This window comes from Rhinoraja longicauda, chromosome 20, assembly GCF_053455715.1.
Source record: "Rhinoraja longicauda isolate Sanriku21f chromosome 20, sRhiLon1.1, whole genome shotgun sequence".
NCBI classification, from domain to species: domain Eukaryota; kingdom Metazoa; phylum Chordata; class Chondrichthyes; order Rajiformes; family Arhynchobatidae; genus Rhinoraja; species Rhinoraja longicauda.
Genome location: NC_135972.1, coordinates 33,904,041 through 34,192,398, shown reverse-complemented (window position 1 = coordinate 34,192,398; position 288,358 = coordinate 33,904,041). Strand labels below are relative to the sequence as shown.

Here is a 288,358-nt window from a genome sequence, read left to right as displayed (position 1 = left end):
GCGGGTCGGTGGGAGCCTCGCGGGTCGGTGGGAGCCTCGCGGGTCGGTGGGAGCCTCGCGGGGCGGTGGGAGCCTCGCGGGTCGGTGGGAGCCTCGCGGGTCGGTGGGAGCCTCGCGGGTCGGTGGGAGCCTCGCGGGTCGGTGGGAGCCTCGCGGGTCGGTGGGAGCCTCGCGGGTCGGTGGGAGCCTCGCGGGGCGGTGGGAGCCTCGGCTGCGGCGGTGAGAGCCTCACGGGGTTGACGTCGGCGGTCGATGAGGGCGCGGGGGACCACCATGAGGGAGGGGGTGGGAGGTGAACAATGGACCCGGCGTGGGGAGACCATCGGGAGAAGGGGAAGGGGTGTGGTTGGAAGAACAAAGGAGGACCCAGCATGGAGTACTTTGTAACTTTGACAGTGCCGTTTATGTGGCGACTATTTGCATACCTTGGGTACGCAAGCAAAGAATTTCACTGTGCCTTGTCACGTGTGACAATAAAGTATTTCATTCTATTCCATTCAGTGATGTACTCAGGCATAACAATCTCTCTAGCCTAAAAATCTAAATCCATGTGAAATGTTAAACCTTCTGCTCTCTCAGAAATATTCCCTGAACTTCTAAAAAACATAGAAAATAGGTGCAGGAGGAGGCCATTTGGCCCTTCAAGCCAGCACCGCCATTCATTGTGATCATGGCTGATCATCCATAATTAGTAACCCATGCCTGCCTTCTCCCCATATCTCTTGATTCCACTAGCCCCCTAGAACTCTATCTAACTCTCTTTTAAATTTATCCAGTGAATTGGCCACCACTGCCTTCTGTGGCAGAGAATTCTACAAATTCACAACTCTCTGGGTGAAAAAGTTTCTTCTCGCCTCAGTTTTAAATGGCCTCCTCCTTATTCTTTGACTGTGGCCCTTGGTTCTGGACGCCCCCAACATTGGGAACATTTTTCCTGCATCTAGCTTGTCCAGTCCTTTTATAATTTTATACGTCTCTATAAGCTCCCCTCTCATCCTTCTAAACTCCAGTGAATACAAGCCCAGTCTTTCCAATCTTTCCTCATATGACAGTCCCGCCATCCCGGGGATTAACATTGTGAACCTACGCTGCACTGCCTCAATAGCAAGGATGTCCTTCCTCAAATTAGGAGACCAAAACTGCAAACAATTCTCCAGATGTGGTCTCACCAGGGCCCTATACAACTGCAGAAGGACCTCTTTATTCCTATACTCAAAACAATAACTAAAATAATAATTTTAATTTCATTTCTTGAATGTGACATTTCAACATCTATCCTAGTAAGTTATATATGGTTCAACCTATTGTTTTCGATAAAAGGCTTATACATTGAAATTAAATTAATTATTTTTACTACTTGATTTGTTGCCTTTGAGGAAACTTCAACCTAAAGGGCGGCACGGTAGCGCAGCGGTAGAGTTGCTGCTTTACAGCTAATGCAGCGCCGGAGACTCAGGTTCGATCCTGACTACGGGTGCTGCACTGTAAGGAGTTTGTACGTTCTCCCCGTGACCTGCGTGGGTTTTCTCCGAGATCTTCGGTTTCCTCCCACACTCCAAAGACGTACAGGTATGTAGGTTAATTGGCTGGGTAAATGTAAAAATTGTCCCTAGTGGGTGTAGGATAGTGTTAATGTACGGGGATCGCTGGGCGGCACGGACTTGGAGGGCCGAAAAGGCCTGTTTCCGGCTGCATATATATGATATGATGATATGATAAAGGTTCCTCATCCTGCTGGCTGACATTCTGATAGATGCCCCACAGATAATGCCTGATTTGCTATGAATTTCCACCATTTTCCATTTTTATAACAGAAAAGGAGAATTCCATGCTGCAGATCCAAGTTAACTTTTGGACAAGCTTCTTTAAGGTTATCATGGGGCATTGTCCCTCTGCTACTAACTTATAGAGCCAGGGCTCTCAAACAACTGACTGGAATGTGCAGGAAGGAACTGCAGGTGCTGGCTTTACACCAAAGATAGACACAATCTGCTGGAGGAACTCAGCGGGACAGGCATCAATCTCTGGCGAAAAGGAACGGCTGACATTTCTGGTTGAAACATCTCGACCCGAAACATCACCCATTCCTTCTCTCCATATATGCTGCCTGTCCACGCTGAGTTACTCCAGTATTTTGTGAATATATCTTCTTATTGGAATGGTGTGTTTGGAACAAACAACACTGTATTTCCTGGACTATCTCCGACATCTCCCTCCCATTTCTGGACCTCACCATCTCCATCACAGGAGACAGACTAGTGACGGACATTTACTATAAACCCACTGACTCGCACAGCTATCTGGACTACACTTCTTCCCACCCGGTCCCCTGCAAAAAGTCTATCCCCTACTCCCAATTCCTCCGTCTACGCCGCATCTGCGCCCGGGATGAGGTGTTTCACACTAGGGCTTCAGAGATGTCCTCGTTCTTCAGGAGGGGCTTCCCCTCCTCCATTATAGATGAGGCTCTCACTAGGGTCTCTTCTACATCCCGCAGCTCTGCTCTTGCTCCCCCTCCCCCCACTCGCAACAAGGACAGAATCCCCCTCGTTCTCACCTTCCACCCCACCAGCCAGCGGATCCAACAAATCATCTGCCAACATTTCCGTCACCTACAACGGGACCCCACCACTGGCCATATCTTCCCATCCCCTCCCCTCTCTGCGTTCTGCAGAGACCGTTCCCTCCGTAACTCCCTGGTCCACTCGTCCCTTCCTACCCAAACCACCCCAACCCCGGGCACTTTCCCCTGCAACCGCACGAGATGCAACACCTGTCCCTTTACCTCTCCCCTCAACTCCATCCAAGGACCCAAACAGTCTTTCCAGGTGAGACAAAGGATCACCTGCACCTCCTCCAACCTCATCTATTGCATCCACTGCTCTAGATGTCAACTTATTTACATCGACGAAACCAAGCGCAGGCTCGGCGATCGCTTCGCTGAACATCTGCGCTCGGTCCGCATTGACCAAACTGATCTCCCGGTGGCCGAGCACTTCAACTCCCCCTCCCATTCCCAGTCTGACCTTTCTGTCATGGGCCTCCTCCAGTGCCATAGTGAGGCCCACCGGAAATTGGAGGAACAGCACCTCATATTTCGCCTGGGCAGTTTGCAGCCCAGTGGTATGAAGATCGACTTCTCCAACTTTAGATAGTTCCTCTGTCCCTCTCTTCCCTTCCTCCTTCCCTGATCTCCCTCTATCTTCCTGTCTCCACCTATATCCTTCCTTTGTCCCGCCCCCCTGACATCAGTCTGAAGAAGGGTCTCGACCCGAAACGTCACCCATTCCTTCTCTCACGAGACGCTGCCTGACCTGCTGAGTTACTCCAGCATTTTGTGAATAAATACCTTCGATTTGTACCAGCATCTGCAGTTATTTTCTTATACTGTATCTCAGTAACCAAATTTAAAGAAACAAAAGGTAGATTTGTGGAATTGTTGCATCTTCGAATACTATTCAGCACATTGAATTCATACCAGCACTTTGTATGGATATTCATTGCCCCATGATTTCCCTGCGTCTCTTTCATTTGTTTTTATTCAAGGGCAATCCAATTTCCTATTGAAGGTCCAAGTTGACTCTGTTTCCTGCACCATTGTAGTCAGTAGATTCCAGATCATAAACATTCTACACCTGAAATATATACCACACATCCCATCCATACCTTTTACCTTTCATTTAAAGCTTGTATCCCTTGAACCACCTGCCAATGAGGGCAGCTTTTATTGATTAACTCTACTTACATCAGTGACCACCTTACAAATCTTACACACCTCGATTAGTTCCCCCCATCAATTCCCTTTACTCCAACCAGAAATAAAAGTAGCTGATCCAGTCCATTCTTGTGGCTGAAAACTTCATCCTGAAACCATTCTAGCAATGTTTTTCATCGTTCTCTCTGGATCTTCATACCGTTCCAAATCGGTGAGCAGGAATGGATGTGATACTGCAGCTGTGGAGAGAAGGATGCTATGAGGTTGCAGGGTGACTTGGACAGGTTGTGTGAGTGGGCGGATGCATGGCAGATGCAGTTTAATGTGGATAAGTGTGAGGTTATCCACTTTGGTGGTAAGAATAGGAAGGCAGAGTATTATCTGAATGGTGTCAAGTTAGGAAAAGGGGACGTACAATGAGATCTGGGTGTCCTAGTGCATCAGTCACTGAAAGGAAGCATGCAGGTACAGCAGGCAGTGAAGAAACCCAATGGAATGTTGGCCTTCATAACAAGAGGAGTTGAGTATAGGAGCAAAGAGGTCCTTCTGCAGTTGTACAGGGCCCTAGTGAGACCGCACCTGGAGTACTGTGTGCAGTTTTGGTCTCCAAATTTGAGGAAGGATATTCTTGCTATTGAGGGCGTGCAGCGTAGGTTTACTAGGTTAATTCCCGGAATGGCGGGACCGTCATATGTTGAAAGACTGGAGCGACTAGGCTTGTATACACTGGAATTTAGAAGGATGAGAGGAGATCTTATCGAAACGTATAAGATTATTAAGGGGTTGGACACGTTAGAGGCAGGAAACATGTTCCCAATGTATTTTGAGTCCAGAACAAGGGGCCACAGTTTAAGAATAAGGGGTAGGCCATTTAGAACTGAGATGAGGAAAAACCTTTTCAGTCAGAGAGTTGTGAATCTGTGGAATTCTCTGCCTCAGAAGGCAGTGGAGGCCAATTCTCTGAATGCATTCAAGAGAGAGCTAGATAAGCTCTTAAGGATAGCAGAGTCAGGGGTTATGGGGAGAAGGCAGGAACGGGGTACTGATTGAGAATGATCAGCCATGATCACATTGAATGGCGGTGCTGGCTCAAAGGGCCAAATGGCCTCCTCCTGCACCTATTGTCTATTGTCTATTGTCTAATATTTCTTAATTTAGTCTGAGCGAATACTAATTAACCTTGCATAGCCACGGAATAGTTGCAGTATGATGAGAGGCCATTTGACCCATCATGTCACAGTGGTGTAGCTGCTGCCTCGCATTGCCTGAGATCCCTGTTTGATCCTGATCTTGGGTGCTGTCTGTGTGGAGTTTGCACCTTCTCCCTGCGACAACGTGGGTTTCCTCCAGGTAGAAATTAGACACAAAAAGCTGGAGTAACTCAGCGGGACAGGCAGTATCTCTGGAGAGAAGGAATGGGTGACGTTTTGGGATGAGACCCTTATTCAGACTAGTTAGGGATTAGGGAAACGAGAGATATAGACGATGATGTAGAGAGATAAAGAACAATGAATGAAAGTATGTGGGTCTCGACCCGAAACATCACCTATTCCTTCTCTCCCGAGATGCTGCCTGGCCCGCTGAGTTACTCCAGCATTTTGTGTCTACCAATGAATGAAAGTCCTCTGGCTTCGTCCCAAATTAAAAAGACTTGCGGGTTGTAGGTAAATTAACCTCCCTAAAATGGCCCTAGTGCGTAGGAAGCGGACGCGAAAGTTGGATAAGATAGGACTAGTGTGAATAGGTGATGTGGACTCAATGGACCAAAGATCCTGTTTGCTGGATCTTTCCATTCAAAACAATTGAATAAAGTCCGTATAGACGAAATGGAAAAGCCATCTAATTAGCCCCACTCATTCCCTTTATCCATGCAATTCTATCCTTTTGGATAATTATCCTGCTCCCTTTTAATTTGATGTCACTCTTAAAAAATACTTGGTAGTGCAGTCCAATTTCGACCCACTCACTGCGTTCAAACCTTTTCCTTCATGAAACCTTTGGTTCTTTCACCTTCATTCTATGAGCTCCACTGCTGCATCCCTCCAGCAATGGGAACAGTTTGCATCTATTTACTCTATCTTTACTCTATTTACTCTTCTCTCTGCCCTGAAGACACTTTAGCTACTCCCTCCTGCAACCTTTGCAAAGGTGTGGCACCCAGTACTAGACACAATACTCTAGTTGTTGTGCCCAAATCATTGTTTTCTGAAGGTTCCTTTGTGGTATTCTTTTTCATTCTATTGATTAAGTCCAGCATCGCATCCACTTTTAAAAAAAACTAACTTTCTACACGTGCCCTGCCAATTTCAACATTTAATCTCTGGTCTCTCTGTTTCCTGTGCTCTTTTCAAGTTGTGCCCTTTGGTTTATATTGCCTTCCTCACATTAACTTCTAACCAAATGTACTCAAATTAAATGTAATCTGCCTCCTATCTCCACAGTCCACCAGTACAGCTAAAAGTTTCCTCCCACCATCCCCATCATTCACTGAGGCTCCAAGCTCGGTGTCATCTGAAGATTTAGAAACTTTTTTTTAAGTCAATTTTCGATCGATTCAGTTACAGCTCCTTTTATTCTATGTCCTTCAATCCTGATGACTCTTGCACCACCTTATCAATAGTTTTTGGAACTCCATATATAGCATGTAAACTGCATTTCCACCAACACCTGCCTCTGTAACTTCATGATCAAAATCAAGTTAGTTTGGCACCATTTGCCTTTAACATGTCCATGCTGGCTTTCTCTAATCAATCCACTTTTGTCCAAATCTCTGCTAATTCAGTCGCTGATTATTGTTTCAAGGGCATTCCCTGCCCCAGAGGTTAAACTGACTCCTCTGTAGTTAGTGGGTTTATCATTATGCCTTTTTTAACAAATGCATGACATTTGCAATTTTCCAGTTGTCGGCCGCCACCTGAATCAATAGATGTTTGAAAGATCATGACTAGGGCCTCTGATCTTTCAATCCTTGCTTCTTCAAGTTATAGAATCATACAGCATTGAAACAGTCCCTTCAGCCCACCATAACCATGCTGACCATCAAAGACCTATATTGGAGGGACGCAAGGAATTCCAGAGAGAGTCATAGAATGACACAGTGTGAAAACGCCCTTCGGCCCAACTCGCCCACACCGGCCAACAATGTCCCAGTTACCCTAGTCCCACTTGGCCCATAACCCTCCAAACCTGGCCTATCCATGTACCTGTCCAGCTGTTTCTTAAACAATGGGATAGTCAAGATGCTGGAATCTTGTCTAAAACACAAAGTGCTGGAGTAACACAGCGGGTCAGGCGACAACTGTAGAAGGAATGGGTAAGTGACGTTATTTAGTCAGGATCCTTCTTCAGACTGATTATAGTAGTATACTAGACCAAGTGGACCCGTTAGGCCCAAACATCTCCTGCATTGGTGCAGCACCCTCTCCTCCCCCCTCCCCCTCCCCTCTTCCCCTCCTCCCCACTCTATCCCCCTTATCCTCCCTCCACCCTCCTCCATCCCTCCCTCTCCCTCCTTAGGAGATAGATTTAAACTTTAAAATGTGAATAAGTTAAAAAATATAACACCAATTTCAATGAAACTTCTTCCATTAGCACCAAAGGGACTCTACAAATTTTACTCTACAAATGGAGAGGGAGAAGGGAAAATCGAAGGTGTCAGTATTACAGTATAGCAAAGGGGATTACAGAGGCATGAGGCAGGAGTTGGCCAAAATTGACTGGAAGGGGGCCCTCGCAGGGAAGACGGTGGAACAGCAATGGCAGGTATTCCTGGGAATAATGCAGAAGTTGCAGGATCAATTTATCCCAAAGAGGAGGAAAGATTCTAAGGGGAGTAAGAGGCACCCGTGGCTGACAAGGGAAGTCAAGGACAACATAAAAATAAAAGGGAAGAAGTATAACATAGCAAAGAAGAGTGGGAAGCCAGAGGATTGGGACTCTTTTAAAGAGCAACAGAAGATAACTAAAAAGGCAATACGGGGAGAAAAGATGAGGTACGAGGGTAAACTAGCCAATAATATAAAGGAGGATAGTAAAAGCTTTATTAGGTATGTGAAGAGGAAAAAAATAGTCAAGGCAAATGTGGGTCCCTTGAAGACAGAAGCAGGGAATTTATTATGGGGAGCAAGGAAATGACAGAAGAGTTGAACCGGTACTTTGGATCTGTCTTCACTGAGGAGGATACAAGCAATCTCCCAGATGTTCTAGTGGCCAGAGATCCTAGGGTGACAGAGGAACTGGAGGAAATCCACATTAGGCAAGAAAAAGTTTTGGGTAGATTAATGGGACTCAAGGCTGATAAATCCCCAGGGCCTGATGGTCTGCATCCCAGGGTGCTTAAGGAGGTGGCTCTAGAAATTGTGGACGCATTAGTAATTATTTTCCAATGTTCTATAGATTCTGGGTCAGTTCCTGTGGATTGGAGGGTAGCTAATGTTATCCCACTTTTCAAGAAAGGAGGGAGAGAGAAAACGGGAAATTATAGACCAGTTAGTCTGACATCAGTGGTGGGGAAGATGCTGGAGTCAATTATAAAAGACGAAATTGCGGAGCATTTGGATCGCAGTAACAGGATCGTTCCGAGTCAGCATGGATTTACGAAGGGGAAATCGTGCTTGACTAATCTACTGGAATTTTTTGAGGATGTAACTAGGAAAATTGATAGGAGAGAGCCGGTGGATGTGGTGTACCTCGACTTTCAGAAAGCCTTCGACAGGGTCCCACATAGGAGATTGGTGGGCAAAATTAGAGCACATGGTATTGGAGGTAGGGTACTGACATGGATAGAAAGTTGGTTGACAGACAGAAAGCAAAGAGTGGGGATAAATGGGTCCCTTTCAGAATGGCAGGCAGTGACTAGTGGGGTACCGCAAGGCTCGGTGTTGGGACCGCAGCTATTTACAATATACATCAATGACTTGGATGAAGGGATTAAAAGTACCATTAGCAAATTTGACGATGATACAAAGCTAGGTGGCAGTGTGAACTGTGAGGAAGATGCTATGAGGTTGCAGGGTGACTTGGACAGGTTGTGTGAGTGGGCGGATGCATGGCAGATGCAGTTTAATGTGGATAAGTGTGAGGTTATCCACTTTGGTGGTAAGAATAGGAAGGCAGATTATTATTTGAATGGTGTCAAGTTAGGAAAAGGGGACGTACAACGTGATCTGGGTGTCTTAGTGCATCAGTCACTGAAAGGAAGCATGCAGGTACAGCAGGCAGTGAAGAAAGCCAATGGAATGTTGGCCTTCATAACAAGAGGAGTTGAGTATAGGAGCAAAGAGGTCCTTCTGCAGTTGTACAGGGCCTTAGTGAGACCGCACCTGGAGTACTGTGTGCAGTTTTGGTCTCCAAATTTGAGGAAGGATATTCTTGCTATTGAGGGCGTGCAGCGTAGGTTTACTAGGTTAATTCCCGGAATGGCGGGACTGTCATATGTTGAAAGACTGGAGCAACTAGGTTTGTATACACTGGAATTTAGAAGGATGAGAAGGGATCTTATCGAAACGTATAAGATTATTAAGGGGTTGGACATGTTAGAGGCAGGAAACATGTTCCCAATGTTGGGGGAGTCCAGAACCAGGGGCCACAGTTTAAGAATAAGGGGTAGGCCATTTAGAACAGAGACGAGGAAAAACTTTTTTAGTCAGAGAGTTGTGAATCTGTGGAATTCTCTGCCTCAGAGGGCAGTGGAGGCCAATTCTCTGAATACATTCAAGAGAGAGCTAGATAGAGCTCTTAAGGGTAGCGGGGTCAGGGGGTATGGGGAGAAAGCAGGAACGGGGTACTGATTGAGAATGATCAGCCATGATCACATTGAATGGCGGTGCTGGCTCGAAGGGCCGAATGGCCTACTCCTGCATCTATTGTCTATTGTCTATTGACGGTGAGTAAGGTGGGCCTAAAACTGTCGCGCTCTCGTGTACCGTTTTGGCTGTAGTTCAGGAACAAACAAACAAACAAACAAATGAGAGTTTTAGTATATAGATAGTTATATAGATAGTTATATAGAAAGAAAGCTGGAAAAGATATTATCTTTTTAATTCCAGTTACCGGCACTTGATCGAAGATAGACACAAAAAGCTGGAGTAACTCAGCGGGTCAGACACCATCTCTGGTGAAAAGGAATAGGTGATATTTCTGGTCGAGACCCTTCTTCAGACTGGCACTTGATCTATAGCCTACTATGTCTTTGCCATTTGCTTGTTCAAATGCTTCATAAATGTAGTGAGAGTACTCGCCTCCACTGTCTTTTCCTTATGAACCCATTATGCATCCCATTTGGATTAGGTGATTTAGCTTTTGGAGTGGTTCCTCATTAGCAATTTTTCAACCCATCCTGAATCTCAATTACATCTTCCATAGTGGAAATCCATCAACATCTTTCTCCCTGGTGAAGATGGATGCAAAGTGCTCACTTAGTACTGCAGCCATGGCCTCTGCGTTTCCTTTTTGGTTTCTGATCAGTCCATCTCTCCTCTAACACACCCTTTTCTGTTCACAAGACCAGCAAATATTTTTGAATTCCCTCTTGTATTTACTGCGCCTTTTTCTCATGTTCTTGCGTCACCTCACTTCGTAGGGTTTAAAGAAAAACAAGGGAAATAGAATTTTCCTCTCAGTAAAAAATGGACAAACAAAATCATTAAAATGATGAGAAGTCCCTGAAGATACATAGAACAGAAAACTGAAAACTCACAAAGGTACGTGATATGCCTGACCCGCTGAGTTACTCCAGCTTTTTGTGTCTATCTTCGGTTTAAACCAGCATCTGCAGTCCCTTCCTACACATTTTGCCTGCCATTCAATTCAGTTGCACTGTGCTTTCCATCAGTTATGTTGATCCATGGGTCTCATTTCTTGACCAGAGTGTTTTCACAATTTTCTTTTCAGTTTTCAGATTTCCCGCATCTGCTGTGTTATGCTCTTAGTATCACATTATGCTTGTGCTGCACCTATTGCTCAGGTTTTGATACTTTCATTGAGTACAGAGTGGAGCAACTGGGCCAAGTGCCAGACATTAAAGTAATCTGTCGTTAGCCTGATTAGTCAACAATAGACCATTCTCCATTTTTAACCTATTAATGCTATAAAAAACCTTTTTTAAATTGCTTGATTGTTATAGTCATGATGAATAAGCCAATAACTGGTAAATAAATGATAGATTTGAAGTTGTAATTTAACTGTTGAAGTAATGGGAATTCTATCAAGATATGAATACTTAAGTTTGTATTAATCTTTGCACCAAATTCTGGGGCGTCACAGTGTGGGTTTTCTCCGAGATCTTCAGTTTCCTCCCACACTCCAAAGATGTACTGGTTTTGTAGGTTAATTGGCTGGTACGAGTGTAAATTGTAAATTGTCCCTAGTGTTAATGTGGGAAGGGATCACTGGTCGGTGCGGACTCGGTGGGCTGAAGCTGTATCTCTAAACTAAACTAAATTAAATATAAAACCTCAATGGACAGCTATGCTCCAACTGATAACTGACAGGAATACGCCAGTCAGAGATTTTAAGATTTCAGTGTAATACCATGTTTCTTTGTTGTCCATTGTGAAGTATATTAAGTAAACAGAAAAGACAAGTAGTTTTCTTTGGCATATCTTGAAAATGCTCCAGTGTATATAGAAGGAAATTGTAGAAACAAGATGAGTCTACAAGCAAAAGCAAACCACTTGTATTCGTAACAGTGCCCGTTATCATCATCATCATCATCATCATCATTGGCGGTCACTCGAAGCGAGTATGACTGTCCTCTCCATAGGGTCGTCCCATAGGACTTAATCCGGGGTGTCAGGGTGGATTCCCTTTATGGAGGACACCTGTGCGTGACTTTGTTTAACGTGGGGAGACTGGTGCACAGACAGCCACCACACGATCCTTGACAGATCTGGGTCAGGATCCAGTGGCATGGAGTCCAAGATGACCGGGGACCCCTTTCTGCTGCAGCCTTCATCCGCCCGCCTTCCCAGCCGTTGTGACGCTCCACTAAAGTCAGCCATCATCCTCCGCCTGTTCCACCGTTGAGGTCTTGGTTGGATTGCTCTTTGTCAGGGACCTCCCCCTTGACCTTACCACCATGGGTGACCCTACCAGGAGCATCGCTCCAGACGGCATCGCTCTCAGGATCTCAGGTCCACACAAGCTTCTCCACCACGACAAGGTGACAACCCACGGAGAAGAACAGTGCCCGTATAAGTTACTGAATAACTTATTATCGTAATGTGGAAGAGTGCTGTTCAATCTGTTACACGATCAGCATTTCTTCTCTTTATATAACAAAATGAATCTTGTTCACAAGTCCCTGTCTGGAATGATCTAAGGCTGATCTGAATGCCAGGAATTTACAACTTCCATAAGTAAAGTCAATAGCACAATCCCAAGGCTCAGATAACAGAGATAAACCGTCGAAGCTTTCATCAAGTGTATTTTAAATTTACTTCACACAACCAAATCTGAAGAAGGGCCTCGACCTGAAACATCACCTATTCTTTTTCTCCAGAGATGCTGCCTGTCCCGCTGATTTACTTCAGCCTTTTGCGTCCATCTTTGGTTTAAACCAGCATCTGCCGTTCCTCCCTGCACCAAAATTGTTCCTGCTTTGTAATTCCCAATGACCTGTGCATTGTCTTCTATTTAAACCTAAACTGGGGCATTAAATGGTAAAAATTAAACCTTAGCAACTATGAACAAATCTAAAAAACTGCACTTCATATTCTTTAGGTGGAAGCTATTCTATATTGGAAATGATCGAGAGGCTCACATTCTCTCTCAGGCGGATGTAAAATATCATCTGGGATTTGTTTGAAGAACAGGGAAGTTCTTCTCGGTGTCAAGGCCAATATCTGCCTCCCAGTCGTTATTACCCGCACGGATTGTTTCACCATTAACACATTGGTGATGTGGGAACATGTTCTCAGTTCGGACCCATCATTCCTTCCATCAATAACCACTCTCATAAGGATCTTCAACCCAAAATGTAAACTCTTTCTGTTGTCACAGATGCTGCCAGACTTGAGGAGGGGTTTCAGCATTGCTGTTTTTTAATTCTTCAAGGTTATTGTCTAGCTACCGACTGCTTTAAAACTTTCTGGAAAGGATGTGAATCACACTACATAAATGCAAATTATTCATATTTTAGCATCGCAACTCATCCTGTAATCTCCACTGGATATTTCTTATAAACTCTGCTTTTTGCAGCTTGGTATATTTTCTCTTTAAAATCTCTCACAACAAAATGTTCATGTTTGTTTTCTCTTTCCCTTTCCCTTTCCCTCTCCCTCTCCCTCTCCCTCTCCCTCTCCCTCTCCCTCTCCCTCTCCCTCTCCCTCTCCCTCTCCCTCTCCCTCTCCCTCTCCCTCTCCCTCTCCCTCTCCCTCTCCCTCTCCCTCTCCCTCTCCCTCTCCCTCTCCCTCTCCCTCTCCCTCTCCCTCTCCCTCTCCCTCTCCCTCTCCCTCTCCCTCTTCCCCTCCCCCTCCCTCTCCCTCTCCCTCTCCCTCCCTCTCCCTCTCTCCCTCTCCCTCTCCCTCTCCCTCTCTCTCTCTCTCTCCCTCTCTCTCTCTTTCTCTCTCTTCCCACCCCCCCCCCCCCCCCGGACCCACTCCTCTCTCTCTTTTACACCGTATTTCTGTCTTTCTTTCTTTTACTCTCTTTCTCTCTTTTTCTCTCTTTCTCATTCTCAGAGTACAGAGAAGATTTACGAGGATGTTGCCAGGACTAAAGGGTCTAAGCTTTAGGGAGAAGTTAAGTAGGCTGAGGCTCTATTCCTTGGAGCGCTGCAGGATGAGGGGTGATCTTATAGAGGTGTATAAAATCATGAGAGGAATAGATCGGGTAGATGCACAGCGTCTCTTGCCCAGAGTAGGTGAATCGAGGACCAGAGGACATAGGTTTAAGGTGAAGGGGAAAAGATTTAATAGGAATCTGAGGGGTAACTTTTTCACATAAAGGGCAGTGGGTGTATGGAACGAGCTGCCAGAGGAGATAGTTGAGGCTGGGACTATCCCATCGTTTCTCCTCTTCTCCCCTTCTCCCCTCATTAATCTATCAACCAGAAGATAACATCAGTTTATCCCCACAGTGGATTCTAGGCTTACTTTAACGGAGATATTTGCTTTATACGATCCATCCCACCCATGCCCTATCTGCAACATAACATTAACTTGCTTTCTCTCTTTACTAATTCTGACAAAAGATCTTTTACCTGAAACATTAGCTCTGTTCCTCTTCATAGATGCTCCTCTTCCGGCCGAGTGTTTAAAGTGTTTTCTGCTTTGATTTCATATATTTTCTGTATCTATTTTAAATACTATAAATACTATGAATTTAAGAGCATTGTGCTGCAAGTGTTTCGCAGCAAAGAAGCTCCAATCCGTGTACTGTTGTCCACGAAACAATGGTGAAAAACTCAAATCTGGTGTATGCCTGAATACAACAGTACAAAATGATGAAACTGTTGAGATTAACCATATAGAGCCTTCTTGTAGTGACATCATTGCAATTGCTGAAGGTGGGCGAGTTTCCTTGACTTGTATTTGTGTTGTAAATATATTTGTTTATCATGCCTGCAAAGGAAGTCAGAATGTTCACACTTGAAGATAATGGACAGCTTTGTCCATTATGTCTGCCCTACCTTTTCAATGATATCCAATATTCATAAAACACACAAGCCCGGGCACAAAGTGCTGGAGTAACTCAGCAGGTCAGGCAGCATCTCTGGAGAACATGGATAGGCGACGTTTCGGGTCGAGTCCCTTCTTCAGACTAAGCTGTGAAATCTGGGTCTCACTGGATAGTTTATGCCTTTGACAGTCAGGCAGTAGTCTGCACTTAAGGTCCTCGAGACTCTGTAGGAGAAGGATCTGGTTGGATGGGTCCCTGAGCAGACTGTCAAGTCATCTGGCAGACACAAGGAAACGCAGGTGCTGATTTACAAATTAAAAAGCCAAAGTGCTGGAGTAATTCAGTGGGCCAGAGAGCATTTTGGGGGACGTGGTTAGGCGATGTTTTCGGTTAAGACCCTTCCTCTGACTGAAGAAGGGTCCTGACTTTAAACATCGTCTATCCGTGTCCTCAGATGCTGCCTGACCCACTGAGTTACTCCAGCACTTTGTGGGTTTTTTTAAGACATTTGGCAGAATGCTTTATCACAGGAACTCTTTAACCAGTAGCAAGATCTTGCTTGGCGTGGAATGAGAGGAGCTCTCCTAGTCAGATCTGTAGGAAGGAACGGTAGATGCTGGTTTAAATCGAAGATAGACACAAAATGCTGGAGTAACTCAGCGGAACAGGCAGCATCTCTGGAGAGAAGGAATGGGTGACGTTTCGGGTCGAGACCCTTCTTCGGACTGATCACAAAACGCCACCCATTTCTTCTCTCCAGAGATGCTGCCTTTTGTGTCTATCTCCTCAGTCAGATCCTTCATACTGGAGTCTCAGTCCCACTGCACTCTGCCTTCAAGGTAGCTGTGGCCAAAGATGGCAATATCAACCACATCAACAGGCATCTGTGGTGTTGGACTGTACCTGGGCTACTGAAGCAAACAACCACTGCTACTGGAAGATATCAACATTGGGAAGTCATGTTGTGTGCAATAAGCTCTTAAACGTTCTGTGGATGAGTGGGAATGAAACATTAGTGACATGTTGAAAATTGTAAACATTGTAAAGAATGTAATGAAGTACACAAAAGATAGATACAAAGTGCTGTAACAACTCAGCAGGTCCAAGAGTCATAGACGATACAGTGTGGAAACAGGCCCTTCAGCCAACTCGCCCACACCGGCCAACAATGTCCCAGCTGCACTAGTCCCACTTGATGCGCTTTGTCCATATCCCTCCAAACCTGTCCTATCCATGTACCTGTCTAACTGTTTCTTAAACGATGGGATAGTCCCAGCCTCAACTACCTCCTCTGCAATTCTTAATAATTTTCCGTGTTGCACTGTTGGATGTCTGTCAGCACACAATGAGTCTCCCCTCCCCAGGTACTTTCCCCTGCAACCGCTGGAGATGCAACACCTGTCCCTATACCTCCTCCCTCGACTCCATCCAAGGACCCCGACTGTCTTTTCAGGTGAGGCAGAGGTTCACTTGCACCTCCTCCAACCTCCGCTGTTCCAGGTGTCGACTCCTAAATATCGACGAGACCAAGCGCAGGCTCGGCGATCGTTTCATTGAACACCTCCGCTCAGTCCGCCTAAACCTACCTGATCTTCCGGTTGCTAAACATTTTAACTGCCCCTCCCATTCCCATACTGACCTTTCTGTCCTGGGCCTCCTCCACTGCTAGAGTGAGGCCCAGCGCAAATTGGAGGAACAGCGCCTCGCATTTTGCTTGGGCAGCTTACACCCCAATGGTATGAACATGCACTTCTCTAACTTCAAATAGTCCTTGCTTTCCCTCTCTCTCCATCCCTCCCCCTTCCTAGTTCTCCATCCAGTCTGACTGTCGCCCTGATTACATTTTATCCTTGTATGTTTCGTTGTTACCTTCTCCCAGCTAACAATGATCTATTGTACATTTTCCTTGACCTACATCCCTTTTGATGTCTCATCTTCACGCCTTACCCTTCCGTGTGTCCCTCTCCCCTGACTCTCAGTCTGAAGAAGAGTCTCGACCCGAAACATCACCCATTCTTTCTCTCCAGTGATGTTGCCCTATCCCGCTGAGTTACTCCAACATTTTGTGTTTATTTTGAGCCTCCTGTTAAGTTGTGCAGGAGAGGTTAAGCAGTGTGGCAAGTCAGTCAGAAGGTTGGCGCCATGCTGGTGGACCCTGCTAATCAACAGCATGGATGCTGACTTTATTGTACTACTAGTGTAAGAAAATAACTGCAGATGCTGGTACAAATCGAAGGTATTTATTCACAAAATGCTGGAGTAACTCAGCAGGGCAGGCAGCATCTCAGGAGAGAAGGAATGGGTGACGTTTCGGGTCAAGACCCTTCTTCAGACTGGTGTCAGGGGGGCGGGACAAAGGAAGGATATAGGTGGAGACAGGAAGTTAGAGGGAGAACTGGGAAGGGGGAGGGGGGAAGAGAGGGACAGAGGAACTATCTAAAGTTGGAGAAGTCAATGTTCATACCACTGGGCTGCTAGCAGCCCAAGCGAAATATGAGGTGCTGTTCCTCCAATTTCCGGTGGGCCTCACTATGGCACTGGAGGAGGCCCATGACAGAATGGTCAGACTGGGAGTGGGAGGGGGAGTTGAGGTGCTCAGCCACCGGGAGATCAGGTTGGTTAAGGCGGACTGAGCGAAGGTGTTGAGCGATACGATCGCCGAGCCTGCGTTTGGTCTCGCCGATGTAGAGAAGTTGACATCTGGAACAGCAGATACAATAGATGAGGTTGGAGGAGTTGCAGGTGAACCTCTGTCTCACCTGGAAAGACTGTTTGGGTCCTTGGATGGAGTTGAGGGGGGAGGTAAAGGGACAGGTGTTGCATCTCCTGCGGACCCCCCCCTCCCCCTTCCCAGTTCTCCCTCTAACTTCCTGTCTCCACCTATATCCTTCCTTTGTCCCGCCCCCCTGACATCAGTCTGAAGAAGGATCTCGACCCGAAACGTCACCCATTCCTCCTCTCCTGAGATGCTGCCTGACCTGCTGAGTTACTCCAGCATTTTGTGAATTATTGTACTATTCATTGGTAACTGATTACCAAGGCTCAACCAACAAATCCGTTAATAGGGTTAACAGGCAGGATGATGTTGGTGTACATTACATGCAATTCCTTTTAACGTTGCCCCCCCTCACATTCAAGGCATGCCCTCTAGTATTTGATTTTTCTCTCCTGGGGAAAAGATTCTGTCCGCCTCTCCTATCTTAGATGATCGGGTGAAGGTGCAATCATTAGAGGAAAGTGTTGAACGGGGAGAAGGATCGAGTGATTAAAGTATTTCTTGGTCTGCAATACCTCCCGTGTGAGAGGAGAATATGGTCGGCACTGGTAGTGAGTATGTTAACATTGAAAATCGAAGCTCATATAATCTGTCCATGCGATTAGCGGTGTACGATTTGACTTGGGAAAGGATTGTTCTGAGTGCCAGAGGAGAGGTGAAGACCAGTTGCCAGGTTCTATGGAACGAGATGGAAAAATAAATAACTTATCCTTGCTGCCATTGACAGACATTGAAACACAAACCTACAATACTACCTGGCATTCTTCTGGAGTATAGAAAATCACCTTTAAACAAAGGAATATTATAAAAGTCAGAAAAAGACAAACAAACTTTAAGTTCTACATTTAATCAGATACAGTTGCTACAATATCATCGACAGGACAGTAAATATTAATAGAGATATAAGTATTTTCCTGAAATAAGCAAAGGGGGCTTTAAGTTTAAGGTCAAACATTCAGTGTTCTATAATATATAGTTACTCTGCAAACACCAAACTATGTTTGAAATTAACTCCACCTTGCCGCACAAGGAATGGTTGTTGTAACACATATTGTTTTAATCACCATATTTGGTCTAATTGGAATTTTAAGTAAATGTTGCCATTTGGGTCACTTTTCAAGGACCATTCATTGGCAACTGGTGAACACAATTAGGTCAATTTCCTTTGAATATTCAGAAAGTCCTCTTTAGCAGCAAAAACGATGAGGTCTGAATTGATTTGAGTGTAATTAGCTTGGACCAATTTCAAAGTTTGCATTCATTTCCACATTAGCTACTGTTGATGCAGTTACAAACTGTACATAGATTCACAGGACGTGCAAGATTGATGGCATTTGTCAGAAGCAGAGGTTCATGGACTTGTGGGGCAAGTGAACGAAACTTGGATTAGATTTTAACACTTTTATTTCAGAGAAAAAATTAACTTGGTTTTGTGTATCTGAAACAGTCATCCACTTTAGGAAACTCGGATTCGTTTAGAGTCCAGCACTCAGAAAACGAATTAACTGTTAATTACTTGCTCATCTGTTGTGGTAGAGCTCAGTGCATGTCAGAGGTTGAGGCACTCTAACAGAGAGAAGTGCACATCAAAGTTTGTAAAAGATCTTCTCAAGATCATTGACAGAAGGTTTTTATTTCATTTTGCTTTTGTTCGTTGGTTCCAAAGTAAATGCTACACCTTTGAAAAGGATTGATTTGTGCAGACTGTGTAGGAAAATAACTGCAGATGCTGGTACAAATTGAAGGTATCACAAAATGCCGGAGTAACTCAGCGGGCCAGGCAGCATCTCTGGAGAAAAGGAATGGGTGACGTTTTCGGGTTGAGACCCTTCTTCAGACTGAAGAAGGGTCTCGACCTGAAACATCACCCAATCCTTCTCTTCAGAGATGCTGCCTGACCCGCTGAGTTACTCCGGCATTTTGTGATACCTTCGATTTGTGCAGACTGGCTTGTTCTGCTCATGGATGAAAGGGGGACAACAATCAAGATGTGAGTGAGTTTCTGGATTGAGAATCAGAGCTGGACTAGTGTGCCCATATACCAAGGGTAGAGGATTCAAGAACCAAAGGACATAGGTTTAAGGTGAAATATTTAACAGGAAACCAAGGGGCAACTTTTTCCACTCAGAGGATGGCAAGTATATGGAACGAGCTGCCAGAGGAGGAAATTAAGGCAGGTACAATAACAACATTTAAAAGACACTTGGACAAGTACAGGGATAGGAAACGTTTAGAGGGATATTTAATTTAGTTTAGAGATACAGCGCAAAACAGGCCCTTCGGCCCACCGAGTCTGCACCGACTAGTGATCCCCGCACATTAACACTATCCTACACACACTAGGGACATTTTTTACATTTACCAAGCCAATTCACCTACAAACCTGTACGTCTTTGGAGTGTGGGAGGAAACCGAAGATCTCGGAGAAAACCCGTGCAGGTCTCGGGGAGAACGTACAAACTCCGTACAGACAGCACCCGTAGTCGGGATCGAACCCGGGTCCCTGGCGCTGCATTCGCTGTAAGGCAGTAACTCTACCGCTGCGCCACCGTGACCGCCCTAAATATGGACCAGATCTGGGAAAATGGAACTAGCTTAGATGGGGCATCTTGATTGGGCCAAATAACTTGTTTCTGTGCTATACGACTCTATGGATCCATATGATTGGAAGTGGGAATTTGATGAAGGGGAATAGTTAATAAACAATGACAATACGTAACTGAAGAACTTTTTTTCCAAGTACATCTCTGGCTTTTTTACAGTACGGTCCAAGAAATAATAAACGGAGATTGAATGAACAATCCCTGTGGTGTGAATTTCTTCTCTCCTAATGTTAGTTTCTTTCTGGCTTCAGTTATGAAAGACCTTTGCATTCAACAACACAATGTCATTCAGATGGATAAGGAGCAAATTGCAGGGAAGAATTCCCAAAGCCAGCAACCCTGGAGGAAACCATTCTGTCTTTTTTGACCCAACATTTTACAGAGAACGATTTAAAGGCTGTGGCATGTGTATTAGATTAAATGGGAAGCTGTCATATAAAAATTGAGGTCTATTTTATTTTAATTACTTTCAAAAACCTTGGAATCAATCATGTTGAATTTGAGGGAATTGTGCTCCATGCACAAGATTAGCTTCAGGGGACCGGGAGGGCAGGAATCTGTGGCTTGGTACATGGTTCAAGACTCAGATTACACCCCACTCAACAAGGCGTAACATGTTTCAGGCTTTTTATTTCTGTTCTTATAATGTCGGTGATTTCAAAAAGATCTCTGTCTGTGAGGACTCCAGCTGTGCACTTCACACACTGTATTATTGACAGGGACTTGGTCAACTTTAGTCGTCAAAGTGTCAAAGAGCACTGGGGGAAGGAAGACACAAAAAGCTGGGGTAACTCAGCGGGTCAGGCAGCATCTCTGGAGAGAAGGAATAGGTGACGTTTCTCCTGCGGACAGAATCGGGGGGGGGGGGGGGGGGGGTGGGGGGAGGGAAACAAGAGATAGAGGCGGTGATGTAGAGAGGTATGGAACAAATGAATAAAAGATATGCAAAAAAGCAACAATGATCAAGGAAACGGTCCTCAGTGAGTTGTGGGCTAGGGTTAAACAGACAATGAAACGCCACAGGCCGACAGCGAAACTAATACAAAGACTAGCAAAATATGCCCTTGCAAACATTCGTAGATACAAAAGTCATATTAGATAAATGCAATTTACGTAAATAGGTACAATGTCACTACTTGGTGTATTTGAGCACTACGATTGTTTGTGAGTATGTGTGTATGCGTATATATATATATATACACACACTGAACTTTTTTTAAATCATATTGTTTACAGTGTCCTATGTTTACATATTCTGTTGTGCTGCAGCAAGTCAGAATTTCATTGTTCTATCTGGGACTTGATAATAAAGCACTTGACTCTTGACTTGACTTGTCTCATGGTGTGCTCTTTGAGAACCTTGAATAAACCAGGTACAACTTTGATCACTCAGCATTCCTCTTGCATTACTTATATACTCTCTACTTATTAATGCATATATTGGCAGACCAATTTCCCTCCCTCCGGGGATGAATAAAGTTTTATCGTATCGTATAATAGAAAAGAAATACACTGGGCCTTACACATGAGAATGGTCAGGAGGTCGAGGCGGGAGAGAAATGAAACTTCCATCGAGAGAGACAGCACAGAAACGGCTTTCAGCTCACTAAGGCAATGCTGACTGTTAATGTCACGTTTACATTAATCCGACATTCATCCCAACCTTTTATTCCCACATTCTCATCAACTCCCCCCAGATCTTCCCACTCTCCTGCACACTAGGTATCATTTACAGTGGCCCATTAACATACCAACCTGCGCGTCTTTGGGATGCGGGAGGAAATTGAAGCAGCTGGTAAAAATCGACATGATTACAGGGAGAACGTGCAAACTCCATGCAGACTGCACCTGAGGTCAGAATTGAACCCAAGTGTCTGGCACTGTGAGGCAGGGCTCTCCTGCCTGCCCACACTCTGCTGCCTGAAGTTACCAAGTCACCAAATGCAACGAGCAAGTGTATGTTGGAGTTGCAAGGGTGAGTCTGAAACTTGACAACTTTACCAGTTAGAATGGAAGCCGTGGGATTCAGATTCAGAATGGAGCACAGGGGAGGGAAATAAAGAGCGATGGCTGGTGATTGTCCAGCACGAGTCTTTTAATTGATTACTAGACCAAGTGGACCCATTGGGCCCAAACCTCTCCTGCATTGGTGCAGCACCCTCTCTTCCCCCCTCCTCTCTCTCCCCTCCTCCTCCCCCCCTCCCCTCCTCCTCCCCCCCTCCCTCCACCCCCTCCCTTCCCCTCCCCCTCACTCCATCCCCCTCAACCCCCCTTATCCTCCCTCCCCCCTCCTCCCTCCCTCCCCCCTCCTCCCTCCCTCCCCCCTCCCTCCTCCTCCTCCCTCCCTCCTCCCTCCCTAGGAGATAGATTTAAACTTTAAAATGTGAAAACATTTAAAATATAACACCGATTTCAATGAAACATCTTCCATTAGCACCAAAGGGACAACGGTGAGTAAGGTGGGTCTAAAATTGTTGCGCTATCGTGTACCAGTCTGGCTGCAGTTCAGGAACAAACAAACAAACAAACGAGATTTTTAGTATATAGATGCAGGACTAGTGAAGATGGTAAGCACTGATACAATCCAGCAAAACCAAGATTTATGAGATTTTGGCATAAACTAAACACAACTCAGCGTCAGTTCATGTGTAGAAAGGATGGAGGTGTTCAGCAAAGCAAATCAATATTGTTGAAATTGAGTAGGAAAAAAACTGCAGATGCTGGTCTAAATCGAAGGTAGACACAAAATGCTGGGAGTAACTCAGCGGGTCAGGCAGCATCTCTGGAGAGAAGGAATGGGTGACCCGAAACATCACCCATCCCTTCTCTCCCGAGATGCTGCCTGACCCGCTGAGTTACTCCAGCATTTTATGTCTACTCTTGTCGACAGTGAGGACAAGATCGAAAGAATGTCTGCTTCAAGCAAAGGCGTACAAAAATATAAGGAAGCAATAGTGATGGGCACGGATATATGGCATTTTGTCAAGATAAAAAAAAAATCTTCAATGGTAGAGAGTTGGCTGAAGCACGTTAATCCATCAGTAATTATGTGGTCATGTTAATGAACCTTCCTTAACACTACTTTTGGCACCCACCTGGATCAAGTTTTTGCATTGTTTAGCAGTGATACAAATTTAAAATAAATTATTAAATTCGCCCGATTTAATGATTGAGCTTGCATGCAGGTTTGCAGCCAAAAATGGAGATGGCATGCAAAAACATGAAAGAACGTTGGCCAGTGCTAATGATGTATAAAGGCATAAGGAATAGCAGGAGCTCTGATCTGAAGCCCGTCACATGAATAAGTTCAGTGTGAAATGTGATACTGGTGGGAAAAGTTGCTATCAATCTAATGGATATCGTCAATTGTAAACAGGGCAGTTCAGAGCTGTGAGACCTTTGCCGACAAAAGGGAAAGGCACATTGCCTATACGTGTAAGGCTGGATCCTCGACAGCAGACCAGAGTCATGTCGCTGGTAACAGAAAGCCACAAGGGAGAGACTGGTACAATCATGCAACATTGTACGGTACGGCACGGTAGCGCAGCGGTAGAGTTGCTGCTTTACAGCGAATGCAGCGCCGGAGACTCAGGTTCGATCCTGACTACAGGTGCTGCACTGAAAGGAGTTTGTACGTTCTCCCCGTGACCTGCGTGGGTTTACTCCGAGATCTTCGGTTTCCTCCCACACTCCAAAGACGTACAGGTATGTAGGTTAATTGGCTGGGTAAATGTAAAAAAAAAAAATTGTCCCTAGTGGGTGTAGGATAGTGTTAATGTACGGGGATCACTGGGCGGCACGGACTTGGAGGGCCGAAAAGGCCTGTTTCCGGCTGTATGTATATGATATGATATGATAACATAAACAGCCGATATGCCACTTATGACAGTGACAGAAAATGCATTGTGGTAATCCCACACCTCAAGTACTAAAGCAGTTCACCACCACCTTCTCAAGGCCAATTACAATCATAGAGTGAGTGATACAGCGTGGAAACTGACCCTTCAGCCCAACTTGCCCACACCGGCCAACGTGCCCCATCTACACAAGTCGCACCTGCCTGTGTTTGTCCCATATCCCTCTAAACCTGGCCTATCCATGTACCTGTCTAAATGTTTCTTAAATGTTGTGATCGTACCTGCCTCAACTACCTCCGCTGGCAGCTCGTACCATACACCTTTTGCATGAATAAGTTACACATCAGGTTCCTCTTAAAACTTTCCCTCCTCACCTGAAATCTATTCACCTCATCTACTGTATCCGCTGTTCCAGGTGTCAACTTCTCTACTTCGGTGAGACCAAGCGCAGGCTCGGCGATCGTTTCGCTCAACACCTTCGCTCAGTCCGTCTTAAACAACTTGATTTCCTGGTGGCTCAGCACATCAACTCCCCCTCCCATTCTCAATCTGACCTTTCTGTCCTGGCCTCCTCCATAGCCAGAGTGAGGCCCAGCGCAAATTGGAGGAACAGCACCTCATATTTCGCTTAGGTAGTTTACACCCCAGCAGTATGAACATTGACTTCTCTAACTTCAGTTAGTCCCTGCTTTCTCTCTCTTTCCCCTCCCCCTTCCCAGTTCTCCCAACAGTCTTCCTGTCTCTGACTACATCCTATCTTTGTCCCGCCCTCTCCCCTGACATCAGTCTGAAGAAAGGTCTCGACCCGAAATATCACCCATTCCTCCTCTCCAGAGATGCTGCCTGACCCGCTGAGTTACTCCAGCATTTTGTGTCTACCTTAAATCTTTGTCCTCTGGTTCTCGATTCCCCGACTCTGGGCAGGAGACTCTGTGCGTCTACCCAATATACTCCTTTCATGATTTTGTGCACGTCTATAAGATCACCCCTCATCCTCCTGCACTCCAAGGAATAGAGTCCTAGCCTGCTCAACCTTTCTCCACAGCTCAGGCCTCACGTACTGGCAACAATTTGGAATGGCAAATAAATGCCGCAAGCCCACATCCATTAAATTAATTTTAAAAGTACCAATTTTAATATTAAAGCATAGGTTCATAACTATCTAACGTAGACACAAGGAATTGCAGATTAAAAATAGACAAAGTGCTGGAGTAAATCAGCAGGTCAGACAGCATCTCAAGAGAACATGGATAAGCAATGTTTCAGGTCAGGACCCGTCAGACTGATTGTAGTGGGGTGGGGGGGGGGGGGGAGCTGGAAGAGTAATGGGGGCAGGGCAACGCCTGGTAGGTGATAATGGATAATGCTAAGGGAGGTCTGATGGGCAGGTGGGTGTACAAAAGGCCAGAGACGGGAAGCAGACAAAAGAGTTTGAGATAAGAAATAAGGAGAGAAGTGTGAAATGGGAAATAAGAGGAATGGATATAGGTAGAAGGGAATGGGGTGGGGGGTGGGGAGAGAGTAGTTGTTGGCTAAAATAGGAGAATTCAATGTCTCTGCAAGTTGCTGTTCTTCCAGTTTGTATGTGATCTCAATCTGGCAGTAGATGAGGTTCAGAACAGAACAGATGGCGTGGGAAGATAGACACAAAATGCTGGAGTAACAGCGGGACAGGCAGCATGTCTGGAGAGAAGGAATGGGTGACGTTTCGGGTCGAGACCCTTCTGGAAAGTGGGAAAGGGTGGGAATGGGAAGACGTGGCTAGTGATGGGATCATGTTGAAGGTGCTGGAAATGTTGAAGAATTATCTGTTGGAGGCAGAGGCTAGTGGGGTGAAAGCAAAAAGACCTGGGGAACTCTAACCTTGTTCCATCATGGGGGGGGGGGGTGGAACAAGAGCAAAACAATGGGACACAGAGGAGACCACAGTGGTGGATCCATCTGGGGCAGCAAGGGGACACCGTGTTTACTAAAGAAAAAGGACATGTCCCACGAAGGTAGGTCTCATCTTGGGCGCAGATGCTGTGGAAATGGAGAAATTGAGAAATGGCATGTTTGCAACGGGGAGGGTGGGAGAAGGTGTAGTTTAGTTTAATTTATCGTCATGTGTACCGAGGTACAGTGAAAGTCATTCGTAACTTAGGTAACTGTGGGAGTCGGTGGGTTTGCAGTAGATGTCAGTCGATCGTATGTCACCTGTGATGGAGACAAGGATATCAAGAAAGGGGAGAGAGGTGATAGAGATGGCCCAAATGAATTCGAGGACAGGGTGGAAGTTGGTGTAACTCACTGTCTATCCGGTTTAGCATTGACCACATTTGGCAAGGTGCAAATTGTAACATCTCATGATTATCAACAAGGGAATCCACCAAATCATAGCAGCTGAGAATAGCAGCAGTAGGAGAGAGGAGGATGATGGCAAAGCTATCATCGCTGCTGGACAACGACTCCCACCCCATGCAGGACACTGTCACTGCACTGAGCAGCTCCTTCAGTGACAGACTCCTTCACCCCAAGTGTGTGAAGGAGAGATATAGGAGGTCCTTCCTTCCCGCTGCCGTGAGACTGCACAACCAGCACTGCTCCCAGCATACCAGTAAATCAAGATGATTACCGCTTTTTAATTTTTTAAAGAATGCTTATTTATTTTTGCTATCCACTTTGCTGCTGTAACCCTGCAAATTTCCCCGTTGTGGGACGAATAAAGGATTATTATTATTATTATTATTATTATTATTATTATTATTATTATTATTATTATTATTATTATTATTATTATTATTATTATTATTATTATTATTATTATTATTATTATTATTATTATTATTATTATTATTATTATTATTATTATTATTATTATTCCTACAAGCAAACTCTCTTCACAAAAGATTGGCAGAATGACTGAGAAGTTGATTGCCAAAAGTATGTAGTGTGAGCACTTCATAGCTATGTCCAGATCAGCTTCTACAGAAACATGCAGGTACATTCAAAGATTACTGTAGCAGCAGTCAGAGATACAAAGCCAGCATTTGCGTTACATGAAACACCAACCTCTGCATGCCAAACATGCTAAATGCTCCAGCAAAAGAGAGGTTTAACAAGCTTGATTGACTTAATGTTTGAAAGGAAACTGCATGCAGTACATTGGTCAGCACCCATTTTTGTGGTAAGCCTCAAATGAGTCACAGAAGAGGAACAATATTGTTTGACCACATTACAGGAATTGTGAGTTGAATTGGCAGGGCCCCAGGTCTATACCAGTTGGAATTATCACACTCATGTGCACAATTAAATGTGGATAGAGAAAGCCAACCCCAATTAATAAACAATTCACATTCATCCATATACCACATGGCATGTAGTTATCAACCAATGTGCTTCAGGTCACAAAAAACAAGCAGCTGGATTTCCTCCGGCATCTCATTTTCGCTCCAGATTCCAGCATCTGCAAAAATTATGTTCCCATAATTAAAGCCACAACGAACACAATGTTCAAAGGAGTTCCAACGATGTCAAAGCGTTCATCAATAGGTTTTGATTGCAGTGCACTAAATTCTAAGAAGTGCAAGTAAAGGGCCTGTCCCACTTTAGGCAATTTTAAGGCGACTGCCGGCGACTGTCAAAGTCGTAGCAGATCGCCGAACTTTTCTTTTACCCGATGACAATGACCACGACAATGCCGCGTCAGGTCGAGATTACAGCGTCTTCGGAAACATCGCAAAATTCCCATGCTGTCAATGCTTCTCCGGCGTCCTAATTTTCGCTGAAATCACTGACAAGTCAGTAAGTACTTGAGAGTTTTGAACTATAATATCTTGTATGGGTTACTTAAAAACCAAGCTTCACTGTAACAAGGCATAAACTGGATTTACTTCCACTAAGTGGTTAAGTGGATTTTTGTGAAAAGTGTGTGGGCATTCTTTGAAAATGTACGGGAGATGCGTATCTGGTTTCTGGGTTGCATATCTGGGTTGGGAGCCTAATTTAAATGTAATGGCTGATGGCCATAAACACCACAAAATTCCCACGCTTACCTGACTGTCAAACTGTCGCCTCCAATCTACCTGTCAAATGTTCTGACGGTAAATAAATTGGTTAAACACAAGCATTTTATGGTATTTTGAAATGACTTTACTTATTTTAATACAATGTGCTTCTAAATGCATCTAAGAGAACGGGCGAGATGGGGCCGGCACTGGGGAAGGTGGGCACACGGTAATGAAGGTGGGCACATGGTGATGTGGGCGGGAAGGGGCGGCGCTGGGGATGGTGGGCGTGCGGTGATGTGGGCGGGAAGGGGCGCTGAGGAAGGTGGGCATGCGGTGACGAAGGTGGGCACGTGGTGATGCGGGCAGGAAGGGGCGCTGTGGAAGGTGGGCATGCGGTGACGAAGGTGGGCACGCGGTGATGCGGGCAGGAAGGGGCGGCGCTGGGGAAGGTGGGCGTGAGGTGATGTGGTGATGTGGGCGGGAAGGAGCGCTGGGGAAGGTGGGCATGGGGTGGGGTGACGCGGGCGGGAAGGGGCGTTTGGGAAGGTGGGCACGTGGTGATGCGGGCGGGAAGGGGCCGGCGCTGGGGAAGGTGGGCACGTGGTGATGCGGGCGGGAAGATGGGGAGTCTGAGCGTTGTTGTGGACACCGGGAAGTGCCTGGGCTGCCGCCACAGAGACTGCCACCATGTACCTGAGACCCAGGTGAGTGCGTGGATAGAGGCTGGTGGGAAGTCGCCGCACTGTGAATGGGACCGCAGCCTGCGATCCAAAATCTGAGCTGCTCTCCAGGGTGGGGCCTCTGGGTTTGGGTTAAGGTTAGGTGGGATGTGAAGACCTGCTGGTAGTTATGCAGGAATAGGGAAGAGAAGGAAGAAAGTGGTGGTGAAGGAAGAGGAGGGGGAGCAGGTGAGGGAAGGGAGGGTTTTTAGAGATGAGGAAGGGAAGAGAAGGTGTGGAGGGAGGGGAGTGGGGAAGTGGGGAGGGAGGGGGTAAGGAAGGGAGCAGGTGAGAGAAGGAATGGGGTTTAGGGATGAGGAAAGGGAGGGGATTTAGGGACGAGGTAAGGATAGAGAGAGGATGAAGTAAAGGAGGGGAGTGGGGGAGTAGTTGGAAGTGTGGAAGTGGGGATGAGCGAAGGGATAGGCTGAGGAAAGGGAGAGGGCAGGTGAGGGAAAGGTCTGACCTTTCTGTCATGGGCCTCCTCCAGTGTCATAGTGAGGCCCACCGCAAATTGGAGGACAGCACCTCATATTTCGCTTGGGCAGCTTACAGCCCAGCGGTATGAACATTGACTTCTCTAACTTTCGATAGTTCCTCTGTCTCTCTCTTCCCCTCCCCCTTCCCAGTTGTCCCACTGTCTTTCTGTCTCCACCTATATCCTTTCTTTGTCCCGCCCCCTGACATCAGTCTGAAGAAGGTTCTCGACCTGAAACGTCACCCATTCCTTCTCTCCAGAGATGCTGCCTGACCTGCTGAATTACTCCAGCATTTTGTGATACCTTCAAGTCCTATATCATGTTTCATAGCATGAACTTACACGTGGAACATAATAACATTTTAAAATAATTTAAAAAAATTACATTGGTTGCACAAAGATATTACTGATCCATCGTCCAAATTGATCTGCAATTCAAATTCTGCTCAGAACCAAGAAAATCAGACTGATCTTCTATTATTCAAGAAATCTCTTATTGAATTGAATTATTCTCTGATTGAGAATGATCAGCCATGATCACATTGAATGGTAGTGCTGGCTCGAAGGGCCGTATGGCCTACTCCTGCACCTATTATCTATTGTCTATTGTCTAAATCCTAAAATAACATGGCTTGCTGATATCTCCCCCCTAAGAGTCAGAAAATAGTTTCAAGGTTCACTCAAGATGAAGTTTACAAGAATGATATCAGAAATGAGTAGGATAACCTAGGGTGAGCATTTGATGATACTAGGCCTGTACTCGCTGGAGTTTAGAAGAATGAGGGGGGACGTCATTGAAACATATGGAATCGTGAAAGGCTTGGATAGAGTGGATGTAGAGAGGATGTTTCCACTAGTGGGAGAGTCTAGGACGAGAGGTCATAGCCTCAGAATTAAAGGACGTTCTTTTAGGAAGGAGATGAGTAGAAATTTCTTCAGTCGGAGGGTGATGAATCTGAATTTTTTTTCCACAGAAAGCTGTGGAGGCCAAGTCAGTGGATATTTTTAAGGTAGAGATAGATAGATTCTTGATTAGTACAGGTGTCTCAGAGGTTATGGGGAAAAGGCAGGAGAATGGGGTTAGGAGGGGCGATAGATCAGCCATGATTCAATAGTGGAGTAGACTTGTAGACTTGATGGGCCGAATGGCCTAATTCTACTCCTATCACTTATGACCTTATGACTCTGACACCCGACTGCGCCACTGAATCCCTGGTGTAGGGTGGGAAGATCTGCCTTTCAGCTGAGACGTCAAACTGAGACCCAATCTTATGCTCCCAGTTGGGTGTAATAGATCCCATGGCAGTGTTTCATAGAGAAGGGGAATCTTGGCCAATACAACTGAAATATATCATTTGGTGCATCAACCAACATCAACTGAAATGGATTAATTGGTTATTCTGCCATAATTGATTGAAGCATCTTCTTAAACTCTGAATTGGCTTATTTTTCTCCTTACATAGCACAACAAGAGTACCTTATCAGTTGTAAAGTGCTTCAGGAAGGGCTGTGGTCATGAAATGTGAAAAATAAATAGCAGTGATTTTTTATTTTATATCAGATGTACATTATTTACAGGTACATGATAAATAAGGACAATCGCTGTGAAATTAGGGTGAAATGAAAGTTCTGCCAAAGCAAGAACAAGAATTCAGTTGGTTTCACGAAGTGCAATTTTTCTCTTTGTCATCTCTAATTAGCAACAGTGCAGTCTGTTTAAGAAAATTCATGTTCTTTCCAGCAGTTCCAATTCGTTAATCAGTTTAGGTAGTAATGGTTTAATGTTGTGTTCAAGATGTTTAATAACTGTACAGATGTCATTTTCCTGTATACTATACCTGAAGGTTTCCCAGAGGCAAAACTTGGCTCATTAGGTTGTGGCCAATCTCTGTTCTTGGAGTCACTTGATATCAGTTCTTTCTGTGCAAGGCAATGAAATTTATGTTCACAAATGACCACTTGTTCAAAGGGTCTGCTGTTGAAAAATGTAGAGCTACTGACTGACGGTTTTCCATGTCTGTCATTTTAGACATTTCCTGCCTTATCTGTGCACATCAGGAAGCCGCTGCAGGATTATTCGTTGGTAGAGTTCATCCCTGCAGTGCTTTTAGTGTGTAGAATCCCTGTTGTGGTTGCTAAATCCTGCATTACAGCTCACTGAAGGTGTGTGCGTGTGCATGTGTGTGCGTTCAAGTGTGTGTGTGCATGTGTGCATGCATGCATGTGTGTGTGTTTATGTGTATGCATGTGCATGTGTGCATATGTGTGCATGCAGAAATGTGTGTCTGTACATGTGTATATGTGTGTGTGTGCATGTGTGTGCATGCAGAAATGTGTGTCTGTGAACATGTGTACATGTGCGTGTGTGTGCATTGAGTTTAGGAGCAGGGAGGTTCTGCTGCAGTTGTACAGGGCCTTGGTGAGACCGCACCTGGGGTACTGTGTGCAGTTTTGGTCTCCTAACCTGAGGAAAGACGTTCTTGCCTTAGAGGGAGTACAGAGAAGGTTCACCAGATTGATCCCTGGGATGGCGGGACTTACATATGAGGAAAGACTAGATAGACTGGGCTTGTACTCGCTGGAATTTAGAAGACTGAGGGGGGATCTTATAGAAACATATAAAATTCTTAAGGGGTTGGAGAGGCTAGATGCGGGAAGATTGTTCCCGATGTTGGGGGAGTCCAGAACCAGGGGTCACAGCTTAAGGATAAGGGGGAAGTCTTTTAGGACCGAGATGAGAAAACATTTCTTCACACAGAGAGTGGTGAGTCTGTGGAATTCTCTGCCACAGAAGGTAGTTGAGGCCAGTTCATTGGCTATATTTAAGAGGGAGTTAGATGTAGCCCTTTTTGCTAAAGGGATCAGGGGGTATGGAGAGAAGGCAGGTACAGGCTACTGAGCTGAATGATCAGCCATGTTCATATTGAATGGCGGTGCAGGCTCGAAGGGCCGAATGGCCTACTCCTGCACCTATTTTCTATGTTTCTATGTGTACATGTGTACATGTGTGTGTGTGCATGTGCGTGCGTTAGTGTTGCCAACTGTCCCGTATTAGCCGAGACATCCCGTATTTTGGGCTAAATTGTATTAGGCCCGGAGGGCGCTGTGGGCCCGGACACTGTAGGAAAAAAACTGCAGATGCTGGTTAAAATCGAAGGTAGACACAAAATGCTGGAGTAACTCAGCGGGACGGGCAGCATCGCTGGAGAGAAGGAATGGGCGACGTTTTGAGTTGAGACCCTTCTTCAGACTGAAGTTTTTTAAAAACTAAAATACTTTATTTCTGAGTGTTGTTTTGCACAAGCCAACCTTACCCTTCCCTCCCCACCCTCCCCCCAGCCCCACGACAGTCCTGACTGCAATTAAACGGCCCCTGTAACGCACGGCTCAGTTTGGGCACGGCGATCTGTGGGCGTGGGCCGCTCCGGCCCACCGGTCGCTCCGCACTCCGTCCTGGCTCACGGACGCATCCTGTCCGGGCTTCGGCTTCTCCTGCGGCAACTCCGCCTCTTGCTCCTCGGGGCCCCCTGATGGAGCCCCAGTCCACGCTGATGGGCTGCCCGGCCAGCTCCGACCCATTCAAACCCTCCATGGCCGCCTGCGCTCCTTGTAGCCTCGGTCTCGTACTCCACCACAGCGTAGCCCTTGAGGTAGCCGGTGCGCCGGTCCAGGTGGAGGTGCAGGTTCTTGATCTCATCGTACTCGGCAAACTTGTCATGGATGGCCTCCTCATTGGCTTCCTCGTGGACTCCGGTCACAAACAGGATCCACCCCTCCACCGAGCGTTGAGGGCCTGGCTGGTCGCCATCTTGCTCCACGGAGTTGTAGTCTTCTAGCAGCCTGGATCTAGAGACTTCCTCGGAGCCCAATCCTCGCCCCTTCCTCTTCTTCACCTTCTCCTTCAGTTTGTGGATACTTTCGTCGCCCTCATCATCCATGACAAATTCTTAACAGCCCGCCTCCTGGAGGTCCAGCAGAAGATGGGTGACGTTTTCGGTCGAGACCCTTTTTCGGACTGATGGGTGACGTTTCGGGTTGAGACCCTTCTTCAGACTGAGGAAGGGTCTCGACCCGAAACATCACCCATTCCTTTTCTCCCGAGATGCTGCCTGACCCGCTGAGTTACTCCAGCATTTTGGGTCTACCTCCGGACAGGGTAGGTCCAGAGGCCCGGGCGCCGCCATTGGTGGAGCGGGAACACGTGACCGCTGGCTGGGTGAGGCCACATGGGGCGCGGGGCGGTGACATCATCTTGTCCCGTATTTGGGAGTAAGGAAGTTAGCAACCCTAGCGTGTGTCCATGTGTGCGTGTGTGCTTGTGTGTGTCTGTGTGCATGTGCATGTGTAAAGGTGAGTGCATGTGTGTGTCTGTGTGTGCATGTGTGTGTGTGTGTGTGTGTGTGCATGTGTGTGTTGGGGGAATGGGCTGGAGGGAGCTCAGAAAATTCACGTGTGAATATCAATTTGATTTCATATAACATGGTGGCTGTCACTGACACAGGTTCTGGCATGCCAGGAATTGGAAGATAAGTGCAGCATTTTCACACGGTTTGTGCCAGAAGTAACTCACCACTTCACTGCTCTCTGATTTAGCAAAAGGGAAAAGCTGAGTACAAGGAATATATGTGCTGACACTTGTTGCATCTACAGGTGCGGACACAGGCCTGAATGAAGATCACACTCCTTGTGGCCCAGGTTTTGAATGGGGGTCATTGAAAGAGCTATAAAGCTCAGGAAGGCCTGTAGATGACCTTAACAACAGTGATATCACTGGTCACCTAGGTTTCCACAGGGTTATCACTGGATAACATGGCAATATTACTGGATAACATGGCAATAGGCTTGTATACACTGGAATTTAGAAGGATGAGAGGGGATCTTATCGAAACGTATAAGATTATTAAGGGGTTGGACACGTTAGAGGCAGGAAACATGTTCCCAATGTTGGGGGAGTCCAGAACCAGGGGCCACAGTTTAAGAATAAGGGGTAGGCCATTTAGAACGGAGATGAGGAAAAACTTTTTCAGCGAGAGAGTTGTAAATCTGTGGAATTCTCTGCCTCAGAAGGCAGTGGAGGCGAATTCTCTGAATGCATTCAAGAGAGAGCTAGATAGAGCTCTTAAGGATAGCAGAGTCAGGGGGTATGGGGAGAAGGCAGGAACGGGGTACTAATTGAGAATGATCAGCCATGATCACATTGAATGGCGGTGCTGGCTCGAAGGGCCGAATGGCCTACTCCTGCACCTATTGTCTATTGTCTACATAAATGGTTGAATACATGGTGGTATATAGAAGGGACATCTGATGGTTATGAAGGATGGCCGGTGGACATTTAGTAATAAACAAGCAGCTTTTAGTATGAAAGTTGGGGATTGGCTGGCAGGATGCAGACAAAAAAAACAATTACAATAGATTTGGATCTGCTTGAAGAATTATCACCAGTGGTGTTCAGTGGGGATCAGTATTAGGGCAGTCCTTCAATGTTTTTATTACTGACATGGGATAAAACTTGAAATAGCTGAAATACCTTATGTGGAATAATAGCGGATGAGATGAAGCATAATATTTAGTTATTGCTTGAGGCTTTGGTCAGTCATCTGTTGTTCCACTTTGGTCTCTTCACTCTGTGATAATGGATCATTTCATAGTTAATTGGCAATATCATTTAATAGTCTAAATGTTTATATGTGTGTGTATGTATACACACACACATGCACACACACACGTATATATATTTATACATACATACATATTTACACAAAAACACACACACAAACACACACACATACACACACACACACACACACACACACACACACACACACACACACACACACACACACACACACACACACACACATGTATGTATGTATATATATATGTGTGTGTGTATATATATATGTGTGTGTGTGTGTGTGTGTATATATATACACACACATATATAAACATATAGACTTAAATAATTGATTAATAATTGATTAAATAATTAAATAATTACTATTATATACATATATATATAATGGTGAATAATAACATTAATTAATAATCAGTTATACTAGGTAACTGGATCATAATAATGCAAAACCAAAGTTGGTAGTGCAACCAAATCAATATGGTAGATGATTATTCCCAAGTAGGTTTGAGATTAGTGCAGTATTCAAGAGCTTGATGGTTGCTGAGAAGAAGCTCTTCTTGGACCTGGAGGTCACAGTTGTCAGAGACTTGTACATTCTCTCCGATGCTAATGGCCAGGCAGGTGTGGGTCTTTGACGATATTGGCTTTAATTGGCAGTCTCTCGTAGATCCCTTCGATGGTGGGGAGGTGAGAGGCCGTGATGGACTGGGCAACGTCTTCCACTATCTGCAGCCTCGTTTTCAGATATAGCCTGGAAATTAGTGTGCGTAATGTGATTGAAACACAATCAATCAAAGCATTTAAAAGGGAATTGGGTGTACTCAAAAGAGAGAATAACTAGCATGACCATGGAGCAAAAATGGGAGATTGGGGCAGACAGGTTTGTACTATTAGTATAGACTTGATGAAATGAATGGACTCCTTCTGTGTCATAACAATTCGATAACACAGTATCTGTTATACATTACTGAGTCTACACAATGAAGTTTAGCAGATCAATCGACCGTGCAAGTTATTACAATAGAAAACAATAACACTTTCACCTGATTGCCTAAAAAGATGATTTTCTGCATCAATTATTTTTATTCCGGGGAAGAAACGTTTCTTGGCATCCAGTCAGTGGTATGCATTCCTAGCTGAGGTCACTTCCAGCCACTAGTAACAGTGCAAAGCTGACTCTCTCTCGTCTATCCTGTCTGCGTACCTTAATCCCTGACTCAAAAAGGAACCTGTTCTTGCATCTAGTGTCAGTTTTTCCATTTTCCGCATCAGTTCTCTTTATGGCCTCTGTGAAGTCAGTTTGTCAAATTAGTGTCAACTTATGGCAAGTTTACCTCAACAAACCTGAGCCCACGAGGAACTATTTGATCCAGCCCCAAACTCATTTCCAGCAAGACTCTAGCAGACACAAAGAAAATAAACATTATCATATTGATCTGAACTGCATTTAGCACAGATCCTCAAGAGGTCCATGCATGAATGAATTCTGACCCACTTAGAAACAGCATGTTTGATTTTCAGAAGCCAGGGCAGGATGTCAAAAGATGATTTTAGCAAAGTTCATTACAGTGGCAATATATAATTTTTGAAGTACAAATGTAAAATTCTTTTAAAAAATCAGTGAAATTGTTTTCAGGAAAAATTAATTTGCAAATGCACAACTTACAGGCATTTCTGTAATGTAGACACTCATCTCTTGAAATGAGTGGGCGTCTCCATTAAAAACAAAGGGCATGAAATTTGATGAGAGTGAAACAAGCATTTGATGGGTTAAATCGTCAATAATTATATTTTGGCGTTACAAACCTGGATACAAAATTCGTACCTGTTTTGATATGTAAGAGGGTGGCTTTTAGTCCTGCAACTGAGTAGATTCTGTGGGCTGTGATTATATTCTGCCTTTCTGAGAAGGACGTGTGAAGGGACACACATTGTACTTCCGTGAGCAGGGGTATTAGTCTACAACAGTGCTGGCTGCAGAGGCCTGACTGCTAATTTAACCGGAGCCTCACGTAGGGAAACTATCGTGGTTTTAATGCCAGGAGAGTTAAATCGGAAGAGGATTTGGGGGTCAGCAGAGGGCAGCTTTATTTGTATTGAGAGGAATGGCAGTAACCACTCTGCCCCAGGCGATCTCCATCTCTGAGGTCTATCTCAGTGTGGAAGAAACTTCAACATATTGCAGATGAGTTGCTGACAAGGCAGACAAAATTGTGGGACACTAACACTATTAATTTTGGTAAATTGCAAAAGTAGGTCTATTGTTTCTGGGAAGCAACAGCTTTACCTCTGCGTACTTTTTATACTTCCTTAAAACCTTTTTAAAAAGTCGACATCTCTTGCATTGCATATCCAGTATGCGTTGCAAATCATTGTTTCATGCTTGGGGTGTGATTTAAAACACAAAATGGTGGAAATACTTAGCAAGTCAGCAGCATCTGCGGAAAGAACAACAATGAAAGTTTCCGTTCCAAGAACTTTTTTGACTTTTATTTCGGTATGTAATTGGTTTGTTTCAAGGGGTCTGCTGCAGAGAAAGTTACAACTATGGTTCTGGGACAGGTGGACATGTGCAACATGTCTGAGTTCCGTTATGTAGACACTTAGGTCTTGAAATGAGTTGGCATCTCCATTAAAGCAAAGGGAGGGTCAAGGGACACTGAAAATGTCTGAAAAGTAGACCAGAGGCAGATCAGATATTTGGTCATAAAGTCATAAGGTATAGGAGGAGAATTCGGCCATTCGGCCCATTACGTCTACTCTGCCATTCAACCATGGCTGATCTATCTCTCCCTCCTAACCACCTTTCTCCTGCTTTCTCCCCATAATCGCTGACACTTGCACATATTGTGGCAGAGACCTGGTATTGCAGAGTCTGCAAATCATACTTTAAGTAGTGTCTTACCCTTCTCCCAAACCTGAGACCATCTAAAGGGCTCCTCTTAATTGTATCGACTATTATTGCTTCCATCCCCAATTGACAGTCCTGCCGTCTGACATTGCGCTCAATCTAGCTACTACACCCCGCTATTTGTGGGAAACCTGCAGATTAACCCGTGAGATTTAAAATCTTCCTGGATGTATGCTGCCAAGTTTAAGATCCTTTGCTGCCCACCCAGGTCATCTCTGCAATATCAGGCCCTACATAAAACTGGAGTAGGAGGAATCTCTGGTGGCACAACATTGTAACTTGTGGAACAACACCGGTGGTGGAACAATAACAACTGTAAAGCTAACAGTTCCATAACCATTTTATTAGTCACTAGACCAAGTGGACCCGTTGGGCCCATTCCTCGTATGGTTTCCATTGTGACCTGGGAAACTCGCGTTTCTTCTTTAAAATAAATTGCTTCTTTTAAAAGAAAATAAATCTCAATGAAATAAATATGCGATGTAAAATAAAGAGGCCGCGATGGATCCGAGGTCTTTCCCAAAAATGGGCGGCCGGGCGGGGAGTGTCTCCCGGAGACGTGGGGGGGGGGGGGGGGGCGAGGGGGGACAGGGAAGGGGAGAGGGTCCCACTCACCTCGGCCCCGTGGTGCCAGCGTTGCAGCCAGAACGAACCGTGGACCCAAAGCCTCTCCTGTATTGGTCTAGCACCCTCACCACCCCCCACTCACCCTTTCTTTAAAATAAATTGTTCTTTATTAAAAATGAAATGAATCTCAAGGAAATAAAGATCCTATGTAAAATAAAGAGGTCGAGCGGAACGTTGTAGCCAATCAATGGACTCTACGTGGGCGTGAACGGCAGGAGCAAATCAGGACTTGCCGGCACAGAGCAATCAGAGCGGGGAACGAGAAAGAAAACTCAGTGAATCAAGATAATGACTCCACTCAGGCACGAATAGCATGCCAGGACTTTTCCATTCATTCTTGTCTTCCAACAAGAAGCTTGGAAATAGCTTTTATAACTTTTTGAATAATAATTCTAGTTATGTGCAGCATCGAGGCACATGATTTTCAAATGAGGATTAAGAAAAGGTTTGGAAAATTATATGGAACTGTGTCTCACTGAAGCTTTTGTTTTGGATCTCTAGCCCTTCCACTTAACGTATGGTCTGAAGAAGGGTCTCGACCCAAAACGTCACCTATTCCTTTTCCACAGAGATGCCGTCTGATTCGTTGAGTTACTCCAGATTTTTGTGTTTATCTTCGGTTTAAACCAGCATCTGCAGTTCCTTCCTGCACATAATGTGTGCTTGTTTTGTTTACTTTACTTTACTTTAACTTAGTTTAGTTTAGTCCAGAGATACAGCGCGGAAACAGGTCCTTCGACCCACCGAGTCCATGCCGACCATCGATCACCCATACGTTATTTCTAAGTCCGACACACCAGGGGCAATTTTCAGAAGTCAATTAACCAACAACAATTAACCTGCACGTCTTTGGAATGTGAGAAGAAACCAGAGCACCCGGAGAAAACCCATGCAGACACAGGGAGAATGTTCAAACTCCACACATACAGCACCCGTAGTCAGGATCGAACCCAGGTCTCTGGCGCTGTGAGGCAGCAGCGCTACCACTGTGCCACTGTGCGGCCCACACTTTCTCACTTCTGCTGTTCTGATGAAGTCCTTGATGTGAAACATGGACTCTGTCTCATTCTACTGTTGCTGCATGATCTGCTTTTTTTTGTTTTGGATTTGTAGCTTCTGCAGAGTTTTGCTTCAAACCTCATCAAGGCTCTGTCTAATTCCAAATGTGGCCTTGGAGCCACCATTACCAGGGCACACATTTACAGAATTACCGTTTTCACAGAAAATTGTGGAACTGAAACTCAAAATTCCAGTAAAAATCATGCCATCCTGCATAACAACCAAACTTAAGTTATTCAGTCAGTGTAAGTCAATGGCCTTTAATTATAAACAGACAGACTGAGGAATGTTATCCTCAATACATGGAACAGATCATAGCTTCTCATAAAATGAATATTGAATTTGTCTTATGAGACCAACAAAGATAATCTGTCGAAAATAGACACAAAATGCTGAAGTAACTCAGCGGGTCAGGCAGATTTTCTGGAGAAAAGGAATAGGTGACATTCTGGGTTGAGACCCTTCTTCAGACTGAGAGTCGGGGGGAGAGGGAAACTGGAGGTATGAAAAAGTTCAGAATAAATCAGAGCCAGCACCGATAACCAAGAAATGGTGGGAGCCCACAATGGTCCATTGTTGGCTGGGGAAGAGGTGATAACGAAGGGATATATGGATGCGGACAGTGGAACAGGCAGGGCGACTAGGGTAGGAGATGGGCAGAGGGAGAGGGGATGCCTTAGAATTACATGGAATTCGAGAAATCAATATTCATACCTCTGGGGTGTAAGCTGCCCAAACAAAATATTAAGTGCTACTCTTCCAATTTGCGTGTGGTCTGATTCTGACAGTGGAGAAGGCCCAGGACAGAAAGGTCAGTGTGGGAATGGGTGGGGGGGTTAAAATGTCTGGCAGCCGCGAGATCACGTAGGCCAAGGTGGACTGAGCGTTGTGTTCAGCGAAACGATTGCCAAGTCTGTGCCTGGTCTCGCCGATATTTAGGAGTTCACATCGAGAAGAACGGATACAGTAGATGAGGTTGGAAGATAATTGGTCCCTGCCTTTTGGTCTTGAAAAACTACTTCTGTCGTGAAGAATCGTTGCATCCGACGTAAGCATAAACATTTTCTAAATCCTAAGAAAAAAGTAAAAGGATCTAATTCAATCTTACAAAACCAAATTTGTGTGACCTTTGCAGTAAATGTTCTCCATATATATTTTTCCACAAATAATAGATCCTTATAAATAGATATTCCAAATTTTGTAATATCACTTTCAATAAAATATAGAACATAGAACAGTACAAATGTGGCGCAGCGGTAGAGTTGCTGCTTTACAGCAAATGCAGCGCCTGAGACTCAGGTTCGATCCTGACCACGGGCGCCGTCTGTACGGAGTTTGTACGTTCTCCCCGTGACCTGCGTGGGTTTTCTCCGAGATCTTCGGTTTCCTCCCACACTCCAAAGACGTACAGGTATGTACGTTAGAAGGGTCTCGACCCGAAACGTCACCCATTCCTTCTCTCCCGAGATGCTGCCCGACCTGCTGAGTTACTCCAGCATTTTGTGAATAAATCAGGTATGTAGGTTAATTGACTGGGTAAATGTAAAAATTGTCCCAAGTGTGTGTAGGATAGTGTTAATGTGCGGGTATCGCTGGGTGGCACGGACTCGGTGGGCCGAAGGGCCTGTTTCCGCGCTTTATCTCTAAATCTAAATCTAAATGTGTAGGAAGGAATTGCAGATGCTGGTTTAAACCGGATAGACACAAAAAGCTGGAGGAACTCAGCGGGTCTGATAGCAACTCTGGAGAAAAGGAATAGGTGACGTTTTGGGTCGAGACCATTCTTTAGACAAGATGAAGGGTCTCGACCCGAAACGTCATGTATTCCTTTTCTCCAGAGATGCTGTCTGACGTGCTGAGTTACTCCAGTTTTTTGGATCTATCTTATAGAACAGTACAGCACTGGTACTGGCCCTTTGGCCCATCATGTCCGTGCCAAACATGATGTCAAATTAAATTAACCCTCCCTCCACTGTCTATGATTAGTCCATAATCCCTCCAGTCCCTGCAAATTAATTTGCCTGTCTAAAAGGTTCTTCAATGTTGCTCTCGTATCTGCTTCCATTACCACCCCTGGCAGCATGTTCCAGACACCCACCACTCTCTGTGTAAAATAAAATCCACACATCTCCTTTAATCTTACTCCCTCTCATCTTAAATCTATGCCCCCGAGTATTTGACATTATCACCCTGGGAAAAAGATCCTGACTGTCTGCCCTTTCTATGCCTCTCATCATTTTACCAGCATTGATCAGGTCTCTTTTAATACTTTTATTCCTTTTAGGCATAGTCACTAAGAATACCTCCCAAGTGGCCCGATAGCACCTAAGCCTTCGGGGCTGATTAGCTCAGAGTCCAATTCGATAGCGACAACCATGCTGGCCTGCATTCCTTAACGGCCTTTCCTGGGCCTACTTGCAGGACTGGAATGGCTTAAGATATCTATGCCATTCTCAGGCGTTTTAATGATCCAGTCTCAGAACATTGCACCGGGATGGCCACTCTTTGCACAATCAGATTCGTCACGCTAACATTAACATGTTTCCACTCTGTAGTTTTGTTCCTATGCGGTCACTATTTAAATTGCTTCTCTTTGATATGGTTGATACAAAGGTTGTTCGGATCTATTCCAGTGAAACTTTAGAAAATGTGGTATCTAAAGTCCTCCGACAGGAAAATGCACTTTTCCTGTTTCCCAACCTACTCCTGTGACTCAACAGAGACTGATTCTTGCAAACTGTTTTTACTTTAAAAGGCACTCCTCAAATTAAAAGGCCAAAATGACAACAGGTGAATATCATGACAATTTTAACTATCTCCAGTGATCATTTCATTTTAAAATTTAAATCTTTAACGATGATGACCATTTCAAATTCTAACTGCATCAACAGGAAATCTCGTTAGATGAAAGATGAAATTTTAAAGGTTTAAACCCCAACATTATGAATAAAATTCTCTTGCATTTGTGAAAAAGATAAATATTCTGATGTACCTGCCCCATGTGACATATCAATTTGTTCCAATCTTCAGCAAAATTTCACATCATTTTTTCTCTCACACGAAAGAGATGTACAAATTCTAGAATAAATCAAACCAAGGTTAATGGATTTGTAATGAATTTAGTGAGGAAAACTTGAGGAAATGGGTGGAAAACGTGATATAATTGGAGGAAAACGTGATATTTTAGCCCACAGTATAAATGAAAACCGAAAAAAACTGAAATAAGATGAGCGACTTGATTTACCTGAGCCATTTTTAGGCTTTCTTGATCACATTTAATTTGAGAATATATTTTACTCTGTTTGAAATTTACAAATAGTTAAGGAATATTTTACTCTGTACAGTCTACCCTTGTTATTATGGACCTCTTCATAGTGGATCTCGATCCGAAATGAAGAAGGATCTCAACCCGAAACGTCACCTATTGCCTCTTTTCACGGATGCTGTCTGTCCCGCTGAGTTACTCCAGCATTTTGTGTCTATCTTCGGTTTAAACCAGCATCTGCAGTTCCTTCCTACATTTTATAATGGATTTTGGTTACAGCAGAAAAAATCTGTTGTAATCGAGCATCCATATGTATCGAGAACAAAAGACCGTGTTTGTTGTTTTAACGTGCCCGTTAATTCTTTTAAAAGTTTTTCAAATTTCAGTTTAAAAAAAATCATGCTTTAAACATTATAAACTGCCACAATAGGAAGTGAACTATATCACCAGATGATTAGTCCAGCCTCTGGATTAGTAGAACGACTGCAGATTTTTGCATGAGTTATGAGCTCAGCTGCTAGCTTCTTAGAAATACCATCTCACTCTCTGCTTCACAATTAAAATACATTTAAACAGTGATAAACTGGTGTAATAGAAAATAAAATCCTGCTATTTGAATGAGATAAGTGTGAATTACAGTCGTGTTACCTGTTACGGATGTGATCTCATTCCTGCCAGTATTAATTATTATTAGAGATTAAAAGAAAGCAAAACCTAATTTCAACTTTTAAAAACTTTTTCTTTGTCCCATTCTTGTCTTGTTGAATCGACCTTTCCTTCTCTTTATTTCACTTTCTGTATCTGATTCCATGTGTCTTTTTTTCCTGGGGAGTTTAGGTCTCGGATACCCTATTTCTCTACCTGTACAGTAATCTTCTTGCACTTAAGGCAAGTTGCCACCCAAGACAATTAAAAACTTAAGCATGCAAAGGCAAGTCTAACCAGTGACAGATGCCCTACTATGTGAAACTAAGGCCCAAAAATGATCACAGCAGGCAGAAAATGCTTTATTTCTTCCCCTGCGGGTTGCATTGATGAAGAGATTAATTTACTTGCAATGTCTGTCATTTCAATCATTGAATTCCTAAGTTTAAAAGACTGGGCATATAATTTACAAGGAAAACACTGGAACTTAATAGCACATGAAGGAACTGGATGAGGACTATGTGAAGATTTTTTTTTAGACTGACAATGTCCTTTAAATGTTGTATTTTAACAAACGAACCTTCGAAAAATGCTTAGCTCCTGCATTCTGGATTGCAAATTGTACCTTGGTACACGTGACTAAAACCTAAACCTAAACCAAAACCAGACTAGACTAAAACCAAAACCTAAACCAAACTAAACTAAACTAAACATGCCTTTATTTACCATTTTTGGAGTAACTAAAATTAAATCAAAGACTTTCCCAGATTATAGAATGTCATATTATATAGGTACAATACGGTGTTTGTGCAAACAGATTCCATTTGCAAGCTGGAAAGAAATATTCCCCATTGGATAAAGAAGCTCAATCTGTAGTGAAAGGTAACATGAAAAAGCCAAAGGCAGAATGGTGGTTGCCAATTTGTAATAGTTAGTGCCCCCTTGAGAACTCTGAGCGGAGTTCAGGTGCTTCCTAAGTATCTAGAGGGCACATTCTAAGTCCGTGTCATCCATGACCACATGGAAAAGTCTCTGATCGGGCATCTGAAGAGTGGCATTAGTAATGTCAACACAGCTAGCCTGTTGTGCAGACTTCACCAGTGCCACTCTTCAGAAGCCCGTTTGAGTTAGAAACACAATGTGGTAGAAGGTAACTAATGAAGGAGACAAGTGTTTCCTTTAGTCCCGGTGAATAAAATAAGCACCCAGGAGATCCCTTCGCAAAACACCTCTGATAAGTCTGCCTAAACCCACCTGATCTCCCGGTTGCTAAACACTTTAACTCCCCTTCCCATTCCCACACTGACATTTCTGTCCTCGGCCTCCCCAAATGTCAGAGTGAATGAAGCCCATTGCAAATTGGAGGAACAGCACCTCATATTTCGCTTGGGCAGCTTATACCCCAGCAGTATGAATATTGACTTCTCTAACTTCCATTAACCTTTGATTTCCCTCTCTTTCTCCATCCCTCCCCCTTCCTAGTTCCCTGACCAGTCTGACTGTCCCCTTCATTAAATGTTATCTCTGTATGCTTCCTTGTCACCTTCTCCTGCCTAACAATGATCTATTCTACATTGTCCTTGAGCTTTTTCCCCTTTTAAGTCTCGTTCTCACACCTTGCACTTCCTCATCTCTATGTCTCCCTCTCCCATGACTCTCAATCTGAAGAAGGGTCTCGACCCGAAATGTCACCCATTCCTGCTCTCCAGAGATGCTGCCTGTCCCGCTGAGTTACTCCAGCATTTTGTGTCTATCCTTAGCAAGACAGGATGGAAAGTCTCCTGGGAGAAATGTCACAGTTACTGCTCTTAATCTGCCAATGACCTCTTCTGGAAAGTGAACATGTGAAGGTGTTGGGTCAGGATGGGAGTGAATTCCACTGTTATAGCTCAGGGATAATTAGATCCATTTGAAATAGCAGTTGAAAAGAAAAGCATCAGAAGAGTGTTATCATACAAAATAGACCAACTATAACTGAGCCACATAAGGAGAATTTACTGCAGATGATTCAGCAGTAATCTGGAAGTGGGAAGTAGGTCTAATGTAGCATCTTAAAGACGGACCGGTATAGAGATGGAAAAATGGGAAGCAATTGCAGTGCTTAATTTCCTTGCAGCTTTAGATACAAGTGCCTATAGTGAAGCACAGAGAGGTTTACAAGGATGGCACTGGAAATGCAAAGACGTACAAATTGTGGCAAGATGAAAACTTTATTCTCTTGAAGAGAACCTGTGAAGGAAATCTCTCAACATAAGCCAAGGAAACAAGGGAAAATAGCCAAAAAGAAACTGAAACTTCCTTCCAACAAAAGGAGACTGGTAGAGATTTGCTTACTTAAGGCTTTGCATTTAAGTAAATGACTTGCTTCAATCTAGTCCAATTTGTTTTCCAACTGATGGCAATAAGATATAGTGCAATTATTTTGTTATAAATGGGTCTAATGAATCACTAACCTGAACAGAAACTCCCTGATTCCTTTCATGGTGTCCCTCGGCTAGGATTAAAACAAATATGTATAAGAAGGAACCGCAGATGCCGGTTTAAACCGAGATAGACACAAATAAATGGAGTAACTCAGCGGGTCGGACAGCATCTCTGGAGAGAAGCAATGGGTGATGTTTCGGGTCGAGACTCTTCTTCAGACTGGTTAGGGATAAGGGAAACGTGAGATATAGATGGTGATGTGGAGAGATAAAGAACAATGAATGAAAGATATGCAAAAAAACTAACGATGACAAAGGAAACGGGCCATTGTAAGCTGTTAGTAGAGTGAAATTGAGAAGCTAGTGCATCTTGGGTGGGGGAGAGATCGAGAGAGAGGGAATGCTGGGGCTACCTGAAGTGAGAGAAATCAATATTCATACCACTGGGCTGTAAGCTGCCCAAGCGAAATATGAGATGCTGTTCCTTCAATTTGCATTTAGCCTCACTCTGACAATGGAGGAGACCGAGGACAGAAAGGTCTGTGTAGGAATGGGAAGGAGAATGAAAGTGTCCAGCAACCGGGAGATCAGGTTGGTTCACGTGGGCTGAGCAAAGGTGTTCCGCAAAACGATCGCCCAGTCTGCCTTTGGTCTCGCCGATGTATAAGAGTCCACATCTTGAACAACGGATACAGTAGAAGAGGTTGGAGGAGGTGCAAGTGAACCTCTGCCTAACCTGAAAGGACTGTCGGGATCTCTGGACAGAGTCGAGGGAGGAGGTACCTGGACAGGTGTTGCATCTTCTGCGGTTGCAGGGGAAGGTACCTGGGGAGGGGGTGGTTTGGGTGGGAAGGGATGAGTTAACCAGGAAGTTGCGGAGGGAACAGTAAACAAATATGATGGATTGGAGAAGACTTTATCTGTGGTGATAGCGTGCAGTTTGTACTGTGTTTGCTATCCAATTATGTGACATTGGGTTGCAGGTCTCCCACAAAAGTGACCTTAATTGAAATCATGCTTCACATTTAAACAATCCTGGTAGAGATCCCTCACAGTCGATTAAGATTATAAATTATATTTTGGTAAATTAGGGTGTATTATTAATTGTCATCCTCAGTAGACGATAACGAACGGTTTTCCGCGCCTAATGTTGTGTTTCCATAGGTATTGTCCTATCATCTCCATTGCAGTTGCCTTTGTAGCAACGGTCAATCCTTTGCCTTTCTTTGTTTCAAACTGTTTTGGTAAAAGCCAAAAATCAAACCCGATGTAGCTCATTAGACTGTGACTCAATTCATCCCTTGGTGGTTTCTTCTCAAGCTATTTAATTTCCAAAGAGAACTAAATAACCACAAGTCCCGAGAAGATAAAGCTGAGAATGATCTCTCCCGGCACCCGAAGGGGAAGAAGTTAAAATTGGAAATATCAGTGAAATGTTGCAAACCACTTAATTCAAACGGGACCAGCTTCAATTCACAGACAAATGCTCAATAGCTCCAAAGCAGCGTCTTTAATTAGTCAACAGAGATGGGAAAATTACGCTATGATGAGCGAGGAGAGAAATGATTCATGTTATTATTTAAACAAGCCAAGTGAGGTTGTTTATTGACATGTGCACAAGTTGTGTAAGGAACAAGTGCAACGAAAATCTTGCTCACAGCAGCATCACTGACAGAGAACATACGAAACATGAATTTATACATTAATTATTCCAAACAGTGAAAAAGATAAGTCTGCAAAAAACAAAAGACGAGTACAATACACAATAAAACGGGTCCATGGTAGTGTGAGAGGTGTCTGTGGTAGGATTGGTTTGGGGATCTGCAGGTTGTGTCAAGAACCTGGTGGTTGTAGGAAAGTAGCTGTTCCTGAACCAGGTGCTGTGAGACTTAAAGCTTAACGGTAGCAGCGAGGAGAGGGCATTGCATGGATAGTGGGGATCCTCAATGATAAATGCCACCTTCTTGAGGCAGTGCCTAATTTCGATGCTTTTGATGGTGGGGGGGGGGGGGGGGCTGTGCCCGTGATGGACGGGGCCGAGTCCACCAGTCTATGCAGCATGTTGCACACCCACGAGGTGGAATTAGAAACATAGAAACATAGAAAATAGGTGCAGGAGTAGGCCATTCGGCCCTTCGAGCCTGCACCGCCATTTAATATGATCATGGCTGATCATCCAACTCAGTAACCTATACCTGCCTTCTCTCCATACCCCCTGATCCCTTTAGCCACAAGGGCCACATCTAACTCCCTCTTAAATATAGCCAATGAACTGGCCTCAACTGGCCACAGCACCACATGATGCAACTAGCCAGAATACCATCGATGGACGTGTGTTGGAACAGTCAGTGACATGCCGAAGCTCTTTAAACTTCTTCAGGCTTCTTGTGTGCCTTCCTCATAATTACATCTATGTGCCGAGTCCACGACAGTTTTTCCCCTTTGTTAACAGCCAGCAAGTTGAAGCTATTAACTCTCTTTACTGCCATCCAATCAGTGAAAACTGGCGAAGGGTCTCCCGGTCTCCCCGTTGTGAAGCCAATGATTAAAGCCTTGGTGTAGTTGGCGATGAACAAGAGGTTTGTTGTGTTGCACCACTCAGTCAGGTGTTTCATTTCTCTCACAGACATTGAAGAAGAGCATTCAAGATTCAATTTGATTGTCACATGTACCAATTAAGGTGCAGTGAAATTTGAGCTACCATACGGCCATACTAAGTAAAAAGCAACAAGACACACAGCCACATAAAATAAAATTTAACAACAACATCCACCACAGCGGACTCCACATTCCTCACTGTGATGGAAGGTAATAAAGTTCAAACATCTTCCCCTTTGTTCACCCGCGGTCGGGGCTGTTGAACCGTCCGCAGTCGCCGCTGCCGAAGATCTAGATGATCGAATCCCCACGTTGGGACAGTTGACAAACTCTCCTTAAAATGATAGATTGAACATTGTTTATAATGATGAAGAAAAAGGTAACTATTTTCACTTCTGAATTAAGTGGTAAAATAAATAGACATAAAATTGGGGTTCCAAGTATTTGCTTACGATTATTCCCACTCTGTCATTATAACCTTACTGGCAAAGTGGTGGGAATTCCTTTCCCCTGTAAAGGTGGCTTCCGTTGAGCTTTCAACAAAGTTGTGGCTATTTGAGCACCAGGACTCTGACTTCTAAATACCGAAGAAGTGAAGCGAGAAGTACTTTTACTTTTTGAAGGGAAATGAATAAATATTCGAGACTGAAAGAACCCTAAAAGATTGTGGTTAAAAGTCAGGGAAACTGATAGTTCGGTTGCTCCATCTATATACGTGGCGAGCCAGCAGAGGATTGATGGGCCAAGTAGCCTCCAGTACTCCAAAGTTATAGACGTTTATAACTGAGCCCCATTTTTACAGTACAAGTTGACATTGCTTCACAATTGAAATGCGATGACTATGGAATTAATAAAGCCAATGCATTAGTGTCACGTTAATGTTTTTGTTGAAGTCCATATGTTGTATAAAATAATTCTGAAGACAGAACACAACTGTCCACTCGTGATAGACCTCCGATTGCCCCAGTCAAACTGTACACTGCTGCTTTAACTCTTTAAAAAGTGTTGTTCTCTTTTGATGTCACCGGCTTCATCTTTAATTTTCTAATTGATGATCTCTAGGCTCTGGGTGGTGTGGTGAGATACAATGCCTTCTTTTTACTTCTGGCAGTGGAGATCAAGTTCAGCCCAAACAGATGGGACAAAAGGCTTCTCTCTGCGATGGCTGTTAAGGGTTCGAAGTAAAATTAACTTGGCAGACACAAATAGTTCCCAGTAGATATAAGTCAATCGCACAAAACTACCCATAATTTGGCACTAATTGGCACTAATTTACTAATCTCATTCAGAGAGGCCATAGGCTAGAAGTTGTGGGAAATGGAACTGTCATGCTGGTGCTATAACTTGGCATCTGGCAATATTGTAAGCAATATGCAGATGTCATCGTTTTTAATCCTGCACATGGGAGCAATAGGTCACGGAGTTACAAAAGATGAAATACGATCTTTTCTTCCCATCATTGTAATTCCTCACCTTAAAACCGCTTGTTATAAGCAGCAATAAAAGTGACATGTATATGTGTAATTCATATTTGCAAATCAAAGTAATATTTTGATGTTTTTTTAAAATTTGTTCTTGAGATATGATTCAATATCAAGGTCACATAAAATGCCCACAACTCACCGGTCTGGGAAAGCAAGGATGAACTTACTTGCTTATCAGAGTGAAATCAGAGCAGCTTTCTGCTTCCCACTGTGAGAGGCTTCTGTTGGTCAAGGATAAAGGGAAGCTATTCACTGTTATTTCTCCTGCTGTCAAATAACCTGCTGTGATTTGTGCAGAGAATTTCCTCAAGGCTACCTTGAAAAAAATCTTAGATGGAAGCTTAAATAGTTTTTCTGCTAGTCGCCTACCCAAACTGGTGCGTGGCAGGGATTTGAAGCATTCTTGTCATGCTTCAAATATGAGCAAAGGCATTGAATGGTACCTGACACTTTTGACCTAGCGTGGACATGGCATGTGTAGGAAGGAACTGCAGGTGCTGGTTTAAACCCAGGATGGACACAAAAAGCTGGAGTAACTCAGCGGGACAGGCAGCATCTCTGGCGGCATGGTGGCGCAGCGGTAGAGTTGCTGCCTTACAGCGAATGCAGTGCCGGAGACTCAGGTTCGATCCTGACTACGGGCGCCGTCTGTACGGAGTTTGTACGTTCTCCCCGTGACCTGCGTGGGTTTTCTCCGAGATCTTCGGTTTCCTCCCGCACTCCAAAGACATACAGGTATGTAGGTTAATTGGCTGGGCAAATGTAAAAAATTGTCCCTAGTGTGCGTAGGATAGTGTTAATGTGCGGGGATCGCTGGGCGGCGCGGACCCGGTGGGCCGAAGAGCCTGTTTCCGCGCTGTATCTCTAAATCTAAATCTAAATCTAAAAGGAATGGGGTGACGTTTTTGGGTGGAGACCCTTCTTCAGACCTGGCATGGATCAATTCCTGGAGAGATGAGAAGGAGAGAAAAAAGAAATTGGCCCGATGGCACCGGCATTTTGCTTTCTTCTCAATTACATAGAAATAAAGGGTTATGTCATAAAAAATTGCAGAACTAATTTAAGCTATTTTTTGTTCCTCCCCAGAAATCACTGGTTTAGGCATCGAAAAAATTAAAGAGGTTTACTATTTTACTCATTTGTTAATTCTTTTGCTGCTTAATGTCCCGTTTACAAAAGAGAGTAAAATGGTTCCTCTTTTTGGGCCACTTTAATGTTTATTCTCATTTTGCAAGCAATCTTCTTTCCAATTCCATCTTATTTCTTTACTCTATTAGTGTTGGTGTAGACTTTTCACAACCAAGTCATTTTATGAATATAAGATAAGTTTTTTTTGGAGGAGAACATTGCATTGATGCAATGTGTTTGTTCATCTGTTGGCACATTTCAATCACCGCACCCAAAATGGTTGCATTTCATCATCGCCTCCTACATTTTAAAATGGCGACTGGTTAAAAACAAGGTAGTGCTTTGGCTGCTAGAAGTACACACCTCTGAAAATAGTGGTGATGGTGTTTGCAAACCATAATCACTCATTCTACCCCAGGCTGCCCAAGTTAAAATCTCACTCAATGTCAACTTGACAGCATTTTTCAGCAGGAGGCACATAGGTTTGGTAGTGCTAAAATAAAAACAGAAAGGTTGGAAATACTCATTGGGTTAAGCAGCATTTGTGGAGAGAGAAGAAGAGTTAAGGAAGACAGAAGAGACTTTTAACGCTGGAATCTGGAGCAAGTAATAAAATGCTGGAAGAGCTCAATGGGTCATGCGGCATCTGTTGATGCTACGGGTCAAGACTCTGCATCAGGACGTTAACAAAAATGAATGTTTCTGGTCAAAGGCCCTTCCTTTCATCGGCACTAGAAAAAAATCTGAAATGAAGCAAAATTGCAGAGGAAGGGAAGGGAGAGGCAGAGAGAACAAAAGGAAGGCCTATGATAGGTGGGGTCAGGAGCAAGTGAATGACTCAAATGTGCCTATGTTTGCTGGAAGAAAGCAGTTGAGATACATCAGAAGGAATTGTAAATAGGTGGGGACAAATGAAATCCAAAATAGCAGGAGAGCACGACAAAATAAATCCCAGAAATCTGAGATGGAAGACTTATCAACATTTTTATGTTGAAGAATTAAGACCTGAAAACTGTAATAACCAGGTCCCTGCAGTCTTCAGGACTCAAGACCAACGAGGCCCACGCTTCAAGATTACCTTGGGCTTCACTGAAACTGTGTCGGAGGTGAAAGGCAATCGAAAGATCAGAATGGAAGTGTGATCGAGATTGAAGTGAAAGGCAACGAGAAGCCTAGGGCCATTTTGGGGGATGGAACAAGCTGATCTACAAAGTGGTCACACACTCCACACTCTGCTTCTTTGTTGTAGGGGAGACAACATTGTGAGCACCAACAGTAAATTGGAATATGTGCAAATAAATGTTACTGAGTGTAACCTTCCCCTCAGCTAACAATGAACCTTTCGACATTTTCCTTGATCTGTGTTTTCACACCTCACCCTTCCATATCTCTAGGTCTTCACTCTCCCCTGAGTCTCAGTCTGAAGAAGGGTCTCGACCCGAAACCTCACCCATTCCTTCTCTCCAGAAATGCTGCCTGTCCTGCTGAGTTACTCCAGCATTTTGTGTCTGTCTTCCAAATAAATTGCTGCTTCATCTGGAAGGAATATTGGGGGGCAAGGATAAGGGGAAGGAGGGAGGTAAAAGGAGGGATGTAACAGCCCCTATTTTAGCATGGGATGGTGTCACAAGAAGAGAAAGGGGATCTCCGGCATCTGCTGTATTTTGTTTGTGGATCAGCTATTGTTATGGATTATTGTCCGTTCTCAACACAAGGAAGTTTGAAGCTTATTGGACTGTACTGTGCTACTCTAGAGCAGCTAACTAACACAGTAGAGATGCTGCCTGACCCGCTGAGTTACTCCAGCATTTTGTGTCTACCTTCGATTTGAACCAGCATCTGCAGTTATTTTCCAACAGCACAGTAGAGCAATCAAGTCTGGGTTTCTGTACATGCCTCCATCCACAAGTTTGCAGATGACACCACTGTGGCGGGCTGAAACATGAACAATGACGAGATGGAGTGCAGGAAAGTAACATGGTGTCAGGACAATAACCTCTTTGTCAATGTTAGCAAGACAAAGGAGCTAGTTATTGACTTCAAGAATCATGGTGGAGTACTTGCCCCAATCAGCACCAATGGTATTAAAGTGGAAATGGTTGAGAGCTTCAAGTTCCTTGGTATCAATATTACCAATGACCTGTCGTGGACCAGCCACATTGATGAGACAGCCAGGGAGGCACACCAATGCCTCTCCTTCCTGAGAAGTCTGAGGAAATTCGGTATGTCTCCAATGACTCTTACAAACCTCTACAGAAGCACCTTGGAAAGCATAATGTTGGGTTGCCTCACAGCTTGGTTTGGGAACAACTCTGCACAAGACCACAAGAAATTAGAGAGACTTGCAGATGTAGCCCAGAGCATCATCATGCAGAACAGACTCCCCACCAATGATCCAATCTTCACTTCACACTACCTTGGACAAGCAGCCAAGATAATCAAAGACTTGTACCATCCCGGTCATTCCTTCTACTTGCTCCCATTCGGCAGAAGGTACAGAAGGTTGAAAGCATGCACCACCAGACTCAGGAACAACGTCATCCCCTCTGTTATTAGGCTTCTGAACAGTAAGCTAGAGTACAGACCGATTCACCTCTACCCCATTGTGAACATTGAAATTTGTCTATGGAACTGATGCGCTACAATGCTGAGCACTATGCACATTGCAGCTTCCCCTTTGCTCTATTGTAGACAATAGACATAGACAATAGACAATAGACAATAGTTGCAGGAGTAGGCCATTCGGCCCTTCGAGCCAGCACCGCCATTCAATGTGATCATGGCTGATCATTCTCAATCAGTACCCCGTTCCTGCCTTCTCCCCATACCCCCTGACTCCGCTATCCTTAAGAGCTCTATCTAGTTCTTTCTTGAATGCATTCAGAGAATTGGCCTCCACTGCCTTCTGAGGCAGAGAATTCCACAGATTCACAACTCTCTGACTGAAAAAGTTTTTCCTCATCTCCGTTCTAAATGGCCTACCCCTTATTCTTAAACTGTGGCCCCTGGTTCTGGACTCCCCCAACATTGGGAACATGTTTCCTACCTCTAACGTGTCCAACCCCTTAATAATCCTATATGTTTCGATAAGATCCCCTCTCATCCTTCTAAATTCCAGTGTACACAAGCCTAGTCGCTCCAGTCTTTCAACATATGACAGTCCCGCCATTCCGGGAATTAACCTAGTAAACCTACGCTGCACGCCCTGAATATCCTTCCTCAAATTTGGAGACCAAAACTGCACACAGTACTCCAGATGCGGTCTCACTAAGGCCCTTGAGTTTGATTTAATTGTATTTATGTATGGCATATCTGATCTGTTTTGATAGAATGCTGAACAATGCTTTGCATGGCACCTCAGTGCACATAACTATAATAAAGGTAAACATCAACCTAATAAAATTTATAGTTTATTTGAAAAGTTTGACGCAGTTCCCTTTAAATATCTAATTGCCCTCTTTATCCAAGATGCATTTTTCCCACACTTTCATCAACAGCAATTATCTTGCACAATATTTATTTAATGTTCCTAAACATCACAATGCAGTTCAAACATGTAACAGAGAATTTTGTGCAGTTTTGATCTCAGGTAAGTTCCCACAACGGGTCCTTTAATTCAATTGAGCTAGGATTCTATTAAATTCATCATGTAAAGATCTTTGTAAGAGAAAAACACCATTCTTATAATAATTCTAACTTTTGAATAGCATTATTTTCTATTCTGAATCTACGACAGCTTCCCAGTGATCAATTCAAGGATTCCACGGGGCACATTTAACAGGATTAACCAAAGAGTATATTTGCGAGATACAACTTGTGTTTCTCAGGATGTAAGAAACACTACACCCATTGCCAAGAGAATAATTCCTCTAGAAAAATGATAACCATTCAGAAAACCGAACCACATTAAAGAAACAATGTACCTATTTGGCACAGTCCCAAGAATGTCATTCAAACCGACCATAAATCAGAACGAGGTATTGCAAAGCATGCCTGTAGCATCTTGTAGCTCAGGATTAAAATCAGTTGTCACATTACAGTCATTTTAAAGTATGTTTAAATAAATATTGAAACTGCAGTTCAACTGTCTTCTTGTTTGCCAACATTAATAATAAACACTGAGGTCAGTGGCAACGTGTGGCTAATAACAGCCAAGGTTATGCAGACACCTTTACAATTATTCTAGTTACAAGTTTTTGATTCAAATGTTTTATTTTAATTCTTGGAAAGTTCAAATTATGTATATTTTTCAGGAAAATAGATGTTGGGCATTATAGACAATGGACAATAGACAATAGGTGCAGGAGTAGGCCATTCAGCCCTTCGAGCCAGCACCGCCATTCAATGCGATCATGGCTGATCACTCTCAATCAGTACCCCGTTCCTGCCTTCTCCCCATACCCCCTCACTCCGCTATCCTTAAGAGCTCTATCCAGCTCTCTCTTGAAAGCATCCAACGAACTGGCCTCCACTGCCTTCTGAGGCAGAGAATTCCACACCTTCACCACTCTCTGACTGAAAAAGTTCTTCCTCATCTCCGTTCTAAATGGCCTACCCCTTATTCTTAAACTGTGGCCCCTTGTTCTGGACTCCCCCAACATTGGGAACATGTTTCCTGCCTCTAATGTGTCCAATCCCCTAATTATCTTATATGTTTCAATAAGATCCCCCCTCATCCTTCTAAATTCCAGTGTATACAAGCCCAATCGCTCCAGCCTTTCAACATACGACAGTCCCGCCATTCCGGGAATTAACCTAGTGAACCTACGCTGCACGCCCTCCAACGAACTGGCCTCCACTGCCTTTTGAGGCAGAGAATTCCACACCTTCACCACTCTCTGACTGAAATTATTTCTGTTGTTTAGTTATTCTCATGACCTCTTTTGAAGGCAATGTTTTAATTGCAATTTTTGTTGGGATGCAGATGTCTCTAACAAGGTCAGCATATGTTCATTTCCCCCCATGGATGCTGCCTGACCCACTGAGTTCCTCCATCTTTTTTCCCCTCAAGATACAAGCATAGGAGTCTCTTGTGCCCTCAGCTTTTATGGTTCACTCCTAGTTGTCGCTGGTGAGTGTAAGCTCATGGTGTGGTTCAGTCCGATGGTCTTTGGTAGCCTTTGGACAACAGCCAATGCCCATTCCTTACCCCTTGAGCCTACGAGGTACTCGTAGCTGCAAGAGCTCGAAATAACTGGTGGTTCTCTTTTTTTTAATATAAAAAAAGACTTTATTCAAGTAATAAATATTTACAAAACATCTTCTTTTCAAAAACCACATCCGACATTTCCGGAGGTTACACATTCAATGCAGATATTAATTTCCAAATTTACACAGAAATTTACACAGAATCCCTTATTTGGAGGGGCGTCTCTCTCCACCACACCCTGCCCCCCCATGTCCAGCAGCGGAAGGACCCTAGACTGTGGTCTTCCCCCACAGAGCCTTGGCGTTGGCTGCACTGAGCTTCAGTGCGTCCCTCAGCACGTACTCCTGCAGTCTGCAGCGGGCCAGTCGGCAACACTCACCGACGGACAGCTCGCTCCGCTGGGAGGTCAACAAACTGGTGGTTCTCACTTTAGTGCCTGATTGACCCTTGTTCAGACATTAAATGAGGGGAGACTCCCTCCTTCGACTCTTGCAACTGCAAAGTACCTTATCAGCTCAGGAGGTAAGGACTATGTTACTCAAGTTCACATTTGAATTAATTTATGGACAACATTTGTGATTTTCTGAAGCATAAAAAGAATTTGGACTAAAAAAGAGATGGTGCATATGAAATGAAAGGAAAATATGAGAACAGGTTCCAGTGGATTGGCCGCAGAATTGTACCCACATCGAATGCCAGTGAGCAGAGCATAAACTGCTGGAAGGACTCAGTGGGTCAGCCAGCATCTGCAGGGGAAAATGGACAGACACCTCTTCCGGCTGATGGAGTAGAGAGGAGTTAACTGGAAAATAGAGGTGAGTGGCAGGGGTGGGGGAAGTGACAGGTGGATGCAGGTCAGGGGGGGTTGACGGCGCAGATAAATTGGGTGTGAGAGAGAAGGGTGAGAGAGTAATCAAGGGTGGAGTTGAGATGTGGAGAAAGGGTGCAAATGGGGGAATCTGATAAGAAAGGAATCTGAAGAGTGAAATGTAGAGCCAGGGAGAGGGAGGGAGGGAGGGAGGGAGGGAGGGAGGGAGGGAGGGAGGGAGGGAGGTGTAGCAATGGGAGGGGTAGGCAGAAATGGGATGATGAGAAGGAGGTGATGGAGAGGAAAGGTGCGTTACCCCAAAGCGGAGAATTCAATGTTCACGCTGTTGGGTTGAGGCTACCCATGTGAATATGAGGTGCTGTTCTTCTAGTTGGTGAGTGGCCTCACTCTCACATCTGTGGGGGGGGGGGAGGGGATGGATGATATTTGGCGTTGGGACCTTGGATTGGAATGTGGAGAGTAAGTTGGAAAAGGGAGTGGGGGGGGGGGCAAAGAATTCCATGTGATTAACCAATGCAAGGCGATCTCTCACCCACAGCCAGGGCCGGCATCCTTTCCCTGTATCTCCCTCGTTTCTCACTCACTCCTCTCTTTAAACATTCCTCCCAGCTCCATCTACCTTCATTTCCTTCCATTTTTCATTTTACTCCCACTTTAATTCCCACCTTCTCAGTGCACGAACACCCGACTTGGCCATGCCAAGCGTATGGGAGAGCGGGAGACTTGGCAGCTCTGTGGGGCTGCAGGCATTATATGTTGTGTGGGAAGCCAATCACGGCTGCGTTTCTGACTTGTGCACAGTTCGGATTACGAATAGTTCTTGGGAAATGGAACCCTGGCATAACCTGAGGAGGTTCTGTTCCTGAGAAGTGTAGCGGTATCATCAACCCACAAGGCTCAGTCAGAAATGGTGTAAAGACTTTGCTGAATTCAGAACTCTTACAATGGATTGGGAAGAACATCCTAACCGGCATGTTGGAGATATTTCCATATTCTCACCTCTCTTTGGGAAAAGAAATTTCATCTAAATTCTCTGTTGGGTTTTTTTGGTGACCATTATATATATATTAATGGCCCCTGGTTAGTATGTTTCTCACAAGTGAAAATAGGTTTTCCATATCAAATCCTTCCATAATTTTAACGATCTCCATTGGATTTCATCTTCAACTTCTTTCCCCTCCCCAAAAAGTAACCCAGCTTGTCCTGTCCTGCTACGTACACCATCACATTTCTGGTGTCAGTCATGTAAACTTGCTTTGCACTCTCTCCAAAGTCTCCACATTCTTTTCAATATGTGGCGACCAAACCTGAATGCAGAACTCTAAAACATCTAAACATCAGTCTCAAGAAGGGTTCCGACCCAAAAACAGCATCTATCCATGTTCTCGAGCAATGCAGCCTGAACCAATGAGTTACTCCAGCATTTTGTGTCTATCTGCTGAACTCTAAATATAGTTTTACCGTGATTTTATACAAGCATGATATAAATTTTCTTATTTTCAATTCAATTCAATTCCTCTAGAAATGGTCTTCCTAACTTCTGCCACAGCTTTCATCAATTGATGCATTTGTACTTGGCGGCCCCTTTGTTCTTCTACCTCAATTAGTCTTGGAGCTTTCAAGTAATTAGTGACCTTCCTATCAAAATGTATTCACACACATTTATCTATCTCTCTATCCCCTCCCCTCTCTATCCCCTCCCCCTTCCCAGTTCTCCCACTATCTTCCTGTCTCCTACTACATCCTATCTTTGTCCCACCCCCTCCCCTGACATCAGTCTGAAGAAGGGTCTCGACCCAAAACGTCACCCATTCCTTCTCTCCCGAGATGCTGCCTGACCCGCTGAGTTACTCCAGCATTTTGTGTCTACCTTCGAATTAAACCAGCATCTGCAGGGTTTTTTTCCTGCACAATTATATACGATCATTTATTTTGCCATTCTGTAGGTAGGTTAATGCCCTGTAGTGTGTTCTCCTTGGCATTGACTGTCCCCTCTACATCTGAGTGTCAGGTGCAGAGTTAGAAGTTGTATCTGTTGAAGGAAGAATTAATTAGACTCTGAGAGCCTTAGGAAAGATAAGTAGGAGGAAACAATTTCCCATAACAGTGAGACCAATAACAATGGAATAAATATTTAATCTGCAGGTAGTTGGGCTAAGGGACTATTGGGGGATTTTAGAGTAGTATGGAGACGATGGCATAAATGTGCGAATTTACATTTTGTGAATTCCTGATTCTCTGAACTCTTCTTGGGCGCTTTGCTTGGCTACCATGGCTTCTCCTTCACAATCCTACATCAAAAATGTCAACTTAATACACATTCCTTGCAGGCCACAGTTCTAATCTATTAGTCCTGCTTCGGTGAATTTGCATGACCAAATTGTGTTGTTTTCATATGAGGGGAAAGCCAAGGTGATGACGGAAACAAAAGCTGGGGAAATGATAAACGCAAACCTGTTGTGCAGGAAGGAACTGCAGATGCTGGTTTAAACTGAAGATAGACACAACATGCTGGAGTAACTCAGCGGGACAGGCAGCATCTCTGGAGAGAAGGAATGGGTGACGTTTCGGGTCGAGACCCTTCTTCAGACTCTTCTTCAAGGGTCTCGACCCGAAACATCACCCATTCCTTCTCTCCAGAGATGCTGCCTGTCCCGCTGAGTTACTCCAGCATTTTGTGTCTGTCTTCAACACAAACCTGTTATTTAATTTGAAAAAGTAAAATTCTGTAACCTACTCATTATTTCTAGATGCATTGAGACTCGGTTTCGTGGACCCTTATCACACTCACTCAAATAGCTATGATTTATGTGCGGGAGCTTTAACAGATAAAGCATTGAATGGGTTGATTTAAAACACTGTAGAGAAAAATCATTCCACCAAAATAAACAAAGTCTCCTTGATTTAAACAGCCATTCAGTTCGATCTCTGCAGTTTCAAATTTGTTTACACTTAGAAGGTTCACCAATATTTTGTACACCCTTTCAGCATGATTTACTCACATCCATTTCTTTCATCAATGTTCTCCTACCTGTAGGTGCCATGGATTGCCTCATCCAAGAGACCATTCATCTTGCGACTCCTGACAGCTAGCAGGCTCTTGAACCACTGAGCATTTTAACTCAATGAATCGGCTCAGATGGTTGATGGTTGATGTTTCATTCCCTATCTAAGAATATTCTTGCTAAGAATAAAACCATCACCATCATAAGGAACTTTCCTTGACTCTTTAACTTCAACTTCACTCCCTTTTTGGTTCATTACCATTTCCCCCTCCAAGACTGGACGCACTGATCCCACAGGTTAGTTTATCAGCAGATAGGACAAAAAGCTGGACTAACTCAGCGGGTCAGGCAGCATCTCGGGAGCAAAGGAATAGGTGACATTTCGGGTTGAGATCCTCTTCAGACTAAGAGTCAGGGAAAAGGGAAACAAGAGATGTAGACAATCTAGAGAGATATAGAACAAATGACTGAAAGATGTGCAAAAAAGTACCGATGATCAAGGAGAAGGTCCTTTGTTAGCTGTGGGCTAGGTGAAAACGGGGCATCCAGACAATGAAACTCACCAGGATGACAGTGAAATTAGTACAACGATGAGAGTCGGGGAGGGAAGGAGATAGACGGGATGCAAGGGTTACGTGAAGCTAGAGAAGTCAATGTTTACACTGCTGGGTTGTCAGCTGCCCAAACCAAATATGAGATGCTGTTAGTCCAATTTGCATTTGACCTCACTCTAACAATGGAGGAAACCCAGGACAGAAAGATCAGTGTGGGAATGGGAAGGAAAGTTAAAGTGTTTGGCGAGTTATCAGAGTCTCTCTAATGAATGTCAACACAATCCTTCATCATCTGCATGCAAAATAATTCACAGCAGAGATCCCCGAATAACGTAAACGAGAGAGAAAACTTTTGAGTTTTTGAATATCTTTTCCCAGGGTTACCTAGAGCATCTGCAGAATGTCCATCACTGTGATAATCTAGCTCAGCACAGATGCACAAGAGTACTTGAATCTGGTAACATATAACATATAACAACTACAGCATGGAAACAGGCCTGTCCGGCCCTACCAGTCCACGCCGACCATTCTCCCTGACCTAGTCTCATCTACCTGCACTCAGACCATAACCCTCCAATCCCCTCCTATCCATATACCTATCCAATTTACTCTTAAATAATAAAATCGAGCCAGCCTCCACCACTTCCACCGGAAGCCCATTTCATACAGCCACAACCCTCTGAGTAAAGAAGTTCCCCCTCATGTTACCCCTAAACCTTTGTCCCTCAATTCTGAAGCTATGTCCCCTTGTTGGAATCTTCCCCACTCTCAAAGGGAAAAGCCTACCCACGTCAACTCTGTCCGTCCCTCTCAAAATTTTAAAAACCTCTATCAAGTCCCCCCTCAACCTTCTACGCTCCAAAGAATAAAGACCCAACCTATTCAACCTCTCTCTGTAGCCTAAGTGCTGAAACCCAGGCAACATTCTAGTAAATCTCCTCTGTACCCTCTCCATTTTGTCGACATCCTTCCTATAATTTGGCGACCAGAACTGCACACCATACTCCAGATTCGGCCTCACCAATGCCCTGTACAATTTCAACATTACATCCCAACTTCTATACTCGATGCTCTGATTTATAAAGGCAAGCATACCAAACGCCTTCTTCACCACCCTATCCACATGAGATTCCACCTTCAGGGAACAATGCACAGTTATTCCCAGATCCCTCTGTTCCACTGCATTCCTCAATTCCCTACCATTTACCCTGTACGTCCTATTTTGATTTGTCCTACCAAAATGCAGCACCTCACACTTATCAGCATTAAACTCCATCTGCCATCTTTCAGCCCACCCTTCCAAAAGGCCCAAGTCTCTCTGTAGACCTTGTTGGTTCTACACTGAGGAGCTTGGTACGATTGCAAGGAGTACTAAGATAGTTTTATATTGATGTTTTAAATTGCCCTACCAAGTAAACCAGCATCTGCAGTTCCATCCCACACAATGCTGTGACCTCCATCACCCAGTAAGCCAGCATTTGCAGTTCCATCTGACACAAAACCAATGTGCAACCAGGACTTTCCCACTCCTGCATTCCCCTGATGTCAGGACAAGGTCACACTCCACAATGGACACAGTTCTATTACTCACTTCATTTTGGGTGAGAATTCGATTTTGTTCTCAAATTTGTTTTCCAAAATCCCGAAGCTTTCTGGACATTTCTTCATGGGATTTTTTCAGACTGCATCAGAGGACTCAGCTGTGTTTTTGATGCCCATTTTTTTCAGTTCTGATCAGTTTACAACCATTCTCCAATTACTACGGTACCTGACTGATCTACTGGTTATCTCGGTTTTACAGTTTAACTTCTAAACTTTGCAACTTTATTTTCACTCTGGAAAGGTATTTCCTGGATGTGTATTTCCTGGATCAGTTTACTGATGTACCAGACTTATGTTACCCTACTTCTATAAACCTACCCATTCACTCCTTCTGATAGACACAAAATGCTGGAGTAGAGACCACATTCACTCCTTTCTCTGGTTTACCCACTATTCCGATTTATTAATAGAATTCAGATATTATAATAGTACAATCTGGGGATGTTGATGAAGCTTTGGGGCGAATAAAATAGGGATTAATGCAGAATTAGTATTGATGGTCTTGGTGGGCTGATTGGCTGTCTCTTTGACTAAGCTCATCACCATTGAAGTGAAGGCAGCTTTTGTTTTGGGCATGCTTTCACTACCCTAAACATTGATCCCTTCCACTATTATTAGATCATGGCTGCAGTGTGTGGTCTTGGGAAAATGCCATGCAATTACCCGCTCTGGTCACCCCGACACCATCTCCTGACGCTGTGATCTCCATCACCAACATGTCAAAGAGACCAGGCACGTTTCTCTGTTTGCCACCCAATTTTCTGACTTGAAACATTTTGCTGCTCCATCATCTATATACGAAAACTCTCGTCTGTTATCTTGTTTGTGACTGAACTTCAGCCAAAACGGTACACGATAGCGTGACAATTTTAGGCCCACCTTACACACCATTGTCACTTTAGTGATAATGCAAGTAGTTTTATTGAAATCGGTGTTATATTTTTAAAGTTATTCACATTTTTAAGTTTAAAAGGAGGGGAGGAAGGGGGAAGGGGGGAGTGGGGGAGAAGGGAGAGGGGAGGGGGGTTGAGGAGAGAGGGGAGGGGGGGAGGACAGGGTGCTGCACCAATGCAGGAGAGGTTTGGGCCCAATGGGTCCACTTGGTCTAGTATAAACTAAATCTTGGAACTTCCCACATGTCAGAATGGTGGGAATACCTTCACTAGAGTGACTGCTGTGGTCTCATATGATGGCTCATGCAGGATGGGCAATATATGTTCAAAAGTGATAGGAGCAGAATGAGGCCATTCAGCCCATCAAGTTTACTCGGCCAGTCAATCATGGCTGATCTATCTTTTCCTCTTAACCCCATTTTCCTGCCTTCTCCCCATAACCTCTGACACCCGTACTAATCAAGAATCTATCTATCTCTGTCATAACAATACACATAGACGGCCTCCACACTCTTCTGTGGCAATTGATTCCACAGATTCACAACTCTCTGCCTAAAGAAATTCCTCCTAATCTTTCTAAAGGAATGTCCTTTAATTCTGAAGCTATGACCTCTGGTCCTAGACTCCCCCATTAGTGGAAACATCCTCTCCACATCCACTCTATCCAGACCTTTCGCTATTTGGTAAGTTTCAATGAGGTCCCCCCTTCACCCATCTAAACTCCAGCGAAGACAGGCCATGAAACGCTCATAATGAGTTAGCCCACTCATTCCTGGGATCGTTCTCAACTTCATCTGCTGCTGAAACCTCATCTGTATGTTTGTCACTGGGTCTTGACTATTTCTACACATTTTTAGCCAACCTTGCTGTCTTTCTACCTTCCATACATCTGATTTCATCTGAAATTCCGTTGTCCGTGCGCTAGCTGGGACTGTCCCTTTCCCACGCTATCCTTTCAGGGGATATGCTGATCTATCACATGGTCTATCACTGAGATACAGCTAAAGTTACACTGGGCAGACTCAGGGAAACTGCAGGGAAGTGAGGAGAACTGTGCGTTTCCTCCTTGCTCCTCCACACCACACAGCCCGTTTGGTATCAGTAAGATATTTTGGCTTGTGCACATTCTGAAACAATCCAAAATGAAACTGGGTAGAAGGTGGATCCTCTCTTTTCAAAGACTTTTAAGGATGCAGAAAGCAATTTAGCAAACCCATGTTGAAAAATTAATTTCTAATGACCAAATACATGATCCCAAGTGCAAAGCCTATTACAGCAATCTCCTTTGCCACTTCTAGCTCTGGGACAGGATCTGAATAGTTTGACTTTGTAAAGCTTTTGGGAGATCTAATCGCAAAGCAAATGTTTCACATTCTAATGTAAAGGAATCAGATTTTTTTGCTGTTACTTCTGATTTATTAGAAATTATCCAGCCTTTTGGATTACAGCATGTGTCGGTGTGAGTGGTCATTTGGAAAAAAGCAATACTTGTGAGCAAAACGGTTTATTTTTGTATTTCAAATGTTTTAACTTCCACTAATAATAAATAAATGACAAGCCCCTTATTTAATGGAAATAATTTAAGGTATGTTTTGATAAAGACAGTGAATAAAAATCATTCATTTTACAAGCCGTTAATCAATATGGGTTCCGTACAAATTAAAGTGCAGCTGTACAGTTTCAGTGAAATTCCTACAGCAAGCCTCCCTGCTCAGGCATGACAAAACGTACTGTTCTCCAGCGACTCACTGACAATCGGATCCAAGCATCCATTTTTGGAAGCAATGTCTCTGCAATTAAAATAAATGAACACTACTGCCATGCTGCTATTTAAATAAGAAATACAACAACAACAAAACAATTCTGAATGCTTTCATTTCATATTGACTTCATTTTTCACTCCAGTTATGATTACAAAGAGGACTGTTCTATGAATAGGCTGGATCCCTCCAGCACGATGGCATTAACCGTGACCTCTGCTCTTGCACTGAATTCCTTCTCAGCTGGAAAGCAATGCCTCAGGAAAGGGTTAGTTCACTGATGGCCAGAACCTGCTGGGACTGGGCCTGTTAACCTGCCAAGGAAGTAAGTTGCTTGAAGGGCCTTTTGCGTTCTGAATTATCTTGGAATAGCTAGCAGCTCTGGTAAGTCTTACCATCACTTGCGAAGACATGGATTTGATTAATCTTTATGTAGCCTTTGTAGAATAATGCTTGGGATAACTTAGGGAAAAAAATAAGAAAGGTCCACTGATAGTTGTTTATTAAGTGTTTTGGGAGTGAGAAGGAGAACGTTAATAAGCGAAAAGGATGATTATACTGAGATGCATAAGAAAAAGAATGTTATAATTACTTATACATTTGCTTAGATTTTTCATGGCATGTTATTGAGAGCATTAATTTATCACAAAGAAATTGCTAAACAGATTCTGGTTGCAAACAAGAAAAAGCATAACAGTGGGAAATTCCACTTCCTTTTTCATAATGCAAATTAGCAACTAGGCTCGTTTGTTTTCCTAACTGATTTTTTTTGTCTGTGAACTACAAATATTATTACAAATAGGGCATCCAGCTATCTATTTATTTATGATTGCTACTGATCTCTGCGAATAGTTTTCAAATGCCTCCTTGTTAAAAACTGCAAAAAAAAGTGAAGTATGCATGATAAATAATTCAATTTTGTTAATTAAACTTGAATACAATAGACTCTGTAAGCTGCAAAGTGTTAAAAGGTTTTCCATGCGAAACCTTTGCTCACCCCCTATCAAATGAAAGGTTTGCATTTATGTACAACAGATCTGCAGAATACTGTGTTAGAACTATACGATTTCAATTGCCATATTGGCTTTATCATCATTGTGATGCTTACAACATTGGTGTTCAGCGTCAATTTTTAAAATCCATTGCTTATGATGTGAGCATTGCTGGTGCAATGCCTGACCCTAATTGAACTCGAGAAAATGATCAGCTAAAGACACGTTGAAAAATGCTGATGAATTTTGTAATTGAGAACAGCAGGCTTTAGGTTCAGAGATGAAAAGGGAATGGTGATGTATTTCCAGCTCAGGATTGGGCATGGCTTTGGAAACGAACGCGCAGAAGTGGTGTTGCAATGTGCCTACACACTTTTTCATACCAAAGTTTATCAGTTTGGGAGGTGCTATCAGAGAAGCCTTGGCAAGTAACTTTAGTGCATATGTAGGAAGGAACTGCAGATGCTGGTTTACACCGACGATAGATACAAAATGCTAGAGTAATTCAACGGGTCAGGCAGCATCTCTGGAGAGAAGGAATGGGTGACGTTTCCGGTCAAGACCCTTCTTCAGACTTCCTTTCTTTGTCCCAGATATCCTTTCTTTGTCCCAGATATCCTTTCTTTGTCCCGCCCCCGACAACAGTCTGAAGAAGGGTCTCGATCCGAAACGTCACCCATTCCTTCTATCCAGAGATGCTGCCTGACCCGTTGAGTTACTCCAGCATTTTGGGCCTAACTGTGGTGCATTTTGCAGGAGGCACATGATGCAGCTACTGTGAGCTGATAAAGGAGGGAATTGATGTTTAGCGCAGCAAAAAGGCTCCCACTCAATTGGAATTCTTTGCTTGGACGATGATGAATTTCTTGAGGGCCTTTGGAGCTGCACTCATCGACGCAGGTGGAAAGTATTTTATTACACTTATGACTTATATCTTGCAGATGGCGGAAAGGCTTTTGGAGCCAAAAGATGAATACTGCAGGGTACCCAGCCTCTGACCTGCTCTTCTGGTCACATTATTTACGTGGCTGCTTCTGTTAAGATTCTGACCAATGCTCTCCCCCTGGACATGGTTTGTGGGGTATTCAGCAATGGTAATGTAATTGAATGTCAAATGCGGGTGGGCGGACCCTCTCTCATTGAAGACACAGTGCATCTGACGAAGGGTCTCGAACCGAAACGTCACCCATTCCTTCTCTCCAGAGATGCTGCCTGTCCCGCTGAGTTACTCCGGCATTTTGTGTCCATCTGCAAAGCAGCATGGATTTCACCTGCCAGTTATCAGCCCATGCCTGAATATTGTCCGGGTTCTCCAGGGACGGAAGTCTTCATTTTCGATGGAGTTGCAAATGGATTGGAATTATCCTATCTCCCCTACTTGTGCTAGTCATTTGTTTTTGTGAATCTTGCACCAGGACACCTAGATCCAGAACTCTGCATCTCAGAGTTTTGCCATTTGTCACCATTTAGTAATATGCGTCTTTATTATTTGCCCTGCCAAAATGACTAGTCTCAGTTTTAACCACAATCCACTCTGTCTCCAGATTCTTAAGCCCTCACTTCTCTAAATCCCTTTGTTGCCTCTCTATATCCTCTGCACAAACCTACTTCCCAGCTTCAACACAGAGTTTTGGAAGAACTCAGTGGATCAGGCAGTATCTGCGGAGGGAATGGACAGGCAACGTTTCGGGTTGGGACCCTTCCTTAGACTGAAGGGAATAGTGGAGAGAAAGCTGTAAAAGAGAGGTGGTGGGACAAAGCCTGGAAAGTGATAGGTGGATACAGGTGAGTGGTGGAAGGGGTCAAGTGGGTGGGGAATGAGGGGGAAAGAGGGAGCGTAAAAGTATTGATCCCTGTCAACAACTTCAAGTTCATGGATCTGCATATCTCTGAAGATCCCCCTTGGGTCCAGCACATGGATGCAATTGTAAAAATAGCCCATCAATGGCTCTAATTCCTTAGGAGATTGAGGAGATTAGGCATGATGGGAATACTCCACGGATGTGTGACCGGGGCAATATTGACTGTTTGCATCAGGGCTTGGTTCGGCAACCTCAAACGCCCAGGAACGAACGAGATTACAAAATGTGGTGGACACTGCCTGGCCCATCACGGGTACTGACCACACCACTATCGAAGGGATTTATAGGGGGTGCTGCGTCAATAAGGCAGCTGGATTGATCAAAGACCCACACCACCCTTGACACATTCTCATTTCACTCTTGGCTTCAGAAAGAAGGGTCTGAAGAAGGGTCTCGACCCGAAACGTCACCCATTCCTTCTCTCCCGAGATGCTGCCTGACCTGCTGAGTTACTCCAGCATTTTGTGAATAAATCGATTTGTACCAGCATCTGCAGTTATTTTCTTATACTTCAGAAAGAAGGTATTGGAATCTGAAAACCAAGACCACAAGGTTCAAGAAAAGCTTCTTTCCAACAACCTTCAGGCTCTTGAACACTATAAAACACTAACTAATGAACTATCTGTGGTTGCACCACAGATTTCTGGCCCTTTGCACTAATATTAGGGTTATTAATTTATTGAATTAATAAACGTATTTATTGAATATTTGTTATATACGAGCATTGAGTTTACAGGCCTGTTATGCTGCTTCAAGTAAGATTTTCATTGTTCCGTTGTTGGGATATATGTCAATTAAACACTTTTGATAGAAAAAGGGTAATTTATGTCCCATGTCAACTTCCTAATATCTGGCAATCTTCTAGTGCTGCCAATATGTTATCAACCATATCATGGTGCACATCAATTATCGACCATCATTCATGGTTCGATGGAGCCTCGATCTAATTTATTTAATTGTCATTGTATGTTGTTTAGCGCTAGTGTTGCCCTATATTGCAGTTCTGCCAGATTAGCTCTTCATTTTTAGATAGAATTGGTGTTGTTCCCATTCACTTGTCATTGAGTCAGTGTTGATCTCCCAGGTTGACTGAATTGATAGTGAGGGATTGTAATAAAAGGTCTATAACACTGCCTGCAACGTGTATCTCCGCGTGTACAATTGTGTTGAAGATAGACACAAAAAGCTGGAGTAAATCAGCGGGACAGGCAGCATCTCTGGAGAGAAGGAATGGGTGACGTTTCGGGTCGAGACCCTTCTTCAGTCTGTCTGTCCCACTGAGTTACTCCTGCTTTTTGTGTCTATCTTTGGTTTAAACCAGCATCTGCCGTTCCTTCCCGTACAATTATGTTAAGCTGTGCCTGACCATGGGTGGGACAACTCTTCAAACCTAGGCAGGATTTCCACAATGTTCATAGGAAGAAATTTGCAAGATCAAGTGAACTGCCAGCGATTTTGCTGTGATGGAATTCAGTCAATTGTCTGGTTTTGAAAGACAGCTTTAACGTAACGGTTTTGATGTGACTGAATGACAGGTTGGGTCATTTCATAGAATAGTTAAGATTCAACCACATTGCTACAGGTCCAGAATCACATATGGATAAGACTGGGGAAGATAATAGACTTCCTTCCCTGAAGAGTATTGGTGTACCAGATGAGTTTTAATGACAATCTGGTTGTCATAAAAACTCATCTGTAGTTTCATGGTTACTGTTACTGACACTAGTTTTTTTCTGCATTATTTGAATTCATATTTCACATCCTCCATAAAGAATTAAAAAAATCACATTTCTAGATTGTTGACAGCGTAATTGTAATATCTATGTGACAATTACTTATTCCTAGTAATTGAAATTACTCTAATTACTTATTCCTAGATAATGACTTTAAGTACTTATAAGTAATTATCTTTAAGCACTTATAAGTAATTATCTTTATTCTCATAAAGAATTATTTTTAAATTATTTATTCCTGGATTAAATTACTTATAAAAGTTATTGATTTAAATAAATAAGCAAATAATTATTTAGAAGTAACTTGGCAGAACAGGCAGCTTATCTGGATAGAAGGAATGGGTGACGTTTTGGGTCCAGACCCAGTCTGAAGAAGGGTCTCGACCCGAAACGTCACCCATTCCATCTATCCAGAGATGTTGCCTGTTCTGCTGAGTTACTCCAGCATTTTTTGGTCTATCTTTGCTGTTATCCAGCATCTGCAATTCCTTCCTACACATAAATAATTATTTACTTATTTATTCCTAGATGAGGAATTTAGTTCATAAATTAAAACAAATATTATTTAAAATGTAGTATAATATAGATAAATAATGTTTATTTATTTATTTAATTTTTTTAAAAAAAATTAAATTTTAATGTAAAAAATATATATACATTCCTAGATTACCAGGTTACCTTCACTTTAGATTCGATAATAGAATCTTTGCAAATTTATATACTTTTTGCAATTGGTTTAGGATGTTAGCCTTCATTGATCTAGGAATTGCTCAAACATGCAATTCAAAGATTGGTGCAGATTTTCTAATTCCATTTATTAGTCCAGTAAATGTGGGCTAATACATTGGAAATATATGGAAAATCCATGTCATTCTTGTGTATTTGATTCGTGTCCCTTCACCATTATAACTAATGCAGTCGATCAAATTATGTTTCTATTTAGCGTTAATATAGTCTTTGTTTGAGGTGTTGTGGATGAAACATATTTTCGTTTAATAGTTTTCGTTTTTAGATTTAGCTTTAGAAATGCAGCACACTGGGGCAACTTTACGGAAATCAATTAACACATCTTTGGGATGTGGGAAGAAAGCGGAGCAACCAAAGGAAGCCCATGCAGTCACAGGGAGAACGTGCAAACTCCACACAGACAGCACCCAAAGTAAGGATCGAGCCCGGGTCTCTGGTGCTGAGAGGCAGCAGCTCCATCACTCTGCTGCCCTTGATGAGAAAAATTGATTAAAATAGATTTCATGTGATGGGCCTTTCTATAGATTTCAAACCGAAAAAGTTTGATATCCTCACTGCCTTAAATTATATCTAATTATTATATTTGTCATTCAAAATGTACATAACATTCTAAGCTCCTGGTGCAAACGGTTCCTGTTTCATCCATAAATGTGGCATAAATCATGACCTTTGAATCATGACCTTTACTTCCTAAGGACACTTTAGTTTATTCCAATGAGAAATTAGCTGTTATGGCAGATTATGGCAGACTATGGAGTCATTTGAAATAGTAAAAGAAAAGAAAAACTGGATGCTGGAAATCTGAAAATTAAAATTGAAGAAACTCAGCAGTTCAGGCAGCTTCTGTGGACAGAAAAACAGACTTCATTTTTCTGGTCAACGATCTTTTATCAGAACAAAGATCATTGAACGTAAACATTAACTCTGCCTCTCTCTCTCTCTCTCTCCACACAATCACTCTTTCAACTTGCCTTTAGACTTGATCTCTTTCACATAAAGTATCTGTTATGCAAACAAAATTTACTGAGTACCACTCTTGGTTTGTTCTTTCAAAGAGAGTTTGTTCTGTACGGATTCCCTTTTAAAGGAAAATTAGCTTTTTTAGAGGGAACTAGAATGTGCAGGCGGACTGCATTGGAACGGCACAGTAAGTCATCAATAGTTTAGACCTCTCATGAGGTTAATTCTCAAATGAAGAGCTTATTCTCCAACTGGTGGTTGGAGAATATGAACCAGGAAATCGTGTATGATAGGGAACCAGTGGGAATAGTCAGAAGCCTTAAAAGAATATATACCTTGAGGATCTCAGGAAGTCAGTGTACTCATGGAGATGCTAATGTAAGTCTAAGTTGGATATTTTTAATTCTTTATGTCAGTGCCTTCCTCTTATTTTAAATTCCAGTTTTGTTGGGATCCATAAGAGGGTTTGCATAGGTTTAAGAATTTAGTCTGCGTACCTGAAAATGTTCCATAATTTGCCAAAACGCCAGTTTTAATAATAAGGATCTTTTCTCGGTATCAAGATGTTCTGGCTCCGTAATTTGCACAGAAACGATTGTGACATTTGTGAGTAATCAAATCTGTCTCACAATTTCACAGCAATAGTTTCATTTTGTTTGGAGATACAGCATGGAAACAGGCACTTTGGCACACCGAGTCCACGCCAACCATCAATCACCCATTCAAACAGGTTCTATGTTATCGCACTTTCCCACTCCCTACACACAAGTGGCAATTTGCAGAGCCCAGTTAACCTACAGACCTGCACGTCTATGGGATGTGGGTGGATACCAGAGCACCCGGAGGAAACCCACGTGGTCACAGGGAGATTGTACAAACTCCACACAGAGAGCACCCGGGGTCAGGATCGAACCCGGATATCTGGAGCTGTTGGGCAGCAGCTCTACCTGCTGCTCTTGAAGTGAAACCTAGTTAGGGAATTGGCCATGAATATCTGATCCTTGGATGAGAATTGATTCCTCATTGGCTGAACATCTTCCATTGGCTGTGGAGCCACAGAATGAAAACAATTATCATATGCAATCCAGCTGGAAATGAGAAAGAAATGAAAAATTTAAAGCCCATTTAGTTACATTTTTGGTCAGACCAAGGGCCATCTTAAATACTTTACGATTTTACTTTTAAAAATTGGATAAAAGTCAATCATTTTTGTTAAAGTGCATAGATATGTTTTTAAACTGTGAGTGGGCATAAGGCTTCTGAGTTTGTACTTTAAGAGCTTGTATCACCAGCTGATAACTTCAGTCATGTTAAAGAGATAGAGTACGTGCAGTTAATGACTAGTTCCTAAAACAGGGGTTATTACATTTTTTCTTAAATCAATTGTTAATTAGCTGGAAGGTCTGCTTCCAATTTCAGAAGCATAATTGCATTGAACATAAAATTAATGACCAGATTTTGAATTCAATCCAGGTTTGATAATTTTGCAATTTGTTTGCATCATAAAACTGTGATTATCCTGTTATTCAAATGGTGTAATTCAATTTCTAGGTAAAATAAATTAAGAGGCTTCATAATAAGAATACTGAAGTAAAATAGCCAGTGAAAGTGTTTTGGCTACGAAACATTATTTTATATATTCTATCCCTGCAGCAAAAATCTGTTTCACATTTGTTTTTGCTAATGAACACTTTCAGTTGTTAATTATATTAATAGAGAGTTTACTGAAATAATGTTCAGTTTTATTACGCCGTTGAAATCAATATACTTGGTGCAATAGTATGATGATCGACTTCATCTCATTCATTTAAGTAAATGTATTCATTTCATTCATCTAATTTGTAACTGGAACATTTTGCAAGTGCAAGGGAGGTGGTGAACTCACAATGAGTTGTAGTGCACCGAGTCCCTTATGAAGGGATAAATTATGTGATGGACCTCATTGACTGAAGGAATGCTGTAGCCTTGGTCTCTGTGAGCACAGCAGCTGATAGCCACTTGCTTTGGCAATGTGTTTATGCACAGCGGAGATGTTTGATGTCAGACAGAGAGCAAAGTGATAAAGGCTGCAAATAACAACCTTTTATAGTAGCCTTGTCCACTTCTTGGTTATGGCTGAGCATTGAGCTTTAAATAAATATTGATGGAAAATATAGCATTCCCTTTGCATTGCAGATTGTTTGGAATGTGCTGGTATACAAAGAAGGAATTTTAATGCATCTGATTTGGGCTGGTAGCAGTGATGTTTGATAGTCCCCTGCTGAAGCCCAATGTTAATTCAAGCCACCCACAGTGAGTTCATTCAAATCCACAAAAAAAATCCACAGTCCTCTTGTCACTAAATACCTTTGTTAGAAGCAAAAGCTGCCTGGTTTTGATCGTGTCCTTTCAGTAACATTCCCTGACACTCCTCATGGGAACTGCAACATGACACATTTCTTCAGGTTTCATAAATGCTCTCAATGCTCAATAGTTGCTCCATATCTCTTTTGCCACTTAATTGCCTTTATAATTATTATTGTTTAAAAAAATCTGATTTTTTTGTAAATAGGAATATGTCAAATATGCCAACTGCCTGATTTGCAGCATAAAATGTATTCAATTTTATTTAGATGTGGGCATATATATTCATATTCTTACAATGGTCATTCGTATCCCTGCCAAAACAATACGACAAAGAAATACCTGGTTAGATTCATATTTGTACTTTATCACAATAACATAAGGAATCAATGGCATATTATTCCTTTCCTTGCACAATATTCAACTTATCCTTTAATTTTATGTCTTAAAATGTGTTAGTCAAATGAATTTCTTTGAGGAAATTCTTTGTATTTCTTCTGTTTTTTTGTTTATTTTGTTTTTTAATTGATGTCTTTTAACATGTACGAAATAAAATAAAATGAATGAATGAATGAATGAATTAATTAATTAATTTGAACCTCACAGCATTATTTTTACATGTCAAATATGGTATGAAATCTCGCTATCATTTGGTTTTAAAATTGTACCATTTTATTTTTCAAAAGAGCTAGACCTGACAGTTCGGTTATGCAATCTAATGTATTCCATTTCTAAGATGGTGTCCCTGGAGCAAAGGGAATTACTTTCTGCATAGAATTAGTCCTACTTACAAATTTAATTTAAGTTTCCCCAAAAGATTTTAACTTAATGCACTAGTGATGGCTTTATATTCAGAGTCTCCACAAAACATTATGAGCATAATTTGTCTAATATTCATTGTTAATATTATGTTCTCGGTAAAAATGAAATCTGCCAGATTGATTTACTTCTCAAGGCAGCATTCGGATTTATTTCTAAGATACTTGGTGAATTAAAAAACTTTCACCTAAATCTGGTGCCATAGATATTAAACTATAAACGAAAAGCCAAAATACCAGTTATTATTGAAAATTGCAATCGCCAGGTTTATTAGGCTTTGACAACTTTTGGTTAATGGAATGTTAATATTCCAACAATTATGTAAAAGTTAACAAGAGATTATGTTTTTGTGTAATTTATTCCTCCTAAACCTAGTTTGCCTAGGAAGCTCATTATGTGAACTTCCAGGAGCTTTCAGAAAGGAAAAGGTTCAAAAGTCCTCAATATTCTTATGTCTGTCTTCTAAAACCCTTAGTGGAAATTAATGGGACGATATATTTCACAGTTTAACAAATTCATTAGATTTTACAGTTTCTTTGTGAAATATCAGGTGGAAAAGCAGATTTTCATTAAAAAAAATCTGTGATATTCAAAGAACGGCTGTATGGTCTGTGAGTGGTGGAAGGTTAATGGTAAACGACCACAGACACAGTGAAAGAGTTAACTTAGTGCCCACTCAGTGTGAAACACGAAAGCTTCAATCAATAAGACATTTTGTAAATGTGAGATGGAGGTACAAGTACTAATCTACAAGCTTTAACTGGAGGCAGGGTGTTTGATCATCCTTATCTCTGGCCTTAGATTGTCTATCACAGACATACATAGCCACATGAGCTTGCCTGTTCTTCAACACTGCCAGTGTTGTTCAGCCCTCTGCAACCATCAAAGATCTCATTCCCTTTCAAAGTATGAAGGACCATGAATAAAAGCTAATTGATTTTGTTTGCAGATGCAAAGATCAAAATGGGGTGGGATTACTTGCCTATAAGAGAAAAATATACAATGAGTACTTTGTGCTTATGGCAAACATCAGATTATTTATCATTTACTTTTCAAGGGCACATGGGACTCAATGCCCTAAACATGTTTCCATAGACACAATCTTTTACGACCACAAATTATAGCTTAAATAAATTTCATGGCATCTGTCAAAAAGTGGCAATCATTTTTTTTTAATACTACAGCCTTTTCTTCGTTTACTTTTAAAGGGGGAGTGGGCCGTGAAAAGAGTTTTTTTAAATGTGACACCAATGGCTTTTTCTCGCCTGGTGTCGTGTCGTTATTGTGGGACAACAACGTTTTCAAAGAGTAACAGGGAAAATGCATTCTGTATTTCCCACATCCATTAAGAAATTGACATTAATTGCGATGTTCTATATCACCGGATGCAGATCAACTTTCAAAAAAGGATTGGAAATCCTACTGTAGTTCCTATCGACAGGAAGCTAGATTCATATGAACTGGCAAATACACTAGACCGTAATGTAACAAGTCCTAAAGAGCTGATTATGCCGTATCAGTACGATGACAGATTAGTCACAGAAACAATAATAAATTAGCAAAAGTGAAGACTGTGTGAGTGTCTGGGGCAATGGGGCAGGGTTGGTCTCTCTAGCTGTCTGTCCATGTTCCAAAACGTCCAAGTGGGTTGATTGAACTTGAGTGATTCCAATACGCCTTTGACTGGCACATTTGATAAAATCTCCAAGCAGTCGTCGACCACACCATCCCAAAAGGAAAAGCTCGGAGTTAGGTCAGTGCTTCGGTTCATAGAGAAGCATGAACTACCTGTCAGCCACAGTGTGAAATTGATTCCAGCCGTGGTGAAGGGTCCACTCTCAGCCACCAGGGGGAGAGGAACGTATGTTGGTAATGGAGGGTTGATAGCATGAAAAGAGACTAAGTATTAGTTGCCCCTGTTTAAAATTACAATGACTTGTTCAAATTTACCTTGCATGAGTGTTTTGGTGTTGGTCGCCTTGAAAGGTTTCAGTCGCATTTGGAGCATAAATACAAAGTAAGTTACGTTTTCACCCATTAGCTTCTCACAGGAAGAAATGTTTTAGCTGACCCTGCTACAATCCCACTCCATGCATTGCAAATGACGACCAAGGAGGAATGTGAAGTGAGCAGTAAAATCCACACCACATCCCCAAATCAGAAAAAACAACATACCAACGGTGATTTATGTTATGTCGAGTGTTGCTCTTTTTAGTTTTCGTAGTGCTCATATTTTTCTGCAAAGAGCCTCAGTACAGGACAATGCCAAACGGGTTTATTGATGAACAAAGCAGTGAATGATCTCAGAAGGAACACAGGCCACAGTGTGAAGGATTTGTAGGTTACTGAGCTCCCCTGTATTGAAGTTTGTTTATTTTTTTTATGGAAAAAAAAAAGGGCAGCAGCTCATGAACCATATATCTGGTTTGTATCACAGGTTAATGTGGTTGAGAAACAAAAGTACTGAAAATTAATACCTTTAAAGTGGTGGCGATGTTTCTAACCCCAAGTGATCTGAGGTCATGTGATGTCACAGAAATCACTTCCAGGTGGAAAACAAACAACCACAAATAAACCATCGGTACATAGACCACACATGAAGGATAGCATGTACTTTGTTACCAGGGTGTGCTTTCTTTTCAATGGTTAAACAATCCACATCTTCAAAGTGGCAAAGACACAGGTTATGGACTATGAATTGCTTACTAAAAGGCACAGGGAACTTTAACCTCTTCAGGGGCAAGTTTACATTTGATGTACAACGTAAAGAAAAAGCAATAACAAACATTTTAACTTAATAAAAATGCTAGGTATTCCATTTATCTGATTTTTTTTTAAAGTCCTTTTAAAATCGAAACCTTCCTTCAGAAAAATGAATGTTTGCAAGTGCTAAAGCATAGAAAGAGTTAACTATTCTTGTTTACACTATCAATCTGAGTGGCACAGCCATATATTTATTTCATGCCAAACTTGGGAAGATTCCTGACATTAAACAAAACTTTAAAAGCATTGTGATTTTATAAAGACTATTTGGTTATATAGTGCTTTCAGAGAGAAACCGAGTGGCTTTTAATGCCAATACTTGGGAATCTATGTGATCAGATTAGAAAGCAGGTCACACACTGCACTTGAACGAGTGCAAGAGCAGACAGACTATTCCAGGTTAAGACTCTCATTCTGTCCCCTTCATCACCCCACCCCGACCACACCCAAACCAGACTCAACAGATGTATCAGATGGAAACAGATCATAGATATATTTTGCCATTTAATATGATGGTGTCATTTAAAAAAAAAAACATGCTTGTGGACTGTGTAGGAAGGTACTGCAGATGCTGGTTTAAGCCGAAGATAGACACAAAAAGCTGGAGTATCTCAGCGGGACAGGCAGCATCTCTGGAGAGAAGGAATGGGTGACGTTTTGGGTCGAGACTCTTCTCCAGACTTGTGGACTGTGTTCCACTTAAATTCAGAAGCTATTTTAAAATATGTGCATCAAAAATATACTCCAGAATTAAAAAGCAAATTTTAAGTATTTCCACTTTGGATGTTTACTTTCTTGAGAATCGGATCACATCCTTTGTTCTTTTTTGCTTAATCTCCTTAGTATTGTGAATTTTGTCCAATGGACAGTTTGATCTTTTAGTGTCTTTTCTGCACCAACTGACCTGTCTGAAACATCTTATAGACAATAGACAATAGGTGCAGGAGTAGGCCGTTCGGCCCTTCGAGCCAGCACCGCCATTCAATGTGATCATGGCTGATCATTCTCAATCAGTACCCCGTTCCTGCCTTCTCCCCATACCCCCTGACTCCGCTATCCTTAAGAGCTCTATCTAGCTCTCTCAGGAATGCATTCAGAGAATTGGCCTCCACTGCCTTCTGAGGCAGAGAATTCCACAGATTCACAGCTCTCTGACTGAAAAAGTTTTTCCTCATCTCCGTTCTAAATGGCCTACCCCTTATTCTTAAACTGTGGCCCCTGGTTCTGGACTCCCCCAACATTGGGAACATGTTTCCTGCCTCTAACGTGTCCAACCCCTTAATAATCTTATACGTTTCGATAAGATTCCCTCTCATCCCGAAGGCTAGAAACCTACAAAACTGTAGACAAAAACAAATATATTAACTCAACATATTGGGGTTCATTTCCACATTTTTGCAAAGTAGATGAAGGATTCTTGACCAGATTGGTGCGAATCCAACTGTGTGCGGCCAGCCAATGTTTATCCCATGTTTCATCATCACAAACATTGGAACTGATGTGGCACCTATGGAGGTCGTTGGGCCCATCGAGATTGTGCAAGCTCCAATTCTAGATTATAAGCATGGTTTGGTCAAATTCGTCAGAATTGGTGAGGAAAGGCTGCTCTGCAGTATTATAGCTCCTTTTTCTTGATTAGTGCAAGTGTCAGAAGTTATGGGGAGAAGGCAGAATGGGGTTGAGAGGGAAAGATAGATCAGCCATGATTGAATGGCGGAGTAGTCTTGATGGGCCGAATGGCCTAATTCTACGCCTATTCCTTATGACCTTTTTAAGACCTAAATTAACTAAACATATTGTTCTTCCTATTGATGCAAATATTGATAGATGATATGATCCAACATTGATGCTTCGGCAAAGTAGGTGACCAAGATATTTGGCCAAATCTGAAATCACCATTTTTAAAGTCAGTGAGCAAACAGGGGTTAACCTTTGATCAGAGGTTCATCACCTTGCAGTGGTCTATTGGATACAATAAGACTAAATTAAAATATTTAATTCAAAAAGCCATTGTGATTTTAAAGAATTAATAACACGGAGGCAAGTGGTGAGATTTATTGAGACTGACATATTATATTTAATTAATAGCATGCCAACAAATTAGGATGCACTGATTTGGAATGTACGATATCTTCAAACAAATAGTTTCTTTGGCACCGAGTGTCGGCACGTCCACATCTATCATCATAGCAAGCAGGACATTCATCAACATTCATGAAGATCCATTTGCTTTTATTGCACAGATGATGAGCCAAATTCTGACACTCCTATCATCCATTTGTACTTATATGTTACGACTGAACATGCGTTGGGACCAATTGCTCCTTGCCAGCTATAAGTGCAAGCTGTGTACAGCACACTGTGGAAGATGCTGGAGTCGATTACTTGTACTTGCAACGTATTTGGAAGGCGGTGACGGGATCGGTCAAAGTCAGCATGGATTTACGAAGGGGAAATCATTATTGACTAATCTTCTGGAATTTGTTGGCGGATGTAACAAGTAGAATGGATAAGGGAGAACCAGTGGATGTGGTGTATCTGGACTTTTAAAAAGCCTTTGACAACGTCAATAGTCAATAGTCCATTTATTTGTCACATACACATAAATGTTTAGTGAAATAAAAAATTACCCGCAGTTCAACAATAAGACCAATAAGAATAAGCAATAAAAATGCAATAATACATACAATCATAAACCAAACAAAAGTAACATCCATCACAGTGAGTCTCCTCCAGTCCCCTCCTCACTGTGATGGAAGGCCACAATGTCTTTTTCTCTTCCCCTGCCGTCCCACACAAGGTATTCGTGTGCAAACTTAGAGCACATGGTATTGGGGTTAGGGTATTGACATGGATAGAGAAGTGGTTGGCAGACAGGAAGCAAAGAGTAGGAATTAACAGGTCCTTTTCAGAATGGCAGGCAGTGCCATTGTGGGGTGCTGCAAGGCTCGGTGCTGAGACCCCATTTTTTACAATATATATTAACGATTTAGACGAGGGAATTAAATGCGACATCTCAAAGTTTGCAGATGACACAAAGCTGGGTGGCAGTGTGAGCTGCGAGGAGGATGCTATGAGGCTGCAGGGTGACTTGGATAGATTGGGTGAGTGGGCAGATGCAAGGCAGATGCAGTATAATGTGGATATGTGCGAGGTTATCCACTTTGGTGGCAAGAACAAGAACGTAGATTCTTATCTGAATGATGCCAGATTAGGAAAAGGGAAGGAGCAACGAGACCTAGGTGGTCTTGTACATCAGTCACTGAAAGTAAGCATCTCTGGAGAGAAGGAACGGGTGACGTTTTGGGTCGAGACCCTTCTTCAGACAGATAGAACATTTCCTTCTCATTTAAGTTGTGCCATGCCATTGTTTTGTGTAAAGATGAGAGAGCAGATGGGGCCGCAGGAACACCTGAATAGCAGCACCTCCAAGAAGGACAGCAGCCCCTCAGATCTGTAGGCCTTAATTTTGTTAGAGCTCAAGCCATTGTAGTGGCTTTCAATTCCCCGCCAATCTTGCTCAGCAGCAAGAGTGCTATCAACCGAGCGGCAATTTACCCCATCCCACGACCAATCTGATTCAGAATTTCAGTAAAACCCTTGTTTTAACGGCTCCCTTTATAACGGATTCTGGCCATAGTGGACCAGCTGACCCATCCCCGGCTCACACCGTCTCCCCGCCTTCCAAAGCCACCCCTGGCCCACAAGGTGAACTAGCAAGCTCTTGGTCACCCAACGCACAGTCCAAAAGTAATCAATTGGTTTGGGACATTCTCAAAGTCACATGTTTCCAAACATATGAATTGGGGCACCAGCAGCAATAGCAATAGCAGGATAGAAAAGTAAGGAGTCTAATATGAACATGAGGCAACCTTTATGTTTTGAGAGGGCTGTGGTCTTTGGAACTCTGTTCCTCTAATGGGCACTCTGCAAGACTCAGCAGACTTAACATTTTTAAGGCAGAGGCGGAGAGATACTTGATAAGCAAGGGAGTGAATGGTTACAGTAGGTCGAGGGAAATGTGGAGTTTAGGTTACTGTTAGGTAGTTATTCCATGATGTTCCAGGAGTCTAGAAGAATGAAGGGGGACCTCATTGAAACGTACAGCTTGGATAAAGTGGATGTGGAGAGGATGTTTCCACTAGTGGGAGAGTCTAGGACTCTCAGAATTAAAGGACGTCCTCAGAATTATAGGACGTTCTTTTAGGAAGGAGATGAGGAGGAATTTCTTTAGTCAGAGGGTGGTGAATCTGTGGAATTCTTTGCCACAGAAGGCTGTGGAGGGAATGTCAGTGGATATATTTAAGGCAGAGATAGATAGATTCTTGATTCGTACGGGTGTCAGAAGTTCTAGGGGGGGAAGGCAGGAAATTGGGGTTCGGAGGGAGAGATAGATCAGCCACGATTGAATGGCAGAGTAGACTTGATGGGCCGAATGGCCTAATTCTCCTCCTATCACTTATGACTTATGTTATTAAATGGTTAAGCATGCTTTAGGGACTAAGTGACCCATTCCTGCCCCTAATTTGTATGTGTGTATGTATGTTCACATCATGTATGAGAGTAGAGTCAAGTCTGACTGTGCTGCCCTCACTGATCAAACAGCTCATTCGGTTTACGTGTGAAGATGACCATTTCATTGTGATGCCACCAACGTACATCTAGTGCTTATTGGAGAGATGGGACTGAGGGGAAAAATAGAGTCAAATCAACTATCTTTAGGCACTTGCTATTGACATTATGATGAAAAAGCAAAATGATCCACAATTATTTTGTTTTAAATGCTGAAATACATTGCATCTGGAATGCATGAAGAAGGAAAAAGTCTGGCCATTTAACCAAAATAAAAAAATCTTTTACATTTTAACAGAATAATGTTGTTGCTGTAATCATTGCTTTGCACTCACCTGGGCCTTTTGAGAGTTAGAATCCCTTCGGACTGCTTTTGAAGAAGATAATTCCCCCTCGGAAGTTTCTTTATATCAAGTTTGAGCTGCAAAGAGCCGCTGAGTGGTGTCCTTCATGTGTGATTATATTTATTAGGCTTGTTGTTTATTTGAATAAAGGGATATTTGCTTGCAGGAACCTTTCCTACTGCCACAAGAAACGATGCAAAGGGAGTTTCTGGATATAATGTTGAAGAAACAAATCAAAATGGCATCACCATAATTAGTTTTAAAAAAGCTCTCTGAGCAATCCTCTCCTTTCTGACACTAGTACCTTTGTTCTGTTCTTGTACAAATCTTACAAATGACTCTGATCAATAGAAATGCTGGACTTTGTAAATGTGTATTTTGGTCCCTTGGGTATAAATAAGTCAAACGCGCGTGAACTTCTTTTTGGCTCGGCTTTTTAAAATATTTATTTTTGTTTGGGATTGGGTCATGGATGCTCACAGATCTTTTTACTTCATTTCTTCTTCCCCCCCCCCCTCCCAACCTCTTCCTTCGTGCTGATCAGTAACTACTTCTTATCCCCCGGAGATGTACAAAGCAAACTACTGATTTGTTTTTACCATAATTCAATGTTTTTTAAATAGGTTTTAAAACATCTTCCCTTTTTAACTGAAAGGACTTGCTCATGCTAGGACCATTGCTGGAAGTGGGACACAAAGTGCTGGAGTAACTCAGTGGGTCAGGCAGCATCTCTGAAGAAGATGGATTGGTAATGTTTACTGGTCTGGACCCTTCCTCAGACCCGTAATACCACCTAGCCATGTTCTCCAGAGATGCTGCCTGACCTGCTGAGTTACTCCAGCACTTTTGAGTGTCCTTTTGAGTAAACCAGCATCTGCAGTTCCTTGCTTCTTCATCTCTGGATGTGCTGGTACCATTTACATTTTGCCCTGCAAGATAGACACAAAATGCTGGAGTAACTCAGCGGTCAGGCAGCATCTCCGGAGAAAAGGAATAGGTGACGTTTTGGGTCTGAAGAAGGATCTCGACCCGAAACATCACCTATTCCTTTTCTCCAGAGATGCCGCCTGACCCACTGAGTTACTCCAACATTTTGTGTCTATCTTCGGTCTAAACCAGCATCTGCAGTTCCTTCCTATGAAAGACTGGAGCGACTAGGCTTGTATACACCGGAATTTAGAAGGATGAGAGGAGATCTTATCGAAACGTATAAGATTATTAAGGGGTTGGACATGTTAGAGGCAGGAAACATGTTCCCAATGTTGGGGGAGTCCAGAACAAGGGGCCACAGTTTAAGAATAAGGGGTAGGCCATTTAGAACGGAGATGAGGAAAAACTTTTTCAGTCAGAGAGTTGTGAATCTGTGGAATTCTCTGCCTCAGAAGGCAGTGGAGGCCAATTCTCTGAATGCTTTCAAGAGAGAGCTAGATAGAGCTCTTAAGGCCAGCGGAGTCAGGGGGTATGGGGAGAAGTCAGGAATGGGGTACTGATTGAGAATGATCAGCCGTGATCACATTGAATGGCGGTGCTGGCTCGAAGGGCCGAATAGCCTCCTCCTGCACCTATTGTCTATTGCCTATTGTCTATGCACTTTTCCCTACATCAAGTAAGGTGTGTACTCAGATGTGAAGCCTCATTTAGTAGAACATCTTACCAGGACTCACTGGTAGCTACTTCAACAAGGTGATTTAGCTGCCCTGTTCCTTTGGGCATGTGGTTTTACAACGTCATAAAGTCAAAGAGTCTTTCCGCATGGAAGCACCCCTTCAGTCCATTGCATCCACGTCGACCATCAAGCATCCCTTCACACCAGTCCCATTTTATTCTCCTCACATTCCCATCAACTCCCCTCAGATTCTATCACTCACCTACAAACTAGGGCAATTTTCAATCCATGTTTTTGGCATGTGGGAGGAACCCGGAGCTCCTGGAAGAAACCCATGGGGTTATCGGGAGAATGAGTAAACTCCACACAGACAGCACCCGCCGCCAGGGTTGATTTCAGGTTGCTGGAGCTAAGAGGTAGCGGCTCCACCAGCAGGGGCATGGTGCTGACCTAAACGTGTAAAAGCATTCATGATAGGAAAATGGAGAAGAGTTAATGGGGCATAAATAGGGACAGCAGCAGAACTGGATTAAAGCTACTAAACAGAATAGTCGTCTGCTAAACTACGTCTCAAATCAAATGTAATACATCAACAAGTTGTTTGATTCTTGAATTAAATATAGTCTTGTTTAACATGTTTATACATGTTCATTTTGCAAGAGTGGGATTTGGTTCAGGGATTAGTGAGAAGAAGCTGAATGCGTTGCCCTCTTCTTTCTACACTGTGTGGTGTGAGGTTTGAGGCTAAACACTGAATGTACTCTACAAAGATCTGGATTTAAGCCTATAGTTAGTGTAGATCACATTCATTGGTGCATATATCAGAAGTAGTTTTGTTTTTAGTTTGGAGATACAGCGCGGAAACAGGCCCTTCGGCCCACCGAGTTTGCACCGACCAGCGATCCCCGCACATTAACCTACACACACTAGAGACAATTTTACATTCATACCAAGCCAATTAACCGACAAACCTATTCGTCTTTTAAGAGTGTGGGAGGAGAGCGAGGATCTCTGAAAAACCCCACACAGGTCATGGGGAGAAAGTACAAACTCCGTACAGCCAAGCACCGTAGTCAGGATTGAACCCGGGTTTCTGGCACTGTAAGGCAGCAACTCTACCACCATGCCACCGTGTATTAAGGGCTAAGATAATAAAAGCATGGTATTGCTTCTCTGCGTAATAAGCTTGGTGCATTTATATTTAAATGTATGGTTGTTTTTTTTAAATCCCAAGTCCCCTAGTCCCCTACTGAAGGGATTTCATTTGTCCTTGGTGTTTAGTTTTGCAGGTACCATCTGGTCAGTCTTCACGTGCATGCACAATGTCTCAACAGAATATTTAACTGCAACAAATATCACCGCTGAAAGTAATCCTGTAATCATTCACACATGCAGTTTCAGCAGAAATGACTGAACAGCAATCAGGAGTGAAACCCTGGCAGGTTGTTAAAGCAATTGCAGTATATTTATCATTTTCTGATCTAAGGTTGGGCAAACTTTGCACCTTCCGAGTACTAAATGATCATCCACATGCCACCTTAATGATCTGAGCTATCAAGAAACCCCACGTGAGTCGAGGTCAGTTAATGCATTGAAATAAGAGCAATGTTGAACAAAAGGTATTTGAACCAACTGTGCATCAGACTGTTTGAACATTTTAACAATGGAAATGAAGTATAACTGGTTTTCAAGAGCGATTTCTGAAGATCTGAAGATCTTAAGATCATCAGATCCTAAGTGATAGTAGCAGAATTAGGCCATTAGGCCATTCGGCCCATCACTTACTCCACTCCACCATTCAATCATGGTTACCATTTTCCTTCCTTCTCCCCATAATCTGAAGAGCCATGTTGAAAACCAGAGTTGACTTGAAATTATTATAATTGGTCTTTGAAGTTTGAAATTAGTTTAGTTTAGTTTAGAGACACAGTGCTTAAACATGCCCTTCGGCCCACCAAGTCTGTGCCGACCAGCGATCCCCAAATACTAACACTATCCTACACACACTAAGGACAAGTTTTACAATTTTACCAAGCCAATTAGCCTACAAACCTGTACGTCTTTGGAGTGTGGGAGGAAACCAGAGCTCCCGGAGAAAACCCACACAGGTCATACCAAAAACATCCATTCAATAGAATTAATTAGATTAGATTAGTTTATTGTCATATACAAAGGTGTGTAATGAAATTCATTGTTCGCATGAAGCTCAGAGAGTACACAGGGCACATAATCATGATAGATGCAACAAAAACATGACAAATGCAAACAGCAGAATAATTTTAAAATGATGCAAAGATTTTGTTGTGCAATCTGAGTAGTGCAAAAATATATTGAGGTGCAATGGCAGAATAATGTCGAGTAAAGAGTTAGGGTTCATGGCCACATCTCCCAGAAGGGTGTACAAAAGAGGTGATTGTTCGGGAGACTGAAAGCGGTGGGGAAGAAGCTACTGTTTGTCTGGACGTCAGGGCTTGCAAGGTCCTGTACCTTCCTGCAGGAGGTAGAAAAGGGAAAAGGGAATGACCAGGGTGGAAGGCATCCCTGACCCTACGTCCAGCCTTCCCAATGCAATGCACCTGGAAGATAGAATGAATGGAAGGAACTAATGTGCCTGAGATAGACTGGGCAATGGTCACCATTCACTGATGTGCCTGAGATAGACTGGGCAATGGTCACCATTCCCTGCAGGTTCAGGCAGTCAAGAGCAGAGCAGAGCATTGCCAGGCCAGACTGAATATTAATCACAATATTTTCTGAAGAAGGGTCTCGACCCAAAACGTCACCAATTCCTTCTCTCCAGAGATGCTGCCTGTCCCGCTGAGTTACTCCAGCTTTTTGTGTCTATCTTCGGTTTAAACCAGCATCTGCAGTTCCTTCTTACACAATATTTTCTACAGTGGATCTGGAGAGGTTTGAGAGATTCCCCATAGACACGCCAAATCTTCTCAGACGTCGAAGGAGATAAGTACGTTGAAGCACTTTCTTGATCACCCCATCAGTGTGAAGTGACCAGGTTAGCTTGCTGCTGATATGAATGTTCAGGAACCTGAGGCAGTCTGCCTTCTCTTCGGCGGATCCATTGAAGAGGATAGTGTTGTTTTCATACCCCGCTTCCTTAGATCAACAACCAACTCTTTCATCTTGCTAACATTAAGGATGAAATTGTTATTCTGACAGCAAGACTAATATGCCTAGGTATGCAAAACAAAGCATCTCATCGTGAAGAAGGGTCTCAACCCGAAACATCACCCCTTCCTTCTGTCCTGAGATGCTGCCTGACCTGCTGAGTTACTCCAGCATTTTGTGAATAAATACCTTCGATTTGTACCAGCATCTGCAGTTATTTTCTTATACGATCTCATCTTGACTTGTCACTCGTGACAATGAAAGTATTTAACCTAATCTAATCTAATCTAAGACACAAGGTTCCAGATCTTTTTCCTGTATTCCATTGCATCACTGTTGTTGATCCATCAGACCGCAGTGTATTTATTATCAGTGAACGTATAGATGGAGTTGGCGATGTACTTGGCCGCACAGCTGCGGGTGTACAGGGAGTCGAGCAGGGGACTCACACAATCCCGAGGAGCAGCAGTGGGAAGGGTCAGGGTGGGGGAAATGTTACCGCATATTCAATTCGAAATGACTGAGGTCTGCCTTCAAAAAGTACAGAAGCCAGTTGCAGATTTAAGCACTAAGGCCAAGGACCAAGAATTAAGAGATGAGCTTATTTGGTATTGTGGTGTCGAAGGCCGAGCTGTGATCATTGAGTCATAGACTCATAGATTGATGCAGTGTGGAAACAGGCCCATCTTGCCCACACTGGCCAATATGTCCCAGCTGCACTAGTCCCACCTGCCTGCATTTGGTCCATATCCCTCAAACCTGTGTTACCCATGTACATTTCTAACTGTTTCTTAAATGTTGGGATAGTCCCTGCCTCAACGACCTCCTCTGGCAGCTTGTTCCATACTCCCACCACCCTTTGTGTACAAAAGTTACCCCTCAGATTCCTACTGATTCTTTTCTCTTTCACCTTAAACCTATGTCCTCTGGTCCTTGATTCACGTACGCTGGGCAGGACACTGTGCATCTACCCAGTTTGTTCCTCTCATAATCTTATACTCCTCTACAAGATCATCACTCATCCTCCTGCGCTCCAAGGAATAGAGACCTATTCCCAAGGAATAGGTCTCCCTATAGCTCAGACCCTCTAGTTCTGGCAACATCCTGGTAAATCTTTTCTGTACCCTTTCCAGCTTGACAACATCTTTCCTCTAACATGGTGCCCAGAACTGAACACAATTATCTAAATGCGGCCTCACCAACTTCTTATACAACTGCAACATGACCTCCTAACGTCTAGACTCAATACTCTGGCTAGGCCAATGTGCTAATGGGCGGCACAGTGGCGCAGCGGTAGAGTTGCTGCTTTACAACGAATGCAGCGCCGGAGACTCAGGTTCGATCCTGACTACGGGTGCTGTACTGTACGGAGTTTATACGTTCTCCCCGTGACCTGCGTGGGTTTTCTCCGAAATCTTCGGTTTCCTCCCACACTCCAAAGACGTACAGGTTTGTAGGTTAATTGGCTGGGCAAATGTAAACATTGTCCCTAGTGGGTGTAGGATAGTGTTAGTGTGCGGGGATCGCTGGGCGGCACGGACCCGGTGGGCCGAAGGGCCTGTTTCTGCCCTGTATCTCTAAATCTAAATCTAAAATCTAAAAGCCTTTTTGACCGCCCGCATCTTGACGTAGATGTTCGTATTGTCGAGGTGATGATCCAGATGAGGGATGGCATCTTCTGCAGACCTATTTTTCTTGTACTCAAATTGCAAGGTGTCTGGATTGTCTGAAAGGCTGGAGCAGATATGGGCCATTACCAGTCGTTCAATGTACCTCAGTATGGTTGACATTAGAGCTACTAGGTGACAGTCACTGACAAGTCACTTTACTTTTTGGGGGGGGGGGGATTAGAAAGATGGAGGTTTCCCTCAAGCCGATGGGGCCAATAGACAGTTGAAGTGGAAGGTTGAAAATGTCGGCAAAGGTGGTTGCTTTGTGCATGATTACACAACCCGGGCAGGGACTCCATCCAGGCCGCCAAGAGTTTACCTGAGATAGACGCAAAATGCTGGAGTAACTCAGCGGGACAGGCAGCATCTCTGGAGGGAAGGAATGGGTGACATATTCGGGTCGAGTCCCTTCTTCAGACGAGAGGAGTTTACCTTCCAGACTTCTGTAACCGAGATTTATGGGGCATCAGGCCAGCAGAGGAACTTTGGTGTCTGCCAAATCAAAGCAGGTGTAAAAGGCATTGAGCTCACCTGGTGGAGGTGAGTCATTGTGAGAGAGAGTCATGTGTGATGGTGTTCAGGGTCGGCTGTAGTCCCCTGGCATCCCCTTGATTGAATTGAGCATCTATCATTTCTGGAATTCTCTCAGCATCCCTGATGGCAGGAGGCGGCACAGTGCCGCAAGCTAGTAGAGCCACTGCCTTACAGCGACAGAGACGCCGGTTCGATCCTGACCTCGGGCACTGTCTGTGTGGAGTTTACACGTTCTCCCTGTGACCACGTGGGTTACCTCTGGGTGCTCCGGTTTCCCCCCTCATCCTAAAGCGGTGCTGGTTTGTAAGTTCATTGGTCTCCGTAACAATTGTTTAGGGAGTGGATGAGGATGCAGTGTAACAGAACTAACATGAATGTGTGATCAATGGTCAGCGTGGACTGAAGGGCCTGTTTCCATGTTGCATCTCTAAACAAAAGCATAATGGAGATCATACATAGTCTTCTCGTACAACACAGGGGCATCCTTCTCGAAAGCCTCTGATCTGACATCTGAAGAGAATGAATCTCCCTGTTCATCCAATGTTTCTGGTTAGAATAGAGAAGGGTCTCGACCCGAAACGTCACCCATTCCTTCTCTCCTGAGATGCTGCCTGACCTGCTGAGTTACTCCAGCATTTTGTGAATAAATACCTACGATATCTAAAAGTAATTATGTCTTTTACTTCTCTTTTGGCTAGACGTCTTATAGTTCTTAATTGGAAGCATGTACTGCCACCCACTCATAATAGATGGATCAAGGATGTGTTATATCACTTAAAGCTAGAGAAGATTAGATTCTCTCTTAAAGGTTCACAGGAAAGCTTTAAAGAAACATGGTTACCGTTTCTAAATTATGCAAAAACTTTAATGATTGTTTTAGAGAATGGGGATAAACCAAAGTGTTGACTGCTTATATGTCTGCCTACACTCTTCCTCCCTTGTCTGTAATCAAAATTTTGATTTTTTTATTATTATTTTTTTTTAAAACTTTGTATTTGTTTTACTAATGTCAATGTTTATCTCTGCGTCTGGGATGGGGCGGGGGGTGGGGGTGTATCTTTACGCGTATTGTTTGTTCATTGTTGAAATAATTGTAAAAACTAATAAACAGATTAAAAATAAAAATAAAATACCTTTGATTTGTACCAGCATCTGCAGTTATTTTCTTACACCATGATATTGAATAGCGGAACAGGGGATCAAGTCACCCCTGACTCTTTAATGCTCCAGTGAGTGCAACCTTTTCTCATATAGGCAACCTGCCCATTATGGGTATAATCTGGGAAATATTTTCTGAATTGTTTCTAATACATGTGAAGTCTTTGTTAGATAAGGTGGCACTCACTGTTTTTGCTACTCCTGATGTGGTCTCACCAACTGAAGCATAAACTGGTTACTTCTGTATTTAATTCCCTTCACAAAATAAAACAATAACATTCTGCCTCTATTTATTTGCAGTACCTGTGTACACTGGCCATTTTGTTAATCTGCAGAGTCTGCTGGATTTCCAAGCTCTGTAACATCTCACCATTTAGATAGTACATTTTGTCATTTGCCCTACACAGGTGAACAATTTCACACTTTCCACATTATTCACCATTTCACAAACCTTTGCCCTCTCATTTATTACCAAAATCGCTTTGCAGTTTCCTGATGTCCACTTCACAACTTATTTTCCTACCTGTCCTTATATCATCAGAAAATTTAGCAAACATACTATCTGATCCTTGGTCCAAGTTATTCATGTAAATTGTAACAAGATAAGGCACCAGCCTTGATGCTGTGGTGCACCATTCAATACGTCTTGCCCAACTAGAAAAAGACCATTTCCTGACAGACAACATGTTAAATCCTGTTGCCTTCTGTTGATCTCATTTTACCAGATACACATTAAAATTAGACCTAGAAATTACTCAGGAATACCTCTTTCTCGAGGTGTCATATGAGCTCTTAGTTTTAAACTAATGTTGGAATTATGAGGCGAAACAAAATATGCTGGAAATCTCATATGAAATTAGAAAATGCTGCAGCATACATGCAGAGAGAAAGAGAATTAAAATTTCAAGTCAACGGCTTTCTTCCATCAATAGTTTATTGTTCGAGTCTGAAGAAGGGTCTCGACCCGAAACGTCACACATTCTCCAGAGATGCTGCCTGCCCCGCTGAGTTACCCCAGCACTTTTGTGTCTATCTTCAGTGTACACCAGCATCTACAGTTCCTTCCGACACAACAGTTTTTGGTCATTTTCTCTCCACCTTCAGGCTTTCTCATTCTTCTCTTCATCCACATAAAACATCCCGATGAACCAAGATTAGTCCTTCAATTAACACAAAACGCTGGAGGAACTCAACGGGTCAGAGAGTAGCCGTGGGGGGAACGGACTGGCAGCTTTTCAGGTTGGGATCCTTTTTCAGTCCCGACCCGAAATGTTGTCTGTTCCTGACAGATGCTGCCTGACCCACTGACTTCTTCCAGTTTTTGTCTTCTTGTTTTGCTCAAGATTCCAGCATCTGCACTTCCTTGTGTCTCTGTCTTCTTGGCCCATCAATTGTTTTTCGGTTCATAGTAGAACTCTGAATCTACGATCTGAAAGGATGTAAGAGTGATATAAATTGACTTCCGAATTTTTGTCTTCTTTGATAGGAAAAAAATATTGACGCCGATTTCCCTGGTGGGAAAAAAATGGCGAAGAATCGCATGGTTGAACAGAAGTCTTGGTGCTGATGTTTTCTTATTCAGCATGCTGGTGAATATTCTATGCCTTCCGAGCTGGGAGCACAAACGTGGGGAAATGAGCTCAAGGGTAGAATGTGATAAAAGGTGTAGGAAGGAACTGCAGATGTTGGTTTACACCGAAGATAGACACAAAATGCTAGAGTAACTCAGTGGGACAGGCAGCACCTCTGGAGAGAAGGAATGGGTGATGTTTCGGGTCAAGACCCTTCTTCGGACTCAGGGGAGAGTGAGTCTGGAGATATAGAAGGGTAAGGTGTGAAAACAACAGATCAAAGCATATGACGATAAGGAAATGTGGAATGGTTCATTGTTAGCGGAGGGGAAGGTGACATCTTAGAACACATCTTAGAACATTGAGCATAGTTCATAGAACCAAACATGATGCCTTCACATAGAGCCCTCCATTCCCTACATATCTATCTGCCTATCTGAGAGTCTTTTAAATGCAACTAATGCATCTGCTTCAACTACCACCCCCAGCAGTGTTTTGAAAGCACTCAACCCTGCCCCACACATTTATTGTACATTTTGCCCCTCTCACTTTAAAGCCATGTCCTCTAGCGTTTGATTATTCCATCCTGAGAAAAAGATTCCAACTGGCTACCCCATTAATGCCTCTCATAATTTGATGTACCTCTATCACGTCTCCCCCTAACCTCCAGCAGTCCAGAGTGAGCAATCCAACTGTCCAACCTCTCCCAGTAGTTAGTGCCCTCTTATCCAGGCATAATTCTGGTAAACTCCTATGTAAATCATTCCATACATTAGTAATGGACCTCGAGTTCACTGCCAGAGTACTCCTCAGTAAGCGGATAAGAGCGCAGGGTGTTATCACACACACTGGGAACAGATTGATAAAGTTCTTATTTGCCATAGTTTTGCAGGTACATTAAAGCAATAACACAACAAATAAACATTGAATGGTCAATGATACAAGGTAACTGGACCATTACAGTGCAAAACCAAAGTATGTAATGCAACCAAAAGAAAATCCCATTGTAAATTTTGCTGAGGTGGCATTGTGGTGGGGATGTGGTAGGGATGAGGTAGGGATGAGGTAGGGATGAGGTAGGGATGTGGTAGGGATGAGGTAGGGATGAGGTAGGGATGAGGTAGGGATGAGGTAGGGGTGTGGTAGGGATGAGGTAGGGTGAGGTAGGGATGTGGTAGGGTGAGGTAGGGATGTGGTAGGGATGTGGTAGGGGTGTGGTAGGGATGAGGTAGGGGTGTGGTAGGGGATAGAGTAGGGATGTGGTAGGGGTGTGGTAGGGGTGTGATAGGGTTGTGGTAGGTTGTGGTACAGCTGTGGTTAAGGATGTTCAGTGTGGTTCAAGAGCTGGATGATTATTGGGAAGAAACTGTTCTTGAACCTGGAGGTCATGGTTCTCAGTGGGTGGTGTGGCTCTTACATTATATTAGCTGCTTTTATGAGGCAGCATTTCCTGTAGATCCCTTCGATGGTGGGAAGGCCAATAACCATGATGGACACAGCGATAAGTGCAGCCTCCTGCATTCATGGGCATTTGAATTATCCAAGCAGGCCGGGCGGGACACAGCCAGTGACCTCTCTGCTGCACACCTGCACAAGTTTCATGGAGTGTTCAGCGACTTTGATTTACGGGAAAGGGGATCTTCTCTGATATTAACAGGAGTGCTGTGGGGATTGTTGTCGCACTGTGCAGAGACATTGAGCAGCTGGGGAATAAGTGGAACCATAATGAAGTTGATGCCCAGCCTCAATACAGCTACACACCAAAACCCTCCAGCAATTCATCTCACGAGCTGCACCTGATAGGACTGACAACGTCGTCCCGCATATTTTCATATCCCGCTGAGGTTATGTGCTTAGATTACAAACATGAGAAGCTATATTCCTTTTGAAAAATGTACAATCAGTAGGTCCTGTCAAGTGAGTGAAGGGAGTTGAGCTATATTGAATAATATAAGAAAATAACTGCAGATGCTGGTACAAATCGAAGGTATTTATTCACAAAATGCTGGAGTAACTCAGCAGGTCAGGCAGCATCTCGGGAGAGAAGGAATGGGCGACGTTTCGGGTCGAGACCCTTCTTCAGACTGAGCTATTTTGAATGTTAGTCTTATTTTAATCTCACCGGTTAACTGCACAGCAGACTGCAAGGCTCGGACACTGGCCTGACTGATGGATGGACCCTCAGAGCTTGCAACCATGAGGAACAGCCCACCTACAGTATGTTCATAGACTGAAAGAACTGTGTCAGGACCTGCATTGTGACATCTTGACCCTTATTGATCTATTCTCAGTTAGATATGGCTCTTAGGGCTAACGGAATCAAGGGATATGGGGAAGAAGCAGGGGTACTGATTTTGGAAGATCAGCCATGATCATAGTGAATGGCGGTGCTGGCTCGAGGGGCCGAATAGCTTACTGTTGCACTTATTTTTTATGTTTCTATATTCGTCATATTGCATCAAAATGCAGCAAGATTATCTGCTTCATGGCAACGTAACCCAGACACCTGTAGAAAAATAATGACATACCATTTGGCTCATTGTACTTACACTCAATGCCAATATTCCCATTCTAGTCATCCCTTGCCATCTTGTCCCCTATCCCTCTCTTCTCTTCCTCCCCATGTGGCCATCAAGCTTCGCACAACGGCACCAGTGCTTTCTGTTTCAACCACTCCACACTCTTGGCAGATTTGTTGTTTGGTCATATTTGACAGGGCCACTTGTTTCGGAGCCAAGACTTAAAGGGTTAAGTGCACTCCATCTACGTGTGTCGGAAAATTGCAAACAGAGGCGCAGAGTGCGAGTGGAAGATTGAATGAAATTAAGAGATCTGTTGCTTAAAACAGGCAGATGTTCCAGTTGCCCAAGGGAAGGCACTATAACGCAGAGCTGGAGCTGATTAGCCTAGTGACCTCGAGTGTGTGAAAGCAGCCCTTCCCATAACGTACAGAAACTGGTTTTGTATAAGGAAAATAGAGCGTTACTATGACTAGGTGTCCAACTTGGCCTCTGAGTCTCACCTCCATGAAGCCAATGAACTGCGGAAGCCTCGTAGGCTGCAGAGTTGGTGGGTGTTTGGAACAGGCAGGCTGGCACCAGCTCAGTGCCCCCGGGAGTCAGGGATACGCACTTCAGATTAAAGCAGCTCTATCAAATCTCGCCAAATGAGCTCTCACAGCTCCATCAAAGGCTTGTTGCTCAAGTCACAGTGGAGCCATGATGGAAGAGGCATTGTCCTTTCCATTGAGAGCAATGCAAGGCATTCCATACGAAGTCCCCAACTGCACTGGATTGTCGTGTGAAGAGAATTTCCGAGGTAGAAACAAAGAACTGCAGATGCTGGTTAATGCACAAAAGGACACAAAGTGCTGGAGTAACTCAGAAGGTCTGGCAGCATCTCTGGAGAACATGGACAGGCGATGTTTCAGGTTGGGACCCTTCTTCAGATTGATTGTAGAGGGCGAATTTCCGAGGTGTTTAAATAAAAGCATATTTGTGGAGGGCTTGGGGAAAATGCTAAGATATAATAATCATCTTTTTAACCCGCTTGCAACTAGCATTGTTTGTCTTTCCCCGTTTCTTCAAGTTGCGCTGTTCAAAAACCCTTCTCCGATCATTTGTGACCAGACCTCTTTGCATGACAAAGTTTTGCAGCATGCAGCGCACCTGCTATGAGATCCTTCAAAGATCATTGAACCTATATTGTGTTGAGACTTGAGGTCTGTCCAGGTTTTTGAAATCCTGTTTTAAAATGGCAAATGCATGCTCAACAATTACTGCAGTGGAATGCATACAGCTCAACAGCCGGCACCTTCAGCTCCAAATCCTGGGAATTACTCTTGGAAAAAACAGGAAAGCAGCTGGAGGAACTCAGCGGTCAGGTAGCATCTGCGGAGGGAAAGTCAGATGCTGCCTGATCTACTGAATTCCTCCAGCCGCTCACTTTGTACGTTACAGATTCCAGCATCTACAATATCTTGTGCCTCCTGGGATTTGTTACATTGGAGGGAAGGTGGACTGCTGTAAAATAGGCAGCACGGCAGCCACCTGAAAAACAATATATTGATGTAAATGTGCCGATCAGTTAGAATCCTTTAATATTCACATGGATCTTGGCACTCTATGAAGGGGCGTGTAAGGTAATGTAAATGTGATTTGTAATTCTTAAGCCTTCAGAAATTTTGCCACTGTGATAAATCGACAATAGCTTGCTGCTTTTGTAAGGGAATGGGGATAAATCTCTACCAAAACAAACTGGTCATCAGTCACTTTTAAGAAAATTACATATGGTTGTTCAGCTAACATTCCTGTTATCCCCATTCATAACCTGGCACTTTTGATCTTGACAGTCCTTGGCAATGCCAAGCCTGTGAAGAGTTGGCTGCAAACCAGGCAATGTTTCTTTTAAATTGAAGTACCTGCAAACATTGTTCCACTGACAAATGGCATGCATACGCCTTTGTCTGGTGTGAGGCGGCTAGCAAATATAGGAAAAGGGCAATTTGCACATGAAACACATTGTTCTGTTTGGGTAGTCGTGAATAAACGAAAACGCTAAAATATCCAGTTAGACACTCCTAAATAACTCAAGAGAATATTCTCCAAGAATATGGGTCACATTTTCTTTTATCGCTAAGTCAGGGTGTATTGGTTATCAGGAAGATTTGGACGGGAGGTTGATGAGAGTGCTTCTCAAATGCTTTACCTTTAATTAATTCTTTAATTCTTCAATTGATCTTTACATTTTTTGCAAAATACACGATAACATACTTCTTGAATTAGACCAGATATAAAACTCAGAGTCTGCTCGTTTACGAAATCTAGGAATTTCTAAAAGAACGTTTTTTTAAAAAATTGGCAAAACCGTGGAATGCATTGCAGCATTTTTAATGGGATGATCTATGAATCTAAGACAACTTCAATAAATTACTACAAAGGTTTATTCTGTAGTCACTGATCCTTCAGAGCATTCCAGAAGAATCATTACACTACAGGATGACAAATTCTTCACGAAAATCTTCAAAACCCTCTTAAATTCCAATGCAAATACTCCCATCCTCCTAAATGCACATCTATTGATTAGATTTTATGTGCTCACAAGCACATGCAAAAGGCGGGGAGTTTGAAAAGGTGAAGGTTGAATCCTTCTATAAATGTCTGCCTCCTCTTGATTAGATTTCAAGCCCCCCCCCCCCCCAAATATTTTCCCAGGAATGAGTGTAGGCAGGGAATCTGAGCATGCTCCACTGCTTTGACCCCTGCTTCAGGAGACTGCTTGAGATAAAGTGCTGGAAGTACTATATACAAAATGCAGACTGTCAGTAATGGGACCAGGTACATTGAGCTGCTCTTGACATTCTCCAGCTGTGAACCAAGTGACCTGTGGTCAGCCGGCAAGACACACACACACACACACACACACATTTTAAGGCCTAAATCAGGTTTTTTTTATTAGGCAATAGTTTTTTTTTTACAAACAAGTTCTCAGTGAAAGATATAGGAAAATGTGCAATTTACATGTCCATTTCAACAAAATAATTTTCAGAGTGGAGCAGAATACAGAGATTTCAAGCATGCTGCAGCTGTCCTGATTTTGTCTGCTCAGGACATAATGACCTGTGCTTGAACTCTTCTTTCTCCTGCCATTGCATTTCATTGTCAAGCATTCCTGGCAGTCTCCAAATTACATTATGAGGAATATGCTAATGCCTTGCTTTTCTTGACTGCCCTGTGCCATGCTATGCTACTCTGGGAGCGTACAATGGATTTTCTATGCTACTTGGTGGGGCTCCCACAGTTTACAAAACCCAACCACACCAAGGTGCTCCGCTACAATCTACATCCTATGAGAGAAAAAATTACAAGGATTCTCTTATCCACGTTAAGTAAGTTCATTGTTTTATGCAGAAGAGCGTTTGCTTGTGTGTATTTAAATAACTTGTTATTTTATTACTTTAAATGCACAAAGATGTTTGTCGTTGGAGCACAGGCTTGTGAAGTAATAACCCCATTCATCAGCCTTCTGTAGCCTAAAGTTCCGTCTTTCCAGATGGGGCAGGAACGTTGTTGCCTTCATCAGTGGAGCTCTGGCCCGTGGGTATAAAGGATAATGAGGCAGAGTTTATACAATACCGTTTACCAGTTGGACGGGGCCCATCATCAAAGACGTGTCCCAGATGTGCTCCACACTGAAATAAAATAGCAAAAGTAATTGCTTTTTTGTAACAAGATGGATATTTTAGATTGCCGTTACAGTCGACATCATTCATCACAAGGTAGTAAACTTGAGATAACATCTAAATATTCGTTCAGATCTAACCTTTCACCCATCAATCGCTGCTATTTACTGTGGTTAAAAAAATGCTCTCCCAGCAACTTGATAAAGTGAGGCAGATTCAGAAATATTAATTATGCTTCCCCCACACTTAACCATTTCAGAAGATTTCAAAAAGAATGATTACTTTATACCGAAGACCACAGGCCAATTCCAGGGGAGTGTTTTAAAAACAAAATCACCTTTGAAATGATCACCTTTGTCAGCAGACACTGGAAACAATAAAAGTCACGTTTTAAAGATTCTGCTTGTGTACGCGCATGGAGGGGGGCTGTCAAAGCACCGTGTGCACACTGCATGCTGAGATCAGACTGTGTGTCGGTGAAAAACAATGGCACAGTGTTGTTAAACTGCTTTATGCCCTGTCAGTAGTGTGGACTATCAAGCAGCCTGACAAGTTAAATCCTCTTGATAGACACAAAGTGCTGGAGTAACTCAGCAGGTCAGACAACATCTCTGGAGAAAAAGGTTGGTTGAGTTTTCGGGTCAGGACTCTTCTTCAGATGCTGAGTCTTCAGAGGTCACCAGGCGAAAAGTATCCCATCCTTTTCCTCCAGAGATGCTGCCTGACTCGCTGAGTTACTCCAGCACTTTGTGTTTATCTCCAATATATGCACCAGCACAGGTAGCACAGGTTAAATCCTCTCTTTGCTACCAAGGGCACAAAGATTCCACTATGTCCCAGTATTACTTGCCAGCTTTAACATTCTGATCTTTGAGTCTAATAAATATTTGAACTCAAATGTTACAATTCCTGGACAATCAAGCCCCTTTATGGATCCCTTTATATTAAATGCATCCGTAAATCAAGCTTTTTATGTAATTTATTGGAGAATTGGAGGTGCAGTCTTAAAGACTTTTACATTCCTTTGTGAATAAAGTTTGTTTTTCTGTGTTCTTTGTGTCAACTTCTCCACTTGGACTGCAATATTGAACCCTTGCCGGGTGCAGCTCCAGAAGTGCCAAGTTCACCGATGCACACTGACAAAACAGTATTGCAAATCTATAAATAAAGGTTTTGTGGCACATGTGATAATGTAACCCAGTCAAATTCCAGTCCCACACGTGTACTGTGGATTGTTGGTCATCAGGAATTGTTACACCAGAGGCACTGAGGCCAAATCTGATTTCTCTTGCTGCCAGCCTCACTGAGATCAACCGAGCATAAAGCAGACGACGTCTGATCTGGGATGTTCTTATTTTCTCTGACTCCACCACTGCGTAAACTCTGAGACTAATGCAAGATCTGCTTTTCGCATTTCCATCTTCTGACCCACATAAATAATAGTTGGTGCACTGGAACCGATTAACAGACTATAAATAGAGGCAAACGCAAAGTGCTGGAAGAACTCATCGTGTCAGGCAGTATCTGTGGAGGGAATGGACAGGTGACACTATGGGCTGGGAGCCTTCTTCAGACCTATGTCTCCAGCATGCTGGAATATGTGCTTTCCGAACGGCAGCATGGGGCCCACGTTGTGGACCTCCCCGTGGTGAGCCCTGTCAACCGACCTCAGTCAGGCGAACGACAACAAACAGAGACAGCAGAAGCAGAAGCAGCTTCATAACTTCTGTTGCCTCAAACACAAGAAGAAGAACGGCAGCATAATTATACGATTGGCAACACAGTACTCACTGCTAACGCCACTGGTAATAAGCGTAACTGAAAATAATTGAAAAGTAAACTAGTTCCAGAGTAATAACATTCAGTGGCAGTATCAATGTAGTACAAGTGACTGTTAATGAACTTACATTGCTGCAACTTGTCTCAATCCTGTGCATTCCATGGGAGAAGTCATCGACCAGTGTTATTGCGCCAGAATCCAGTGCATCGTAGAAGGCCGGCCAACCTGTGCAGCAACAGATGATCATTAATAGGCTGATTACACCTGCACAGGTGGAGGTTTGCATTCACAGAATAATATCCACTGCAATGGCTTAGTATAAGTCACAGGGGCAGAATTATTAGGCCTTTCAGCCCACTGTAACAAAATATATGCAGGATTCAAGGATTGGATCAATGAATGGTGAAAGCAGAGGCTAAAGAGCACAAATAACTATTTAATAAAGCAAATATAAGTAAAATACAGAAACATTATCAATAAAGTAACAATACAAAATAACAAGTCTCCCGCTCCTATGTGCAGTTCAAGTTGCCTGCCATGACACACTTACATTACACCCATCGAGTCTGCTCTGTTATTTAATCATAGCCGATCGATTGTTCCCATTCTCCTGCCTTCACCCCATAACCTTTGACACACTTGCTAATCAGGAACCTATCAATCTTCGCTTTAGTTAAGTCTGTTAATGATAGTAATGAAAGTTACATGCGATTTCATTCCAAAACTCTTGATAGAAACAATGGATGGTTCCCAACTCTTTTAAAAAAAAATAGTCAAGAGTATTTAATTGCCATATGCACTGGGATGGGAACAACGAAATGGAGAACTGGTCTCGGGTAGGTAGATCTTGAAGAATCTGTACAAAATGATTTGGGAAAATTTTAGGCGACTGTAAACCAATAAATCTCTAAGACCAGATGACATGCATCCCAAACTTTTGTAAAAGATGCCAATGGAAGTAATGGATACTGGTGCTTATCTTCCAAAGTTGTATAGATTCTAGAAGAGCTCCAAAAGACTGGGAGGTGGCAAACATAACCCCATTCGTTAAGAATGAAGGGCAGAAAAAATAGGGAACGAGATGAATCAATCTATATCCTATATCCTTCCTTTGCCCCCCCCCTCCCCCTCCCCCCTGACATCAGTCTGAAGAAGGGTCTCGACCCGAAACGTCACCCATTCCTTCTCTCCTGAAATGCTGCCTGACCTGCTGAGGTACTCCAGCATTTTGTGAATAAATACCTTTGATTTATACCAGCATCTGCAGTTATTTTCTTACTCTTAATCTAATATCAGTGATAAGGAAAACGTTGGAATCTATTATAGACAATAGACAATAGGTGCAGGAGTAGGCCATTCAGCCCTTCGAGCCAGCACCGCCATTCAATGCGATCATGGCTGATCACTCTCAATCAGTACCCCGTTCCTGCCTTCTCCCCATACCCCCTCACTCCGCTATCCTTAAGAGCTCTATCCAGTTCTCTCTTGAAAGCATCCAACGAACTGGCCTCCACTGCCTTCTGAGGCAGAGAATTCCACACCTTCAACACTCTCTGACTGAAAAAGTTCTTCCTCATCTCCGTTCTAAATGGCCTACCCCTTATTCTTAAACTGTGGCCCCTTGTTCTGGACTCCCCCAACATTGGGAACATGTTTCCTGCCTCTAATGTGTCCAATCCCCTAATTATCTTATATGTTTCAATAAGATCCCCCCTCATCCTTCTAAATTCTAGTGTATACAAGCCGAATCGCTCCAGCCTTTCAACATACGACAGTCCCGCCATTCCGGGAATTAACCTAGTGAACCTACGCTGCACGCCCTCCATAGCAAGAATATCCTTCCTCAAATTTGGAGACCAAAACTGCACACAGTACTCCAGGTGCGGTCTCACCAGGGCCCGGTACAACTGTAGAAGGACCTCTTTGCTCCTATACTCAACTCCTCTTGTTATGAAGGCCAACATTCCATTGGCTTTCTTCACTGCCTGCTGTACCTGCATGCTTCCTTTCATTGACTGATGCACTAGGACACCCAGATCTCGTTGAACTCCCCCTTACTGAGTAGTTACAGGGAATTTAGAGAATTATAAAATGATTGGGAAGAGTCAACATAGACTTACAAAAGGGAAAACATGTTTGACAATTTTTGAAAATACCTTTTTGAATTTGTAATCTGCAGAATAGATAAAGAGGGACTGGAAATCTAGTACATTTGGAGTTTCATAAAACCTTCAATGAAGTGCCACCAAGAGGATATTGAACTAAATTAGGGAAGTTGGGTGTAGCTGTAACATACTAACATAATTGAAATTGATCAACATTTTTGAAAACAGGGAATAGATTAAAAAACAGGTATTTTGGGGTTCGAAGCTTGTAACGTGTGAGGGTGCCACAGGGATCGACCTTGGGACCTCAGTTGTTCACGATCCTTATCAGTGATTTAGAGGACAGGGCCGAGGGTAATATATCCAAGTCTGCCAGCAATGTAAAATGTGTGGCAATGCAAAGAAGATGCAGAGAGGCTTCAAATGCATACAGGAACATCAACAGAATGGGTACGAACCAGGCTAATGGAAAAGAATGGGTAAAAAGTGAAATCATCCTCTTCAATAGAAAACATGCAGCAAAGGAATTTTTAATGATCAAGACTGAAAAGTGTAAGAGGAACCAAGAATTGAAGGGTCTCGACCCGAAACGTCACCCATTCTTTCTCTCCAGAGATGCTGCCTGTCCTGCTGAGTTACTCGAGTATTTTGTGTCTATCATCGGTGTATAACCGGCATCTGTAGTTCCTTCCTACACAAGAATTTAACATGCAGTTACAGAAGGAATTGGGAAAGTAAATGACCTTAAATGCAAGAGTACAAGCAAAAAGATACCTTCCTAACATTATATAGGGACTTGGACCTATAGCAGTTAGTGTAATAATTGACTTCCGTAAGGAAGCATTTATTTCACAAAATGCTGGAGTAACTCAGCAGGTCAGGCAGCATCAATCTGAAGAAGGGTCTCGACCCGAAACGTCACCCATTCCTTCTCTCCTGAGATGCTGCCTAACCTGCTGAGTTACTCCAGCATTTTGTGAAATAAATACCTTCGATTTGTACCAGCATCTGCAGTTATTTTCTTACACTATCCGTAAGGAAGCAAGTGCATATGCTCCCCGACTTACGATATTTTGACTTTGCGATGGTGCAAACGGCAGCGACCCATAGCGAGCGCCGCTCGCTTCCGGCCACGTGATCGCATGTATTCAATGCATTTCGACTTACGATATTTTCGGTTTCCGATGGGTTTCTCGGAACTTAACCCCATCGTAAGTTGAGGAGCACCTGTACCTGTGATCATCTGAGAACAACAAAACGTCCCGAATCCATGACTCCTGAGATGGAATGAATCATCTAACGAGGATTAAGAAGACTGAGTCTTAACTAAGGGAGACACAGGGAACCACAGATGCTGGAATCTTGAGTAAAACGGTGTTGGAGGAACTCAGGGGGTCAGGCAGCATCTCTGGAGGACATGGGGATGGAGTCTGGAGAGGGTCCCAACCCGAAATGTTACATACCCATGTTCCCCAGAGATGTTGCCTGACCTGCTGAGTTTCTCCAGCTCTGTGTGTTTTACTAGGTCGACACTAACATCAATTTAGTAAAGTGAGAGGTGATCTTAATGAGACCGACAAAATTATTACATGTCTCAACAGGATAGATGCAGGGATGATGTTTTACCAGGTTGGAGTGTCTAAATGATGAATCACTGTTTCAAGAAACGGGAATAGCTGTTCAAGTCTGAGTTGAGAAGAAAATTATTTACCCAGAGGTTAGTAATGTAACTTTGGATATTAAGGGGATCAAGGGATATGGATTTTGTTCAGGGAAAGTGGAAAGTGAGGTGGTAGGTCAGCTGTCAACAAAAATGGAGCAGAAGTGCGGATCTGAGGGGCCAATTTCTGTGACTTATGATGTTATGTCCCTGTACATCGGGTAGTGGCCCAAAACAAAGGGAGAAAAAGCCAAGGGCTGCTCCAACCCCCTGTGTCAGTGCCCACAACCAGAGTCAAATCTTAATCTGGGCTTCGTTTCAGCAGGCACTTCTTGTTTAATGCGAGAGGGTGGGGTATCAGCAGGGCACAATATATTCCGACATCGGATTAGGCCGCGAACCTCTCCTGTATATTTCCGTGTCACACTAATCCATAGATACCAGTAAAATAATACTCTTGGAAATGTTAGAAAATTTGTGGGATACTAAAGTTGGTTGTTTTTCCAAAATTATTTACCATGCCAGTCCAATTTTAATGGGCATAGTTCCAACCACGGTGCACCAAGGAGAATTTTAAGAGATTTTGTCCACCAATGATTCAGGTGGATAGTTAAAACTGATGACACAATTAAACAACTTGTTAGAGCAGAACGGCAGAGGAACAGGCACTGGGGCCTTTACAACTCCCTATACACTGGGATCAGCCAATCATCCTTGTCCCGCCTGCAATTGGTCCAAAACGTCGCAGCCAGACTCCTGACGGGTACCCGTAAAAGGGACCACATCACCCCGATTCTGGCCTCTCTCCACTGGCTCCCAGTACGGTACAGAATCAACTTCAAGCTCCTCCTATTCACATACAAAGCCCTAAACGGGCTTGCCCCCCCCCCCCCATATCAAAAATCTTCTAACCCACCACTCTATCTCCAGGTCCCTCAGGTCGGCCGACTTGGGGCTACTGACTATCCCGCGGTCTAGGCTTAAGCTCAGGCGTGACCGCGCTTTTGCGGTTGCAGCTCCGAGACTGTGGAACAGCATCCCTCTCCCCATCAGAACTGCCCCCTCCATCGACCCCTTTAAGTCCAGGCTCAAAACCTATTTCTACTCCCTAGCGTTTGAGGCCCTCTGAGGGGGCGCTGTGAACTGTTTATGTATGTGCTGTTATGTTTGTGTGCCATTGTATGTTCGTTTCTTAGTACCTGAACTGATGTACAGCACTTTGGTCAACGTGGGTTGTTTTTAAATGTGCTATACAAATAAAATTGACTTGACTTGACTTACAATTCTTCGCCAAACTCAACACCAAGTTAAACTAATCTCCTCTGCCTGCACGTGATCCATATTCTTCCATCTCCTGCCCATCCAAAAAGCCTCTTCAATGCCAGTAATGTATCTGTCTCCACCGTCATCCCTGGCAGCACATTCCAGACACCCACCACTGAATGTGTGAAATACTTGCACACCTCCTTTAAACATTGCCCCTCCCCCCTCTCAAACTTGTGCTCTCTAATCATAAGAGTATTAGACAGCATCTCGGGAGAGAAGGAATGGGTGACGTTTCAGGTCGAGACCCTTCCTCACCAAAAACGTCACTCATTCCTTCTCTCCCGTGACGCTGCCTGACCCGCTGAGTTACTCCAGCATTTTGTGGGTCTACCTTTGATTTAAACCAGCATCTGCAGTTCTTTCCTACACATAAGAGTATTAGAGCTATACAACATGGGAACAGGTCCTACGGCCCAACTTGGCGATGCTGGGAATTGAACCCACAGCCCTGGGAAAAGGGTTCTGACTGTCTACCTTGTATATACATCTCTCATCATTCAGTCTGAAGAAGGGTCTCGACCCGAAACGTCACCCATTCCCTCTCTCCTAGATGCTGCCTGACCTGCTGAGTTACTCCAGCATTTTGTGATACCTCTCATCGTTTCATCTACTTCTACCTCAGCCACCAACGTTCAAGATAAAACAATAAATCTTTGCTAAAGATGATGCCTCCAATGAAAAGTTGTCTCTGCATTGCTAAAGCAAGAAACTTGCCTAAGATTAATAATCGCTGGCCTTTTGCCGACTTCTTAAGAACAATGGATGTGATATGGTTGTACTTTTTTTAAACGGTTCATCGTGGCAACATGAGTCTGTCATCTTTGAAAAGAACACATGCCCTTTCTGGCTCTTGGCCAATCTGCCCAGGGCTCCTTTTTAATCTTAAATATCATATTTTGGTAACCCTTCCAGTTGTCAGACTACTGCACCAAACACAGGTTCTGAAGTTTGGAATCCCCTGCAGCAATCTGCTCAAATAATGACATCACCCCATGCAACAGGATATTGGAGATCGGCAAATCAGATTTTAATGTAAGGTTCTCTGGGAAAGGTAGAATGATAGAGCGTTGGGGAGGGGTGGCATTTGGGCCCAGTGTATTTGTAGCTGAGGAATCCCTCTGTCGCAAGTCGCTGGCATTTCCCATTGTCATGAAAGTTTTTTTCCCTTTCAAGCACCAGGCTGGTCCACTTTGGAGATTATTACTGAAAGTGCTTCTGCCACTCCTTTATGCACTGCATTCCAGGATCACAACAACATGCTCCCTAAATATATTTCTCCTCGGGTTGTCTGTGGTTCTATTACCAATTAACTTAACGTGTCTTCTTCCTCTGTGTAGGAACTGCAGATGCTGGTTTCCACCGAAGGTAGTCACAAAATGCTGGAGTAACTCAGCGGGACAGGCAGCATCTCTGGAGAGAAGGAATGTGTGACTTTTCGGGTGGAGACCCTTCTTCAGACAGTCTCGACCCGAAACGTCACCCGTCCTTCTCTCCAGAGATGCTGCCTGTGCCGCTGAGTGACTCCAGCATTTTATGACCATCTTCGGTGTCTTCTTCACCTACCAGGCGTTCCAAAACTGGAAAGTTTTGCTCCGAAATGAGATTGAAATCCTCAGAGATTTTTGAACACTTTTATCAGACCTATCTTCACCCGTTCAAGTTCTGGGAAGAACTTCTCCAGATTTTGTTGTGTTTCCCTGCAAACAACAACTTTCACTTCTTGGAACCATTTCAGTGAATGTCCTCTGCAGCCCATTCTTAATCTGTCCAAAGAATGTTGCTAAGAATTGGTTACTTAACACCTTATACGTTGCTTTAAGGAACAGCTCCAGTTGTCTTCATAACGCTGCCACGTTTAAAAGTATATAGTGCGGCAAATCTGTTACTGAGAATCACAAAGATCTACAGGCAGATGTGCCCTTAACTCAGCTATTCCAGAAGCTGGAGGGTGGCTTTCTGCTCCGCATAGCAATGCCTACACGCACCTGCCCCTGGAGTTCAACAGGGCAGTGTGAACCTCTGCAAATTTCCTGCTTCTCAGGTTGGGAAATCCATCCATTGAACCTGCACCAGATTAGCGAGTCACAGGCACAGTGCACCCACTAAACTCAATCGGAAATACTGTCTGCTGTGAGAATGGTGCATAATGCTGTTTGCTTAATTTAATTAAGATAGTTTAAAAGTAGTTAACTTGCTTTGATCTGTATACGTGTGCGTTTTTAGTCATTTAACTTCTATTTTAAAAACATTTTCTTTAACAGTGATTGATTAGTCACAGTGATTTCTTTAACAGTGGTACAGCGGTAGAGTTGCTGCCTTGCAGTGCTAGAAACCCGGCTTTGATCCTGACTACGGGTGCTGCCTGTGTGGAGAAGGAACGTTTTCCCCATGACCGCATGGGCTTTCACTGGGATCTCCTGGTTTCCTCCCACACTTGAAGGACGTACAGGTTTGTAGGTTAATTGGCTTCAGTAAAAATTGTAAATTGTCTCTAGTGTGTCGGATAGTTCTAGTGTACGGGGATCGCTGGTCAGCGTGGACAGGATGGGCTGAAGGGCCTGTTTCTGCGCTGTGTCTCCAAACTAAACTAAACTAATATTTACACAGCAGAACGCAGTGGAAGTCCTGTAAAATATATATATTTTTAAACAGAAAATGCTGGAAATCTGAATTGCGAAACAGAAAATGCTGTAAATATTCAGCAGGACAGGCAGCATCTGTGGAAAGTGAAACAGCGCTAACATTTAAAATGTTCGTCTATTTATCTTTGTGATGATGCGGCCTGACTTGTTGATTGTTTTTAGCATTTTCACGTTTTATTCCTGTAAACGGATAATTGGTCACAATGACAATAATATATAATTTTAAAAACTAAGTATAGCACTACTTTGTGGAGATTGCATTGCAATGCCTCCATTCATTGTATCCCTTGTACAATGTGGCAATTATTCAGCCAGAGGTTAAGAAGAAAGCTTTAATTTATTAAATGTTAAACAGGCTAGACATCAACCCAGACTCCAAGTGCAAAGTGCTCATAAAAGATCATTGTAATCCTTTACCTGCCAAATAACAGGAATTCCATGTGGCTGACATCATCATTTCATTTAGATCTTCAATGAGAACGGTGTATTTGATGAATTTGGCTTGTTTAAATAGTTAAATTGCAAACAGCACAGGGTTGAATATATTTTGTCTTTGGTATTGCAACAACATAAACAGCAACCGTTTGGCTTCACCGGAAATTATTTAGCAATTTCGTTTTCTATATCCTCAATAATGCTTATGCATTCATTTGGCACAGACTGTGCACAGTTAATAACAGTAGCTGTGTCTTTTACAATTCATGCACTGTAATTTTTTCTACACCTAGCAATCTAAAACCTTCCATTACCACTGTGAACCACAAAGAGATACAAATCAGCCATAAGCACTTTCTCCCCTCAAAGGTCTAGCTTAGTAATTGCCAATAAATTTGCTGTTCTCCAACAACAAAAGCAGTTGAAATACTTGTGGTTCACCATGACAGCCTCGTGACCTTTTGAGCTTCTCATTATTTTGTTTAGGACTCATTGCAAGCATGTTAAGCAACACCATGCAAACATGCGGTTATACAGCATAAAGGTGCCAGCAGTGATACTTTTTTATATGAAATCAATGAAAATACAAATGGAATATTTATAATAAGTTTCCCAATTACCTATGGCAAGTGCTAAGAAGCACTGGCATGATGATAAAATCTAAATTATAGCCATTTACATGCTTAAAATGACCCAATAGAGGGTAATAGACTGCTGACCTACTCCATTTGAATTGTTATTTTTTAAAAAGTTTTCTTCAAAAGTTTACAAAAGTCAGTAGAAATCCAGATTGCAGTGGTGTCATTGTATTGCCTGTCGGTTCCTTTTTCATGTTATGTAACACTTTATTTATTATCTCCTGGTTTTCCTTTGCATTATGCAGGACATTGAGGTGTTCATATCATCATATCATATCATATATATACAGCCGGAAACAGGCCTTTTCGGCCCACCAAGTCCGTGCCGCCCAGTGATCCCCGTACATTAACACTATCCTACACCCAACTAACAGATAATAATAACAACTCATGTACATAGCCCCAAGGTGCAAGCAGATGTGTTGACAACATTTTTACACTGAGCCTTGTCAGGCAATATTACTGCAGAAGACCAAAAAACGTGGATTTTAGAGGAAGCAAAGGTGGTGAGGTGATTGAATTGTAGCATTTGTTTATCTTCACAGATGAAGCTATGGGCACTGCGGGTGGAGAGAATACATTAGTGAACAAGCAAGACTCAAAGTATTTGAATAACTCAGTGGGTCAGGCAACATCTGTGGAGGGAATGAATAGGCAAGATTTTGGATTTCTTCAGACTAAGAAGGGCCCCGACCTGAAACGTCACCTCTCCATTGCCTCCACAGATGCAGCCTGACCAGTTGAGTTACTCTTGCATTTGTGCTTGGCTCACGATTCCAGTATCTGCAGTTCCTTGTGTCACTAAATATGAGGATGAGAAAGGTGGCAGGATTCAAAGCGGAGCAGACATCTGAGCAATTAGAGGACTGGAGGAGAGAGAGGTTAGATCATGGAGGTATTTTCAAACAATGGTGTGAATTGTTAGAATGAGACATTGACTTAACGGGAACCAATGTAGATCAGCCAGCTCCATGTTGGGATACAGATAGTAGAGTTAATGTAATCTCAAGTTTCTAGAAAAGAAGGATGAACACTGACTGGAAGCTTATTGGAAGAGTTAAGTCTCGACATAACAAACTCATGGATGATTGTTTCCACAATTGGCTGATGTTTTGATTGATTGAAAGACACAGCATGGCCCACCAAGCCCATGCCGACCATCAATCATTGACTCAAAATGATGGAGTAACTCAGCGGGCCAGGGTCAAGACCCTTCTTCAGCCCAAACATCACATTCCTTCTGTCCAGAGATGCTGCCTGTCCCGCTGAGTTACTCCAACATTTTGTGTCTATCTTCGGTTTAAACCGGCATCTTCAGTTCCAAACCAATGATCCCCCGTTCACACTAGTTGGAGACATTTGTGTTCATGGGCATCCTCAAAACTTTGTCCCATGTGACTTCTGCTCTTTCACAATTGAGAAAAGAACTTGATTGAACTTTCTTGGATTCAGTGTGGCTGCCCTCTCACTATCTCCCATTAAACTCTATCTGTCGTTGGTTTTACCATTTAATTTATATATTTTTTCCTTTGTTCCTCTGCCCCCATCACTCCCTCTGCCCATCATTGTGTTACCTTTGTGCAACCTTTGATTCTCAACTTCCTTTTTCTTTGACCAAGTGATTTAAACACAGGGAAAAAAAACCACGGCTTCTGTGAAATAACCTGGACAAACAGCATTTGTACCATCCCACCAATTGGAGATGCCTCACCGTAACTCTACTGTTTGTCATCGTGGTCTTAACCAATTGATAACATATGTGAAAAGGTTACTTCAACTCCGAGCTGTTTCATTTTTGATGTATCCTCTTGCACAAAACAAACACGACCCCTCCCTCGCATATAAGACTCATGACTCTTCTCTGGTACAGGACTCTTCTCTGGTACAATACAACGATCCTCATCGCCACAAGAACTCTAAACCAAGTAGAACATTAGATGGAAGAAGTGGAGGTGTCTCGCCTGCAACGACACACTTCCATCACAATACGTTGCTCTGTGGAACTCTGAGCATGATAAGCTTAATGATACTGAGTTCGAGGGCTTCAAAACTTAAAATAAAAACAGAAAATATTGGAGGTGTTCAGAAGTAACTGGAGAGAAAAACAGATTTTGCTTTTCTGCGGGATGACTGAAGAAAGTTCTTTCTTCTGTAACTTTTGTTTGCCTTTCAGTCTTCAAAATTATCCTGGTGCTGCTGATTTGAGCAGCTGATCATTGATGAGTGCATCAATTAAACCGTGCCTGCTTTTTTGCAGTAGGAAGAAGAGTCTTGGCCCGAAACGTCACCCATTCCTTCTCTCCACCTGTCCCGCTGAGTTACTCCAGCATTTTGTGTCTATCGTCGGTGTAAGCCATCATCTGCAGTTCCTTCCTACACATTGCCATCCGAATGTTGCACAGCCACCTGATAGATGCTGGTCACATCCTGAGCACATAATACAACATCCATCTTTGCTTCCCAAATTCCCCAAACAAATCAGTCATTCTGCTCACTCTGGAGCACACTTCTGTACTCTTAATCTCATGCTGTTGTGGCTTGTTCCACAAATGGCTGGGTTACCGTGTACAAAAGAGCGCTGTTGCTCAGATGCGGGCTCGAGAGATGACCGAGGTTCGGCAGGCCTCAGGAGCAACTCCTGTTGCAGGTGGTAGCCTCTCGGTTTAATGTCTGACCGGCCAGTAGTGAAGTGCTTGTGCAGTTTCCGTGAGGATGGACAACATGTGGCTGTCGTGAGTCATTGCCACCGCTGCAGAGTTGCAGCAGAGCACTCCTCTTGATCACAAAAAGCTGGAGTAACTCAGCAGGTCAGGCAGCATCTCGGGAGGAAGGGACTCGACCCGAAACGTCACCCATTCCTTCTCTCCCGAGATGCTGCCTGACCTGCTGAGTTACTCCAGCTTTTTGTGAATAAATCGATTTGTACCAGCATCTGCAGTTATTTTCTTGTACTCCTCTTGATCAGATCAGCGGAAGGATCACAAAAGTGATTGAAGCCTTTGACCACACAGATATCTTGGGGTTCTCACGTGGAAATTGTAATAGACAAAGCAATCCGTCAGTCCAATATTCATGCAACTTGAAAATTGCTCTCCACAGACTTAGAAGTTTAAAATTGCAAAGCAACCAATTTCACGATTGTGGCATCTTTTCTTCTTCATTTGTAAACCTGTAAAATATCAGTGCAGCAAATGGCAGTCTAAATGAATATAAAGTCTTGCTAAAGTCAGCTGATGAAGGCATAAAACCCTGCCTTTCTCTTTTAGGATCGGACAATCTCTTCCGTAACTCAACGGAGGACATTATTTATTCAGTGCACCAGAAACTCTTGTCTTTATTTTTTTTCTTAGAAGCAGGCAATCTTCCTTTTAATTCGATGTAGAACATTATTTATTCAATGTACCAGACATGATGGTCACTTTAAGGTTATAGGAAGTAAGTCTGCAAAATATTTCCTCTGAAACATCCCCCTGTCAAACCTCTAAGGCCGACCACAAAATTGCTGCACCACATCAATAAATGTGACAGCCTTAATGTTTTCAAAGTTTATTCAAAGTTCCTATATTCCTTATCTTTGCCTATCTTTATTGCACTGCAACTGCCAAGTTCACAAAGCTCTTGTATCGTTTCCTTGGATATTTATATACACTACAGCATGAGTAACTTAATTCACAGTTATGTTTTATCTCAGCAAACCTGGGCAATCCCTGTCAGCAGATCCTACACAAAGCAAGTTGATAGGTGAAATGCACTGTGCACTGGAAAAGCAACGCTAGGCATTACTTTTCTCTCAACCCCATTGTCTCATCACAAGGCCGCCCGCGACTGTGGTCCCGATTTTAACCCAGGTATTCGATCACGACGAGGATGCACTGGGTTGAAAATAGGGGCAGCATTTCATGCACACGACACTTATACGTTCCCTGGATCTTTCTAACAGGGGCATTTGGCCATCAGTCTGATCAGCCTGAAGAAGGGTCTCGACCCGAAACGTCACCCATTCCTTCTCTCCTGAGATGCTGCCTGACCCGCTGAGTTACTCTGGCATTTTGTGATACCTGGCCATCAGACGAAGGCCTTTCAACATTTAAATGCAAATGCCTGATGATATATTTAAAACTAGATTAACTTGGCTGAAAGCTGTGCGTTGAGCACATTGCGACAGTCTCAGCAGGAACACCAGAGTGGAAGGAACAGTATGCCCTGAAACAGCCATAAAAACTAAGCCTCATTTATTCAGAAAGGTTTTTTTCCAGGCCCGAAGCAGAAGCACTCCTTTACAAGCCGTGAGGACATTTGTCAGTCCTACCTGCCCCATCGTTCCTGCAGGTCAACAGAGGTGGCTTCTTGGTGGGTTCGAACCACTCTGCCCGCTCTCTCCACACGTTTCGTATCTGGTTGACACAGAGCGGGGCGTGAAGTGTTGACAGAGCCTGGGCCTCACCTTGCCAAGCTGGGGTGAGCACAACACTGTCTCCAGCAGCACCACCCACATTGCAATCACAAGGCAGCCACATTATGAAATTGGTTTAGTTTATTATCAATGCACTGAGGTACAGTGAAAAGCTTTTTTTTTGTTGCGTGCCATCCAGTCAGTGGAAAGACTATACATGATTACAATCAAGTTGTCTACAGTGTTCAGATACAGGATAAAGAGAATAACGTTCAGTACAAGATGAAGTCTAGTAAACCCTGAATGACTGATTCAAGGTAAATGCTGAATATTGCCCATGCAAAACTGCAATTGTCTTTATTTCTATCGGGCATCTTTTCCAATCAGCTCGCCCAGTTGTTGAAACTACATAAATTTCCAAGTTTCAAAGCAGCTTGCGAAAGAAGTTGCTAATCTTGCCTCCAATAAAAAATGACCCAGAGTTACTCTCCTTGATTGCTTCAACAATAATCCCCAAACCCTTAAACTCTATGACCAGGGAAGAAGAGGGCAGCAAACACACAGGGAACTGCGGGTTCCCTTCCAATGCACACACCATCCCGACTTGGAAAGGCATTGTCATTCCTTTATTGTCGTTGGATCTGAATCATGGAACTCCCTACCCAACAGTACATGACCACACCAGCACCTCTGCAACAGTTCCCTACCCTCTTCTCAAAGTCAATAAATGCTCACCCCGGCGGGTGTTGTCTGGATCCCAAATTAAAAAATAATAATTCCTGTCAGAATTTTTTTCTAAATTTACTGATTTCACTGCAGTATTTTATTTTACAAATTTCATAGAAGCCAACGTCTCAATGGCCAAGGTGGTTGATGCACTGACAGCCATTGAACATACAGAGCTTAAGTTGTATTTGAGCCCTGGTTTGTTGATTCAGGCCAAGGCCAAGGCTCAGGCATAACAGAGCAATTAGTCTCAGCGTTTTGGGCACGAGGAATGGATCGTGACTGAGCCACTTATGATTTCTACGATTCATTGCTACCAACAACTGCATGATGGTGGATAGCAGAGCTTAATGTAACGGTAGACTTCGGTCGGCTGCCAGACTCCTTTGTAAAGGCACCCCCACCCTCAAGCAATGAAATTGTGCAGAATCAACAAAAGTACAATATGTATAGGTCTCAGAGCCAATAAAGTCAATGATATAAACCACCATTTTTTAACAATAGTATGTCTCCCTTTGGATGATTGTTGCAGTGAGAAGTGCAAAATATAATAAGCATATCCACAATCAAATTGCAAGCTCTTAAAGGCATCACTGTTGCATTAAGTCCTGCCATCCAGTCACTACACTGAATCCCACTCTTACTCTTTAACCTACTTGTTCAATCTCGGACGGCACGGTGGCGCAGCGGTAGAGTTGCTGCCTTACAGCGAATGCAGCGCCGGAGAAAGGTTCGATCCTGACTACGGGCGCCGTCTGTACGGAGTTTGTACGTTCTCCCCGTGACCTGTGTGGGTTTTCTCCGAGATCTTCGGTTTCCTCCCACACTCCAAAGACGTACAGGTATGTAGGTTAATTGACTGGGTAATACGTAAACAATTGCCCCTAGTGTGTGAAGGATAGTGTTAATGTGCGGGGATCGCTGGGCGGCGCGGACTCGGTGGGCCGAAGGGCCTGTTTCCGCGCTGTATCTCTAAATCTAAATCTAAATCCCCTACAGTGCAACTAAGCTCAAGGTTCAGCACCTCATCTTCTGACTTGGTGCATTGCAACCTTGGGGACTCAACATTGAATTCAATAATTATACATACTCAGTCCTTTCAGCTGTGCATTTCACATTTCCAGCGTTCAATTTTTAATTTGCACTCTCTCCTTTTCTCGCATTTTAGATTTCATTCATGGCTTCCAATTCAGACCATTGTCAGACATTCATCACCACCCTTTTCCAGCTGACATTCCCACTCATCCCATTCAATCCGTCCTTGCCGCCACCCTGCTGGAGACCGTCCCTTTTCATTCCCCTGCCTTCTCTTTCCTCCTCCTGCAAACCTTTCCCAGTTCTGATGAGAGGGAGTCAACCTAAAACATTAACTACATTTGTCTCTCTCCACAGATGTTGCCAGACGTCCTGAGTTTTCTACTGATTTTTGTTATCAAAAAGAAAACTTCTTCCCTCAATGGATCAATAGACAATAGACAATAGGTGCAGGAGTAGGCCATTCGGCCCTTCGAGCCAGCACCACCATTCAATGTGATCATGGCTGATCATTCTCAATCAGTACGCCGTTCCTGCCCTCTCCCCATACCCCCTGACTCCGCTATCCATAAGAGCTCTATCTAGCTCTCTCTTGAAAGCATTCAGAGAACTGGCCTCCACTGCCTTCTGAGGCAGAGAATTCCACAGATTTTCAACTCTATGACTGAAAAAGTTTTTCCTCATCTCTGTTCTAAATGGACTACCCCTTATTCTTAAACTGTGGCCCCTGGTTCTGGACTCCCCCAACATTGGGAACATGTTTCCTGCCTCTAACTTGTACAAAACCTTAATAATCTTATATGTTTCGATAAGATCCCCTCTCATCCTTCTAAATTCCAGTGTATACAAGCCTAGTCGCTCCAGTCTTTCAACATATGACAGTCCCGCTATTCCGGGAATTAACCCAGTAAACCTACGCTGCACGCCCTCAATAGCAAGAATATCCTTCCTCAAATTTGGAGACCAAAACTGCACACAGTACTCCAGGTGCGGTCTCTCTAGGGCCTCTAACTTGTACAGAACTGTAACTGTAATTGTTTTATTTGTAAATTCTATATGTTGTAAACATTATATCCCAAATTGTTATTTATTTTTAAAGTTAAGGCTGACTATAAGGGACAAAGAGAAAAAAGCACTTATTCAGTGTTAGTGCAACCATAACCCCCTTGAGCCTGATGATTAAATGGCAAATACAGGTTCCTACATTCTGTGCTGTTCTGGTTTACCTGTTTTAATTATTATTCTGATGATCTATAACAATAATGCATTACAATCGAGATCATCTATTATTACAAAATTCATTCTTTCAGATCGGATTAATTTCACATAGCAAGTAATTCAGAAGCACGCAGAACCCAGAATAATTTATTGCAAAATTATAATCTTAAAGTATTCATGCACAAGCTCGCAGCCAGACCGCACTTTAGACTTTGGAAATAGAGGCCGAAACATAGAGGCGCCCACATGTGTAAATATGCTGAAGGAATTTCACTCTGCAGTTGAATATGTGACAAATAAGGCACCATCGGACCACTGAAAAATATTTTCTTAATTCAAAATACACATATGTACAGTACTTACGATAAATACAAAATAGTGCTTGGTTCCAATGCTACTGAATTATCAGACAGCAGCACAATAACCTGCATGCCCTTCCCCACTGTCTGGTGTGAACTGGTCTGACGGTTAGATAGAGCTCTTAAAGATAGCAGAATCAAGGGATATGGGGAAAAGGCAGGAACGGGTTACTGATTGTGGATGATCAGCCACGATCACAGTGAATGGCGGTGCTGGTGCAAAGGGCCGAATGGCCTCCTCCTGCACCTATTGTCAATTATCTATCGACGGATAAAAAACGATCCCACTGGTGGAAGGTCAGAACATCGTGGTGACACCGTGGCGATTTGGCATGGGAATTATTTGATTGTCGCACGGAGCGGTTGAAAGATTAACGGTTTGGTGATTGGCGAGTGCCTTTTCCTAACCCAAGGCACAAGCAAAGACCAGCAGCTACAACAGCGTCTGCCAATCGGCAGGTCAAAATGGTCAAGCCATGGTCAACAGAAAGCCAACTTCTACCTTATGGATCCTCCAAGCGATTCATGCCAGCAATCAAAGGCATACACTTAAGGACAGCTTCACTTGACAGAGAGCCAGGAGTAAGGAACTTAGGTCAAGGATCACTGTTATTGGCAAAATTACGTACACTTATAACAATCCAAATTTTAAGCAATCCTAAGTTAATGAACATCAAAACAAAAATCAGGTTTGATCTGATATAGGTTGTCGGGAAACAGCAGGAAGTTTTGCAATGAATGATTTGCAATGAAATTCAAAATGAGGTTTAAACTTCTATTTAGGCACCAGTTCCTGGACTTTTCAAATGGCCAATGCCAAAACATGAGGGTGAAACAGACTGAAGTGGACCTAAACTGGCAGAGAAATATCAATTGATTGTTACAGGCTGAATTGCAACAACAGCAGGGTTTTAACTCGGAAAATGGTAGCTTCAGAGTAAAGGATGTTGGACTGTAACTGTTGCATTTGAGGTACAGATCCTCCCAGCTTATGATCGCCTGGCTTATGTACAGCTTCTACACATGAATGAGCATTTGGGAGGTTGGCGAGGTGGATTTGCAGGTATCTTCTGCCATGTGGGAACTCGGATTGTAGCTGTGTTTCTGACTTGCAAACTGTTCAGGATACAAACAGTTCTAAGGAACGGAACACTGGCGTAACCTGGGAAGGACTTGCACAGAAGGAGTGACTGGTAGAAAGGGAGCGGCCATTGTAGGGCTGTGAGATCGGAGTTTTGACGTGGAGGTCAGAGTGCATGCTTCAGTGATTCTAGGTCAACTGTCAATGTTGTATCTAAAAGGACACAAAGTGCTGAAGTAACTCAGCAGGTCAGGCAGCATCTCTGGAGAAGACGGATTGGTGACGTATCGGGTCAAGACCCTTCTTCAGACCTTCTTCAGAACTGAACAAGGATCTTGACCCGATACGTCACCTATCCATGTTCTCCAGAGATGCTGCCTGGGCCTGCTGAGCTACTCCAGCACTTTGTGTCCTTTTGTGTATTAACCAGCATTTGCAGTTCTATGTTTCTAACTGTTATTTATTTGTTGAGCAAAGATTTAAATTGACATGGAGTAAAGGTAGCTCTTCAGTATTTTGTGACAGAACGACCAGAATTCCTTTGAACAGTGAACGAGCTTGAACGGTTAAATGGCTTACACAGGTTCCTAAGTTCTTGTGCTTCACTCGTTTACTAGGTTTAATTATTGTGAGAAAATTGAGTACTGATCAGACAAGATGTTTTTTCTCTTTCTCAGTAAGAGGGACTGGGAATAAACCTTTGAAGCTGGGACAGTGCAGGGTGGGACATCAGGGACATTTCTAGTGTTGCTGGTGACTTTTACTGTGGAGCGTGTGTCCAAATGTAGCTCCTGCTGGACAGCGGAGAGCAGTTGGAGCTGCTTCAGAGAGTCCAGGACACAGAAAATGTTGTCGATAGAATGTTTACTGAGGTAGTCATGCTGAAGGCCCAGTGGGAAAGGAGACAGTGCCCACCAGGAAGGGCAGTAAATGCAGGGAGATGGTTGAGGAACTCTCCGTAGTCATTCCTCTATCAAATAGGTATGCAATGTTGGCTACCTTTGGTGGGATATCCTCTCACAAGTAGCAGCAGCAACAGCGGTAGCCACATTTACTGCACTATAGTTGGCTCTGCTGCTCAGATAGGTCTTGGTAGTGGGTGTGGGGAGCCCACAGTGAGGGGAATAGACAGACATCTCTGTAGCCATGAGCGAGACTCCAATGGGACCCTGGTGGCAGAGTCAGGGGCCATTCAGAGCAGGCACACAACATTCTGAAGGGGGAGGAAGAACAGCTCAGACCTGTTGTACACATTGATATTTATGCCACTGATAGAATGAGGGCTGTTCTGCAGAGTGAGTCTAGGGCAGAAGGTAAAAATGCAGCACAGCTGGGTGGCACACTGGTGCAGCTGGCAGAACTGATGCCTCACAGGGCCAGAGATTGGGTTCAATCCTGACCTCAGGTGTGTGGAGGTGAATCTGTGTTACATGCTTTTACTTTTCAACGAATAAACTTGCCAAGTTTTTGGAAGATCCAAAAAAATCCGTATCTATCTGAAAGCTATTTCAATTCACACAGGCAGTCCTTAGTAATACAAACAAAATAAATGTTTAATTCCTGGATTTTTATCGAAAAAAGGCAAAACTGGTCAGTTTCACTGGAATCTTGTCCTAGATTTCAGCAACACAACTGTAATCAAAACAATCAATAAATCATGCCACACACCATGGATCACCAAACCACACTGATTTAAGCTGCATATAGAATTTTATCAAACTGCAAGCATATGGGTAAATGATATTTCTCATTGAAGTGAAATATGCTGAGCTCTCATATTCTTCTGCAAGTGCGTTCCAATACGCTTTACAAAAATGTTGCAAAGAATAATTAAAGCAGGCAGCCAGACTTCTTAGACATCGTCACTGGTTTAATGCACACGGCATAACACTTAATTAAAAAGAATAACTAAATAAACGTAAAGTCTTTACAATTTACCAAAATTCAATTTAAACCAGGATCACAAAATGTCTGGCATTCCACCATATCCCAAAATTCACCCCCAAAAAGATATCCAATAGCATATTCTTATTAATTGCTAAATGGGCCAATATACCAGTAACTCTATCCCTCTTTCCTCTTCTGTGAATGAGTGATGAAAACCTGATGGATCAGCCTTCAAGAAAATAACCACGGAATAGAAAGAATCAAAGAAACATAAACATATATAAAGATAGAGACAAATATTGCTTAATCTACAGCTGTTTTCCACATTGACCATCAGCACAGTAATGACGAAAAGAAAGTGGGGAAACACTGTTTTAAAGTAGAAAAAAAGTTACTGTGGCCAGTTTTCAAAAGAGATTAATTTTCTTGAGAACCAGGAGTTGGTAAAGTGACCCAGCCATCCAGGTATCATGTGCAATCCCAAAGAACATGGTCATTTAGAAGTAACTGCTTCAAGGAATTCAGCTACAACTACAAAGACTTGAAATTCCAGTCAGACACATGAAATTCTTCAGGGAATAAAGGAATTCTATGACTCAGAAGATGAAAATCCTCATGAATACTGACTAAATTACTGTAATGAAGTATTGTCACCATGAACATTGTGAGGTAAATTTATACTCTGTGCAGCAGGGCTCAAGCAAAACAGGAAATTGGACAAATCCGAGCCACATTACATTTTTAGCTGTTTGGGTGGAAGCCTCCTGTTATTTGCTCTGCAGACCTGTACAGAAAACGTTTTTTTTCGCATTGTGCAAGGGGCTCATTTGAAAAAGAAAAAAAAAAGAGCAGTAATTCTGCTAACGTATATTTACAAAACTGATGTCGAGATCTTTGCTTGCTGGTTCACCAAGTTGTCATGTTATTGAAACAGACTACTTGCAGACAGAAAACCATTTCTGTGGCAAAAATAAACCATGAAAGCTTTTGGAGAGATATGATTCAACATGTGTTTTGGCTTTTGAAATGACTGCGTGCGATTTGTGAAATCAGAACCAAGTACATCAAGTACACGCTGAGAAGCAAATAACTGATGCCATACGCTGCTGGAGAAATAAATATTCAGGACTGGGTTATTTTTGGTAAAGTCAGACACAAATGGCCAAACAGAACTAAACAAAGCCTGCTGGGTGATCACTGTGTATACTCGTTTGTGAGATACAAAACAGGACACACAAAAAAACTTGGTTTGAACAAAGCTGTGCTTAGTCTACTGGAAGTTTTCAAGCTCACCACACACCAGTTGTATCCTCTTAATTTAGTGCAATAGTGAACTCCACTTAAAACAGTAAATATTTATGTTAAAAATACAACATAATGTGTGATGTTACCGAACTGTCAAAAGTGCTGTGACTCACAGCAGCTGGGAGGGAAGTCTTCAGTTCACTGCGATTATGCCGAGCTCAGGGATTAGACGCCCCACAATCAGTAACAAAAGCTTCACTGGCATGCTTGGGAGAAGAGCTGATCGGTTAATCATACATATGTAGGAAGGAACTGCAGATGCCAGTTTAAACCGAAGATAGACACAAAAAGCTGGAGTAACTCAGCGGGATAGGCAGCATCTCTGGAGAGAAGGAAAGGGTCGAGACGCTTCAGACCCAGTCTGAAGAAGGGTCTCGACCCAAAACGCCACCCATTCCTTCTTTCCAGAAATGCTGCCTGTCCCGCTGAGTTACTCCAGGTTAATCGTACATGTTAACCGACTGTAGTGGAAAAGAGAGAGAACCGAACAGTGTGCTGTTCCTTTTACATCTTTTATGCATTTAACATCCTCAAAAACATGAAAGAAGTTGGAACCAAATCCATAATATTCTGTATGCTTTTTACACCAACTCCAAATATGTACGTAGTGACAAACATTATTAATCTGTGTATCTGTTTGAATGTGGATGCTCCAAGATACTGCAGAGGCATGTGGGATGGTAAAATGTCACCTGTCTTCAACCCAAAGCAATTCCTCTCACAACTTAATAATTCTGCCGTACTTCATCCATGCTAAAGGCTACTGTCAATTGGCCACAACAGTCATAAACTTTCGGCCCTTCTTTTGTAAAATAACTTCAAGCTGGAGTATTCCCTTTGATTTCAGTCTTCAAGGACTACAATTAGAACCATAACTGACAGCTTTAACTCCAAAGCACTTGGAGCATCACTTGGATGGTAAGGAGGTATTTCAATTTTCAATTTTTATTTTTGCTGATTTTGAAAATGATTAAAGAGACCGAGGAATCATTTACTCCAGCTGCTTACAAGAATAAATGGCAATCTAACTCAGAAAAAAGAATTTGGCTCTGCAGTGATTGCACAAATTGCAAATGACTGGACTATTTTAAAGAAGACCAATACTTGAAAATGGCCATATTACAAATCTGCTCTTATTACTGTGAAATTGTTTCCCACAATATTTTAATTAATTTGAAATATATTTGCAATGACTAGCAGATCATCTGTGTTATTGTTCATAGTAAATCAAAGCTTTTATATGTGCAGGGACAGTGATTTATTAGCATCCAGGCAGCTTTAAGATCGGTAGTTATTGGGAAGAGGAAACAGGGTCTGGTCTTGTTTTGGAGGCTCTGCGCTTAGAATGGAGAGGAGGAAAGACATCCTCTTTCTCCCCAGAGGTAGATGGCCCTACAGAAGAGAGACGCACGGAGCATGTGAATGCCAGGAGTTTAAGTGCAGAAACCAGGAGCTGCAGAGGCTGGTTTACAAAATAGGACACAAAGAATTGGAGTAACTCAACACGTCAAGCAGCATCTCTGGAGAAAATAAATAGGTGACTTTTTGTGTCGGGACCCTTCTTACGACTGATTGTGCAGGGGGGGGGAGGGGTAAAGAAAGCTGGGAGAGAGGAGAGGCAGGACAAAATATGGCAGGTGATAGGTGGACACAAGCAAGGGGGAGTTTTGATAGGCAAATGGTTGGAACAAAGGCCAGAGATTAAAACCAAAGGTATGAGACACAAGGATAAACAAATTGAAGAGTTGCGAATTCAGAAGCCAGAGGAAGAGGAAGAAATAGGTGCCAGTCCAAATGGGGCATGGGGTGGGGGAAGGGAAGAAAGTGTGTGTGGGGGAGAAAGGGAAGGGGAAAAGTTTGTCGGGGTTACCTAAAATTCAATGTTCTTACTGTGGGGTTGTAAGCTACCCGAATATGAGGTGCTGCTCCTTCTGCGTGGCCTCACTCTGGCAATGGAGGCGGCCCAGGACAGGAGTTTAACATGGTTGCTTCCAATTTTGGCCTCAATAGCACCATCAAGTAAAAATTGTGTTCTCTTTGAGAAATGGAGAATGCTGTAATTGTGCAGCATATGTGGAGAGGAAAGGAAAAGTTCATGTTTAAGATGTCGGAAAGAAGTACAGATGCTGGTTTAAATCAAAGGTCAACACAAAATGCTGGAGTAACTCAGCGGGACAGGCAGCATCTCTGGAGAGAAGGGACGGGTGACTTTTCGGGTCGAGACCCTTCTTCAGACTGATGTTAATGTTTAAGCTCAGCAATGTAGGTCACAAAACAAAATCTAGGTTTAACCGCAGTGACTGGGAATATTATAACTTCTGGTGCTAGATCATGAGTTTGAAACATTAATTCCACGTTCTTCTCCATAAATCTTGATTGTCCACTGAACAGTTAAGGCATGTACCGCTTTTTATTTCGGACCTTTAGCCTCTGCGGCATTTTGGCTTGGCCATCATTATCAGTTACAACTTCATGATCTACTGACTGGCCGTCCTGCAATCTCTGCACCTCACTTTGCTCATCCCAACGCTCCTCATTCTTGCACTGTTGCTGCAAATCCCTCCCTCATGAAGTGACAGTTATTTTCACATAGTGGCCAGCTGCTCCAGACATCACAAAAGTCCACCCATAAATCTTGCCCAGTGATCCTGCAAGAGGTCACACACAGAAAGAGATGACTGTGGCAACCGGCAATGCTGAATAAAATGGCTGCAATTACTCCGTAAGAACAACATGATCCCATTAAATAGTGGCTGGCGAAGGCTTCTTATTGTCAGTTAATGCCACGCGGAAGGGTTTCATACGTTGCGAATAGTGCACTGGGCCAAGTGCAATGATGAAGGTGGTTCCGACAAAAGCAAGATTCCCCAACTGAGATGTCAACTTGTCTTCCCTCGCCTCAGGTAATGCCTGACCTGCTGAGTATTTACAGCAGTTCCTGCTTTTACTACATAACCCAGAAGCAAGTAAAATATTCCGCTTCCTGCATAATCTGGGCCCACAATATTATCATTTTCAGCACGTACCGGAATATGATGAGGTTACTTCAAGCCCGAGACATGGTGCTGTATGGCCCAAATATCTCAGAGGAGGTAGTTGAGGCAGAAACTATCACAACATTTAAAAGATATTTGGACAGGAATATGGATAGGAATGGATTACAGACAATAGACAAAAGGTGCAGGAGTAGGCCATTCGGCCCTTCGAGCCAGCACCACCATTCAATGTGATCATGGCTGATCATTCTCAATCAGTACCCCGTTCCTGCCTTCTCCCCATACCCCCTGACTCCGCTATTCTTAAGAGCTCTATCTAACTCTCTCTTGAAAGCATTCAGAGAACTGGCCTCCACTGCGTTCTGAGGCAGAGAATTCCACAGATTTACAACTCTGACTGAAAAAGTGTTTCCTCATCTCTGTTCTAAAGGCCTACCCCTTATTCTTAAACTGTGGCCCCTGATTCTGGACTCCCCCAACATTGGGAACATGTTTCCTGCCTCTAACGTGTCCAACCCCTTAATAATCTTATATGTTTCAATAAGATTAGAGGGATAAGATGGGGCACATTGGTCGGCAAGCGTAAGCTGGGCTAAAGGGACTGTTTCTCTGCTGTATGACTCTACAAATTTCAAGGACTTTACTTTCCGTGGGCACTTACAGACTCAATTGAATAAACTAGAAACATTAACTAATATCATATTCATGCTTTTCCAACAAGAATATAGTAACAAGACTGAAAGAGGGGAGCGAGTGGGAAAATGGGACTGATAGGTTTACTCTGACAACTGGCATGGACGGGCTGAATAACCTCCTACTAGGTCCTAGAGTACAGAAACAGGCCCTTTGGCCCAACATGTCTGTACCTTTTGTAAAAACATGCAGGAGCTGCCCATCATATTTCTCCAGTTTGGACATGTACAAACCAGCAACATATGGCCCTGACCAACAGAATAACAATTCTCCAATGAATATTTCTCCCCTGTTTTTACTGTGAACTAGGGACTAGGTAACAGGGAACTTGGGACAGATAATAGTTGTCTTGAGGACAATCCATATTAAGGTTGAGGATGCCCTGACGCGTATGAAAGTAGATAAATCTCCGGGCCTGATCAGATCTATCCGAAGACACTGCGGGAAGCTAGAGAAGAAATTGCAAGAGTCCTAGCTGAGATAAATGAAGACGGAAGGAACTGCAGATGCTAGTTTACAAAAAAACACTGGAGTGAATGCTCCAGCACACACACACGCACACACACACGCACACACACAAACACACACAGTGCTGGAGTAACTGATTGTGTTGAGATAAAGAAAACTTGTGTCTTCTAAATTATAACAGTAGAACTTAACAGAACTCAAAATGTACCCAAAGTCCACTTCAGGGGACATTATAATTTCCAGTCAATCATGGGAGAGATATCATGCTGCCTTTTTTTAACCGTATTAAGTTCCTGCTACACTGGTCAGTGAAAGAAAGGAATCACCTTTCCTTCCCAATATTTCTGTTGATTAATTACACAAATGGGCAGATCGTTATTTTTGTTTATTAATTTTCTTTACAAAACTAATTGTGGAAATGGAAAGGTGTTGGTGTTCAGAGGGGCCTGGATGTCCTTTTACAAGTATTGTCGCTTGCTGCAACTGCACATTAACTTTCAATTAGGAAGGTATGCTGACCTTAATTGCAAGAGTAAAGTTATTGAGTACAGGTTGCATTGCATTTAAAACTCAAACCTTTTCCAGCATCTTTCCTAATGATACAGTTCTCCATTCCTAAGATATAGACACAAAAAGCTGGAGTAACACAGCGGGTCAGACAGCATTTCTGGAGAAAAGGAATACAGTAGGTGATATTTTGAGTCAAGACCCTTCTTCAGACAGGAATTCAGATCCTTCATTCCTAATGTAATTGCATGGCACCCTTAGTTTATGTCCTGTGTCCATGATATAAAATATTATATTCTCATATCCCGCTGGGTAGCTTGCAACCTAACAGAGGTGTCTGTCTTTGGCATAAACCAGCATCTGCAGTTCTTTGTTTATACAAGCTAACAGTATGACACAAAGTGCTGGAGTAACAGCAATCTCCAGAGAAGCTGCCTGACCCACTGAGTTACTCCAGCATGTTGGCTCTTTTTTTTCCACTTAGGTGGGTAACCAGCATGAACGGTTGTTCAATGGTCAGCGTGGACTCGATGGGCCGAAGAGCCTGTTTCCATGCTGTATCTCTAACCTGAACTAAATATGAATAGGCGACAACGTTTTGGGTGGGGACCCTTCTTTGGATTGATGGTAGTAAGGGAGAGCAAGCTGGAAGAGGTGGGGGAAATGTCTAGCAAGTGATGGGTCGATATTGGTAAGGGTTTTTTTTAACTTGCAAAAGAGAGTCTTGTAAATGATGTTGTAATATCTGCATCAACTACCTCCTGTGGCAGATCATTCCACTGCCCTCTATGCTACCTTCAGATTCCTATTAAATCTTTTCCCTCTCACCTTAAACCATTATCCTCTAGTTCACGATTTCCCCTCACCTGGCTAAAAGTATGCAATGATGATATCAATGCCACTCGTGATTTTTGACACCTCTGTAAGGTCGCCCCCCAGCTTTCTATGCTTCCTAAAAGACTTACAATGCCCAATCTCACGCTATAGATCAGGCTCTCAAGTCCTGGCAACTTCTTCGTAAATCTTCTCCGCACTCTTTCCAATCTAATGACATCCTTCCTGACTAAAACTGAGCACAATACTCCAAATGTTGTCTTACTAACGTCTTGTACAACTGTAACAGAACAGCCCAACGTCTATACTCAATAGACACAAGATGCTGGAGTAACTCAGCGGGACAGGCAGCATCTCTGGAGAGAAGGAATGGGTAACGTTTCAGGTCGAGACCCTTCTTCAGTCTGAAGTTACTCCAGCATTTTGTGCCTATCTTCGATTCATACATGAGACGCTTCTCATATGAGTTTGCATGTGGCCTCACTCTGGCAATGGAGGAAGCCCAGGACCGAAAGGTCAGCATGGGAATAAAATCCTTAGCAACTGGGAGATCCAACAGGCCTTGACAAACCGAGTGCAAATGTTTGGCAAAATGGTCACCTAGTCTACACTTGTTTCACTGATGTAAAGGGGGCCTCATCAGGAACATCAGATGTAGTAGATGAGAATTCCACATTCTGCAGAGACCGCTCCCTCTGCTACACCTTGATTCACTCACTCCTTCCCACCCAAATCACCTGCTCCCCAGGTACTTTCCCCTGCGACCGCAGGAGATGTAACAACTGTCCCTGTACCTCCTTCCTCACATCCATCCAGGGACCCCAGCAGTCCTTCCAGGTGAGAATGAGGTTCACATACACCTCCTCTCACCTTACTTACTGCATCCGGTGTTCCCGATATGGCCTCCTTAGCAAGCTGATCCAGATACTTGCATAATGGCGTGAAGATAGCTGCCTCCATCTTCCCTTCTAGCAATCCATTCTAGATTGGAACCATTGTCTGGGTAAAAGGAAATCTTCCCCAGATCCACTTTAAACATCTTACCCAATACCCTAAACCTTTTCCCTCTAGTTTTATAGTCTTCCATTATGGGAATCTCTCTTACTATCTACTTTGGGCCCCTGATAATTTTGTCTAGCCCCACCCCATAGCCTTCTGTTTCCAAGGAGAAATATTCCAGCATATCCAGTCATTCACAATAACTGAAGGGCTAACATCTTGGTATATCATCTTTTCTCTCTCCACTAGGCTGTGCCAATATCACAGAAGAATAACTTACAGCAGAAATGGCCAGTTGAGATATAGACAGAAAGCAAGCTGCCTGAAATGGATTTCTACAACTTCAGGTAAATAGCTTTCCGTCAGCATCACAAGTAGCATTTTCTGTCTGTAACACAGGCTCAGTATTTCCCTTTCCATTAGCACAATCAGCAGCACCTTTCCCACCTTTGCATTAGTTCAGTTTACTTTCGAGATACAGGCCCTTTCGGCCTACTGGGTCCGCGCCGACCAGCAATCCCCGCACATTAACACTATCCTACACCCACTTGGGACAATTTTTACATTTACCATGCCAATTAACCTACATACCTGTCCGTCTTTGGAGTGTGGGAGGAAACTGAAGATCTCGGAGAAAACCCATGCAGGAGAACGTACAAACGTTGCATTGCATGTGGTCTTCTCTTTGCATTCTCATCCTGTAACCACCCTCATCACACAGCTTTGTTCTACTGTTTTTCTTTTCCCAACGACTCTCACTATCTCACATCCCCAGGGCAACCGTGCAGTCACATTATCAGAAGTATTCCCTTTGTCCTATCCATTCTCTCCTAATTTCTCTGCAAACGTAAAACTAACTACTTTTCTCTCTTTCTCAGTTCTGACAGAGGGTCAGGTAAACTGGAAACATTAACATCATTTATCATTCCACAGACAGGGCGGCATGGTGGCGCAGTGGTAGAGTTGCTGCCTTACTGTGCCAAATTCTATCCTAACTATGGGTGCTGTCTGCATGGAGTTTGTACATTCTCCCCATGACCTGCGTGGGTTTTCTCCGGGATCTCTGGTTTCCTCCCACACTCCAAAGACCTACTGCGTTGTAGGTAAATTAGTTTGGTATAGTTTTAAATTGTCCCTAGTGTGTGTAGGATAGTGTAAGTGTGCGGGGATCGCTGGTCGGCGTGGACTCGGTGGGCCGAAGGGCCTGTTTCCTTGCAGTATCTCTAAAGACGCTGTCTGACCTGCTCAGTATTTGCTGGGTTTGAACTCCAGAATCTGCAGGGTTTTAAAAATGTTCTCTACAAGAAGCTCTCTCCCTACATACATATTACTTAAGTGGCACACGATGAAGCTACTGCCCCTTGATCATGTCTCATTTACAGAACAATACAGTTAATATTTCATTACACTGCTTTCTCCCCAAGAGGAAAACATATGCAAACATCTTTCAGTGACATGTACCAACTATGCATACAGTGTGTTGACATGCTTCTTTCAATCAGTTTTTATCTATTCAGCTGGAAAAGTAAATTTTTTAAAAACTATAGATGCTGAAAATCTGATATAAGTAAAAAGATAGTGGAAGCTCGTGCAGTTGTCAACTGCAAACATTGACAATTATCTCTGCTGCCCTTTGGAAGTAGGATGATATAAAGGAATGAATGGTTCAACTGTATTCACATTCTGTTAAACTACAAATGAACTTGTCTCCAAGCACGTGATTAAAAACTCACCAACAGTGCAATATCTTGAAGGTGATTTTTGAGCCATCATTCAAGCTCTCGCATGTGCCTGTCTACATGCGGCCAATTTATAGCTCTCCACAATCTCAAATGCCATATGGTTGAAATATTCTTCCAAGTTCTGAACTACCAATGCAGATGAGAAATCTATAACTTCCCGTAGTGCTGCTGAATTAGTGTGTGTGTGTGGTATACGTCAGAGACGATTTCCTCGAGTAATATTGCTTTCTTATGTTCTGTCACTGCCATATCCAATGCATCCAATTTTCAGCAATGACCTCTGGGTCAATAATATAAGAAGCCCTGCCAGGCTTGTTTCTTCTTTCCATGTTAGATGTGAATAATTCATCTACCATGCCCGGCACCATTTGAACTGTTTATGAAGCCAGCTTGTATTTGAGCCACCATTTTCTTTCTTTACCTGCCAAAATATTACTGCACGATTTGAACATCCTCTTAATGTCACTCTCTAATCGTTCTGCCATTTATAGACAATAGGTGCAGGAGTAAGCCATTCGGCCCTTCGAGCCAGCACCGCCATTCAATGTGATCATGGCTGATCATTCTCAATCAGTACCCCGTTCCTGCTTTCTCCCCATACCCCCTGACTCCGCTATCCTTAAGAGCTCTATCTAGCTCTCTCTTGAATGTATTCAGAGAATTGGCCTCCACTGCCCTCTGAGGCAGAGAATTCCACAGATTCACAACTCTCTGACTGAAAAAGTTTTTCCTCATCTCTGTTCTAAATGACCTACCCCTTATTCTTAAACTGTGGCCCCTGGTTCTGGACTCCCCCAACATTGGGAACATGTTTCCTGCCTCTAATGTGTCCAACCCCTTAATAATCTTATACGTTTCGATAAGATCCCCTCTCATCCTTCTAAATTACTGACTTACAATGTCACCTTGGTTTAATTCTGATTATACTGCACCCTTTATAATTGAATGCTACTGCCCAGCTATCAAACAGAGCAGGTGGAAAGTCTCTAAAGTCTGAAGAAGGGTCTCGACCAGAAACTTCACCCATTCCTTCGCTCTAGAGATGCTGCCTGCCGTCTCCTGAGTTACTCCAGCATTTTGTGTCGATCTTCAGTGTAAACCAGCATCTGCAGTTCCTTCCTACACAGTTTGAAGTTCTACCTGTTTGCCTTTGCTTTGAGTTGTGGGGCTTACACAAAATGGACTGAGCTTGCATTTGGGAGACTAAACGTTCAGAGTTCATTTTCTTCCCTTGCAGCCAAGGAATGTTTACAGAATTACTGAAGTACGAAATGCTGTTTTAGCTTAGAGATACAGCATGAAAACCTCAATTCACACCGATCACTCGTTTTCACGAGTTCTGTGTCATCCCACCTCCTCACACACTGGTGGCAATTAACCCACAAATCCGCATGTCTTTGGGATGTGGGAGAAAACCCGGAGAAAACCCATGGGGTCACAGGGAGAACATGCGTACTTCACACAGACAGCAGCCAAGGTCAGGATTGAATCCGTGTTTCTACCACTGTGTGGCAGCAGCTCTACCATCTCTGAAAGGCATGGCATTAGTTTATTTTCCTATTTTATCTTTCCTATTCTCATTGCTAATTTTAATAATAATAATAATAATAATGCATTACATTTATATAGCGCTTTTCATACACTCAAAGACGCTTTACAGGGATTTAAAGAACATAGGGAAGTGAATAAATAGATAAATAAGTAAACGAACAGAGAAAGGAGACAGAGGGTGAGGTGACCTTCAGTGGTTGAAGGCAGTACTGAACAGGTGAGACTTCAGTGATGTTTTGAATGTGGTGAGTGAGGAGGAGTCTCTGATGGTTTGGGGTAGTGAGTTCCATAGGGTGGGAGCAGCGATGGAGAAAGCCCTGTCCCCCCAGGATCTGAGTTTGGTCCGGATGGGGGGGGATAGGAGATTGGCAGCAGCAGAGCGGAGGGTGCAGGTGGGAGTGTGCCTGTGGAGGAGGTCAGTCAGGTAGGATGGGGTCAGGTTATGGAGGGCTTTGTAGGTCATGGATTCTCTGGGGGATGGGGAGCCAGTGGAGTTTGTAAAGGACGGGGGTGATATGGTCACGGATTGGAGTGTGGGTGAGTAGACGGGCAGCGGAGTTTTGAATGTATTGAAGTTTACTGATGATTTTTGAGGGTGCGCCATAGAGGAGGCTGTTGCAGTAGTCCAGACGGGAGGTGATGAAGGCGTGGATGAGGGTTTCTGCAGCTGTGAAGGAGAGGGATGGACGGAGATGGGCAATGCTTTTGAGGTGGAAGAAGGCTGCCTTTGTGATGTGTTTGATGTGTTTGTCGAAGGAGAGGGTTTGATCAAAGATGATTCCAAGATTCCAAGATACATTTTAATGTATTTTAAACAGATCCTGTTGGTGTTTTGGCATATTCTACTTGTAGCAACAGTTAAAGAGCTTTGAACAAGGATGTTTAGTTCAATTCTAACGGAAAGAAACGTTGTGTAAGTGATGACATGATGAGTATACCAATTATTGACTAACGTTCCCCTAAAAATCAGTATTTCAATTCTCTCAACGCTGCTCACTGAGTCAACAGTTAAGACCAGGAAGCTGTTGAAGCTTAAATGTATGCAAATCTGCATTGAAATACGGCAGTCAATTTGCAGCAACTTTATTATTTGACGGATTTTGTTGCAACTTGTTTTAAGTTATTAGACAACGAAGAATGCAGCAGATCAATATTTCTCATGAGATTAAAAAATGTGCTTACTTACTTTTTTAATCAAATTATTAACGCATTCAAAGATGAATGTTAATTTCATAGAACCAAGGCTTTTGGTTTATTTTATACAGAAGGCAAAAATACTCAGAACAAAAAGCATTCTTCTAAAGTACGCCTACCTTTGCAAATGTGGCAAAGCAAAAATAAAATCGGTTCTTAAATTCTTCAAATGCAAAGCGTAATAGCCTCTGATCAATTGTAACCTTAAAGAAAATCCAACCAAATATTGCCCACCACATACTTTTATCTTTCAGCCACTCAAACATAAACCACGAGAAGATAAGATACTGCAGGAAAGTGAGCTTGACTCATTTTCAGACTACTTCCCGATGGCTGGCGAGTGATAAAAGAAGGAACCTCAAATTCATGAAGTCTTCTCTTTGAAATGTTTCACTGAGTTTATAATGCAGAGCTACCTGCAGTTCCGTTCAGTTCTTTAAAAAAAATAATATATTTATCAAATAATTCCCGATGCTCGCCATGCTAGCCATCCATGCTAGATGCAGGAAAAATGTTCCCAATGTTGGGGGGTGTACAGAACCAGGGGCCACACTCTTAGAATAAAGGGGAGGCCATTTAAAACTGAGGTGAGAGAAACTTTTTCACCCAGAGAGTTGTGAATTTGTGGAATTCTCTGCCACGGAGGGCAGTGGAGGCCAAATCACTGGATGGATTTAAGAGAGAGTTAGATAGAGCTCGAGGGACTAGTGGAATCAAGGGATATGGGGAGAAGGCAGGCACGGGGTATTGATTGTGGATGATGAGCCATGATCACAATGAATGGCGTTGCTGGCTCGAAGGGCCGAATGGCCTCCTCCTGCACCTATTTTCTGTTTCTAATTAGCAGAAAACGTACAGACATAAACATTTCATTGTGTACAGAAAGTGAGGGAGTTTTCCCTTTTCCCTGTAACTTTTAACATAAAAATAAACATCCCTCATCAAATTTGTACAGATTTGTTCTGTTAAGAGTTTTCCAAGAACGAAAACAAAACACTGATGTTGCAACGATTGGCTGCATTTTGTACACAGTGTCTTCTGTCATTTAAGCACACATACGTCGTATAGATCATTATTATGAAAGGGTGCCTGCTCTTTCAATATTTTTGCCTACAGGGAGAAAGTGGCGAGTTCATGATGATAATTGGTACATACCAGAGATTTAATTCTACTGTTCCCCAAACAGTGCCCATAATGTAGCTAAGCCACCGTTTTCAACAGTCACAGAAGTACAGATGTTCGACAGCAGAAGGACGACCCCATCTGTGCTGGTGAAAAGAGCAAGTACTTTCAGAAATCATTCCTGACTGACTTCAATGGTGTTGCTTCAAGCCAACTCCGTCCGCTTCAATGTGGCTAGGCTTCTTCAGAGATCGGAATCGTGAAGGGAGTGGTCTGCCAGGAACTGGTGTAAAGGTGGCATGATTTCAAGCCTTCTGCAATAACTGCTGCCCCCAGATATGGGTGTTCTACTGACCCTTTCCACTGGGACTTAACACGACACAAATGAGCAGAAGATACAAAGAGTAGGCCCGACTTGGGAAATTGGGAGGATGGGAGTTGGTGAAGGAATGATCTCAGCAAATGGTCATATATAGAGCTTCAGTGACACAATTCTCCCAGGTCAAAGATAGACACAAAAAGCTGGAGTAACTCAGCGGGACAGGCAGCATCTCTGGAGAGAAGGAATGGGTGGCGTTTCAGGTCGAGACCCTTCTTCAGCCTGGTCCCAGGTCAACCTCAGTAAAGAGCAATGCATGAAACATCTGCAATTCTGTAAGGGTGTTCTCACCTAGAGGAGCTATCCGACATGGCCACAGCACTAATTCATACTGCACCGCAATGAAAAAGGCTTTACCAGCGAGTGTTAAGGATGGTGGCCATCGACGTTCATGCATTGGACTGGTTTTGACTGAATCTGCTGTTATCCACAATGTATCATTCAAGATTGCTCAAAAGAGGTCACAGACCTTTTCTATTCAGATAGAAACAAAAATCTACCACTCTCAATAGAGATTACAGACAGAGGAATGCTCAAGTCTTCAAGAGTACTGCAGCGTTCACATTGCTGCTTCAGATGACAGTTGCCACATTGTCAACTCCGCTGACCTGAGAAATCAGAAAAATTGGGATGCAGAAATCTGAAACAAAGTAAATAAATCTGGAACACTTGTTGTTGTTGTCCATCCAGAGTAGGATTGCACACCCCTGCCATGTGCTATCGTAGCAATATATCCTGCTACTCCATGCTCAGTTGCACTGGGCCTTGATGTTAAGGCCTCCCACTGTGCTATCTATCTACGAGCCTCTTTCACAAACAAAAGACTAACCACAGGGCCTTCTGCGAATTGCATACCTAGTGAACAAGCTACAACAATGACCTGCATGTGACAGGCTGGGGAACTGGACCACCAAGGTGGTCAAATAATATTTTGCTGCCTGGACAGCTCAGAGGGAAGCTGCAGTACTCACAGTGCAGGTCATAGGATTCATTGATGGACACACTATGACCGTTGAAACATATAACACGGTAGCGCAGCGGTAGAGTTGCTGCTTTACAGCGAATGCAGCGCCGGAGACTCAGGTTCGATCCTGACTACGGGCGCTGCACTGTACGGAGTTTGTACGTTCTCCCCGTGACCTGCGTGGGTTTTCTCCGAGATCTTCGGTTTCCTCCCACACTCCAAAGACGTACAGGTATGTAGGTTAATTGACTGGGTAAATGTAAAAAATTGTCCCTAGTGGGTGTAGGATAGTGTTAATGTGCGGGGATCGCTGGGCGGCGCGGACTTGGTGGGCCGAAAAGGCCTGTTTCCGCGCTGTATATATATGATATGATATGATTATTAAGGGGTTGGACATGCTAGAGGCAGGAAACATGTTCCCGATGTTGGGAGTGTCCAGAACCAGGGGCCACAGTTTAAGAATAAAGGGTAGGCCATTTAGAATGGAGATGAGGAAAAACTTTTTCAGCCAGAGAGTTGTGAATCTGGGGAATTCTCTGCCTCAGAAGGCAGTGGGGGGCAATTCTCTGGATGCTTTCAAAAGAGAGTTAGATAGAGCTCTTAAAGATAGCAGAGTCAAGGGATATGGGGAGAAGGCAGGAACGGGGTACTAATTGTGGATGATCAGCCATGATCACAATGAATGGCGGTGCTGGCTCGAAGGCCCAAATGGCCTACTCCTGCGCCTATTGTGTACTGACCTCAAGAGCTCAGCCCTTGCTACCAGCTGGAGCAAGAGGAGGAGGGTGGAAGAAGAAACCCCCTTTCTGTGAAGGAACTGCAAATGCTGGTTTAAACTGAAAATAGGCACAAAATGCTGGAGTAACACAGCTGTCAGACAGCATCTCTGGAGAGAAGGAATAAGCGACGTTTCGGGTCGAGACCATTCTACAGACCGGGTTATGTTGCCTGCAACCATTGCATTAGCCAGCACCACCAATGAGCACTACGTTAATTCCTAGTCACCAATATTTTTCTCATTCTCTGACACCAAACATTCCACCTTAATGGATAAATTCATGAGTTAATTGTGTCAGAGTATTGCCTTCCTGCCAACTATGCTGAGTGACACTTAGAAGCATACATCCTTTTCTAAGAACTTCTTGTTCACCCAACTCACCCAGAGAGTTGTGAATTTGTGGAATTCTCTGCTGCAGAAGGCAGTGGGGGTAAATTCACTGAATGAATTTAAAAGAGAGTTAGATAGAGCTCTTGGGGCTAGTGGAATCAAGGGGTATGGGGAGAAGGCAGGCACGGGTTACTGATTGTGGATGATCAGCCATGATCACAATGAATGGCGGTGCTGGCTCAAAGGGCCGAATGGCCTCCTCCTGCACCTATTTTCTATGTTGCTATGTTTCTAGAAGTGGCCATCTAAATAAAAGGAGGAAGCAAGTAAGTTTGGGTCAAAAAGAGGATTTGTGCAAAACTAGGTTGCCTCAAAAATTGCAGCTTCTTCGTAACTTAGCAAACAAAAATATTGTGGACATGTTTAATGTCTGCAAAGAGATGTAGATGAGTTATACTCCTCAAAGTCGCTGAAGCAGGATCACCTAGTTAAGGATCTATCCCGAACTGCTAAGGATCGATCATTTTAGCTAACGACTAAAAGTGAGTTCACCTTTGTTAAAGAGCAGCAAGCTGAACAAGCATCATGAGTTTACTGCCATCAGGAACATAGAAAATAGGTGCAGGAGTAGGCCATTCGACCCTTCATGCCAGCACCGCCATTCAATACAATCATGGCATCCAAAATCAGTAGCCCGTTCCTGCCTTCTCCCCATATCCCTTGAGTCCGTTAGCCAGAATCACTCGCGAAAGTCTTCAAAATCACTCTTGAGACAGTTCTTCTGAGGAGTCCACACTAGTGTTGTGTATTTTTTACCAATTGAATTTGGGTTCTGAGATGAGTAAAATATCTTACTTTGAATAATTAGTAATATCTGTAATAAAAATGCCATTTTAAATACATTTTACATACTTTTACTAGATTCAGTGCTTCCTAGATTGGGTATATCCCAGAGTCGATTGACATCTTAAACTGATCTCAGGTGAAGTAACATTAATGTCGGAGGGCTCGGGCAGTGAGGGGATTGGCATGCAAAGGGGTAGGTAGGTAGATGATCGGGTGAAAACAACATTTGGCAGATTTCTTGCTCTGAGAAAAATCTGTTGGCATTGCCTGTGAGATGTTGAGCAACAAAATAATCGAGCTATCTGATCCGCTTGCCTCAAAGAGGAACAGGAGAAGAGCCAAAGGTACGGACAAAGTGTCAGAGCAGGCTAAAGGAGAGGGGGAGAAAGGATCTACTCCGCTTGGGCAGCACACAGCCCAGTACACACGAGATATTGATTTCTCTAACTTCAAGTAACTCTTGCTTTCCCTCTCTATCCGTCCCTCCCCCATCCTAGTTCTCCAACTAGTTTCACTGTCTTCCTGATTCAATTTTACTCGTTGTATGCCTTGTCATCACATTCCCCTCAGCTAACAACGAACCACTCTACATTTTCCTTGATCAACATCAATCCTTTGATCCGTGTCTTCACACCTTACCGTCCTTACCTCTAGGTCTCCCTCTCCCCTGACTCTCAGTCTGAAGTAGGGTCTCGACCCGAAACATCACCCCGTTCCTTCTCTCCATAGATGCTGCCTGTCCCGCTGAGTTACTCCTACATTTTGTGTCTATTTAAGGACGTAGATAGAAGGGCCAAGAGCCACCTGGAACCAGGCTCCTATCTCCCTGAGTAGCAACGTGCCCAGAGCCTCAATGTTTTCCAAGGAAGTGAAGGAGTTGTGTCACCTTCTCCAGCCAAAACTCCTGCTTGTGTTCATCTCTTCCACAGACCAGGCCCGTGCTTGGACTATTTCATACATGTATTTTTCATGGTCTCAATCTGCAAAATGACTTATAGGTCGGGTGTCAATTAGGGCCAGTTAAGTCTGGTCAGTTCAAACGAACATTCCCGAATTTCCTCGACTGCGTGTAAAAGTCACTCTTCTGCAAACCACCAAACAGGCCATTTAGCATGTCTTTCCTTTACTGAATTTTGGTCCATTGCTTTAAACCATTTTAAAAAATGAGAATTTCATGATTTCCAATCAATCACTTCTAAATCATTCATTGAATTGCAAAGTCACATTATTATTTCAGAATTAAGTTGTCGCAAGACAGGACCCTTAATGTCTATTTTTTCTTACTAATTATAAAAAAGACTTTATATTTTATGTTTCTTCATTGTCCTTATTATCTTTCTACTATGTCAGATTCTTTCAATAAGCTATAAATCGTCCCCACTACCTCCCACCTCACTGCCATTCTCATCATCAGTTATTGGAATGTGTAACCATTTGTTATTGTCTAGGTTAACTCAGAATGCTTTTAAGATTACTGTTATCACTTCCTATTACTCCAGTCTCTGGAACCCATTAATTTTACAATAGTCTTACATAAATAAACCCCAATGTAGAATTGTGATAACAGCAAGAGCTTTTTATAAATATAACATTTTAAAAGGCTCTTCGGGTTTTGTGCTCTGCATGAAGGCTGGTCCGAGAGGTCTTTATTAGAGTAACGATGGCAGAATTGACTACACAAATCCAGGCTGTGCATTTTTCTTTAAACTGCATTAGAATTTATGAAAGAAATATACATCTATTGAATCGTTGCCAGATAAAATATAAAAAACAAGTTTCGGAAAGACCAAAAGTGACAATTTATACACGAGAAGCTACGTAATCTACAAATGCAGCAATGCTGGAGATGCATTAGATGTTATAAATGTATCTCCAAGTCAATGGCTGCAAATGCCTTGGAGATTGATCTGCCTTAAAAATCATATTCTGGGATAAAAAATAATCCCAGCAATGTCGCAAGAACAGATTTTTTGAGAACCCTTTATTTACATGATTACTTTCTTTAATCATTTAAATAATATTGACTGTTAAAGTGCAGATAGATTAGCCTGCTAATGTTCCATTTCCCTGAACCGCTGTGGCCCATGTGGGTGGTGGAGATACTCCCATCATGCTTTTGGGGAGGAAGTTCCAGGATTTAGACGTAGTGACAATGAAGGATAAGTGATAGGTTTCCAAGTAAGGATGGTGTGACTTGGAGCAGAACCTGCAGGAGTTCCCAGGCACCTGACTCCACTTAAGATATGTTATGAATTTGAACGATTCTGTTCGAATAGCCACAATTTTGTAGATGGTCCACTCTGCTGCCATGCTGAGCCATAATGGACAAGGTGCCAATTAACCCAGTCACTTTATAGAGTTATACAGCATAGAAATAGGTGTTCCAATCCAACTCGTCCATGCTGACCAAGATGCTTAACTGACCATGTCCCTTTTTCCAGCATTTGGCCCATATCCCTACAAACCTTTCCCATCCGTTCACCTGTCCAAATGTCTTTTAAGCATTGTAATTGTATCCACCTCTATGCTTCCCCTGGCAGCTCATTCCACATACCCACCACTCTGTGTGAAATACCTGGCCCTCAGACTTCCTTTAAATATTTCCCCTCTCAGTTTAAGCCTATGCACTTCAGCTTTACACGACAGTATCCTGAGAAACAAAATGTGACCATTCACCTCATCTGTACCCCCCCTGATTTTATAAACTTCAATAAGCTAACCCCTCAGCCTCCTTTGCTCCAGGAAAAAACTGTCCCAGCCTATCCAACATACCATCATAACCCAAGCCAACGTCCGAGAAATGTCCTTGTGAATCTTTTCTGCACCCTCTCCAGCTTACCTTCCTATGATGTACTCAACTGCTACAGAAGCCAAAATCCTTAATGGTCTAGTTTCATTGAGTTTCTGGCCTATGGTCATCCCCATTCACCACTCCTCCCCCCTCCAACCAATCTCTCAAGTCTCTCCAAGGGTGTTGATGGCGTAGAGTTTGGTAATGTTAAAAAAGTTGAATGTGAGAATAAGTGGCTAATAAATGGATAGGACAGGTTTGGAGGGATATGGGCCAAACGCAGGCCGGAGGGACTACTGTAGATGGGACATGTTGGCCAGTGTGGGCAGGTTGAGCCGAAGGCCGTGTTTCCACGTTGTAAGACTCTATGAGCCTATGACTCATAATGACTCTTACTGGCACCAATGTTGCCACTTAACAGCACATGCTTAAGTTGTTGTTTTATTTTCCAAAGAGGCCAGTGGTATTGAACAATGAACAGCCTGCATTCATTCCCATCTCTGGCTGAAAAATGGAGGGAAAATCTTATTCGTTCCATAGAAAGCTTTGTGGGATTGAAGTTGGATGTTTGAATTGCTTTATCTTTCCTGAGCCCTGAGGGGTTAGCTTATTGAAGGGGTTAGCTCTTTGAGAGACAGATCTGGCTAGGGCTTCGAATCTTTATGCAATCCAGAGACTGCGGTCAAGAATGTGCATTCATCAAGTAAAAAGCCCGTTCAGTTGAGTAGAAAAGTTAGAGGAAAATGAATTTTTCTCCTTCATCTGGTAAAATCTGCTAGTTCTTCTGCTCTTCCTCCCCATGTTGTGACAATTTACACAGACGGTTTCATCTATATTGGTAAACCCAGATACAAGTGTGGATAAGCTCATTGATCATAGGGGAAATTGTAACCAAGTTTAGTGGATTTCCTCCCACATGTGCTTTCTCAGGACGTTGCTATAATCAAGTGCATGAGTCTGGGCGATTTCCTCCTTCCTGATATATAGAGGGAAATTTCTCAGGACCAAGCCAGCTTCATACTGAAGAGGGATGACATTTTCTTCTTTAAAAATTCTCCGACTCTACAACCTCCTCCGCCCCCAATCCCACTCACTAAGTGTTGTGTACAAGATGATCAAAGCATTTCTCCTCTTTGCTTCTTAATTTTCCATCTTATTAACGGTGCGTTAAACTGACAAATTGGAAAAGCACACTTGAGGAATCAGGGAAAGCATTGCACGATATTGTAATGATATTACAATGTATGCGGTATTGTTGGATGCACTTAGTTGTGCAAAGTTATGACTAAATGAAACAAATGGACAATAACAACAACAAAGAATGGGACAGAGCAGTATTTTCTAAACGATGAAGAAACACGAAACTCCAAAAAGACTTGGGAGTCCATGTTTGTGGATCATTCAAATGACATGCACAAGTGTGAAAATCAATCAGAAAGGCAACGGAATGGTGGTCTTTACATCTGGAGGACTAGAATACGGAGGATAAAAAGTCGTAACGTTTTTAATTATTTAAACAGAACTGCGGTACAGAAAGACTTGCATGTATAAACAGCTGATGGAAGATAGGGTACCTTTTCCATAAATGAAAAGTGATGTTGGATTAAATGCTCATTTGAAATCCATGAATCACAGATATTTTTTAAAGCATAGGATTGTGGGATAAGCAATAAGGGCTGATTTCGGACCTGGGTCACAGATCAGCCATCATCCAGCAAGCTTGAAGGGCTAAATAACCTACTGCTGCTCTGCACAGTTAGACTCAAAGGCAACATTACACAACATATGAGCCTACAAATGATGAGCAGGAATAGGCCCTTCAGATATGCTCTATTACTTAATAAGATCTTGCTTGATCTGATGGTAACCCCAACTGGGGACTAAATCCTACTCAGAGTGACCTTTCATTGAAATTCCAATTCCAATGACAATGTGCAGCCATGTTCTGAGTATAAATGGTTGAGTGCTGCCAATGTCATTGAGGAAACTTTGCTGTATGGCATCATTTTTGATTTCAGAAAACAAATGTGAAATTGTTTAATATTAAAGATATCAAGCGTCCTTCCTCCTGAAACCACACATTAATCAAGGAGGATGCACAGTTGAATATATGCATGTAAGGATACAATGTCAATATTTCAATATCCCAACTCCCAGAGGTACACTTATGAAATGCAACTCCTACTTAGCAACTGTGAACTAAAAGCGTCACACAAATATGTATGGAAGTATTTTTAAAAATAAAGTTTTAATTTGCAAGTGTAATTTAGCACATCCAGTCACCAAATTGGCATCAGCTTACATATTAATTTGATATTTCAATGAAACCATCATTACCAATAACAATTGTTAGTTTTAATATTCGTATCAAATTAAAATAAATGTTTTTAATAATGCACAATGAAAGTAGGCCCTTTCATATTTAAGTAATTCTCCTTTAAGTCTCCTTTACTGATACTGAAAAACAATCCTGTCTTCATAACCAAATGCTGTATCTCAGTATCATCAGCCATGAAGGTAAAATACATCACTTCATTTAAAAAAAAGAGCCTATTGCAACACTTAGCTAAACATTACAGCAGAGGAAAAATTAACACATTATCTGTTGGGAAGATATGACATCAACTTTCATTGAAATCACCTTTCAAAACTGTCTCTGTACTTAATGCAATTACGCTTTTGGTACAATGTCCTTAGTGGAAGGAAATCTTGCCCTGATGTGACTCCAAACTCTCAACAATGTGCTCAACTTTCAGCAGTCCACAGCAGTGCCATTCAATCCAGGGGCAATCAAGTCATAGCTAGGTTGTGTCTATAACCCATGAATCCTTACAAAATAATCTGATTTCATTTATACAAAGAACAATGTTGTTACTCAAAATCCATTCTTTTTTCTTTGGCCTTTCTCACTAACTTATAGGGAAATCTATGCACCTTGAAAGTCAAACAAAAAATATATTTATTGGTGTGGAAAAAGAAAAATCGCATTCTTATAGTAATTGTTTCAAGAAACCATTCAAAAGGTGGATAATAAATGTAAATTGGAACAATTTCAAAAACTAAAAAACCAAGAATACTGTTTTTGCAAAGAGAATATGACTTATTTCAGTTTCTCAAGCAGTGCATTATTTGAGCAATGAAAATTGTTCATTAATTGCTACCTATTACCTGAGATTTGCTGAGAGTATTTTTTGATAAAGTTTTTTTGATGTCCTTATTATTATGGAGCAAAGGGGAGATGTCATATGATTAACGGAACACGGACCTGTTGTAACATTTTATATTTTGACAAGCTTATCAAAGTAATTTCAAATAATTATTAAAACTGATTTTTGACAATAATGTATCTACCAGCATTCATCAATTTATTCATATCTGGATGATTATAGAAAGTTTGACCAAAATGAGCAAAGACTTTTATTAGATAAATAATTCATCCTTTCTGCTTTTAATTCTGAGAAACAGAGTTCACGGGACGAAGCACAGCCTAACACCAAGGTTGAAGAGATTAGGAGACAAGACTCGTTAAATGCTGAATTCCCATCAGCATTTGTTCGGGGAAAAGAATCTTTTCACTGAAGGGTTTTAGGGGCAAGTCTCATTTTATCATTTACAGATTAATTATTTACTGTAAATTATAGAGGGCAGATACAAGATGAAGGCAACCTCATCTCATTGAGCAACCTCATCTCATTGAGCAACCACATCTCATCTCTAAAATTAACATTGACTGCTTTCATGAAAACACCTATTCAGTGGAATTTATATTGTATTGAAAGCAACAAAAAAATCTTAGATACAGTAAAACAAAATGGAACGCCTGGAGAAAATCCAGGTGGTCACAGGAGGCATGTGGTAACTTCCTACACTTTCTCCTGCAACGCCAGAATGGTATATTACTTGTTATTCATCTGTGTTCCATCATAACTCGTAAATTTGAATAATAACCTGGATAACATAGCATGTTAAAATTAGTTGAAATTAGCATGTAACAAAGGTAATGCTACGGTGGTTATGGGAGATTTCAACATGCAGGTAGACTGGGAAAATCAGGTTGGTACTGGACCCCAAGAAAGGGAGTTTGTAGAGTGCCTCTGAGATGGATTCTTAGAGCAGCTTGTACTGGAGCCTATGAGGGAGAAGGCAATTCTGGATCTAGTGTTGTGTAATGAACCGGATGTGATAAGGGAACTCAAGGTAAAGGAACCGCTAGGAGGTAGTGACCATAACATAAGTTTTAATCCGCAATTTGAGAGGGAGAAGGTAAAATCAGAAGTGTCAGTATTGCAGTTGAACAAAGGGGACTATGTTGGCATGAGGGAGGAGCTGGAAAGAGACCCTAGCAAGGATGATGGTGGAACAGCAATGGCAGGTATTTCTGGGAATAATCCAGAAGATGCAGTGTTGTGTGCAGTTTTGGTCTAATTTGAGGAAGGACATTCTTGCTATTGAGGGAGTGCAGTGTAGGTTCACGAGGTTAATTCCCGGGATGGCGGGACTGTCGTATGGTGAAAGACTGGAGCAACTGGGCTTGTATTCACTGGAATTAAGAAGGATGAGAGGGCATCTTATAGAAACATATAAAATAATTTAGGGATTGGACACGCTAGATGCAGGAAACATGTTCCCAATATTGGGGGAGTCCAGAACCAGGGGCCAGTTTAAGAATAAGGGGTAGGCCATGTACAACTGAGATGAGGAAAAACCTTTTCACAAAGAGAGTTGTGAATTTGTGGAATTCTCTGCCTCAGAAGGCAGTGGAGGCCGATTCACTGGATGCATTCAAAAGAGAGTTAGATAGAGCTCTTAGGGCTAGCGGAATCAAGGGGTATGGGGAGAAGGCAGAAACGGGGTACTGATTGTGGATGATCAGCCATGATCACATTGAATGGTGGTGCTGGCTTGAAGGGCCGAATGGCCTACTCCTGCAACTATTGTCTATGTATCTATGTATAACTCAATTTCAGCATTCAATGGCATTGCATTCAAGGCATTCCCAAGTTTCCATTGTACTGCTCCAAAAGATATGGGCTCGGACTGCCACCAGTATTTCTAAGTTCCTTATAGTCTAGAAGGGTTTGGGAGTTTATCTTGAGAAGATTCCAAATTTTTCTCATACAGTACTTATCTGAGTAATAGTGTCATGAGGTCACAGTTAATTAATATAGATGGTTGGAACATAGCAATTTAATGTAGAGAGCACTGATGTCTTGACTTTTTTTTAAACGAACAATCACCACTTGGGTGAGATTTCAGAGAATGTTGGCATCAATAGAATTGTATACCACTGAGAAAAATCTAAATATTCAGCTGAACGGAGGATATTAAGGAGATTTCAGGAAGCGAAGCTGTACACATACCCTGGTATACTTTGGTGGCGCTGAAGTAGACTTGGCATCAAGCATCAAGTTCGAGCAATAAATGTCACCAGCAATTTGTCCTGGACCATTGTCCTTGGACAGTGAAGCTATGGCCAAGAAAGCACACCAACGCCTCTACTTCCTTAGAAGGCATAGGAAGTTCGGCATGTCCCAAAAATCTTCACCAATTTTTACAGATGCGCCGTTAAAAGCATTTTATCGGGATGCATCACAGCATGGTTTGGGAACAGCTCCATCCAGGACCGCAAGAAAGTGCAGTGAGTTGTGGACTTAGCCCAGACTGTCATGCCAATCAACTTCCCTTCCATTGACTCCATCTACACTTCATGGTGCCTTGGCAAGGCTGCCAGCATAACCAAGAACCAGTTTCACCCCTGGTCACTCCCTCTCCTATCAGGCAAGAGATCTAGAAATTCAAAAACACAAACCTCTAGATTCTGGGACCGTTTCTTCCCAACTGTTAATGGGCAACTGAAAGGTCCACTCATCAGTCAGAGTGTGGTCTTCACCTCCCATCTATCTCATTGGAGACCTTTGAACTAATCAGATTTGATCAGACTTTATCTTGCACTAGATGTTGTACCCTTTATGCGTGCACTGTGGATGGCCTGATTATAACCATGTCTAGTCTTTTCTTTGACTGGAGAACATGCAAACAAGAGCTTTTCACTGTACCTCAGTACACGTGACAATAATAAACGAAACTAAACTATATTGTTCAGGGGTGAAAAGGCCATTATTACTAATCAGAGCACTTCAGATTCAGATTAGTTTATTGTCATCTATTCCAGCGTGCAATGAAATTCCTGGTTCACAAGAAGCTCACTGAATAAACAGAATACCTACAGTAATGATAATCACAACAACAAATGCAAATCAGCAGATTGCAATCCGAAGTAGTGCAATAAAATTATTTAAGTACGGTCACGGGATAACCCAATAAGGTAGAGTTAAGAGGAAGAGTATGTTGCAGCTCTGGCAATGGGGTGTGACTATCTTTAATCAGACTTCACTGGACCTTATCTTCCACTGAACGCTATTCCCTTTATCATGTATCTGTACACTGTGGATGGCTCGATGGTAATCATGTACAGTCGTTCTGCTGACTGGATAACATGCAACAAAAAGCTAATCACTGTACCTCGGTACACGTGACGTTAAACTAAACTAAACTAAACTGAAAGAGGTGCTGTAGGAAGGAACTGCAGATGCTGGTTTAAACCGAAGAAAGACACAAAAAGCTGGAGTAACTCAGCGGGACAGGCAGCATCTCTGGAGAGAAGGAATGGGTGACGTTTCGAGTTGAGACCCTTCTTCAGTGAAAGAGGTGATTGGTTCAGGAATCTTATGCCAGTGGGGAACTGGATGTCCTTTAACGTTTAGTCAAGGGACGAACATTAAAAATTGAAAATATGGTTAAAAAATTGCCATCAAAGAGAAAAAAGTATTTAGTTTTGCATTTAAGATAAAAAGTGATAATGAGTTTATTTTTTGAGCTCAAGAAAAGGGGTTTAATATTAAAGATCAGTTACATGATTTGGAATTTCAGCAATAGAAATGAAAAGACAATTCAGAAGAGAAGGAGTTTAAAAAAAAAAACTTTTCCCCCCTTCCCTTTCCCACCTCAGCTTCTACAAATGTGCAATTTTCCCCAAATCCATGGTGGGGAAGGTTACATAAGCCAGGCAGTCGATAATGTACTAGAGTCGGAGTATGGGAACCCAAGTCATGACTGTCGAACTGATACATAGGCGAGGAACATCATTAAGTTGTACATTTTAACATCTAATGGGATTGAGAATGTCAAAACCCTCCCTGCACTAGAATAAAAAAGGTCAGTGAACACATATCAAAAGCTTTCCTGTATCCTGTTATCCCTTTTTAAAGATGTACTGACTCATTCTTTACTACAATTACTTTATTCCTCATAAAACTAATGGAAGTGGATCGTACGCATTAAACCTTTGTGAGCATGCTGTTGAGGATGTGTAATTAGCTATTACTATTGATAAAAAGATCAAAAAGTCATCTTCCAGTCAGATATGTTACCAAGGCAGTAAAATACAAATCAAAAGAAACTAAGAGCTAAAGTAATGACCGCAAAATGTTCTTGTTGCACTGCATACCACAGGATGCAAGACTAGAAATACTGAACGGTTTCTTTCAATTTTTTGTTATTTTAGAGTAACATTTATTTGCTTGTTATATTCATTTGGAGATAATACTGAGGGAAAATTATTTGGTGTGTTTCTAAGTTATGCAGGCTAATTCGTTCTTAATTTTGGGTGCCATCAGTTGTGCAGCAATAGATGGCTCCTCAATCAGTCTCAGTACTACTGAGCTGGAGAGGACTGAGGGGAGAAAACAGCTGTGTTTCACACATCCCTTGACCCCCTTGCCTCCATCACCCCAGCGTGGCCTCTGGAAAGTACACATGCAGACAAGATTGAAATCAATTGTGATTCTCTCTTTGAATGCAAAACCTACTCTCACTCCTTGTTTAGACTCACATATGAAGAACGGCCAATTGTTTGAAATATTGAAGGGCCAAACTGATGATTAATAATGTGAAAATTAATTTTACCTACAGGCACTTCAGGCTAGCAATAAACATTAAATTAAGCTAAATTTTCCAGTTTGCTACCAGAGTACTCTCCTACAGGGGCTCCTTGCAGTACTTTCATCTGGAAGGGCTGGGATATTGGAGTCAGTGGCTTATGTTCAGTGTAGTTTAGAGATACAGCGCGGAAACAGGCTCTGTGGCCCACCCGAGTCCACACCAGCGATCCCCACACATTAACGCTACCCTTCACACACTAGGGACAATTTTTACACACCAAGCCAATTAATTTACAAACCTGCACGTCTTTGGAGTCTGGGGGGAAACCGAAGATCTTGGAGAAAACTCACGCGGTCACGGGGAGAATTTACAAACTGCGTACAGACAGCACCTGTAGTCGGGATCAAACCCGGGTCTCAGGTGCTGCAAGCGCTGTAAGGCAGCAACGCTACCGCTGCGCCACCGTGTCGCCCGTCACGTAAAATATTGCATTTCAAAAGATAGATTCATATATTTTGAGCAAATATCACGCTTACAAGCTGCAAAATCAGGGAGATAAAGGACTTGGTGTAAGAAACAAAGCTGAATTTTTCACCTGACTAGAAAACCACAAGAGCCTCATTTGAGCAACAGTAAGCGTTGAGATAATCTGGAGAACTGCACCTCTGGTTCAATACTAATTTTGTCTCACAGGTTGTGACAACTATAAAGTTGTGCAAATTCGTAATGATAACATATTTATCTTCAGTTGCTTTATCTATGTGCATTTATATAAACATTGCTCCAATATCCCATGTTACAACTTGCTCAAGATGAGGTGTCTTTGAGAACATAGTGGTGGACAGCCCTCTCAAACCACTGTAATCCACTCTGGTTGAGGTGCTTCCGTAAAGATGCTGGGCCAGGTTGTGCTCACCTTGGTCCTGCATCCAACATCTCACCTTAGTCCTGCATCCTACATCTCACCCTAGTCCTACATCTCACCTTGGTCCTGCATCCTACATCCCCTATTCCGCTCGTCTCCAATTTCCACAGCAGCGCATTGAAAAGTGGCCGTCAGAGCTGAGCGGACACTGAGGAGGACGTCCTGATCTGCTCTCGGAGATGCCACAGACTCCAGCAGTAGGTCACAGACGCAAGGAAGTATGGGAGCAGGGTGCCAAGTGTACCCCACCCCTGAGCTTTACACCAGCCGTGAATGGTGCAGCCGACACTGATTAGAAAGCTAATTGCAGATTCAAGTATTGCCTTCAAGTACCTTTAAAAAATACTCTTTTATTATAACTTATATACAGACAGTTAAAAAAAAATTAAGTCTACTCAAACAGTTTTACAAAGGCTCCGTTTTTAATGTATGAGGTCCATTCTACTTCACTGAACAGTTCTCAGATGTGGAGAACGTTGCTTACCCTGCATGAAATGATTGGTGAAAGCAAGCACGTACGGCAGCTCACAGGCTGGTTCCAGCATGATCTGACCTGTTGGATAGCGATTTGGTAGCAACAGCTCCATACAAACTTGCTGCCCTTATCTTTTATATATATATATATATATTTATATATATATATATATATATATATACTATATATATATTTAAGAGGCACTGCAGTAAGAGCTGAATTGCTTCAGCTCTTCTAACAAAGAGTGCAGACAATGGTCATGGCAACGCATAAATGGAAAAGGTAGATGTTTAGAATAGAGGATGAAATGCCAAGCAAGCAGACCGTTGTCTCTGGATAATCCTGAGGTTCTCGTGCAGAAACTTTGAAAGAGTTGAAGCTATTTCCAGTCATAGAAATCAGAATCTTCCATCAACCTTCAGATGTTTTTAAAGTGGTCAAGAGGCTTTCGGGCGCAAGCTATATGGTGCAAGAAATCTAGTCTATGGTTTACTCCAAAAGCCATGCTTTTCATTTGGTTGCGATTTTGTTCAATGATCATGCCCAAGATATTGATGGCAGGCTATTTGCCAAGTAAATGCTACAGGATCTGGACAATATTCAGGCTTGATTTGATAACGGGCAAATAACTAACGGGCCACACAGGTTCCAACCTTTTACCATGAGCAACAAGGGAGTCTTACCACATCTCCATGGAATTACCAATACCAAATTAGCCTTCAGCAACAACTAGAGGATCACCATTAACCAATATTTTAATGTAAGTGGCCATATAATTACTTTGGCTACAAGATTGAATATTCTATGATGAGTTACTCACTTTCTAAATCCTCAAACCCTTTCCACTATCTGCAAGGTGCAAGATGATGGAACACTCTCCACTTGCCTCATTCCAGACCTCATGTTTAGATTGCACTAAATGTCACAGCCAACTTCCTCGCCCGTACTATTCCAGGTGGCCATGCCTGATACGTCCCATACTCTCCACAGTGTTAGGAAGCTCCTGATGCCCTGGTCAAGGAGAAGCAACTTCATCTGTTTATCCTTCAGCACAGCAGTGTGGCACGGTGGTGCAGCGGTAGATTTGCTGCCTCACAGAGCCAGAAACCTGGGTTCGATCCTGCCTACAGGCGCTGTCTGTACAGAGTTTGTACGTTCTCCCCATGACCTTCATGGATTTTCTCCGAGATCTTCGGTTTCGTCCCACACTCCAAAGACGTACAGGTTTGTAGGTTACTTGGCTTGGTGTAAATGTGTGTTGTCCCTCGTGTGTGCAGGATAATGTTAATGTGCGGGGATCGCTGGTCGGCGCGGATCCGGTGGGCCGAAGGGCCTGTTTCCACGCTTCATCTCTGAACTATAAATCTAAACAGAAGATGAGGCTGGTCCAATGGATGGAATTGTCAATACTGAGAGTTAAAGTTCAAGCAATGGGACAGTGCTCTCATGTGGCACTTTGGAATTCAATAACCTTCAAGAATCACTTGGGCTTCTACTCCTTAAACAATTCAGTCATAATAGCCATGAGAAGATTCTGCTCATGGTCCAATGCCAGCTTCCCAGGATGCTAAACATCACCACTTTACTGTCAACACATCCATTTTGCCAGCCATCCTGAGGGCTGGTGCTGCACCTCAAGGGGAAGAGCAGCCTGCCACCTCCTCAATTCTGAATCAATGGTGATGCTCCATCATCTCTGGCTCAGCAATGCTGCAATGAAATCAGCAGCAATACCAGGACATCGGCAAGGAAAGGCCGGCTCAGTCTACCCCTTACACTGGTCTGGAAATGAACTGTGGGACGTTCAAAATATACCTCCACACTCATCACCTGCCGCACCCCGCACAACATAACCAGTCAGCTTTGCACCTTAACGATGCAATGGAGCAAGAGACGAAGGTGGCCATGGTGGTGTAGGGGTAAAGTTGCTGCCTTACAGCGCTTGCAGCATCGGAGACCTGGGTTCGATCCCGACTACGGAGTTTTATACGTTCGCCCCGTGACCTGCGCGGGTTTTCTCCGAGATCTTCGGTTTCCTCCCACACTCCAAAGTCGTACAGGTTTGCAAGTTAGTTGGCTTGGTATAAATGTAAAATTGTCCCTCGTGTGTGTAGGGTAGTGTTGATGTGCGGGGATCGCTGGTTGGCACGGACCAAGTGGGCCAAAGGGCCTGTTTCTGCGCTACATCTCTAAACTACACTAAATTAAAACTAAACTAGAGAACGGCATCCAGCACAACAAGTGTCAGTACCTGGGGATTGTAGGGGAGAAGCACTGACTGGATATGCAAACAGGAACAATTTAATTGCCTAGTCAGACGAAGGCCAGTGATACTTTACTTGTATGGAAGCACTGTCTCACGGAAGCTCTCCTAGCCCTGCACTATAGAACTCAGTAAACCATCTAAAACCATGGGCCTAGCATGCTGAAATCATTCAGTTCAGCTGCACTGTATAACAAACATCCACATGCTCCAAAAACAAACCATTTGAATTTCCGGGCACAAACCTTTAATGATTTTGAATGCCTGCTCCTGACCATATTCTACTACATTTTGATTGCCCTCTCCCAACATAGGAGTTGGTATTTCAGAATATTCTCCCCTCGGGCCTGAATTTACATCAGAACTTAGATGGAAGTGTTCATTTTCACAGGATTTTCCAACTACAACTTCAATGCACAACAAAACATCCAGCATTCGATCACTGCAATTGCTGACATTTTGAGATCACTTTGCAAAGATCCTGATAATGGAATATGCTGGTATTTCTATTAATTGGGTTAAAAATATTAATGCAATCAATTATCACCACTCCATCTGCAAAGCTGGAAGCTCTGCTGGATTAACCGAGGTACTAGTTACATTAGTAGATTTGAAATGTGACCAGAAAGCTTGTGTAATGTTTTCAGTGCAGTCATCAATCATGATTTCATTAACGATTTGTTGATTATGAAACTTTTTACTAAGTGTAAAATGGCGCACAATTCAGAAGGATAAAAGTCATTAAGTAACTTTTTTTTTTCCTATCTCCTATTTTTTTGTGAATGGCATTCATTTAAACAAAAGTATGGCTGGACATCAATTGGCAGCCATACTTGGTTTAAATAGTGTTCTCGTGCAGCTCAGGTTTGGAAGGATTAAATTAGGTTGGAGGATTGAATTTCGCACATCAGTAGCAAAGGAAGAGCAACTCAACTCACTGACTGTATGTAACTCAGTAGCTCTGATAAGCTGCAATACTATACTGAATAATGCGTTGTGAACTCTGACATAGTCATCCACACTACATGATATCTGCTAGTATATTTATAGAGATACACATTAAGATCCTGTGACAATTTTTTTAGTGTGTTATATTACAGCAATTAGTCAATGTGGAACTAAACAGTTGCAAAAGAGACTGCTGTGCATTCAGTATTTCAAATTCTGCAGATAACATAACATAACATAACATAACATAACAACACTTTATTGTCACTCGGCACAACACCGAGCGAAATTTCAGCAGTCACACAAAATACAGCAAAAAGAAAAGAACACAGGACACCCGACCCCAACACAAACATCCATCACAGTGACTCCAAACACCCCCTCACTGTGATGGAGGCAACAAAACTTCCCCTCTCTTCCCCCCGCACCCACGGACAGGCAGCTCGACCCCTACCGAGGCAAACGACACGCACAGCCCCCGCAAGGGGATGGAAGGCCCCCCGGCCGAGCCGCCCCGGGCACCGAAACGTCCCGCGGCCACACCGGGCGATGTTAAGTCCAACGGCCGAGCCGCACCGGGCACTGAAACGTCCCGCGGCCGAACAGCGCTGACGATGTTAAGTCCAGCGGCCAAGCCGCGCCGGGCACTGAAACGTCCCGCGGCCACACCGGGCAATGTTAAGTCCAGCGGCCAAGCCGCACCGGGCATTGAAACGTCCCGCGGCCGAGCCGCACCGGGCACTGAAACGTCCCGCGGCCACACCGGGCACTGAAACGTCCCGCGGCCACACCGGGCGATGTTAAGTCCAGCGGCCGAGCCGCACCGGGCACTGAAACGTCCCGCGGCCGAGCCGCACCGGGCACTGAAACGTCCCGCGGCCGCACCGGGCGATGTTAAGTCCAGCGGCCGAGCCGCACCGGGCACTGAAACGTCCCGCGGCCGAGCTGCGCCGGCAATGTTAAGGCCCGCAGCCGAGCCGCACCGGGCACTGAAACGTCCCGCAGCCGAGCTGCGCCGGCAATGTTAAGGCCCGCAGCCGAGCCGCACCGGGCACTGAAACGTCCCGCAGCCGAGCTGCGCCGGCAATGTTAAGGCCCGCAGCCGAGCCGCACCGGGCACTGAAACGTCCCGCAGCCGAGCTGCGCCGGCAATGTTAAGGCCCGCAGCCGAGCCGCGCCCCGGGGAAGAGACCTAATAAAATAAAGGTTTCCCCCCGCCCCACCCCACACCCCCACCACACACCCCCACCACACATACACAGCCAAAAACAGAAACAAAAACCATCCCAACACCGACACAAACAAAAAAAAAGAAAAAAAGACAACAGACTGCCAGAGAGCCGCAGCCGTTAGGCGCAGCCAACTCCTCCCATTTGGATTCTTTGGTACACTTTCACACATCCAAAACAAGTGTTTCACTCAGAAAACCTTTTGGTGACCAGAAGGGACACTGGATGAATAATCCTGTTATCCTAATCTGCCACATTCAAATAGTATATACATTTTATGTGAGGCTAAGTGAAATATGGCAATGAAAATAAATTTGAGGAAATGTTATTGCCTTCCACAAAAACATATTGATGTCATATCTGCACTCATTGGACAAAATTATCTATATACTAAAACTCTCGTTTGTTATCTTGTTTGTGACTGAACTTCAGCCAAAACGGTACACGATAGCGTGACAATTTTAGGCCCACCTTACTCCACCATTGTCACTTTAGTGATAATGCAAGTAGTTTTATTGAAATCGGTCTTATATTTTTTAAGTTTATTCACATTTTAGAGTTTAAAAGGAGGGGAGGAGGGGGGAAGGGGGGAGTGGGGGAGAAGGGAGAGGGGAGGGGGGGTTGAGGAGAGAGGGGAGGGGGAGAGGACAGGGTGCTGTACCAATGCAGGAGAGGTTTGGGCCCAATGGGTCCACTTGGTACCAAATAAAATTCAAAGTATGTCACAGATGTTTGGGCAAGGTTCTTCCCATCTTTCCCGACGATATCAATGACAATGGAATAAAGTTAAATGGATAACATTCATCGTCTTAAACCTTGACCACAAAATCCTGATTATGTGATAGCTATATACCCCTCTACAAAATTCCCGCAACTAAGACAACTGTACCATTTCTAACGGCAGTGTGAGACACCAGGAAACTTGGGACCTTTGTGATTATGACTGGACAACAGCTGTTTTTACTTACTTTGAAAGAGATAAACATCTGTGTGACATCTAGCCAACACTATACAAAGCAGCAGTCAGGCTGAATGTTTGACCCAATTTTGCACAAGTCAAAAAAATCAATGCTTTAGTTTAAATATTACAGTAAATCCTGGCAATAACAGACCTGTATAGAGGGGATTTCGGTTATAATGGACCGAGGCTCCCACTGCCCCATCGCCAGTTACGACAATTGTCAGGCGTGCTCCTGGTAGCGGGAGGGGAGAGAGCGAGCAGCATGAAGGCGGTGTAAGTACCGGGCCTCTCACTGGCGCATCGCGTGTGAAACCGAGGTTTCTGCAGCTTCCCGGCCTGTGAATCTCCGCTTGTTTCACACCCCTAAACCTCCAATGCTTTGTTTATTCCTTCCTGGCCTTGGGTTAAACTTTAACCCCCTCGCTTAGTTATAGCGGACAATTGGCAATAACGGACACAAACCCCCCCCCATCCCTGGGGTCTGTTATTGCAAAGCTTTACTGTATTGCTTCTCTCTAGTTTAGACAAGAATAAAATTGACGTTGACGCACAGCATCAAAAATTATACATACCAGATCCAGAGTCAAACTTGGTCTCAGACCTGCAAAATTAAATAAAAATGACTTGATTTTTTAAAGATTCAAACTATATGCACGTCTCAATATGTGTACAATGGCCAGAAGCTCGGGGCGAGAGCACCTCTGGAATGCACACATGCACAGTTAATTGCGGAAACTCAGAAATGAATGCCGTTGATTTCTCTGTTCTTCCACAGGATTCCTGCTGGCAACAAAACATAGGCCAGTGTAGTTGCACAAGTTCTATTATGGAAAGGAACAGCAGGCAGCCACTAGTCAATTGTGGCACATCTATTCACATCCCAGCTAATTCACATGAAGGGAGTGAAAATTAGTTTTCTGCTGTCATTATACACTGCATTCAATGAAACATACCTTTCTGTACCTGCTCAACTTTCACTGGTAGCACAATGAAAACTAATAGAAGATCTGACAGATCCCCTATCAGTTTTCATACCATGGTGACATCATGGTTGTCTTAAGCTCATAGCACTGAATCCCAGCAACAGTCAACATCCGTACAAGATACCACTGGGAGAATGAACTGGCAAGATTTAAAAGCAAGCTTTGATGATGTGATTATCCTACCTGACCACCAATGAACAAATCAAAAGAATAACAGTAATGCTGGCTTGTTTTATATATGTAAACCTTTATATATATACACACATATATACATATATATATACACACACACACACACACACACACACATATATATATATATATATATATATATATATATACATATATAATATATACACACACATATACATAAGGTTTAGTTTAGTTTAGTTTTACAGCACAGAAACAAGCCCTTCGGCCCACCGCGTCTGCGCCGACCAGCGATCCTCACGCACATTAGCACTATCCTACACACAAACTAGGGACAATTTATACAAACGCCAAGCCAATTAACCCACGAACCTGTACTTTTTTTGAGTGTGGGATGAAACCGAAGATCTCAGAAAAAACCCACACAGGGAGAACGTACAAACTCCGTACAGACAGCATCCGTGGTCGGGATCAAACCCGGGTCTTCGGCGCTGCAAGCGCTGTAAGGCTGCAACTCTACCGCTGCGCCACCATTTGTTTCAAATATTTCCCTTGAACTTCACCCAATCTGTAGAGTTTTGTAATTTCATTGTATAACTATTTTTCATTTGTTATCTTCCACTTCTGATAATACAATATCGTTGATCCATTTTTTTGTTACTGTTATTTTGATACATTAGTGAACGGCAGGTTAAAATCAGACTACAAGCATAAAACCCTCTGAAAACTTGCTAATTAGTTGAGTATGCTAAGAATTTTTGTATCTTGAAACTCAGTATCTCAAAACCAGATGTCATTCCCAACCCGTTCACTCTTTGTTGCATGGTTAACTGGCTGGGCAATTTATACATTAAAAAAAATAAAAAATTCTGCCCTTGTGGGAACATCATGTTTCAGATATAAGTTAATACTAGCTGTAAATTCAGGAGTCTTTGAAGCTCTCCATCCAACTGTGGGAAAACTGCTGTTGGGTAATTATACTCAAGATGCTGCTGATGTGCTGTCAAGCAGAATTAACCCTCAGACTGGGCCTATCCATGCAAGCTGTTATAAGGCAGCATTGTCTGTACGAGACTCTCGAACCAATTAGTGAGCATGCTCTGGTCAGATTTATATCACACATTAACGTTCAGTTGTATATATGTCCACAGCTGCCACTGAATTGCCCAAGAATCGCTACAAGAATTGCTCAGCGGGAACCCAGTTAGAGGATGTTACACGCATAAAGGCTTTTCAATAAAATGCATTAAACTACCTGAGAATGAGGCATTCACCTCCTTTCCCCTCAGTGACAGATAAAACTCGAGTGCATTTAAAGGTTATAATAGTATTTCATACAAATATTGAGCTTCAGCCAACCTATTTCCCCCCCCCCCCCTGATCTATGGCAAAAATAACAGGCTTAATTTCCAGAAGTCCAGCTTTGCCACAATTTTATTGCATCTCCACTTACCATGTAATAAAATTACCTTTATAAAATCAAGTGATGTATTATTAAAGGTCTTGGAGCAAATGTTTCATCGTTACCAGGAGCACAAAGTTAATGGGACTGCAGAACTACAGCTCAAAGCAAGCATTTCGGTGCAGTATATTACCATATTGGAAATCAACACCAGGGGTACGCTGAAATAAAGCCACATTCCTAAGGAAACTCAAAATGGATATGCATCGTTTGAATCTGAAGAGAGTTTCAAAATTTACTAACGTTAGAAAAGGACCTTCAAAATAACCACAGAGTTCCGTAATCCCAGCAGGATTTATGTTTCTGTCCTTTTATATTTCTTTACTCCAATATTGAGAGTCAATTGTGTGCCAGATTCTGAAATTCCTTTCCCAAGCCATACCACTTACCGAACCCGTATCAAATTTCTGAGAATCATTGAGCAAGCTTAGATACGAGGGTTGGCAATTTGAATACCTGCCACTGGATTTCTTTAGCACTGTACTTCGGCGATGTGGGATGTGTGCAAAAACAAACAGGCGAAGAAGCTTATTTCCAAAGTTAGCTGGAAAGTGCAAAGTTGTGAATTTCAACCAGGCGTGCGGCCTCTTTTTGCAGCAAAGCCTGGAAACATCAAATCACCTTTCTCTTCCACTTTTTATAGTATTTATTTGAGTACAAGGTCAAATAATCAGAGGTGGTGATCCATGGTTAACATAGCATTTCCAGGAACCTTTACATTTTCCCATGTTACTGTCAATGATGCTTCATTTCTTCTTGCCAGCACCAACACTAGCAAACTTTCTTCATTTAATTCTTTCATTCAATAGACAATAGGTGGAGGAGTAGGCCATTCGGCCCTTCGAGCCAGCACCGCCACAAACAGTACCCCGTTCCTGCCCTCTCCCCGTTCCTGCCCACCCCTTGACTCCGCTATTTTTAAGAGCTCTATCTAACTCTCTCTCTTGAATGCATCCAGAGAATTGGCCACCACTGCCTTCTGAGGCAGAGAATTCCACAGATTTACAACTCTCTGAGTGAAAAAGTGTTTCCTCATATCCATTCTAAATGGCCTACCCCTTATTCTTGAACTGTGGCCCCTGGTTTCACTCCTTTCACTGTTTCCAGGAAACTACTCCAATAGACCTAACCTTGCAAAAAAATATTTTGGTGTACTCTCCTTAGAGCAATCCAAGAATCTGCCACCACCAAATTGAACATAACATCTGGTGCCGTCTTGTTCACTTGTGTCTTATGTGTTTCTGTATTTTAGAACAATGGGCCCTCCCTCAAAACATGCAAATCCATTGGACTCCTTTCTCTTGTAATTGTGAACCCTATTAGACAATAGACAATAGGTGCAGGAGTAGGCCATTCAGCCCTTCGAGCCAGCACCGCCATTCAATGCGATCATGGCTGATCACTCTCAATCAGTACCCCGTTCCTGCCTTCTCCCCATACCCCCTCACTCCGCTATCCTTAAGAGCTCTATCCAGCTCTCTCTTGAAAGCATCCAACGAACTGGCCTCCACTGCCTTCTGAGGCGGAGAATTCCACACCTTCACCACTCTCTGACTGAAAAAGTTCTTCCTCATCTCCGTTCTAAATGGCCTACCCCTTATTCTTAAACTGTGGCCCCTTGTTCTGGACTCCCCCAACATTGGGAACATGTTTCCTGCCTCTAATGTGTCCAATCCCCTAATTATCTTATATGTTTCAATAAGATCCCCCCTCATCCTTCTAAATCCCAGTGTATACAAGCCTAATTGCTCCAGCCTTTCAACATACGACAGTCCCGCCATTCCGGGAATTAACCTAGTGAACCTACGCTGCACGCCCTCAATAGCAAGAATATCCTTCCTCAAATTTGGAGACCAAAACTGCACACAGTACTCCAGGTGCGGTCTCACCAGGGCCCGGTACAACTGTAGAAGGACCTCTTTGCTCCTATTGTCCTAAAAGAGGACCTTTCGCCATGTTTTAGCTAGTTATGTGCTCCAATGATCTTAATCAGGTGCATCCACAACCTGCCTTCATTGGTGGAACGGTGGTGGAGAGGGTCAAAAACTTCAACTTCCTGGGCGTGCATATCTCTGAAGATCTGAAGGAGGGCCATGGTGGCACAGCGGTGGAATTGCTGCCTCACAGCGCTTGCCGCGCCGGAGACACGGGTTCGATCCCGACTACGGCTGCTATCTGTACGAAGTTTGTACGATCTCCCCGTGACCACGTGGGTTTTCTCCGAGATCTTCAGTTTCCTCCCACACTCCAAAGACGTACAGTTAAATTGTCTTGGAGTTAATTGGCTTGGTATATGTGTAAATTGTCCCTGTTGCGTGTAGGATAGTGTTAATGTGCAGGGATAGCTGGTCAGTGCAGCCAAAGGGCCTATCCGCATTGTATCTCTAAACTAACCTAATCTGTTCTGTACCTGGCACATTGAAACAATCATAAAGAAAGCCCATCAACACCTCCACTTCTGCCGAAGATTGAAGATTCAGTATGTTGATGAATACTCCTTTGAACTTCTACAGGTGAAGAAGCAGCTTCTTCCCAACAACCATCGGCTATTAAGCATTACAACCGCCAACTAAGCTCCAAACTACAGAGACGGGGGGAATTGGTTTTATCTTTGGACTATTATTGTTTTTTTAATAAATACTGAACTTTTTGTTGCTTAATATGGTGTTTACAGAGTATTATGTTCACATATCTGTTGTGCTGCTGCCAGTAAGAATTTCATTGTTCCATTTCACAACATATGACAAAAAATACTTAACACTTGAACACAAGGAGAGCTCAAATGAAGGGGTGTGTGTGCGTCTGCGTGTGTGTGTGTGGCTGTGTGTACGTGTCTCTATGTGCCTGTGACCCTGTGTGCCTGTGACTCTGTGTGCCTGTGACCCTGTGACCCTGTGTGCCTGTGACTCTGTGTGCCTGTGACCCTGTGTGCCTGTGACCCTGTGTGCCTGTGACTCTGTGACTCTGTGTGCCTGTGACTGTGTGCCTGTGACTCTGTGACTCTGTGTGCCTGTGACTCTATGTGCCTGTGACCCTGTGTGCCTGTGACTCTGTGTGCCTCTGACCCTGTGTGCCTGTGACCCTGTGTGCCTGTGACCCTGTGTGCCTGTGACCCTGTGTGCCTGTGACTCTGTGACTCTGTGACTCTGTGTGCCTGTGACCCTGTGTGCCTGTGACCCTGTGTGCCTGTGACTCTGTGACTCTGTGTGCCTGTGACTCTGTGTGCCTGTGACTCTATGTGCCTGTGACCCTGTGTCTCTGTGACTCTGTGTGCCTGTGACCCTGTGTGCCTGTGACTCTGTGTGTCTGTGACTCTGTGACTCTGTGTGTCTGTGACTCTGTGACTCTGTGTGCCTGTGACCCTGTGTGCCTGTGACCCTGTGTGCCTGTGACCCTGTGTGCCTGTGACCCTGTGTGCCTGTGACTCTGTGACTCTGTGAGCCTGTGACTCTGTGTGCCTGTGACCCTGTGTGCCTGTGACCCTGTGTGCCTGTGACCCTGTGTGCCTGTGACCCTGTGCGCCTGTGACTCTGTGCGCCTGTGACTCTGTGCGCCTGTGACTCTGTGCACCTGTGACTCTGTGTGCCTGTGACCCTGTGTGCCTGTGACCCTGTGTGCCTGTGACTCTGTGCGCCTGTGACCCTGTGCGCCTGTGACTCTGTGTGCCTGTGACCCTGTGTGCCTGTGACCCTGTGTGCCTGTGACCCTGTGTGCCTGTGACTCTGTGTGCCTGTGACTCTGTGCGCCTGTGACTATGTCTTGTTCCACATTGCCACAGGGACCCGAATGGTGAAGAAGTGTGCCTGCAAGAGATCTATATTTTGTGCAATAGAAACAGAAACATGGGTGCAGGGGTGGGCCATTCGGCCCTTCAAGCCAGCACTGCCGTTCAATATGATCAAGGGTGATCATCCAAAATCAGTACCCCGATCCTGCTTTCTCAGCATATCCCTTGATTGAGTTAGCCCCAAGAGCTGTACCTAACTCTCACTTGAACACATCCGGTGAATTGGCCTCCACTGCCTTCTGTGGCAGAGAATTCCACAGATTCACAACTCTCTGGGTGAAAAAAGTTTTTCCTCATCTCAGTCCAAAATGGCCTACCCCTAATCCTTGAACCGTGACTCCTGGTTCTGGACTCCCCCAACATCAGGAATATTTTTCCTGCAGTAAGCCTGTCCAATCCCTTAAGAATATTATATGTTTCTATAAGATCCCCTCTCATTCTTCTAAATTCCAGTGAATATAAGCCCAGTCGATCCATTCTTTCTTCATATGTCAGTCCCGCCATCCCAGGAATTAACCTGGTGAACCTACGCTGTTCTTCCTCAAGAGCAAGAATTATCTTCCTCAAATTAGGAGACCAAGACTGCACACAATACTCCAGGGGTGGTCTCACCTGGGCCCTGTACAACTGCAGAAGGACCTCCTTGCTCCTAAACTGAAATCCTCTCGCTATGAAGGCCAACATGCCATTTGTTTTCCTCACTGCCTGCTGTATCTGCATGCTTACTTTCAGTGACTGACGTACAAGCACACCTAGGTCTCTTTGCACCTCCCCTTTTCCTAATCTGACACCATTCAGATAATAATCTGCCTTCTTGATCTTGCCACCAAAGTGGATAACCTCACATTTATCCACATCATACTGCATCTGTCATGCATCTGCCCGCTCACCCAACCTATCGAAGTCACCCTGCAGCCTCATAGCATCCTCCTCGCAGCTCACACTGCCACACAGCTATGTCATCTGCAAACATGGAGATGGGGCCATGGAGATCCCCAACACCTACAATAAGATAGACACAAAGTGCTGGTGTAACTCAGCGGGTCAGGCAGCATCTCTGGAGAAAAGGAATAGGTGATGTTTGGTCTGATGAAGGCTCTCGACCCGAAACGTCTCCTATTCCTTTTCCCCAGAGATGCTGTCTGACCCGCTGAGATAACCCAGCACTTTGTGTCTATCTTCGGTGTGAACCAGCATCTGCAGTTCCTCCCTACACCGAGAGTCTGGCACTCCCAGCAGGAGGTTGGCAGAGATGTCTTTGTAGAGGAACAAGGGAAATCTGCCAATGCCTAGACTTTTGCGGAGCTTGCCATTGCAGACAAATGCCTTTGCCTGGTCCTGAGGGCTGAACGATAGATAGATGGAGTTTTCTCTCCTTGAGTTTGGATGCCCTCACTAATGTAGTAGCCAGCAGCAAACTGAGATATGGTAAAGATCAGCAGCAGCAGCCTGCAATAAGCCAAGCGTAGAGAGTGTCGTGACCTGTACATTGCCCTCTGCAGACAAGAGTAGTTTAGGCACACATATCCCAGCAAAGAAAGCAGCCCCAGCACTGATCCGTTAAACAGCAGTGATTGAAGGGGATGATATAGTTTTGTTGCTCTATACAATAACTCTACTTTCCCAAACCAACACAATGTAAAACTCAATGCAGACAATATTCTGTATTGCAATACTGTTGAGCCGATTTGGAGAGAATTTAACACTGGGGAAAAAAAGCAGAGTGAAATTTCTCAATGGGCACCTAAACACCCGAAAATCATGCAATCTGCTGTTCCAAGACAAGGCTTAACTGCACGGCATAATTCATCTCTAAAGATGAGTGAATAACCTTCTATGCTAATCTATATTAGTGATATTGATTAAAGAATAAGTATCAGATGGAGCACAGGGGCATCGCCACTTTACATGGTCACAATTCCTTTCATAGTATTATTAACAAACTGTTATAGTTCCCTGGTAGCAACTATGCCCACATTATCTACTAATCCCTACTGCACATTCTCATTTGTGTTTTCCACCTATAGACAATGTTCAGACTAACACAAGTGATAGACAATAGGTGCAGGAGTAGGCCATTCAGCCCTTGGAGCCAGTGCCGCCATTCAATGTGATCATGGCTGATCATCCACAATTAGTACCCCATTCCTGCCCTCTCCCCATACCCCCTGACTTCGCTATCATTAAGAGCTCTTTCTAGCTCTCTCTTGAAAGTATCCAGAGAATTGGCCTCCACTGCCTTCTGAGGCAGAGAATTCCACAGATTTACAACTCTCTGAGTGAAAACGTTTTTCCTCATCTTCGTTCTAAATGGCCTACTCCTTATTCTTAAACTGTGGCCCCTGGTTCTAGACTCCCTCAACATTGGGATCAGGTTTCCTGCCTCCAGCGTGTCCAATCCCTTAATAATCTTATATGTTTCAATAAGATCCCCTCTCATCCTTCTAAATTCCAGTGTATACAAGCCCAGTCGCTCCAGTCTTTCAACATTCGACAGTCCCGCCATTCTGGGAATTAACCTAGTGAATCTTGCCTATTTGTAGATAAATACAAATTTTATAAATTATAAAGAATGACTCCAGCATAGATCTCCAGCCACAACAGGTCCAGCAACCTGTCAACATGCATCGGTTGTTAATTTTCTGCTGCTGTCTGCTTCTTGGCAATCGTCAAAACAAGTATCTCTTTCATCTTCCTTTGCAAAATAAAACCGAGGTTAAATCCTCATTAAGTATTGCTGTAATTTCCCAGCCCTCAATTCTTAATGGGGTCCTCAACAATCTTTGACACTATTTCTACTGAGACAGATTGGCAAATTATTGTGCAATAAATCTTCATCAATTATGGCAAAAGTGTTTTTTGTCTGTGTGCAGGCTTTTCAAATCTCATTTCCTTCCCATTTACTATATTTAGAAGCTTGTCTTATCCCAAGTGACAAGATTTGAGATAAAGTGATTGGGAGTTTGTTTTGACTTGTGCTTAGATAGTTATAAGTGGGTAAATAGGTTTGTAATGGAAAGAATAACAGATAGCTAGCTAATGAGTTTGAAACATACTGAAAACACAGGACTAGACGCATGTGCTCTCCAATTGAAATGTGTGTGGATCCAAACCAAACAAACCCAGCAATATATATCTAAGATATTCTAAAAGTTATAACGCATAGGGATGACTCATCCTAAAATCATGATACAAGAAGTTCAGAAAGTAGAACATTTCATTCTAAAAACCAATGGAATCCCAGAGTGGTTAATCAGCATTTGGAATGAAAGGTAACAGCCACTGTGATTGATCTATCACTTCGGAGAATTGCAAGCCTAAGGTTTCTGTATTTAATTGAGTCCAATTCCTTTCCTCCTTGGGATATTAATAGTTGATCAGGAGGCATTTTAAGAAATTAGTTGTTCACAGGATGAGGTTGTCATTTACTGCACATCCCCCAATTACCCTCAAAAAACAGAGACGACTCAACCAGATTGGATGGGGAAGGGTGCCTTGCAGGAATCGTCTAGGTTAGACTAGGAGCAAATGGCAGATTGCTTTCCCTGAAAGACAGAAATGGACAAGACAGGTGTGTACAACCATCCAGTACTTTCGTGGTCACCATTCATAAGACTACCTATTCTCGAGATGTTTAATCGGATGCTGTGGGGAGATTCAAATTTGCACCTCTGGATTAATGGGACCAGTACTGTAACTTAACCACTGTTAATCTTTATGTAGGATCCCTTTAATCTTTATGTAGGAAAGAACTGCAGATGCTGGTTTAAATGGAAGGTAGACACAAAATGCTGGAGTAACTCAGCGGGACAGGCAGCATCTCTGGAGGGAAGGAATGGGTGATGTTTCGGGTCGAGACCCTGCTTCAAGAACCCGACCCAAAACGTCACCCATTCCTTCTCTCCAGAGATGCTGCCGCCTGTCCCGCTGAGTTACTCCAGCATTTTGTGTCTATCTTCCATTTAATCTTTGCATAACACAAGCACTTATCAGAGGTTTGGCTACGGAGGTCACTTAACTGTACTGGTGGCCTTGAGGAATAATGACGTGATGCAAAATAAAATATTTATCAACACAAAAATCTGATGGAAGATAACATATGGCATCGCAGAGTGAAATTTAAATATTTGGGCAGTTATTCCTACAATTTCAGATAATAATCTATGCCTTCGTATCACTGAAAATATATCATACGTTAGATTCTGGTTGGCAACATCATTTCAGAATGAAGCTTGCTGCACTTTTTATTTTTATAATGAAAAACTGCAAAACAATCATAGTAACTTAACTGGGGTTTCGGCAAATCATTAATTACATGAAAATTGTAAAGTTAGCATTTTTGTTAACTTAATTACACCATACCAAGGTGTCCCTGTTTAATCAACTATATCTTTTGGCACATCACAAAATTGATATCATTAAACTCAGGTGTGCGTGTTTGTGTCTGTGTGTGTCTGTCTCGCCCGATTCCACAAAGGAAAATCCATGCCATCCCTCAACCAACTTTAAGTTTGTTGTGGTGCCTCAGATCCAGTCAGTACAGTGGGTTTTTAATCATACATAAAGGCATCAGGACTGCTGCTAATGTATGGTGCATCGATCCACTGGATCCAATATCAAGACTTTCATATGAAGAAAGACTGGATAGACTAGGCTTGTACTCGCTGGAATTTAGAAGACTGAGGGGGGATCTTATAGAAACATATAAAATTCTTAAGGGGTTGGAGAGGCTAGATGCGGGAAGATTATTCCCGATGTTGGGGGAGTCCAGAACCAGGGGTCACAGCTTAAGGATAAGGGGGAAGTCTTTTAGGACCGAGATGAGAAAACATTTCTTCACACAGAGAGTGGTGAGTCTGTGGAATTCTCTGCCACAGAAGGTAGTTGAGGCCAGTTCATTGGCTATATTTAAGAGGGAGTTAGATGGGGCCCTTTTTGCTAAAGGGATCAGGGGGTATGGAGAGAAGGCAGGTACAGGTTACTGAGCTGGAGGATCAGCCATGATCATATTGAATGGCGGTGCAGGCTCGAAGGGCCGAATGGCCTACTCCTGCACCTATTTTCTATGTTTCTATGTTTCAATCGATATACACCAGCTAAAAACGTAAATGAATGGAATCTTTAGTTTTGATATAGAGTATTCCAGACAAGGTGTAGTGTAAATCATACCACACGTGTGAGTGGAAAGATTTATGGATCTCCAGGGACACTTGGCACATTTCCCCCCCCCACCCGCCAAAAAAAATAGGGGCATTCATGATCCCAAAGATGACTTTCAAATGGAAGCATACATGAAGATCGTGCAGAAGAAGTGGCTAATTCATTGCTAGTACTATGCAAACATAATGGAAAGGTCATGTCAAAAGTCAGGTATATCAAATCCAAACCAGAAACATTACTCACACATAAGCATATTATTTAATTGAGCAAAATACAAAATGCTGCAGTAACTCAGCAGGTCAGGCAGCAACTGTAGAGGGAATGGATAGGCAATGTTTCGGGTCAGGACCCTCTTTCAGTCTGGTGAATCAGACCAATCAGTCTGAAGAAGGTCCTGATCAGAAACATCACCAATCTATTCCTTCCACAGATGCTGCCTGACTCGCTGAGTTACTCCAGCACTTTATGCCTCGCTCATGATTTCAGCATCTGCGGTTCCTTGCATCTCCATATTATTTGATTGATAAATGTTCTCAGCAAATTTGGTGAATACAGAGTGCAGCTAAAATCTAAAGGCCAAGAGCTTTAAAATGAAAAGATTCTATTTATTACTAAATCAAGATAACTTTCAATAGCAATTAGATACTTGCTGCTGAACCCTTAATGTTTGAAAGGGGAAACAGCGATAATCCAGACAGTGTTATTCTCAGCCTATAACATTCCTTTCAACTGCTCCATGCATTTGAGAAGCAGATGGAGATACACGAGGTTAAAACTGCATCCTTCGCCAGCTTCTGTTTAGCGTTAAAATTTCTTAATATATGATTTTGTTAACTTGCAGTATCATCGCAACAGGTCCACAGCAGAAGCCATCTCCCTGGCCCAAAACTCATCTCTGTAAACATCTACACAACAATGATTCCTACATTAGACTCCTATTTGCGTAAGAAGGAACTGCAGATGCTGGTTTAAACCGAAGATAGACACAAAAAGTTGGAGTAACTCAGCAGGACAGGCAGCATCTCTGGAGAGAAGGAATGGTTGACGTTTTGGGTCGAGACCCTTCTTCAGACTGGTTAGGGATAAGGGAAATGAGAGATACAGATGGTGATGTGGAGAGATAAAGAACAATGAATGAAAGATATGCAAAAAAGTTACGATGATAAAGGAAACTGGCCATTGTTAGCTGTTTGTAGGGTTGAAAATGAGAAGCTAGTGTGACTTGGGTGGGGGAGGGATAGAGAGGGAGGGAATGCCAGGGCTACCTGAAGTGAGAGAAATCAATATGCATACCACTGGGCTGTAATCTGCCCAAGCGAAATATGAGATGCTGTTCCTCCAATTTGCATTTAGCCGCACTCTGACAATGGAGGAGACCGAGGACAGAAAGGTCTGTGTAGGAATGGGAAGGAGAATGAAAGTGTCCAACAACCGGGAGATCCAGGTTGGCTCACGTGGGCTGAGCGAAGGTGTTCCGCGAGGCGATCGCCCAGTTAGACTCCTATTTATTGGCTATAGCTCTGCCTTCAATACCATAATCCCATCTAATCTCATCTCCAAACTGCTGGACCTAGGAATCAGCACCTCCCTCTGCCACTGGATCCTTGACTTTCTGACCCACAGACCACAATCAATGAGGACAGATAGCAACATCTCTCCAAAACAATGCTCACCATGGTGCCTCAAAAGTATGTGTTCTCATACCCCTTACACACTCATGACTGTACGGTCAAATTCATGTCTAACTCCATCTGCAAGTTTGCAGATGATAACACCTGTGGTGGGCTGAATCACAAACAATGAGAAGCTAAGAGTACAGGAAGGAGACAGAGGACTTAGCAACATGGTGTCAGAACAATAACCTCTCTTTCAATGTCAACAAGATTATGGAGCCGATTGTCGACTTTAGGAAGCATGGTGGAGTACTTGCCCCTATCGGCATTGATGGGACCGAAGTGGAAATGGTAGGAGAGTTTCAAGTCCCCTGCATTAAAATAACCAAGGATCTGTTTTGAACCAACCATGCGACAGCCAAGAAGATAAACCAATGCCTGTACTTCGTGAGGAGACATGACATTCCGAATGTCTCCAATCACTTTTACAATCATCTGTAGACAAACCATAGAAAGCATACTATTGGGTTACATCACATCTTGGTTTTGTAACAGCTCTGCCCAAGGCTGCAAGAAATTGCAGATAGTTGTTTATGTAGCCCAATCCATCACACAGACCGGACTTGCCACCATTACCTCCATGCACACCTCACTCTCGACATAATCAAAGACTTATCCCACCCCAGTCACTCCTTTTTCGCATAGCTCCCATCTGGCTTGAAAGCATGCACCACCAGACTCAGGAACAGCTTCCTCCCCCGTTATCAAGCTTCTGAATGGTCCTTCCATAGACTAGGATACTGTCCAATTCACCCCATCCCAATTGTGGGCATTGGACTTTGTGGAACTGATGCACTACTATACTGAGAACTAGATTTCCCCCTTTGCTCTATCTGTTACACTTGTGTTTGACTTGAATGTATTTATGTATGCGTGTTATGTTTATGTATATGTATTTGTGTGTTTGTCTCCCAAGTTTCTCTCATGCACCACAATTACAGCCATCATCCTGAATGTGGGGTCAGAGTAACATAAGAGCACAATCATTGCACAACCTTTCAATGTAATCTGTAGGAAGGAACTGCAAATGTTGGTTTACACCGAGGATAGACACAAAATGCTGGAATACTGTAACTCAGCGAAACGTCACCCATTCCTTGTCTCCAGAGATGCTGCCTGACCCGGAGTCACTCCAGCATTTTGTGCCTGACCACGTTCCCCAGAGATGCTGCCTGACCCACTGAGTCACTCCAGCATTTTGTGCCTGACCACGTTCCCCAGAGATGCTGCCTGACCCACTGAGTCACTCCAGCATTTTGTGCCTGACCACGTTCCCCAGAGATGCTGCCTGACCCACTGAGTCACTCCAACATGTTGTGCCTATCCTTCAACATAATTGTTGGTTTCATCACATGGTACAAATTTTTAATAATCAATTTGCCTAATAATGGCAACAATTTTTTTTGTACTTACGTAAATAGGGGAGTCCCACAAACAACACAATTGTAGGTCCCTTTGTCTTTGTATAAAGTGTACTCTCCTGCAAATGGACTAAAGGTAAAATATAGTGAATAGAGGGAATTAATAAAAATGTTATTTTATTACAATTAAGTTATTATTACAATACTTTTTTACACTACAATACAATAATAATAATAAAATTATTACAATACTTGAAAAAGCTATACGTTGTTTCTTTCTCCACACCTCTCCCACTAGTTTCCATTTTACAAATGATTTTAAAAATACCTAGAAGTCCTTGCATTTGTACAGAATCATTCTGCCAGTTTGCTGCGTAGCAAAATGTCATTTGGCCGAGAACCCGAGAGTAAATGCTAAGGTCCAGTGCCAATGCACTTCTGGAGTTACTGTGTCAATGACTCACTTTTAGGAAATTCAAATCATATATTGTGACAGGAAGAAAATATAGCCCATTAACTGGGACCCCATGCATTGTAAAGAGTTCTTTGAATAGGAACAAGCAGTTACATCACCAATACATTTGGATTTGATGTTCCTAAAGGCATGTGCCAGGGTATACTGTATAAACCTGACAAAATGGTTATCCTTGGCATGTCAGCTCTGCAGTAAAAATCAGCTGAGAGGCTCAATTTACTCTCCAAATACTGACTTGGAAGAGAGGAAGGTTTGTAAAAAAAAAAACATTTGAGGGCTCGGTTCCAGGGACTAAAGACATGCGAGGGCAGTTATTGAACATTTTTGACATTCCAACCGCAAATGAACCAATACTTTCTCCACATGTGCTTTAAAAAAAAAAAAAGTCTTAATTACACAACCTTCTTTTGGCAGCCCAGCTTCTGAACACACAATGACCACCTTCAAACTGCTCATTGGCAGTGGTCCACTCCCCCAGTGTTTAGTTTATTCTAGTATCTAGAGAGACTTCCAAGACGCTGTCAAACTACTACTTTGTTGCTTCGTGTACAAGAGGTTTAACAACAATGCGGAGGACATTCTCAAAATAGAAAAGACTTGGAAACGTGATTCTAAAAGTTGATTCGCTCTCTACTTTGCGCTTAAACCATCTAATTAAAAAGGGGGAATAAATGGATAATGGTGAACACATCAACTAGGTGCAAATATTCAGTTGCACTACAAAACGTGCAGATCGAACAAGGGCCACGACCCAAAACCATGTTCTCCAGAGAAGCTGCATAACCTGCTGGGCTACTCTAGCACTTACTCATTTTTTTGTAACCCCAGCATCTGCAGTTCTGTAAGTTCATAAATTGTAGGAGCAGAATTAGGCCATTCGGCCTATCAGGTCTACTACACTATTCAATCATGGCTGATCTACCTTTCCCCATTCTCCTGCCTTCTACCCATAACCCTTGACACCTGACTAATCAAGAACCTATCAATCTCGACCTTAAAAATATCCATTGACGTTCTCCACAGCCTTCCGTGACAATGAATTCCACAGATTCACCACCCTCTGACTAAAGAAATTCCTCCTCAACTCCTTTCTAAAGGTGCGTCCTTTTATTCTGAGGCCATGGCTTCTGATGCAAGACTCTCCCACTAGTGGGAGCATCCTCTCCACATCCAACCTATCCAGGCGTATATAGATGGAATATTAGTTGTAGTGTTGGGGAGGGTGTTGGTGGATAATGAAAAAAGATCTTGAAGTAATTAAGTGTTGATCCCAGAGACCCCATAGTTTAATTATGAAGTCAGGAAGAGCATATATTGGTTGCTGTATCTAGAGATTAGAGGTTTTAAGTGGACTACAGCTTTTAAGTGGACTATAGCGCACATGACACATGCCTACAAACATTGGATCTATTGATTAGATGCCAGATTTGTAGAGGGAGTAGAGAACGTAGCTTCACGATGAGAGGGGCAAAGTTTAAAGGAGATGGAGGGGGCATTTTTTAACACACAGATGGCAGTGAAAGTCTGGAACGCACTGCCAGGAGTGTTGGCAGAGACAGATACAATAGTGGCATTTAAGAGGCTTTTAGATTAGCACATTGCTATGCTGGGAATAGAGAGATATGGATCATGTGTATGCTGATGAGAGGAGTTTATTTTAGCATTATGTTTGGCACAGACATTGTGGGCCAAAGGGCCTTTTCCTGTGCTGCATTTTTCTAATATGGCATGTACCTTCAAGCTAATGTGAAATGGAAGTGGTCAGACCATATTGGTCCCTTCAGCGCCCATTAATCACTCAAAGTCCAGACGCTGCATTATTCAGGCGCTACATTTTTCTCACTCAGTTAAGTCATACCTCTCCGTCCCCTTTTCCTGAGTCACGCGGTACTGCTGGGCTGTCAGGCGTTTCCTCAACTCCTGCTGGGGGAAGGCCACCTTGCAGCTCTTTTTATCCCGACGCGAACCTGGAAAGGGAGGATGTGGGAGAAGAACCACTCCAGGTTAAAAGCTGAGTAATGACTTTGGCTAATGTCCACAGCACAGCGTCTGCACTCATTTTTCAATTGCCAAACTAGTCCCCAATGCAGTGCTAAGTTGAGCAGGAGAATACTGTTGGTTATTCTTCAATTACAAGTCAAGGCTGCAGCAAAAGAGCCAGGTGATTCCAGTGTTGTGACAACGTGTAGCAGCCAAAGCATTTGCCGTGTGTACATTGATCTTGCGCGAGAATATAACAACAGTGCAAAACAGTGAACTTCACATTAAAAGTAAAGAGTGGTGCTCGCTTGGTTGTAAGCAGACTATTTTAAATTCCTCGTGTCAAAATCACCAAAGCCTCTCTTGATCCCTGAAGAGACTGGTACAAAATAATACTGGTACAAAGTGTCACGGCGAGGTGAGGCCAAATGGATTAACGGTAATATTTCAGTTTTATCAATCCTTGTGGAAATTAAGGCACAAATGGGATAATGGCGTCACGTGACATCGTCTGTCAGCATCTTGCCAGATCTCACTGAGTGAGTTTGAACAAAGCATCACAGAATTGGACTTTCCTGGTCAAGCAAGCACAAGAGAGCATCCCACTGGATTGAAAGGTAAATGGATAAATGTATATTATTCAGCATGGATTGTAGAACTGCTCTTCCTCCATTTAGGAAACCAACCGAGCAACTTGGGAGCAGTGCGTAGGTTCTTTAGGTTTATACCCAGAACATTACCCAGTATTTATACCCAGAATATTTGAGGCCAAATGTATGTAAAAAGTGTGTGGAGGAGGTGGACCATTGCAATGAAACAACTTCTCACTATTAGTGTATGGAATCTTTTGGGAGATTTAGATAAAAACAATGCTTCCAACTTTACATACTCAATAACTCAGTCAAATTACAGGTCAATGAGGAAATGGTGCACCACACAGAATAATTCCAATGGCAGAATGATTGGGGGCATTTCTTAAAAAGTGCAGGCATATCATAATGCAAAACTGTTCAAAATATTAAAACATATTAACAAATATTTTCCTTGTAGTTTTATATGATTAGCTTGGATTGAATAGAGAGAGGTCATCCTATACCATAAATATGAAGTTTTAATTTACTTCCATTAAACTATTTGAATAAATCTTTGTAGCTGCTTAACACCAAAGCCAAAGATATCTGAGCTGCCTTTTTACATCATAATCTGGTATAAACCAAACTAACAACCGTGTAAGAAAATAACTGCAGATGCTGGTACAAATCGAAGGTATCACAAAATGTTGGAGTAACTCAGCAGGTCAGGCAGCATCTAGGAGAGGGAATGGGTGACGTTTCGGGTCGAGACCCTTCTTCAGACTGATGTCAGGGGGGCGGGACAAAGAAAGGATATAGGTGGAGACAGGAAGACAGTGGGAGAACTGGGAAGGGGAGGGGAAGAGAGGGACAGAGGAAGTATCTAAAGTTGGAGAAGTCAATGTTCATACCGCTGGGCTGTAGGCTGCCCAAGCGAAATAAGAGGTGCTGTTCCTCCAATTTGCGGTGGGCCTCACTATGGCACTGGAGGAGGCCCATGACAGAAAGGTCAGGCTGGGAGTGGGAGGGGGAGTTGAAGTGCTCAACCACCGGGAGATGAGGTTGGTTAAGGCGGACTGAGCGAAGGTGTTGAGCGAAACGATCGCCGAGCCTGCATTTGGTCACGCCGATGTAGAGAAGATCTGGAGAAACTAACAACAGTGGTCTTTATTTTTTCTCAATTTCTGTCAGCCACTTATACCAGAATTCTTATGATTTCAACAAAATCGAGCAGTAACGTACAAACAACATTTTAAGTAGGAAAGAAACAAATTTTTAAAGTGATATTGGTCATTCTAATTTTTAATAATTCTCCATGGGATTTCTTTGTTTTTCTATAATAACACAATCAATTGGCTCAAACAGATAAAATCTCAATTATAACCTGCTGCTGTCCTAATATTTTTTTCGTCCACTTAATCTATTTTGGATTTGCCGAGGTTACTGCCTGCTTCCCCCATTTCCACCAATATTTAATCTAGAAACAGGCCCTTCGGCCCACCGGGTCCGCGCCGCCCAGTGATCCCTGCACATTAACACTATCCTACACACACTAGGGACAAATTTTTTTTAACATTTGCCCAGCCAATTAACCTACATACCTGTACGTCTTTGGAGTGTGGGATGAAACCGAAGATCTCGGAGAAAACCCACGCAGGTCACGGGGAGAACGTACAAACTCCATACCGACGGCGCCCGTAGTCAGGATCGAACCTGAGTCTCCGGCGCTGCATTCACTGTAAGGCAGCAACTCTACCGCTGCGCCGCCGGTAGATTTCTATGCAGAAATGTCAACAAATCTCATCCAAGCAAAGCGTCAATCCCACACTCTTCTGTATTTGCTTCATTATATTCAACACCACAAGACTTTGAAATTCTAATGCCACCAAATTAAATCTACTATTTTTGCAATGAGGCAAAGGACATCTTCCAACTAGTATTTTCATTTGTACAGTGCCTTCAAAATGACAAAATGTCCCAAAAGATTCCACACACTAATAGTGAGAAGTTGTTTCATTCCCAATAATCCACACTTTTTAACATACATTTGGCCTCAAAAAATCTTTATTTTACCTGCAGCTCCAATTATTCTGGGAATATTTCTGACCCACTTCAAATAGTGCTTTTAAAGTGATTACTAAAGGGATAAGTTTAAAAATAATGTGGCCTGTGTCCGATTCCACAGTTCATGAAAGTCAATTGAAAATAACTGCAGATGCTGGTACAAATCGAAGGTTTTTATTCACAAAATGCTGGAGTAACTCAGCAGGTCAGGCAGCATCTCAGGAGAGAAGGAATGGGTGACGTTTCGGGTCGAGACCCTTCTTCAGACTGATGTCAGGGGGGCGGGACAAAGGAAGGATATAGGTGGAGACAGGAAGATAGAGGGAGAACTGGGAAGGGGGAGAGAGGGACAGAGGAACTAACTAAAGTTGGAGAAGTCAATATTCATACCGCTGGGCTGCAAGCTGCCCAAGCGAAATATGAGGTGCAGTTCCTCCAATTTCCGGTGGGCCTCACTGTGGCACTGGAGGAGGCCCATGACAGAAAGGTCAGACTGGGAGTGGGAGGGGGAGTTGAAGTGCTCAGCCACCGGGAGATCAGGTTGGTTAAGGCGGACTGAGCGAAGGACTCCTTAAGGCAATAATTCCAATTGTTCCAGTCTTTCAAAGTTAAATTGCCAGTTCTCGTGAAATAAAGTGTTCTCTGGCTCTTCATCTATGAGTGCATCACTTAGCCGTGTCCAATTCTCTTCCCACCCACACCACATAGGCCTTCATAGTGTGGCCAGACAAGCAAAAGCTGTACAAGGAACCCTAGTTGAATTTTGGCTGGCCTTTTCCCAAATAGCCATTACTGACTAGGCAAGTTTAGTGGCAAACAGAAAGTTAGTGAATCGTACTGCACTGATCAGTGCAAACACTCACATGCAGAAATGAAAACTTTGAACTACTGTAAAGAAAACATAAATTTTGAATATCATGCTACTTCAGATTGCACTCCAATCTTTACACCATTCTGCTGTTTTGCAACCATCGCTGTATCCATTGTTGTATCTATCATTTTCACGTATGTTGTGGACTCTATGAACTACATCCAAACAGGGAATTTTATTGCACCCTGGGATATACGGCAAAAAAACCTATCTAAATTGCTATGGATAATACAAACCCGCCATTATTGAGTTCTAACTGTGATTGTCAGTTTCCCAATCTTGTATTTAACGTGCAATTAAATGGCACAATTTCTATGTATGTATTAAATAATTGTAATTACTTTATGATGTAAGTATCATGTTGCTGAAATAGATTATTGCAGGGAAATTAGAATACAGAAAAATATTCCTTTCATAGCTCATGTTGGTTATAACTAGGCAGACCTTCCTTCTCTGCATGAAACACTGAATTTAGATACACCCAAAATATGTGTATTTATTCAAGGTAACATGACATGTATGTTCAGAATTCTGCTTGTTTCCACATGAAGTATGCAAGAATTGTAGCTTGGTCCATCTCTTAATATAAGAGGGAATGAAAAAACAAATTTTTTAAAGTATTTGTTTTTGTAACTGAGTCAGTACTTGGTGTTTATCTTCCGAGATTTTAGTTGAGTTTAGTTTAGTTTAGAGATACGGCATGGACACGGGACCTTCGGCCCACCCTCCGCACCGACCAGCGATCCCGTACACCAGCGCTATTTTATCATGCTAGGGACAATTTACAATTTTTTACCAAAGCCAATTAACCTACAAACCTTTTTACGTCGTTGGAGTGTGGGAGGAAACCAGATCACCCTGGGAAAAACACACGTGGGCATGGGGAGAACACACAAACTCCCACAAACGGCACCTGTAGTCAGGATCAAACCCGGCTCTCTGGCGCCGGAAGGCAGCAGCTCTACCGCTGCACCACCATGACGCCCGCAAGACTTTCTCTTGACACAATATCAACTACTAGGAGGAATGGGAGTGACCCTCAATCTTGTTTCCAAATTTGTCGTGTTCTCCAGCTTTCCTCAGTCCAACTGCAGATACGTGGCGATGAAAATCATTCCACAGAGCGATAATTGGTCCTATCCAATTTCACAGCAATATGCATCCGTGCTCAATACATACTGGCGCATTTGACAATAAGACTTGATTTGTTTTGAACACATCTCCACAGTGAACTCCTGTTTTAAAGTCGAGACTCTACGATGAGAAGCAGAGCGAGATACTTGATATTATTAGTGGCCTTCATAAAAGTAAATATTAAAATGATTGATGGTATTCAAAGTTGTGGGAAAGTATGAAGAAAAAAAATCATATTGATCTACGGGCTGCAGTCAAACCCAACATTCATTTTCCATGATCCTGAAGCAGAGTGCTTTTCTTAAAAAGCACCATTCATCAGCCTGACTTGACAGTATTTTACTGCTGAGGGGAGGAACTACAAATTTCCTGCAATTGACATTTTTTTTGTCAATGCTGTTGTTCCTGATCATGGACTGAGTAATCTGCAATTACTTCTCTTCTCACCTCTTGCACCATAACATCCGTTAAACAAAACCATCTATCCCTTGACCCCCTTCTACTTCCCATATATATGCTGTTCCTTGAACACACTTGTTAAAAAACAGGGGCATCACTTTCCACACAGTAAGATTTTAATGGACTAAATCGTCACGATGGCGTTGCCAGCCTGAAAAGTTACAGACCCAGAAGGTGGATGAGGGCAGAACCATTGGCGTGATCTATATGGACTGCAGCAAGTCATTAGATAAAGGTCTGCATGGTAGGCAGCTCTAGAAAGTTAGATCAAAGGGGATCCACAGAGATGTAGCTAACTGGATATAGAAGTGGCTTCACCATAGGAAGCATGGGGTGGTGGTGGAAAGACTGGAGATTATTGGTGTGCCTCAAGTTACCAAATAGGCCTATGCAAGGAGATATCAGGAAAGAATGAACAAAGGTTAATTGGAGTAGCTTCATAATAGACCAAGAGGGTGCAGATGTGGATTAAGGAAGGCATGCTAGAACTCAGGACCTTGATGGCTGAAGGCAAGGCTAACCAGGAAGGTTGACAATTAAATTCAGGAATGCTCAGACGTAATTGAAGGAGCACAGCCACCTCACTTGGGTAAAACCCTGGAGGTCATAATGAGAATGAAGGGCAAGACCATGGTGGAATGTGAGATCTGGTGAATGCACAGAGTGAAGGAATCGAGAACCAGAGGACATAGGTGGAAAGATTTAATGGGAACCCAAGGGGCAACTTTATTTTTACACAAAGGGTAACAGATGTATGAACAATCTGCCAGAGGAGGTGGTTGCAGTAGGTACTATCACAACGTTTAAGAAACATTTAGAAAGGTACATGGATAGGACAGGTTTGGAGTGATGTGGGCCAAACACAGGCAGATGGGATTAGTGTAAACGGGGCATATTGGTCTGGGTGGGCAAGTTGGGCCAAAGGGCCTATTTCCACACTCTATGACTCTGTCGAGCTTGAGAGATGTTGCTTAACTAGTACCAACACATCACCAAACACACGTGATGGATGAATGGGATATAGACTAGGGCAAAGGACAGCAGAGCTTTAGATGATCAAGGTAATGGAGTATAGAACAAGGCCAATGAAAAATGCATTGAAACAGTCTAGTCCAAAGTAACAAAGTCACGAGTCAGCAATCCAGCAGCAGTTCAGATAAGGTGGGTGTGCAAACAGGTAATGTTGTGGCCAGATCCTAATAGGCGACCTTAGTAAAAGCACAGATTTGATGCTAAGGTCTGCTTAAATTTAACGGTTGCCAGATGTGATCACTGTTTAGGAAGCAGGGATTGTTACTGGGAACAATACAATGGTTCCATTCTATTTCAATATTTAGTTGGAAGAAACCTCTGATCATACAGAAAAGGATGCCAGCCTGAAAAGTTACGGACCAAGAGGATTGAGGAGGGCAGGACCATAGACCTCGTCTAATTGGACTTTAGCAAGCCATCATAAGGTTCCACATGGTAAGGCGCTCTGGAAGGTTAGATCACATGGGATCCAGGGAGAGCCAGCTAACTGGATAGTGAAGCGGCCTCACTTTAGGAAGAGTGGTGGAAGGTTGTTTTATGGACTGAAGGCCTGTGATTAATAGTGTGCCTCAGGGTTTGGTACAAAGCCCATTGGTGTTTGTCAGCTATATCAAAGATTTGGATGAGAATGGTGATTGGTAGATAAGATGATACTAAAGTAGATGGTATCATTGACAGTAAAGATCGTTATCAAGAATTACAGCAGGATCTTGATCAGCTGGGCAAGTGGGCAATAAGAGTGGCTAATGAAGTTTAATTCAGATAAGTGCGAGGTGTTATATTTTGGGAAGTCAAACCAAGGCAGGACCTCCACAGTGAGTGAGTGGTAAGGTCCTGGGGAGTGTTGTAGAGCAGTGCTTCTTACACTGGTGAACGGTTCACCCAAGGGTGAATGAAATTATTTTGGGGTGAATGAAACTAGAGGGGCGAATGAAACTAGAGGGGCGAATGAAACTAGAGGGGCGAATGAAGGGTGAATGACTTAATATATATAAAATTATACACAAGGGAGAATAAGATGAAAATTACCAAAAAACATAAGAAAATTTAGTCGAGGGTGAATGAAATTTTGTGGTAAAGACTCAATAGACAATAGGTGCAGGAGGAGGCCCTTCGAGCCAGCATCGCCATTCAATGTGATCACGGCTGATCATTCTCAATCAGTACCCCGTTCCTGCCTTCTCCCCATACCTCCTGACTCCGCTGTCCTTAAGAGCTCTATCTAGCTCTCTCTCAAGGGTGAATGACACTGAAATAGTTTAAGAAACACTGTTGTAGAGCCGAGATATCTAGGAGTACAAATAAATAGTTCCCTGAAAGTGGCATCACAGGAACATGGGGTAGATGGTAGAAGGCTTTTGGCACAATGGCCTTTATCAGTCAGGGAATTGAGCAAAGTTGGGACAAAATGTTATAGTTGTAAGAGGTGTTGGTGAGGCTGCACTTGGAGTTTTTTTGCCACCCTACCACAGGAAAGATATTATTAATCTAGAATGAGTGCAGAGATTTATGAGGATGCTGCCAGCACTCAAGGACCTGAGCTGCAGGGGGAGAATGGACAATCTAGGACTTAATTCCTTGGAATGCAGGAGTGTGAGGGGTGATCTTATGGAGGTGAATACAATCACGAGGGGATAGATAGGATGAATACAGTCCTTATCCCAGTGTAGACAAGTAGCGAACAAGCGGTCATAGGTTTAAGGTGATAGCAACCAGAGGGGCAATAATTTTACACAGAGTGTGGTTGGTATATGGAACAAGCTGCCAGAGGAATTAGTGGGGGTAGGTATAACAACATTTTAAATATATTTGAACATGTTTGAACAGGTACATGGATAGGAAATGTTTAGAGGTATATGGACATAATGCGGGAAAATAGGACTAGCTTAGATGGGGCATTTGGGTTGGCATGGATGAGTTGGTCCAAAGGACCTATTTCCATGCTGAACAACTTTACAAAAGAGGGAAATTGTGGTGACACAGGCTTGGACATCATTTGCATTTCTTTTTTTGTTAATATATTCTGTTTTCTTTACACCATGTCCCTCTTCATTTCCAGTTCCCACTTTGGGCAATCTAGCCTCTCAAACCCCTACCCAATCGTGCAGCATTCCTTGGGGGAAACTTAACTTCAAATAAGTCTTAAACTTGTCTGAAGGATATGTGTATAAGAAGGGAAATGGAGGGGGGGGGGGGGGGGGAGGAGAATGAAGAAAACAAAATAGGCTTTACAAGCAAAATAATTTGGATGTTTCAATTTAGTACTTATATGCATTCTACATAACATAGAATTATGCCAACATTAACTTAACAAAAAACTGTCATGTGAGGCAGACACAACATTTCCAGCAGTTGTCAATGGGATTAACAGTGATAATGAGTGAAACACAGTAGGATTTTATAGTTAGTTTGTTATCTGATAACTTAATTCACAATGTTTCAGAAGCTGATAGACAAGATAATTGCACATCTAAACGAATCAGCTCAAAACAAAGCTGTTTTTTATCTCAATATATTTCTTCTCCGTAGTGATTTGTGATATTTTATATGGCCGCATGCTGCAGTTTATAGAATTGTAATGAAGCTTCCAGATTCAGGGACAGTTTCTTCCCAGCTGTTATCATGCAACTGAATCATCCTACCACAACCAGAGAGCAGTGCTGAACTGCTATATACCTCATTGGTGACCTCGGACTATCCTTGATCGGACTTTGCTGGCTATACCTTGCGCAGAATGTTATTCCTTTGTCATGTATCAATGCACTGTAAATGGCTCGATTGTAATCATGTATTGTCTTTCCGCTGTCTGCATAGCACACAACAAAAGCTTTTCACTGTACCTCGGTACACGTGACAATAAACTAAACGAAATAAAGCCATGAATGTAACCTTTAATCATCGGGTCCACTTAGAATTTTCCATATATTTACTGTTGGCAATATATCGTTTTTAAATATATCCTTGCAATGAAATTCTGAACACAACCAAAAAAAACCATCTGATCAAATATTCCCAGGTTTATGGTCTGTTACATAAATGTATTGCTAAATAAATTTATCATGCAATATTCATATCCCAAAATGTAATCCTATGGAAATACAGGATAGATTAGCACATACATTTATGATTTAATTAGCTATTAAACTGATCAATTATATCCCAAATTTGAAACCTGGAATGTGTCCAGTTAATTGAGCAAGACTACTCAGGGTGTTGCAATTGGTCTAAACACCCATTAGGGAGAACCCAAAGATAAACAGCAGGAATCCCACTCCCTGTTCACAAACTGATGTATGTATATTTTAATCCCGTTTGACTGTGATGACCACTACAGTCCAATAGCCTGATAATTGGCTCATATTAATGCATAAATAAGTCAGGATTTTGGGGAGATACTAACTGACCTGACATATCAAGTCACAAGAAAATCCGAAATTCCACCCTCTCAAAATGGAGTGGGGAAATGATCAGGAGTACAATTAGAAAGTAAGCACAAGAGGAAAGCTGTTTGATTTTCCTCTCATTTTATTTTCCGTAAAAGTTTTTAGCATGTGCACAAATTGTGTGACAGATGCAGTTTGCTCAAAAATTAGCATCAGTGAAACATGTATAAAAAGGGAAAGGTGTACAAAAATAAAACTGTGTCAAATAATACTTTTTTTACTGAGAAATGTGTATTTATATAAAAAGGCCAATTGTGCACACAGGCTACAAGGACCAGAGTTGCCCATCTGTATGTCATTTACCGCAAGATAAGCAACTGCAGGTTTAAATTACATGGTATTGGATTGCAATTTCCTAACATTGAATGCTTTTCTACTTTTACCTTGAGTCATTACTACAAAGTATTCATAAAAAAACAGCTCCAAACACAGTTACTGGCAGTTCATTTAAGGAATGTGGACTCTTATTTTAAAGTCACATTGTTTAGCATTGACTAAGCAACGGAATATTCACTGACCAGAATAAAAGATTTGTTTTGCAAAGTTTGATTTTGAAGTTGAAACCATTAAAGTCTCACTGGAAAAAATGGGCTTTAAATTCACTCTAAATTTTGTACAAATGCTTTTGATGTGACTGCTGCTCTGACCAACGTTTGCATTCACTGTGACACAGCCTCATTTCTATACCAGGCTTTGAAAGAGCACTGCCATATATCTTTGCTATCTGCAGTCTTATTTAAAAGGAATAAAGATTTCATTCTTGGTTTCTTTGTTAGTCTAACAAGAACTATTAAATGAATAATCGCACAATTTTCCCAGAATGTGCTTCATGCCATGCTTTAAATGTGTTGAGAACAAATCATTTGTAAGACATGTTTCTAATTAGCAAAATTTCTTCAACATTTTAGCATTTTAAACATACAAAAACAACTTTCTACTTGGTTAAACCCTAGTGGATTGACTGTACAAGAATGAATTAGACTGTCTAAAGGAATCCAATTAGCCTTAATTTATTAACTTTTTGTTAACTTCATTTTTTTTAAACTTGAGATAAATAAGCTCTCTATCCTTACTAATATGAAGCAACAACTCATTGTCAAAATATTTCATAATCCCTGTATCAGTTTCTGGTACAGAATACTCAGAAGTTCTATTCTGCTAATTTACCCGTCTTACAAAGAAATTGAAAACCTGTTACGGTGGGAGAGGAATGGGGGGGGGGGGGGGGGGGAGGAGAGAGAGAGAGGGGTTGAGAGGAGAGCAAAGAGAAAACAGGCCATTTGGGTTATATAAAGAAAAACAGACCTTGCCGTTCTAACAATACTGCTTCTTTAGTCACAGCGTAGCAAAAAGGTTTGAAACTTCTAGAGTCAATTCTGCGTGCAACATTCTAACCGCCTAACCAAGTAAAGTCATTTATTTTTTGGTTCACATTATGGCGAGTCCGGAAACTTGTTGGTTGTAGAAGAAGTTTATTGCAGCCGCAATATTCGAATACAGAGTTAAACAACAAGGTAAAGGACAACCATCAAAAACTTACTGTCTTCTTCGAAGACTTCGCCGAACTAACTATTTCGGGCGCCAAACGCGCACATGACATCGCTGGCCAATCAGCGATGTCGCTCCCTGGACCAATCCCCATGGTCGCGTTCACACGTGACCTCGCTGGCCAATCCGAGGGTTCAACGACCTGGACCATTCTCTATGGTCGCTACATGACCCCCCCCCAGAACCCGAGGTGCGGAACCTAGCAGGGAGCCGGATTTCGCGACCATAACGAGTACGGAGAGGGACAGCCTGAACCACAGGAGCCGGGGGTTCCGGACTTGGCGGAACAGCCGGAACGGGAGGTCCTGGAGGAACTACCGGAACGGGGGGTCCTGGACTGAGCGGAACTAACGGAGGTCGGCCTCTCCTAGGGGTTTGACCGACCAGGACTGGTTGATCCGGATCCAAATGTGCAGGTTTGAGCCGGGACACCGAGACGAGCTCACTCTTGCCGCACATGTCTAAGGTGAAGGTAGCCGTTCCCTTACGCAAAACCTGGAACGGCCCTTGATAGACCCTCTGCAACGGGGCGCGATGGGAATCTTTTCGCAGAAAAACGAACTCACAGTCCTTCAGGGAAGGCGGTTCATGTACCATGGGACACCCATGACGTGAAGTCGGAACTGGAGCCAGGGAGCCCACCCGTTCCCGGAGAGATGCTAACACTGATGGGACTGTAGGCAGCTGGTCTGAAGGGTCCGGAAACAGATCTCCGGGTACTCGAAGTGTCGAGCCATATACTAGCTCTGCGGACGACGCACCGAGATCTAGCTTAGGAGCAGTCCGGATGCCCAAAAGAACCCAAGGGAGCTGGTCTACCCAGTCCGGGCCTTCAAGCCTTGCACTGAGGGACGCCTTAAGTTGGCGGTGGAACCTTTCTACGAGTCCATTTGCCTGGGGGTGATATGCAGTCGTGGGTTGTAACTTGGACCCGTACAGTTCTGCGAGCGCGGCCCAGAGGGACGAAGTGAATTGTGGGCCTCTGTCAGTGGTAATAACTGCCGGGACCCCGAAACGAGCTACCCAATGAAGGGCCAAAGTCCTAGCACAAGACGCTGACGAAATATCAGACAATGGGAAAGCCTCTGGCCACCGGGTGAACCGATCCACCACCGTGAGGAGGTGGGTGTAGCCCCGGGAGGAAGGCAAAGGACCGACCAAATCCACGTGGATGTGGAAAAAACGAACAGCCGGGACCTCGAAATCCTGTACGGGGGGCTGGACATGGCGCTGGACTTTAGCGGTCTGACAGGGAACGCAGGCACGCGCCCAACCCGCTACCTGTTTCCGTAGGCCATGCCAGACAAACCGAGCTGCTACCAAAGCAGAGGTGGAGCGGATGGACGGGTGCGCCAGCCCATGAATGGCATCGAAAACCCGGCGCTGAAGGGAGGGCGGTACTACCGGCCTGGGACGGGGAAGAGAAACATCGCACCAGACTTTTGTGCCTTCTGACCCACAAGCTACCTGGGCCAACTTCAATCCCGAAGTGGTGGACTGGTATGCCGAAGCGGTATCCGCTAGAAGCTGTGCCTCCGCAAGCTCTTGGGGATCCACTTCGCAGTCCACCGCCGAAATAGGGGGAAAAGCAGGTCTAGACAGGGCGTCAGCAACGGCATTAAGCTTACCCGCGACATGACGGACATCGGTGGTGAATTCGGAGATAGCAGTCAGGTGCCGCTGCTGGCGGGCCGACCATGGGTCAGACAATTTGACAAAAGCAAATGTTAATGGTTTATGGTCCGTAAAGGCCACAAATGGGCGGCCCTCAAGGAAGTACCTGAAATGACGAACAGCTAAATAGAGGGCCAAAAGCTCTCGGTCAAATGCGCTATACTTCAGCTCAGCCGAATTTAGTTGCCGGCTGAAAAACGCCAAAGGCTGCCAACGGCCACCGACCTGCTGCTCCAGAACCCCGCCCACCGCCACGTCAGAGGCGTCAACCGTCAGGGCCGTGGGGGCGGAGGGGCTCGGGTGGACCAACATGGTGGCGTCTGCCAAAGCTGCCTTAGCTGCTGTAAAAGCCGACTCTGCGGTCGGGGACCATATCAACTCTACCGGATTCCCTGCAAGGCATTGGAAAAGCGGGCGCATGACTCGCGCAGCTGCCGGAACGAACCTATGGTAGAAATTAACCATGCCTACGAACTCCTGTAGTCCTTTTACTGTGGTGGGCCTAGGAAATGCCCGGATAGCCTCCACCTTTTCGGGCAAAGGGGAGGCGCCGGCAGGGGTAATTCTGTGCCCTAGAAAATCAAGAGCAGGAAGGCCGAATTGACATTTGGAGGGTTGGATTATGAGCCCGTGGTCTTGGAGCCGCTGGAAAACGGTCCGCAAGTGGGCCTGGTGTTCCTGTACTGAGGTGCTGGCAACCAGGATGTCGTCTAAATAAATAAACAAAAAGGGTAAATCCCGGCCCACGCGGTCCATCAGTCGTTGGAAAGCCTGTGCCGCGTTCTTTAAACCGAAAGGCATACGCAACCATTCAAACAACCCGAACGGAGTAATCGTTGCAGTTTTCTGTATGTCCTCCGGTCGCACCGGGATCTGGTGGTATCCTCGCACCAAATCGATTTTGGAGAACACCACCGCTCCTTCCAGCCCAGATGAAAAGTCCTGTAGGTGCGGTATGGGGTAGCGATCAGCCGTGGTGACAGCATTGAGACGCCGATAATCGCCACATGGTCTCCACCCCCCAGATGCCTTGGAGACCATATGTAACGGCGAGGCCCACGGGCTGTCAGACTGACGAACAATTCCCATTTCCTCCATCTTCCTGAACTCTGCCCGTGCCACCACCAGTTTGTCTGGCGGTAGCCTCCTGGCCCGAGCGAAAACAGGAGGGCCTTCGGTGCGGATGTGATGGACCACGCCGTGCTTGGCCGAAGACGTGTCGAAACGTTGAATGAGCAGCTCTGGAAACTCCGCCAGAATCTCAACATACGAGTCGGGGGCCGCGACGACGGCCTGGACAGTAGGGCTGGGCGAGGAGGCGATTGTCGGAGCGACGTGCTCATCTTCGGCGGAGGGTCGGAGGTCGTTACCGCGGACATCAGGGACCAGTGAAAAAGCCCAGAGAAAATCTGCTCCCAAGATCGCTTGTTTGACGTCGGCTATGATGAATGGCCATTCGTACGTGCGGAGGCCTAACACAAGGGACATCTTCCGTATACCGAAAGTGTGAATTGGGCTGCCATTAACCGCGATGAGGGTGGGACCTGTCTTACCCGATCTGGTTTCGAGGTCGGTCGGCGGCACTATACTGACGATGGCTCCCGTGTCCACCAAAAATTCTGTGCCCGTGAATCGATCATGGACATAGAGGCGCCGGTTCTGGCCAATCGTAACTGCCCCTATGTACGATCGGCCGAGGCATTTCCCGCGAAGGTACAAGGTGAGCGGCAGTTGCGGGATTCGCTACCCCATCGTAGGTGATAATAGCACCAGCCGCGCTTGTGCGGATCTTTTTGGTGGGCTTTCGGAGAATTGGCGGGAGACGTGGCGCCATCTTGCCGTCGCTGTGGCGTGGTCACTGATGTCGAGACCTTGTTGATCGAACCGCTTGCCTGGTCCTTTGCCTTGTTTTTAGCCGCTATGAGCGCGTCCGCTTTCGCTGCATATGCTTCGGGGTCCTTAAAAGAACAATCCGTGAGCAGCAGTCGGACATCCTCAGGAAGCTTCTCGCGGAATGCCTGTTCGAACATAGGGCAATCCGTATGCTCACCGGCTAGCATCATCATTTCGGACATGAGGACGGAAGGCAGTCGGTCTCCAAGATCCGGTAGGTGCAGAAGTCTTGCCGCACCACCATGCTTATTAAACCCGAAGATTCGCAGTAATACTTTCTTCAGGGCCTCGTACTTGCTTTCCGCAGGTGGATTAACGATGAACCGCATCACGCGCGTGGTCGTCTCCGATGATAGAGCGCTGACGAGGTAGTAATACCTCGTGGAGTCGTCCGATATCTTCTTTATATGAAATTGAGCTTCGGTGTGTATAAACCAAGATTGCGGTGCGTGCATCCAAAACCACGGAAGGTGAACGCTTACCGCGCTTGACTCCGGTGTGCCCGGCGCGGCCATCGCCGACGAGGCGTCGGGTCCCTGCATAGTCGGTGATCGTCCAGATCACGTCGGGGTCACCAATATGGCGAGTCCGGAAACTTGTTGGTTGCAGAAGAAGTTTATTGCAGCCGCAATATTCGAATACAGAGTTAAACAACAAGGTAAAGGACAACCATCAAAAACTTACTGTCTTCTTCGAAGACTTCGCCGAACTAACTATTTCGGGCGCCAAACGCGCACATGACATCGCTGGCCAATCAGCGATGTCGCTCCCTGGACCAATCCCCATGGTCGCGTTCACACGTGACCTCGCTGGCCAATCCGAGGGTTCGACGACCTGGACCATTCTCTATGGTCGCTACAACATATAGATAAAGACTGGGGTTTTTTTTTGCTTATGTTCAAGCATTTTTACATATTTTCATAAATAAGAAGCAGATTACCTTGTCAATCACCTAAAGCCCATTTCCTCTTTTATTCATTCCTATAGTATTGGGTCAATAGCAAGGTTAACCAAGGTTTCCCCCCCTTAATTAGTAAAATACTGACAACATTTCATTTTATGCAAGTACTGAAGTTTTGTTCTGAGCACAGGAATGCCTATGTTAAACGGCTTTCAGACAATTTCTTGCAAGGATAACATTTTAGTATTGAACAACACAGAAGAGAAACTAATCTCTTCTGGTTTTCAAAAAAGTTTACCCTCTTGAACCTGGCTGCAAGGTGCAATGGGTGAGGGGGATAATCCTCAAGATAAACGGAAATTTATTATAAATAAAATATAGTTTGTTTCACCATGTTTATTAAAGATTTATTTCAAAGATTATTGAGCATGTTAATGGCTGTTTGATGATATGGGTACAGACAGTTAGCATATTTTAGTTAACTGTGATGTGTACGGAGTGATTTTTCCCCATACTTTCAACACCAAACCAACCATATCTTTCCTGAAATTATTATAAAATAAACTTACTTGACTTTCTCAACTATTTACCACAGAAGTCAAACAATTTTCAAAAAACAAAGAGTTTTTTTGGTTGAAACCATTGGGAAAGTTTCAAGGCAACACTTTCAATGAACATTTGTGTAAAGCAGCTTCAAAGATGGTCACAGTTTGGAGAGGAAACACAGGAACATTTGCAACTTTCAAAGTACTAATAAGCAGCCATAGTTTTTTTCAACAATATGCATCTGCGGATTGAAGGTTTTCACAATGGAGAACTATTTTGTGCTTTGCAATTAAAAGCAGAAAAATAGCTTCCATGTTGGAGGATTTAAATACTTGGAAAGTATCTAATTTCAAAAGATTAAAAAGATGATTTTTTTGCAGAATGCAGCATTTGAAAAAAAGTTAACCACTAACTATAATAGTTTTAGCATCAGGAAATGCAATGCATCCATACCATTCTGCCTCTTTTACTGTGCAGTAGTTCATGTGCCTATTGACTAGTATTTACAATATAATGCCAAAATATCCAGACAAATGCGAGATAACAGGAAGTTGATTGTTTAGATAAAGATTGGGATTTTAAAATTTCTAATAAGAAACATCTTTGAGGAAAATTTATATGTGCCTGCCGTTTACCTGGCGTAAGAAAGAAGGATCATTTGGGAATTCATTTCATAATGTTAATGTATAATAAGACAAAGATTCGGTTATCAAATCATTTTTATGAATAATTTACTTTGCCTTTCCTCCCATCCCCACCAACAGACTACTAATCATATTAAATTCTCTGTGCAAAGTGTTATATACAACGAAACGGGAGTTCCCAGTAGCAGCATGCAATTAATTAGCAGCATATCAAAGTAGTAAATAATTTAACAAATGACTGGAGATAATTGTAAGAGCAAAGCATAATAAATAGGAAAAGCAAATTAAGCAGCGCTGCATTTACAGCAGGGTCAGACTGCCGCAGAAAATCCTTCAAAATAACTTTACACTGTCCACTTCCCTTTACTGAGCTCTTCTGAGTTTAGATCAAGGTGGTGTTTCCTTTTAGCAGCCTGGTAACGATTCCAACATTGAAAGCGGCTTGCTTGCGAGTTAATGATTCCAACTACTGATCAACGCATTTTTTTTTGCAACTATGTGCTCCAAGACTCCGGCTACATTCTTGGAAAGCATTACTTTCCCTGCAAAGAATGTGTTTTGTATCATAATAATTTAGTCATATTACTACTCATTCACCTCCCTCTCCTCAACGCATGACTTGAACACAGATAACAAACTGAGGCATAACAGAAAGCAAATAGAAGTACTGTTAGGTACCGAGTGATGGTAATTGAAGATAGCAGCTCATACAACAATACTTAAACAAGAAAATAAAAACTATTGGGAGTGGTTGAATGTCTACTATTTTCCAAATCATTCGAATGCTGTAATTTGTCACTGGAGCTCATTCCAATCCATTTATTTTATATTTACTGTGCATTGTAATGAACAACTACTTTTTGATAAATGCCTGAATAATCTCAACTAATATTCCTGAATTCGATAATATTTACTGAGTATAATCACATGCGCCATCTGCTGGATTTGATAAAGTTTCATAGGATCTAAAAAAAACACTTTTTTTTTGCTTTAATCAGTTAAATGTAAAACTACAACATAGTATTCCGTGGGACAACATTTTTCATTAATAATGAGATTTAAAATTATGGCTCTGGAATGCATTATTTACCAACAACGAAGATTTAATTGGAAGAGTGAAGGAATGCAGAAGATAACGTGAAGTTTAAAGTTAACTTAGTTACTGTACTGTTTGTAATGTGATATGCACTGGATGAAGTTGATTGTATAAGCAAACCTCTGTATTGCTGCCATTTATGATAATATATAGGTCGATGTACCCATGAGCTTTAAAGCACAGCATAGTGGTTCCCTTGACGCATCGGTTGGTTAAGCCAGCGGTTTGCTGAATCAAAGGTTCAGAAATGTCATGGGTTCAATTTCCAGTCTGTGTCGATCCACCGGAGCAGCAGTAGTGGCTTCTATAATTAGCCTTAATATCCCCTGGGTGGGAGGGGCAGGAAATTGGGTTCCACCTTGTGATTGCCATTTAGTAATCCTTACTGGTAAATTCATGGCCCTTAAATGAGACCATAATCTGGATCAGCTGTGCTGGTTTCAAAGTCAAACATCTTACCAATACTTGCTGTCCACATTTAACATGAAGAATAGCCCCTTGGAGGAGTTACTGAATCCTGGAAATTGACTCAAACAACATTAGTGCTTTTGGAAAAAATAGCTGAAATAAATTGACCTCCCAAAAAAAGGAAATTACATGTGAAAAAAATCATAGTATTTAATGAATGCCTTAGATATAACTATCTGTCCATGTTCCAAACAGTTCCACAGGTGATGGGATGGAAGGAGACAAGTGAAAGAGATGTGCAATTATTTTAATAGGTAGCATCAGGATATCAGTTAGCACCTAGAAGCCCTTGAACCAATGGCAGTTGTCCCTGTATCTAGATCTCCTCAAATAGATATTGCAACAATGAGGAATAGGTGGATATTGGGCAGAATTAACCTTTTACACAGCAGGACTGGATTCAGTTGTCATGGGAACATGCGTCTAGGAGTTTTAAAACTCTTGGAGTTCTAGATTTCACTTGGCCTTGTGGTGGTAGTGCATGAAATGGAGTCATACATAAACCAAACAACTCAAGTCTAGGTAGTGGCACTGACTTTACAGTGCGCTGCTGTGTTTGCCTTTCTCTATGTGCCAACTGTTGTTTACTTCCGACACTGTTGTCTTAGAAAGTTGCACTATTCAGGAGGAATGGAAGGTGCAACTTGGGGAACGAGATAAGGTTCAACTTGGGGAACGAGATAATTAGATCATATTTAGCATGTTGGCCAGTCAATGCCACTGCACTATGTATGGGAATGAGAAGAATATCCCTCCCTGGGTTACAACCCTATTAGTCTGTGTCGAGCGGAATCCTCAACTGCATCTTAGTGCTTGTCCGTGTCTGATTTTGAATATTTCCTGTGCATGTGTGTGTTCTTCCAAATCAGTGGAAGGCACTAATGGGCCAGTTTTACCTTTGTGTTTTGTTAAAATCAATTTCTGCCTGCTATTTTAAGTGAGAACACACATTTTAATTTCCTAGTTGCAAGGACACGTTCATACCCAAACTGTCTCGTCTGCCATCTCCCCAGATACTGTCTGACCTGCTGAATGGTTCCAGCTTTTCTTCCAGTTTTTAAAGCCCGTAGTCTTCAAATTCTTCAAAATAATTTTGGTACTGGACATGCATTATTATTTTTGCGCACAAGTTTTAAAAATCTGCTACCCCGTTTTGTTTTTGCTACTGAAACTGACACTGTTCACATTCCCTACAGTGAAACAAAATAGTGAATAATTCCTAAGCTGTGACATGACAAACAGCACATGCACAAATGAAGATGATTAAAGATATTTCTTTTCTTTTATATTAGGCATGTGGACACATGCATGCACACACACATACACACACACATCCCAAATTTTCAGATATGTTTTAAAGTATTACCAGCAACTTACATTTTAGTGCATTTTAATATTATTTTACATAAATTCCAAGAACTATTGTGATGATTTTCCTTACTAAAAAAAATTGGACAATGTTGGTGGCAATCACTCAATTTGAGGCGGATTTAGCATTACCCTGCACAAAATTACAGAATACTTGATATTACGGTGCTTTTGTTAGTAATGATTCGAGTTCAGCGTATCTTGTGATAGTGAATGTATATGTTTAGCTTTACATTGATGTAAAACATAGAAACTCAAAACTTATTTGAAGGTTTTAACTTTGTAGAACTGTAAATAATTTTATATTTTTACCTGCCCATTTGTCTCTAAATGATTGTTGGTGCCATTTGACATTATGGAATCTCAATGTACAGGTAGGTGTCCAACACTTAAAAAATGAGAATGCTAACACAGTCACAATGCTGGCAGGATAGGGAAGGGCATCTCAAGCAGCAAAGATGATAACAATTCTATGTTTTCTCAGGATCTGAGAGCTGTCCTTCTATCCCAGAACAGTTAGATGGTATGGGGAGATAATATATAGACAAGGGAGTTGCTGGTAAATGTTACTTTGGATTTTTTTTATTTTAATGGCGATAATGTGCACGTTTAAAGCAGTGATTTATTGCTAACTTCCGCCTTCAAAGACAAACCCTTGCTAAATTAAAAGTAGGGCCAGTGTTAAAACACTAAGCTGGAATTTTTCTGCAGCAGACACCTTCTCCTTTTTGCCAACAGCACCAAAGTATGCAAGACACACAGCATGCAGCACACATTCAACCTGAGGGGAGCCCACAAGCACGGAGGGCCACTGGCTGGCTCTTTGTCACCAAATGCAGCAGGTTGAATGCGGACATCACTGGGGGACTTCCACCAAGAAACAAGAGGCAAGAAGCAGGGAACAACAGCTAAGTAGGGAAACAAAAAGAAAGTCACGTTAAACATCAAAATGCTGACAGCATGCAGGTTGTGTAAAAAACAACATTCTGAAATTTCTAACATTTTAAAAACTTAACACATAATTTGGAGCGAAATCACTGTTTTTAATTTTTTTTTAATAGTGATCTCCAGTTGACTGTTTTTTTTGTTTCCACGCAAATGATGTTTATTACTTAGATATGACTTTGGATCAAGTTGATGTAAACAGGTAGTGAAACTGAACATGGGGATCATTCATAAGCAAATGAATCTTCAAAGCACGGTTGATTCTTGTGTTTTTACAGACAAGCATCAAAAGCATTTCAGGAGAGGCAGCACCTTCTGAAGAACAAAACAATGATTTATACAGTGAGCAGTCATTCTGGAGTGTGTCTGAAAGAAATATGCTTATGTTAACTTTGACATCTTAAAAGTGACTTATTGCGAAGCCAAAACAATTTTTCCTGTTTTTACAAGGAGAGAAAAAGGAAACAAAATTAAGTGTCACAACGAACAGTCTCAACGAGCCATTAAATAAAAGTAAACATGTCAACTTCAAAACGACTATATGCTGCGAACTGAAGGGGCAGAGAGGGAGATTATACGATGGGAAATCTATTCATTATTAACCAAAAGAAATGACATCAAAATAAAACGGAGAGCTGTACAAGAAGATATTCTTGTAACTATTCGCAGAGCTCGTTATGAAAATGAGAGTGTTCAGTGATGTGCAATTACCTAGCAAAGCTGCATTCTTACTCAGTCCGCGCAGCTGATCATAAAAGGTCTTCCTATTCGGTATCATCAATTGCAGTACCAGACAGCCTGTGCGCCTACCAATCGAAGCCATCTGGCTTGTGTCAAGCCTCTGGGTCAGGCAGCTAGAGTGCAACAGGAAGAGAGGCAGTGATGTCACTCCGCAGGTCAGGCAAAGAACAAGGATGTATTTTCTAATTAAAAGGCAGTGTGCCTCAGTACTGGGGCTCCAGCATAGTTGAACCGGGTGATTTATGTTTAATGTAACGCTCATGCAGCTAGTGAAACAGCTGCCATCTACTGGTGGATTCAAGCACTGCAAAGCAGGATGGGTCAATTCACAAGAGTTTAGTTTGGCGAATGTCACAGGGCCTTACAGCGTGGAAACAGGCCCTTCGGCCCAACTAGCCCACACCGGCCAATATGTCCCATCTACACGTCCCACCTGCCTGCATTTGGCCCATATCCCTCCAAACCTGTCCTCTCCTTTGTTGGCTGCAACCTTCCCCCCAATGACGAACTGTACACTGCAAGGGCCAGGAAGCGAGCGGGCAAGATCATCTCCGACCCCTCTCACCCTGCCCACAAACTCTTTGAAGCACTTCCCTCTGGAAGGCGACTCCGGACTGTCAAAGCAGCCACAGCCAGACATAAAACCAGCTTTTTTCCACGAGTAGTAGTTCTACTCAATAACCAAAGTCTGTAGTCTCTTTTTTGCTCTGGTTTATTTTCACCCACATGTTTAGACCGTAATGTTGTATCCTTATTGTTTTGATGTGTTTATGCTTTATTCTTAATTGTTAACTGTATGTTTGTGTTGTCATTTGTGAGCGGAGCACCAAGGCACATTCCTTGTATATGCATACTTGGCCAATAAACTTATTCATTCATTCATTCCATGTACCTGTACAAATGTTTCTTAAACTTTGCGATAGTACCTGCCTCAAATACAGTAATAGTCACAGAGTGATACAGTGTGGAAACAGGCTCTTCAGCCCAACGTGCCCACACCGCCCAACATGTCCCAGCTACACTAGTCCCACCTGCCTGAGTTTGGTCCCTATCCCTCCAAACCTGTCCTATCCGTGAACCTGTCTAACTGTTTCTTAAAATTTGGGATAGTCCCAGCCTCAACTACCTCCTCTGGCAGCTTGTTCCATACACCCACCACCCTTTGTGTAGAAAAGTCACCCCTCAGGTTCCTATTAAATGTCTAATAACTGCAAATGGAGAGTTTTGTATACATTTCATCAATGATGCACACTTATTCAAACTCTACAACTAATCTTATTAAGTCTATTGAGTTTTCATAAATGTACTTTTTCTTCTTACAGTTTCTATCTTTGTTGCTAATATTGTCGTGAATATCATCAGGGCAGTGGAGAGAAATAACTGAAGGACCTGTGGTTTTCACGACGTAATTGTGAGTAAACTGGCTCCCTGATCCATGCCACGAGGTAACATGCATTAGGCAAGACAAGCCAGCCGTGCTTCAACAGAGGCGCAGTGTTTCAAAGTAATGTGTGGGGCAGAAGAGTAACATCAGCCACGGATGTCTCTCACTATCCTGTATGTGAAGGGCAGGTAAAGGCAGAACCAGGCGACCAGGCTGACCTCTTCTGCCCCTCACTATCCAGCAGCCTGAAAACACTCACCATTGAGAGGTTGCCTTTGGCTTGTGGGATCCCTGTGCAAAGCTTGGGTTTAGAGATCGGATTTGTCAGTTTCCCTTGTTGAATAAGGGGCCTGTTGCCTATTTGATCCCTTCTTTACTGAGATGGTTGACTGGAAGCAGACCAGCTGTGTACAGGAAACCCAGGTCTGCATATGGCCAAGGAGTGGTCTCTTAGGGTTGTTACAGGCAGTCACCAGAAGGCTATTCATATCTGACTATGAAGCCCAGAGGAGCCATCATATTCTACCTCCCTTGAAACCAGATTCTTCACCTGATTGTCCCCCAACAGTCACGATATAAATGATCGTGCCAATGCATCAGACAAGTTCTGAAACAAAGTACTGTGGAATTCAGCAAAATATTCTAAGTTAAATGTAGCTCTTGTTCATACATATTATTTTAATTAATCTCAAATAAATATTTCTTCAATTTCTAATCTATAATAATGTCATATTATATACAATGTAATCTGCTTTTTCTAATTAATTAAACAAATTTAATTTCAATTTTTAAATTGCACATCCATATGGAATCAATTTCGCATTCATTCATTTGTTTTTAAACTAGCATTTAAAAAGCATCCAACTTAATAAAGTTTCTATTTTACAGCAGAAATGTGCTACGTTTTAAAAAAGAGCAAGACCTCCAAATGACCATGGAAAGTGCCATGGGAGATAAGCCAATGTATGTATAAGTTTTACATCTGGCTCGTGTCAAATTCCCAAATGATTATACTTTGTCACAGATCCAAATATTTCTTCAATTTTCCCCTAAAAGATGCACTCAGACCCATTCCCCGTGACATTCTGTGCTCCAATATCTCCTCGTGTAAAGCAAATTCTTCTAACACAATAAGACTAAGAACCAGAATTAGGCCATTCAGCCCATCACGTCTACTCTGCCATTGGCTGATCTATTTTCCCCTCTCAACCCCATTCGCTTTCCTTCGCGCTGTAACCTTTGACACCCTTCCCAATCAACAACCTATCAACCTCCACTTTAAATGAATTCCACAGATTCACCTCAAAATAATTCTTCCTCATCTCCTTTCTAAAGGTACGTTCTTTTATTCTGAGGCTGTACCTTCTGGTTCTGGCCTCCCATTAACGGAAACATCCTTTCCACCGCCACTCTATCCAGCTTTCATTATCCGTTAGGTTTTAAGGAGATTCCCCCTCATTCTTCTAGACTCATAATATTAAGTTTCAGCTTCATCCGATGTGATCTTTTCTTCAAGAAGTTTACATCCAACAACTTTTGAGAATGGAAGGATGTAAGATAAAAGGTCGAATATGGTGGGCTCTAGTAGTGTTTCCACAATAGCCCCATGATTTCCCCAACACCAGTATCTTACCTGATCCGGAGGGGGAAGGCACACTTTGGAGCACCCAGGACATCAGCAACATGAGGACAGCCTTTGTAGCTGCCCTTAAAGCTTGGATAGCCAGAACAATTATGACACAAAGTCACAAAATGCTGGAGTAACTCAGCGGGACGGGCAGCATCTCTGGAGAGAAGGAATGGGTGACGTTTTGGGTCTCGACCTGAAACGTCACCCATTCCTTCTCTCCAGAGATGCTGACTGACCCACTGAGTTCCTCCAGCAATTTGTGTCTACCTTCGATTTAAACCAGCATCTGCAGTTCTTTCCTGCACATGGCTGTGTGGAATCTGGCCAATTTCTACTGTTTGCAAATGATTCTGGCAGTCTGGAGACATTTAAAAACTGTTAGAACTAAATAATTTAAATTTATAGTAGTATTTTAAGTAACAACATTAGCTAATATTACAACAACAAAAATGTGATTTATTTTTAAAGGAAGTAACTTGCAAAACCCTTTGAACTGAATGAGGTTTTGGATCCCGTGCCAGGTTGGACATGGCACAAGTTGCAAGAGGCAATACCGCAAGATAAATACTGAGGAAATTGCATTAAGAATGGACACTGCCTTCATGCTTCTTGTGGATACGGTGCTGCAAACTGGGCAGCAAGTCTGCGACTTTGTATTTGACAGGAAATCTTAGACTCACCACTGTTTAAATGGTTCAACAGCAGCAAATCAATTTCAGACTCGGCGCATTGAGTCCATTGTTTTATCCCGAATATCACTGCACTGCCCCCAATCTTTGCAGTACAGTATCGCACACCTCATAAATGGTCGACAGCTTTAAACGTGAGCCACTGGCCATTGCATAAGTAAAGGTTTGGAAATATTAAATTCAGGTTGGCAACATGAATTCCTACACGGACACCAGTTATTTTTTTGTATAGAGGAGAGAATATTCAAGAGTTCCTATCAGCAATAGCGGGCAACCATTCTAAATATCAATGATTAAACAATATGATCTACACAACATATGGCTGATAATGCTGATTGTGGAGTGTGTTTTGACACTCTTTGCCAAAGTTGGCAAACGTTTAGTGTGGCGTTTTTGTGCCATTGCAGACGAATAATGTTCACTGATGCAAATTATTTCAGATGAAAATAAACTCTCAGAACCAGGTAACTATTCTACATTGCAACACTAAATGAAAGCTGTGTTTGTGTGATTCACAGCAGAGAATGCAGCAACGAATTAAGTGTTATATATTGGTGCTGGAAAGGGTGCAGGGAGAGGTTGAGCTATAGGGAGAGGTTGAGCTATAGGGAGAGGTTGAGCTACAGGGAGAGGTTAGGCTATAGGGAGAGGTTAGGCTATAGGGAGAGGTTGAGCTACAGGGAGAGGTTGAGCTACATGGAGGGGTTGAGCTACAGGGAGAGGTTGAGCTACAGAGAGAGGTTGAGCTATAGGGAGAGGTTGAGCTACAGGGAGAGGTTGAGCTACAGGGAGAGGTTGAGCTACAGGGAGAGGTTGAGCTACAGGGAGAGGTTGAGCTACAGGGAGAGGTTGAGCTACAGGGAGAGGTTGAGCTACAGGGAGAGGTTGAGCTACAGGGAGAGGTTGAGCTACAGGGAGAGGTTGAGCTACAGGGAGAGGTTGAGCTATAGGGAGAGGTTGAGCAGGCTAGGACTTTATTCCTTGGAGCGCAGGAGAATGAGGAGTGATCTTATAGAGTTGTATTAGATGATGATGAGAAGAATAGGTATCGTAAATGCACAGAGTCCTTTACCCAGAGTAGGGGAATTAAGAACCAGAGGCCATAGGTTTAAAGTGAGGGGGGGGGAAGATTTAATAGCAACCAAAGGGGCAACTTTATTTTTTAAACACAGAGGGTGATGGGTATATGGAACAAGCTGGCAGGGGAAGTGGCTGAGGCAAGTACTATCACTATGCTTAAAAAGCATTCAGACAGGTACATGGATTGGATATGTTCAGAAGGATATGGGCCGAATGCAGGCAGCTGGGACTAGTGTAGATGTGCCATGTTGGCCAGCATGGGCAAATTAAGTCGAAGGGCCTGTTTCCATCTGACTCTATGGTGCTTGTGCTCATTCATTGTTAATGTCAATACTGTGTGCGCTGCTATTGCATGGCAAGTATAGCTCATGGAACATTTGATGTAACTGTCGGAACAAGACAACAAGTGGAATTGTTCCGTTTCAGTGGCGCAGACAGTATTGATTACTGCCTTCCTGTACCTTTTGTTTAGCTGGGCCTGCTCTGAACATGCATCAATAATGAGCTGAAAAACCAGCAACTTCTGGTGTCCACAGTGCTTAACTGAAACTAACTGCTGCACCATGAGAGCATTAGATCAGCATCGCTATACCTGTTTTAGATCCTGCTCCAAAGTTAGCAGACATCAGAATCCATCACATTCTCAACTTGAGGATGAGGGTTTACAGCCAGGTCTCACATCCCACATTGGTCCAGTGCTATGTTTGCTAACTATTGCCTACCTCCATCTGTGACTATTGCCAACCTCCATCTCAGAAATCCTGATAAGCAGCTTTGTGACTTCCAGACTCAATGGCATCCATCTTACTGGCTTCCATTGTCCACGTTGTCCCCACTTGTCTAAAGCTCTGCTGTGTCGATCCAGTCCTGGACTGTCCTCCAATCCTTCAAAGCAACAACTATAAAGGTCTTGACCTTAACCCTTTCATGACTTGCTGTTCGATATTCCTGCTTTCCATACTCTTTGACCCTGCCCCGTTTCCACCCCCATTCTTAATCAAATCCATATAAGAAAATAACTGCAGATGCTGGTACAAATCGAAGGTATTTATTCACAAAATGCTGGAGTAACTCAGCGTGTCAGGCAGCATCTCAGGAGAGAAGGAATGGGTGACGTTTCGGGTCTGAAGAAGGGTCTCGACCCGAAACGTCACCCATTCCTTCTCTCCTGAGATGCTGCCTGACCTGCTGAGTTACTCCAGCATTTTGTTAATCAAATCCAAGTCATTTCGAGGCATAGACTTAGTGTCATGCAGCATGGAAACCTGCCCTTCAGTTCACCTTGCCCATGCCGACCAACATGCCCCATCTACAACAGTCCCATCTGCCTGCATTTGGCCCACATCCTTCTGAACCTTTCCTATCTGTTTACTTGTACAAATGTCTTTTAAAATGTTGCGATCGTTCCTACCTCAACTACCTGCTCTGACAGCACATTTCATATACCCACCACCCTTTGTGTGGAAAAAGTTGCATCTCAGGCTCCTATTAAATCTTTCCCCTCCCACCTTAAACCTATGTCCTCTGGTTCTGCAAATATCACTGCTGCTAAATACGTCATCTTCGTGTTAACAAGAGCAAACCTTATCAACCTTACCTTAGTTCCAAACCCAATTCTTGCCGATATTCCATGTTCTCCCACCAACAGCAAATGATATCCTGAGTTTGTTCCTGGCCACCCTATAATCAGAATCATTTTATCTACAACTCTACCTATGCCCATGTGAGCCATAATCTATCCCACTCGCCTTAAGTTCCAAGAACAGGAAACAGGGAGATATATTTTGTATCACTTTTGTTAACAGTGTTGTAAATAAAGGCAAATGTTACATGTTTCACCACGTGAGCACGAGTAGCAACATCTGGTAGAGCACGCTGCATTGCAACAACAAAGATGGTTCAGTTCTGACCTCTGGTGCTGTCTTAGTCAAGTTTGCAAGTTCCCCATCACCTCTAGATGCGCTGGTTTCCTCCCACATCCCAAAGACATACAAGTTGGTAGGTTGTGTAGGAAGGAACTGCAGATGCTGGTTTAAACCAAAGATAGGCACAAAATGCCACTGTAAATTGCCTCTGGTGTGTAGGAGAGTCTGGCGGGAGGATAGGGTTGATGAGTGAGTAAAAGAATGGGAATAACATGGAGTTGGTGTAAATGAGTGGTGGGGGTCGGCACTGACTTGGTTGGCTGACGAATCTGTTTCCCCGCTGCATATCCCGATAACTAATATTCTATAAGGGCATTCCTGAATAATCAAAAAAACTTGTGGCCAAAATCTCTATACAGAAATGAATGATTGATCAATGCAGTAGAAAGTTCAGATCAGTCTAAATATAGCCACAGAACAATCTGTCACGTACATTCACCAGAGTAGTTTGTCTTTTTGCAATTGAAAGAATACTTACTAATAATTTTCAAATTAAAATCCATAAAAATTACCGAAAGGCACCATATTTCCTCACAGATTCCCATGACAGTATTTAGTCAAAATTAATCATTTTTCTATTCCCAAGGCAGTCGTAAAATGTTGAGTATCAAATGTTGAGGCACAACTTAGTAACTATATCTAAAGTGACACCAAACCAGTGGTGCAAGAAAATAACTGCAGATGCTGGTACAAATCGAAGGTATTTATTCACAAAATGCTGGAGTAACTCAGCAGGTCAGGCAGCATCTCAGGAGAGAAGGAATGGGCTGTCATTTACAACATTCTCCTATTATCAAAAGGCTAAAATGTGTCAATTCCAAAAGGTCAATATGGTTCCAAATGGGAAATAGAAATCGGATTTTTTAAAAACAAATTTCACTATGAGCAGAAAAAAATCTATCAAACAAATTTTGACACCAAGTCGGATAAAGAGTTATTGGCCTGGAAGGTGTCAAGCGTGGCTTGTCACTTGCATTTCCCCCTGGATATGCAATTGTCCCATGAGCACTTTGCCCTTTGTCCACCAGGATGCCTGATCATGCTGAGACCCTGCGTGATGCCAAGGTTTTACATAATTCCAGCTGTTGTTAAGCCCCCCCCCCCCCACAAAATGCAGAGAACTCTCTTGTGATGCAGGAAAGCTACGCTTCCATCTTCGCTATCTGTCAAAGAGGACCCTAACGTTCTGAAGGAGAACGTCAATTCAAAAACAAAGTTTAAATAATCACTACAAGTTTAAAACAAAGTTGTCAAACACATAACCATATAAGATGGGGCTGTATAAAACTGAACTTCAATGGTTGATTTTTGAGAATGGGCATGAGGATTGTTTGTTGGTATCTGAAGCATACAGATTTTGTTCTCCCAAAAATCTGTATAAAACTTCAGTTTGGCCACATTTGGTGTATTGTGTGCAGTTCTGTTCACCACACTGCAGGAAAGATAGGCAGTCTTTGAAGAGGTTCATCAAGATGTCATTTGAATTGGAGAGTAAATAGCTCTTCCACCCCCCACCCTCTCCTTTTCTGTTTATTGTCACCTATTAAGACTTTAATTTCTTCCGCAGAAAGGAATGGCTAGAAACTCCACATGCGTTATACTTTTACGAGTGTCCAACAAGCAACCTTTAAAAATGATAGACAATAGACAATAGGTGCAGGAGGAGGCCATTCGGCCCTTCGAGCCAGCACCACCATTCAATGTGATCATTCTCAATCAGTATGTAGGTTAATTGGCTGGGTAAATGTTTAAAAAAAAAAAATTGTCCCTAGTGGGTGTAGGATAGTGTTAATGTACGGGGATCGCTGGGCGGCACGGACTTGGTGGGCCGAAAAGGCCTGTTTCCGGCTGTATATGATATGATATGATATGATATGATAGTACCCCGTTCCTGCCTTCTCCCCATACCCTCTGACTCCGCTATCCTTAAGAGCTCTATCTAGCTCTCTCTTGAATACATTCAGAGAATTGGCCTCCACTGCCTTCTGAGGCAAAGAATTCCACTCGCTAAGCACTGATAGTTAAGCTCGGTCTATGTTGAACTACACTTCGACATTACAGCTTGCATTTACATGATCCTGGTGGTTCATGCAATCCACACGTAATTTAACTTTCAGTTGCATCGTAACAATATAGTGACCTAGATAAAATCCAAAAATATATTATTGGCCTGGGGAGGTCTTCCTTCGAGAATAGATGGATCGATTTAAAAATTACTTTAAATGGTGTCAATATTTTACGCACAAATTCATTCACAGTAAGTCCGACATCTACACTTTACATATAAACAGACAAACAGTAGGTTATCATGACACCACACAAATCCACAAGGACAGAGGGTACAATTAAGATATGAAATGTACATTGGAAGTTCAGGCAGATAAGACCTACTGTAATTTTTCTTAATGGTAACACTAAATAAAAAAATCAGAATTCTTTATCTAAACTCTTTGAGAAGATGTAAACGGTGTCATGACAGGTGTTCTACTCCGTTCATAAAAGCACAATTAACCTTCCTTCCCTCTCAAAGTCAAAGGCCACTTTAACTTCCTGTTATAAAATGTTATGAACAGAACGACTCGGTGGAAAAAATATGCCAAGTTTCAAGAGCCTCAGCAAGCTGCGATGGGGACTCGTCCACACAGACAAGGTCATTGTTACGATATCTGGGCATTAGCATTCATGTTAAGAATGGTGTCCGAACAAATGTGCTAAATAGGAGGCACAAGAGACTGTAGATGCTGAAATCTTCAGCAAAAAAAACCAAACTGCTGGAGGAGACAAAATGTACAGGAAAGAACTGCAGATGCTGTTTATCCTGAAGATAGACACAAAATGCTGGAGTAACTCAGCGGGTCAGACAGCATCTCTGGATAAAAGGAATGTGACGTTCCAGGTCGAGACCCTTCTTCAGACTGAGAGTGGAACTGAGACTGAGAAGGGTTCCAACCCGATACCTTTCAGGTTGGAACCCGATGCTGCCTAACCCACTGAATTACTCCAGCATTGTGTGTCTAAACTGCTGGAGGAACTCAGCAGGTCAGCATCAGCAGAGAGAAATGGACAGTCAATGTTTAGGATGGGAATATTTCTTCAAGACTGGAAGAGATGGGAGATAGGTGGTAAAGAGGTAGGGAAAGTGCTGGATGGATCAAGCTAGGGAGGGTTTGATCGAGAGATGTGTGAGGTGGGGAGAAGGATGGAGATTGTCACTGAAGATTGGAGTGGGTAAGTGAAGATGACAGGAGGCTGCGGATGATGGAATCTGATAAAACAAAAAGACGATGAGTAAAAAGTAGAAACAGAGGGAGGGATGGGAACAGGAGGGTGGTGCAGGTGGAGTGGAAAATGGAGGATGCAGACTGGATGGGCAGAAGGAGGAATGAAAAGGAGTTGAGTGACTGGGGGAGGGGGGGGGGGATGTGAGGTTGAGGAAGGGAAAGAATGGTGTGCATGAAAAGACCTGGATAGATCAAGAGCCCGTTGGGCTATTGCCATTGTGCTGATTGTTGGGTTCAGGGACAGCTGGGCATCCATGAACCTGCCTTCATTGACAAGATAGTGGTGGACACAGTCAACAGGTTAAATGTGTAGGAAAGAACTGCAGATGCTGGTTTAAATCAAAGGTAGACACAACATGGAGAGGGTACAGAGGAGATTTACTAGAATGTTGCCTGGGTTTCAGCACTTAAGCTACAGAGAGAGGTTGAACAGGTTGGGTCTTTATTCTTTGGAGCGTAGAAGGTTGAGGGGGGACTTGATAGAGGTTTTTAAAATTTTAAGAGGGACGGACAGAGTTGACGTGGGTAGGCTTTTCCCTTTGAGAGTGGGGAAGATTCCAACAAGGGGACATAACTTCAGAATTAAGGGACAAAAGTTTAGGGGTAACATGAGGGGTAACTTCTTTACTCAGAGGGTGGTGGCTGTGTGGAATGAGCTTCCGGTGGAAGTGGTGGAGGCAGGCTCGATTTTATTATTTAAGAGTAAATTGGATAGGTATATGGATGGGAGGGGATTGGAGGGTTATGGTCTGAGAGTAGGTAGATGAGACTAGGTCAGAGAAAGTGGTCGGCATGGACTGGTAGGGCCTAATGGACCAGTTTCCGTGCTGTAATTGTTATATGGTTATATGGTTATATATGCTGGAGTAACTCAACGGGACAGGCAGCATCTCTGAAGAAGGATCTCGACCGTTACTGTATGTTCGCGTTGTTACTTGCGAGTGGAGCACCAAGGCACATTCCTTGTATGTGCACATACTTGGTCAATAAACTTATTCATAAACTTATTCATTCATTCATTCATTCTCTCTAGAGATGCTGCCTGTCCCGCTGAGTTACTCCAGCATTTTGTGGCAACAGATTCAAGTTCTTGGGTGTGTATACTTTGGCCCAGCGCATTAATGCAATCACAAGGAAGTTCACCTTGTTCCTTGAAAGAACTTTCACTCTATCAATCTTCTACAGGTATAAGATAAAGAGCATGTAGACTGGTTGCATCATGGCCTGATTCAGTAACTTGAACACCCAAGAACAGAGACCACAGAAAATGGTAGATATTGCCTGTTCCATCATGGAGGCTGACCTCCCCATCATCGAAGGGATCAACAGCTAGCTAACATCATCAATGACCCACACAATCATGGTCAAGCTTTCATCTTGCTAATATCATCAGAAAGAAGGTACAGGGGGCTGCCGTGACCTCCAGATTCAAGAACAGCTTCTTCCCAGCAACCAGATGCTTGAACACTGCACAACACTAACCTCAAATTTACCTCAGCAACTAAGGCTCACTCTGGACTTTGTTTTGGTTACACTGTGGACATTTGGCTTTGCACTGTTATGGCCTCATTACCAAGTATTACTGATTGTTAATTAAATGTATCATTGATTATTGTGCATTTATTTTGTGCTGTTGGGTTTATGGGCTTGTAAAGCTGCAGCAAGTAAGATTTCATTGTTCCAATGCCAGCAGTCATGGCTCCAAGAAGTGTTTCTTTATATTGTGTTCAGTGACTCAAAACGCAAAGCTAAAAAGGAATAAAGAATGGAATTCTATAAATGTTTTAAAAGGCCTGTAATTATTCTGGTTAGAATAATTAATACACATCCACCAGAAGTTCCAAGAATTTTAAAAGTAGAATTTTGATTTAAATTTGACAGGACATACAAATTTTGCTGACAAAGAGCCAGGTGGTAATGATCAGGTGTGTAGGAAGGAACTGCAGATGCTGGTTTAAACCGCAGATAGACACAAAAAGCTGGAGTAACTCAGCGGGACAGGCAGCATCTCTGGAGAGAAGGAATGGGTGACGTTTCGGGTCGAGACCATTCTTCAGACGGGTTAGGGATAAGGGAAACAAAGATATAGTCAGTGATATGGAGAGATAAAGAACAATGATTGAAAGATATGCAAAAAAGTAACAATGATAAAGGAAACAGGCCATTGTAGGCTGAAAATGGCATTCCCTCTCTCTCTCTATTCCTCCCCCACCCAAGTCGCACTATCTTATCATTTTCACCAATACAAACAGCATACAATGGCCTGTTTCCTTTCCTTTCTTTCTCCTGTGTACTCTCCCCTCTCCTTTACTCTCTCTACATCAACGACTGCACCTCCACAGACTCCTCTGTCAAGCTCCTCGTTTGCGGATGACATAACCCTGATTGGACTGATCCAGGATGGGGAGGAATCTGCCTACAGAGAGGAAGTGACACAGCTGGCGTCCTGGTGCCATCGCAACAACCTGGAGCTCAATGCTCTCAAGACAGTGGAACTAATTGTAGACTTTTGAAGAGCTCCCCATCCCCTCCCCCCACTCACCATCAATTACAACACAGTCACAACTGTGGAGTCATTTAAGTTCTTTGGAATCATCATCTCCAGGGACCTTAAATGGGGGGGCCACCATCGACTCCACAGTCAAAAAGGCCCAACAGAGGATGTACTTCCTGCGGCAACTGAAGAAACACAATCTGCCGCAGGCAATGATGGTCCAATTCTATACTGCTATCATTGAGTCCGTCCTCACCTTCTCCATCATGGTCTGGTTTGGCTCAGCCACCAAGCACGACATCCGGAGGCTGCAACGGATCGTTCGCACAGCTGTGAAGGTTGTTGGCTGCAACCTTCCCCCCATTGACGAACTGTACACTGCAAGGGCCAGGAAGCGAGCGGGCAAGATCATCTTTGACCCCTCTCTCCCTGGCCACAAACTCTTCGAAGCACTTCCCTCTGGAAGGCGACTCCGGACTGTCAAAGCAGCCACAGCCAGACATAAAAACAGCTTTTTTCCACAAGTAGTAGTTCTACTCAATAACCAAAGTCTGTAGTCTCTTTTTTGCTCTGGTTTATTTTCACCCACATGTTTAGACCATAAAGTTGTATCCTTATTGTTTTGATGTGTTTATGCTTTATTCTTAATTGTTAACTGTACGTTTGTGTTGTCATTTGGGAGCGGAGCACCAAGGCACATTCCTTGTATATGCACATACTTGGCCAATAAACTTATTCATTCATTCCTTCTCTCTAGAGATGTTGCCTGTCCCGCTGAGTTACTCCAACCTTTTGTGTCTATCTTCGGTAATGATCGGATAATCTGTTTAAATGATTCTGTCATCTCCAGTGTCCTCCCACCCTGACTTTTGCAAAGAGGCGATCCCGTACTCTCAGTTTCTTCGCCTCCGCCACTTCTGCTCCCAAGATGAGGCTTTCCGTTCTTGGAGAGGGTGTGCGTACCGTACCACGGGCCCTTTACCAAAGCCAGTCTGAAGACATCACTCCCTAACTACCACCAATATGTTTCCTGCAGCACCAGAGGATTAAACACCCTTGACCACTAATATAGGACCATCAGAGATGCCTATCGCTCCATCCCTCGCCCTCACCTCGGGAAATCCAACCATTCAGCTGTGCTTCTTCTTCAGGCAGCAAATGAAGAGCGCATTCCCCAGCGGTGAGGACTGGACACAGCTGGGCAAGGGCCAGAACTGGTCACCGCTAACCAGCAGTGTTCCCAGCACCATTCATATCTTCCCACCCCCACCCCTTTCTGCCACTGCCGAGACCAACCCCACCACAACTCCTTGCTTCACTCATCCCTCCCCACCCAAACCATCCACTCCCCAATAATTTTCCTTGCAACTGCAGGAGATGTCACACCTGTCCCTGTACTGTTGGTGAGGCCGCATTTTGAGTGTCGCGTTCTATTCTGGGCACCATGTTATAGGAAAGATGTTGTCAAGCTGGAGAGGATACAGAGAAGATTCACGCGGATGTTGCCAGGACTAGAGGGTGTGAGCTATAGGGAGAGGTTGAGCAGGCTGGGATTCTATTCCTTGGAGTGCAGGAGGATGAGGGGTGATCTTATAGAGGTGTATACAATCATGAGAGCAATAGATCGGGTACATGCACAGATTCTCTTGCCCAGAGTAGGTGAATTGAGGACCAGAGGATATAGGTTTAAGGTGAAAAGATTTAATAGGAATTGGAGGGGTAACATTTTCACATGAAGGATGATGGGTGTATGGAACAAGCTGCCAGAGGAGGTAATTGAGGCAGGGACTATCCCAACATTTAAGAAACAGTTAGACGGGTACATTGATAGGGCAGGTTTGGAGGGATATGGGCCAAACGCAGGCAGGTGGGACTAGTGTAGCTGGGACATATTGGCTGGTGTGGACAAGTTGGGCCAATGGGCCTGTTTCCACACTGTATCATTCTATGAATCTATGACCTCTTCCCTCACCTCCATCCAGGGCCCTCAGCATCCTTCCAGGTGAGGCAGAGGTTTGTGCACACCTCCTCCAACCTTATCTACTGCATGCAGTGTTCTCAATGCGGCCTCCTTTGCATTGGTGAGACCAAGCATAGACTTGGCGACCATTTTGTCAACCACTTGCGCTCAGTCCGCCAAGGCCTACTGGATCTCCCAGTTGATAACCATTCCCATACTGACCTTTCTGTCCCGAGCCTTCTACATTGCCTTCATAGCGCAGGGCATAGAATATAAAAGTGAGGTCACATACAAACTGGAGGAACAGCACCTCATATTCTACATGGGTAGCTTACAACCTAATAGCATAAACAATGAATCCTTCAAATTGAAGTATCTTAAAAAACCCATCCCCTTTCTTCCCCGCACTCTCTGCCCTGTGCCCCATCTTGAACTACGTCTATTTCTCTCCCCTCCCCCCCCCCCCCCCCCTCTCACCTCCCACCTAAATTCCTTCCTCTAGCTTCATAATTCGCAATGCTTCAATCCTTCTGTCTCACACTTCCCTTTTTTCATCTCTGGCCTTTATCTAACCATCTGTCTATCAATCTCGCCCTCCCTCCCCAGTATCTACCTATTACTTGCCAAGGCTTGTCCCGCACCTCCTCTCTTCCAGCTTTCTCCCCACCCCCCCTCCCTCCCAGCACACACTCACCATAATCAGTCTGAAGAAGGGGCCCGACCCAAAATGTCTCCATCCATGTTCTCTAGGGATGCCTAACCCGCTGAGTTTCTCCAATTTGTGTTCATTTTTGATTAAACAGTTTGTTTAGTGCCAAATAAAGGTCGGGGCATTTTCCAACAGTGCATAATTCCAGCTTAGTTTCTAACTCCATAGTAAACTATGGAGAAACCATCTTATAAAACATTTTTGTTCATTGCTACGCAATTTGTATTTAATGTAACTGTTTTACAGTAAAACTTACTACAGAACAATTATGTAATAGCGTTATAAAGTAGTATAGCAGATAAGCAGATCCTTCGGCCTATCATGTACAGAATTGTTTGCCCATCAACATTAATCCCATTTGCCAGCGTTAGGCCTGTATTTTTCTGTACATTGTCTTTTCTAGCGCTTGTCTACACCTTTGTTATGCAGTCATTGCATCCAATTCCATCACTTTCTCTGACAGCGTTCCACATATCAACCACTCTCTGGATTGTGAAGCTGGGTACAATCATTTTTCCCTCAAATAACCCTTGGAAACTCCTTCCTCCCACCTTAAAACTATACTCTCTTCTTTGTGATATCCCAACTACAGGGTATCATCTACCCTGTCTATGCCACTTAGAATTTTATATACCTCTATATCAGGTAAACCCTCAGTCTCCTTTGTTCCAGGGAAAACAAACCTGACCCATCCAATCTCTCCCCGCAACTAAGGTCCTTCTTTCCAAGTAACATTATCGCAAATCTCCTCTGTATTCTCTCCATGGCAACCACAGCCTTCCTGTCATGTGGGAACCAGGACTGCATACAATGCTCCAAGTGTGGTCGAACCGGCGTTTTGTAAAGCTGCAACATAACATCCCAACTTTTATATTCTTTGCCCTGTCTATGAAGGCAAGCATGTATTCTTCACCAGCCTATCTACTTGGGTTGCCACTATCAGGGAAGTAGAGACTTGAACGCAATGTCCTTCCAGCGCTCTACCAGTTACTGTCCTATGTCCTGACACTATTTGATTTGTTGTAAAGTTGGAAAACAAATGTTACTGTGGAAGCATTTTTGTTGTACTATTTTGCATAAAAATATATTATCACTAAATGTGTTATCAGAAAAATAAGACTGGATGTTGGCAGATATAGGAGTAAAGAAGTAATATAGGCGTATAGGATTAAAGAGGTTCTTCTGCAGTTGTATAGGGCCCTGGTAAGACCACATCTGGAATATTGTGTACAGTTTTGGTCTCCTAATTTGAGGAAGGACATCCTTGTAATGGAGGCAGTGCAGCGTAGGTTTATGAGGTTGATCCCTGGGATGGCGGGACTGTCATATGAGGAAAGATTGAATTGACTAGGCTTGTATTCACTGGAGTTTAGAAGGATGAGAGGGGATCTTATAGAGACATATAAAATTATAAAAGGACTGGACAAGCTAGATGCAGGAAAAATGTTCCCAATGTTGGGCGAGTCCAGAACCAGGGGTCCAGAACAGTCTTAGAATAAAGGGGAGGCCATTTAAAACTGAGGTGAGAAGGAACTTTTTCACCTAGAGAGTTGTGAATTTGTGGAATTCTCTGCCACAGAGGGCAGTGGAGGCCAAATCACCGGATGGATTTAAGAGAGAGTTAGACAGAGCTCTAGGGGCTAGTGGAATCAAGGGATATGGGGAGAAGGCAGGCACTTGTTATTAATTGTGGATGATCAGCCATGATCACAATGAATGGCGGTGCTGGCTCGAAGGGCCGAATGGCCTCCTGCACCTATTTTCTATGTTTCTATGATGGCCCACCCCTCTGAATAAACTGACATTGATTGTGAGCTCTTAATTAAATGTTTAAAAGAAAAGTTATGCTGTGGAATTGAAATTGCTGCTGGCGCCATGTCAGCAAATACGTGGTGTCGATAGTGCTTGGACTATCACAGTCTTTAAGAAGCACTTTCATTTGGCCATGTTTTGCTGGTGAAAATCCAACGGGGGAGCCAGACAGCAGCACATGACTGTTCCAGCTGAATGTAGGTGTAACCTGACCCACCCAAACTGAATCATATGTGGTGAAATTGTTCCAGGAATGCTTTCTCATTACAAACCAAAGCTCTAAATATCAGCAGGGACAGGGCTGGGAACCGGGGCACTAAAGTCAATACAGTCAAACTAAACTAAAGGCAAGAAATACATAAAATAAAGTGCTTTTCTTTTTATTACTAAACCAGAGTTGCACACAGCATTGAATGCTTTATTTTCCTTTTAGAGAAACACCAGTATAACTATCACAGGCTATTATTAATTCACTCATGGAACGGGGTAGCTCAAAACAGGTGTGTGATCCTTCAGTAATCTTTTCATCTTTTTATAAAAGAAACCCATTTCAGCCATTTTGTACGATAAGTGACTCAGAACTTAATCCAAACTGTTTTGTAAAATGATATCTCAGATAGTATCAGGGCTCTTTGTCTTATGACTGTTTGAATTATTAAATAAACTCAGTAAGAGTCAAGAACTCCATTAAAGGTGACTGTTTACTCCAGACTGATTCTGAAAGTTTCTACAAACATCATTGAAACCGAAGGGAAATGTCAACCATCAGACACAATGCTTAAAAGGGGTAAAAGCCTTAGAGCAGTAATTACCGTTTTACTTTCAACATTTCATTCCCACAATCTAGCCACCTGGCACATCCTATTATGATAATACTATCAACCAACGAAGGTAGATCAATCAGGCTCTGAAGTTTGTTTTGCCAATCAGGTCATGACTCAACTACGCCTTAATGCATTTACCAACGTTGGTCCTGTATCCTAAAAATAAAATTGGTCATTTGATTTTTTTCCCTCAAAATAGAGCTTGTCCAAGCTTTTGGCGGAAGAGAGAAGTAGATTTCCCCTCCTCTTTGCTCAAAGCAACGTCATCTGACATTTAAACTGCCTCTTTGTTTTACAGAAATAATTATCTCTTTTAGTTAATCGTCATGTCACCAAATCAATGTAATGGCCATTCAAATCAGAAAAACTCCCCAAGATATCTGAATTTCTTCAGATACACAAAGAGTAAAAGAGAGGCAATGGTGGACACGTGGAAAATGACACTGGAGAAGTAGTAATGGTGAATAAAGAAATGGAAGACGAATTGAATACATTCTTTGCATCAGTCTTCACAGCAGAAGAACCAGCAAGATGCCAGAAATTCAAGTGAGTCAATGGGCAGAAGTAAGTGGATTTGCTATGACTAAGAAGTGCCTGGGAAGGTGAAAGGACGAGGGTTTCATGTATTTTGTTTGTTTCATGTATTTTGTGTTTTTGTAATTTCCTTCCTGTGATAAATAAAATTATAGACAATAGGAGTCGGCCATTCAGCCAAGTCTGCGGACCAGGAAGCATGGAGTCTGCACAAGGACTTTGACAGGTTGGAAGAATGGGCAAATAAGTGGTAGATGGAATGCAACATATTCATGCAGTCATGCGTTTTGGTAGTAGGAATAAAGGTGTAGACTATTTTCTAAATGGGGAGAGGATTCATAAATCGGAGGTACAAAGGGACTTTGGAGTACTGGTGCAGGATCCCCAAAAAGTTAATTTGCAGGTTGAATCAGTAGTAAAGAAGGCAAATACAATGTTAGTGTAGAAAGGAATTGCAGATGCTGGTATATACCGAAGACAGGCACAATGTGCTGGAGTAACTCAGCGGGTCAGGCAACAGCTCTGGAGAAAAAGGATGGGTGACTTTTCGGGTAGGGAATGCAATGTTAGCATTGATTTTGAGAGGACTAGAATATAAAACCAGGGATGCAATGCTGAGGCCTTATAGGGCACTGGTCACACAGCATTTGGAGCATTGTGAGCAGTTTTGGGCCCACATCTGCCCAACGTGCCCACACCAGCCAACAAAGTCCCAGCTATACTTGTCCCACTTGCCCGCGCTTGGTCCATATCCCTCCAAACCTGACCTATCCATGTACCTGTCTAACTGTTTCTTAAACATTGGGATAGTCACAGCCTCAACTACCTCCTCTGGCAGCTTATTCCTTACACCCACCACCCTATGTTTGAAAAAGCTACCCCTCGGATTCCTATTAAATCTTTTCCCCTTTCACCTTGAACCTATGTCCTCTGGTCCTCGTTTCCCCTACTCTGGGCAAGAGACTCTGTGCATCTATCCCTCTCAAGATTTTGCATTCAAAGATCCCCACTCATCCTCCTGCTCTCCATGGAATAGAGTCCCAGTCTATTCAACCATTCCATATAGCTCACACCCTCTAGTCCTGGCAACATCCTCGTAAATCTTTTTTGAACCCTTTCAAGCTTGGCAATATCTTTCCTATAACATGGTGCCCAGAACTGAATATTCTAAATGCAGTCTCACCAATGTCTTATAGAACTGCAACATGACCTCCCAACTTCTATACTCAATACTCAAGACCGATGAAGGCCAAAGTGCCAAAAGCCTTTTTGACCACCTTATCTACCTGCGACTCGACCTTCACCTGTACTGCTTGAATCCTCTGCTCTACAACACTACCTAGAGGCCTACCATTCACTTTGTAGGTCCTGCCCTTGTTCGACATCCCACACTTCTCTGCATTAAATTCCATCAACCATTCCTCCGCCCACCTGGCCAATCAATCCAGATCCTGCTGCAGTCTTTCACAACCATCTTCACTATCTGCAAAACCACTCACTTTTGTCATCTCGGATAACCTATCCTAGGCCCAACACGTAGATGGAATCATGAAGGAGTCACCTCAATACCTCTGCTTTCTTGGAAGTTTAAAGAGATTTAGCATGCCACCCAACAGAATGATCAGCCATGATCACATTGAATGGTGGTGCTGGCTCGAAGGGCCGAATGGCCTACTCCTGCACCCATTGTCTATTGTCTATAACAGTCCAACAAACTTGCACAGATGTACTATGGAAAGTATCCTGACTGGTTGCAACATGGTTGGTAAGGCAATTCCAGCCTTGTTGCAGGAATGGGTGAGGCTCCAGTGAGTGATGGCCTGGTCCATTAGTTTAGTTTAGAGTAATTTAGTTTAGACATACAGTGCGAAAACAGGAGCTTTAGCCCGCCATCCACACTGACCTGTAATCCCCATACACTAACACTATCCTACACACAAGGGACAATTTATAATTCTTACATGAAGCCAATTAACCTACAAACCTATACGTTGTTTGAATGTGCGAGGAAACTGGAGCTCCCGGAGAAAACCCACATAGTCACGGGGAGAAGGTGCAAACTCCAGACAGACAGCACCCATACTCAGCATCAAATCTGGGTCTCTGGTGTTATAAGGCAGCAACTCTACCGCTGTGCCACCATTGTGCAGCTCTCTCCACCACAGAACGCACTTACATGAGGTGGTGCCTCAATAAGTTAGCATCTATCATCAAGAATCCTAACTGTCCAGGGCACACTCTCCTCCTGCTGCCACCATCATGTAGGAAGTACTGAAGCCTGAAGTCCCACACCACCAGCTTCAGGTACTTCCTACAACCATCTTGAACTGACCTGCGCAACCCCAATCCCACCTCAGCAATGGAACACTATGAACCACCTCTCACACTACCACTCACTACTTGCTTTCTAATTGTGTTTTGTACTAATGTCCTGTTTTTTTGCATAGTCTTTTTCTTTTCACTGTATTGCAGATTTCGTATAATTTATGTATGACTGATGTTTTTGTGTGTTGTCTGGGTCTATGTGCTAACCTTGCTGCTGCAAGCAAGATTTTTCATAGTTCCTGTATCTCACTGCATTTGTGCATTCGACGATAAACTTGACCTGACTTGAACCAAAAATTACCGACAAGAGACTCAACTTTGCAAATTAAAAATGTAGGTGCATTCTGTTGCTAACAATTGAATTGGGGTTAATGTATTAGATTACAGCCATATGATCTCATTCACTTCCCCATTTAAAATCTCTCGGTGGTATTATGTTGTTGATCTGCAAGTACATAAGTAGAGGTCATGGAGTCACACAGCATGGAGGCAAGCCCTTCGGCCCAACTTGCTCATGCCAATCAAGATGCCCCATCTACACTGGTTCCACCTGCCTGTTTTTGGCCCATATCTCTCTCTAAACCTTTCCTATCCTTGCACCTGTTCAAACGCCCTTTAAATATCGATATAGTACCTGCCACAACTACCTCCTCTGGGAGCCCATTCTATGTACTCATCACCCTCCATGTGAAAAAGTTGCCAAGTAGGATTAAATAATTTGGAACACATTGTAGGAGCAAAGAATATATCACAAGAGGGGGGAAGCAATGAGAAAGGGTCTCACAAAACTCCTGTCAGAGCGGAGGAGAACTAAATATCACAGAGGTGGGGCAGCGAGAGAGGGGCTCACAAAACAATATCAGAAGGGGGGGAAAGTGAGAAAAGCGAGTGTGAAGAAGGGGCTCGACCTGAAATGTGACCAATCCGTGTTCTCCAGAGATGCTGCCTGACCTGCTGAGTTACTCCAGCACTGTCTGTGTGTCCTTTTGTGGAACTGGTTGTGTTGGGTGTGCAACTATTGCAACTACTGCAAATTATTTACAGTTAACTCAAACTGTATGCCCAAAGATTAAATCCAAAATAATTAATTTTAATTCCAAATGCTTTACAGCTAAACTACGCTTCTAACGAAGATGAAAACGAAGAAAGAGGAATGCATTCAAGAGAGAGCTAGACAGAGCTCTTAAGGATAGCAGAGTCAGGGGGTATGGGGAGAAGGCAGGAACGGGGTACTGATTGAGAATAAGAAAATAACTGCAGATGCTGGTACAAATCGAAGGTATTTATTCACAAAATGCTGTCGTAACTCAGCAGGTCAGGCAGCATCTCGGGAGAGAAGGAATGGGCGACGTTTCGGGTCGAGACCCTTCTTCAGACTTCTTCAGACTGAAGAAGGGTCTCGACCCTGAAACGTCACCCATTCCTTCTCTCCCGAGATGCTGCCTGACCTGCTGAGTTACGACAGCATTTTGTGAATAAATACTGATTGAGAATGATCAGCCATGATCACATTGAATGGCGGTGCTGGCTCGAAGGGCCGAATGGCCTCCTCCTGCACCTATTGTCTATTATCTATTGAAAAATCGTTGCCTGCGATTCTGGCGGACCTCAATCGTTATCGGTGACATATTGAAACACTTTGGATGAGGAGGCAATATTGAACCAACTGATACAAAACGCTCAAGGCTTGGGTAATGATGTGCCCTGAGTTTTAACAAAAAAACGCAAGGGGATTTTTATATCTGGGTTCAGCTAAGGACGGGTCTGCAAAAAAACACAAAAGTGTTAACAGCTGCTTCTGGCAATCGCAGCAAGTTTGCAGTGGTTTGATAAGTGCACATCGAGCACGATGAAGCGACCTTTCCGTGGCGTTGCGTTGCGCTGCGCTGCGCAGTTGAGCCCGGGCAACATCCGACTTCATGTCAGGACAAGGCAGGGCAGGGGGGGGGGCTCCAACAGCGGCCCTCCTCTAACTGCGGGGGGGGGGATGCCCTTCTGAAAGTTACAAACTTTCCGTGTCATGGCAGAGAGGGAAACAAAAATCCGCTTGCACATTTGTTCTCACGTTTGCAACGCCGTCGGGTTGGTTTTTTTTCCTCCCTTTCTCTCCCTCCCTCTCCCTCTCTCCCTCTCTCTCATGTTGTTTAGGTGTTGGGAGAGGCGGCAGACTGGGTGGGGAGAGCACTGCCGCCGCCAGCCCTCGCTACACATCCACCACACACACCCTGTGTGCTCTCATCTCAGGACACCGCTTACCTGGCGCCTGTGGTGCGAACAAGGTCAGAAGCAGCAAAACGATGACAAATGGATGAAGCCGGCCGCCCTGTCTCCGATTCATCGAGAGTTCCTCCTCCGTGGCTTAGATAACACGTCGAGAAGCACTGTGGGAAATTCCACTGCCCAACAACTCCAAATATGACCATTGGCCACCGGCCACCGTCAGTATCCCTCTTCTTGGCCAAGGTTCTGCGAAAGTACTCTGACATAGAATGTGTTGTTTAAAAAGTTTGTTGGTCACAATTTGCAGAGAATGATGCCTTGATATCATTTCAACTGGCATGACTTATTGCAGTGCATGCCAAATAAGCTGTCGATAATCCTTCCTTCACCCATCTGGTGTGTACGTTTTGTTTTTTTTGTTGCTGAATTTCTATTTTTTTGTTAAATTTTGAATGCCTTTTTTAAAAAACATCAGCAACATAAATCCAAATTTAAGCTAAGCAAAAGTAAGGTCTGCTTTGCAAGTTCCTGGTGTTTGGAACGGCTGTTTTGAGGACATTGCAATGAATCCTGGAGAATTTTGGAGAATCCTGGCTCAATTTTGAGGACGCTGCAATAAATCCTGGAGAATCATGGCTCCATGAGGCAGTGTTATGATTTTAAAATTATGTAATAACTTGCATTGCTGTAGCACCTTTGCCATCCCATGGGTCTTTCGCAGCGAAGGCAAGAATTGGCTCCAAGCCAAAGGAAGGATCCATTAGACCAGATGCACAAAATCCTAGTCCAGAAGCCAGCTTTTAAAAAATGTTATAAGGATGACGTTCATGGACACATGTTAGTATCTGAATATTCAAAGAGTGTAAACAGTAACGAGGGATAGAACAGGAGTATCAATGTTAGTATCTGAATATTCAAATAGTATAGACAGTAACGACAGATGGAACAGACCCTTTGGCCCACAATGTCCATGCTGAACATTACGCCAAGTCAAACTAATCTCCTCTGCAAAATGATCCATATCTCACCATCCCCTGCATTTACATGTGCCTTTCTCAATGCCTCTTAAATGCCACTATTGTATCTGCCTCCACCACCAACACCTAGCAGCGCGTTCCATGATGAAAGGGTTAAAGAAATACAAGAAGACACAGTGTGAGAATTACAGCGTTCTTATAGGATTGCAGATTTAGAGGAGGTCACAGAAATGGGACAAAGCTAAGGAGCAATTTAAGGTGTAATTTAAACATAAGGATGAAAATGTAACAGTTGAAGTATTCATAATCTCAGAGCAAATGCATGTTAACAGGCAAAGGGAGCATGGTACCTGATCAGCACAGGTTAGTAACAGTTTTGTTAGTGAAAGATGAGAAAGCAGCATTGAGAATATTGGAATAATTAAGGCTTATTAGACCAAACCCATGGTTTCACCAGATAAACTGAGGTAGAGTAAAAAATAAACATTACGATGGAAATGGTAACATAAGGTCTTTGTAATGCGTATACAGGAGTGAAATTCCAGTGAAAGTTGACACACGATGGCAAAGTTGCAAACAATCACGTTTAGTTTAGACATACAGCATGGAAACAGGCCTTTCGGACTGAGTCTATGCCGACCTTTGATCACCCGTTCACACCAGGACAATGTTATCCCACTCTCTCATCTACTCCCTAGACACTGGGAACAATTAACCTACAAACCTGCACGACTTTGGGATGTGGGAGGAAAGCGGAGCAAACGCATGTGGTCACAGGGAGAACGTACAAACTCCACACAGCCACCACCCGAGGTCAGGATCGAGGCCGGGTCTCTGGCGCTGCGTGGCAGCAGCTCCACACTGCACCATTTGCCACCCTATAAACAATTATGTTCAGCATGAGCTGCTCCTCAAGCAGCATGCCTTTAAATATTTAAAAATGAACAACAACATTGATCTTTATGTGACTACTTGTCACATTCATGCTCACAAAATTACCACCAGTTCCCTGCATGGGCCTCTTGTGTTTTTAATAAGACTTTGTAGTGGGTCTGGACGCAGTAGGAATCAGGCAAGACGCCAGGTAGGTATTAACAGTAATTTAATCCAGCAACAGAACATCCACACTCTCTTCAGTTTCAAGCACCAGTTATCTCTCTCGCCCCTTCAGGCAAACCCCGTAGCACTAGTCCTTTCCCCAGCCCTGTCCAACCCGTGCCGAGGGGGATGATCCAGGGAGTGGCCTAATCCCCGGGTACCGCCACAACTTCTTTATTCTAACTTCACGTGACTCCGACATTCCCTCTCTCTCTATCCCTCCCCCACCCAAGTCGCACCAACTTCTTGTTTTCACCCAACAACTTGTTTCCTTTATCAGCATTTCTTTTTTGCATATCTTTCATTCATTGTTCTTTATCTACGTCATCATCTATATCTCTTGTTTCCCTTTCCCTTGACTAGTCTGAAGAAGGGTCTCGACCCGAAACGTCACCCATTCCTTCTTTCTCTCCAGTGATGCTGCCTGTCCCACTGAGTTACTTCAGCTTTTTGTGTCTATCTTCTTTATTCAGCCTCTGGCTTGAAGGGGTCAGAATTATCATTAGTCCAATGGCCCCACCATGAATGTTGTAGCTCCAATATGCTCAAGACTCTTTCTGCAATTTCAACCTTGTGCATACATTCGCCCCAAATAAGTAGAGGGATAAAGACAGGCTTTTCATTCTCGATTCACTGAAGCTTAATAAGGAATTTTCACTAAACCCGTGGCCTCATAGCAGAAGCGTCCACGTCGCGGGGCTGGACACTGGAAGTGTTCTGAGCTAATTCTGCTACCACCATCATCTACTGCACAAGTGATGGCTCCCACTGATTGTCGCCGGATGCTTGTGCCCTTTTCAGGACGGACGATGACAGTGATGCAACATTTGAAACATGGACGAAGGAAGGAGACTAAATCCTTACCTACAGCATTTTGCATAAACCCTCTCCCCTGAGCTCATCCAAAATTCTCTGCGTGTCCCCACCTGTGCCAATCAGTTCATCATCCTTGCTGTGCTTGTTAATGTAGATTTGTTCTTCCGCTGGTATATTTTCAAACTTGTTTCCAAATTGCTCTTTGGCTCAGCCACCGACTGCAATTCATAACTAATCCTGAAAATGGATGGCTCAATTAGTAGTAAAAAAAATGCCAAGTATCTTAACAGGAAAATTATTTATAATTTGTAAATTGCATTCTTAATGAAGAACTGCCCGAATATTTGTTTTGATCAACAGATTTTGTTGATTAAATAGCCCAGGTGCTACAAGAAGGAGTGACTACAATTGTACTTACAGTCTCAATTTGACAGATTGCTTCATTGGCAACTAACTAATGTTATTTAAGTGCTCAAAGAATGATGAACTGTGTGCCTCTAGATGATCCTGGGAATGAATGTAAGACTAAAATACTTTAGAAGAACAAGACATATGTTGAATGGACCTGCTTGACTGCTTTTAATTTTATTGATTTTATGAACTTGAAAAGCTCTTTGAAGGACCTTTTAATTGTAACTTTGATTTCTTCTTCCACTTGTCTTCAGACCAGCAAAACATATGGATCTGTCATTATTAATTTAATCCAAAGCAGATAAATTCTGTCCAAATTCTGTCAGCTTAAATGAAACTTTTCATTCTAAAATAGACTCATTTTTCTTTATCTCAAGAAAATGTTGTGCTCAGCAAGATTTAATTCCAAATGTTATTCTCATTCAATTGTTTCTCAGCATTATATTAGTGGCTTATAGTGACTAGATCATCTTTTTCTCCAAACCCCAGGCAACAGGTGGTGAATCTTTGCCCCAGAGGAGGAGGCCAAGTCATTGGATGTTTTTAAAGCGGAGATGGATAGGTTCTTGATTAGAAAGGGCATCAAAGGTTACAGGGAGAAGGCAGGAGAATGGTATTGTGGAAAAATAGATCAGCCATGATCGAATGGCAGAGTAGACTCCATGGGCGAATGGCCTAATATGCTCCTATGTCTTATAATCTTATTAAATGAGTCATGAACGTGTAAATTTATCGGTTCAAGATTTTCTACTTTATCTTATGAATCACACATTGATGTATAAACTTTTCAGTAACAGCATTATTTCTTTCACTCTTTAGAAATAAGAAATGATTGATCGCTGTCATTTCTATTTGAAATTATGTTGCTTTGATTATCTGTAGACTATCAATTAAAATACTTAAGAAAACAAAATCTTCATTTTTCCAGTTAAGATTTTTATACATTGCTGGCTCTCTGGCCAAACAAGGTGATCACTTAATAAAGGTATGTTTGAAGATGCATCATAGTCTAAAATGTTCACCATGTATTTCAATTTTTTCTCATCATACAACTCATTTCTTGCTGTTAACTGAAATAATAAGCATTCTGAGTGCCTTCTGTTAAACAAAACAATAATCTTTTATATAGTTTGAAGCAGTGGCTTGGTTTGTTTAACACATGATGCAGTTTAAAATCTTTCTTTGTAAATCCATTAACATTTCTTATGATTGCCTGCATGTAATGATTTCAAATTAAGAAACCTGTATGGCCCCAAGCATGGACATTAACAAGTAATACTATTAAAAAAATCTATTGCATAACTCATACCTTTGCTCTTTGGAAACTTTTGGTAAAACACTTATCTTGTGTTTAAAATATATTTAGACATTTCCCTATATATTTTAGGTCAATTGTGAAAAAATATCACTTCTGTTTAAATCCTTCAGTAATGGATTATGTTGTATCTTTCAATATTATTGCTTCACTGACTTTAGTAAAGTATGAACGGCCTTGAAAATACAAAAATCAATCAATAGTTTTTGAAAAATACACATGGACTTCTTCCAAACATAATTTTGTAGGATAATGTGTTAATCCCACAAACATATGTCCACCTTCAATTTTTACTCCTTCAAACAAATATCCAGAAACTCAACTTGTACACCATTTACTGTAGTACTTCTCAATAAAGATTTTTTCTTTATGATTACCTGTTAAGAAGGTTAATTGGGCATATGAGCAGTATCAGACTGCAATGCACATTCCCTTTATTACATCGTGCCAGCTGCTACTAAAGAATTAACAATGTGCTTGTCCTCCACGTTGGTGTTCAAGGGCTTAGGCAGTAAATATTTGCAAAGTGCACATATTTATCATTGAAAAGTCCTTGCCATGTGTTAAGTATCATCAACAGTAGATTAACCACCCATTAGTGAGTTAACTTTAAATATATAAACTTACCCATGACTGACAGAAATTAGCTATGTGAAATTTATTTTGAACATGGTTTTCATGCAGAGGATGGAAATATTGTCTAGGTTTAAAAAAACCTGTTTTTTAAATTGGAAAAGGAATTGTAATTAATGGAAAAAGGAAATCTTAAAATCCACCCCTCCCCCCCTCCCCTTTAACTGTTGAAATTCCTGGAATAGATCAATAAGGACCAATGATAGATCTTACTACCAAGGCAGAATGTAAACATCATTGGAGGAAATTTGTATAATAATGGTATCAACATAGTCCACAATAAAAGTATGTAAAAGAGTGAGATACAGTATACCTATGGATAAATATATGGTGGTCAGTGGAGAACAGAGGGAAGGGTGGAACTAGTGTGAGATCTGGTGTGAATGCAATCGACCAAATTGCCTTCTATGATCCTGTAACTGAAATAAGATTCTGTAATTTCTATGATATGCTCCTCTATAAGTATGGTTGTTGCTTACAGAAATTCTAATAATATTTTGAGAGAAGTAGAAACCATAAGACTCATTGGACTCTGAGCAATTACCTTCATACAATAATAATATGTATTCACTGAATACATTAAGGGTTGAGATTAATGTAGGAATGGCGTAAATGGATGTTTAATGTTTAATGTGATAGTGGGCTAAAGGGCCTGTTTCTGTGTTGTATAAAGAAAAGTAACACGTAAGATATTGTACTTTATCTAGATGATAATGTGACTTTATTTAGCAAGCATTCTTTCCTGAGCATTTTTTTTGTGAATTTTAAATGCAAAGGTTGGTGTGATTTTATTTACAAAGAACAAATGATGCGTTGCAGAAAATCTTAATTCACTTAATGTACAGGAATATTTGAATTAGCAGTCAAGCTCAATTGCAATGTCTCATGAAACTCACAATCTGGATAGATCAAGACTACAGGAGGGGGATAAAGTCAGTTTGGGAGATCACATCCTGAGAAGCATTAAGACAGGCAGGAAAAGCAATGAACATACCACCTCTGTTCTGTAAGCATCACCATAACCAAAAGGGGGAGGGGGAATCACAACGTTCTCAAGTGTGAAGGAACTGATCAATCATAGAAGTTGGGAGGAAATACCAGTCTGTCTTAATTTAGTCAGTTCCAGCATTCAATAATTGGCTTAATTGGTTTTTTTGTCAATGTGTGGCATTTTATTACTGCAAGATTTATTTGTTTGTAGAAAGAACAGAGCAGCAGTAACTATTGCATTACTGCTGGTGGGAACACACCACAAATGTAGTAAAATGTGCACAGCATGAGCTAAGCATAAGCATTAAAAACATATCCTCATTGAGTGCATTCAAGATTCAAGATTCAATTTATTGTCACATGTACCAATTAAGGGAGAGTGAAATTTGAGTTACCATACAGCCATTCATCCATTAGACTATATCCAAATTATTTGACCTATATGTTAGTTTAATTTGAAAAGGGAAAATAGACGTATAATTAATATCTGTGTACCTGAGCGAAACATGCGCTAAGGTGAAGTCCATTCTGCTGATTGTCATCCATAGTTTCTTGCTTGAAAGCTCAAGTATCTAGATATCAGATAAAGACAGACACAAAATGCAGGAGTAACTCAGCGGGCCAGGCAGCATCTCTGGAGAAAAGGAATAGATGATGTTTCGGGTCGGGACCCTTCTTCGGACTGAGAGTCAGGGGTTATCAATCAATTTGAGCACTTGTTGTTTTAGCCCGAACATTTTAAAAATGGCCAGAGGTTTTCCTTGCATTGTTAGCAATTTTTTATTTGAATATCACTAGAAGGATCATTGGCCACTTTTGAAAAAAAGGTCACAAAATATTCAGATTAAATTTCTTGCTAGGATCAAATCAATTTTAAAGTTATTTAAATTGTATTTCAATTCTAATAGAATCATAAACGGGATAGTTTTTAAGACTATAAGGAATGAAATATCTAATCAGTGGAGAAAATATTGAACATGGAGAGAAACTATATTGTTGCTTTCTTGGAAGAAGTTATAGTGCTTTGCTACTTTGAAGATCCTTTCTAGACCATTCACCCACTCGGTTCATTTTTAGGTTCTGGCACAAGTAATACATTTCTTGTTTTATGTACATTTTCACAGAGACTGTGTGAACCTTTAAAGAGTGATACACACTTAACAGTAAGATTTTATTTTATTCACATTCACATTGGTTCACATTCTGTACACATCTTGTATCTTACCCTGTCACAAATGAAGGTCATTCAGCCCATCAGGTTCAAGTTGGCTCCCAAGAAACCAATCCCATTAGTCCCATTTCATCCCTCCTTATTACCTGATGCCACTAAAACCTGTTCTCTCTCATACATCCTCAACAATTCTTCATTCATTCTTTTAACCTTTGTGGGGATAATTTACTCACCAGCATGTTTGTAGGATATGGGAGAAATCCCAGATGATCACGGATGGTACATGCAAACTCCAAACAGATAGCACTCCAGGTTAGGATGGAAACCATGCTCCTGGAACTATGATTAACATCCTCATTAACAGCTGCACTACAATGGTACCCTATCCGGGCATAAATCAATCTATACGCATAATTTTTGCTTCATGTTAAAATTATGGAAGTGTCTAACTAGGCAAGAGAAATGAAAAAAACTTAATAACTTGTACAAAATAAAATCATGAAGTGTCCTTCTGGTCCTTTGTAAGTAAGTTACAAAGACTAAGGTTTGGAGGGAGAACGTAAGAAGGGTAATTGCAGGTTTTAATGAGAGTTCTTGACTCCGATTCCTTGTCAAATTCCAATGAAGTTATCATATATGTTGGATGAAAAATAAATATGTTATCAATCAGGACTGACAAATTGTTTTGCATGCTGGAAACAATCTGAACAACACACAGAAGTGAATGTGTAAAGCAATCTCTTTTTCTGGCAGTCTGTTCAGGAAAGTAATACATCAATGCCCCTTGATTTCTGATAACGATTATATCTTAATGTAATGGCAGGAAAATGCTTTGTTTCATATTACACCAGTGACTTTGATATCAGTGTAAACTGTGTTCCACCAAGTTTCTTCCGGTTGGTAAGAACTGCACAAAGAGGAATGGAAAAATGACTCCCACTTGGAGTGGCAAACAACACGTTGGTAATTGATTGACGTTTGCAAGGTATTAAGGGGAACTGATGGGGTAGATAGAGTAAAACTATTTCCGCTGCTTGGAGAATCTAGGTCTAAAATTTCAAGGCAGGCCTTTCAGAAGTTTAAGCTCATTCACATGTAAAGGGCACATTTATGAAGTCCTTCCACTAATGGCAATTGATGACAGGACAATTGTAAATTTAAATATAAGATTGATATATTTCTGACAGTGAAAAGTATTGTTAGGTCACAGATCATCCTTGATTTAATTCAATACTGAGGGAACGAGTATCTAATGGTACAAAGTGATATTCGGTGTGCATCAACTGAAAACAGCAGTGTACCTTAGAAGTCCTTGACTGCCTCGGCAAGACCACCATCATAATCAAAGACAAGTCATACCGTGGCCTCTCCCTCTTCTCTCCTCAGGCAAGAGGTATAGAAGTGTGAAAACGCACATGACCAGATTCAGGGACAGTTTTCCTTCCAGCTATTATCAGGCAACTGAACCATCCTACCAACAACTAGAGAGCAGTCCTGTGCTACTGTCTACCCCATTGGAGACCCTCGGACTATCTTTGATCGGACTGTATTGGACTTTATCTTGCACTAAACGTTATTCATGTTATCTATTGGTACACTGTGAATGGCTCGATTGTAATCATGTATTGTCTTTCCGCTGACTGATTAGCACGCAACAAAAGCTTTTCACTGTACCTCGGTACACGTGACAATAAACTAAGCTCAGACTAAACTCAAACTCAAGTCAAGTTGAGGTAAAACTACTAAGAACATAATAAAGTTGAAAGGATGCTAAAAGGCTATTGCAAATCCATTTGGATTCATCTTAGATGTGGTGTAAATCCAGTTCAGAACAAACATATTTCTGTGGTTCACGCAGTCCATTCAAAGTCCCCAACCACTTAAAAATTATTTGTAACTTTATTGTGATGTGGAAAGCAAACATATCTACTCTTCTGATATTAAAATATTCTCCTCAAGCTCTAGTCAAGCAGTGCATCATATGTGCACAGTGTTCCTTTGTACTGATTTCAAAGTGACCTGTTGATGTGTAATGATATCAATCTGAAAATGGTAGTAAGCATACCGTGTAACATTGAACTGCCCTACATAGAAACATAGAAAATAGGTGCAGGAGGAGGCCATTAGGCCCTTCAAGCCTGCACCGCCACTCATTGTGATCATGGCTGATCATCCACAATCAATAACCCATGCCTGCCTTCTCCCCATATCCCTTGATTCCGCTTGCCCCTAGAGCTCTATCTAACTCTCTTTTACATTCATCCAGTCTTCTTCTTATCGTGTCCACACATGCTAGATATTGTATTTCAGCCAAAACTGAACACAACTCTTAGCAATATCACTGTTCTCTGTGAGGTCCTCAGCTTTGCATTCGTGCTCCAATAGAGGACATCTCCATAGGTGCTCTATAGTTTGTGGTTCAGTGCAACATATGCAGATGACGTCTTCAGTGTCTATATAACCCCACTTCTTGAGAGTGGCTTTACAACGACCAGTACCAGCTCTCAGTCTGTTGAGGCATTTCCATTCAGCCCAGCTTGACTCGGGCCTAGGAGGAAGTTCTTCTTTAGCACTTATGGACATGGATGTCGTTGATGGGAGATTGGCTAGTCTCTCTTCCCATAATGCAACTCCATTACCTTCAGCTTCAGCATTTGGTTCAACTTCGTTGAGGAAGCTTTTCCTGGACTTTAGCCGACTCTTTTCGGGTTCATGGTCGAATAGGGCCAGTGAATTGGCCTCGACAGCCTTCTGTGGCAGAGAATTCCACAAATTCACAACTTTCTGGGTGATTTTTTTTTTCTCATCTCAGTTTTAAATGGCCTCCCCTTTATTCTTAGACTGTGGCCCCCTGGTTCTGGACTCCCCCAACATTGGGAACATTTTTCCTGCATCTAGCTTGTCCAGTCCTTTTATAATTTTATACGTCTCTATAAGATCCCCTCTCATCCTTCTAAATTCCAGTGAATACAAGCCCAGTCTTTCCAATCTTTCCTCATATGACAGTCCTGCCATCCCGGGGATTAACCTCGTGAACCTACGCTGCATTGCCTCAATGGCAAGGATGTCCTTCCTCAAATTAGGAGATCAAAACTGTACACAATACTCCAGATGTGGTCTCACCAGGGCCCTGTACAACTGCAGAAGAACCTCTTTACCCCTATACTCAAATCCTCTCGTTATGAAGGCCAACATGCCATTAGCTTTCTTCACTGCCTGCTGTACCTGCACGTTTACTTTCAGTGACTGGTGTACAAGGACACCCAGGTCTCATTGCACTTCCCTTTTTTGTAATCTGACACCATTGAAATAATAATTTGCCTCCTTGTTCTTGCTGCCAAAGTGGATAACCTCACATTTATCTACATTATACTGCATCTGCCATGCATCTGCCCACTCACTCAAACTGTCCAAATCACCCTGCAGCCTCCTAGCATCCTCTTCGTAGCTCACACTGCCACCCAGTTTTGTGTCATCTGCAAATTTGCTAGTATTACTTTTAATTCCATCATCTAAATCATCTAAATCATGTTTCCAAGTAAACTATATTGGAGTATGCTCATTAAACTTTTTTTTCCCCCTCCCCTTCTTAAATGGGCGCAGTTAAGGAGCTCTCTGGAGTTTAATAGTCATCGATGACCCAGCATTGCCTTATTTTTGGAAATGAATCTCTAGCTTTGTATCTCCCACAGTCACCTCCAGATATTCTGATTTGTCAGGATGCCCAGCTTTATGGGTGTAGCCTTTGGGATTTCAATGACAAATGGAGCATTCAAAATATAAATCGTTTCATGGAAAAATAAGATCTCGCCATTTCCCTTGTTCTTATGTTTCAATATTTCTTAAAGCACTTTGAAATACTTTGCTTTACTGTTAAACGACTCCCACTAGTTCTCCCAGTCATTTTGTCCGGAAATATACGACCCAAGGTGGTATCTGATCATTCAGGGAGAGAGGACATCAGATGAGAACAGGAGCGAGCTGAGATATGACTTGTCCCCACGGTGAAATAAATGCCAACACTTCCTGTCTAGGCTTACACATGAGGAATGGCTGTCCCGTCAACCTTAGGCAATTATCTTAAATCTCAATCTTTCTCTTTTTTTTCACAGCAGTGAAAGAGTATATTTCAATCAAATCTGAAAACACTGTGAGACATTGATAGGCCTCCACACTGAGCTTCGTGGCTAACACAGTGGCAGAACCGTGGGCTTGTCAAAGGTAATGACTATTCATATATTTCAAGATGCAATGTGACAAAGCTCAGGATGATTGTCTGGTTACAAAATTGTACTGGAATTTAGAAGACTGAGGGGGGATCTTATTGAAACATATAAAATTCTTAAGGGGTTGGAGAGGCTAGATGCGGGAAGATTGTTCCCGATGTTGGGGAAGTCCAGAACCAGGGGTCACAGCTTAAGGATAAGGGGGAAGTCTTTTAGGACCGAGATGAGAAAACATTTCTTCACACAGAGAGTGGTGAGTCTGTGGAATTCTCTGCCACAGAAGGTAGTTGAGGCCAGTTCATTGGCTATATTTAAGAGGGAGTTAGATGTGGCTCTTATGGCTAAAGGGATCAGGGGGTATGGAGAGAAGGCAGGTACAGGTTACTGAGCTGGTTAATCAGCCATGATCATATTGAATGGCGGTGCAGGCTCGAAGGGCTGAATGGCCTACTCCTGCACCTATTTTCTATGTTTCTATATTTCTATGTAAAATCAGGAAACTGCAGATTTGTCATCTATTGAAGTAGCTAAAACCAAGCTGAAGAGGTGAGGTAGTAGGTAACCAAAAGAGTTTATTCTTGTGAATTAGAGCAGCCATTGAATTTTGGTCTTGGAATGAATGATTGATTAAAATAAAATGCATGTATCAACTCCCTTTTTATTTGATGAATCTGTTTGAAAAGCAATTTGCACATGTAACGAATATCTAAATTATGAATATCAGTTACTGTTCTTAATAAATGGTCACAATAAAAAATAAGGAAGTGAAATATCTCTCTGAAAGAAAAACCAAAGAAGGTTTGTTTTTTCCGCAGTTAAATAACCTCATGAGATTTCTGTTTTTTGCAGAAATATAATCATGCCTTGAGTAGTAAATGCCGGGGGTGGGGGCACACAAAGAATGTGGCAGGCAATGGTTTCCTGATATTCCTTTTCCCTAAAGTTTAAGAAAGCCATCCAGGGATCATTTTAGGAGTCAGTGAGAAGTTACAAAGCATGGCTAAAGCTTTGCAGTTGGGATTTGCCTGGAAACAAAAAAAATGTCATGATTTAATTGGAGATTGTGCAGCAAGAATTGCTCTATTCCTTCTGCCAACAACCTTTTGTCAAATGAAGTGGCCTGGTCAGAATTTCAACAAACCATCTCCTAATTGGTAACCAGGGGAGGGAGATGTGATTGTCAAGTCAAGTCAATTTTATTTGTATAGCACATTTAAAAACAACCCACGTTGACCAAAGTGCTGTACATCAGTTAAGGAACTAAGAACGAACATACAATGGCACACAAACATAACAGCACATACATAAACAGTTCACAGCGCCCCCTCAGAGGGCCTCAAACGCTACGGAGTAGAAATAGGTTTTGAGCCTGGACTTAAAGGAGTCGATGGAGGGGGCAGTTCTGATGGGGAGAGGGATGCTGTTCCGCAGTCTAGGAGCTGCAACCGCAAAAGCGCGGTCACCCCTGAGCTTAAGCCTAGACCGCGGGATAGTCAGTAGCCCCAAATCGGCCGACCTGAGGGACCTGGAGATAGAGTGGTGGGTTAGAAGATTTTTGATATGGGGGGGGGGGGCAAGCCCGTTTAGGGCTTTGTATGTGAATAGGAGGAGCTTGAAGTTGATTCTGTACCGTACTGGGAGCCAGTGGAGAGAGGCCAGAATCGGGGTGAAGTGGTCCCTTTTACGGGTACCCGTCAGGAGTCTCGCTGCGGTGTTTTGGACCAATTGCAGGCGGGACAGGGATGATTGGCTGATCCCTCTGTATAGGGAGTTGCAGTAGTCTAGGCGGGAGGAAATGAATGCGTGAATGATTTTTTCAATGTCGTCAAATTGGAGAAATGGTTTGATTTTAGCTATGGTACGAAGCTGCCTTGGTGGTGCAGTGGTTAATGCTGTCCGGGTTTGTTTGACAAGGCAGTACAGGAGTGGTCACCAGATTACCACTCCAATCACTCATGAGAAATCCAATTCTCTTTTGGCCTCCTGTCTCCTGTCTGGAAGAAACGTGAGGCAGGTACAATCATTTTAACAGCCTCAGGCACTTTACAGTTGGTGTCCTGATTCTGGCTATGATTGTAGAGTATTGGTCAAGTGAAGGCCCATTAGAGGTTGCTCCTAAGTAAAGTTATTGAATGTGGGAAAAGCATTTCTTAAATACCCTCTCTTGGTTATCTCTCCTACATTGGAATGGAATTCTTTATTGTCACATGTGACAAGGCACAGTGAAATTCCATGCTTGCAATACCCAATGTATACAAATAGCGGCCAGCTACAGCACTGAGAAAGTTTCAAAGTACGCAGGCTCCTCCTTTGTTCTCCCCTCTCCTCCCACTTCTACCCCCCTCCCCCCACTGCGATTCCCCCACCCCAGGTCCCCATTGTCATTTGTTCTCCCTCCCTCCCCATTGTCCATTGTTCTCCCCCCACCCCGCTCACGGCGGTCCCCCCACGCCGGGTCCTCCATTGTTCATCCCCTCTCCCCCCCCTCATGGCGGTTCCCCCCACACTCTCATCGACCGTCGACCACGGGTCGACCCGCGAGGCATCGCCGCCGCCACTTTCCTCGTGCTTTCCTTCTTCTGGCACCAGTTCCTATTCTGGTGTCTTTGTTCCTCGTTTAAAGCTAGTACAAATATACTACTAATGATTACAGGCTGATTATTTATGGGGCTTGGACAACCAGTGTAACACAAGCAAAATCAGTCTCTGTTTACGCCAAGCAAACTTTGAAGAGTGACACACCAAAAGATGTCCAAAGGTCAACCAGCCAGCCTGAAATATGAAACCAACTTAACTTCCTTAAGTACTGAATGATCCCTTCAAATAATGCTGACTAAGCCTTCCTACTAAGTAGGATCCATGCCATACTGGATGGGTTCAGCTGGAGGTGAAGGAAGCACTGAGACATTCATAAATATAGAACAACTTTAACAAGAAATGAGGCGTCCCAGGTTGAATAAGCGTTTTCTCCTCTTTTAATATATTAGATAACTGTGCTTATGCTTATCCAACAGCCTGAATGAAGCATCTTTCCAAGCCACCATTTCAACACCTCAGTAGGCTGATATCTGGTAATGTTTCTAGGGCCCCATATTCTAAGGATGCTCTTTCTGTGACTTTATTACATGGCCTACATCAGGTGTTTCTGCATTTTTCTCTGACAATTATACTCAAAGTGAAGACCTGCTTCCAATAGGAGGTTCAAATGTGTATATGTGGGGTGGCCATATATTTGTTGTATTTTAAATATGGGCCCATTCTTTAAAAATACATATATTTCCAAGTCGTTAAGCAGAAACACATCAGAAGCAATGACATCTCCCCCTTTGCTATCTTCCATAGCTGGGATAAAGATAAATGATGTCACGAAGCACGTTCACAATATTCAATCTGCAATTTAGAACAAATTTAAACTACAATGAAGAAACAATGAAACTTTGTCTTTTTCCTTTGAAGTGTGCATTATTCCTTTCATTCAGATGAAGATCAACAGTATCTGGAAAATTCAGGAGGTAGGTTTCCATCTGAGTGCAATCATAATCTGATCATAGAGGAAAAAAAACTGCAGATGCTGGTAAAAATCGAAGGTAGACACAAAATGCTGGAGTAACTCAGCGGGTCAGGCAGCATCTCTGGAGAGAAGGAATGGGTGACGTTTCGGGTCGAGACCCTTCCTCAGACTGAAGCAGGGTCTCGACCTGAAACGCCACCCATTCCTTCTCTCCAGAGATGCTGCCTGACCCGCTGAGTTACTCCAGCATTTTGTGTCTACCCATAGTCTGATCATGTTGGATTAAACATCTAATATACAGTATACCCGCCTGGTCTTCTTTTCTGTTCAAGTCAATGTTTTTACCCAGGAAGGAGTAAAGTAGATATTGTCTGCACATGATATTTTTGCTTGTTTCATTTTGCCCTTTTTCATGAATTCCTCATTATCCTGCACTCCTGGCCATCTCTTTCACCCTTCCTATTGGGTGTCTCTCTCTCTCTCCCTTTCTCTTCCATCCTTGACGTGTAGTTCTCTTTTTTACTGTCTTTGCATTCACTTTCTACCCTGTTTAACACCAAAGTTAACTTTTTGTTTACCTTCTCATCATCCTGTACTCTTCTCTATTCCACCTCTTTCCATCCTTTCTTGCTCCATAACCCTTCTCCCCTTCCTCCCTTTCGCACACATCTTTAGAGTTTTAGAGTTTACAGAAGCAGTGCAGAATCATGCCCTTCGGCCGAGTCCGCGCCGACCAGCGATCCTCGTACACTAGCACTATTCTACAAACTAGGGACAATTTACAACCTTTACCAGAGCCAATTAACCTACAAACCTGTATGTCTTTGGAGTGTGGGAGGAAACCGGAGCACCCGGGGAAAACCCACAGGGTCATGGGGAGAACGTACAAACTCCTTACAGACAGCACCCGTAAACAGTATCGAACCCAGGTCTCTGCTGCTGTAAGTCAGCAACTCTACCCTGCCACCCCGTCTCGACTGCCTCTTCTTGTTTTCCACGGCCCAGTGGATTCTATTGTTGCTCATCCTCTAACCCAAGTTGATCTGGAAAATTAGAATTGGTCAAATGGAAATTGACCAGACATGGAGATGAATCAATGATGCTGAATTCCTCTTGAAAATATAAAACATTGAAATCAATTTGATCAACGTGAAAGATTATATTAAATGATTAAATGGGAATGTTATCATTTGCAACATAAAAACCTATGAATTAAAACTGTGCAAGATCACATACTGAAAGTTTATAAAACAGACAATAAAATGTAGAGCGTCTGGGGAAACTCAATAGGCCAGACAGCATCTGTAGAGGGAAGTGCACAGTCGATGATTCAAGACAGATTTTGCTACAGATTCCAGAATCTGTAGTCTCTTGTGTCCAGGTTTCCAGATAGTATTTTTGCCATTCTGCACCTGGGATTAAGTCTATCAAGGGACAACAGTTCTTGAAACATTGAAACGTTTTAAGCTTGCAATCCCTGTAATGTCCAAATTGGTCAATGTGTTTCAGTAGGTAATGTGAATACTGGTGACATGCACACTTAATAAATAAGCCAAAAGTGAATGGTTAATTGGTTGGATTTTGATGATAAAATAAATGTTTTAGTTTTCATGTATCCAAAGATTCTGTGTGGTGTTTTATGAGCAGATTCCAACAATGCCTCTAAACATTGCTGGTTCAGCCACAAGGGCCTTGATTTTGTATAAACACTGTGGGATGCTGATTTTTCACATTTATGGAGCTTTGTGCCTGTTTCAGACATATTTAAGAAGCCATGTACAACTAATAGGTATCCACATTAATGTAGCATCTGGTGTACAGATTTTGAACAAGAAATCACAATGAAAAATTCAAAGACCAAATCCCATTTTACAGAAGCAAATATAAAGAGGTGAGATAAAACTGTCTTTCAAAATAACTTTAATTTAATTTTTGACCAATTGTTGCAATTACTATACAGATATCCTGTTTATTCAGCAACATAGGCGTTGACCAAATTGATTTTTTTGTGGTTGACCATGTTACCGACATTGTCACTGATGTTATTGTGATTTTTAATTATAGGAGGAAAGAAGTTGAAGGCCACTGAAAATTCAGGTAAAATTAACTAAACTAGCAATTTGATACACTATATTTTTTTTGTTCAACTTTACCAATGTCAATGTTCAGAAGAGTTTGAGCTTTTTAAACAAATAAGATTGATGTTAACAGTGCGGTACTGGTTTTGTTTATGTAACATCCAATGACCTCATTTAAAGAGTATATCCAAACTTTATTTTGATGTGTCAATCCAAGCCTTTCATTTGGAGGAAACAAAGTGGAAAACCACCAAGATTACTACGTGACCCTTTACCTAGAAATCAGGAACTAGTAAAATTAAACTTTGCTACAAAGAACTGCTGAAATTTGGTTTCAATAACAAGCTATTGCTGCAGAAGCCATAATTTTCCACAGATTAGATAATACATATATATTGTTGACATTTTCATTTTATTGAGTTATTGTCACATCATTAAAAAGAGCTATAACCATAAAACAAATTCCTTTTAAGAATGGTTAGGTCAGTTCTAGTGCTCATTGGTGCCAGTATCTCAAGACTACTGATAAACATGGGTGTACTGAACAAAATAAGATTGTCCATTCAGATGACTGTCCCCACTGAAACATTGGAATACTTCTTCTTTCATGGCATCAGGTAGCGTTAAAGTCTGTACCCGAGTCTGATAACTAAATGTAGCATAGGTTTTTAAATATCAAAAGATCAGTCCCACTCACTTATTATTTATACCAAATGTTAATAAGACTACAGTGCCATTGGATAGTAGATTGAGATCCGATTCTGAAATGTTTTGAAAATGAAAGTGAACAAACAAAAATTGCACTGCTCAAATATGAAACAAAACTATCAGATCAGAGCTAGACACTGAGATAACTAGCTAACCTCAAGGAAATGGCTGGAAATGAGCAATACATGCCTGACAAAGGTATTCATCTGATTGTTATTCTTCTGGACTCCAACGCCAGTGAAGTGATTACATTTAAGCCTGAGCATTAGGCCAGACTTTTAGCAGTGCAGAAATCTCAGAAAGTTATAGGGCTGACCAAGTTTCGCAGAACACTTGTGCTCGGTCTGCCAAGGCCTACCTGATCTTTAGGTTGCTAACCATATTAACCCCCCTTCCCATTCCCACACTCATCTTTCTGTCCTGGGCCTCCTCTATTGCCACACCTCCCCCTCTCTCTTCCTCCCCAGTGGCCCACCTGGACACCCACCTATTTCTCCCTTTCCCGGCTGTTATCCTCCCTCTGGCTTTACAATCCGCAACCCTCTAAACCTGTCCGACACCTTCCTTTCTTATCTCTGGCCTTTGTTCCAACCATCTGCCTGCCATAAACCCCCCCACCCCCCACCCCACCCATGATGACCTCGTACCTGCCATGCTTTGTCCTCTCTCCCCCCTATTCCAGCTTTTTTATTTGCCGCTACAATCAGTCCGAAGATGAGTCAGGATCATAAACGTTACCTATTCTCGAGAGATGCTGCCTGTCCTTCTGAGTTACTCCAGCACTTTGTGTCCTTTTTTGGAAGAATAATTCCCATTCCAAGCCTTAAAACGTTGTTGTTTTGTTAAAGTGGATTTTTATCAGCGGTTTCATAAAAAGGTTACTCTGTTGGGACTGTTATCTATTAGTCAAAATCACTAAATTACATTTTTCATTTGGAAAGAACTTATTGGAATGTTGCTATACAACAAATTAAAAAGTTCTATTCTTGAAAAGATCCACGATTGGCTTTCCTCATCAGCTTCAAAAGGATCTGTAAATGTTTACCAAATTCATGACTTTTTCCGGAATACAGCCGCCAAAAATAACACCAAATATCCGGAGGCACTCGAGAGTCTCAATAATAAAAGATCAGGAATGCCAAGGAAGGAGTGAGGAGGTGAGAAAACCAATGAAGCCTGACAGTACTGTGACAAATGGCAAGGCTAAGGACTGCACAAGAGACTCACTCGTGTTAGGCAAATGAATCATTTCAGGGGTATGCACCTTGGAGAAGGGAATGGAATCTTAGAGGGCCGAGAAATGTGTTAAACAGAGTATTTGTAAACGAGGATCACAAATTTTTGGGGAGCCAACGACAAGTAGATAATAATAATAATAATAATAATATTCATTTATTGTCATTGCAACGAGTACAACGAAATTAAAAAATAGCCAATGGTTATATGATAAAGAACAGCTATCAGATAGAAGAGACGTGGATGAGCTGAGGTTTATAGAGAATGGAGCCAAGAAGGCTGATCAGAAATCATTGGATCAGCAATGCTGGAACTAATGAAGGGGTGGGCGAGTGGGAATTTTCATTGCTCTGTAAAAGACTATTAAAATCTCAATGGTAGGAGCGTTCAAGTTATCTGGCTAATAGGTCTATCCAGCTCAGTTGGAGGCCTTTAGCATTGTTATCACCCAGTTAAAGCCTCACCATGGGTTCCAATAATGGATGCGCTTAGACATGGTTTAATGTGGATGAAATTACAAAAATGGAAATAGGTGACGTTTATGTCACTGTGAGATCAGAAGCTCTACTCAATGTCAGGATGCAGTGGCAACATTGCATAGTCTACCAACCTAAGGAAAATAATGTGTAGGAAGGAATTGCAGATGCTGGTTTAAACCGAAGAGAGACACAAAAAGCTGGAGTAACTCAGTGGGACAGGCAACATCTCTGGGGAGAAGGAATGGGTGCTTCTCTCCAGAGATGCTGCCTGCCCCACTGAGTTACTCCATCTTTTCGTGTCTATCCAGGGAAAAGAATATTCCATATCCAAGGAAGGGAATTAGAATTGATTTAAGTGAAGGAATATCTGAAGGAAGTCAAAGGGGCGTGGCTGTTTTGCAGCTGTGGCTCACCGGCAGTCTCTCTGTCTTTTTTTGTTTTTTGGCTATTGTGATCGTTTAAATGTATCTTTTGATTTATTTTTAACTCTGTATATGTGGGGGGTGGTGGGGGGGTGGTGGGGGGGTGGGGGAAACCTTTTTTTCCAATCTCCTCCTCAACGGAGATGCGACCTTTATTGTGTCGTATCTCCGTTCGCGCTACGGCCTAACACCGTGGAGTCGGCGGCCTCCAGCTGGGATCGACCCTGAAGACTCCGGTCGCAGGGCCTGGACTTACCATCTCGGAGGCTTCGGCCTTGGGCCCTGCAGACCGCAACATCGGGAGTTCGCAGGTCCCTGGCTGGCGACCGGCTTTCGGGAGCTCCAGCCGTAGCAGCTTCGACCGCCCCGAAGCGCGAGGTTTGATTGACCCGCTCGCAGGCCCCTCATCGCCCTGCGTGGCCTGGCCGCGGCACTTTCCATCGCCCGGTGGGGGCTCAGGACCTTCATCGGCCTGCTCGGCTCGGCCCTGGGACTTTCCATCGCCCGGTGGGGGCTTCAAAAGTTGGGAGCCTCGATCGCCTCGTGGCACCACGGGAGAAGAATGAGGAGGAGATAAGACTTTTCTTTGCCTTCCATCACTGTGAGGGTGTGCCTGGAGCAATCACTGTGATGGCTGTTTGTGTTAAAAATTGTAATTGTGTGTCTTGTGTTCTTTATTTTCTACTGCCGGACCCTGATGTGAGAGGACGCTGGCGCTATTTGTTCGCCGCTTCTCCGTCAGGACAGTTCGTCTGTTTGTTTTTATGTCTTGACTGTATTGTAAAGCGTCTTTGAGCATTTGGAAAAGCGCTATAAAAAATAAATGTTTATTATTATTATTAAAGATAAGGGTTTTGGTCCGCCTCATATTTGAGTGGAAGTAACTGTAATTAATGCAAGGCAGAGCTTCAAACAAGGAGTTTGATAGCAGAAATAAAGATAAGCATGGTGTTTTCAGTGTTGTAGAAGGTGAACCCAGATCTGCAGAGGATGTTACTCACCAATGTTCATTGCATCTCTTCATTTCCATCACAGGGCGGCACGGTGGCGTAGTGGTAGAGTTGCTGCCTTACAGCGAATGCAGCGCCGGAGACCCGGGATCGATCCCGACGTTGAGTGCTGTCTGTATAGAGTTTGTACGTTCTCCCCGTGACCTGCGTGGGTTTTCTCCGAGATCTTCGGTTTCCTCCCACACTCCAAAGACGTACAGGTATGTAGGTTAATTGGCTGGGTAAATGTAAAAATTGTCCCTATGGGAGTGTTAATGTGTGGGGATCGTTGGTCGGCGCGGACCCGGTGGGCCGAAAGGGCCTGTTTCCATGCTGTATCTCTAAACTAAACACTGGAATGATTTCATTTGCATTGGCACTCCCTGGAGGAACCTGTGAAATTTGTGAACTGAACTGTTTAAGAAATTCAACCAATTCCAAATGTGACCCACTTATAAGTAAGCAGGTTTAAATGCAGGCAGCTTTACATTTAAGATGTCTACTTTGACATTTTACCTCTTCTATGTTTGTTTTATCTTCGGTTTTAACCACAAACAACAACTTGAAGCAGACATTTATTGTTGGAACGATGAAATTAAATGGTGCATTAAGATATTTGATTCTGGCATGCCTTCATTGACAAAAGCTTTGGAAATACAAAATAATTATCTCCAGTTTAGTGTTTTTGGTTGGCCATTGTCTCTGAGACTGATGGCGAAAAGGTCAGTAATTAATTTTGGTGTTTGTGACTTATAATTCTTGTAATTCTGTACGAGAGATTTCTAATTACAAAACTCAGTTAGTTTTACAGTGAGTAGACAGACTTGACTATATCGTCTCTGGTGTTATTGTCTATTATTGTCTATTTTCTCTGCCTCAGAAGGCAGTGGAGGCCAATTCTCTGAATGCATTCAAGAGAGAGCTAGATAGAGCTCTTAAGGATAGCGGAGTCAGGGGGTATGGGGAGAAGGCAGGAACGGGGCACTGATTGAGAATGATCAACCATGATCACATTGAATGGTGGTGCTGGCTCGAAGGGCCGAATGGCCTACTCCTGCACCTATTGTCTATTGTTCCACTATGCAGCCAATGGTACTTCTATTTTCAAGATATGGCAACACAATAAAACTAGAAATGCTGAAAATCTGAATAAAAACAGAAAATGCTGGAAATACTTAATTCAGGCAGCGTCTATGAAGGCAGAGGGCTTAATACTTCAAATCTTTGATTTATCATTGGAATTTTCATTTATGTATGCCGAAATACAACTTGGAAGAAGCATCATTATTATTAACTGGAATGAAAATTCTAAATATAATTTTTCACAGAAATACCCCTGATTTAAATGTTCTAGTTATTGTCTCTTAGGTTATAATCTTATTCTCAGTCTTTTAGTGTAGCTTCAGTTCATCTTCAGAAGATGGCAGTAACCTAATGTGAAATGTTTGGTTGTAATTAAGCCAATATATGACCACAGGCTCCGTTTTATCATTCAACAAATCATTTTAGTTAGGGACTTGGTTGATATGATCCACATCATTTGCACTATCATTTCTTACTTACATTCGATGAATGTATCATCAATTCTTACTAATATTCGATAGACCATCTTGAGAAATAATGCATAATTATTTTAATACACAAACTACTACACTATCTTAAGGTTACTGCCATCTTCTGAAGATAAACTGAAGCTACACTATTGTGTCACTTTTTCATATTTAATAAATCAGCATTGGAACTGAAACAATGAAAATCTTACTTGCTGCTACTTTACAGGCACATTGGATGCAGTGACAATAAATATAAAATAAATTACCAATTATTCAAAGTATCTCTCTTTGCTCTATCTATTGTTCTTGAACTGGAGGTATCTATGTTTGGTATATCTTACCTGTTTGGATAGCATGGCAAATAAAGCTTTTCACAGTACCTCTGTATATGAGGCAATGATAAACCTAAACCCAAATTAGAATGTGATATTGCAAAAGCCAATACAGAGTATACATGAGTGGCAAGAATGTTTTGTTAAAAGATCAACGAGAACACTACTAAGTATGACAATATTGAATATGGAGGCACTGAGAATATGTGAGGAGTTTTTGTGCAATTGTTTTGTTGGGTATATATATTTTATTCTGAATAAAGTTTATTTAAAAAAATAAAAATCTGAAATGGGACAGCCTCTGTTTGAATAACCTGCCAACGCTGAGCACGTGCACGTACAGAATTACAAGAATTATAAGTCACAAACACCAATAAATAAATGGGTTTCACAGCAGGAGGGTGATAATCAGAAACTCCATCTACCTCCCCCTTGTTTTCCAGAAAAGTATTGATGTGATTTTGTTTTGGACTGGTTGGTACTCCTCCAGATTTAATGTTGAATGAATAAGATGCCAGACCAGGATATTCGGCTAAACTAACGTTATTTAGCCAAGTACATTTATTTTCAGCTAGCAGCCAAGCAGGATCAGTGTGTCAGAGAGCAAGGGTTGGTGTAGAAGCAAGTCTTTTTCAGCAATCGGGTTCGAGTTGAGAAATCAAGAAGTCAGTGTACCCACTTTCATGTCATTGTTTGCGCATTACCTTTGATAATGTCCACTATCGCATACTGCTTGCTTAATAGATCAAGGAGACCCGGAATTTGTCTTTGATTTTATTATCAATGCAAAAAGTAAATGCCCTATACCAAGTGTTTATTAGACACAAAGTGATCCCTGTTTCAGGTTATGTTTACTGACACAAAGGTCATCGTAGGCAATTTTCCAGAGAGGATCGTGCTTTGTAAAGTTTAATTCCAGTGGACCAAAGTTCCAAAATAAACTGGATTTTTAGACTAAAAACTCCCCTCAATAAAATATATAACTTAGATTGACATGTTGCACGAGTGGGGCCATTTGAAGTGAAGGATGCACATTGACTTAATATTCCAATGAAAACATAATTATGTTAGAATGGATGTTGTATTTCATACATGGCAACATATTCAAAGGTTATGGGGAGAAGGCAGGAGAATAGGGTTGAGAGGGGAAGATAGATCAGCCATTATTGAATGACGATGTAGACGCAATGGGCCGAATGGCCTAATTCTGCTCCTACTAAAAAAAAAATCTCAGGAATCTGAATCTTAAGAAATACAACAGTAGTCAACTTGAAAATATGTTAATGTTCATTAAATTTGTCCATGTCAATGTGCCACAACTCTTCATTTAAAAGTCTGTTACATTAACAGATACAGCAGCACATGTGATCTCCCATAAATTATTTATCTATTTGATACTGATGCAGTCCTGTGCAAAATAGCTCAACATTTAAATCTTGCTCAAGACCTTGGGGCAGCAGGGGTTTTATTTACGATGCCATCCTTCTGAAAGTCAAGGCATCTTTTTACACTTTTGATTAATGTCCAGTTAATGTGCCCAACTTGATATTCATATGGATATTTTGCAAGGATGTTTTTTTTTTAGATTTAGAGATACAGCGCGGAAACAGGCCCTTCGGCCCACCGGGTCCGCGCCGCCCAGCGATCCCCGCACATTAACACTATCCTACACACCCTAGGGACAATTTTTACATTTGCCCAGCCAATTAACCTACATTGGTCTTTGGAGTTATGTAAACTCCCTTTACGTCTTTGGAGTTATGGTCTCCTGTAATTTTACTCCATTAGAACATACAACAGGAAGATAAGTTTCAGTCAATTGACTATGGAGTTATTCTCTATTAATGAAATGCATAATGGGTATTTGTTAAAATGCATAAAAGACATGGAAATTAAATCCTATTTTAAGAATAAATCTAATCACATTCTCTCCAAAGTGCATGGCAGAGATAGTCTCTGTCATAACATTTAACAAGTATTTAGACAAACACCTGAATCGCCAAGTTAAAGAAAGCTTTGGAGCAAGTGTTGGTGAATGACATTTGAGTAGATGGGTATTTGATGAGTCTAAGGCCCTGTTTCTGTGTTGTCGGGTTCTTTGACCATGTGAAGACATTGCCTTTGCTTACCTTTACCAATGGCCCATTTTTTAAGGATATTGTAAAATCAACTTGGATTAACAAAAAGACAGACTGGAATTATAATTCTAACCTATACAATTTGTGGCACATGGAATGCTTTCATTTTATCACTTCAATGCTGGGAAGTTTGAAGTCTAAACTCACGAAGAAAAGTTCTCTCTTAAGATAACTTGGCCATGAAAGAAGAGATCTTTTGCAGACTTCTCTACAGTGGCACAGTTAGATTCAATATCGGAGGGCTTTTTTTCTTTTCATATTGGAGACCTTTGAATCTTTAATCAAACATTATCAGACTTTATCTTGCACTGAATGTTGTATCCTTTATCTGCGCACTGTGGACAGATTGATTGTAATTATGTATAGCCTTTTCTTTGACTGGATAGCACACAAACAAAAATTTTCCCCAGTATATCGCTACACATGACAATAAACCAAACTACAACTAAAGTAAAGGATGGCCGTTGCAGAATATCCCCAAAGGGGGACTGAGGTTCCTGTGAGAGGAAGATATTTCCAATTATAGAAGTATGGAAAGATAAATAGACAGCAGGGGAAAGAAAGAGCATGTGCAGAGGACAAACAGATTAGACGGTGGCGGAAGCTGGCCTGATAAGACATTACAGTATGTTTTATGCTGTTATATTCACTAGCCAATTTTGTTCCATTTACATAATTTTTTGGCATTAACATATAATAGTAATATGGCACACTAAATTTTCTTAGCAATGATTAAACATTTGATTTAATCGCATTAAATCCATATATCAGAATAAAATGACAGTTTATCAGGCTTTCTATTCCCAACCTTAAAATGTATAGGGAAAACACATCTGCCTAAACAATAAGTTTATTGTGAAACATTGACAGTCAATTTACCCTATTTCTAGTGGCATGGCAAATGTAGGAATGTTATCAATGCAAATTTCAAATGTACTTGTGTGAAAGAATGATCTATGAGGCAATTATAAATGAAAAACCAAAAAAGGTATTGCATTGAAAACATCCTCACTCTATTCTCCTGTTTGCATGTTCAACAGAACTGTTTATTGATGTAACAGAATTAAAGTGTTAGATCAGAAAGATTTAGGCCTGATTTGTACATTATTTGCCGATTTCAAAGAGGCAATTAAAACACTGCAATTGACATCAACAGCTCAGGAGTAAAATGATCCAGCATTGTACAATCCCGCTACAGGGGAAACCCTGCAAACAAGGATAGGATACTTGCTTTCAGTTCCGACACACTCAACATTTTATGGACTGAAAATGATCATCGAGTGCGATGCTACAGGTCACTTGGCACATGTGGCACTGCACTTCAAGAACGTGAGGGGAAGTGGAAGAAATTATGACTAAAAATGTTTGAATTAGTCACTATCCAGTCACACTTTTTTATAAAATGTAGATCTTTGTTGCCCCATGGTGGTAATGTTTGCAATTACAACGAATAGGAATTACATCTCCTTTGTAGCTCTGCACCACAAAAATGTGTTTCTATTTGGAACCTAAACTTTTTGTTTCCTTTCTAACAAAAACACTTTGGCACACATGTTCTGTGATGCACTACTTAATTTGATACCTTAAATTGAAACCATTTTATTCATCACACTGCAAGAGCTTAATCCTAAAATAATCTGCTTGCTTTATGATGTGCTCATTACATTGGTGAACTTTGTTTCTATTATGTAACTCAAACTCTGCTTGAGCACACTGTTGATCTCGTCTTTGGCAAGTTCTTGCAACATGAACTTCTATAAACAAATCTATACAAAACTGTCTTCATGGTCATCTCGTATCCATCCTCTTAAACTTCTTGTCTGTTCCGTATTTGAATTTCTTCTGTGACATATTTCACCTTAATTTAATATCCATACATGCCCTTCTTTTTACTTCCCCCTCTTTACAACATGAAAGAATTTTTATTCGATTATAAATATGACATGATATAAATCTGCGTTTGACACTTCCCTTCAGATCACGTCCTCAGTTGTTCTCTTACCCCCAAACTGAATCATCTTAATTCCCGTTAAAGGAAATATATATTTTTATTCTCCCATTTGCCAAGCAGGAATTTCCTGAGGTCCTTAATTCTCCATCCTACTCCTACCATAACTGGTCTGTCTGTGTTCTTCTATACTGTCACAATAAAACACACTACAATCTTGAGGAACGACACCTCTTCTTCCATCAAGGCATGTCAGAGAACTTCTGGCCTTAATTTCCAATGCAACAATTTCAAATAATGCACTTTTTCGTTAGTACTGAAACTGGCCGGTTCTGTTGCAAAGTTGTTGCTTTAAGTCAATATTTCTCAATTCAAAACGAACTTGATTTCTCACTTGGAGGCACAAGGAACTGCACTTTCTGGTTTAAAACAATAAAGACAGTGCTGGAGTAACAGTAGGCGAGGCATCATCTCTGGAGGGCAAGGATTTGAGAAGTTTCAGCTCAGTACTCTACTTCGGACTGATTGTGGGGGGGGGGGGGGGGGGGAGGCTGGCAGAGATGTGGGGCAGGACAAAGTCCAGCAAGTGATAGGTGAATACAGGTGAGGGGCTTTTTTGAATGGCAGATGGTTGGACTAAGGCCAGAGATGAAGAGAGAAAAAGTGTGAGATAAGGATTGAAGAAGCACTTCTTATCTCACACTATTTCTTTTCACCTCCGACCTTTGTACAATTATCTGAGATAATTCATGAGACAATCTGGAATAACAATTCTCCATTTATGTGTGTTTGTGGGTGCAGTGATGGAGGAAAATGTGTTCTGCAACTACTTTGTGCTATACCGGATTTGACCATGTTGAATTTGGCACTGCATATCAAAGAACTGCCTACAATATTAATGTGGCTCACTTTAAAAACAGCAAAAATAGAAATCATATTTGATTAATTCTCCTTCACCAGAGGTTCCTCTGTAAATATCAGCTTCTTAATTTCAGATGTATTTGGTTATTTGAAATAATACAATTCTCCAATTATCTTTAAATATCACGACTGCCTTATAAAATGAACATTTGAAATAAAATAAATTCCCATTTAAAAAAAAAAAAAGCTTGCTAGGCAAAATCTTTAGCCCAGACATGATCAGCATGAAAGCCTAATGATTCAGTTACTGGAGGTCTAAATCTGGAGAAATCAGTTCAAATATCATCATAGGGAATTTAGGTTCAAATAATTAAATGCATCTGGAATTAAAAAGCTGACGTCAGTAATTGTGACCTGTAAAAATACTGGATTCTTATTACAAACCCATCTGGCTCACTCATATGTGTAAGAAAATAACTGTAGATGCTGGTATAAATCGAAGGTATTTATTTCACAAAATGCTGGAGTAACTCAGCAGGTCAGGCAGCATCTCAGGAGAGAAGGAATGGGTGACGTTTCCGGTCCAAACCGTCACCCATTCCTTCTCTCCTGAGATGCTGCCTGACCTGCTGAGTTACTCCAGCATTTTGTGAAATAAATACCTGGCTCACTCATATCCTTCCTTCAGGGAAGGCAGTCTGCATCACTTATCCAGTCTGGTATAAATCCACAGGAATGTACTTGACTCTTAACTGCACCAGCAAGCCACATGGTTTAAGAAAAATTAGGGAAGAACAAAAAAATATTGGATATAAAAGCAAAGAAATGGCAAATTAAGCATAATTTATTGTTTTTTTTAAGCCATCTGACCTTCAAGGAACCATGCACCTGCACTCCTAGATCCCTCTGCTCAACAACACTCCCCAGAGGCCTACCATTCATTGTGTAGGTCCTGCCCTGTGTAAGTCGTCCCAAAATGCAACACTTCACACTTCTCTGTGTTAAATTCCATTAATCATTCCTCAGCCCACCTGGCCAATTGATCCAGACCCTGCTGCAATCTTTCACGGCATCTTCATTATCTGCAAAACCACTCACTTTTGTATCATCAGCAAACTTGCCAATCTTGCCCTGTAATGTTCTCATCCAAATCATTGATGTAGATGACAAACAGTAACGGGCCCAGCACTGAACCCTGAGGCACACCACTGGCCATAGGCACTGATAATTGTCATACAACATTCACACCACAAAGTTCCAGGCAGTGATACTCTATGGCAAAATTAAATCTAACCACCAACTCTTGCCTGACATGACCATTCCTGGGCTCCCCACTATCAATATGTCCATTCAGTAGAAACTCTAATGGATTGCCAACTAGATAATAAAGTGGCTACAAGAATAGGTTAGAAACTAGGTATTCTAGAGCAAGTGACTCTGGAAGACCAAGCTAAATGTGCCATTATATCTAACTCCATAAAGCACCATCCCAACTACTAGCGCCACAATGGCTAAAGAAGTTAGGTTGGAGGGGTTAGAAACTCACCTGGTACAAGCAAGCAGGCATGCAGAGAGAAGCCAGCTATCTAGAGGGATTGCACATTACCACGACCACCCCGACGTGCAGCAGCAGCTGTCTTCGCCCGCCCCGGATCGCGGGGCTTGGGTCGGCCCGTTGTGGACCTTTCACCGTGCGGTGCGGCCTGGAACGTGGCAACTACAACAGCCAGACCGCAGGAGAAGACGGCAGGGGAAAAGACATTCTGGCCCTCCATCACAGTGAGGAGGGGACTGGAGGAGACTCACTATGGATGTTCCTTTTTTTTTGTTTTGTGTTGGTTGTGGTTGTGTAATTGCGTATTTTATTGGTCTTACTGTTGGACTGTGGGTGACGAACTCTCGTCCAAAAGACTTATTTTTTGGATGACAAATAAAGGTAATTCTGATTCTGAAGACTTGTCAGTAGTTTATTAGGGAGCATAGCCAGGTTCAAATGCTTTGTATGGTTTAGCCTGCTTGACACAAAAAAGATGAGACGGAACACTGCTGCGAATGTCTATGAACAAAAAGGCATTGACCACGAGACATTTCTTCCCAATGCCCAACCACAATTTATACATTCAAGCTGCACTAACATTTCCAATTATAAAGAGTTGAACTCAAAATGGGAACATGAAGCATTGTGCCGCTAATTAATATTCAGTCCAACTAAGTCAAAAGTATTCACAAATCCATGCACTGCACAAAAAGAAAAGTCCAATTTCTTTGAGGACTTATCGCTGTAATGGACAGCAAATTCAGATACAACATGGATCAACCATGAGTACCTAAAATGATTCAGAAGATAGGAAGTTCAGGATGACCATGACAATGACCTGCACAGACAAATCAACATGGGCACCAATTCAAAGCTGGAGAACTGTTTGTCAAAGTTTCCACTTTGAAAACCTTAGCCTCAGTGAACAAAGCTTCCTGGAGAATGAGATTGAAGCCTGCTTCCCTATATAGGTTAGGGTTTACAAATACCACCTGTCCTCCTTCCTCAATGTGCCTCGACATTTCTGCTCTGCAGAATCAGCAGCATATCAATTGGATCAGCGCAGAATCATTCATGGCAGAAAAGTGATAACCAGAGACACTAGTGATAAGAGACAGGCCCTTGCCCAGTGTTCTATAGCAGAACACACAAAGTGGGCCTTTAAATAATGTAGCTTTAATGGAGAGTTGCCAAAAACATGCTTCTGCTGTGAGGAACCAATGATGTGTTTTAAGTAGGAAAACGTGACTCCAGTTTGCCTTGTAACATTCTCAACATTTTGTAGAATGATGTCACTGCATGGGCATTCTTTGCAATGAACACAAACTGCTAAGCACGCAAAACTAAAATTCCCATCTATGATATTTTCACTGATAAACTGTGTAATCAAACTTTACTTCCAAAGAAGTACCCAAAACATCATAACTTTGCAGTTCTTCTAAATAATTGCTCAGCGTGGATCTAAAATCTTCTGATACAAATATTGGCACTCCTTGACTCACATAATTGGCGACTTACATAAACACGCACTTACGTAAGCAATTCTTTAAGCCCACCAACGCCCTTGGGCTCTGTGGAGTTTCCAAGTAGTCTCCACTTCAAATGAAAATTAGCTGGCTGATGAGTAAATAATTAGGAAGGCAAAAAGGAATGAAACTTTATTGTCAAAGAGAGATGACATATATTTGAAAAATGGATGGCATAACCATATCTGGAGCATAGTTTTGATCCCTTTATTAAAGGAGGAATATTGCATTGAAGAGAGAGTTCACTATGTTGAGTATTGGGATAAAAGGGGTCGTCTTATGAAAAAAGTTTGACCTTATGTCCATTGGAGATTAGGAAAATCAGCAGTGATCTTATTATAATGTAACTAATGTCCAATGTGACCTGTTCAGTGATTATTCAAAATATTAAATTCTCCCAATCAACAGACTTTTCTCAGTTACCTCCAGAAATGCATTGGTTACTCATTAACAGTATAAGAGGCATGGCTATACGAAAGTTGCCCGTTACATATGGTCAACAGATTTGTTGAAAGTAATTATATTGGTTATGAAGTGCTTTGAGGTGCAATTGAAATGTAATTTCTCTAATGATTTTTTTTCTCTTACAAAAACAAGTTGTTCAGCAATCATTGTATAATAATTTAGAAATGTTTTACTTTGAAGGTTGTAACTAAAACAAAGATTGCAAGCAATATACACAAATACCAGCATTTTAAAAACCCCTAGTAAACCTTTAATTAGAGTTGTTTTTACAAGACAAATGACAAATTACATTAAACATCTGAACTGTTTGAACTTCTGGATATTATACACCTTCCCATCTGTCTTGCAGGTTGGGATATTGTCAATCTTAACAGTTATAAGCAAAATAAGATGGATAATGGTACATATTACAATATATAAATGTACAATGTTTACATAAAATGAAATACATCAGAGAAGCTGGAAAATTCAAAGATGCATCTGCATCAAGTAGTGGCCCTTAATGGAATATGCCACATTCACATACTTTCACTCTTACAACAGATCAACAATCAGATGCACCAAGGATTGGCCCAACATGAACAATATCGCCATCACACAATGCACACATGGAACAGCAAGTTTCCTTGCTTTATTTGTGGTACAACTTCTTTTTAACCAAAGTGCAACAAAAGCTGTATGGTAACGTCAGATTTTTAAGCGGAACACTTTAAAACTGGGATTAAACAACATTCCTGTTCAAGCAGAGGTAAGGCACAGTGAGGCTCTGCTGCAGGCAGTGTGCATCATGTTTACTCTGAGTAAATTGTGCATTTGTGCAATTCCACGCTGAAACACTCTTCACTGCAGATTACAACCAAACTCAGAATAAAAGTAAATAAAAGCAGGATTAGGTAATATGTGAAACTATGCTCATTTTGGGAAATTATTCCATCATAAAGGCTGCTTCTATTTACGTAATAATGAGGGACTGATTTGCTAATCAAAATATATAAGTAACCATCTCATGTGCATTATTCTGCAGTCATCTTCTGTCATTTTGCAGATTTTTATTCATTATACGACACTGCTGGTTTTCTCCTTTCTGCATGATAGTACTACTTTTATTCGTATTTAATCCAGACATGTTTAGTGTACAAAATAAAAATCAGATCTTATCAGTAAGCGAACAGCTACATCATAAAGCTATTAGTGGTGTTCACATTTGCTTAAAACTGTCGAAAAGCGCCCTCTCTTTTCTGTGTACTCTCCCCATGTCATTACTCAAATAGTCTCCCTACGATACTATCTGTAGTTGTTGGATGGCAATCCTGTGATAAGTTACTTGTATGGATTTACTTTGAACCACAGGCAAATCAAAACTCCAAAATGGAAGTTTTGAGCGGTCAAGTTAAACCTATTGAAGTCCTTTCATATAACCATGGTCAAATACTGTTTGGACTTAATCTACATGATTAATATTTAATGTACCTAAAAACATCATTCTTAACTTTCAGTAAATTAAATATTTGTGCCCAGTCGAAAGATCAAGAATTAATCATTGTATGAGAGGCGTGCCTCATTTTGCTTCTACACAATTATTTTTTATGCCAATATACCAATGCTACAGATAGCTCCTTTGGAAATTTTCTTCAGCTTCCTGGCATCTTGACACAAAAGATGCAGTCCTTATAATACAAAAAGTGTACATATAAAAGCAATAAAAAGGAAGACAGAGCATTCAAGCAAGACTTCTCCTGCTACAGCATAGCAATGCTGGCAGGAGTAGGTGGGGTCTCACGAGGGTCCTTGGGAGTTAGCTGTGTTGGTTAGAAGTCGCAGATGTGACATTGAATTCATGTACCTATTTGACGGTTTTAATGGAGTGTTGCAATGGACAGCCTGAGGGAAACGATAATGGTAGCGATCTAGTCTCAGGTATTTTACAGTCACTAACTTTCCTGAAACAGAAAAAAAAAGTTGCTTAAATAAAACCAAACAAGTATCCAAAAACCCTAGTGCACAAAAGAGCAACATTCTGCATACTTAGCAATAAATGACTACAAAATGCTTTCCCATCTCTGCTTTTGTTTTTTAAAATAAAAAAACTACTATCTACAAATAAATGTAACTTATCTTTATCAAGTATTAAATACAAAATACTATTTTTCATTGATGGCAATTAAAGGAAAAAGCAGAATGAAACAAAATTTCGAAGTGATATTTGTTCCACGGTACAATACTCCTGATTTCACTTGTGAAAACTAGTCCTCTCTACACTGCTCTTCCACACAACCAATATGGCTGAAATACAATAAGGCAAGTTTTGAACCATGTACTGGATACCAACATGGTGCAATTTCAGCCACTACTCACAATTGTACCCCCCTCCCCCGGATAAAGCTATGGATGCAGGGTAATAAAATGGTGAACAGAGCATGATTGATTTGCATGCTAATTTTTATGCCTTGGTTGTTCATTTAGTTGTCGAATTAATAATATTGTTTTGCATTCAGCAAATTATTCTGCTGATTAGCACCTAAAAAATGAGACTTAAATGTGTGAAAGCGATTTTAAAACATCTTACCATCAAACCACGAGCCGTGAAGTGCTTTAAACGCCTTGCCAGCATATTCTGGAGAGAGACACTTTACATAGACACAACCCTGTAGTGGAGAGCAGAGGAAATTATAGCATGCAAACAAAGACAAGGAAACCACATCAATTATAAGAAACAGTTTAGGTAAACGAATCGGGCTCACACTCAAGACATGAAAATGAGATCAGATTATCTGTTTGTTAAAAAGATGGTACACACCTCACGTGAGTTTTTATCTACTGCAATGTGAACAATTCCCTCATTGTCACTGCATTTTTCTAGAATTGCTTCTTGGATCGCAACATGCCAATCATCCCCAAGCTCCCTGCAAAATACAGAAATTATAAATACTAGCATAAGAAAAATTGATTTTCAGCACAATAAATAGTAACTGGTAAACATTCATGGATGGTGGGAACACTTGGTTTTTCATTTGTATGATCTAAATGCTGGTTATAGTGATTGGTGTAAGCAAGCCATATATATCTCAATTTATTTTCTATTATTATACATATAGGTTTATCAGTTGTTTAAATTTCCAAAGGTTAGAATTTACATAATCTTTGTAATCTTTGTCCATTGCTGAAATCTTCTTTCCTAATTTTGTGCATGTCTATCAATCTATCAATACTTTCTCATTGGCCCATGGAAGGGAAATTAAGCCATCATTATTATTCTGATTTTAACATGGTACCTTTCTACAGCAAATAAAGTCCATCATGAGACCACTATTTCATAATTAGGATTTGATTCCATTACAAAGTAGCTGATAATAAAAAAAAGCATGATTTTACTTGACCACTAGTTGTTTACAAAATACTAAAGCAAAGCTGACAGATTAGACAATCAAAAGCCTCCAGCACGCCCAGTAACAACTATCTTATTTAATGCGTGTACTATAAAATTTACATTAATAAGGACCCATTTTTTCCCTTCCCTTTTTTCCCCGATGCAAAAGTGTGCATTAACATAGCCACAAACCTATTTTCCTATGTAAATGGCAATGTAAATGGCATTGCAAGGCAATATCAGATAAATTGGTGAAACACCATTAACCCAACAGCAGAATACTCAACTTCTCACTCAGAATTTGGAATTCTCACTTTGACTTTGATATTGAACTCTAAATTGATCAACTTCAAAAACTGTTAACCCAATTACAAAGATAAAGCTTTGGAGTTAGGATTTGCCAGCTTTTATATTGATCTACATAAAACTAGCAATCTATATGTGCCAGTAAAATTTGGATGCAACTCTGGTCACTTGATCACCAATCAGTAAAACAACTAATGCATCAAATACTTACATGACTGGGTCAAACATGTTCCGGATCTTTAAACAGGGCGTCAAACTGTTAGGTGGTGAATTTCTACCATCAAGATGGAAAGCTACGTAAGAAAAACTCATAATTTAATGGTGTACTAAAAGTACACAGCTTCTTAAAATAATTTTCTGCAACATATCCGTCACGACATTACAAACTATTTAAAATGAAACATTTTCAAATCAGCTAATTTAAAGTGGGTATTCATTTAATTAGGGGGAAAATAAACTGCTGCTTGGAATGCATGTTTCAATGAATATGGGTAAATGTACTGCCAGATGAGCTCCTGCTGTCAAGTTAACACTGGTCGTCACTATGATAGTAAACCACTGCAAGCAGTCTCAGCCAACATAAGAGTTTTGAGACTTTTTACTCCTGAATGCTGCAAAACATTAAATTCATAATTGTTCGCATCTAAGAATACAGAGACAGTCATCCCTAATTGTTTCTTACAGCTCACTGGCAAAATATCTGAAGCCACTTGCCATTAGGGTTAACATGCAAGAACTATTTCACAAAGCAGCTTCTGTTACTGAACTTGAGGAATACCCATCAGAACAAGATGACAACGTGATGATTGTAGTCGAACATATCTTCTGGAGGAAAGAAAATAAAGACTGAAGTGCATAATTCTTGGAACTTTTATCTAACTATGTTAAATTAAAAGGAATTTCAGTGACTAGAACCTTCTTAGGGTACACAAAAGTATTCTACATCACGTTGTAGTTAAACAATACCAGATGGTAGTCGCCCACTATATCCTTTTGGATCTGGACCTCAAAGTTAATTTTTGATTTTAAACTGGATTTTTTTTTTTAAATTGCCAATGAACAAGCCCCCCTCCCCACCAATGAAACACTAACATATAACAGGACCAAAAAATAGCTGAGGGATTGCAGCACAAGGAAAATCTCAAAGAACAATTATAAGTCACAAAATTACTCCAAATCACAAACATAAACATAGCAGGAACAGGCCTTTCGACTTAAAATATCCATGCCGAACACAATGTCAAATTAAACAAATCTCCTCTGCTGCACATGATCAATATTACTCCATTCCCCACATATTCACGTGCCTATTTAAAAGGCTTTCAAATGCCACCATCACATCTACCACACCTGGCAGCACATTCCAGGCAAAAATCATATTGTTGCCCCCGACAGGACCCACTTTCTTCAAGCCGCTGCCACTGACTGGATGTGCTCTGTCACCGTGGGGCTCCCTCCCCTCTCACCTGCTGCTGATTCTAAGGTGGAATATGACGTTGACCCCGTGGGGCGGGGGAAAGAAGAAAGAGGAAGGAGCCCCACGGTAACCAAGTAGCGGTAACTGAAGAAACCGCTGTCACCTTGGGACTACAATGTGAGCAGCAACATCTGTGTCAATGGATTGTGCGGTGAGTGAAGGGTTCACGGGTGCACCTTGCGAATCGGGGGTGATGTCAGCAACTGGGGCTCTAAGCGGCCGGGGAGAGGGTACAAGCCAGGGACGGGTTGACAGGTCCGTCCCCTCTAACTGAAATCAGTTATAAAAGGGTCTGTTAAAATGAGGGTTTACTGTACAGTTGGGTTTAGCTTAGTTTAGAGACACAGTGTTGAAACAGGCCCCTTAGCCCACCGAGTCCTCATCGATCACCTGTTTACACTTGTTCTATGCTATCCCACATTCTCATGCACACTCTGCACATGATAGACTGACTATTCTAACTATACTTCACAATTTTATGTACTTATCAGCTCTTCCCTTAGTCGCCAATGCTCTGGAGACAGGAGGAGCAATTTAGAGGCCAATTAACCTACAAACCTGCACATCTTCAGGATGTGGGAAGAAAATGGAGCACCTGGAGCAAACCCACATGGTTACAGGAAGAACACACAAATTGCACACAGGCAGCACCCGGGGGCAGAACTGAACCTAGGTCTCTGACCGTACGAGGCAGCAGTTCTACCAGTTGCACCACTGTGCCGCCACTATTTTATATACTTCTATCAGTTCTCCCCCGAATTTCCGACGCTTTAGAAAAAATATTTCAAGTTTCAAATAATTTCAGGGTGATCTGGATTTGGAAAACATGGAAGAAACCATTTAGTTGTGCTATGTCTCTCTTTGTGTTGGTTACATGGAACATGTACAGCACAGGAACTTCAGCCCACAATGTCTGTGTCAAACATGATGCCAAGCTAAATTAATCTCATCTGCCTGCATATGATCCATACTCCCCCATTCCCTGCATATCAGTGTGCCTATCTAAAAGCCTCTTAAATGCCACTATCAAAACTGCCACCAACACCCCTGGCACATTCCAGGCAGAAAAACGTGTCTCTTGCATCTCCTTTAAACTTTGCCCCCTTTCACTTTAAAGCAATGTCCTCTGGCCTTTGAAACTTCCAACCCAGGGAAAACTTTCTGACTATTCTACCCACGCTTTTCCTCATTTTATATACTTTTATCAACTCTACCCAATGCTCTAGAGAGAACAATCCAAGTTTGTCCAACCTCTCCTTGTGGCAAAACCCCCCTAATCCAGGCAACATTCTGGTAAACCTCTTCCACACCCTTTCCAAATCCTTTCTGTAATTCCTTGTGTCAAACATACCCTGGCACCACTCCCCAGCTCCTTCGACAATTGAATTACTGTTGTCTCCTGCACCTGCACAGAACTCATCGATTTTATCAACTTTACTAATAACTTCCATCCTGGCCCCCAAATTCTCTCCCCTTTCTCAATCTCTCTGTCTTAATCACAGGGAACAGACTATCCATTGCAGTGTATATGAACCAAACAACTTGTCAATAAGTTGAAGTCAGGCACGGCTTCTCTGTGCTTGTGACAGTGGTGAAGGCAGATTCAACCAGCATTCAGAAGGGAGCTGGGTAATTATTTGCAAAGAATTAACATAGCTTTGGGGAAAGGAAGATGGAATGGATTTCTCCAGCATACAGCCAGTATGATGTGAAAGTTCAAATGGCTGCCTTATGCACTGTAACCATTGTGAAATTGCTGAAGCAGCATTAGTGTCTAAAAGACCAGAATGGTTGGATCAGTTGCATAAACCATGTCAAACAGACTTGAGCCCGACATTCAATTTACTGCCGTTTTCTATTAAAAAGTCAGATTGTTCACTACTTTTTAAAGTGCAAATGGAGATTTGTAAACCAAATTCATACCTTTTCCTTGCCATACTTTTGATGGCACAACTGTAATCTTGTCACAAGTTGAAGGCGGCTGCATCCACCTCCAAACTAAATAATCTCCTCCTCCTATTCTTTGAGTTTCTTTTCGAACACGGGGCTCGTTGGTTTCAACAAAATCCACAGCTCTTTCCCATGCCTTTTTCATTGTTTTTCTGCAAAATGTCCCCCCACAAAAAAAGAGTTAATGCAGAGACAGTGAAAACAAATCTGAACTTTTGTATGACTGGAAGGTTACCTGGATGGTCTGTAAAGTCTTACCTATTCTGAGGTGATATTAAAGAATCACGTACATGAGGAATAGGTAAATAGGGCTGCAAGTCCTTGTTTTCTTGGCAGGCTTCATTATGGCGTCTTAAAACATCTAAAAACAAGAAAGAAAATTTGTGTTAGCCACAATTTAATTAGTAACCATTTCTATAAGTGGAAATCTAGTTGAACTCTAAATTGTACTATGGAAATGTCCCTGGAAACATCAATTTGAAATCAGTTAATGTAATGTCAATAGAAAATATGGGATAGGGGGCTGATAATCCTACTTCACAAAAGTGTGAAACAAGATTATCTATATCTCAAAACATTTTACTCAAAAATCACAAATTTGGGAAGTTCTAAATTAATTTCATCTGGAGAGGCAGGCTGAGGGTTAAAGGAGAGTGTCTGTTGTTTTGTATTGCTGGTCAATTATGTGAAACACTGACACTGGTGGGCTCAAGATTCATGATCACTGACCAATTTAGAGCTTTACTTAGAATTCTTGAACAGCTTTAACAGTGAGAGCTTCCAGTAACAGCAGGCTCCATTTTCCTCTTCCTCTTGATCTTTGCTTGAAGTGGCTAGATGCTCATGTCCTTCATCTGTTACCATTTTACAATTGTATGGCATAAACAGGTCCTTTCTTTGGCTGACCACGAATCATGCCCACTTATACTAATTCCACTTAGAAAATACAGCAGCACAGCACAGAAACAGTCCCTTCAGCCAACTGCAGCAACACCAACCATGATGCCAATCTAATCTACTTCCATCTGCCTGCACATCCCTCTATTCTTTGTTTGTTCATGTGTCTAACTAAATGCTTCTTAATGTTTCGACCCAGTTTCCACAACCTCCCCAGGCATCACGTTCCAGGCACATACCTTTGTGCAAAATGTTTGTCTCGCACTCCTCCTTTAAACTGTCCTCACTTATTTTAACCCTGTGTCCTCTATTTCACATTTTAACCTTTGAAAAAATGACCATCTACGCCTCATAATTCAATATACATCTATGAAGTCACCCCTCAGCTGAATGATGCCCCAGCAAAAATTATCCAAGTTTATCCAATGTTTTTATCCAATCCAAGCAGCATTCTGGTGAGCCTCTTCTGTATCTTCTTCAAAACTTCCACATCCTTCCACAATATTCCAAAAGGGACAACCAAAGTTTTACAGCTGCAACAAGACTGGCTGACTTATACTCAATGCACCCATCAATGAAGGCAACTTGCCTGTATTAATTCCATATCCCTCTATGCCTTGCTCATTCAAATATCTGTCCAGATGCCTCTACAATAGTTATTTTATTCTACCACCCCGTCAGCTCATTCCAGATACTAACTATTCTTTACACATCAGATCCATTTAAAACTTTCTCCCTCCCACCTTAAACCAATGGCCTATAATTTTCAGACCCATGCCTAGGTAAATAGACACTGATGCCTACTCTACGCCTCATAATTTTATATACTTTATGAAGTCACCCTTCAGTCTCTGAAACATCCGCTTTATCAAATCTCTCCATATAATTCAAAACCTCCAATTCAAGCAACTTCCTTGCGAATCTTCTCTGCACCATCTGACTTAATCACATCTTTTCTGTAGTGGGGCGACTAGAAATAATGTCTAAACAACATTTTGGAAACCAACACATTCCAATTCTTCTGCTCAATGCCTCAGCTGACATTGGCAGGCTTGCTCTTTGGCCACCTTGTCAACCCGCTTCGCCACTTTCAGGGAACTAATTACTTGTCCCCTAGGCCTGTCTGCTCACTACCATTCCATAGGGCCCTCCCATTCACCGTGCACATCCTGTTCTGGTTTATCTTCCCAAAATGCAATATTTCCCACTTGTCCGAGTTAAATTTCATTTGTCATTCCTTTGCTCACTATCCCAGTTGATCGAGATCCTATTGTAACCGTAGACAATCTTCTTCACTGACTACTATACCACCAATTGTTGGTTCCTGTTAATAGAAAACAGCTCAACATCCTTGATATATTCAGGCCAGCCTCAGTGTAAGTGATTTCAATGCCGATGAGGGTGGGAAAACCTCTGAAGTCATTGATCTCAGGCAAGAAATTGAGGGAAGACCTCGTGCCAATTTGTATTCAAAGTTGAAGCTTAATCACTTTCCAAACCTTCCTGGTGAATGCTTAATTTAAAAAAAATTGATACACATTCATTCATTTAAATTACACAGGTGAGCTATTGGCATAGCCTGCTAACTTAAAGGATTTCTATTTTCTAGACCAGGATAATAGACAGTAGAAGGTAGACACAAAATGCTGGAGTACCTCAGCAGGACAGGCAGCATCTCTGGAGAGATAATAGATTTGGGTGCCACAATAACTTTCTTCAATGCAATTTTTTCAAGTGTGGCAACTGTAAGCCATTGTTTACTGTGTTAGCATTATGCACAGTGTCTGGCAAGTTGAAATATTGGGCATGTTATTAAAGGGTGTATACATGAATCAGTAACCTGAAGCAGTAAACATACAGGTCGTCCCTGGACAGTCAATTGAGGGCCTGGTTATCAATTTACATGAACTTTTTGATAATTAAGAAATTTAAATGGCCTCAGTTCAAGTAGTTAATGATTTCTTTAGCCAGTATACGCAATATATTTCCTAAAAAAACATCAAGTACCTATGATTTTTTCCACCATGTCGTACATCTGTCTGGTCTCCGACTCTTCCTTCCTCCAACGATATTTCATGTAATAATGCACTCCCCAAACAATTCCCACACCTAAAAGCATCACACAAACATCAAATTACCAATTACATCAATTCTATCTTATGCAAAGGCAGACTTGGCTAGGTTTGCCAGAACATTATATCCTAATGTGCTTGTCGAGAGCCATGGAGAGCTAAGACCACATGGCACGTAATGATATCACAGCTGGACCCACGAGGAAAGAATCCAAAGTTACAATGGAAATCAGGTGGGTGAAGCTCATAAATGAAACTGTCAGGTAGATTGGCAAGAAACAGAAACTGAAAAAGTCTTTATCTAGTTGACAAGATGTAAAGTGAATGCGTCACAGGGAACCATGCTGCAGTCTGAACTTTCTGTAATTTACATAAATAACTTGGATAAAAGCACTAAAAGATACAGTTGTTAAACTTAATGATGGCATAAAGGTTGGAAAAGGAGAGGATAGGATCTTTCCACTTGTGGGAGAATCTGCAAGTAAGGGGTTAGGTTTTTAAAATATAGGACAACTTTTTCTCCTCCTTCAGAAAGGTTATGGGTGATGTATTTCTTTTCCGTAATGGTGTGAGTATTTTTAAACACAGGTAGATTGTGAACAAACAAGGCGAGTTAAAGTTACCATGGGTAGGCAAGAATGTGAAGTTGAGTCTACAGTCAGATCAGCCATGAATCTATTTAATGGCAGAGCAGGCTCCTGCTCCTCATGAATTCCAGACTTGGGAACAAGATTCTTGGATTGTGCTTTTAGACTTAAAAAATAAACTACTTTGCAAATTAATTATTCTCTTTTTACAATATCAATGATCGGAAAGTTTTTAAAGCCAAAATATTTAGCCAATCTGCAAATGTGCAAATCGTTTTTCAATATTGAAGTGACAATTCAATGGAACATTCCTTCTCTCAGAACAGGGATATTCTTCCGTGGCCATCAGCAAAACTGGAATCATTTGAGTGCAGGTGGAGGCAGAGGATGAAATTGTGGAAGTAGGGTTTGTGGGGGAGGGGGTGAAAAAGAGGGCAGAGGAAATTATTTCCTTTCTGGCAAATAATTGCAGCGTTCATTAATAACTCTCAGCTGATCGCACATGAAAATATTTCCAGGTTCCATTCTTCGCAAACAGGTTCTACTCGCGATGTCCAATAGGTTTGACATTTATCTACTATTGTAATAAACTCTACTGGATCGGAGTAGGATTGGTGGAAAGAAAGTAAAGAGAATGATCCCAGTTAAGTTTTGAAGTACTCTACTTCCAGAAGTGGAAATGGAAGAGTTTCAGAAATCAAAAATACTAGAGTAACTCTCTTGCCAAGGGCCAATAATATAATTTAAAAGATAAACTTAAAAAAATTGGAAAATTTGGGAACACTGGAGGGCTACGAGGACAGCGAGAGTAGGCATTGATTTTTATATGTTAACTTAACAGAGAAATTTGCAAAAAAATGATAATCCATCTCTGCAGGCTATGGACTAGAGGGAGGAAATGGAGGGAGAAAATCAATACACATGGCAGCAAAAACTGATGATTACTTCTGTAATTTGCTCACGGTAGTTTAAACATAAGTCCACTATTAAAAGGAAATTAAGTGATTTTAAAATGCTTTTGTTTTTAGAAGAATATCAGGCAGGCAGCTTCCAATATTAGATTTATATTTTTCTATAAGACTTGCTACTTTAAAGGTGGGCATTTGTGCACTCTAATGACTGGATAAACTATAAAAATGAAACTCACCAACAAGGAATAAGAACATTCGGTGGAGTACAGTTAAAAATGCACGTCGGAAGCGGCAAATGAAAGACATCTGTGGATGGGTAGATTCCAGGTAGAGAACTTCACTCACATCATTTACCTCTACATCCGAGTCGTTGCCAAGCAACCTATGCATTAAAGACAGGAACTAATTATTACAGGTTGCTCTGATGTATTTTGCATTGACATCGGCTTAAAAATCCACCTGTGAACAAACTCACTCACTTTATGCCCAAGTCATCTGCACTTTGTAAAATCCACTGGAGTGATCCATTAAATTTATCTTCATGATTGGGACCAAGAACCTGTATAAATCAATGGTAAACAAGAACATTGAAGCTTATATTGTTAGAATTCAGAAATGAAGCTCTTCAAATTAAACATAACCTAACTTACTTGAGGAAAACACCGAAAACCCAATTCTCAATCATCTAAAATTTCTAAAGAATGTTATTAATAAAAAGTATTTCCTTGAAGGCAAAATTTTGTCATCAGAAAGCCACCGGTAGTTTTCTCAATCATAGCTAAAAATAAATAGAAACATAGAAAATAGGTGCAGGAGTAGGCCATTCGGCCCTTCCAGCCAGCATCGCCATTCAACATGATCATGGCTGATCATCCAGAATCAGTAGGAAAGATTCTCCGTCCCTTCCCACCAAAGCCACCCCCTTCCCAGGTATTTTCCCCTGCAACCGCAGGAGATGCAACATCTATCTGTCCCTTTACCCTCGACTACATCCAAGGATCCCGGCAGTCTTTTCAGGTGAGACAGAGGTTCACTAGCACCTCCACCAATCTCATCTACTGCATCCGCTGTTCCAGGTGTCAACTCCTGTACATCGGCGAGACCAAGCGCAGGCTCGGCAATCGTTTCGCTGAACACCTCCGTTCCGTCCATCTGAACCTATCTGATCTCCCGGTTGCTCAGCACTTTAACTTCCCGTCCCATTCCCAATCTGACCTTTCTGTCCTGGGCCTCCTCCATTGTCAGACTGAAGCCAAGCACAAATTGGAGGAACAGCACCTCATATTTCGCTTGGGTAGCTTACACCCCAGCAGTACGAACATTGACTTCTAAGCCCTTGCCCTCTTTCCATCCCCTCCCCCTTCCCAGTTCTTCCACCAGCCTCAGCATCTCCGACTACATTCTATCTCTGTCCCACCCACTCCGACATCAGTCTGAAGAAGGGTCTTGACCCGGAAAGTCACCCATTCCTTCTCTCCAGAGATGCTGCCTGTCCCGCTGAGTTACTCCAGCATTTTGTTTCTACCATCCAGAATCAGTACCCTGTCCCAGCTTTCTCCCCATATCCCTTGATTCCGTTAGACCTATGAGCTATATCTAACTCTCTCTTGAATACATCCAGTGAATTGGTCTCCACTGCCTTCTGTGGCAGAGAATTCCACAGATTCACAACTCTCTGGCTGAAAAGGTTTTTCCTCATCTCAGTCCTACATGGCTTACCCCTTATTCTTAAACTGCGACCCCTGGTTCTGGACTCCCCCAACATGGGGAGCATTTTTCCTGCATCTAGCCAGTCCAATTCTGTAAGAATTTTATATGTTTCCATAAGATTCCCTGTCATCCTTCTAAATTCCAGTGAATATAAGCCTAGTTGATCCATTCTTTCATCATATGTCAGTCCCGCCATCCCGGGAATGAACCTGATGAGCCTTCACTGCACTCCCTCAATAGCAAGAATGTCCTTCTCAAATTAGGAGACCAAAACTGCACAGGTGCGGTCTCACCAGGGCCCTGTACAACTGCAGTAGGACCTCCTTGCTCCTATACTCAAATCCTCTCGCTATGAAGGCCAACATGCCATTAGCATTCTTCACTGCCCATTGTACCTGCAAGCTTATTTTCAGTGACTGATGCACCAGAACACCTCATTGCACCTCCCATTTTCCTAATATGTCACCATTCAGATAATTCTCACCACCAGTCTGAAGAAGGGTCTCGACCCGAAATGTCACCCATTCCTTCTCTCCTGAGATGCCGCCTGACCTGCTGAGTTACTCCAGCATTTTGTGATACCTTCGATTTGTAGTTATTTTCCTACCATCTGCAGTTATTTTCCTACCATTCAGATAATAACCTGCCTTCTTGTTCTAGCCACCTAAGTGGATAACCTCACATTTATCCACATTATACTGCATCTGCCATGCATCTACCCACTCACCTAACCTATCCAAGTCATCCTGCAGCCTCATTGCATCCTCCTCGCAGCTCACACTGCCACCCAGTTTTGGGTCATGCGCTAACTTGGAGATATTACATTTAATTCCTTCGTCTAAATCGTTAATATATATTGTAAATAACTAGTGTCTCAGCACCGAGCCTTGCGGCACCCCACTAGCCACTGCCTGCCATTCTGAAAAGGACCCATTAATTCCTACTCTTTGTTTCCTGTCTGCCAACCAGTTCTCCATCCAAGTCAATACCTAACCCCCAATACCATGTGCTCTAAATTTGCACACTAATCTCTTGTGTGGGAGCTTGTCAAAGGCTTTTTCAAAGTTCAGATACACCACATCCACTGGCTCTCCCTTATCCATTCCACTTGTTACATCCTCAAAAAAATCCATAGTCAAGTATGATTTCCCCTTCATGAATCCATGCTGACTTTGACTGATCCTGTCACTGCTTTCCAAATGCGCTGTTATTACATCTTTAATAATTGACTCAAGCATCTTCCCCACTACCAATGTCAGGCTCACTGGTCTAGACAGACAAGAACAATCTGATTGCAGAATAATAAATTACAGGATACACACCAACGTATAGCAAAAATAATGAACATAATGTTAGAAATAACTGGCAATTTAAATCCCAGACAGGCAAACCTGCATCAACCAGTTACTAACTACCCAACTGACAATTGCTTTGAGGTATACTGCTGTTTACACAGACTTAAAGCACCCACTGAAAGAAATTCCAGCCCAGTGAAATACTGTAATTGACCATTGACACAATTGGCCATTGTAAATAGACCTCAATTGGTTGTAGCAGAATGTTGCTCGTGTAAGTGTGGTGTGCTGTTCAAAGGGCAGAGAGTATAGCAGCAGGACCAAGAGCAGCAGAAAGGCAGGGGTGAGGGTGACACGTGGGACATAGCAGCAACTAAACAACTCTAGAAATATGAAGGAAAAAAAACCTACTGGGGTAACTCAGCAGGCTAAGTAGCAATTGTACAGCAAAGGGAAGCTTGAGATTTTGGGTCGAGGCCCTGCTTTAAGCCCCAAATCATGTGGAGCGACTCCTGATGCAGGGTCACGACCTGAAATGTTAACTATTTCTTTGCCTCCACAGATGCTATTTGACCCTCTGCATTCATCCAGCAGTTTTAGTTTGTACCAGATCCCAGCATCTGTAGTCTCTTGTCTGTAGAAATATGAAACATTTTATGGCTGGAAACTAGTTAAAGCAGTTTATAAATGCTGAACAAAGCTTGAGATAACTTACGGTTACATATTCAGCAGCATCTTGGACAGAAAGACTTCTGTTTTTATAATGAACATGGTCGCCACAGTCATAGTCTCCTAGAATTAGAGAAAGAACATCACCAAAACAATTATGATGGTAAGGAACCTTCTTAAAATTAATACAAAATTGATTAAAAACTCAAATTTTGAAGCCGTGTCAGCAGACTAATTTTAACATTATGCAGTCAAAAGTTCATTATTTTTGCAGATTTCTCAAGAACAGAAACATAAGAGTAGCAAGCTTAGCCTTCTGGCCATCCGTATCAGCCCAGGCATATATTTGATTGGTGACATTTTAAATCCTCTACTAACAGTTCACTCTGCTGTATGTCATTCCCATCAAATTTGCAGTTTCATTTTCAAATGATCCTGTATAAATGTTAGGTATCACAAAATGCTGGAGTAACTCAGCAGGTCAGGCAGCATCTCCGGAGAGAAGGAATGGGTGACGTTTTGGGTCGAGACCCTTCTTCAGACTGTATAAATGTTACATATATTTGCCAAGATTGTAAACCAAGTCTGCAACAAACTGCCTTGTTCCAAATTGCCAAATGAACTCAACAAGCAGATGATATCCATTTTACAAAATGTGCACCCATACTATCTGCAAACCTGCCTGGTTATATCTGGGCCTGCGTGGCATCAATAGGCTTATGCAGGAATCTCAAATGCCAAGCTAAATGTATTTGAAAACTGTTTCATAGACAGATAACATGAATTACTCAAATCTGTTACATGCTGAAGCAAATGTTTACTAGCCAAAACTGAATCAGCACGAGCTCTAGTAACATCAGAATTTAATATTAAATTGCATGATTTCTCAATAGTTTAATTAGTAGTTGTTATTTTTATAAAACATGCAGAGAAGAGATTCCTCATTTAAGTAGTTATCCATGTTAAACCAGTTAACCTCTGGTATAGCAGTAATCCATACACAAAAGCAAAATGCTGTAGATACTGGAAATACTCAGGAGGAACAGCATTTAAAATACCCCAGTGGAAAAGCATTTTGGGGACTGAGCACAACTCTATAAACTTTGGAATGTTTTGAATCGAGATAATTCTGGATGTAAGGGGAAGGTACCAAATTGGAGTATGGCAGATTACAACTTTATTAGGCAGGAGCTGAGAGAGTAAATTGGATGCAATTGTTATTGGGCAGGCCTGCACCTGACATGTGGGAGTCGTTTAAAGGTCAGTTGATTACATTTCAAGGCTGGCATGTTCCAGTAAGGAAAAGGAATAAGCAAGGGAACCTTAGATGACCAAAGGGTTGTAAGTTTGGTCAACAAGAAAAAGGAAGCATGTGTAAAGTTTAAGAAGTTAAAATCAGACATGGCTTTTGAGGAATGCAAAGCAAGTAGGAAAGAAAACCAAGTGGGCAAATAGGAAGGTCAAAAGGGGCCCTGGCATGTCTCAGATTAAAGAAACCCCCAAGGATATTTATATGTACATTAAAAACATGAGGGTAACCAGGGAGAAGGTAGGACCACTCAAGGATACAGGAGGGAATTTACACTCGCAATCGTGGGTTGTAGGCGAGGTACTAAATGAGTATTTAGCCCCGTGGCAAACTGATCCAGAAGATTAAGATGACTTTGTTGAATGGATTGGGAAATGGCTTACTCGTAGAAGCAGCTGTTATTCTGACTGGACATCCTTGACCAGTGATCAGTTCTGGGACCTCATTTGTGTAAATATAAATGACTTGAATATATAGATAAGTAAGTAAGCTTACATATGACACCAAGATGGCTGGAGTGAGAAGGGTTGTCAAAGGAAGGGATACAGATCAACACAGAAATGGGCAGAGAAATGGCAGATGGAATTTAATCCGAGTAAGTGTGAAGTGTCACACTTTAGGTGAACGAAGGCAAGGGGTAAGTATACAAATGATGGCAAGACGCCAAACAGCATTGATATGCAGAGGGATCTTGGAGTCTAGCTTCATAGCTCCCTGAGAGTATCAACACAAGTAGATATACTGAAAAGGTGTGTGGACTGTTTGCCTTCATTGGTCAAGAAGCCATGATGTAACTCTACAAGACTTTGGCTCGGTCGCATTTGGAATATTGCATACAGTTCCAGTTGCCACATTACTGGAAGGATGTGGAGGCTTTGGAGAGGGTGCGGAAGAGGTTTACTACAATAAATTTGGTGATATTAGCTACAAGGTTGGACAAAGATTGCTTTCTCTGGAATGCCTAAGTTTTAGGGAAGACCTGATAGAAGTACATTAATTTTCTTATATAAATGTACAAAAGATTTAATATTAATCCGAGGGGTAGCTTTTTCACACAGAGGGTGGTGGGTGTATGGAACAAGCTGCCAGAGGAGATAGTTGAGGCTGGGACTATCCCATCGTTTAAGAAACAGTTGGACAGGTACATGGATAGGACAGGTTTGGAGGGTTATGACCAAGCGCAGGCAAGTGGGACATTGTTGGCCGGTGTGGGCGAGTTGGGCCCAAGGGCCTGTTTCCACACTGTGTCACTCTATGACTATATATAGACGCATTCATATATAGATCGTCAGAACCCTTTTCACACGATGGAAATGTCAAAGACTGGAGGACATAGCTGTAAGGTGAGAGGGTCAGAGCATAGAAACATAGAAAATAGGTGCAGGAGTAGGCCATTCGGCCCTTCGAGCCTGCACCGCCATTCAATATGATCATGGCTGATCATCCAGCTCAGTAACCTGTACCTGCCTTCTCTCCATACCCCCTGATCCCTTTAGCCACAAGGGCCACATCTAACTCCCTCTTAAATAAAGCCAATGAACTGGCCTCAACTACCTTCTGTGGCAGAGAATTCCACAGACTCACCACTCTCTGTGTGAAGAAATGTTTTCTCATCTTGGTCCTAAAAGACTTCCCCCTTATCCTTAAGCTGTGACCCCTGGTTCTGGACTTCCCCAACATCGGGAACAATCTTCCCGCATCTAGCCTCTCCAACCCCTTAAGAATTTTATATGTTTCAATAAGATCCCCCCTCAGTCTTCTAAATTCCAGCGAGTATAAGCCTAGTCTATCCAGTCTTTTTCTTCATCTGAAAGTCCTGCCATCCCAGGGATTAATCTGTTGAACCTTCTCTGTACTCCCTCTAAGGCTAGAATGTCTTTCCTCAGATTAGGAGACCAAAACTGTACACAATACTCCAGGTGCGGTCTCACCAAGGCCCTGTACAACTGCAGCAGAACCTCCCTGCTCCTATACTCAAATCCTCTTGCTATGAATGCTAACATACCATTCGCTTTCGTCACTGCCTGCTGCACCTGCACGCTTGCTTTCAATGACTGGTGCACCATGACACCCAGGTCACGTTGCATCTCCCCTTTTCCTAATTGGCCAATTACGCATAAAGGAGATGCGAGGGCAGTTTTTTATTTACACAGTGGAACATGGCGGCAGAGGTGGTGGTGGAGGCAAATATGATAGTGGCATTTAAGAGGCCTTTAGATAGGCACATGCAGGGAATGGAGGGATCTGGATCATTTGCAGGCCGATATGGTTATCTTATCTTGCCATCGTTCAGCATAGATATTGGGGGCCGAAGGGCTTGTTCCTGTACTGTACTCTCTGTTCTATGAAACAACATGTGGGGAGAAACAGAATTAACTGCATTCACTAAGTACAATGGTCCCGATCTAGGAGAGACTAAAAAGGCAGATTGAATAGCCACTGTGCAGCGAAACTCTCCAGTCTTGTAGGCATGATCTTGATCTTCTGACTGCCTACTGGGTAATTCACTATCCTATTCCCAAGGTGGACTTAAAATCCTACAAAATTCCACAGCAGCACAATTTAAGCATATGGAAAAGGAGCTTATCTATATGCTTATACTAAAGGTCTAATCGGCAGATGGGTGGATAGGTGACAAAGGCTAGAGGTGAATAGAAGGCAAAAAAAGTGCCAAACAAGGAAAGAAGATAAGTGAAACATGAAGTGGCAGGGAGGGATATAGGTGAAGGGAACAGGGAGAGGAGAGAGGTGGAAGTAGAAGGAAAGTGGGAGCTTTGTGGATGGGAGGTGGGGATTTAATCGCAATTTGGGGCACACTGAAGATGTTATAAACAAATTAGTTCCTTCTATTGCACAATACACAGACATATTACCTCGAAATGTAGATTTTAGTTTTTTCAGCATTTTCTTGGTATTGATTTCAAATCAGATTAATCTGAAAGCTAAGATATGGTTATATGCTGAAGTATTATGGGAGAGGTGATTTAACATTTTAGGTGTGCAGCAGTGCTGTAAAAAGTAATGGTACAAGAATATCTGCAAATATACACATTACCCTAATTAAACAAGCTTTGGAAGAACTCTCAAAGATCCCGTATAACAAAACATTGCCATCAAGCATCATTTATAGCCAAATCTTCACGTAATAGCTTTGAAACAAAAACAAATACTCATTTCATTCTCCACACATGTATTGTACCTGGAAAGCTAGCTGGTTGGTCGACTGTAGGCAAAAATAGACCATTGTGTCCACAGTCCGTGCATCAACTGATACAAATAAAGGTTAGAAATCAAGATCTCACCTGCTATTTTTGCCAGGTGACTATGTAATTTATGAAGAATACTCAAAATGATCTTTCTCTCTTCAACCTAAATGAAATACAATGCAACAATTATCATCATCTGTCATCATCTGTAGTTGGCAAAATAAATGCAACCACATCACACAATGTTCTCTGCAGAAATTTAGGATAAAGAGGAAAAACATTGTTTAAAACTTCTGTATTCTTCAGAAATTTAAAGTTTATATTTATTTCTCCTCCCCTTAGTATTAATATTTGTATAATCTTTACAATAATTTATGCTTAGCATTTAACAAAGATAAATAATTATGGAAAGTACCATTTCATATGTACTTTCACATAAAAGTACCATTTCATTTTGCACAAGCAAAAGCTATTATACTTGATTATACTGTGAAAAAAGCAATTCCTCAGTATGAACATATAAAAAACTTTAATAGTTTCATATGAATTTTAAATGACTTGCATTTATAACTTTTTTATAACCTGCAGGTTCCATAGCACTTTTCAGGCAATAAACATTTTTGAAACAGTAACTGTTATAATACAGTGCCAGAGATCCAGATTTGATCCTGACCTCAGTGTGGAGTTTGCAGGTCTCTGTGACCACGTGAGCTTCTGCTGGATAGCATAGAACTCTTGTGAACGATAGTCAGTGTGGACTCCATGGGCCGAAGGGCCCGTTTCCATGCTATATTTTTCAATCAATTGATTATCTGTTTTCTGTGGTTTTGGTTACTGATTTGGCATTGAAACCTACAGCACTTCAAAAAGAAAGGATAAATGGGATTTAATACAAAATGCTGGAGTAACCCAGCAGGATAGGCAGCATCTCTGGAGAGCAGGAATGGGTGACGTTTTGGGTCACCATCCACCAGCAGTGAATGAGGGCCTTAATTATTATCAATTCCAATATACAAAGAACATCCCACTATGAAGCACTCCTCCAATGATCAGAATGACAACTCAGTCATTTGTACTAAAGTCTCTACATTGGGACTTCAACTGACAACCATCTAATTTTTCTTGACAAAATTACTACAGGGCCACAGCTAAAAGAACGACATACAATTTGTATCCCTGTAGTAATACATTAAGGAGACAGGGAGAATGATAGAAAGGGGGAAAAAAACTTTTATACTGTGATTTGTTCTTTGCATGATGCAGCCTAATAATGTCCCAAGTCCAACAGACTCACTTTTGGAAGAACAGAAATACCATTCCTACAAACATTTTTAAAAAAAAATGTAAGCACGCACTGCTTTTTTCCAAACATTAAAATAATACTTCCATTAATAATTCCCATCATACTCTATTTAAGCCATCATTGGTCAGAATCCTTCTCGACAACAAACTGTACATTGATTTCCCTACAAAATATAATTTGAGATCATCTACTCAGCAGCTTAAAACTGACAATTTAAATATGTCACAGGGCAAATACTTTGCTTTCCCATACACCAAGTGAATGTTGGAGATGCTCAGCATTCTGGAGAAATAACAACTGCTTTCAAATTTACTTCCATTACTTTACGTGACTAAAAAATGTATTGTGGCTACTGTATTCATAAATATAAGTAGTACTCACCTTATCATCTATTTTGAATGTTTGATGTTTGACTGTAAAGGAAAAATAATGATTATAGGGCATGGACAAAGAATTGGCAAATACTTTACAAATCAAAACATTTTTCAGAAATACAAACTGAAATTTTTATACCTCAAACTAATTATACAAATATTTATGATCAGGGTTGATTTGTACTGTTTTTCTGACTTTTAGACTAGTCAGCGGTTGGGAGGCATTAATTTTGAAGGAATGTCATTTTCCTGTTCTTCCCTCAGAGCAGCATCACCCAAAAGGGGACAATGCTGGAGTAACTCAGGCAGCATCCCTGAAGAACCTGGATGGATAGGTGACATTTCCGGTCGAGACCCTTGAAACTGATTGTAGGTGGGGGAGGGTGGAGAGGGGAGAAGAAAAAAAGGAGGAAAAGGGGAGAGGCAGGACAAAGCGTGGGGGGGGGGTAATAGGTCAACACAGTCGAAGGGGGCGGGGGAGTTGATAGATTGTTGGAACAAAGTCCGGAGATAAGGAAGGTATGATACAGGTTGCAGATTGTAAAGCCCGAGGGAGGAAATTGGCAGGAGGTGCGGGGTTGTGGGTGAGTAGAGGCGAGATGTAGGTGGGAGTCCAGATGGGGCACAGGGGAGAGAAAGGGGCAATGAAAGAGATGGGGGGGGGGTCCATTGAGAGAGGTTATTTACATTTAGAGAATTCAATGTTCATACCATTAGGCTATATGCTACCCAAGGTGCTGTTCCTCGAGTTTGCGTGCGGCCTCACTCCAGCAATGGAGGCGGCCCAAATGGGATGGGGAGTTAAAATAGTTAGCAACCAGGAGATCCAGTAAAACGGTCGCCGGGTCTACCCTTGGCTTCAACGATGTACAGGAGGCCACATCGGGAACACCGGATGCAGTAAGTAGATGAGGATACACGAAGTGCACATGAACCTCTGTCTCACCTGGAAGGACTGCTGGGATCCCTGGATAGAAGCAAGGGAAGAAGTATAGGGACAGCTGTTACACCTCCTGCAGTTGCAGGGGAAAGTATCTGGGGTTGGGTAGTTTGGGTGGCAAGGGATGAGAACCAAAGAGTTGCAGATGGAGCAGTCTCTGAGGAAGGCGGAAAGGGATGGAAATGGGAAGATGCGACGAGCGGTGGGTGTAGTGACTATTGTGGAAATGTCGCACTATATTTTGTAGGAAGGAACTGCAGATGCTGGTATGAACCGAAGATAGACACAAAAAGCTGGAATAACTCAGCGGGACAGGCAGCATCTCTGGAGAGAAGGGAGGGTTGGCGTTTCGGGTTACTTTCAGACGGAGGTTTCAGACCCTTCTCCGTCTGAAGAAGGGCCTTGACCCGAAAAATCACCCATTGGATGTGGATGTGGAGGTGATGGGGTGAAAGTCGAGGACCAGGGGAAATCTGTCCTTGTTCCATCGAGGGGGAGGGAGCAAGAGCAGAACTCCAGGACACAGAGGAGATGTGGGTGAGGAATCCATCTATGGCAGAAGGGGGAAACCAGATTTACTAATGAAAGAGGACATCTAAAATGTCTTAAAATGGAAAGTCTCATCATGAGTGCAAATGCAGTGGTGGTGGAAGAATTGAGAGCTGGGAAATAGCATCTTTGCAAGGGGCAGGGTAGGGTGCGAGGAAGTGTGGTCCAGATAATGGTGAGAGCCGGTAGTTTTATAATACAGTTGGTCAGTCTAAGAACCTAATGAAAACACATGCATTGCTTAACATATCAACACAATGCACAACTGCACCAACATAGAACCAGTGTCATACAGCATAGAAACACATCCTTCAGCCCAACTCATCCATGCCAACCAAGCATTACTGTAAACCTATGCCCTTAGTTTTAGACTCCCTTATCCCAGGGAGAAGACTATCTGTGCCTTCAGGATTTTAGATATCTCTACACGGTCATTCTCAGCCTCCTACATTCCAGGAAAGATCCAGCTTTATCCGACTTTCCTTACACCTTCAGACTTGGTAAAATCATTGCAAACCCTTTTTGGACCCTTTCAAGTTTAATAACATACTTCCTATACCAGAGCGACCACAACAGAACACTGTAATCTAAATATGACCATACCATCGTCTTGTACGTGAGATGTTAAAATGTATGTGAGATGTTAAACTGTTTTAATGTGTGCAACAATAACATCAAAAAAGAGGAATATTTGGTTTCAATTTTGAAAACCATTTTAATAGCAATTTTGTCAGCTCTATTTTAAATGCAATTAACGTGTTTTGACATTATGCAATCTAATGTTATAGAACATTGCAGATTTATGTTTTGTTCTTCACCCAGAGTATGGATCTACAAATTCCAGCTGTTTCCTAACACATCACCCAAGCAGCAAAATTACATCTGTGTTAAAGCGAGACATATTTTCAAGCAAGCCATCACAAAAATTAGTCAATTCGTCCATAATGAAATGAAGCATGCCAAATCCAAATGGCATCTTTCCTGCTGATATTCCTGCAATACAGCAGAGGCATAAATCAGGTGTCATCCTAGTCTGCAGTAGGTGCAAGAGAATGCAGACGCTGGAATCTTGAGCAAATAAAAAGTGCTGGAGGAACTCAGAAGATCAGACAGCATCCGTGGAGGGAATGAACCGACATCAAATCCCCTCCACAGATCTTCTCCATTTCCTCCCTACATGCTGTCCGATCTTTGAGTTCCTCTAGCATTATCTACCCAGTGCATTAATTTGTAATACTCACAGGGACAATGAATATTCCCAGCACTCAGCAGGTCAAGCAGTAGTGGCGAAAGAAACAGAGTTGATGCTTCAAATCAGGAGCATTCACCAGAACTTGAAATGGAGTAAGCAAGTTTATTTTATGTTGCAGAGTGGACATAGGGAGAATGCATGAAGTCTTGAAAATGGGTCCAGCCCTGTATTGTTGCCTCCATTTCTTTCCACAATGCTGTCTGACCCAGAGTCCCTCCAGCAGCTTGATTTTGCTCAACATTCCAACATTTGCACTCTCTAAGTTCTGAGTTTTTTCCCCCATGGGTATTTGGGAGATTTTAATCAAGCTTATGGAACATAAATGATTGTTAAATCACCATGAACATTCTAAAAAAAAACCCCCAGGTGTGAGCTAATTGATATTCAGTCATATCACCATACAGCACGGGAACAGGCCCTTCAGCCCAACTCATCCATGGCGACAAAGATGCCACATCTAAATTAGCCCTATTTACCTGCATTTGGCCCATGTCCTTATAAACCTATCAATGTACCTGTGCAAATGTCTTTTAGATGTTGAGACATGGAAATTCAGATGCTTGTTTACAAAAAAAGACAAAGTGCTGGAGTAACTCAGCAAGTTTGGCAGCATCTCTGGAGAACATAGATAGGTAAAGTTTCAGTCTGAAAATAGGTCACGACCTGAAACATCATCTACCCGTGTTCTCTAGAGATGCTGCCTGACCCACCGATTATTCCGGCACTCTGTGCCTTTTTGCTTTTAAGTGTTCAATGTCTGGCAGTTTCTTCCATATACCCATGCAATTCTTTCCCATGTCACCTTACTCCTATGTCCTGTAGTTCTCAATTCCCCCATCTTGGGAAAAAGACTCAACGTACACCCTATCAATTTCCCTCATGATATTGTACACCTCTATAAGATCACCCCCCAGCCTCCTGCACTCCAAGGAATAAAGTCCTAGTCTGCTCATCCTCTCCCTGTAGCTCAGGCCTTCAAGTCCTGGCAACGTCCTCGTAAATCATCTCTGCACTTTTTCCAGCTTAAAGGTGTTTTTCCTACAGCTGGGTGTTCAAAACTGAACTATGAAACCTCAAAGTCTTGTACAACTGTAAAATTTGCCTCCAACCTCTATACTCAATTCCCTGACTGATGGTGCAAAAAGCCTCCTTCATAACCCTGTCGAACTGCGAAGCCACTTTCAAGGAATAAGTACGTATGCATTGAGCCCTCTATGCTACACCACACCCTAGACCCGACCCGTCATTGTGACGGACCTGCCCAGATGCAACATTCGCACATCTGAATTAAACTCCATTAGCCATTCCTTGGCCCATTTGCTCAACTGCTGTAATTCCTGATAACCATCTTCACTGTCTATGATACCGCCTATTATTGTGTAATCTGCAGATGTACTAATAATGCCTTGTACATTCTCATCCAAATCGTTGACATAGATGACAAACAGCAATGGGCTCAGCATCAATCCGAGATGCACTACTTGTCAATGGCCACCAGTTCAAAAATACAACTGTCTACCACCAACCTCTGCTTCCTACCATGAAGCTAATTCTGTGTCCAGTTTGCTAGCTCTCCCCAAATCCCATGCGATCTAAACTTCCAGAGTAGCCTACTATGCATTGTTGAAGTCCATATAGACTGTCTACATACCTGCCCTCTTCAACCTTCTTTGTTACTTCTGGAATTCATTCAAAGCACTGAATACATTTCAGCCAATAAATTTCTTAATGTTATTGTTGCCTTTCAGCAGTAACCATTCCTTCAACAGAATTGCCTCCAAACATTTAGTTGCAACAGTCAACACATTTGGTTCGTTGACAGGAAAATGTGAAAACATCTGGAGCACTTATCTGTGGTAAAAAAAATCTTGGAGACGGTGCATCATAATATATTTGAGCAATTTTATGACGTTTCCAGCCTTCACGTAAAGTTTAAATGCCATTGTCAGATTTAGAAACCCTTGGTATTGGAATAGACCATTTGCCCCACGACCACGAACAGCCGTTCAGACTAGACTTGGTCACACCATAGCCTTGAGGTTAATGGTACACCCAGTGCTCATAAGCACATGCGATGGGCAATTTTTATCTTCAGCCATCGTCTGATACGAGTTGATTATGCAAGTTGATAGGTGCCCCCTAAATATTAACCCTGCTAAGAAAAGTTTCAGTTCTTTCTACATAATTAAGACTTCTGCAGCTCGAGCAACATTATAAATTTTATATAAATTTAATAATCCTTCCTATAATCTTGCTAGCCATAACTACACAAACCTTTTCAGCGACTGCTTAAATTTTTTGTACAGTTCTAATAGGAGCACTGAACATTACCAATCTATGTAGGCCAAAAAGGGAGATTCTTCACATTTCAGAGTCCAGATCGGTCTTCTACTTTCTGAAGAACCCATCTGGGTGAAGGAAAAGAAGCTAAGAGTGGATTTGAAAACAAAGATGGATGTTTTAAAATTAAGAAATTAATTCTGTAGGTTCAAGTTGTAACATTTCTAATGTGGCACCCTGCTTCATTCGAAGTCCCCTTCATTTGTCACCCTTGTGTTAACTAACTGACGGAAGCAATTTCTTCAGCATCAAGTTCAGAGGATACACCAAAGGAGGTTTGAATGTGAAGAGGTGGAGGTGATTAGGGGATAAATAAAGAAAATGTTTTGTAAAGTTAAAAATATCAAGTACAGGTGCTCCCCATCGGAGCTCAATGCTTACGATGCTTCGATTTGCGATATTTCGACTTTGCGATGGTGCAAACGGCAGCGACCCGAAGCGAGCCACAGGTGTATTAAATGCATTTCGACTTGCAATATTTTCAGTTTGCGATGGGTTTCTCGGAACGGAACCCCATCGTAAGCTGAGGAGCACCTGTAATGTACTATCTGTTTCCACCTCAAAGACATTTGCAGAGTAGGACTCCAACGGTTAGGAAACAGTTTAAGTAAGAAGGCCTCGACCCGAAACGTCACCCATTCCTTCTCTCCAGAAATGCTGCCTGTCCCGCTGAGTTACTCCAGCATTTTGTGTCTACCAAAGATAATGGCTTCAGTCTTTCCAATATATAGGCAGACCTCATTTCTGTTCCATCATTAGTGTCAGTGAAACAAACTAACTATTTATATGTGGAAACGAGCATTGGATTTTCATATTATATTGGCAAATGAGCATATGCACAAGAAATAAAAGACAACTTTGATTTAGATTGCCAGCAAATGCAGTGTTTCGTATCTCAGTTTTGCCATTCTTTTTCTCAATTCCCCATCATTTCCGTCTAATTATATCTCCTCTACACAGCCATGACTAATAAACCCTTCAACCTCACCAAACCGGCACCATCATGACTTATGCCAGTCACTTGCATGTTCTCGCCCCATCACAGACATTTCCTTTGTCCTCTTGATCTTTTCACGACATGATCAATTTTAAACGTTTCTTCGGTCCAATGAAACATCAGACTGAAATATCAAGCATTTCCCTCTCCAGGCGTTGTAGTGGATTTAAAAAAAAAACGGTTTTCCAATTTCTACAGGGTTTTTTGCATCTCAGTCTCGCTAAATCCTTGGGGACGGCGATAGTGTAGGAGGAGCAAAACAATCCACTGCAGGCATTTCTCTAGCTACAGCTTGATATATAAGAATGGAACCAGACAAGCGTAGTCTAATTAGAAAAATGGGCGATGCTGGAAGAGTGGATTTGATCAATTAGGTCAAAGGTTGCAGGCAAGATTGACAGGCAAGTTTGTTTTGGTCATGGTCACGCCGGGTACGAGCAGTGAGAATGCACTGTGTAGTTTTGAGTGTTGGCTCGGATACTGTACTATTAACTGACAGTTGAGCAGGACAATTTAGAAAGTATAAGAAGATTTGTCCCATGGACACATTAACCAGTTTGTGAAAGCCCTGGGGAGGCAGAAGGGAGAATTACTAGTAAAAATGGGAATAAGGGACTTCAGTTTTACAACAAAAAATTAAATAAGCCTATTTGATTGGTTAGAAACATTCTGGCTCTTGAAAGAGAAGTTGCTGAAGTACAAAGAAATTAGAGTATTGATGGAACTGATGGGAATGTTCTGTTGAGAGGCAGCATGACCTCCTGCATCATAATAAACATCAGAGATTTGAAACCACACAAAATCCTTTGACAGCAGCAATTGTGATAAGGCCATCAAAGCAGGGCCTCAGCACACAACGCCTTGTTGTCATTAACACCACTTTGCAGCTCCACTTTGCAGGATGAATTTTGGGTACAGTGAGCAACCTCTGCTGCCTCCCTATCAGTAAATAATAAGTGCAGCAAGGCAGAAAGTTTGGACAAAAGCCCATATTCAGGATGATCCAGCTCAATAAGCTTCACATAATCATAAAACACAAATTATTTTCCATTACATTGAAAATTACCTCGTGCAGTTAAACCGTCAACACTTTATAATCTGGTCACTGTGGCAACAGTTTCTCAGAGGAAAAAGGAAATAGGTATGAAACTGAAGAGTGAGCAATTTTTCTGGGCGGTTTAGAAGGGATCCTTTGTCTAGACTTATTGGCGACGGGGAAGGAAGAACTCCGATAAGAAGCCACACCTGTCCTGGGTATGTGCAAACTGCAAAGGAGATTTATAATGTTATGAAGTCTAATATTATAGCCTTTCCATCAAAAATTTAATAGTAAAACAGTGCAGGAGAATTTATCATAGATTAAATGTATTTCACTATTTTACCATAACAGAAATTTTCAATAAGGAAAACCAATAATTTGCAAAAAGAATTTATGCAAACACAGAAACCCTCAACCTACAAAGTTAGTCAGCTGGCTTGAAATGAAATGAATGTATCAATCTTTCAATACAGAAACACACTGCAGTTTAATTCAACAAGTTCAAGTAATAAAATATGTACTTTTACATATATCACTGACGGCTTTTAAAACTTGATGCTTTGAATACTCTGTACATGGAGTGAAGCCAATTTATACTGCATCACAAAATGTCTCAGGCATTACGAATAAGTTTATCTGAGCAGAAATTACCTGAAAAGTTCAAATGAAAATGTATTTGAACCCAAGATACACAAAACCTTTTGAACATTTTATCCTGTGTAATTCACCCCAAAGAAATATTTTAAGAATTTCCAGTTGTCCATATTTAAATTTTAATAAACAATTCACCTTTATGAACCATCTTTTTGAACCTCAACATGCCAAATCACCTCAAAAGTAATTCAATCACTAAAATGTTGTTAATGCCATTTTGTATGCAGCTAGAGTTGACAAAGTTCTATAAATAAGAATAAAATGAATTGCTACTGGTTGAGCAATGAACAGTGGGCAAATTCTTGTTTTTCTGCAGCGTGGTAACCAGTCTTACAACTTCAGGCTAGGTTCAGAAATGACAAAGCAGTGTTTCATTTGAACAGATACAAGTGACAAGGTGTCTTGTACATGTAACGAGATGTAGGATTTTCTTCCAAATATTTATATAAAGAATGGCTCTTTCAAAAATAAATGCGGTAGTTGTGGATGCGAGAGACAGGTGGCAGGAAAAGAAAATGTGGAATTATTAAAGATTGCACTGGTAGTGATTGAGGTGAGATGCCAATACAGTAAGAAGTCAAATGAAGCAACTACTGAGGGAATCTTGGATGGCTTGGACTCAGTGAAACAGGAAATTTGGAAATTTTCAACCAAACCTAAGCAGGCTAGGTGAAAATCCACTAGTTGAAGCTTGCTTCAACATTCTCACATGCTTTCTACCTGTGGTAGAATTTTATATGAGCCTTCATCCACTAGCAATTAGCACACACAGATGAATAAGAGACCATGTCTGCTCTCCATCTCTAAACGTTTAGATCCCTTGCAGTATACAATGAACTTTAGTGATTGTATTTAAGTCATGTATCTCATGGCCCTGTCCATAACCAGAAGTTCTATAATTAAACTCACAATGTTCTCAAAGCACCCCCGAGCTTTAAAGGATTATATATTTAACTGTACTCATGATTTTGCAGTTCACTCAGAAGTTACCAACATTTCATACAAACATGAGCACTTAATGTGTTACTGGAATCCCAATCAAATATTGAATTGTATGTTAAAGAATTAAATTTTGGATGTCAGAGATCATAGATATGAAGTAATCCCACCAATTGTTAACTTGAACTATATAATAAATAGACGGGCGTGGATCCATTGGGTCCAAATCTCTCCTGCGGGCACGGCAACCCCCGTTGGGTGCAAACCTCTCCTGCGTGCCCGGCAACCCTTCCCCAACTGATCCAAAACTCTCCAGCAGCTCTCCTCTCCCTCTCCCCCAATTGCCCGCCACCCGTCACTCGTGCAGGTCTCGGCCCCCTCCGAGAGACAACCCTCACCCAACTGCACATGCGTGGATGCGGAGGCCATCTTACGCAAGTATTAAAGTTGAAAAAGTGATCGGCGGCAATCTTACGCAAGTATTAAAGGTTAAAAAGTGATTTTCAAATCTCTCCTGCGGGCCCGGCAACCCTCCCCCAACTGACGATCTGTAGACCCGTTGCCGGGCGGGAAGTGTCCCCCGGGGCCGTGGGCGGGCAAGGGGGGGACAGGGAAGGGGAGAGGGAGCCACCCACCTCGGCCCCGTGCGGCTAGCGCTGCAGCCAGAGCGAGCCATGGACCCGAAACCTGTCATGCAGCTCGGCAGCGACAGCCATCTTGTTGGACCCTCTGCCGCCGCGCTGCACCACGGGAGGAAGGTCAGGTGCGGGGCACGCCGGGACGGACGCCAGTCCTCCTGCTGGTCCTCCCGGGGAGGCATTTATTAAAGTTTATTAAATTAATTGTTTTTAAAAAGTTACAAAATTTGATTTATTGAGACAGGGGGGGCCTAAAATTGTCGCACTATCGTGTACCGTTTTGGCTCTTTCCAGAACAAATATAAGCACAAACCCACATACAAGATGAGAGCTTTAGTAATATATAGATAATGTGTGCCACATATTATACACCCAGAAGCATATATTTACATACCAAATAAATGAAGAGCTGAAAATAGCTCCATATTTAGGCTTGCCAATGAGGGGCATTATGGATGGGATACTCACATCTCGATCATTATTTAAGACATCCTTGTCAAATATACCCAATATTTAATTGTAAATTGTGGATGGATTTTGCATTGGAGACACAATGAATTGCAGATGTTGGAAACTTGATCGAAATGCAAAGGGCTGAACGTTTGTGGAGGAAACATCAGGCAACATTTGTGGAGGGAATGGATAGACGATGGTTTGGATTGGGACACTTTTTCAGACTGACTGAAGTAGGGGGAGAAAGCTGGAAAAGAGGTGGGGGTGGCCAAAAATGTCACCTATCCATGTTCTCCAGAGATGCTGCCTGCTCCGTTGAGTTACTCCAGCACCTTGTGTCTTTTCCTGGCAAGTGAAGGGTAGGTACAGATGAAGAGAGTATGATTGACAAATGGGTGGAGTAGGTGGCAAAGGCAAAAGATGAAAAGGAGACAAAAGGGTTTCAGATAAGCAGAGGAGTGAAACGCAAAACGAGAGGGAGGTATAAGAAGGGGACAAGAAGACGTGGGGGTTAGTGGTAGAAATGGGTGCGCACTAGAATGAGGTTGGGGGGACACAAGGGCTGTAACTTAAAATTAAAGAATTCAACCTTCATACCATTGGGTTGCAAGCTATCCAAGCAGAATGAGGTGCTGCAACACATAATTCTCAACATTTCCGTCACCTTCAACATGATTCCACCACTAGTCACATCTTCCCATCCCCATCCCTTCACAGAGACCACTCCCTCCACAGCTCCTTGGTTCACTCCCTTCCTACGCCAACCACCCCCCTTCCCAGGCACTTTCCCTTGCAATTGCAGGAGATGCAACACCAGTCCCTGCACCTCCTTTCTCACGTCATCCACAAACCCCAGCAGCCCTTCCTGGCAAGATAGTGCTTCAGATACACCTCTTCAATCCTCGGCTACTGCATTTGGAGCTCCCGACGTGGCTTCCTTTACATCAGTGAGATGAAGCGTAAACTTGCCAACCTTTTCACTCAGTACACCAAAGCCTGTTAGATCTCCTGGTCGCTAACCATTTTAACATATTGACCTTTCTGTCCTGCGCCTTCTCCACTGCCGGAGTGAGGCTACACGCAAGCGGTGTTCCTCCAGTTTCTCTTCCAACTATATCTCGCTCTGTGCCTTTACATTTCACTCCTCTTCTCTCCTTATCGACACCCTTTTGTTTCCATTTCATCTCTAGCCTTTGTCACTTACTGCACCATCAACCAATCAAATCCCCCCTCACTTACTTGCCAGGCTTTGTCCTGTCCCCACCTTTTTTTCCAGATTTCTGACAAACTACAATCCATCCGATGAAGGGTCCTAATCCAAAACATGCACAAAAGCTGCCTGACTTCTGATATCCCCAGCACTTTGCATTTAGATTAACACATGCCATGGAAACAATTGTAACCATTTCAGGGTTTACATGGGCAGGTAGCAATAATAGCACCCATTGTCATAGTATGGGGCTGACTTTTAGAATCACAAATTGGATATTCAATTGAGGATTGCATAAACTTTGCTTTCTACTTCTAGCTCACTGACATTTCAGTTTAAACCAGTATTGTGCTTAAATTACTGAACTATTAAACAGGATGAATTATTTTCCTGCTGGAGATAATGTTCATATCCCAATGATACAGAAGACACAAGAAATCTCAAATCATAACAAAATTAAGTGTAATAAAAGGCTAGTATCAAAAACAATAATTGCAAAATGACTATTTGTTGTTAAAATCCATCTGGTATTTTGACAGCCTTAAGCAGGAAATCAACAATCCCTACCTCAATGTCATAATACATCCACAGCAAAGTAATCAACTCCAAACTGCACACGGGCTATTCAAATGGGGGAAATGAATCAATGGCATTGTATAATTCATGGGATGCAGGCATGATTGACAACGTTACCAACTCTTGATAGCACCTGTGATAATGTCAAAGATTAAACTAACCATTTACATGCGAATTATTACCTTTCTAAGTAGTCAATACAATCAAAATGAGATTGTATTATACATCTATACTGAGGACAATTGTATACATGTACCCTGGAAAAATTTTTAGGGCATCAATTTAATGTCCCGTAATAAAAGAAACGACTAAAATGTCTCACATTCTGTTTTTTGTGTTTTCTGTTTTAGTATACATGAAATTTGGGGGAAATTGTCGTTAGAAATTCTAAATTCAGTCAACATATTATGTGTCCTAGGATATAATGGAGCCCAGACTATCTTGATCATTAACAGTTTGAACACAAAGTTTACATGTTCAACAAGGATATTGTACATTTCTAGTTCTTTCCTACATAGTGGCACTTAAAGATGGTCTAAAGTATTATCAAATGAAAACCACAGTAAGTTAATGATATTACGAAGGATTTAGCCAAAAGAGATTTTAAGAGGAAAAAAGTACTTCTTTGGAGAGGAATTTGAACTAAATCATTGTTGTCGGTAATATCTTAGGAGTTGGAAGATCGGAAAAGGCCACAATTAGAAAGAGGAAGCTTCCAGCATTTCCCAACCTAGGTGACAGTGGGCCCAAAATGTAAATCAGTGGCATGGTAATTTCAGCCAAGGAGTGGATGTATAAACATTTCACTTTGCAAATTTGGAATCTTGTCTTTAGTCTCCATGTTAATTAAATAAATGATCCTGGTGTATTTTCCCATTAATACGACTACAGAAAATCGTTGTCATTACATGCACAAACTCTTTAATGTGTTACTGGCTGCCCATCAAACTCTCTGGCACGAAAAGTCAGCTATTACAAGTGCAGGTTCTCATTAATTCAGGTTGTTATACAGGTTATATAAGAGATGTAAAAACTGACAAAAACGCATACCACCCATTTTGCACCCCTTCAATCCAATCTCTTTCCCTGGCTTGTAGGTAAATTCATCCCTCCACAGCCCCTCCTGGTTCGATTTCAAATTGGTATGTTTCATTGGCCAAGGAGATAATACAGTGGTTGCTTAGTTCAAATAGATCTCTGACATACTACATAGAGTCATAGAGTCTTACAGCGTGGAATCAGGGCCTTTGACACTACTTGCCCATACCGGCCAACGTGTCCCATCAACACTAGTCTCACCTACTTGCATTTGGCCCATATCCCTTTAATCGTGTCCTATCCATGTAACTGTCTAAATATTTCTTAAACGTTACGATAGTTCCTGCCTCAACTACCTCTTCCGCAGCTCGTTCCATACACCTACTACCTTTTATGTGAAAAAGTAACCCCTCAAGTTCCTTTTAATTCTTTCCTCCCTCACCGTAAACCTATGTCCTTGGTTCTCGATTCCCCTATTCTGGGCAAGAGAATGTGCGTCTCCCCGAACTACTCCTCTCATGATTTTGTACACCTCTATAAGATCACCCTTCATCCTCCTGCACTCCATGGAATAGAGTCCTAGCCTGCTCAACCTCTCCCTATAGCTCAAGCCCTCGAGTTCAGGCGACATTCTCGTAAATATTCTCTGCATCCGTCCCAGCTTAGAGTCATAGAGTGTGGAAACAGGCCCTTCAGCCCAACTTGCTCATACCGGCCAACATGTCCCAGCTACACTAGGCCCACCTGCCAGCGCTTGGTCCATATCCCTCCAAACGTCCTATCCATGTACCTGTTTAACTGTTTCTTAAACGTTGATATAGTCCCAGCCTCAACTACCTCCTCTGGCAGCTTGTTCCATACACCCACCACCCTTTGTGTGAAAAGGTTACCCCTCAGATTCCTATTAAATATTTTCCCCTTCACCTTGAACATATGTCCTCTGGTCCTTGATTCCCCTACTCCAGACAAGAGATTCTATGCATCAACCTGATCTGTTCCTCTCATGATTTTATACACCTCTCTATGAAATCACTCCCTCAACCTCCTGCGCTCCAAAGAAAGCAACCCAGCCTACTCAATCTCTCCCTACAGCGCAGACCCGCTAGTCCTGGCAACATCCACATAAATCTTTTTTGAACCCTTTCAAGCTTGACATCTTTCCTATAACATCACGCCCAAAACCGAACATAATATTCTAAATGCAGCCTCACCAACGTCTTATACAACTATAAAATGCCCTCCCAACTTCTATACTCAATGATCTGACTGATGAAGGACAATGTGCCAAAAGCCTTTTTGAACACCCCATCTACCTGTGATGCCACTTTCAATGAACAATGTACCTGTATTCCAAGATCATGGTCAACAAGTTGACAAGTTTTTTAAAAAATCAAGAAATATGCCTTCCTCCACCATATACTGATCCATAATATCTTCTGACAGCTTGGTACTGTACTTGACAGCATGAGACAAGTAGATTTGGTATTAGAAGTTGTAGAAGTGCAGAAATGGTGACAATGGATCTGAGAAATTTCTGATCTGCCCAATAATAAAACCTACAACTATATCACAGCTAATATGCAAATTGATTATGAAGTAGACATAACTTATAATATACTGATAGAAATCAACATAAGTCAAGCCTGCAAATAATATTGAGCGTGGAGACAGAATTTGATCTTTTCCCCATTGCACTTTTATTAAAATAGATCTAGTTTGAAATTTATTTCTATCTGATCATTAAAATTTTCTCAGTAGTCTTTTAAAAAAAGCTAATTTGTGTAGGATTGCCGCAGGGTGGAAATAATCTCAAAATTAATCGTTTTTGGGGTGGGGGGGTTTGTAATAATTTGAATGGCAGAGAAAGGACACATTGCAAAGAATTTGTATCAAAATCGTTTTTCCACAAATTTCCTTAATGTTCTCAGATTGTCCAAGTAGTTTATTCTTGTGATTTTAATGTGAACTGGGCAATTATCTGCAATTGTGGTACACAGAGTTATAAGGAAAGTGGCAATCATTTGTCCTTGAGATGTATGAAATTCATTTGAAATTAGACCAAAGAATTCAGAGATAAATGGGGAATGTCATTGGAACTCATTGATAGTACAAATAGCACAAAAGGAATTGCAGTTTTAAAGTTTCTAGGCCCACAATGTATGTTATATAATTCTTGGATTATTACATGCAAAGGACGAATTGGTGCATCAAATTAAATATTTTGATCTAACATTACAATCTTTTTTTTTCTCTTTACCGTGTGCTGATCAAGACAGTGTTATAATTATGGTAATTATCACCATGAAACGACTAATACCTGCTCAACATAGTCAGGTGACGTCTGGCACAAATTAATAATGAGAAAATTAATACTTTTTCAGCAAAACACTTACCATTAAGAATTCCTTCCTCTGATCCTCCCGAGCCCCTCATTCTAATATATGTTAGTCCCAATACAAGGAAAAATAAACAAGCAGCGGTCAAAAGAAACATGGATAGGTAGTGTGCACTGAATCCAGCGTTCGCCGAACCGCCCTCCCGTTTAAATTGCTGTAATAGTTCCTCCTCGGGTTCCCGAGGGCTTTTACGATTAAAAGTACTGTAAGTTTGGTTAATGCCTGTATGGTTCGAGTGATTAGCATCGAGAAGAAGGGAGGACGAGGGGCAGTTTCTACTGGTGATAACATTGCTGTTGTGAATGGATGGTCCAATCGGACCGATGTGATTGTTGTTTCTGGTGCTGTTATAAAGACTCTCCCTCTCTGCTCCCAGAATACCAGGGCTAATTTTCTTAGAAGAGGAATTACGGAACCGCAATAACATGGTGGGCTCTTCTGTGGCGTTCTTCTCCCTCTGATCCTCCACCTCCAGCTGGTTTCTTGTGTCTAGACAGTAAGGACCGCCGGCGACGTCGTGGGTCCGCCTGGCGCCGCCTCTCCTGCCCGCGACGCTGTCCTCTGCCGTCCCTGGCGAATCACTGCTATTAACCGTGACCGACATGGCCAAGAATTTCTTAGACTGGCTCCGTCTTGAGTTCGGCCTCCGGCTTCGCTCCTCTCGTTCATCCTCGGAGTCGGAGTAATTGCCGTCCCTGATGTAGGATACCCTGCTGGCGCTGCCACCAGTACTGTTACTACTGGCGTGTAGCTCGGTTCCAGGTGGCTGTGCCCCTTCCTCCGGCGCCGGCTGGGAGCCTCGGCTCGGGCTCGGCTCCCACCAGGGGGTGGAGTTGCTTCTGGCAGCGGAGGCCCCGGCGCCGCCGTTATTGTTGCTGTTCACCATTCTCTGCGGTGTGCTCCTCCCTTTGCTGTTCCCAGGCCGCGGACGGGGGTAGTCGCCGGAAACTTTATCCGTCCGGCCCGCCCTCCTGCCGCCCTCGCTCCTCCCGTTAGCTTCGGCGTCCGACTCGTCCGAGCTGAAGCCCAGCAGCTTGGCCGGAGGCACGGGGGGAGGAGTGAGGCCGGCGCCGAGGCCTGGTGCTGCTCCTGCTCCCGATCCCGGGCCTGCACCGGCGCCACCGCCGTTCCTGGTCTTGGGCCGCGCTCCCCGCTCCTCCCGCAGCTTCTTGAGCCTCTTCAGGTAGACGGGGCGGGTGCTCTCGGTCACCGGGCCCGGCGCCAAACCGAATTTTTCCAATTCCGAACAGAGTTCGGCGTCCGTTAACTGCGCCGCCATCTTACCGCGCGTCCCAGGCGTGAGACTGGCGGATGTGACGTCAGCGGCCCGGTCAGCCGGCCGGCCGGCCGGTTGGTCGCGTGCGAGCTCTCCCCCCGCGGGCTGACGGCCCGGCCTGAGGTGACCCACCGCCGCCTCACAGCACAGCGCACAGCACTAGCGTGGAGCTCGACGGCGGTATGTGAGGGGGAAACAGGTCGCAATATGTGTGGGGGATAAGGGACTCCTAAAGGGAAAACGTCCACCTGCACCCATGGAGCTTGGGAGACGGCTATGTGAGGCGAAAATAGGTCGCAATATGTGCGATTGGGTGGGGGTCTTGGCCCAAGGACTCCTTAAAAGGGACACGCCCGCCCGCAGCCCCCTGAACCCATGGAGCTGGTGGGTATGTGAGGGGAAAATAGGTCGCAATAAGTTGGGTTGGTTTGGGGGGGGGGGGGGGGAGAGAGATGGGAGTTGGGTTGGGGGGGGGGAGATGGGAGTTAGGTTGGGGGGGGGGAGATGGGAGTTAAGTTGGGTTGGGGAGTGGGAGATGGGAGTTAAGTTGGGTTGGGGGGGGAGATGGGAGTTAGGTTGGGGGGTGGGGGGAGAGATGGGAGTTAAGTTGGGTTGGGGGGGAGATGGGAGTTAAGTTGGGTTGGGGGGGAGATGGGAGTTAGGTTGGGGGGTGGGGGGAGAGATGGGAGTTAAGTTGGGTTGGGGGGGAGATGGGAGTTAAGTTGGGTTGGGGAGTGGGAGATGGGAGTTAAGTTGGGTTGGGGGGGGAGATGGGAGTTAGGTTGGGGGGTGGGGGGAGAGATGGGAGTTAAGTTGGGTTGGGGAGGGGGAGATGGGAGTTAAGTTGGGTTGGGGGGGAGATGGGAGTTAAGTTGGGTTGGGGGGGAGAGATGGGAGTTAAGTTGGGTTGGGGAGGGGGAGATGGGAGTTAAGTTGGGGGGGGGGAGAGATGGGAGTTGGGTTGGGTTGGGGGGGGGAGATGGGAGTTAGGTTGGGGGGGGGAGATGGGAGTTAAGTTGGGTTGGGGAGTGGGAGATGGGAGTTAAGTTGGGTTGGGGGGGGAGATGGGAGTTAGGTTGGGGGGGGGGGAGAGATGGGAGTTAAGTTGGGTTGGGGAGGGGGAGATGGGAGTTAAGTTGGGTTGGGGGGGAGATGGGAGTTAAGTTGGGTTGGGGGGGAGAGATGGGAGTTAAGTTGGGTTGGGGAGGGGGAGATGGGAGTTAAGTTGGGTTGGGGAGGGGGAGATGGGAGTTGGGTTGGGGAGGGGGAGATGGGAGTTAAGTTGGGTTGGGGAGGGGGAGATGGGAGTTAAGTTGGGTTGGGGGGGGAAGTTGGGTTGGGGGGGTGGAGATGTTGTGAGATGGGAGTTGGGTTGGGGGGGGGGTGGTAGAGGGTTGTGAGTTGGGTTGGGGGGTGGTGGAGGTTTGTGAGTTGGGTGGGGTGAGGGGAAAAATGTCTAGATGGGGGTGGGGAATGAATGGTAGGATTATAGGAGCAATGGCATAGATTCAATGGGCCAAATAGCCTCTTTTATGTGGTTAAAAGACATTGAATCCACTTGAGAAGACATAGAGTGATGGAGTGTGTAGGAAGGAACTGCAGCTGCTGGTTTAAACTGATCACATTGATGCCTTCAGGGAGGTAGGAGCATGGTTCCAGGTGGCTCTTGGCCCTTCTATCTACATCCTTAAATAGACACAAAATGCTGAAGTAACTCGGTGAGACAGGCAATATCGCTGGAGAGAAGGAATGGGTGGTGCTTCAGGTAAAGACCCTTCTGACTGATGTCAGGGAAGAGGGAGATACATAGATAAGGAAGGATAAAGTATGAAAACAGGACAAAGAGGATGGAGATCAAGGAAAATGTAGAATAGATCATTGTTAGCTGGGTGAAGACAACACCAAAGCAAACAGAGATAAGATGTAGTCGGAGGCAGTCAGGCTGGTCGAAGAACTGGGAAGGGAGAAAGATGGATAGAGGGGGAATGCAAGTGGTTACATGAAGTTGGAGAAGTCCATGTTCATACCACTGGGGTGTAAGCACCCCAAGCAAAATATGAGGTAATGTTCCTCCACTTTGTTCACTCTGACATTGGAGGAGGCCCAGGATAGAAAGGTCAGTGTGGGAATGGGAGGGGGAGTTAAAGTGTTTAGCAACTGTGAGATCAGGTATGTTTAGGCTGACTGAGCGGAGGTGTTCAGGGAAACGATCGCCGAGCCTGCGCTTGGTCTCACCGATATATAGGAGTCCACACCTAGAACAGCGGAAACAGTAGATGAGGTTGGAGGAGGTGCAAGTGAACCTCTGCCACACCTGAAAAGACTGTCGGGATCCTTAGACGGAGTCGAGGGGGAGGTATAGGGACAGGTGTGGCATCTCCTGCGGTTGCAGGGGAAAATACCTGGGGAGGGGATGGTTTCAGTGGGAAGGGACGAGAGGAATAACTCAGCGGGTTAGGCAGCATCTTTGGAGAACATGACCCATTGAGTTGCTCCATCACTCTATGTCTTCCCTGGTTGATTAAATGCATTTTAACCACATAAAAAGAGGCATTTTGGCCCATTGAGTCTATGTCGTTTCTTATATAATCTGATCATTCCTAATCCCCCCCCCCTCACGCACGCGCACACACACACACACACACACACACACACGGATAGGTGACGTTTCGGGTCGGGACCCTTCTTCAAACTGATTGGGAGGGGTGGGGAGGGAAGGCTGGAAGAGAGGAGGACCAAGCCAATGTCTGCCAGTAATCTTATTTACCAAACCGGTTTACATGTCTTGAATATAATGCATACATTCAAAGTCTTTCTGCTTCTAGCCCTCCAGTTTATTTCCTTCAGTCTATTTCTCATTATAACTAACTTAGTTTCTATCACAAGAAATAGACTATTGGCTGTCGTCTATTACAAACCCACTGACTCCCACAGCTATCTCGACTACACTTCTTCCCACCCTACTTCCTGCAAAGACTCTATCCCCTACTCCCAATTCCTCCGTCTACGCCGCATCTGCGCCCAAGATGAGGTGTCCCATACTAGAACATCCAAGATGTCCTCATTCTTCAGGGAACGGGGATTCCCCTCCCATCATAAATGAGACCGTCACTTATGACTCGTGTCTCCTCGGTACCCCGCAGCTCAACCCTTGCTCTCCCTAGTCGCAACAGAGACAGAGTCCCCCTAGTCCTTGCCTTCCACTGCATCAGCCGTCGCATACAACACATAATCCTCTGAAATTTCCACTACCTCCAACGGGATCTCACCAGTAGCCACATATTCCCATCTCCACCCCTTTCCCCCTTCCGCAGAGAGCGTTCCCTACGCAACTCCCTGGTTAACTCATCCATTCCCACCCAAACCACCCCCTCCCCAGGTACCTTCCCCTGCAACCGCAGAAGATGCAACACCTGTCGCTATACCTCCTCCCTCGACTCTGTCCTGGGACCCCGACAGTCCTTTCAGGTTACGCAGAGGTTCACTTGCACCTCCTCCACCCTCATTTACTGTATCTGTTGTTCAAGATGTGGGCTCTTATACATCAACGAGACCAAACGCAGACTGGGCGATTGTTTCGTGGAACACCTTCACTCAGCCCGCAAGAACCAATCCTGATCTCCCGGTTGCTGGACACTTTAATTCTCATTCCCATTCTCTGTCCTCGGTCTCCTCCAATGTCAAAGTGAGGTAAAATGCAAATTAGAGGAACAACATCTCATATTTCACTTGGGCAGCTTATAGCCCAGTGGTATGAATATTGATTTCTCTCACTTCAAGTAGCCCCGGCATTCCCTCTCTCTCTATCCATCCCCCACCCAAGTCACACTAGCTTCTCATTTTCACCCTACAAACAACTTACAATGGCCTGTTTCCTTTATCATTGTTACTTTTTTGCATATCTTTCATTTATTGTTCTTTATCTCCACATCACCATCTATATCTCTCGTTTCCCATATACCTAACAAGTCTGAAGAAGAGTCTCGACCCGAAACGTCACCCATTCCTTTTCACCGGAGATGCTGCCTGTCCCGCTGAGTTATTCCAGTGTTTTGTGTCTATCTTAATTTAGTTTCTATATGTAAATCTGAAATGAAAACTCAAAGGTCATTGACCTGAAGCATTCTTTACTCTACAGATGCTGCCTACCCTGCTATTTTCAGCATTATCTGTTTTTTTTCGTAAAACACAAATACACTTTAAATGCAAAATAAAAGTACATACAGTTGCCACGGATATGATATCAGAACACTGAAATGGATTCGGACACCATTTATCTGAGCACTGACACTGTCCAGAATTGTGCGCAACGCAGACATGGCCTTTTATACTGGAACAAGTAGTAAGGGATGCCTGTTTCCTCTGGATGCACTCTTTGAGAAGTCTTAGCAGATGTCTGAACATTGCCTAGATTCTTTTCAATTGTCTTCCATCTGTTCTTCATTCCATTGTGTTATGATTTGGGGGCTTTACTGTAGTGGTTTGTATTTCAGTATAGAGCTTGCACGCTAACAGTTCAACTGTTGTCGAAGAATTTGGTGAATGCAAAGCCACATCTTTTTATTTTATCCATCATATTTTAAATGGTGTATTGAATGCCAACATAATGAGAGAAAGCAAATATCAGGAATATTCAGTTATACATATCAGTGGAAACAGATTGACTGGTTAACATAAAGAACGCAGCTAAACATAATATATGATTAAAATTTATTAAATAGATACAAAGTGATGGAGTAACCCAGGGGTCAGACAGCATCTCCGGAGAACATGAATGGGTGATGTGGGATGGGATCCTTCTTCAGATTGATTGTGGTAGAGGGGGAGAAACATGGAAAATAGGTGCAGGAGTAGGCCATTCGGCCCTTCAAGCTGATCGCCCAAAATCAGTACCCCGTTCCGGCTTTTTCCCCATATCCCTTGATTCCCTTAGCCCTAAGAGCTAAATCTAACTCTCTCTTGAAAGCATCCAGTGAATTGGCCTCCACTGCCTTCTGTGGCAGAGAATTGCACAGATTCACAACTCTCTGGGTGAAAAAAAATGTCCTCATCTCAGTCCTAAATGGCTTACCCCTTATTC

At 42.7% G+C, this 288,358-nt stretch overlaps 2 protein-coding genes across 5 annotated transcripts; both read right to left on the bottom strand.

The window, feature by feature from the left end:
- Window positions 1-96,573: 96,573 nt before the first annotated feature.
- On the bottom strand, window positions 96,574-214,283 carry msrb3 (methionine sulfoxide reductase B3). 4 transcript variants are annotated; one of them, XM_078416644.1, is made up of 7 exons: window positions 214,165-214,281; window positions 191,232-191,374; window positions 169,741-169,849; window positions 167,460-167,537; window positions 153,404-153,432; window positions 99,213-99,310; window positions 96,574-97,314 (listed from the first exon to the last, which is right to left on the bottom strand). In XM_078416644.1, the coding sequence occupies exons 2-7, from the start codon at window positions 191,341-191,343 to the stop codon at window positions 97,156-97,158; spliced, it is 585 nt and encodes a 194-aa protein (XP_078272770.1). In that variant the 5' UTR covers window positions 191,344-191,374; window positions 214,165-214,281; the 3' UTR covers window positions 96,574-97,155. The 4 variants fall into 4 exon arrangements, with proteins under 4 accessions (XP_078272770.1, XP_078272772.1, XP_078272773.1 ...); XM_078416646.1 differs by lacking the exon at window positions 191,232-191,374 and adding an exon at window positions 190,357-190,483 and having other exon boundaries at window positions 214,165-214,258; XM_078416647.1 differs by lacking the exon at window positions 214,165-214,281 and adding an exon at window positions 190,357-190,483 and having other exon boundaries at window positions 191,232-191,339.
- Window positions 214,284-245,775: 31,492 nt separating this feature from the next.
- On the bottom strand, window positions 245,776-283,331 carry lemd3 (LEM domain containing 3). The gene is made up of 13 exons (XM_078417375.1): window positions 282,000-283,331; window positions 266,989-267,020; window positions 265,401-265,467; window positions 260,836-260,912; window positions 257,595-257,674; window positions 257,352-257,497; window positions 255,553-255,654; window positions 252,907-253,009; window positions 252,622-252,800; window positions 249,433-249,514; window positions 248,346-248,451; window positions 248,115-248,193; window positions 245,776-247,488 (listed from the first exon to the last, which is right to left on the bottom strand). Exons 1-13 carry the CDS (start codon window positions 283,279-283,281, stop codon window positions 247,325-247,327), a joined length of 2,499 nt encoding a protein of 832 aa, XP_078273501.1. The 5' UTR covers window positions 283,282-283,331; the 3' UTR covers window positions 245,776-247,324.
- Window positions 283,332-288,358: the final 5,027 nt, after the last annotated feature.

Coding starts and splice junctions, on each gene's coding strand:
- msrb3 (XM_078416644.1), bottom strand. CDS start 191,343: ATGGCTTCGATTGGTAGGCGCACAGGCTGTCTGGTACTGCAATTGATG. Junction 169,850..191,231: donor TAAGAATGCAGCTTTGCTAG/GTAATTGCACAT, acceptor CTCCCTTTCCAG/GTTCGCGTCGGGATAAAAAG. Junction 99,311..153,403: donor CAAGTTTGACTCTGGATCTG/GTATGTATAATT, acceptor GTTGCTGCACAG/GTTGGCCGGCCTTCTACGAT.
- lemd3 (XM_078417375.1), bottom strand. CDS start 283,281: ATGGCGGCGCAGTTAACGGACGCCGAACTCTGTTCGGAATTGGAAAAA. Junction 257,675..260,835: donor ATGCTGCTGAATATGTAACC/GTAAGTTATCTC, acceptor TGATTTATACAG/GTTCTTGGTCCCAATCATGA. Junction 255,655..257,351: donor AATGTTCTTATTCCTTGTTG/GTGAGTTTCATT, acceptor TGATGCTTTTAG/GTGTGGGAATTGTTTGGGGA.